At 47.3% G+C, this 235,577-nt stretch overlaps 3 protein-coding genes across 5 annotated transcripts in view; 2 read left to right on the top strand and 1 right to left on the bottom strand.

Moving 5' to 3' along the window:
* Nucleotides 1-16,431: 16,431 nt before the first annotated feature.
* On the bottom strand, nucleotides 16,432-103,135 carry RNF25 (ring finger protein 25). Of its 2 annotated transcripts, none has more exons than XM_069735267.1 (10): nucleotides 103,067-103,135; nucleotides 27,076-27,150; nucleotides 26,888-26,981; nucleotides 21,074-21,141; nucleotides 18,713-18,782; nucleotides 17,851-17,922; nucleotides 17,321-17,419; nucleotides 17,154-17,240; nucleotides 16,932-17,066; nucleotides 16,432-16,859 (listed from the first exon to the last, which is right to left on the bottom strand). In XM_069735267.1, the coding sequence occupies exons 1-10, from the start codon at nucleotides 103,087-103,089 to the stop codon at nucleotides 16,473-16,475; spliced, it is 1,110 nt and encodes a 369-aa protein (XP_069591368.1). In that variant the 5' UTR covers nucleotides 103,090-103,135; the 3' UTR covers nucleotides 16,432-16,472. The 2 variants fall into 2 exon arrangements, with proteins under 2 accessions (XP_069591368.1, XP_069591369.1); XM_069735268.1 differs by having other exon boundaries at nucleotides 103,018-103,096.
* Nucleotides 103,136-103,163: 28 nt separating this feature from the next.
* Nucleotides 103,164-215,814, top strand: STK36 (serine/threonine kinase 36). Its single transcript, XM_069735263.1, has 27 exons — nucleotides 103,164-103,204; nucleotides 125,006-125,090; nucleotides 135,362-135,502; nucleotides 137,871-137,948; nucleotides 139,964-140,094; nucleotides 145,166-145,415; nucleotides 146,133-146,226; nucleotides 162,697-162,875; nucleotides 163,436-163,491; nucleotides 163,569-163,656; nucleotides 170,181-170,318; nucleotides 170,419-170,586; nucleotides 185,103-185,188; nucleotides 185,269-185,368; nucleotides 185,450-185,576; nucleotides 190,133-190,245; nucleotides 193,835-193,939; nucleotides 194,014-194,112; nucleotides 194,178-194,272; nucleotides 194,355-194,415; nucleotides 194,836-194,946; nucleotides 196,807-196,881; nucleotides 196,960-197,119; nucleotides 206,660-206,807; nucleotides 211,754-211,916; nucleotides 211,996-212,721; nucleotides 213,922-215,814. Exons 2-27 carry the CDS (start codon nucleotides 125,007-125,009, stop codon nucleotides 214,054-214,056), a joined length of 3,711 nt encoding a protein of 1,236 aa, XP_069591364.1. The 5' UTR covers nucleotides 103,164-103,204; nucleotide 125,006; the 3' UTR covers nucleotides 214,057-215,814.
* An 18,385-nt stretch (nucleotides 215,815-234,199) lies between these two features.
* SLC5A2 (solute carrier family 5 member 2) overlaps nucleotides 234,200-235,577 on the top strand; it is a 66,122-nt gene continuing 64,744 nt past the window's right edge. For both annotated transcript variants that reach the window (XM_069735265.1, XM_069735264.1), the window contains exon 1: nucleotides 234,200-234,442. In XM_069735265.1, the coding sequence (XP_069591366.1) occupies nucleotides 234,251-234,442 (192 nt within the window). In that variant the 5' untranslated portion in view covers nucleotides 234,200-234,250. The remainder of the gene's footprint in view (nucleotides 234,443-235,577) is intronic.

The following is a 235,577-nucleotide window of genomic DNA, read 5'->3' as shown; positions in this document are numbered from 1 at the left end:
GAGGTCGTACTTCATTGAGGTTGAAGGGTCAGCTCTTTCTTTCTTCCCCAGTTATAATTAACCCCTTTTACAACAAATGAGGGACATAGCATTTCATGAGCAGGAGTCCGTTCCAGCATCATGATGTGTTATGTCCATCATGGTTGAAAACTCCTTGTGTGTAAACACGCAGTGACCGTTCTGTGCCAACAGCTGTCACTGACAGCGGAGTGATACACATAGAGGTGGGGGAACCCATGTCGGCGGTCCCCGCACTCAGATTGGCTGACCCATCACAGCCAATCTGACTGGCCGATCACAGCATGATCGTGCAGAAGGTGCTGAAATATCCGGATCTCCTCCACTATCACGGCAGCCAACAGCTGAGCTCCTGCAGTGAGAACCAGGACAGTGCCAGCCTCACCTCTGGCTCATGAACCCTCCAGACGATGTGATCGGAATATATATGGAACGTTGAGGGAGGGAGCTTTCTCTGTCTCCCCACCTTCATCCCTGTGATGAAACCACGGGGACACACTGAGGTTTAACAATGATCTGGTGTGGCGGGTACTGTGGCCTGTTCCACACAGGCACGGTGTTACAGGAGAACTGCCTGTGTAATCGCACAGGTCTCATGCATTGTAATGCATGACGTAAAAATAAACTAAGTACACACATTTGATATTGGGGATCCCGAACGACCAGACCTATAAAACTGTCCCACAAGTTAACCCCTTCAGTGAGCACTGTAAAAACAAATACAAACGTGGCAAAAACCTATAGTTTATCAACACACTGCTGAACAAAAAGTCCGAAGTCTGGCGCTGGGAGGTGGGTATGGTATAATAGTGGGCATAGTGTTAGCTGCAGCCGCTGGCTTCCTGCAGCGGCTGGGCGATCATGTGATCTGCTATTAAAGAAGATGAATATTAACTGCTCCCCACAACAATAGTCTTGGGCATGAGGAGAAGTGAAAATTCCAGTAGCGGATCTTTGCATGTGACCGCGCATGTCAGTGAAGTCATCATATCTGTGAGGGAGAGGAAGAAAGGGGAGTATAATCATTTTTTTTTTGTATGTGTGCACTATAATGAGGGCTATGGATACCAGGATGGGGATGATGGAGCCATATATACCAGGATGTGGATATTAGTACAGATTAGGGGACATTACCCCATAAGTGTCAGCAGCAGATCACCCCCCTCAATAATAATACGTCATGACCACATTTTTTTGTTTCAATTTTCTTCTTCCTGCTCTAAAACCTAGGTTGGTCTTATAATCCAAAAAAATACAGTAGATATTGGAAAAAACTTTTTGACAGTGAGGACGATCAATGAGTGGAACAGGCGGCCACGAGAGGTGGTGAGTTCTCCTTCAATAGAAGTCTTCACACACAGGCTGGACAGACATCTGTGGCTGTAGGCAATATAGTTAACCGTAGCCATTGTATGGGGCAGATGGCATTAATACCAGAGACTGGCATCATTGGGTGATGGCACAAAGTGCTGAGGGTGAATGAGCTGGCACAATTCTCTAAAATGGTACTAATCGCACATTTCCCTGTCCATGCTGATAGACCTAGAGGAAAGTTACCTATTTCTCTTGTATTTCAGGTGAATGCTTTCTCATCTGCTGTAAAACAATGTTTCATGAAATTTGAAAACTCTGCAAAATAATTTTCGCTCTTTGCAACCTTTAAAGGAAAGAAATGTGCAGGCTTCATTCCAAAGTTCAATGCTGGTGTCTCCTAACAGTATAGCAGCCTCCAATGGGACCGCCATTTCCGGCAACCACGTTGGGCTGCGGGCCAGTGTCCTGCTCCCCATGATGTTAGTGCTGCTTTGTCTAACACCATAGTAAATGAATATATATGTATATGTCACATACCCGCTTCTCAGCACGTGACTTGGGGTTGCCCCTGCAAGGGTTAATCTATCTCCTCTCACTCAGTCCAGCATTCAACCTCTGTCGTATGCTGCAATGGGAGCATAAATCGCACCCCGCTTCACACACGCTGCCACCACTCACCGGACACACGGGCGATGAGTCCCGGAAGTACTACTGTTACTGTCTCCAGAATCACACACTCTAGGGTTATGGCTTCTTTTAGAGCATACAAGGTTCAAACTTGTATTCAAGTTTTAAGCTTTCATAGAAAAGGTACAGTGCTTATAATAATGGATATAAAAATATGGAAATAAGTGACATGCAAACAGTTATAAAATAAAAGGCGAAACTTACAGAAATATCTAAACTTTGCAGTGTGGTACTCTGTCCCTGAGGGGGTGATAAGAAATGGATCACATCAGCTTGGCTGCCCTCAATCTGTGAACGGCTTTCTTTGTGGAGGGCCCCATTTATAGTCTCAGCCCGGAGATCAGATTTCTAGACCAGCCGTTCATGTTAGTATTCTAATTCCTGCTTTGTGACTGGACCATGAATACATTAGTTTTCTAAAGGTTCTTGTCTTAGCTTTTCTTTCCCATAGTAAATATAAATTGTCAGGCTGTAACTAGGTTCCATTTGGTGTCTTCCCTGAAGGCATCAGAGGTGAGAAATGGTTCCTATTCTCTGCCTTCTCAGGAACGCACCTTGGGGTCTGAGACTCTGCAACCAGGAAAGCTGCCTGTGCTCAGGATAACATAGGTTATGACCTTTGTGAAGAGCTGCAGTCGAAGAACAGATGCTAATTTACAGCCGGTCATACATTACCTACAAATACATATTTACACTACAAATATATATATCTATCGGGAAGAAAACAGTAGACTTGAGCATGCAAATATACCGATGAAGGATATGAGGTGCGGCAAAGAAGACCCAGGAAAACATACTCGGAAGGGAGGTAAGAACATTTCTAAAACAATCCACAGCGAGGAGATTGGAACAAAACAAAATCCTCTAAACTGCATGCTCGCAAACGCCAGAAGCCTGACAAACAAGATGGAAGAACTAGAAGCAGAAATATCTACAGGTAACTTTGACATAGTGGGAATAACCGAGACATGGTTAGATGAAAGCTATGACTGGGCAGTTAACTTACAGGGTTACAGTCTGTTTAGAAAGGATCGTAAAAATCGGAGAGGAGGAGGGGTTTGTCTCTATGTAAAGTCTTGTCTAAAGTCCACTTTAAGGGAGGATATTAGCGAAGGGAATGAGGATGTCGAGTCCATATGGGTTGAAATTCATGGAGGGAAAAATGGTAACAAAATTCTCATTGGGGTCTGTTACAAACCCCCAAATATAACAGAAACCATGGAAAGTCTACTTCTAAAGCAGATAGATGAAGCTGCATCCCATAATGAGGTCCTGGTTATGGGGGACTTTAACTACCCGGATATTAACTGGGAAACAGAAACCTGTGAAACCCATAAAGGCAACAGGTTTTTCTGCTAATAACCAAGAAAAATTATCTTTCACAATTGGTGCAGAATCCAACCAGAGGAGCAGCACTTTTACACCTAGTACTATCTAATACAAAGTTACATAGTTATTAAGGTGAAGGAAGACTTTAAGTCCATCTAGTCCAACCCATAACCTAACTTGCCCTAACATGTTGATCCAGAGGAAGGCAAAAAAAAAAACCATGTGGCAAATAGTAAGCTCCACATTGGGGAAAAAAATTCCTTCCCGACTCCACATACGGCAATCAGACTAGTTCCCTGGATCAACGCCCTATCAAGGAATCTAGTGTATATACCCTGTAACATTATACTTTTCCAGAAAGGTATCCAGTCCCCTCTTAAATTTAAGTAATGAATCACTCATTACAACATCACACGGCAGAGAGTTCCATAGTCTCACTGCTCTTACAGTAAAGAATCCGCGTCTGTTATTATGCTTAAACCTTCTTTCCTCCAGACGTAGAGGATGCCCCCTAGTCCCGGTTTCAGGTCTATGATTAAAAAGATCATCAGAAAGGTCCTTGTACTGTCCCCTCATATATTTATACATTGTAATAAGATCACCCCTTAGTCTTCGTTTTTCCAAACTAAATAGCCCCAAGTGTAATAACCTATCTTGGTATTGCAGACCCCCCAGTCCTCTAATAACCTTGGTCGCTCTTCTCTGCACCCGCTACAGTTCAGCTATGTCTTTCTTATACACCGGAGACCAGAACTGTGCACAGTATTCTAAGTGTGGTCGCACTAGTGACTTGTATAGAGGTAAAATGATGTTCTCCTCATGAGCATCTATGCCTCTTTTAATGCATCCCATTATTTTATTTGCCTTTGTAGCTAACAGACCTGACAGAATAACAAATCTGCATCTAGGAAATAGCGACCACAATATTGTACAGTTTCACTTATCTTTCACTACGGGGACTTGTCAGGGACCCACACGAACACTGAACTTTAGTGTCACGATAATATGAACATGCCATGTTTGACTATCTACGTAACTTTACAAGACACGCTGCGGACCATCCCGACCCCCCCCCCCTCTGTTCACTGTGCTTGTGTGTGTGTGAATCCTAAACCCATCCTCTCCCCTGCTATATAGTGTAATAGGAGACCAATGTGCAGCAGCCCCTCCCTCCTCCGAGAAATGCCTTTGGGGCCTCTAAAAACATAAATAGTTGGAAAAGCAGTGCATGTCATTACTCAGCCCACTCAGTGATGTCATGACAAGAGAGCATATCTTTACCCCTACTGAATTCGGGGCAGTCTTGGCCCAGGAAGCGAGCTAACAACAGCTCAGCAAAGCTGTTCTATGCATCTGGATGTATTTATCCTCCTTAGCCACAGGCCAGCCAAGATGATACCATGACTTAACGACCTGAAAGTGTTCTCTTTTCAATGTTAATCCTATTTTACTTGTAGTCTGCAATGTACACATGATTTTGTCTTCTTTATAATATCTTTTTAATACTTTGTAAACACTGCCTATTTTTTTGGAGTAAAATATATAATTTACTAGCTTGTCTCTTCATGCTCTATAAACAAACTCGCTTCCTCTGAAGTGAATTACGCTATTGATTTGGGTTGGCTCCGGACCCGTTAACCCTTGTGGAATCGGAGCTAGTGGCAGCATACATTGTTCTGTGCATTTGCGAATCTTTGTAGCGACGGTGGCGTGATAATTATTGTGCCCGCCTGAGTGGGAGTAGTTATATTGCCCTCACTGCAGCATGCCCAATAGCCAGTACATAGCAAGCAGCCTTTCTGGAGAGACTAATTACCCTAGATGCAGTACTGTTGTGAATTCTGTGGCTGAATTCACTCCTGTGGTCACAAGTGGTACTGCAGCTTCTGAGCTCCCTCCCTCAGGTGTTCTGGTGAGCTCGTTAACTGCTTCGTTACTTAACTCCGCCTGATGCTGCTATCCCTGCTCCTTGTCAATGTTCCAGTGTTGGATCTGAGCTTCTCCTGATTGTTCCTGTGACCTGCTGCTCTGTATAGCTAAGTGCTTTTTTGCTATTTTGTTGCTTTTTTTCTGTCCAGCTTGTCTTTTGTTTTGCTGGTAGCTCTGAGAAGCAAAGGGTGTACCGCCGTGCCGTTAGTTCGGCACGGTGGGTCTTTTTTGCCCCCTTTGCGTGGTTTTTGCTTTAGGGTTTTTTGTAGACTGCAAAGTTCGCTTTACTATCCTCGCTCTGTCTAAGATTATCGGGCCCCACTTTGCTGTATCTATTTCATCCCTACGTTTTGTCTTTTCATCTTACTCACAGCCATTATATGTGGGGGGCTGCCTTTTCCTTTGGGGTATTTCTCTGGGGGCAAGTCAGGCCTATTTTTCTATCTTCAGGCTAGCTAGTTTCTTAGGCTGTGCCGAGTTGCATAGGTAGTTGCTAGGCGCAATCCACAGCCGCTATTAGTTGTGTTTAGGATAGGATCAGGTGTGTAGTCTACAGAGTTTCCACGTCTCAGAGCTCGTTCTTTTGTTTTTTTGGTATTTGTCAGATCACTGTGTGCGCTCGGATCGCTAGGCACACTGTGTCTCTGGATTGCCTTCATTACACCTTTTATTAGCAGACATAACAGTACAAGGAGCCCATCTAATGATTCTCAATAGAGGGAAAGAAAAAGTTCTGACACCATTTTTTTTTCTCTGCTCTGTGTTCACTTTTTTTTTTTTTTTTTCCCCTAGACATTTGGGTGTTTCTGGACACAGGTGTGGACATGGATTTTCATGGTCTGTGCTCTTCAATGGATAATCTCGTTATAAATGTACAAAAGATTCAAGATGCTATTGATCAGAAATCTATGTTAGAACCAAGAATTCCTATTCCTGATTTGTTTTTTGGAGATAGAACTAAGTTTCTAAGTTTCAAAAATAATTGTAAGCTATTTCTGGCCTTGAAACCTCATTCTTCTGGTAATCCTATTCAACAGGTTTTGATTATTATTTCTTTTTTGCGCGGCGACCCTCAAGACTGGGCATTTTCTCTTGCGCCAGGAGACCCTGCATTGAGTAGTGTCGATGCGTTTTTCCTGGCGCCCGGATTACTGTACGATGAGCCTAATTCAGTGGATCAGGCTGAGAAAAATTTGCTGGCTTTGTGCCAGGGTCAGGATGATATAGAAGTATATTGTCAGAAATTTAGGAAATGGTCAGTACTCACTCAGTGGAATGAATCTGCGCTGGCGGCTTTGTTCAGAAAGGGTCTCTCTGAGGCTCTTAAGGATGTCATGGTGGGATTTCCTATGCCTGCTGGTTTGAATGAGTCTTTGTCTTTGGCCATTCAGATCGGTCGACGCTTGCGCGAGCGTAAATCTGTGCACCATTTGGCGGTATTGCCTGAGGTTAAACCTGAGCCTATGCAGTGCAATAGGACTATGACCAGAGTTGAACGGCAAGAATACAGACGTCTGAATGGGCTGTGTTTCTACTGTGGTGATTCCACTCATGCTATTTCTGATTGTCCTAAGCGCACTAAGCGATCCGCTAGGTCTGCCGTCATTGGTACTGTACAGTCCAAATTCCTTCTGTCCATTACCCTGATATGCTCTTTGTCGTCGTTTTCTGTCATGGCGTTTGTGGATTCAGGCGCTGCCCTGAATCTGATGGATTTGGATTATGCTAAACGTTGTGGGTTTTTCTTGGAGCCTTTGTGGTGTCCTATTCCATTGAGAGGAATTGATGCTACACCTTTGGCCAAGAATAAACCTCAGTACTGGGCCCAGCTGACCATGTGCATGGCTCCTGCACATCAGGAAGTTATTCGCTTTCTGGTGTTGCATAATCTGCATGATGTGGTCGTGTTGGGGTTGCCATGGCTACAAACCCATAATCCAGTATTGGATTGGAATTCCATGTCGGTGTCCAGCTGGGGTTGTCAGGGGGTACATGGTGATATTCCATTTTTGTCGATTTCATCATCCAACCCTTCTGAGGTCCCAGAGTTCTTGTCTGATTATCAGGATGTATTTGAAGAGCCCAAGTCCGATGCCCTACCTCCGCATAGGGATTGTGATTGTGCTATCAATTTGATTCCTGGTAGTAAATTCCCTAAAGGTCGATTTATTTAATTTATCCGTGCCCGAACACGCCGCTATGCGCAGTTATGTGAAGGAATCCCTGGAGAAGGGACATATTCGCCCATCGTCATCACCACTGGGAGCAGGGTTCTTCTTTGTAGCCAAGAAGGATGGTTCGCTGAGACCGTGTATTGATTACCGCCTTCTTAATAAGATCACTGTTAAATTTCAGTATCCCTTGCCATTGTTATCTGACTTGTTTGCTCGGATTAAGGGGGCTAGTTGGTTCACTAAGATAGATCTTCGTGGTGCGTATAATCTGGTGAGAATCAGGCAAGGAGATGAATGGAAAACTGCATTCAATACGCCCGAGGGTCATTTTGAGTATCTAGTGATGCCGTTCGGACTTGCCAATGCTCCATCTGTGTTTCAGTCTTTTATGCATGACATCTTTCGTGAGTATCTGGATAAATTCCTGATTGTTTACTTGGATGACATTTTGATCTTCTCAGATGATTGGGAGTCTCATGTGAAGCAGGTCAGAATGGTTTTTCAGGTCCTGCGTGCTAATTCTTTGTTTGTGAAGGGATCAAAGTGTATCTTCGGTGTGCAGAAAGTTTCATTTTTGGGGTTCATCTTTACCCCTTCTACTATCGAGATGGATCCAGTTAAGGTCCAAGCCATCCAGGATTGGATTCAGCCGACATCTCTGAAAAGTCTGCAAAAGTTCCTGGGCTTTGCTAATTTTTATCGTCGCTTCATCTGTAATTTTTCTAGCATTGCCAAACCATTGACCGATTTGACCAAGAAGGGTGCTGATTTGGTTAATTGGTCTTCTGCTGCTGTGGAAGCTTTTCAGGAGTTGAAGCGTCGTTTTTGTTCTGCCCCTGTGTTGTGTCAGCCAGATGTTTCTCTTCCGTTCCAGGTCGAGGTTGATGCTTCTGAGATTGGAGCAGGGGCGGTTTTGTCACAGAGAGGTTCTGATTGCTCAGTGATGAAACCATGTGCTTTCTTTTCCAGGAAGTTTTCGCCCGCTGAGCGTAATTATGATGTGGGCAACCGAGAGTTGCTGGCCATGAAGTGGGCATTCGAGGAATGGCGCCATTGGCTTGAAGGAGCCAAGCATCGCGTGGTGGTATTGACTGATCATAAGAACTTGACTTATCTCGAGTCTGCCAAGCGCTTGAATCCTAGACAGGCCCGATGGTCGTTGTTTTTTGCCCGCTTCGACTTTGTGATTTCGTACCTTCCGGGCTCTAAAAATGTGAAGGCGGATGCTCTGTCTAGGAGTTTTGTACCCGACTCTCCGGGTTTATCTGAGCCAGCGGGTATCCTCAAGGAAGGAGTCATTGTGTCTGCCATCTCCCCTGATTTGCGGCGGGTGCTGCAAAAATTTCAGGCGAATAAACCTGATCGTTGTCCAGCGGAGAAACTGTTCGTCCCTGATAGGTGGACTAATAAACTTATCTCTGAACTTCATTGTTCGGTGTTGGCTGGTCATCCTGGAATCTTTGGTACCAGAGAGTTAGTGGCTAGATCCTTCTGGTGGCCATCTCTGTCACGGGATGTACGTACTTTTCTGCAGTCCTGTGGGATTTGTGCTAGGGCTAAGCCCTGCTGTTCTCGTGCCAGTGGGTTGCTTTTGCCCTTGCCGGTCCCAAAGAGGCCTTGGACACATATTTCGATGGATTTCATTTCTGACCTTCCCGTTTCTCAAAAGATGTCAGTCATTTGGGTGGTCTGTGATCGCTTTTCTAAAATGGTCCATCTGGTGCCCTTGGCTAAATTGCCTTCCTCCTCTGATTTGGTGCCTTTGTTCTTTCAGCATGTGGTTCGGTTGCATGGCATTCCTGAGAATATTGTTTCTGACAGAGGTTCCCAGTTTGTTTCAAGGTTTTGGCGAGCTTTTTGTGGTAGGATGGGCATTGACCTATCCTTTTCCTCGGCTTTCCATCCTCAGACTAATGGCCAGACCGAACGAACCAATCAGACCTTGGAAACATATCTGAGATGTTTTGTTTCTGCTGACCAGGATGATTGGGTGTCCTTTTTGCCGTTGGCTGAGTTCGCCCTTAATAATCGGGCCAGCTCGGCTACCTTGGTTTCTCCATTTTTTTGCAATTCTGGGTTCCATCCTCGTTTCTCTTCAGGACAGGTTGAGTCTTCGGACTGTCCTGGTGTGGATTCTGTGATGGACAGGTTGCAGCAGATCTGGACTCAGGTAGTGGACAATTTGACCTTGTCCCAGGAAAAGGCTCAACTTTTCGCTAATCGCAGACGCCGTGTGGGTCCCCGACTTCGTGTTGGGGATCTGGTTTGGTTATCTTCTCGTCATATTCCTATGAAGGTTTCCTCTCCTAAATTTAAACCTCGTTTTATTGGTCCGTATAGGATTTCTGAGGTTCTCAATCCTGTGTCTTATCGTTTGACCCTCCCAGACTCCTTTTCCATACATAATGTATTCCATAGGTCGTTGTTGCGGAGATACGTGGCACCTATGGTTCCATCTGTTGAGCCTCCTGCCCCGGTTTTGGTGGAGGGGGAATTGGAGTATATTGTGGAGAAGATTTTGGATTCTCGTGTTTCTAGACGGAAACTCCAGTATCTGGTTAAATGGAAGGGATATGCTCAGGAAGATAATTCCTGGGTTTTTGCCTCTGATGTTCATGCTCCCGATCTTGTTCGTGCCTTTCATGCAGCTCATCCTGGTCGGCCTGGGGGCTCTGGTGAGGGTTCGGTGACCCCTCCTCAAGGGGGGGGGGTACTGTTGTGAATTCTGTGGCTGAATTCACTCCTGTGGTCACAAGTGGTACTGCAGCTTCTGAGCTCCCTCCCTCAGGTGTTCTGGTGAGCTCGTTAACTGCTTCGTTACTTAACTCCGCCTGATGCTGCTATCCCTGCTCCTTGTCAATGTTCCAGTGTTGGATCTGAGCTTCTCCTGATTGTTCCTGTGACCTGCTGCTCTGTATAGCCAAGTGCTTTTTTGCTATTTTGTTGCTTTTTTTCTGTCCAGCTTGTCTTTTGTTTTGCTGGTAGCTCTGAGAAGCAAAGGGTGTACCGCCGTGCCGTTAGTTTGGCACGGTGGGTCTTTTTTGCCCCCTTTGCGTGGTTTTTGCTTTAGGGTTTTTTGTAGACTGCAAAGTTCGCTTTACTATCCTCGCTCTGTCTAAGATTATCGGGCCCCACTTTGCTGTATCTATTTCATCCCTACGTTTTGTCTTTTCATCTTACTCACAGTCATTATATGTGGGGGGCTGCCTTTTCCTTTGGGGTATTTCTCTGGGGGCAAGTCAGGCCTATTTTTCTATCTTCAGGCTAGCTAGTTTCTTAGGCTGTGCCGAGTTGCATAGGTAGTTGCTAGGTGCAATCCACAGCCGCTATTAGTTGTGTTTAGGATAGGATCAGGTGTGTAGTCTACAGAGTTTCCACGTCTCAGAGCTCGTTCTTTTGTTTTTTGGTATTTGTCAGATCACTGTGTGCGCTCGGATCGCTAGGCACACTGTGTCTCTGGATTGCCTTCATTACACCTTTTATTAGCAGACATAACACAGTACCCTGTCTGACCTGAGCGTAAGGGGGGCGCCAGAGAGATGCAAATTCCAAACCAGAACTGGGAAGTTGGATATAAATAAATCCCCTTCAGAAGGAACCAGGGGCAACCAAACCACCCCGGTTCATGCCAAATTGGTGTGAGTAGTGGGGACGATAAAGATATCCTTCCCGGGATCCCTGACATATTGTTGGCAGCACGGTGTGAACCGTGACATTTAGGAAGGCAAAGTTTGACCATCTTAGAAATGCCCTTAATCTGGTTGACTGGGACAATGTCCTCAGAAATAAGAATACAGATAATAAATTGGAAACGTTTAACCCCCGAAGCTTTTTTTGTTTTTCGCTCCCCTTCTTTCCAGAGCCATAAGTTTTTTTATTTTTCCATCAATAGGGCCATGTGAGGGCTTATTTTTTGCAGGACAAGTTGTACTTTTGAACAATACTATTGGATTTACCATGTCGTGTAACAGAAAACGGGAAAAAAATTCCAAGTGCGATGGAATTGCAAAAAAAGTGCAATACCACATTTGTTTTTTGTTTGGCTTTTTTGCTAGGTTCCCTAAATGCTAAATCTGACCTGCCATTGTGATTCTCCAGGTCATTACGAGTTCATAGACACCAAACATGTCTAGGTTCTTTTTTATCTAAGTGGTGAAAAAAATTCCCAAATTATTTTTTTATTGTTTTATTTTGATTGGTGTGAAAGGGGGTGTTTCGAACTGTTTTTTTAAAATATTTTTAAACACTTTTCTTTTTTTGGCATGCTTCAATAGCCTCCATAGGAGGCTAGAAGCATGCACTATATGATCGCCTCTGCTACATAGAGGTGAAGCAGAGATCACCTCTATGTAGCAGAAATGCAGCATTACTTAGCGCGTCGACCACAGGGTGGTGCTCACAGCAATCTGCTATCAACAACCATAGAGGTCTGCAGAAGACCTCAGGTTGTTATGGCAATGCACCGCTGACCCCCGATCATGTGATGGTCCGGGGCCTAGGACTGATCCTTTTCCCTATTAGTCCTTAGGAAAATTAAAAACTTGGGGCTAAAAGAACATTTTAGTTGTAAAAATTTTTCTTCACCACTCAATAGCATAAAAATCTGTGAGGCACATATGGTGTCAATATGATCACTGCACCCGTACATTAATTCATTGGGTAGTGTAGTATGTCAAATTAGGTCATAGATGGGGGGCGAGGGAGTTTCTGCTATTCTGGCACCTCAGGGGCTCTACAAAATCTGAACTCCAATATGGAGCATCTTCTCTTCTGAGCTTTGCACGGTGCCTCCAAAGTAGTTTTTGACCAAATATGGGGTATCGCTGTACTCAAAAGAAATTACACAACAATTTTGGTGTCTATTGCCTCCTGCTATCCTCGTGAAAAGGAAAAAATTGGGGCTAAAATAGCTTTGTTGGATTTTTTTTTTCATTTTCACAGATCAACGTTGTAAAATTCTTTAAAGCACTTTGGAGCTCAATGTGCCCATCACATGTCTAGATAAATTCTTTGAGGGGTCTAGTTTCCAAAATGATGCCACTTGTGGGGAGTTTCCATTTTTAGACACACCAGGGGCTCTCCAAACACGACATGACAATCGCACCCAATTCCATCAGTCTTCCAAAACGTCACTCCTTCCTTTCTGAGCCCAGCCGTGTACCCAAGCAATAGTTTTCCCCCACATATGGGGTATCTGTGTACTCAGGAATAATTACTCAACAATTAGTATGGTGTAATTCCTACTGTTATCCTTGTGAAAATAAAAAAAATTGGGTTAAAATAATTTTCTGTGGGAAAAATTAGATTTTTTTTATTTTCACAGCTCAACGTTATAAACTTCTGCGAAGCATCTGGGTGATCAAAGTGCTCACCACACATCTACATACATTCCTTCAGGAGTCGTTTACAAAATGGGGTCACTTGTGCCTAAACAGTAGAAATCCCCCACATCAGGGGCTCTCCAAAAGGGACATGGTGATCACTAATGATTCCAACAAATTTTGTGTTAAAAAAAAAAAAAATCGAATGGCACTCATTCCCTTCAAGCTCTGCCATGTGCCCAAACAGTAGTTTCCCCCCACATATGGGGAAATCGGTATACACAGCAGAAATTGCACAACAAATTTTGGGTTCCATTTTTTTCTGTTACCCCCGCGAAAACAAAAAAAATTGGGTCTAAAGTAAAAAAAAAGTTAAATGTTCATTCTTTCTGTCTACATTCCAAAAATTACTGTGAAACACTTATAGGGTTAATAGGTTTCTTTAATGTGGTTTTGAGTACCTTGAGGGGTTTATTTTTTTAGAATGGTGTCACTTTTGGGTATTTTATGTCACATAGGCCCCTCAAAGTCAATTCAAATGTAATATGGGGCCTCAAAAATTGGTTTTGTAAATTATGATGAAAAAATTAGAAATCACTTGTCAACTTTTAACTCCTATAACTTCCTAACAAAAAGAAATTATGTTTCAAAAGTTGTACTCATGTAAAGTAGCCATATAGGAAATGTAATTTTTTAACTATTTTGTGTGACATAATTTTTATGACCTTAAAACAGTTAAGTTTGAAAATTGCAAAATTTTCAACATTTTTTGCCAAATTCCCTTTTAACAAATAAACACAATTCATACTGAAGAAATGTTACCACTACCAATGTACAATATGCCATGAAAAAACAAAATCTCAGAATCAGTAGGATCCATCGAAGTGTTCCAGGGTAATTACCTCAAAGTGACAGTAGTCAGAATTGTAAAATTTGGCCTTGTTAGGAAGGTGCAAACAAGCTCAAGGGCGAAGGGGTTAAAAACTGAATTTTGTGATTACTTGCCTTATCCTTGTCTAGTATTTACATTTGTTTGGTGATCGGAAACACATAAGTGTGACAAACATGCAAAAGAATAGGAAATCAGGAAGGGGAAAACAAGTTTTCACACCACTGTAGTTGTGGAACCAGTGGTGTGTTCATACCTCCAAAGTGTCCAGGAGACCTTCTCCTACATAACAACCCCAGGCCGCATATTCCTCACACTATTGTGAGCAGCCTGTGTGACAAACATTTTAACCTGGTTCTGTGGCTGCAGTGTCTCTGGACTTGTCTCCTATCATGCATGTCATTGGTTGGTGATCACACAGATCATCTCCATTGAGCACACCTGGGACGTCATCGGTCGGTGATCACACAGAAGCTGCTGGCAGCATCTCTAGACTTGTCTCCTTTGGGTACATCATCGGTCGGTGATCACACAGAAGCTGCCGGCAGCATCTCTAGACTTGTCTCCTTTGGGTACATCATCGGTCGGTGATCACACAGGAGCTGCTGGCAGCATCTCTAGACTTGTCTCCATTGGGTACATCATCGGTCGGTGATCACACAGGAGCTGCCGGCAGCATCTCTAGACTTGTCTCCATTGGGTACATCATCGGTCGGTGATCACACAGAAGCTGCCGGCAGCATCTCTAGACTTGTCTCCATTGGGTACATCATCGGTCGGTGATCACACAGAAGCTGCCGGCAGCATCTCTAGACTTGTCTCCATTGGGTACATCATCGGTCGGTGATCACACAGAAGCTGCTGGCAGCATCTCTAGACTTGTCTCCTTTGGGTACATCATCGGTCGGTGATCACACAGGAGTTGCCGGCAGCATCTCTAGACTTGTCTCCATTGGGTACATCATTGGTTGGTGATCACACAGGAGTTGCCGGCAGCATCTCTAGACTTGTCTCCATTGGGTACATCATTGGTTGGTGATCACACAGGAGCTGCCAGCAGCATCTCTGGACTTGTCTCCATTGGGTACATCATTGGTCGGTGATTACACAGGAGCTGCCGGCAGCATCTCTAGACTTGTCTCCATCGGGTACATCATTGGTCTGTGATTACACAGGAGCTGCCGGCAGGGTCTCCGGACTTGTCTCCATCGAGTACATCAGGGACATCATTGGTCAGTGATTACACAGGAGCTGCCGGCAGCATCTCTGGACTTGTCTCCATTGGGTACATCATTGGTCGGTGATCACACAGGAGTTGCCGGCAGCATCTCTAGACTTGTCTCCATTGGGTACATCATCGGTCGGTGATCACACAGAAGCTGCCGGCAGCATCTCTAGACTTGTCTCCATTGGGTACATCATTGGTTGGTGATCACACAGGAGCTGCCGGCAGCATCTCTGGACTTGTCTCCATCGTGTACATCATTGGTCTGTGATTACACAGGAGCTGCCGGCAGGGTCTCCGGACTTGTCTCCATCGAGTACATCAGGGACATCATTGGTCGGTGATTACACAGGAGCTGCCGGCAGCATCTCTAGACTTGTTTCCATTGGGTACATCATTGGTCGGCGATTACACAGGAGCTACCAGCAGTGTCTCTCGACTTGTCTCCATCGGGTACGTCATTGCTCAGTGATCACATAGGGGCTTCCGGCAGCATTTCTGGACTTTATTTGTACAATCAGCAGCAGAACAGTCATCAGCCAACCATTAATAACCTCAGTGACAGCAGCCGAGGCCGGAAGGAGCTCATGCTGCATACTGAATATATCAAGATGCTTTGACAAATGTGATACTATTCTTTTCATCATTTGCAGATCAGCTACATGTCTCCAACCGGTGATCTCCAGTATTCCACCACTTTACCTTGTTGACGTTGCAATTTCATTATTGAGGAGTGCATCTAAACTACCTAAAGTAAGAGACACTGGGCACACCTTCCATTACTGCTGAAGGGCATGCTTGTGTAACATAAAGCAAGCACGATGTGATCCTGCCGGCTCCTCTGTACCCCGGTTTTACCACATCGAGCCAATTAGAGGGATGTAGCCCCATGATTGAGATGTGCATTAGCAGAACAGACACAGATTTCATTCTCACGCTTGTGGTCGTTGTAGTGGTGAAGCATCCAGGGGTCCGCTGCACTGTAGACACGGGGGCATTATGTTACAGGGCCCGGACTGTTTGCCAACAAGTTAAGAGATGAACTGGTGGAATCTGCATGGGGAATCCTGACTTTTTAGTAGTTCATTGCACTGTTACGGGGACAGATACTCTACAAAGTGACTGCCATATGTCAGAAGGTGAAGGCTAATAACTGGAGAGAAATGGCTGCTGCCTACGAGTCGTCATCATCTTACAGGATAGGGAATTATTGAGAACACGTTGCAGGATGCTCATTCCTACAACCAGCCCCAGATTAACCAGCGTCCAATTCACACTAACATGAGCCTCTGCTACTAATGTGCACCGTCTACATACATCTATCCAAATAAAGAGCAAATGGCCTTCCTGAAATACTTTGTGCTGCTCTCGCCTCCTTACACGACGACCCTGCTCAGATTTCACACAACCCTACCCTAACGTCAGCAATCACATAGATCTACACATCACAGCACACACGTGTCCTGCACACTCAGTGCTGCAGGAGGAGTCAGACAAACATGCACCCGAGTAATAGGACACGTCCTGCGTCTAGCAGGTCACTACTGGAGTCCATTATGCTTTAATCAAATCACTAATCACATGTGTTATAGATCAGGCTTTCTGCCCCGTGAGCCATCACTGCTGCATCTCGGAGGTGTCTGCACGCTCTCCTCACTCTGGCAGCCGCAGGCTGTCACCCGACTCCTGACTGCCATTTGGTCATCTTTGGAAGCAGCTTCTCGACAGACTCTTCGAGTGTCAGGTCGCCTCCTGCCGTGCGCTGTCCATCCTCGGCTATAACGACAAGGTTGACCATCTGAGTGGTCATTACGGAGAGATCTGTTTCCACACAAATGTGTCCTTCCACTTGTCCTGAGCCCTCCTACATGAGGCTCAGCGACAAAGGGGCCCAGCGTAGCGTCAGTGCTTGGGACAGTAGGGTGGGAAGAGACATGGTCAGTCTGGGCCATTTCATGTTCGCTGGTTGTGGTCTAAACAGGAGGCAAAGATGAGTTACACACAAGCTAAGAAGGTGAAATATCAGAAGATAACAAGGTCCTCACCTCCTGGATACTAATGAAGAAGCGATTCTTCTCGGCGTTAAGGTCAATTATTCCTCCATTTGCCAATTGGCGCTCATAAATCTGGCGCAGTTCTTTCTCTCTCTGCAATGTGAGCGAGTCTGGGATGTATAGCTCCTGGGAAATCAGGAAAGGCAGGGGCTGAGGCTCCTAGTGCTGGCAGCTAGGAAGGGGTTAGGGTAGAAGAATATGGGGTTTTCTTACCTCCGCCTGCTGCGGCGGTGCGGCTGCCTGAAGCTTGTTAAAGTCACAGGTCAGAACAACACGACAAACTGGACAGACCACAGACTCCTACAGGAAAGAGAGAAGAAGATGACACGAGTCAGTGGACTGTAAGGAATGTGGTCAGGAACATCTCAATCTACTCTTACCTCTCCCTGACCATTATCCCGACAGTGCTTGGCGTAGCGGCCCAGGCAGAACGAATGAAAGTGATGAAAACATCTCGTCTTTGTCAGACAGTCGTCATCCTATACAAAATGGAATAATAAGAAAGCGAAACAGAATAGCAATGGCAGAAAATGGACAAATGTCTCAACTGTCCTACACAGCAGCCCACCGACATGTACCCTGCTGTATGCAGAAGCATGGGCGCTAGGTGGTCAATGTAAGACCTATGGCATGCTACATTCTTGCTCCTCACTTGCAGCTTGTGTCACTTTTTTAAGAGTTCTAATTTTTAACACAAACTGCACCAAATACTGTAGATGCCTTTGCAACTCAGTATCTCAGAGGTTTATAAAACAAGTCTTCTCATCTCCATACAAAGAACTAAGAAGAGCAAGAAGTCTCCACAGGTCTCACATTATTTGCAGTTGTCACATGTAGATTCGGCCATAGACAACGTTGAGATGACAGAACTTCACGTTCTGGGATCGGCGCCTCATCCACCATTGATTACCTGAAACTCATACAGGCAGATCACACAGTGGCCACCTGGAAGATTACTTGCTGTTAACATCTCTTTACCTTTCTAGAAAAACAGAGGAGACAAGGCAGATGAGCAATACGTTCCAAACAATACTCACCGAAGATGAAGGCGTTCAAAAAAAGGCAAAGAAACCTCAAAGCTCTGGACAAGAGCCAGAAAGTAATACCCCGGACATAATCCCCAGGTGCTAGCAGCAACCCAATAGTCAGAACCGTTATCCAGAAAATTCACCAAGATCTGCCTCCTGCCTGTGTGCTGCCCGATCACCAAGATCTGCCTCCTGCCTGTGTGCTGCCCGATCACCAAGATCTGCCTCCTGCCTGTGTGCTGCCCGATCACCAAGATCTGCCTCCTGCCTGTGTGCTGCCCGATCACCAAGATCTGCCTCCTGCCTGTGTGCTGCCCGATCACCAAGATCTGCCTCCTGCCTGTGTGCTGCCCGATCACCAAGATCTGCCTCCTTCCTGTGTGCTGCCCGATCACCAAGATCTGCCTCCTGCCTGTGTGCTACATGATCTCCAAGATCTGCCTCCTGCCTGTGTGCTGCCCGATCACCAAGATCTACCTCCTGCCTGTGTGCTGCCCGATCACCAAGATCTGCCTCCTGCCTGTGTGCTGCCCGATCACCAAGATCTGCCTCCTGCCTGTGTGCTACCCGATCACCAAGATCTGCCTCCTGCCTGTGTGCTGCCCGATCGCCAAGATCTGCCTCCTGCCTGTGTGCTGCCCGATCACCAAGATCTGCCTCCTGCCTGTGTGCTACATGATCTCCTCTCTTGGCTGCATGAAACATCTCATCATACGAAGATGCAGAATTACCAAGAATACCAACCTCAATCAGTGTATATAGAACTGGACATCCCACAGATTGTAAAGCCGTTGTGCGCAGAATGCTAATAAAACTGCAAGAAAAACAAATTAGAGACATTAGCAATATGAAATTCCAAATAAGAGTAAAGGAATCTACCAAACAGAAGTTCCAAGGGGAATATCCATTCTGTGTATGGCACATGTGGTATCTCCTCCCGTGTTATCAGTCCTGGTGTATAGTCCCCATGTATGGCACATGTGGTATCTCCTCCCGTGTTATCAGTCCTGGTGTATAGTCCCCATGTATGGCACATGTGGTATCTCCTCCCGTGTTATCAGCCCTGGTGTATATTCTCCATGTATGGCACATGTGGTATCTCCTCCCGTGTTATCAGCCCTGGTGTATATTCTCCATGTATGGCACATGTGGTATCTCCTCCCGTGTTATCAGCCCTGGTGTATAGTCCCCATGTATGGCACATGTGCCATCTCCTCCCGTGTTATCAGCCCTGGTGTATATTCCCCATGTATAGCACATGTGCCATCTCCTCCCGTGTTATCAGCCCTGGTGTATATTCTCCATGTACGGCACATGTGGTATCTCCTCCCGTGTTATCAGCCCTGGTGTATATTCTCCATGTATGGCACATGTGGTATCTCCTCCCGTGTTATCAGCCCTGGTGTATATTCTCCATGTATGGCACATGTGGTATCTCCTCCCGTGTTATCAGCCCTGGTGTATAGTCCCCATGTATGGCACATGTGCCATCTCCTCCCGTGTTATCAGCCCTGGTGTATATTCCCCATGTATAGCACATGTGCCATCTCCTCCCGTGTTATCAGCCCTGGTGTATATTCCCCATGTACGGCACATGTGGTATCTCCTCCCGTGTTATCAGTCCTGGTGTATAGTCCCCATGTATGGCACATGTGGTATCTCCTCCCGTGTTATCAGTCCTGGTGTATAGTCCCCATGTATGGCACATGTGGTATCTCCTCCCGTGTTATCAGCCCTGGTGTATATTCTCCATGTATGGCACATGTGGTATCTCCTCCCGTGTTATCAGCCCTGGTGTATATTCTCCATGTATGGCACATGTGGTATCTCCTCCCGTGTTATCAGCCCTGGTGTATAGTCCCCATGTATGGCACATGTGCCATCTCCTCCCGTGTTATCAGCCCTGGTGTATATTCCCCATGTATAGCACATGTGCCATCTCCTCCCGTGTTATCAGCCCTGGTGTATATTCTCCATGTACGGCACATGTGGTATCTCCTCCCGTGTTATCAGCCCTGGTGTATATTTCCCATGTATGGCACATGTGCTATCTCCTCCCGTGTTATCATCCCTGGTGTATATTCCCCATGTACGGCACATGTGGTATCTCCTCCCGTGTTATCATCCCTGGTGTATATTCCCCATGTATGGCACATGTGGTATCTCCTCCCGTGTTATCAGCCCTGGTGTATATTCCCCATGTATAGCACATGTGGTATCTCCTCCCGTGTTATCATCCCTGGTGTATATTCCCATGTATTGCACATGTGCTATCTCCTCCCGTGTTATCATCCCTGGTGTATAGTCCCCATGTACGGCACATGTGATATCCCCTTCTGTGTAATCAGGTCTTTACATTGTAAGTGCTATATTACACATGCCTTGTCAGCAGAGTGATGGCGCCCTGGCTCACATACATCATGTCTATTACACTGTATATATTACACATTTCCTATCATACAGTCTGTTAGCTCCTCTTAGTCAGCGTTATCAATTCTCCTCTGTAATATTTATATATATACTAGATGGTGGCCCGATTCTAACGCATCGGGTATTCTAGAATATGCATGTCCCCGTAGTATATGGACAATGATGATTCCAGAATTCGCGGCAGACTGTGCCCGTCGCTGATTGGTCGAGGCAACCTTTATGACATAGTCGCCATGGCAACCATTATGACATCTACGTCGATACAGTGCCCGTCGCTGATTGGTCGAGGCGAATTCGCGGCAGACTGTGCCCGTCGCTGACTGGTCGAGGCAACCTTTATGACATCATCGTCGCCATGCTGTGCCCGTCGCCGATTGGTCGAGGCCGCCAGAGACATGGAATTTCCAGGACAGACAGACAGAAAAACCCTTAGACAATTATATATATAGATCACTTGCCGGGTCTAAGAGACTGAATGAATATTCATCGGCTGCTCCTGCAGAGTGAACTCCGCATACAGGTAACCTGCCATCGAGAACTTTAGTACCGTACATGGACAGACTTAGCGTTAACCTCAGCTGCTTGCAGCCACAGATCTTACCCATCAACCTGCTCATCAGAAAAACCATGGGGAATCTTACCCATCAATCCGCTCATCACAAAGATAAATCTTACCCATCAATCTGCTCATCACACAGGCCCCGTGGGTTAGTCACACTGATTTCAGGTGGCTCTCCTGGATACTGCAATATGTGAAAACTCAGTGTCAGGTACTAAACTTATACACAAAGTACCAATCACGCCAGGAAGGATGTAACTTAATTTTATTTAATTCTCTCACACAAATGCACATAAGTGCAAGAAATCAGAGGAGGGAATGTAAGGGTGCGGTCATGATGGGCTCCTGGAAATAAAATGACCGGTAGGACTAATTCCTACTTTCCAGGACATCCCTCACGGCAGCACACCAGGAGAAATCGCAAATAAATAGATTTTAGGGTGGGACCAGTGCCTGGAGGACTTTTCTTCCATAGGCTAACTGTTGGCCAGATAGCATGTCCCGCTTGCAGTGTTTACAGAAGGTACTTACGCTAAACCAGGTTGCGGCCCTACAGATCTGGTCCACTGAGGCACCTGCCCTCTCAGATCAAAAAGCAGAGATTGCTCACGTTGAATGTGCCTTAACGCTAACTGGTGGAGTTCTCCCTTCTGACTGACATGCCAGGGACATGATGGATGTGATCCACCTACTAAATGTTGCTTTTGAGGTATTCTTGCCTTTGTTCTTTCCTGAGAACTGTATGAAGTTTGAATCTTGCCTCCAAGCTTCCATAGCTTCATGCAACAGAAGCAACCGTCTTACATCCGGTGAAGGAAAAGTTTTCGTTCTCTCATTCCTTGGGTGCTGGCAAAAGGAGGGTAGAATGAGGTCCTGATTAAGGTTTATACTGGATACCACATTTGGAAGAAACGTTGGGTCAAGGTAAAGTATTATCCGATCTTCTAGTATGCAAAAGATCGGGATCTCTCACTGCTGCGGCTTGGATCTCTTCAGCTCTCTTTGCTGAAGTGACTGCTACACGCTCTTCCCTTCGCATATCTTATACCGGCATATACTTCAGTATTATGTGACGACTCCTACTGTCCCCTTCTAAACAAACATCCCAACAGGATGGAAAGAAACTTGATGTTTGTGTCTTCCTGGGGCCCAAGAGACATGCAGGGAGCATGTAGCACCAAGTTTAGATCCCACTAAAGGACCGACTTCCTACTGTGGCCTTAGTCTGATGATCGCGGTAGAGAAACTAGCAACCCAGTAATGGTTTGCCAGCGGGTAGTCCATTAGCATGCTTGGTCCTAACCCCTTTTCAAATGCCAGCTATATGTCCAGGTGGTAAGAATCAATAATCAATTTCCCAAAATGAGAGCAGATCTTCTTCCAAATTTTAGAATTTTTTTTTACCATGTTCACCAAATGCCAAAGCTGACCTGCCACTATGATTCTTCAGGTAATTACGAGTTCTTGGATACCAAACATGTATTGGTTCTTTTTTATTTAAATGAGGTAAAAAAAAAATCCAATGTTTCTTATGTAAAAAAAAAACAAAAAAAAAAAACCTTGCCATTTTCTAAGACCTATAGAGTCTCCAATGTTCGTGATCTGGGGCTGACTATGGACTTATTTTTTGTGCGCCGAGCTGACGTTTGCAAGGATACCATTTTGGTGTAGATATGATCTTTTGATCGCTGTTAGCGCAATGTTGCAGCAACCAAATAAAATGTAATTCTGGCATTTTGACTTTTTCTCTCGTTACACCGTTTACAGATTGGATTATTTATTTTTATTCGATTGCTAGTTAAGTGATTCTGAATGGGGCGAATGGGGAGTGATTTGAACTTTTATTTATTTTTTTAAGATTTTGGAACATTTTTTTTTTTGCTTTGTACTTGCTTCAATAATCTCCACGGGAAACTGGAAGATGCGATCATTTGATCGCCTGTGCTACACAAAGGGCTTCAGCCCTGCTCTATGAAACTAAAACGCTCACTTGCAATGAGTGCCGACTGCTGGGCGGCGCTCAAAGCAATCAGGCAATGACAATGACAGCCACAGAGGTCTGCTGCAGACCCTGCGTTGTCATGCCAACCCATCGGTGATCCACGGTAATGTGATATGGGCGCCGATGGGTGGGATTAGTGACGTGCTTCTGGCGCGAGCATGTTAAATTATTGCGATTCCAGCCACGGCTGTTAAGGGCACGTGTCAGCTGTTCAAATCAGCTGACATGTGCTAGTTAAGTTGCAGGCTCATCGCTGGAGCCTGCAGAAAGCAGGGGGAGCCCAACTCAGATATAACTATACGTCTAAGGTGGGAAAAGGGTTAATGAGATAGTTTCCATCTTGAACGTTCTGTACCTGACCCATGATTTATAGTGGTACGATACTTTCAGTCTGTTTTCCATAAAGAAACTCTCAAATAGTGGCCCTGGCAAATCACAGAGCAAGGCACTGGAATAGCTGCTCCAGATGATATCAGATACCGGACGTCCCCCAAGAATCTTTTTAGGGAGGTTGGAGATTGAGGAACTCTTAGGAGAAACTTTCTGAGGGGGCGAAGTAAATTCTATCCTGTAGCCTTCCCCTACATTCTGTAGAATCCACCGATTCTCTGAGATGGCCTGCCAACCTCTCCAAGATTCCCCCCGACTCCTGTGACGTCAACATCTTCCTAAACTGGGTGCCTCTACCCTTTCCTCCCTTGGAGTAACTTCACCATCGCGTTTTACCTTCCACTCTGGATTCTTGTCTCTGGGATGGATGGCACTTACAAAAGGAAGGATATCTCCCAGGCCTTTATTCTGGGAAACTTTTTTTGTTGTCAAAAGCCATTTCCAGTATCTCACCTAATACGGCTTCAAACACCTGTAAGCATGAAACCAGGATGGAGCATAGCTGGCTTTTCGAATGACTATCCCCGATCAGGTTTATAATCAGAGAGCCCGCCTAGCTGAGTTCAAAAGGATGTTGCTTCTGGCTGCAAACCTTCCCAAATCCAATGAAGCATCTGCCACAAAAATTATAGCCGTTTTTAGCATGGGAAGGGACTCGAATACAATTTGCCTGCGAGTATTGGATGTTGATTGAACCATTATTCTGTCAATCCACAGACACATGAACCTAGCTACAGAGGTGGTGGCAATGTTGTTACTAATGATGGCAGCTGATGCCGCCCAGGCTTTTCTTAGTAACCCCTCTGCCTTTCTACCCATAGCATCCTGGAGATCTGAAGAAGCTTCAAAGGGGATTGATTTCTTCCTTGCCACTCTGGCAGTAGGAATGTCGATTTCTGGGATTTATTCTCAAACTTTAACATCCTCTGAATCAAAGGGGAGATGGGCTTTGAAATCTCTGGGAATGACAAGCCTCTTTCCTGCATCTACCCATTCATCCATGATCATGCTTTTGATGACTTTGCTAACTGGAAACACTTTGCTGAGTTCCCAATCCTCCAAATACCTTGTCTCGTATTGAGAAGGCTCAGGTAGTTCACTCAGTTTTGTCTGAGGTGTAACCTCTTCATGTTCCAGATCCTGGTCAGAGCAATAAGAACACTCTTTTTCTGACGATTCCTCCATTTCCCATCCAGCTCTTTTATGGTGGGACATGCCCTGAACCGTTGGAGGGGGAACAAGGCTGGAGACCGTGCTTTGTACTTCCTCCCCGATCATGGATCTCCTGTCGCCCATGAACGAGGTTTGTTTCTCTTTTAAAGATTTTCATGACGCACCCCGCACATAACTGCTTCTTATGTGCCTCCGGTAGTTGGCGTTCCATGTTTCACATCTTCTGGTTTCCTTCCTTGTGGAAGAACCAGACCCCATAGAGACCTCTGTCCTAAATTTAAACAAGATAGGAGATTCTGAGGCTAAAACGGATCCAGAGCTGTATCATGTTAACTTAACCAAATTTATTGGGGCCAATAAGATTATAAAACTTTCAACGCCCAGGGATTGTTCTGATGGTGTCTCTGAAAGAGCAAGATTAACATCATTGTCAAACTGCACACTAAATCAGATCATCAACAACCCTTTTTAGGGTCCCACCTTGACTTCTTCGTGTATGCCCTATCATCACAGTCCATAGTCCCCTGCGTTCCACGCTAGAATGCTTGCTGCGCTGATATCACCCTGGAAGGCACGCCATGCGTGTCACTGGAGGAAGCAGCAGCTTGTGGCGAAGAGCCCTCCACAGAGGGAAGCGGCGAAAGCCAGGAGCCACCTCCTGTTCTACTGACTTGGCTGAGGGACCTCAACCCCGCAAGTTAGGCTACAAGCCTCTTCACAGACGGAAGGGAAAAAAAAGGCATCCCCTCCAATCTCCCTGAGCTCGTCAGGTAATCTTTAAAGCAGATGCACTTCCTCTCCTGAGTCTCTCCAGCTTGGAACAGGAAAAACAAACAATGAGGATGAGGTGGAAGGAAGCTTTTAACCTGTGATGTGCTTCCTATCCCTAGAGCATGCGAAGGACTATCTCCTGGTGTGATGTTATTAGGGACATCCTGGAAATAAAGGTTCCTCTGAATGCCACAGAATAAGAAGGAGGAGAATGCAGAGAGGGAGGACACAGAGCAACAAAATGAGAAGGAGGAGAATGCAGAGAGGGAGAACACAGAGAATCAAAATGAGAAGGAGGAGAATGCAGAGAGGGAGGACACAGAGCAACAAAATGAGAAGGAGGAGAATGCAGAGAGGGAGAACACAGAGCAAAAAAATGAGAAGGAGGAGAATGCAGAGAGGGAGAACACAGAGCAACAAAATGAGAAGGAGGAGAATGCAGAGAGGGAGGACACAGAGCAACAAAATGAGAAGGAGGAGAATGCAGAGAGGGAGAACACAGAGCAAAAAAATGAGAAGGAGGAGAATGCAGAGAGGGAGGACACAGAGCAACAAAATGAGAAGGAGGAGAATGCAGAGAGGGAGAACACAGAGCAACAAAATGAGAAGGAGGAGAATGCAGAGAGGGAGGACACAGAGCAACAAAATGAGAAGGAGGAGAATGCAGAGAGGGAGGACACATAGCAACAAAATGAGAAGGAGGAGAATGCAGAGAGGGAGAACACAGAGCAACAAAATGAGAAGGAGGAGAATGCAGAGAGGGAGGACACAGAGCAACAAAATGAGAAGGAGGAGAATGCAGAGAGGGACCGACACAGAGCAACAAAATGAGAAGGAGGAGAATGCAGAGAGGGAGAACTCAGAGCATCAAAATGAGAAGGAGGAGAATGCAGAGAGGGAGAACACAGAGCAACAAAATGAGAAGGAGGAGAATGCAGGGAGGGAGGACACAGAGCAACAAAATGAGAAGGAGGAGAATGCAGAGAGGGAGGACACAGAGCAACAAAATGAGAAGGAGGAGAATGCAGAGAGGGAGGACACAGAGCAACAAAATGAGAAGGAGGAGAATGCAGAGAGGAGGACACAGAGCAACAAAATGAGGAGGAGAATGCAGTGAGGGAGGACACAGAGCAACAAAATGAGAAGGAGGAGAATGCAGAGAGGGAGAACACAGAGCAACAAAATGAGAAGGAGGAGAATGCAGAGAGGGAGGACACAGAACAACAAAATGAGAAGGAGGAGAATGCAGAGAGGGAGGACACAGAGCAACAAAATGAGAAGGAGGAGAATGCAGAGAGGGAGGACACAGAGCAACAAAATGAGAAGGAGGAGAATGCAGAGAGGGAGGACACAGAACAACAAAATGAGAAGGAGGAGAATGCAGAGAGGGAGGACACAGAGCAACAAAATGAGAAGGAGGAGAATGCAGAGAGGGAGGACACAGAGCAACAAAATGAGAAGGAGGAGAATGCAGTGAGGGAGGACGCAGAGCAACAAAATGAGAAGGCTACAGAGCCGAAGACCCCAGATACATGGAGTAAAAATAATAGACTATATAACAGTACTTTCAAATATTACTTAATGTGTCACGCACCAGTGGTGGCAGGAGCAGATGCAGGGTCAGTCGCACATACTGAGTATCTGGGTCATCCCCAGTTGTCGGGTGTAACATGATCCGCAGCACCAATCTGTGATAAGCATACAAGATCAGACAAGGATGAGGATCAATACCAAGGCAGAAGAATGGAAACGGAGCAGATAGATGGCAGGAAAGTCACCAACCCGTCCTCGTCCTGTGAAATGTCCAATTCATCAAGATAGATGGACTGAAGAACTTCCAACTCCTGAGAGAGCGAACTGAAGAAACAGCAGAAAAAGCAAAAACAATCACCCGATGCTAGGAGGAGGATAATAAAAAACACTACAGACATACAGTCATGGCCAAAGGGGTTGGCAGCCTTAATTTTCTGGAAGTATTTTTTTACAGAAAATTATTGCAAATACACATGTTTATTTCCTTGGTGTGAACTGCAAGAACACAAAAAAAAGGAGGGGGGGATTGTCTCAATCTTTACATTGTGCGACTGTGTGTGCCACACTAAGCATGGAGAACACAGATAGGAGAAGAGAACTGTCCGAGAACCAAAATTGTTACAATATCAACAATCTCAAGGTTACAAGTCCATCTCCAGAGATCTTGACCTTTGCCCACAGTGAGCAACATAATCCAGAATCTTACAACCCACTGAACTGTAGCTAATCTCCCTGGGCACAGACAGCAGGTAATTGAGGAAAGGATGGAAAGCTGGATTGTCCAGATGGTAGCTAAGTAGCCCCAATCAAGTTCCAAACAAAGTCAAGCTGTCCTGCAGGCTGAGGGTGCATCAGTGTCAGCACAAACTATCTTTCGACATCTGAAAGAAAAACCCAGGAAGACCCCACTGCTGATACAGAGACATAGGAAAGCTAATCTGGAGTTTGCTAAAATGTATGTGAGGAAGCCAAAATCCTTCTGGGAAGCTGTCTTGTGGACAGATGACACCAAGATAGAGCTTTTTGGTAAAGCACATCATTCTACTGTTTACCGAAAACTGAATGAGGCCTACGAAGAATAGAGTACAGCACCTACAGTCAGATATGGTGGAGGGACACAGATGTTTAGGATTGATTTTGCTGCCTCTGGCACTGGGTGCTTTCACTGTGTGCAAGACATCATGAATTCTGAAGATTACAAAAGGGTTTTAGGTCACAATGTAGTGCCCAGTGTCAGAAAGCTGGGTTTGTGTCTTAGTTCATGGGTCTTCCGGCAGGACAATGACCCCCAACATACTTCAACAAGCTCCCAGAAATGGATGGAAACAACGCGCTTAAAGTTCTGAAGTGGCAGAAATGAGTACGGAACTAAATCTAATTAATCACCTGTGGAGAGAGCTTAGAAACGGTAATTAGCAGTAATTGTATTTCCAGAAGTCCATCCTGATAGCACTAAAGGAGGTTGCCCTTTTTATCCTTGCTGGGACAGGAAACACGAGAGGTTAAAAGGACTCTCCCACCTCAGTGTCTTTTCCAAGTACCACACCAGGATGGATGCAACAATATTTTATTAAACACTCTTTATACAAATGTTAAATTACATAAGTATAGAGATTTTTTCAAAGGGGAGGGAACTAGTCATGCTGCTAGGATGGACTCCTGGAAGTACAATTACTGGTAGCTCTAATTACCGTTTTCTAGGTTGTCCTTCCTGACAGCACCAAGAAGAATACCAAAGTTTGGCACTAGGGTGGGACAACTGCATTAAGAACCTTCCTACTGAAGACAACCTGCTGCCCCAAGACTACATCTAATTTGTAGTGTCTGGTGCTTAGGCTGGACCACGTTGTAGCCCTACCAATCCGATCCACTGAAGCTCTCCCCCTCTCACTGTCCAGGAAGTGGCTACTGCTCTAGTCGAATGGGCTTTTAACATCTCTGTGGGTGGTTTTCCTTCTGACGCATAAGCCAACCCTACTTCGGCTCTAATCCACCTTTCTATTGGAGAATTAGCTGCCTTCTTCCTTTTATTACTTCCCCCATATTGGATAAACAAGTTTGGGTCCTGTCTCCAATTCCTGGTAGCCCCTGTCACGATAATGTAAAATACCATGGTCTGATGGATTTTTGCACATGTGACCATGGTCCTAGACACCACCTGGAACCTTCCCTGGCTTGCCTGGAACCTTACAGCCTCTCCTCACTCCTTCCCCCCTCCCATAGGATTGAACATACAAACTCCTCCAGATGTTGTCCTTGGTGGGGTTTGAACCCAGGACTCCAGTGCTGCAAGGCTGCTGTGCTATCCTTGTAGCCACCGTGCTGCCCCATAAGCCCCCTGCACTTGTGATAGCCGTGAGCTGGCCAAAGGTCACCCCCTTTTCGTGACAGCCCCCAGGGAATGAATATCTGCCTGACACCTAAGGCTGCCGTCACACTCGCAGTATTTGGTCAGTATTTTACATCAGTATTTGTAGCCAAAACCAGGAGTGGGTGATAAATGCAGAAGTGGTGCAGATGTTTCTATTAGACTTTTCCTCTATTTGTTCTACTGCTAGTGTGACGGCAGCCTAAAGAGTGAAAAGCCTGCTCCTTACTATTCTTAGGGTGCTGGCAAAATGAAGGCAGGACAATCTCCTGGTTCATATTGGGGATACACACTACTTTGGGGAGGAAGGCCGGGCCAAATCTGAAAACTATTCGGTCCTCAAAGATCTGAAAAAATGGATGCCTGATAGATTGGAGAATTATAGGCTCTATCCTCTTGGCAGAGGTAATGACCACCAAAAAAGCAGTCTTAAACAAAAGCCTCCTAATTAGTGATGAGCGAGTATACTCGTTGCTCGGGTTCTCCAGAGCACGCTCGGGTGGTCTCCAAGTATTTGTGACTGCTCAGAGATTTAGTTTTTGTTGACACAGCTGCATGATTTGCAGCTGCTAGCAAGCCTGAGTACATGTGGGGGTTGCCTGGTTGCTAGGGAATCCCCACATGTAATCAAGCTGTCTAGTAGCCGCTAATCATGCAGCTGCGGCAAGGAAAACAATCTCCAAGCACTCACAAATACTCGGGAGACCACTCATCACTACTCCTAATATTTACATCACTCACCGGCTCATACGGGTGTTTACACAATGCGTTAAGTACCAGGTTCAGGTCTCATGGTGGGACAGACTTGCTCACCAAGGGCTTCAGCCTTTGGACTGCCCTGAAAAATCTAGCTATCCAGGTGTGGAAAGCTAGAGGGGAATCGAAAAATACACTTAAGGCTGACATTTGAACCCTCAAAGTACTTGGTCTTAATACTTTGTTGAACCCTGCTTGCAAAAAAATCTAAGATTCTAGGAATTTCCAGATGTGCCGTATCTACCGATGATTCTCCACACTTTACACAGAATCGACTCCAGATTTTGTTATATATGGTCGATGTCAATGGCTTCCTTCCTGGCTATATGGTAGCTATTACCTCATCAGACAATCCTCTTGATCTTATTGTGAAGGAACAAATTATGAAATTATGTTCATATTATATTATATTATATTATATTATGTGCTTTGACTCCATTTTCTTGTTGGTTAAAGATAAATTCTGTTATTTAATTAGATAAAAGGTTACAGCTGCCATGAAGTAACCTTATCTTGTTGTTCACAAGCCTGTTATTCAACTAGGCTATGGTTCATAATTAGTATAAAGACCTTGAGTGTTCTAACTCGAGCCGAGCCAGATAAGAGACTCGGGGGTGTATCGCTATACAAGACTGAGGCATCTGTTATGTTTTTTATGCCAAAAAGACATGACCATATCTGTAGTTTCCATTTTTCCTGCATTCTTATACAGTGAAGCAAAAAAGTATTTAGTCAGTCAGCAATAGTGCAAGTTCCACCACTTAAAAAGATGAGAGGCGTCTGTCATTTACATCATAGGTAGACCTCAACTATGGGAGACAAACTGAGAAAAAAAAAATCCAGAAAATCACATTGTCTGTTTTTTTAACATTTTATTTGCATATTATGGTGGAAAATAAGTATTTGGTCAGAAACAAACAATCAAGATTTCTGTCTCTCCCAGACCTGTAACTTCTTCTTTAAGAGTCTCCTCTTTCCTCCACTCATTACCTGTAGTAATGGCACCTGTTTAAACTTGTTATCAGTATAAAAAGACACCTGTGCACACCCTCAAACAGTCTGACTCCAAACTCCACTATGGTGAAGACCAAAGAGCTGCCAAAGGACACCAGAAACAAAATTGTAGCCCTGCACCAGGCTGGGAAGACTGAATCTGCAATAGCCAACCAGCTTGGAGTGAAGAAATCAACAGTGGGAGCAATAATAAGAAAATGGAAGACATACAAGACCACTGATAATCTCCCTCGATCTGGGGCTCCACGCAAAATCCCACCCCGTGGGGTCAGAATGATGACAAGAACGGTGAGCAAAAATCCCAGAACCACGCGGGGGGACCTAGTGAATGAACTGCAGAGAGCTGGGACCAATGTAACAAGGCCTACCATAAGTAACACACTACGCAACCATGGACTCAGATCATGCAGTGCCAGACGTGTCCCACTGCTTAAGCCAGTACATGTCCGGGCCCGTCTGAAGTTTGCTAGAGAGCATTTGGATGATCCAGAGGAGTTTTGGGAGAATGTCCTATGGTCTGATGAAACCAAACTGGAACTGTTTGGTAGAAACACAACTTGTCGTGTTTGGAGGAAAAAGAATACTGAGTTGCATCCATCAAACACCATACCTACTGTAAAGCATGGTGGTGGAAACAACATGCTTTGGGGCTGTTTCTCTGCAAAGGGGCCAGGACGACTGATCCGGGTACATGAAAGAATGAATGGGGCCATGTATCGTGAGATTTTGAGTGCAAACCTCCTTCCATCAGCAAGGGCATTGAAGATGAAACGTGGCTGGGTCTTTCAACATGACAATGATCCAAAGCACACCGCCAGGGCAACGAAGGAGTGGTTTCGTAAGAAGCATTTCAAGGTCCTGGAGTGGCCTAGCCAGTCTCCAGATCTCAACCCTATAGAAAACCTTTGGAGGGAGTTGAAAGTCCGTGTTGCCAAGCGAAAAGCCAAAAACATCACTGCTCTAGAGGAGATCTGCATGGAGGAATGGGCCAACATACCAACAACAGTGTGTGGCAACCTTGTGAAGACTTACAGAAAACGTTTGACCTCTGTCATTGCCAACAAAGGATATATTACAAAGTATTGAGATGAAATTTTGTTTCTGACCAAATACTTATTTTCCACCATAATATGCAAATAAAATGTTAAAAAAACAGACAATGTGATTTTCTGGATTTTTTTTTCTCAGTTTGTCTCCCATAGTTGAGGTCTACCTATGATGTAAATTACAGACGCCTCTCATCTTTTTAAGTGGTGGAACTTGCACTATTGCTGACTGACTAAATACTTTTTTGCCCCACTGTAGGTTAAGAACTGTGAGCGTGTTCTTATGCTGATTGGTTGAAGTATAATTTCTATGACTATGAAAAGTCTTACACAATAAACGGGGCCCAGAGATCAGCTCGATCCCCCATACAGAGGCACGCGTCTCCGTCTGGTCATTTTCAGTTGCCGGCAATGCCCTGTAGAGTAATTTGGAAATCACTGAGTCAAATGTGAAGGATCAATTTAGATCCTCCCTCAACAGCTTGGCGTCCGTAACGTGGGGCCCCAAACAGGAACGCCTCTGCCCCCCGGAAGACAACAAGACAAAGGACCCTCGGAGCGGACACAGGCACTGGAAAATTGGGACTGATCATCCCCCACAACAACCACGGTAAGTTGGCAGTTACACTGTCCAGACTGACCGTTTGGTGTGGTTTTCCGGTGTTTGTGCTGCAAAGAGGATCTGAGGTTTGTCCCCAATGGTGGGTGATTTTTGGGTGGAATCATATAGAGGTGTAGTTCCGTTGGGAGCCCAGTGCTCGAACCGTACCTCATAAGGGACGGACACCCCGGATTGACCAGTGATGTAATTCTCTTTATAGCCAAAATATCCTGAATTCCTGATCACGGTTAGAATCAGGCGCGGTGAGGTGATCGAAGATTGGGTAGGATACGTAACTCAGGTACATATTGACATAAATATATCCAGAGGTATCCGGAGGGAAGTCTGAGATGCCCTCTTCCTTTCACTGAGTACCGCGTTTTTGGGTTGTCACAGCGGAGGACAGGTAGACCCAGTGGAATAGACTATCCGGCCGGTCTAGTACTATGCACGACTAAAGTAAGGATATTTAGCTCTAAAGGAGAATCAGTTTCCAAAAGAAGACTTTGAATCTGTGTGATGAATCTGATATTGTTAGCCCAAAGATGGGGAAGATATTCTCAATCATTGGTTTTTCTAAGGTGTTCTGGCATGTGAATTGTGTGATGAAGGTTTTGTAGAAATTAATTAAGTCTGAGAACTGCTGTATTCTGTTTCTGTGTGAAATTTCTAAGATACCCGATGGGAGGGGGGAGTCAAACAGCTGCGTTATTGCTTTCTTCTTTCTGTGTTGAGGAATGCTGTGATATTCTTATCTCTTCTGTGTGTCTGGTATGGAGGGGGCACGTAGCTGCGTTCTCTCTGAATTTTCTATCCTTGTGAAAGTTGTCTATTACTATGATAAAGTCCGGATGTTTTGTGGTGCAGGAAGGTATTGAGAAAGCGATTGAGAGTAATGTGTCAGAAAGACAAACAATTAAAAATTATGATCTGGAACAGGGGGTCTCCCTGCTAGATAATAAGGTCCCTCCCCAGGAAATCAAGCCTCTTCTCCCGACTGTAAGCTGTGCCCCTTAACCCCAAGGCTCCAATATATACTGGGTTGCCAAAACTCAGTGCACCCCCACCCTATGATCCTGCCGGGTGGATTTGTGATGTATGCAGAGTTACTAATTCTCAGTGGAGAGGTCTGTTACAATTGTGAAGCGAGGAGATCCGGGGTCGTAGCCCACACCTTTCCCTTGCTAAACGCTAACGGCACTTATTATCAGCCACCGCCAGCACCAGTCCCTGCTATGCCTAGTATTGCTAGCGGTTATGAGTATCCACCCCCTCCTACTTTAGTCACCCGCTCAGAGACGGGATACACAGAGGAAATAGAAGATTTCTAGGAAATGTATTCCAATGTTATTCCTGGATCCCACTGTCATGATGTGCTCTTTAGGATAGGAACAGGGGATCTTACGAAGCAGCACATTTGGGCCATAGTAAATGCCGCAAATAATCAACTCCACCATGCTGGAGGACTGGCCGCAACAATTTCACAGAAAGGCGGACCTATGATACAGGAAGAATCTAATTCAAATTTACAAACTTATGGCCAGGTAGAAACAGGACAGGTCGCAGCGACCAGAGCAGGACAGCTGCCGAGTCAATATGTAATACATGCAGTGGGACCACGATATAATCCTACCAACATTCCAAGGTCCCAACAATTATTTACCGAGGCTGTCCAGAACGCAATCTTGTATGCCTCATCTGTCCCCCCCAGTACGATGCCTCAACGTACAATGGCCATCCCACTAATCTCCAGGAAGGATGCCGCCATGGTCATAGTATCAGCAATAGAGCGGTGTACACAGGGAAAACTCCATAAAATTGGAGGAGGTCCGATTTGTCCTTGACAGCCGCCTAACGGCCCATCAGGCAATACAATCTCTAACTGTAACAGAGCCTCCTGCCCCGCTTCTGCAGCAGATGCCTCTTGTGCCCGTACTACCGCCACCTCCTCCCGCCTCAGAGTCAGTAATATCAAGAGTTTGGAGAGGATGATATGGAAACTACTCCTGACAGGCCAAAGTATACCCCTTTTCTCCATCCCAGATAGACTAGTGGACCAAGCTACCTCCCTCACAGATGTCACACAGGACAAGGGGGAGACTGCCGAGACGAGAAGTTCTATGGGCGTCTTATGGTAGTGTTTAAAGATCTGGGGTTTTCACTGTATAATAAAGCCCATTCACACCTTTTTGTGGCAGCTTTAATGTCCGGCCTTAAATCTGAATTGAAAGAGGCAATAATGTCAGTCAGACCCGATATTGAGACTTCCATTCCGGACGATGCATTGAAAAGAAAAGTAGTACAAAGTTTTCAGAAGAACTTAACCCACTCTATATCAGCAGAGAAATTAAAGGTTAAATCAGTAGTCACAGCGATTCTTGCTCTCTCTCTAGCCCCCACCGCAGTACAAGGACACAGCTCCGTTCCTTATCAGTGGCCCACATAACAGACTTTAGCTCCAGCCCTCCCACGTTACACAAATCCAGTCCCATACTCCAATATCCCTTTTAACCCTATGTCTGGGAATCTCCCTCCCAAGCCCCGCCATGTCAATTCTCAGATCAAGAGCTTGTTTTAATTAGAGTAGATGGCAGACCCAATAAACATATTCTTACAAAACCCATCCCTGTGGGACCTTTCCCTGAAGTTACTGCTCAGTTCGTAATCTCTCCCACATGTCCGGTAAATTTACTGGGAGCAGATTTATTAACACAGTTCTGCTTCAGAATATAATTCCAAGATGATGGTCAGATGGTACTTACGTTATATAACCCCTATGCAGATGAACACAATGAGGAGATCTGTATCCTACGCGCCCTTCCCACGGTTATAATGGCCCTGATAGGCCCAGATTAACCCCCAATAATGCCTGTAGAACCAGTAAGGCTGGTTTCACATTTGCGGTTTTTTTTGCGTTTTTGCCGTAAAAAAACCGCATGTTTTTCCCCCTATACTTAACATTAAAAACGCATGCGTTTTTTTGCATGCATTTTTCCACCACATGCGTCTTTTTTATGCATGCGTTGTGTTGCAGAAATGCAACATGTAGCAATTTTTAGTATAAAGAAAATTGGTGGCGCTTGCTACACTATTTCCTTGCAGCAGATATTGTCACAGTACCACTTTACTGCGTCGTGTACTAAAGGTAATATAGATAATAATATATCCGCGCTAGGAGCAATACCCTTTCATTAAACAATGGACCAATGAATAGCCTGTCAAGTCTTAATTACCTATCAGCCCCACTTTTATCTATGGTTGTACCTTTCAAGCACCATATAGACCTTCAGTCTTTTTCATTCAGTTTTACCCACTGGGTGTTGCCGTCCCAATATGGATACTATAATATAAAGAATATTTCAATATTATAAGGGCGCACTTGCTAAACAAATCCTACCAAGAGGATATATGAAATCTATATAAAAGAAAAACGCAAGGAACTGTATATGGAACAATAAAGTTACACCGAAGAAACTAACCCGAACAACGTTACCTCCTGTGATCCGGTTACTTTCTCTCTATTGCGTTGCTTAATGAAGTCCTCCTCCCATGGTCGGACCTTCAAGTGAGTTCGGGAGCTTCGGCGGGCGGTGAACGCTGCTCCGGCCGGAAGCAGCGCTCTAACACGGCCGCTATTTGTGTTTAGGCAGCGTGAAATAGCTGCGCGCTGTGAAAGTTAGCCGCTAGGTATCCCGACAGTGCAGGACCTAGCGTGACGTCACAGTCACGTGAGCACACACGTGACCGGCTACGGATAGCACAATAGACCAAAAGCCGACTGAATGAAAAAGACTGAAGGTCTATATGTAGCAATTTTAGCTGCGTTTTTTTTTTGCCGCAAAAAAACGCATGCTTTTTTTGCGGCAAAAAAATGCATCGCTGTCTATGTAAACGCATGCGTTTTTATAAAAAAAACAAAAACAAAGAAACACACTGATAAACCACCCCACACCATAAAATTGATAAAGGGATCCTACCCCTAACCCTACCCCTAATCCCTTTAAGGGTAGGGTTAGGGTTAGGGGTAGGGTTAGGATCCCTTTAGGGTTAGAATCCCTACCCCTAGCTCTTTCTGTTTATAGTGGGTTTTTTACTTTATTTTGATGATTGGCAGCTGTCACACATTTATCTGCATGCGTTTAAAAAAACGCAAACGCATGAAAAAAACGCATGTAAAACACAGCGTTTTTCACCACATGCAAAAACGCATGCGTCAAAAAAAGCGGCGTTTACATGCATTTTTTCACCATGCGGTTTTTTTTAAATGCATGCGTTTTAAAACGCAAGTGTGAAACCAGCCTAAAAGTGTTTCTCAAACCTGGTGCCCCTTTTCCCAAAGTCTATCAGTACCCTTTGAAACATAATCAGGAGCAGGGCCTCAAGAGGCAAATACAAACGTTACTCGATAATGGTACCGTGTTTCCCCATGTAACACGCCCTTTTTTCCCGTTAAGAAAAAGACCCCACCCGGCTAACCCCCTGTGTACCGGCTGGTACAAGATCTACGGGCAGTTAATGCAGCTACTGTTCTAGAAATTCCGGTGCCTAATCCACATACTCTTGTCCCAGATATCTCAGGATGCTGCTTGGTTCACAGTCATCGACCTCGCCAATGCCTTCTTAGCATTCCATTACACCCAGATTGTCAGTTTCTGTTTGCATTCACTTATCAGGGACGACAATTGACGTGGACAGTTATGCCACAAGGGGCCCAAAACAGTCCCAATCAGTTTGCAAAAAATATGAGCGAGTGTCTTTTACCCTGGCAGTTAGATCACCCCTATGTCACGCTGCTTCAGTATGTGGATGATCTTTTGTTGTGTGCACGAACAGAGCAGGAAGCCATTGCTGCCACTGTTAGCCTCCTCAAGTATCTGGCAGATCTGAACTGTCGGGTTTCGGCCTCAAAACTTCAGTTCTGCCTTGGTCAAGTGATATTTTTGGGTCACTGTCTCCTTCAGGGTGGTGCCAGACACCTCACAGAAGAAAGAATAGCCGTCAGCTCCCTTTCTTTTCCAAAAGATGAGACTGCGCTCCAGCGTTTTCTTGGACTATGTACTTATTGTCGTCAATGGATACCGGACGAATCCCGAATAATGCAACCTCTCTACAATGCCCTGAAAGACGGTTCAAGATATGATGATTTTGGCAGATTCCACACCGGATACGCTGTTACTACGGAAGATACTGTATTGCCCGGAGCTGCGCTCCCGCCCTCACTGTCAGCACAAGAAGCAGAACTTCAAGGGAACCTGTCACCCCGGTTTTTTCAGATTGAGATCTAAATACTGTTAAATAAGGCCTGCGCTGTGCGTTACAATAGTGTATGTAGTGTACCCTGATTCCCCACCTATGCTGCAAAATACATTACCAAAGTCGCCGTTTTCGCCTGTCAATCAGGCTGGTCAGGTCGGGTGGGCGTGTTCACAGCGCTGTTTCTTCCTCAGCGGCCATTTTCCCAAAGCCGAGTTTGCATCTCGGCTTTGGGAAAATGGCCGCCGCGATCTCTTGTGCGCACGCGCGGCATCCCGCGGCCATTTTCCTGAAGCCCCGTGCAGCAGAGCACTCCATCTGCGCACGCGCGGCCCCAGGAAGATGGCCGCCCCCACCGATGACAGGGGGTGATAGCGCAGATCGCGCGCTGCTTGTTCACGTGCCCACAGTGGATTAGTCACTTCAACATGCACACACCACTACGCCACCAACGTAAAGCTGAGGAAGAAACAGCGCTGTGAACACGCCCTCCCGACCTGACCAGCCTGATTGACAGGCGAAAACAGCGACTTTGGTAATATATTTTGCAGCATAGGTGGGGAATCAGGGTACACTACATACACTATTGTAACGCACAGCGCAGGCCCTATTTAACAGTATTTATATCTCAATCTGAAAAAAACGGGGTGACAGGTTCCCTTTCAGGCTCTGTCTACTGCATGTGTTCTGGCCAAAGACAGGCGGGCTAATATATACACGGACTCACAGTATGCATTTGGTATAGCTCATGATTTTGGGGCTCTATGGGCCAATCGAGGGTTTGTTACTACCGCCGGGACTCCAGTGAAGAATACTGAAGCTGTTAAAACCCTCATGGACTCAATCAAATTACCTACTCAGGTGGCCATTATCAAAGTTAAGGAGCACGGTCCTAGGAACAATCATCAGACTGTTGGTAATGCCTTTGCGGATATGCAAGCAAAAGCTGCTGCTCTCCTACCTGTTGAACAGACCATACCAACTATGGTGACCACACGATCTCAGCGTAAACAGTTACAAGAAACACTGACTCTACAGGAACCTGATGATCTATGCCAGACTGAGGTTTTCTGCCGGACCCCGCGAGACCGCTTAATGACGATGCAGAGAATGTCTCCAAAGGAAGAAGTAAAGCAGTGAAAGGCTGATGGAGGACGTATGGACAATGGTCGCTGGAAAAAGGACCAACTTGTGTGTCTCCCTAAGCGGATGTACCCTGCTACTGCTGTGTGGGCACATGGGCCCACACATCGAGGAAAAAACAGGCCCTAGCCCTGGTACAAAAATTCTACTGGGCTCCAGGTATTTCTACAGTCCTGACAGCACTCAACCGTGCATGTAATATCTGTCAGACCTGCAATCCAAGTCCACGTCAACGTGTACCCCTGAAGCATCTTGCTAAGCCAGACTATTCTTCCCAAAGGCTCCAGGTGGACCACATCCCGTTGCCCAAGTCTGGAAGGTATGAATATTGTCTGGTGGTTGTCGACATGTTCTCCAATTGGTCGGAAGCATTCCCCGTTACCAACATGACTGCAAAGACCACAGCGAAGAAACTGGTGATGGAAGTTATATGCAGATATGGCCCGGCCTTTTCTGCTCATGTGTATCAGGAGGTTCTGACAATGCTTGGATCCACTGTAGCCCTCCATACTCCGTACCATCCACAATCCAGTGGGAAAGTTGAGAGGCTGAATGGCACACTGAAGGGACAATTGACCAAAATGATACAGGAGATTACGGCTCCATGGCCAGAGCTCCTACTGATTGTACTGCACCACATCTGCATTACCCCTATTGCAAAACATGGCCTGTCCCTATATGAGATATTGTTTGGTGCTAGGTTCTCAGTTGCAGATTTCCACCCTCATCAGTTATCAGAAGAAACTGACCGTGCTGTTCAATATGTTATTCAGCTTAGTAAAAATGTTGCTAACACCCATGTTTTAGTTTATTCTTCCCTTCCAGATTCAGCAGAAACTGACACTTGTCACAATTTGAAGCCAGGTGGTTTTGTGGTCGTGAAAAGCTATGTCAGAAAACACGGACTAGAACCCTTGTATGACGGTCCCTACCAAGTCCTCCTCATAATTCCTATGTCAGTAAAGCTGGAAGGAAGGCCGATGTGGATCCACGTATCTCACTGCAGGCTGGTCAAACAGACTAGTAGCAAATAAGGGGACATGATGTTTCGGTTTTTCGTATTTCCATTTAATATTGGTAACCGCATGGGACAGCCTAAATTCCCCAATATCCTTGAATAAGTTTGTACAATATTATGAAAGATTAGTAGTACAGATGGGTATAGCCAATAAAATTGTCAGTTCTATTTCCATTTACCCTATGATTACACAAATGTGGGATAAATTGGTTAGGGCTACAGACTTTTTAGATGATCACATTTGGGATATATTGGATATACTTAATATTACTGTTGCTGTCCAAAACCAACTTATCATAGTCACTAATCAACACACTGTAGTACTGGATTACTTAACAGCAGCACAGGGTGGTATGTGTCAGATTATTGGACCCGCATGCTGTCATTATATAGAACCCAATAGTACAATAAAGTTAAAGTTAGAAGACATTCAAAGACTCAGAGATTAATATGATAAAGACAATGACTGTAATAAGGACAGTTGGTGGGCAGATATCTTCTCTTTTTTTAATCAATTGGTTTAAGGGATTTTGGGGCTGGATAGCTGGAATCTTGTAAAGTTTGTTACACATCGTTGCCTTTATCCTTGTCATGTATGTAATACTAAAACTTGTTATTTGGTGTATTTCTGTATGTATTAGGAAATTCTGCACTAAGACAACTAATGATACCAAAAGCGTTGCTACCCCTGCTCTTCTCTACACCGATCTTAGAAAGTTACCTGATGAAGATGTTGAAGCCAAGCGCATGGCTATCTTCAAAAGATCCTCACCACCGTTATCAACAATTGTTATTCGTAAATTCTAGCATACAGGGGGGACGGGTACGCCGCAACAGCCATGGGTGGTAACATGGCACCAGTTATGTGAAGACCAGTACACCCCGAGCTTATAGCTTGGGTTAGTACCTCTGATGCTGGACATTACTTAAAATTTATCTAGAGGGGGAATGTGAAGGAACAAATTATGAAAGATTCTCCATTTTGTGCTTTGACTCCATTTTCTTGTTGGTTAAAGATAAATTATGTTATTTAATTAGATAAAAGGTTACAGCTGCCATGAAGTAACCTTATCTTGTTGTTCACAAGCCTGTTATTCAACTAGGCTATGGTTCATAATTAGTATAAAGACCTTGAGTGTTCTAACTCGAGCCGAGCCAGATAAGAGACTCGGGGGTGTATCACTATACAAGACTGAGGCATCGGTTATGTTTTTTATGCCAAAAAGACATGACCATATCTGTAGTTTCCATTTTTCCTGTATCCTTATGGGTTAGGTTTTTCCTGCATTCTTATAGGTTAAGAACTGTGAGCGTGTTCTTATGCTGATTGGTTGAAGTATAATTTCTATGACTATGAAAAGTCTTACACAATAAACGGGGACCAGAGATCTGCTCGATCCCCCATACAGAGGCACGCGTCTCCGTCTGGTCATTTTCAGTTGCCGGCAACGCCCTGTAGATTAATTTGGAAATCACTGAGTCAATCGTGAAGGATCAATTTAGATCCTCCCTCAACATTATGACCTGCCTTTCATGATCCACGCTGAAAGGTGTAACCTGTCTATGATCTAATGAAGAAATGGGCCCTGGAAGAGAAGATCTTCCCTCCAGGGAAGCAGGATAGGATTTCCCACAGACATCTTGCTCAACAGGGGGAACCAGCTCCTTTTTGGCCAGAAGGGCACTTTTCGTATTATCTTTGACCGATCCTCTTGAACCTTCTTTAGAACCCTTGGAACTAAGGGTAGCGGAGGAAAGGCATAGGCCAGATCTTCGCTTCAATCCTCAGATAGTCCTGAAGGGATCGACGCACTGTCTAGAGTGTTCAATGAAAAGAATCTTCTGAATTTCACATTTTTCCTGGTTTCAAAAAGGTTAGTTCGCGGGCGTCCCCATCGTTGACACAGCATGTGGAACACTTCCCCGTTTAGCTCCCACTCTATGGGAGATATCCTCTGCCTGCTTAAGTAGTCCGTCACCTGGTTCTGGGACCCCTCCAGGTGAACGGCTGAAACGGACAGAATCGTCTCTCCTGCCTTTTTCCCTAGACTCTGTAATAAAGGATATCTTGGACCCCCCCTTATGGCGTGGAAAGGCTACAGTTGTCATGTCTGACAAAATCTTTACGTGCCTGTTCTCGAATACCAGCAGGCTTTGTAGCAAGACTTCCCATGCCGTGCACAACTCCATGTAGTTCGAGGAACTGGCTCAAACTTTCAGAGTACATGTTCCCTGGAAGAATTATCTGCCAGATGAACCCCCCAACCTAACTGTCTCGCGTCGCTGGTAATCACCACGCAGGGGGAGAATCCATGGAACTCCTATCTGGAGGTTCCGTGGAATAGTCCATCCAGACCAGAGAACTCCTTACTGATGAAGAGAGGGGCATACATTATCTAGAGATAATTGATGTCTGTTCTGTCCTGATCTGGCTGTACATCACTTCAATGACACTCTTAGAAGCACCCTTGACCAAGTATCTCCCCTCACAACCTCCAAAACACAGAGTGAAACAGCCCTGGCTCACATCGCAAACCCAATTTCTCCAGTGATGCTCTAGGTGTGCTGAACGCTTATGGAGGAAAACACGCACACCAGAAGACTTCATACACTTCAAATTTATGTTAAGGACCTATAATTCTGCCCTTCACCTTGCCAAACAGACCTACTTCACCACCCTGATCTCTTCACTATCCAACAACCCCAAGAAACTTTTTGACACCTTTTCACTCCCTCCTCAAGCCAAAAGCACAAGCCCCTATCACAGACACCTGTGCTGATGACCTGGCCTCCCACTTTATAGAGAAAATAGACAATATCCGTCAGGAAATCCGCTCCCAATCACCAAGTTCAGGGACTCCCATCCCTCCCTGCATTTCCCCTGGCTCACTCTCCACATTCGATCCCATCACAGAAGAAGAAGTCTCCAGGCTCCTCTCTTCTTCTCATCCGACTACATGCTCTTCCGACCCCATTCCCTCACATCTCCTCCAGTCTCTCTCTCCAGTCGTCACTACTCACCTAACTACAATCTTTAATCTCTCACCTCTCCTCAGGCATTTTCCCGTCCTCCTTCAAACACTATCACTACTCCATTACTAAAGAAACCTACCCTCGACCCATCCTGCACAATCAACTACAGACCAGTCTCCAATCTCCCCTTCATCTCTAAACTCTTGGAGCGCCTAGTCTACTTCCGCCTTACCCGTTACCTCTCCACTCACTCCCTCCTAGACCCTTCACAGTCCGGTTTCCGCCCCTACATTCGACAGAAACTGCACTCAAAGTGACCAACGACCTTCTGACAGCAAAACGTAACGTGAGCACTCTCTGCTCATTCTTCTCGACCTTTCTGCAGCTTTCGACACTGTTGACCACCCTCTTACTCTCTAGGCTCCAGTCACTACGCATTAAGGACACTGTTCTCTCCTGGTTCTCCTCCTATCTATCTGACCGCTCTTTCAGTGTTCGGTTCTCTGGCTCCACTTCATCTCCTCTTCCTCTCATTGATGGGGTACCTCAGGGCTCAGTCCTTGGCCCCCTTCTCTTCTCTCTCTACACGGCCCCAATTGGACAGACCATCAGCAGATTTGGCTTTCAGTACCATCTTTATGCCGATGACACACAACTATATACGTCATCCCCTGACCTTACCCCCACTGTACTACAGAACGCCAGTGACTGTCCGCAGTCTCCAACATCATGTCTGCTCTCTATCTGAAACTCAACCTCTCCAAAACTGAACTTCTTCTGCTCCCACCATCTACTAACCTCCCTATACCTGATATTTCCCTCTCCGTGGGTGGCACCATAATAACACCCCGGCAGCAGGCGCGCTGTCTGGGTGTTATGTTTGACTCCGATCTCTCCTTCACCTCCCATATACAATCTCTTGCCCGCTCGTGCTGCTTACACCTAAAGAACATCTCTAGAATCTGCCCTTTTCTCACCATGGAAACAACTAAAACCCTCACTGTCGCCCTGATCCACTCTCGCCTGGACTACTGCAATGCTCTATTAATTGGCCTCCCCCTCACTCGACTTTTCCCTCTCCAGTCCATCCTTAATGCAGCAGCCAGGGTCGTCCATCTGGCTAATCGTTACTCGGACACGTCCGCTCTTCGCCAGTCGTTACACTGGCTGCCCATTCATTACAGGGTACAATTCAAAGTACTTGTTGTCACCCACAAAGCTCTCCGCAGTGCAGCCCCCCTTACATCTCCTCCCTCATTTCGGTCTATCGGCCTAGCCGACCGCTGCGAATGACTTTCGACTAACCTCTGCACTAATCCGTACCTCCCACTCTCGACTCCAAGACTTCTCCCGCACTGCGCCAATCCTCTGGAATGCTCTACCCCAAGATATTAGGACCATTCACAACTTGCATAGTTTTAGGCGCTCGCTCAAAACACATTTGTTCAGAGCGGCCTAGCATGTTAACTAATAAGTCATGTTATGTTTGTGTGTGTGTAGCCCATTCACTATCCCCATCTACCCCCCACCCCCTGAAGATGGCCGGACCCTCATTGTAAATACATCATTGTATATACCTCATTGTAGATTGTAAGCTCTCTCGAGCAGGGGCGGCTTATTTCACTTTAATTATTGTATTGTTAACGTTGTTACTTATGACTGTTGTGTTTGAAACTGTTAAACTGTAAAGCGCTGCGGAATATGTTGGCGCTATATAAAGATTATTATTATTATTATGTCTGTCCTAATTTATCACTCAGACCAGATTCTGAAGCATAGAGACAGAAGTTTGGCGATGCTCCAGACGTTCTCCGCTGCACCTGGTTATAATTAGGAAGTCATCCAAGTAGGGTCATGACAATGCCTAACCTCCCTAGGCAGGCAACTATCTCTGCCACTAGCTTCGTAAACATCCAAGGGGCTGAGGCTAGGCCAAAGGGAAGACAATGAAACTGATAATGATGCACCTGATCTCAGACTAATTGTGAACCTCAGAAACTGTTGATGGCTGGGATGAATGGGAATGTGATAATACGCGTTCTTTAAGTCCAGTGTACACATCACTGCGTCCCCGTCTATTAAAGGAATGGTAGATCTGATCGACTCCATTTTGAATCTCCTGTGTCTTACCTAGCGGTTTAGGGGCTTTAAGTTTATTATCGTATGGGGCTCCCCGGAGGGTTTTCTGATGGGGAAAAAAAAAAAAACCTCAAATAATGGCCCCTGAATCTTTCTCTCTCGGGAACCAGGACTATCCCTCTGATTTTTAGAAGGTCCTGTATGTCTGACCATATGGGAGAAGGGACAGCCAAAGACTGGGAATCAGTTAGGACAAACCTTTCTGGTGGGGGCTGGATAAATTCTATCATATAGCCTGGGGAAATTGTTCCTAGTACTCACTGATTGAGACGTTTCCTGCCACCCTTCTAGATATAACTTCAGTTGTCCTCCCACTCTCATGGCGTTATTGCCTTCCTGAACCAGAGCTTGAGCCAATGATAGAGCCTCTACCCTTACCTCTTTTGGGGTAGCTCCACCTGCCTGACTTATCCTTCCCTTTATAGCCTGACCTCTGGAAGGGATGGGGTTAATGAAAAGGCTGGTATTTCTTGGACCTATCTGCTGGGAACCTGTTTGTGTCAGATACCTTCTCTAGAATTTCACCTAGAACAGGGTCAAACACTCCAGAACCTGAAAAGGGAATGGACCAGCGTTTATTTTAGACTGGGTATCCCCAGACCACATCTTTAACCAGACAATCTGCCGCGCAGCATTTGGCAAGACACTGTCCATGGCAGCGAACATGACTGCCTCCGCACATGCTTCTGCCATGAACCCTGTAGCTAGTTTAAGTAATTCTGTATAGAATTAAACTTCTGTGCTTCCTCCACCTGCATGGTACTCCAAACCGCGCATAGGAGCTCATCCGCATTTTCCGATAAGAGGTATTTCTTCCCCTCCTTCCAATCTGACCCAAAGGAGTGAACATCTTCTTTGGGACTCAGATTCATCTCCCATTTTGGCCTTTTGGCACGAAGACCAACCTGGGACACTGGCTGAGATGCATGCGGGGAAAGTAAACCAGAAAGTCTTAGTTACTTACCAGTAACAGTATTTTTCAAAGCCCATGACAGCACCACAAGAGAGGGGATCCACCCTTCAAAAGAAAGGAAATCTACAGACATAAAAGGGCAACACCTTGCTCCTGCATCAGTTGGATTACAGAGCATGAGGGGATCTAAAATAATTTTTCACACGTGATTATGCAGCAAATATAAGGGTGCTGTAATAGGCTCCAAAAAATACCGTTACTGGTAAGTAACTAAGACTTTATTCGGTCTCCCATGACAATACCACGAGAGAATTACAGATAGGTAAGAAAATTAGGGAGGGATCACAGCAGGAATCACCCTTCTCCCAAACGTGAGATCGGAGGAGGAGGCACCCATATCAAGCCTATAATGCTTATAAAACGTGGAAGGAGAAGATCATGTAGCCGCCTTACATATCTGCGCAATCGACACCTCTGATCTCTCTACCTATGAAGTCGCCACGGCTCGTGTGGAGTGAGCCTTCAGACCCTCTGGAACTGCCTTACCATTTGCTGTATAAGCTAAAGAAATCGCTTCCCTGATCCATTTAGCATTTTGAAACCTTAAGGCCCTTCCTAACCTCCTGAAAGGACACAAAGAATTATCCCTTTTCCAAGGGTCAGTCACAGAAAAATCTTAGTTACTTACCAGTAATGGCATTTTACAGTGCCCATGACAGCACAACCTGAGAGGGGGTACCCGCCCACCAGGACAGGAAACCTACTGAATAAAAAAGGCGGAACCTCTTCTCTGCATCAGTTTGGTTTCAGAACACGAGAGGACCTCCAGACAGTTAGTAACACAACAGTCACCAAATACATTTTTCTTAACACCCTTAAAAGAGCACACCACAAGTGACAAAGCGGGGGAGGGAATATAAGGGTGTTGTCATGGGCTCTGTAAAATCCTGCTACCGGTAAGTAACAAAGATTTTTTTCCCCTTCTCCCATGACAGCACGACCTGAGAGATTTAAATAGATCAAAAGCACCCTAGGGAGGGTTCACAGCTTGCAATACCTTCCTCCCAAAGGACAGAGGAGGACAGTTTGAGGTGATAGTGTCTACAGAAGGTGGAAGGGGAAGACCATATGGCAGCCTTACATATGTTGTCGATGGACACCTCCTCTCTTTCAGCCCAGGAGGTCGCCATAGCCCTGGTGGAATAGGCTTTCAGATTTCCAGTAACTGGCTTATTACTAGAGGTGTAAGCTAAGCTAATGGCGTCCCTTATCCACCTAGCTATGGTCCCCCTTGTCACACCACACCCCTTCCAGATTCCCTGAAATGACACAAATAAGGCCTCATCCTTCCTCCATTGCCTAGTTCTGTCCAAGCACTGCATCAGGGCAATCCTGACGTCTAACGTGTGAAGTCTGCGTTCCTCTGCAGTCTTTGGTTCACTATAGAAGGAGAGAAGAACTACCTCTTGACTCCTATGAAACGTCGAGGACACTCTGGGGAGTTATGCTGCATCTGGCCTCAAAACCGCTCTATCATCTAATACCTGCATAAAAGGATGATTGATAGTGATTTGCAGGCCCTAACCTTGCGGGCAACGTCAGGGCCACTAGAATCACCATTTTTAGTCCTAGTATCTGGCACCTCATGTAGGGGCTCAAAGGCGATTTTGTTAAGGCTCCCAGGACTAGATTTAAATCCCAGGAAGGCATTTTTTGGAGCTTGCATAGGTCTAGACTTCTGGCATGCTTTAACGAATCTAGCTACCCATCTATCTGCCACCAGGTTATAGATGTATAGGGCCCCTAAGGCTAATAACTTAAGGGTGCTGGTGGCCATGCCCATCTCCACACCTCTTTTATTATACATTTTTATAGCGCCATTTATTCCATGGCGCTTTACATGTGAAAAGGGGCAAATATAGATAAATACAATAAACATGAGTAAAAAACAAGGCGCACACAAGTACAGAAGAAGGGAGGACCCTGCTCGCGAGGGCTCACCGTCTACAGGGGATGGGTGAGGATACAGGAGGAGAGAGGACCCTGCCCGCGAGGGCTCACCGTCTACAGGGGATGGGTGAGGATACAGGAGGAGAGAGGACCCTGCCCGCGAGGGCTCACAGGGGATGGGTGAGGATACAATAGGAGAGGGTAGAGCTGGTTGTGCGGCGGTTCAGTAGGTTGAGGATCACTGCAGGATGTAGGCTTGTCAGAAGAGGCGAGTCTTCAGGTTCTTTTTGAAGGTTTCCTCGATGTTCTCTTTTCCCCTTATGTGCAGAGCAGATAATGAAAGCAGATGCACTTCTGCTATTTGGAATATACAATCCGCCATTAAAAGCCTGGATCGGGTCCCCCCTTGGTGTTTGATGTAGGTCACCGTCACCTGATTTTCGGAAAGGATTCGGACATGCTGACTCTGTAGGGACATAAGGAGCCTTCTTATTGCCAGCTCCACCGCCAGTAACTCTTTCAGTTTAGATGAACCCCAATCCCTGTCCACACCCCCTGGACCACCACCTCCCCAAGATGGGCCCTCCAACCCCTGACACTGGCATCCGCAGTGACAATCTGGGAAATATTGTTCACCTAGGGAACCCCTCTGGACAAGTTTGCCAAATTTAACCACCAAAGAAGGGATTGTATTGTAGAGGGGGACAGAGACCCTTCCTTCCAGGCACCCTTTAAGCAAATGGTTGTTACGTAACACTTCCCACTGCAAGGCCCTAGTGTGGAATTGGGCCCACCGGACAGCTAGAATACAGGAGGATGAGTGACCCTAAAAAGGGACATCACACTACTAAGGGACATAGAGGGATTGTTCACCGCCTTTAAAACCTGATGTTCAATAACCTCTAATTTAGGCACCGGTAGCCGACACCCCCGAGACTCGGAGTCCAGCAAGAGACCCAGGAATTCCTGCACTCTCCGAGGTTGCAAATATGACTTTTCAAGGTTCAAAAGCCACCCCAACCCTTCTAGAATGAACATGATACCCTCCAACTGTCTAGTGCAATGAAGGACCCAATTGGCTACTATTAAGAAGTCATCCAAATAGGGGACAATCACGACATTTTGTTCACGGGGCAGCACGGTGGCGGAGTGGTTAGTACTGCAGCCTTGCAGAGCTGGAGTCCTGGGTTCTAATCCCACTCAGGACAACATCTGCAAAGAGTTTGGATGTTCTCTCCGTGTTTGTGTGGGTTTCCTCCGGGCACTCCGGTTTCCTCCCACATTGCAAAGACATACTGATAGGGAATTCAGATTGTGAGCTCCATCGGGGACAGTGATGATAATGTGTGCAAAATGTAAAGCGCTGCGGAATATGTTAGCGCTATATAAAAATAAAGATTATTATAATTATTCATGGAGAGGTGTCATGACCTCTGCGTCCACCTTGGTAAAGGCCCGTGGGGCAATGGCGAGGCCAAATGGGAGGGCTTTAAACTGGAAATGTCTAACTGTAACCTCTAGTGACACAGCCACTCTAAGGAACTGCATGTATAGCTATGTGGTAGTACGCGTCCTTAAGATCTAAGGGTATGTGCACACGTAGAAATGGTCCACTGTGGATTTTTCAGCAGCGGATTTGATAAATCTGCAGGGAAAAAACACCGTTTTTCCTGCGGATTTATAGCAGTTTTTGTGCGGATTCCACTGCGGTTTTACACCTGCGGTTTTCTATTATGGAGCAAGCGTAAACCCGCTGCAGATTCCAAACAAAGAATTGACATGCTGCGGAATGTAAACCGGTGCGTTTCTGCAGCATGTTCACTGCGGATTGTATTTCCCATAGGTTTACATTGTACAGGAAACGCATGGGAAACTGCTGCGGATACGTAGCAAAATCTGCAGCATGTGAACATAGCCTAACACTGCACGACCTAACGGACTCCCATCTTAAAGGGGCGCACTATCAGGAACTTGTTCAGACCTCTTAGATTAGTAATGGTCCAAAAGGAACCGTCCGGGTTCTTAATCAAAAAAGGGGGTGGGGGGGGGGGGTAGAACCCCTGTTTCTTTCTTACACAGGAACCTCCACCAAGACCGCCTTGCGCCATAGTTCCAGGACCTCTGACTCCAGGGCCTGCTGTTCTGCAGATGAGGAACGAGTGGAAGTTGTCATGAACTTGTCCTGCGGCATAGAATGGAACTCCAGGCTTAGTCCCGATCTAATCAGATTATGGATCCAGTTTCTATTTGTTATCCTTGACCAGGCCATGTAGAAGGCAGACAGTCTTCCCCCTACCTGGGGCTGGCAGGCATTGGCATATACCCGCTACCTTTTCTTTTATCATCCCATCTGCTTTTGTCCCCGGAGGGTTTTCCACAGCTGAATCGTCTCCGGTTGAAGGAACCTCTGTAGGAAGGGACCGACAGGTTAAGAAATTTCTTTTTATTGTATCCCGCTTTTTCCAGGAGTTCATCCAACACCGGCCCGAACAAGCGTTCCCCTTCACAAGTGAAGGCGCAAAGCATCGATCTGGCCTGGATGTACCAGGGCCAACACTTTAGCCATAATGCTCTTCCGGCTGCATTTGAAAGGGCCGTGGCTTTTGACAACAACCTGACTGAGTCCACCGAGGCGTCTTGTCAGAAAGGCTGCCGCTCCCTGCATCATGGGAAGCGCAGCCAAAATGCTCTCTCTAGATGCCTTACCCTTTACCCGAGTCTCTAACTGGTCCAGCCAGACCATCAAAGACCTGACCGTACAGGTGGCTGCCACCGCCGACCTAAGGGATACTGCTGGCATTTCCCAGGTGCCTTTAAGAAAGGAATCTGCTTTCTTTTCTAGTGGATCCTTCAGATTTCCCATATTCTCAAAGGATAGTGAGGATTTCCTAGATGCCTTAGCCACTGCTGCATCCAGTTTTGGGGCTTTATCCCAACGAAGACGAGGCAGACTCTTGAAATTGACACCTTCTCCTGAAGGCCAGAGGTAAGGAGCCTTTTAATTCTGGTCTCATCCAATCCCAAAGAATAAGAGAGCGGATCTGGTCATTCAGAGAAAAGGACCTGCGTGTTTTCTTATCCAGACCTCCGAACAGGACGTACTGCATGGATTTTTCTGGCCTGGGCTCAATAATCCCCAGAGTACTGTTAACCCGCCTTTACCAGTTAATTCACCCGGTCAATAGGAAAACATGAACGGCTTGACTGGGCATCTAAAGAGGACGAAGCAGATAAACCCAAGACATCCTCACCCAAGTCACTATAACTGTCCGACACCGGGGATCTAGGCCTCCTTATTTTCGCCTTGCAGACACTCTCCTGAGAAAGGGATCTCCCCGATTCCCTAACCTCTGCCCTAAATCTCTATAAGGCTAGAAGAGATGTCTGGTGCCTATTCCACTACTGTCTGCTGAATGCACGACTGGCACAGTCTCTTTCCATAAAAATCTGGCAGTAAGGCCTTGAAAATCACACACTCCTTATGCTTGGCCTTAGTGGTACACTTCTTCCCCTAGCAGAAAATTAGGAGAGACAAGGGGAAGAATACACCACCAAGTGAACTTTCACGAAGATCACTTACCAGTGAGGAGTAACTGAATGGTAACAGATTGCGCAGGGGACATCTCAGCCGAAGGATCCTCCCTAGAGGCTGAAGAGTCCTCCAGTCTGCTGGAACTCCTCTGACTGGATCTCTATCACCCACACGACCCCCTCCTGCTATGCGGTCGTCGCTGGGTCACTTGCAAATGGGGCTCCTCAGTGAGCTGCTACAGTGCAGATGAATGCTGCACCTACTCCTGCTGCTCTGGTGACTCCATGATACCCTGCTGGGATTATGGGTCTGGAAGCACCAGGTCTTGTCCTGGCCTGCTTTAATATCCTAGGCCACTCTGCCAATCCGGCACCCTCGGTCTACTGGGTCAGCAGGGTTTGCAGACCGTGCCCATGTCCCCGGCACGCCCACTGCCGGCAACCCACCTGCTGGCCTGATGACGCAGACCGGAATGACCCACAGCCCGGCGCACCTCCCCATTCCCCTGGCCACGCCTGCCCACAGCCCCAGGGGTGTCACCAGTGTCGCGCCCCGGCTGCGCTATGCCACCTGGGCCTAACCCAATCTCCAGAAGCACGCCAGCACATGTGCCAGGACCGCAGCCCCGGAAGCCACACACTGCCATCAGCTCAAGGCATACGCACCTGCGCACTGGACCACGATCGAGCCAGTAATCATGACCGGAAACTGCTCTCCTGCTTCTGCTCACTGCCGTGCAGTCCCATTGAAACCACTGTGGTGCTTCCAGGGACCACACACTCAGGGGTGCCGCTACCATGTGGCAAGTTGAGCGCTTTGCCTCAGGCGGCACTGCCGTCACTGAAGTGAGGGGGTGGCAGATTCTGTCACTGTAGTAACTGAATTTGCGTTGGAGACACAGGTTCTGTTAGTACTCTATTATACAGGGCGTGTGACTGGCCGGGTTCTGCGCGTACTGCAACATTAGCTCAGCTGCGACAACACTGACAACACGTGACTGATCACATGGTCTTGACATCATGAAAGGTCCTCTAACTCCTGGATGTAGTCTTCTAGAATATAACTATGCGTTTTAGACCTGGGTAAAGGGACTGTCAATGTGCTACATGTCTCCATATTCAGACCACTACTCATGTGCGCCTGTTCAGATGTAGCATCTGTGCTGCTCGAGTCCTGCATATTGACCACACAATAAGTCAGCAATACAGACCAATGGCAGTATATTTATATGATACCATGTCCCTGGGTCTCTCTGATGAGGTACTGTCCTAGCTCATCCTGATCTCTTTCTGAGTCCCACCGCGAAAAGAACGCTAAGGCCCGAAACTAAGAAGTGCGCGCTGCCCGTCTCCAGATGAGGACGTCACCGGTAGCGCACCTTACGCTGTATCTTTGATGTGTCGGAAGCAGCCGGCAGAGCCAAGAACCCCCCACTGGAGGGAAGCGGCTCACAAACCGGGAGCAGCACTCGACCAGTTAACATAGTAACATAGTTATTAAGGTTGAAGGAAGACTAAGTCCATCTAGTTCAACCCATACCCTAACCTAACATGCCCTAACATGTTGATCCAGAGGAAGGCAAAAAAAACCCATGTGGCAAAGAGTAAGCTCCACATTGGGGAAAAATTCCTTCCCGACTCCACATACGGCAATCAGACTAGTTCCCTGGATCAAACGCCCTATCAAGGAATCTAGTGTATATACCCTGTAACATTATACTTTTCCAGAAATGTATCCAGTCCCCTCTTAAATGTAAGTAATGAATCACTCATTACAACATCATACGGCAGAGAGTTCCATAGTCTCACTGCTCTTACAGTAAAGAACCCGCGTCTGTTATTATGCTTAAACCTTTTTTCCTCCAGACGTAGAGGATGCCCCCTTGTCACTGTCTCAGGTCTATGATTAAAAAGATCATCAGAAAGGTCCTTGTACTGTCCCCTCATATATTTATACATTGTAATAAGATCACCCCTTAATCTTCGTTTTTCCAAACTAAATAGGTTATTACACTTGGGGCTATCTTGGCATTGCAGACCCCCCAGTCCTCTAATAACCTTGGTCGCTCTTCTCTGCACCCGCTCTAGTTCAGCTATGTCCACTTCGGGGGTGTCAGCCACAGGATGCTTAACAGCAGGAAGCAAGAGGCTGGGCCCCCAATCCCACAGAGTCCGTGGAGGGACGATCTGTCCAGCTCTTCCTCTCCTAGGTCCTATCCTCACACTAAGGGGTGGAGGTGGGATGGTCATTGTAACCTCTGTGCCAGCAAGGATAAGAAGGACTCCTTAGTGATGTCAGAAGGGACGGCCGGAAACTGCTGCTGGGAGAAGGCGCCTTCAAATGGGAGAGCCCTGAAGCAGGTTGTAAGAGTCCTCCAAATGGGAGAGCCGTGAAGCAGATTGTAAGAGTCCTCCAAATGGGAGAGCCCTGAAGGATTGTAAGAGTCCTCCAAATGGGAGAGCCCTGAAGGATTGTTTAAGAGTCCTCCAAATGGGAGAGCCCTGAAGCAGGTTGTAAGAGCCCTCCAAATGGGAGAGCCCTGAAGCAGGTTGTAAGAGTCCTCCAAATGGGAGAGCACCTGAAGTAGGTTGTAAGAGTCCTCCAAATGGGAGAGCCCTGAAGGATTGTAAGAGTCCTCCAAATGGGAGAGCCCTGAAGCAGTGTGTAAGAGTCCTCCAAATGGGAGAGCCCTGAAGCAGTGTGTAAGAGTTCTCCAAATGGGAGAGCCCTGAAGCAGTGTGTAAGAGTCCTCCAAATGGGAGAGCCCTGAAGCAGATTGTAAGAGTCCTCCAAATGGGAGAGCCCTGAAGCAGATTGTAAGAGTCCTCCAAATGGGAGAGCCCTGAAGCAGTGTGTAAGAGTCCTCCAAATGGGAGAACCCTGAAGCGGATTGTAAGAGTCCTCCAAGTGGGAGAGCCGTGAAGCAGATTGTAAGAGTCCTCCAAATGGGAGAGCCCTGAAGCAGGTTGTAAGAGCTCTCCAAATGGGAGAGCCCTGAAGCAGGTTGTAAGAGTCCTCCAAATGGGAGAGCACCTGAAGTAGGTTGTAAGAGTCCTCCAAATGGGAGAGCCCTGAAGGATTGTAAGAGTCCTCCAAATGGGAGAGCCCTGAAGCAGTGTGTAAGAGTCCTCCAAATGGGAGAGCCCTGAAGCAGTGTGTAAGAGTTCTCCAAATGGGAGAGCCCTGAAGCAGTGTGTAAGAGTCCTCCAAATGGGAGAGCCCTGAAGCAGATTGTAAGAGTCCTCCAAATGGGAGAGCCCTGAAGCAGATTGTAAGAGTCCTCCAAATGGGAGAGCCCTGAAGCAGTGTGTAAGAGTCCTCCAAATGGGAGAACCCTGAAGCGGATTGTAAGAGTCCTCCAAATGGGAGAGCCGTGAAGCAGATTGTAAGAGTCCTCCAAATGGGAGAGCCCTGAAGCGGATTGTAAGAGTCCTCCAAATGGGAGAGCCCTGAAGCGGATTGTAAGAGTCCTCCAAATGGGAGAGCACTGAAGCAGTGTGTAAGAGTCCTCCAAATGGGAGAGCACTGAAACAGTGTGTAAGAGTCCTCCAAATGGGAGAGCCCTGAAGGATTTTAAGAGTCCTCCAAATGGGAGAGCCCTGAAGCGGATTGTAAGAGTCCTCCAAATGGGAGAGCCCTGAAGCAGGTTGTAAGAGTCCTCCAAATGGGAGAGCCCTGAAGCAGCGTGTAAGAGTCCTCCAAATGGGAGAGCCCTGAAGGATTGTAAGAGTCCTCCAAATGGGAGAGCCCTGAAGCGGATTGTAAGAGTCCTCCAAATGGGAGAGCCCTGAAGCGGATTGTAAGAGTCCTCCAAATGGGAGTGTCACAATATGGTATGAAATATCATAAGTAGTTCTCTTGCTAGCCTACGTGGGCTAAGCCCCCCTTCTTGGAGTGATACTGCAACAGTTGTAGCTGCAAATTCCTGGCTTTCCTTCTCAGAGAGTGTGGGGGTTAGGAGAGCCAAAGTTATTTACGACTGGCATTTCCTGTGTAAGCTCTTGTTCAGCTATAAGTGAAGTAGAAACTTCGAGGATCCATGAAAGATTCTTTGTTTAGTTTTTGTTAGATATTAGGCAAGCGATTTAAGCTAGACATACGAAAATATATATTCTTATTCTCACTCGGTGTACCTACCCATTCCCCGAAACACGGGCTTCTAACTCCGTCTGGTAAAGAAGTAGGGTTTTCTCTGTAAATATGTATCCCAGATAGGACATATTTGATCTCATTAGAATGCTCACGTTAATCCGAGATGAATGAGGAGTATGTTAGCACTCTGACATGTTTTGTAGTGAAGTTATAGAAATCAGAGAAAATAGTAAAAAGTTTAGGCAGAATGTAGAGAGAGGAGGGTCTGGATAAGCCAGCCTTTCTGTGATGTCACAGCCTTAATGTTTTAAGTGTCTGGCAGGCTCTGAGGAGTCACTTTCTGCTTGATTTCTTGTCTTCTCCTGGAAGAGCCCTGCACACGTCCAAATGAGCTGGGACGTATGGTTGCCTGCAATGCTTTGAACATGTGAGTGATACTTTTCTCATTTAATCCCTGTTTATTTCATAATTACCCTTGTACATATTTGCAATTGTCTCATTTGTAACATCTTTATAAACTATTTTTGATAAAGCACTGCCTAATTATTTTTATGGGATATAATATTTCATATTAGTTCGTTCATCCTGTTCTAAACCGTACCCTAAGACTCTTGAAGGGAAAATACGCTACTGTTACTGTTGTGTTGGGTTAGCTTCGGACCCGTTTAATCGAAGCTGGTGGCAGCGAGAAGTGTGCAGACTTTTGGGTTATGTTGTAGCGGCTGCGGCGTTAATAATTATTGTTCCTGCCTGAGTGGGAGTAGTTATCGCATCGCTGCAGCGTGCCCAATAGCCAGTACATAGCAGGCAGCCTTTCTGGCGACTAATTACCCAGGGTGCAGTACCTAATCTGACCTGAGTGTAAGGGGGGCGCCAGAGAGCTGCAAGTGTTAAGTGGAACTGTAAGCGGGATATACATAAATCCCTGCAGTTCATGGTACATAGAAAAGCAGTGGGATACCTAAAATAAGCCCCTGCTGTAAACTAAGAGGTCAATAGCCTTGTGTGTGGTTTTTCATCACATCGTGGAGTGGAGGGATAACTAAGATAAGCCCCCCTGCACATGTGATAGCCGTCTGTTGGCCTAAAGTCACCTCAATCCGTGACGTAGGGGTGACGGACATGGTGGGAATCCTGACCAATTGGTGACAGCGGTCAGGGGAATCGTGACAATTGGTGGCAAGGCGGTGGGATATCTTAGAGCATTAGTGATTTGGTTTGAGTAATCATTCCTCTCACTAAAAACTTGCAGAGAGTTCTTGCGAGGACTCTGCGCAAATAAGTTTGGAGAACGAACTCAGTGTTTTATTAGTCTTGAGACAATTGTGTACGGGTAATTATCCCCTCCCTTCTCCGTTTTTCTATCCTATCTTTTATTTGGCATCCATGGTTGTGCGGGGAGAAACCTTCTATGAGCAGCAAACGAGAGACACCCTTGTTGCCTTATGCAAGTCACAGCACATTGACTTTGCGGGCAAAAACAAAGCCCAACTGGTCGCAGTTCTGGTGCAATGGGAAGCCGACCAAGCCAGGTCACAGAGCCCAGAGGCCGCAGAAGCCAGCACCAGCGAACATGGTGCTGCAGCAGAGGTCCAACCACTGAATGCCGGCCCTGTTAGCAATCCGGGCGAATTGGACCCCCACCTGCAGGCGGCCTTGGAAGAACTCCCCACTGATGACCATGAGGGACGCCTTCGGCTGATTCAGCAGTATCGGCAGGAGGCCCGAGCCGAACGAGAGGCCGAGCGGGAGGCCGAGAGAGCCGAGCGGGAGGCCGAGAGAGCCGAGCGGGAGGCCGAGAGAGCCGAGCGGGAGGCCGAGAGAGCCGAGCGGGAGGCCGAGAGAGCCGAGCGGGAGGCCGAGAGAGCCGAGCAAGAGGCTGAGAGAGCCGAGCGCCAAGCACAGCGAGAACATGAACTGGAGATGCTCCGGCAGGGGGGGATGCCCTCCACCGCCCAGAGACGTAAGCCCAGCAGCGCTCAGATACCTAAGCCCCGGCCCGATCACTTTCCTGTTATGGAGAAGGACGGGAACTTGGACGCTTTTCTGCGGGCCTTTGAGAAAGCCTGCAGACAGTACCGGCTGCCTATAGATGAATGGGCACGATACCTGACACCAGGGCTGAGAGGTAAAGCTCTGGAGGCGTTTGCTGCCCTCCCTCAAGAACAAGATGGTGACTATGAGGCCATCAAGCAGGCTCTGATAGCCAAGTACCAGCTGACACCCGAGGTGTACCGTAGAAAGTTCCGGACCCTCCAACGTGGCCCACACGACAGTTACAGTGATGTGGTGCATGGACTGGGGACCCACTTTGACCAGTGGACCCAAGGACTGTCAGTGACCACCTTTGCACAGCTGCGAGACCTGATGATCAAAGACCAGTTCTTTCATCTTTGCCCAGCTGAGGTGCGACAGTTCGTGATGGACAGAGAACCCAAAGACGTGACGAAAGCAGCGCAGATTGCCGATGCCTATGAGGCCAATCGTAGATCGGAAGTGCGGAAGCCAGTCACCACCAGCTGGAGAGGGGGTAAGCCTGCAACCAACGCCAGTACCCCTGCCAGCCAGCACGCCAGAGGTCCTGTCCCCATAGCCAACAACCCCAGACCTACCACCGAACCTCGCCAGTGTTACTACTGCAAGCGACCTGGGTACCGCAGGGGTCGGTATTGGGACCTGTTCTCTTCAACATATTCATTAATGATCTGGTAGAAGGTTTACACAGTAAAATATCGATATTTGCAGATGATACAAAACTATGTAAAGCAGTTAATACAAGAGAAGATAGTATTCTGCTACAGATGGATCTGGATAAGTTGGAAACTAGGGCTGAAAGGTGGCAGATGAGGTTTAACAATGATAAATGTAAGGTTATACACATGGGAAGAAGGAATCAATATCACCATTACACACTGAACGGGAAACCACTGGGTAAATCTGACAGGGAGAAGGACTTGGGGATCCTAGTTAATGATAAACTTACCTGGAGCAGCCAGTGCCAGGCAGCAGCTGCCAAGGCAAACAGGATCATGGGGTGCATTAAAAGAGGTCTGGATACACATGATGAGAGCATTATACTGCCTCTGTACAAATCCCTAGTTAGACCGCACATGGAGTACTGTGTCCAGTTTTGGGCACCGGTGCTCAGGAAGGATATAATGGAACTAGAGAGAGTACAAAGGAGGGCAACAAAATTAATAAAGGGGATGGGAGAACTACAATACCTAGATAGATTAGCGAAATTAGGATTATTTAGTCTAAAAAAAAGACGACTGAGGGGCGATCTAATAACCATGTATAAGTATACAAGGGGACAATACAAATATCTCGCTGAGGATTTGTTCATACCAAGGAAGGTGACGGGCACAAGGGGGCATTCTTTGCGTCTGGAGGAGAAAAGGTTTTCCACCAACATAGAAGAGGATTCTTTACTGTTAGGGCAGTGAGAATCTGGAATTGCTTGCCTGAGGAGGTGGTGATGGCGAACTCAGTCGAGGGGTTCAAGAGAGGCCTGGATGTCTTCCTGGAGCAGAACAATATTGTATCATACAATTATTAGGTTCTGTAGAAGGACGTAAATCTGGGGATTTATTATGATGGAATATAGGCTGAACTGGACGGACAAATGTCTTTTTTCGGCCTTACTAACTATGTTATGTTATATCAGTACCTTCTGTCCAGACAGGCCGAAGAACCCCCCAGCCAAGGCCCCAGGGCCTAATGCAGCAGTTCTTTTGGTGGGTGGTGTGGTTGGGAGGGTGGTTGACAACGTACAGCCCGTCACTGTGGGAGGCCATGTTGCTACAGGCCTCAAGGACACCGGGGCTGAGCGAACCCTCATCCGACCCGAACTGGCGGCCCCTGAAGAAATCATTCCGGGGAAAACCCTAACTGTCACTGGGATTGGGGGCATCAGCTGTCCCTTACCAATGGCCCGGGTTTTTATTGATTGGGGTGCCGGGAGCGGGGTGAAGGAAGTGGGGCTGTCTGATAATTTGCCCACTGATGTTTTGTTGGGGACTGATTTGGGGAGGTTGGTTGCCCACTACGTCACTGATACCCCTCCCCAATCTACTAATAAGGGTAACGTTAACCCTGATGATGATGATGGGAGATCGCATGTGTTACCTGACCATGCTTTATGTTGTAATGATGCATCTATTAACCATTTTTTCCCTAGGATTGATGGTGAAAATGTTGTACCTGTGCCAGCTGAACCTGATAATGATTTTTCTGTGAAGGTTAATGTGTCCATAGGTACAGGCGTGCCCAGCCACGTCGCTCTGCGGAGTGAGACAGCTGAGGAACCCCTAACAGGGGCAAGTGTCGGTGCTACAGGAAATGGGGAGATGCATGGGAACTGTGAGGAAGGTGATGCCATGAAAGTGACCAGTGCCACCGAGGAAGGTAACTGGCCCATAAGTAGCACTGCCCCTGGAGTGTTGGGGGTGGATGGGGAGGTAGAGCCCATAGCAGTGCCGGCTGATGGGTCTGTAGAAATCCCCGGGGAGACAGCCTACGTAGCTGCTGTCACCTGCAGTCAGAGTGCCCGGAACGCAGGTAACTGTCAGCCTTCCAGACCCTCCTCAGTCATTACTGTGACTGAACCAGAGGTGGACCCAGAGCAGGTCCAAGAGGGTTCCCGTGGGGAAGGGACCCTGACGTCGCTTCTGGCTTCCCCTAGACAGGAGTTTCAGGCCGCTCTGCACACAGATGCGAGCCTAGAGAGTCTGAGACAACTTGCCCGGACGCACTACTCCGAGACTGATAAGGAGAAGGTGTTCTGGGAACAAGGAAGGTTGTACCGGGAGACAGTACCCGGAGAATCACAAAAGGAGTGGTTGAGGGAAAGACATCTGGTCGTCTCCGCAGCAATTCCGGGGTGAGTTGTTGCGGATTGCCCATGAGATCCCGCTAGCTGGACACTTGGGGATCAGCAAAACTAAGTCCTGGCTGTCTCAACACTTCTATTGGCCTAAGATGGGGACAGATGTGTCAAACTACTGCCGCTCCTGTATCACTTGTCAAAGAGTGGGAAAGGCGGGGCCTGCTCTTAAGGCTCCCCTGATCCCGTTGCCAGTGATAGAGGAGCCTTTCCAGAGGATCGCGGTGGACATTGTGGGCCCGCTGGCCGTCCCCAGCAGCTCTGGAAAGCAATACATCCTTACTGTGGTAGACTATGCTACCCGGTACCCAGAGTGTTGTGAATTCTGTGGCAGAGCTCCCTCCTGTGGTCACAAGTGGTACTGCGGCTTCTGAGTTTCCTTCCTCAGGTGATGTGGTGAAGTCGTTAGGTGCTGCTCTATTTAACTCCACCTAGTGCTTTGCTCCTGGCCTCCAGTCAATGTTCTAGTATTGGTCTTGCTTCCTCCTGGATCGTTCCTGTGGCCTGTGTTGCGAGTTCTGTTTTTGGGCTCCCTCTGGTGGTTACTGATGGTACTGGGTGACTTGTGTTTTCTGCGGTCTCTGGGTTCCACCTGTTCCATCAGGATATGGGAGTTTCCTATTTAACCTGGCTTTTTTGTCATTTCCTGGCCGGCTATCAATGTTATCAGTGTGTCTTGTTACCTCTGCTACTGGCTTCAGTAATCTTCAGGACAAGCTAAGTTTTTGTTTTTCCTGTTCCACGTTTTGCTTAATTTTGGTCTTAGTCCAGTTTGCAGATATGTGATTCTTTGCTGCTGGTTGCTCTAGTGGGCTGTAATTACTCCTCATGTTCCATGAGTTGGAACATGAGTTCAAGTAATTTCAGGATGGTTTTTTGAAGGGTTTTTTGCTGACCGCGCAGTTTACTTTTGTATCCTCTGCTATCTAGCTTTAGCGGGCCTCATTTTGCTGAATCTGTTTTCATACTACGTATGTGCTTTCCTCTCATTTCACCGTCATATGTGGGGGGCTGCTATTTCTGTGGGGTATTTCTCTGGAGGCAAGAGGTCTGTGTTTCTTCTAATAGGGGAAGTTAGATCTTCGGCTGGTGCGAGACGTCTAGGATCATCGTAGGCACGTTCCCCGGCTATTGCTATTTGTGTGTTTAGGTTTAGGGTCGCGGTCAGCACAGGTTCCATCACCCTAGAGCTCGTTTGTGTTTGTCCTTTTGTGATTCCCTGCCATTGGGATCATGACAGGCCTGTCTTCCTGCATAAGCTAAGTTTTGCTTGTGTTATTTTTGTTTGCTATTTTTTCAGTCCAGCTTGCTTAATTGGTTATTCTTGCTTGCTGGAAGCTCTGGGACGCAGAGGGAGCACCTCCGTGCCGTTAGTCGGTGCGGAGGGTCTTTTTGCCCCCTTTGCGTGGTTGTTTGGAGGGTTTTGTGTTGACCGCAAAGCAATCTTTTCTATCCTCGGTCTGTTCAGTAAGTTGGGCCTCACTTTGCTAAATCTATTTCATCTCTGCGTTTGTATTTTCATCTCAACTCACAGTCATTATATGTGGGGGGCTGCCTTTTCCTTTGGGGTATTTCTCTGTGGCAAGGTAGGCTTATTTTTCCTTCTTAGGCCTAGCTAGTTTCTCAGGCTGTGCCGAGTTGCATAGGGAGCGTTAGGCGCAATCCACGGCTGCCTCTAGTGTGGTTGGATAGGATTAGGGATTGCGGTCAGCAGAGTTCCCACGTCTCAGAGCTCGTCCTATGTCTTTTGGTTATTGTCAGGTCACTTTGTGTGCTCTGAACTTCAAGGTCCATTGTGGTTCTGAATTACCTATTCATAACACCAGAGGCAGTAGCTCTGGCGTCAACTAGGGCAGATAAGGTGGCGGATGCCCTGTTGGCCATCTTTTCACGTGTAGGGTTTCCCAGGGAAATGCTTACTGATCAAGGGACCCAATTTATGTCTCGCCTAATGGAGGCTCTCTGTAAGAGAATGCAGGTGAAGCACCTGGTATCGAGTGCATATCACCCACGGACCAATGGCTTGTGTGAACGCTTCAATGGTACCCTCAAACAGATGCTACGCATGCTGGTTGAGACTCAAGGGCGCGACTGGGAGCGGTACCTCCCACACCTGCTGTTCGCTGATGGAGAGGTTCCGCAGGCCTCGACGGGTTTCTCCCCCTTCGAGCTCCTGTACGGCAGGCGAGTCCGGGGACCCCTTGGGTTGGTAAAAGAATCCTGGGAAGAGGAGCCGAACCCTTCTGAAGTGTCCATAGTGGAGTATGTCATGTGCTTCCGTGACAAGATGCAGACCTTGACACAGTTGGTGCATGACAACATGACGCAGGCTCAGGCTGATCAGAAGCACTAGTACGACCAGAACGCCTGGGAGCGGACCTAACACGTGGGTCAAAAGGTGTGGGTGCTGGTCCCCGTGTCAACGGATAAGCTTCAGGCCGCCTAGGAGGGCCCGTACGTCGTCTACCAACAGCTCAACCCGGTCACTTACGTGGTCACGCTTGACCACGCTCGGGGTAGGCGAAAGGCCTTTCACGTCAACATGATGAAAGTTCATCACGAACGTGAACATTTCGTCCTACCGGTCTGCAGCTTGCCCGAAGACGGGGAGGAAGACACCCTCCTGGACATGCTGGCCCAAGCCAAGGCCAATGGGTCCATTGAGGACATGGAGGTAAGCGCCTCGTTAACTGAATCCCAGCAATTGCAGTTGTAAACAACACTGGAACCCTTCCGGGTCGTGTTCTCCAACCGACATGGGAGGACTGAGTTAGCCGTCCACGAGGTGGACACCGGGAATCACGCCCCACTACGGCGAACACCCTATCGAATCTCTGACCAGGTGCAGCAGATTATGCGCCAAGAGATCAATGAGATGTTACAGCTGGGGGTGATTCGAAGGTCAAAGAGCGAGTGGGCATCACCTGTAGTTCTCGTGCCAAAGAAGGACCGGACCATCTGGTTCTGCGTGGACTACAGGGGGCTCAACGCCATCACAGCCTCGGATGCGCACCCAATGCCGCGCATCGAGGAGCTGCTTGAGAAGTTAGCTGGCGCAAATTACCTAACAATAATGTATCTGAGTCGAGGATACTGGCAGATTCCCCTGAGCCCTGAGGCGCAGGAGAAGTCCGCCTTTATCACAGCCTTTGGACTGTACAAGTCCACGGTCATGCCCTTCGGCATGAAGAATGCCCCTGCCACTTTCTAGCGGATGGTCAACCTCCTGCTTCAGGGACTGGAGAAGTACGCCGTGGCGTACTTGGATGACACTGCCATCTTCAGTCTCTCCTGGGAGGAACACCTGCAGCATCTCGAGGAGGTGCTCAGGCGAATTCACTAAGCAGGACTGACTATCAAGCCCGGAACGTGCCAGATGGGCATGAGGGAGGTTCACTACCTGGGGCACCGGGTAGGTGGGAACACCCTGAAGCCAGAGCCTGACAAAGTGGGAGTGATCGTGAACTGGCCCACTCCCGTGACCAAGAAACAGGTGATGTCCTTCTTGGGCACTGCAGGGTACTATAGGCGCTTCGTACAGCACTATAGTAGCCTGGCAAAACCTTTGACGGACCTCACCAGGAAGAAGCTACCCCACATTGTCAACTGGACAGATGGCTGTGAGGGGGCCTTCAAGGCGTTGAAAACCGCACTGTGCAACGCCCCTGTGTTGAAAGCAGTCGACAGCAGTCAACCGTGCTTGGTGAAGACCGATGCCAGCGAGTTTGGCCTTGTTGCTGTGCTCAGCCAGGTTGACTCGGAGGACCAAGAGCACCCCGTGTTATACCTGAGCCGGAAGCTTTTGCCGAGGGAAGTGGCCTACTCCACCATCGAGAAGGAGTGCCTGGCCATAGTCTGGGCCCTGCAGCGCTTGCAGCCCTACTTGTACGGTCGCACCTTCACTGTGGTGACCGACCACGACCCTCTGCGCTGGCTAAACACCATGTGTGGAACCAACGGCAGGTTGCTACGCTGGAGCCTTGCCCTTCAGCAGTTTGACTTCACCATTGAACACAAAACGGGCAAAGAGCATGGGAATGCAGATGGACTCTCCCGCCAGGGTGAACCTACTGAGGTGCCCATGGAGGCATACCGTGGGGTACTGCCTCCCTAGTGCACACCAAAAGGGGAGGTGTCACGATATGGTATGAAATATCATAAGTAGTTCTCTTGCTAGCCTACGTGGGCTAAGCCCCCCTTCTTGGAGTGATACTGCAACAGTTGTAGCTGCAAATTCCTGGCTTTCCTTCTCAGAGAGTGTGGGGGTTAGGAGAGCCAAAGTTATTTACGACCGGCATTTCCTGTGTAAGCTCTTGTTCAGCTATAAGTGAAGTAGAAACTTCGAGGATCCATGAAATATTCTTTGTTTAGTTTTTGTTAGATATTAGGCAAGCGATTTAAGCTAGACATACGAAAATATATATTCTTATTCTCACTCGGTGTACCTACCCATTCCCCGAAACATGGGCTTCTAACTCCGTCTGGTAAAGAAGTAGTGTTTTCTCTGTAAATATGTATCCCAGATAGGACATATTTGATCTCATTAGAATGCTCACGAGTATGTTAGCACTCTGACATGTTTTGTAGTGAAGTTATAGAAATCAGAGAAAATAGTAAAAAGTTTAGGCAGAATGTAGAGAGAGGAGGGTCTGGATAAGCCAGCCTTTCTGTGATGTCACAGCCTTAATGTTTTAAGTGTCTGGCAGGCTCTGAGGAGTCACTTTCTGCTTGATTTCTTGTCTTCTCCTGGAAGAGCCCTGCACACGTCCAAATGAGCTGGGACGTATGGTTGCCTGCAATGCTTTGAACATGTGAGTGATACTTTTCTCATTTAATCCCTGTTTATTTCATAATTACCCTTGTACATATTTGCAATTGTCTCATTTGTAACATCTTTATAAAATATTTTGATAAAACACTGCCTGAAACTTTTGATGGGGTATATTATTTAATACCAGTTCTTTCTCCTGTTCTAAACCATACCCTAAGACTCTTGAAGGGAAAATACGCTACTGTTACTGTTGTGTTGGGTTAGCTTCGGACCCGTTTAATCGAAGCTGGTGGCAGCGAGAAGTGTGCAGATTTTTGGGTTATGTTGTAGCGGCTGCGGCGTTAATAATTATTGTTCCTGCCTGAGTGGGAGTAGTTATCGCATCGCTGCAGCGTGCCGAATAGCCAGTACATAGCAGGCAGCCTTTCTGGCGACTAATTACCCAGGGTGCAGTACCTAATCTGACCTGAGTGTAAGGGGGGCGCCAGAGAGCTGCAAGTGTTAAGTGGAACTGTAAGCGGGATATACATAAATCCCTGCAGTTCGTGGTATATAGAAAAGCAGTGGGATACCTAAAATAAGCCCCTGCTGTAAACTAAGAGGTCAATAGCCTTGTGTGTGGTTTTTCATCACATCGTGGAGTGGAGGGATAACTAAGATAAGCCCCCCCTGCACATGTGATAGCCGTCTGTTGGCCTAAAGTCACCTCAATCCGTGACGTAGGGGTGACGGTCACGGTGGGAATCCTGACCAATTGGTGACAGTGGTCAGGGGAATCGTGACATGGAGAGCCCTGAAGCAGTGTGGAAGAGTCCTCCAAATGGGAGAGCCCTGAAGGATTGTAAGAGTCCTCCAAATGGGAGAGCCCTGAAGCAGCGTGTAAGAGTCCTCCAAATGGGAGAGCCCTGAAGCGGATTGTAAGAGTCCTCCAAATGGGAGTGTTCTGAAGCGGATTGTAAGAGTCCTCCAAATGGGAGAGCCCTGAAGCAGATTGTAAGAGTCCTCCAAATGGGAGAGCCCTGAAGCAGTGTGTACGAGTCCTCCAAATGGGAGAGCCCTGAAGCAGATTGTAAGAGTCCTCCAAATGGGAGAGCCCTGAAGCAGTGTGTAAGAGTCCTCCAAATGGGAGAGTCCTGAAGCGGATTGTAAGAGTCCTCCAAATGGGAGAGCCCTGAAGGATTTTAAGAGTCCTCCAAATGGGAGAGCCCTGAAGCGGATTGTAAGAGTCCTCCAAATGGGAGAGCCTTGAAGCGGATTGTAAGAGTCCTCCAAATGGGAGAGCCCTGAAGCGGATTGTAAGAGTCCTCCAAATGGGAGAGCCCTGAAGGATTGTAAAAGTCCTCCAAATGGGAGAGCCCTGAAGCAGATTGTAAGAGTCCTCCAAATGGGAGAGCCCTGAAGCGGATTGTAAGAGTCCTCCAAATGGGAGAGCCCTGAAGCAGTGTGTAAGAGTTCTCCAAATGGGAGAGCCCTGAAGCAGTGTGTAAGAGTTCTCCAAATAGGAGAGCCCTGAAGCAGTGTGTAAGAGTCCTACAAATGGGAGAGCCCTGAAGCAGATTGTAAGAGTCCTCCAAATGGGAGAGCCCTGAAGGATTGTAAAAGTCCTCCAAATGGGAGAGCCCTGAAGCAGATTGTAAGAGTCCTCCAAATGGGAGAGCCCTGAAGCGGATTGTAAGAGTCCTCCAAATGGGAGAGCCCTGAAGCGGATTGTAAGAGTCCTCCAAATGGGAGAGCCCTGAAGCAGATTGTAAGAGTCCTCCAAATGGGAGAGCCCTGAAGCAGTGTGTAAGAGTCCTCCAAATGGGAGAGCCCTGAAGGATTTTAAGAGTCCTCCAAATGGGAGAGCCCTGAAGGATTTTAAGAGTCCTCCAAATGGGAGAGCCCTGAAGCGGATTGTAAGAGTCCTCCAAATGGGAGAGCCCTGAAGCGGATTGTAAGAGTCCTCCAAATGGGAGAGCCCTGAAGGATTGTAAGAGTCCTGCAAATGGGAGAGCCCTGAAGCGGATTGTAAGAGTCCTCCAAATGGGAGAGCCCTGAAGGATTGTAAGAGTCCTCCAAATGGGAGAGCCCTGAAGCAGCGTGTAAGAGTCCTCCAAATGGGAGAGCCCTGAAGCAGATTGTAAGAGTCCTCCAAATGGGAGAGCCCTGAAGCAGTGTGTAAGAGTCCTCCAAATGGGAGAGCCCTGAAGGATTTTAAGAGTCCTCCAAATGGGAGAGTCCTGAAGCGGATTGTAAGAGTCCTCCAAATGGGAGAGCCCTGAAGCAGATTGTAAGAGTCCTCCAAATGGGAGAGCCCTGAAGCAGATTGTAAGAGTCCTCCAAATGGGAGAGCCCTGAAGCAGTGTGTAAGAGTCCTCCAAATGGGAGAGCCCTGAAGCAGATTGTAAGAGTCCTCCAAATGGGAGAGCCCTGAAGGATTGTAAGAGTCCTCTAATTGGGAGAGCCCTGAAGGATTGTAAGAGTCCTCCAAATGGGAGAGCCCTGAAGGATTGTAAGAGTCCTCCAATTGGGAGAGCCGTGAAGCAGATTGTACGAGTCCTCCAAATGGGAGAGCCCTGAAGGATTGTAAGAGTCCTCCAAATGGGAGAGCCCTGAAGCAGTGTGTAAGAGTCCTCCAAATGGGAGAGTCCTGAAGGATTGTAAGAGTCCTCCAAATGGGAGAGACCTGAAGCGGATTGTAAGAGTCCTCCAAAATTCAAGCTGAGAGGTGGACGGAGCATGAAGATGGTTATAGTAAGCGACTGATTGCAGTTATTTATTCCAAAGAGTGCGACCAAATACTGAGCTGAAAGTACCAACAACGTTGTTTAGCCCCTAACGGGGGGTTAGAGTGAGATTTTACCCAATATGTTTTAGGCACAAAAGATGTGTATAACAAAAATGTGAAATTTTAATACTTTTCAGGGAAAAATACTTCATTATCAGGAAGAATTTCAAGGGTGCCAACATTTTGGGCCATGACAGTATAATACTCCTCTGTACCAGGGGGATAATAACACTACAGACATATAACACCGCTCTGTACTAGGGGGATAATAACAGTACAGACATATAACACTGCTCTGTACTAGGGGGATAATAACACTACAGACATATAACACCGCTCTGTACTAGGAGGATAATAACACTACAGACATATAACACCGCTCTGTACTAGGGGGATAATAACACTACAGACATATAACACTCCTCTGTACCAGGGGGATAATAACACTACAGACATATAACACCGCTCTGTACTAGGGGGATAATAACACTACAGACATATAACACTGCTCTGTACTAGGGGGATAATAACACTACAGACATATAACACTACAGACATATAACACTGCTCTGTACTAGGGGGATAATAACACTACAGACATATAACACTACAGACATAAAACACCGCTCTGTACTAGGAGGATAATAACACTACAGACATATAACACCGCTCTGTACTAGGGGGATAATAACACTACAGACATATAACACTGCTCTGTACTAGGGGGATAATAACACTACAGACATATAACACCGCTCTGTACTAGGAGATAATAACACTACAGACATATAACACTGCTCTGTACTAGGGGGATAATAACACTACAGACATATAACACTGCTCTGTACTAGGAGGATAATAACACTACAGACATATAACACCGCTCTGTACTAGGAGATAATAACACTACAGACATATAACACTGCTCTGTACTAGGGGGATAATAACACTACAGACATATAACACCGCTCTGTACTAGGAGGATAATAACACTACAGACATATAACACTGCTCTGTACTAGGAGGATAATAACACTACAGACATATAACACCGCTCTGTACTAGGAGATAATAACACTACAGACATATAACACTGCTCTGTACTAGGGGGATAATAACACTACAGACATATAACACTGCTCTGTACTAGGGGGATAATAACACTACAGACATATAACACTGCTCTGTACTAGGAGGATAATAACACTACAGACATATAACACCGCTCTGTACTAGGGGGATAATAACACTACAGACATATAACACTGCTCTGTACTAGGGGGATAATAACACTACAGACATATAACACCGCTCTGTACTAGGAGGATAATAACACTACAGACATATAACACTGCTCTGTACTAGGAGATAATAACACTACAGACATATAACACTGCTCTGTACTAGAGGGATAATAACACTACAGACATATAACACTGCTCTGTACTAGGAGGATAATAACACTACAGACATATAACACCGCTCTGTACTAGGGGGATAATAACACTACAGACATATAACACCGCTCTGTACTAGGAGGATAATAACACTACAGACATATAACACTGCTCTGTACTAGGAGATAATAACACTACAGACATATAACACTGCTCTGTACTAGGAGGATAATAACACTACAGTCATATAACACCGCTCTGTACTAGAGGGATAATAACACTACAGTCATATAACACCGCTCTGTACTAGAGGGATAATAACACTACAGACATATAACACTGCTCTGTACTAGGAGAATAATAACACTACAGACATATAACACAGCTCTGTACTAGGGGGATAATAACACTACAGACATATAACACTGCTCTGTACTAGGAGAATAATAACACTACAGACATATAACACTGCTCTGTACTAGGAGGATAATAACACTACAGACATATAACACTGCTCTGTACTAGGAGAATAATAACACTACAGACATATAACACAGCTCTGTACTAGGGGGATAATAACACTACAGACATATAACACTGCTCTGTACTAGGAGAATAATAACACTACAGACATATAACACTGCTCTGTACTAGGAGGATAATAACACTACAGACATAACACCGCTCTGTACTAGGAGGATAATAACACTACAGACATATAACACAGCTCTGTACTAGGGGGATAATAACACTACAGACATATAACACTGCTCTGTACTAGGAGAATAATAACACTACAGACATATAACACAGCTCTGTACTAGGAGGATAATAACACTACAGACATATAACACCGCTCTGTACTAGGGGGATAATAACACTACAGACATATAACACCGCTCTGTACTAGGAGAATAATAACACTACAGACATATAACACCGCTCTGTACTAGGGGGATAATAACACTACAGACATATAACACCGCTCTGTACTAGGAGGATAATAACACTACAGACATATAACACAGCTCTGTACTAGGAGGATAATAACACTACAGACATATAACACCGCTCTGTACTAGGAGGATAACACTACAGACATACAGTGGGGCAAAAAAGTATTTAGTCAGTCAGCAATAGTGCAAGTTCCACCACTTAAAAAGATGAGAGGCGTCTGTAATTTACATCATAGGTAGACCTCAACTATGGGAGACAAACTGAGAAAAAAAATCCAGAAAATCACATTGTCTGTTTTTTTAACATTTTATTTGCATATTATGGTGGAAAATAAGTATTTGGTCAGAAACAAAATTTCATCTCAATACTTTGTAATATAGCCTTTGTTGGCAATGACAGAGGTCAAACGTTTTCTGTAAGTCTTCACAAGGTTGCCACACACTGTTGTTGGTATGTTGGCCCATTCCTCCATGCAGATCTCCTCTAGAGCGGTGATGTTTTTGGCTTTTCGCTTGGCAACACGGACTTTCAACTCCCTCCAAAGGTTTTCTATAGGGTTGAGATCTGGAGACTGGCTAGGCCACTCCAGGACCTTGAAATGCTTCTTACGAAGCCACTCCTTCGTTGCCCTGGCGGTGTGCTTTGGATCATTGTCATGTTGAAAGACCCAGCCACGTTTCATCTTCAATGCCCTTGCTGATGGAAGGAGGTTTGCACTCAAAATCTCACGATACATGGCCCCATTCATTCTTTCATGTACCCGGATCAGTCGTCCTGGCCCCTTTGCAGAGAAACAGCCCCAAAGCATGATGTTTCCACCACCATGCTTTACAGTAGGTATGGTGTTTGATGGATGCAACTCAGTATTCTTTTTCCTCCAAACACGACAAGTTGTGTTTCTACCAAACAGTTCCAGTTTGGTTTCATCAGACCATAGGACATTCTCCCAAAACTCCTCTGGATCATCCAAATGCTCTCTAGCAAACTTCAGATGGGCCCAGACATGTACTGGCTTAAGCAGTGGGACACGTCTGGCACTGCAGGATCTGAGTCCATGGTGGCGTAGTGTGTTACTTATGGTAGGCCTTGTTACATTGGTCCCAGCTCTCTGCAGTTCATTCACTAGGTCCCCCCGCGTGGTTCTGGGATTTTTGCTCACCGTTCTTGTGATCATTCTGACCCCACGGGGTGGGATTTTGCGTGGAGCCCCAGATCGAGGGAGATTATCAGTGGTCTTGTATGTCTTCCATTTTCTAATTATTGCTCCCACTGTTGATTTCTTCACTCCAAGCTGGTTGGCTATTGCAGATTCAGTCTTCCCAGCCTGGTGCAGGGCTACAATTTTGTTTCTGGTGTCCTTTGACAGCTCTTTGGTCTTCACCATAGTGGAGTTTGGAGTCAGACTGTTTGAGGGTGTGCACAGGTGTCTTTTTATACTGATAACAAGTTTAAACAGGTGCCATTACTACAGGTAATGAGTGGAGGAAAGAGGAGACTCTTAAAGAAGAAGTTACAGGTCTGTGAGAGCCAGAAATCTTGATTGTTTGTTTCTGACCAAATACTTATTTTCCACCATAATATGCAAAAAAAATGATAAAAAAACAGACAATGTGATTTTCTGGATTTTTTTTTCTCAGTTTGTCTCCCATAGTTGAGGTCTACCTATGATGTAAATTACAGACGCCTCTCATCTTTTTAAGTGGTGGAACTTGCACTATTGCTGACTGACTAAATACTTTTTTGCCCCACTGTATAACACTGCTCTGTACTAGGAGATAATAACACTACAGACATATAACACTGCTCTGTACTAGGGGGATAATAACACTACAGACATATAACACCGCTCTGTACTAGGAGGATAATAACACTACAGACATATAACACCGCTCTGTACTAGGAGGATAATAACACTACAGACATATAACACCGCTCTGTACTAGGGGGATAATAACACTACAGACATATAACACTGCTCTGTACTAGGGGGATAATAACACTACAGACATATAACACCGCTCTGTACTAGGAGGATAATAACACTACAGACATATAACACCGCTCTGTACTAGGAGGATAATAACACTACAGACATATAACACCGCTCTGTACTAGGGGGATAATAACACTACAGACATATAACTCTACAGACATTATCCCCCTAGTACAGAGCAGTGTTATATGTCTGTAGAGTTATATGTCTGTAGTGTTATTATCCTCCTAGTACAGAGCGGTGTTATATGTCTGTAGTGTTATTATCCTCCTAGTACAGAGCGGTGTTATATGTCTGTAGTGTTATTATCCCCCTAGTACAGAGCAGTGTTATATAACACTACAGACATATAACACCGCTCTGTACTAGGAGGATAATAACACTACAGACATATAACACCGCTCTGTACTAGGAGGATAATAACACTACAGACATATAACACCGCTCTGTACTAGGAGGATAATAACACTACAGACATATAACACCGCTCTGTACTAGGGGGATAATAACACTACAGACATAAAACACTACAGACATATAACACCGCTCTGTACTAGAGGGATAATAACACTACAGACATATAACACTGCTCTGTACTAGGAGGATAATAACACTACAGACATATAACACTGCTCTGTACTAGGAGATAATAACACTACAGACATATAACACTGCTCTGTACTAGGGGGATAATAACACTACAGACATATAACACCGCTCTGTACTAGAGGGATAATAACACTACAGACATATAACACTGCTCTGTACTAGGGGGATAATAACACTACAGACATATAACACCGCTCTGTACTAGAGGGATAATAACACTACAGACATATAACACCGCTCTGTACTAGAGGGATAATAACACTACAGACATATAACACCGCTCTGTACTAGGGGGATAATAACACTACAGACATATAACACTGCTCTGTACTAGGGGGATAATAACACTACAGACATATAACACCGCTCTGTACTAGGGGGATAATAACACTACAGACATATAACACCGCTCTGTACTAGGGGGATAATAACACTACAGACATATAACACCGCTCTGTACTAGGAGGATAATAACACTACAGACATATAACACCGCTCTGTACTAGGGGGATAATAACACTACAGACATATAACACCGCTCTGTACTAGGGGGATAATAACACTACAGACATATAACACCGCTCTGTACTAGGGGGATAATAACACTACAGACATATAACACCGCTCTGTACTAGGGGGATAATAACACTACAGACATATAACACCGCTCTGTACTAGGGGGATAATAACACTACAGACATATAACACCGCTCTGTACTAGGGGGATAATAACACTACAGACATATAACACCGCTCTGTACTAGGGGGATAATAACACTACAGACATATAACACCGCTCTGTACTAGGGGGATAATAACACTACAGACATATAACACTACAGACATATAACACTGCTCTGCACTAGGAGGATAATAACACTACAGACATATAACACTGCTCTGTACTAGGGGGATAATAACACTACAGACATATAACACTACAGACATATAACACCGCTCTGTACTAGAGGGATAATAACACTACAGACATATAACACCGCTCTGTACTAGAGGGATAATAACACTACAGACATATAACACTGCTCTGCACTAGGAGGATAACACTACAGACATATAACACTGCTCTGTACTAGGGGGATAATACCACTACAGACATATAACACTGCTCTGTACTAGGAGAGAATAACACTACAGACATATAACACCGCTCTGTACTAGGAGGATAATAACACTACAGACATATAACACTGCTCTGTACTAGGGGGATAATACCACTACAGACATATAACACTGCTCTGTACTAGGGGATAATAACACTACAGACATATAACACCGCTCTGTACTAGAGGGATAATAACACTACAGACATATAACACCGCTCTGTACTAGGAGGATAATAACACTACAGACATATAACACTGCCCTGTACTAGGGGGATAATAACACTACAGACATATAACACCGCTCTGTACTAGGAGGATAATAACACTACAGACATATAACACTGCTCTGTACTAGGGGGATAATAACACTACAGACATATAAGACTGCTCTGTACTAGGAGGATAATAACACTACAGACATATAACACTGCCCTGTACTAGGAGGATAATAACACTACAGACATATAACACTGCTCTGTACTAGGGGGATAATAACACTACAGACATATAACACCGCTCTGTACTAGAGGGATAATAACACTACAGACATATAACACCGCTCTGTACTAGAGGGATAATAACACTACAGACATATAACACTGCCCTGTACTAGGGGGATAATAACACTACAGACATATAACACCGCTCTGTACTAGGAGGATAATAACACTACAGACATATAACACCGCTCTGTACTAGGAGGATAATAACACTACAGACATATAACACCGCTCTGTACTAGGAGGATAATAACACTACAGACATATAACACTGCTCTGTACTAGGGGGATAATAACACTACAGACATATAACACTACAGACATATAACACTACAGACATATAACACTGCTCTGTACTAGGGGGATAATAACACTACAGACATATAACACTGCTCTGTACTAGGAGGATAATAACACTACAGACATATAACACTGCTCTGTACTAGGAGGATAATAACACTACAGACATATAACACTGCCCTGTACTAGGGGGATAATAACACTACAGACATACAACACTACAGACATATAACACTGCTCTGTACTAGGAGATAATAACACTACAGACATATAACACTACAGACATATAACACTGCTCTGTACTAGGAGGATAATAAACACTACAGACATATAACACTGCCCTGTACTAGGGGGATAATAACACTACAGACATACAACACTACAGACATATAACACTGCTCTGTACTAGGAGGATAATAACACTACAGACATATAACACTGCTCTGTACTAGGGGGATAATAACACTACAGACATATAACACTGCTCTGTACTAGGAGGATAATAACACTACAGACATATAACACTGCCCTGTACTAGGGGGATAATAACACTACAGACATACAACACTACAGACATATAACACTGCTCTGTACTAGGAGATAATAACACTACAGACATATAACACTACAGACATATAACACTGCTCTGTACTAGGAGGATAATAAACACTACAGACATATAACACTGCCCTGTACTAGGGGGATAATAACACTACAGACATACAACACTACAGACATATAACACTGCTCTGTACTAGGAGGATAATAACACTACAGACATATAACACTGCTCTGTACTAGGGGGATAATAACACTACAGACATATAACACCGCTCTGTACTAGGGGGATAATAACACTACAGACATATAACACTGCACTGTACTAGGAGGATAATAACACTACAGACATATAACACCGCTCTGTACTAGGAGGATAATAACACTACAGACATATAACACTGCTCTGTACTAGGAGGATAATAACACTACAGACATATAACACTGCTCTGTCCTAGGAGGATAATAACACTACAGACATATAACACTGCTCTGTACTAGGAGGATAATAACACTACAGACATATAACACCGCTCTGTACTAGGAGGATAATAACACTACAGACATATAACACCGCTCTGTACTAGGAGGATAATAACACTACAGACATATAACACCGCTCTGTACTAGGGGGATAATAACACTACAGACATATAACACTGCTCTGTACTAGGAGGATAATAACACTACAGACATATAACACCGCTCTGTACTAGGAGGATAATAACACTACAGACATATAACACTGCTCTGTCCTAGGAGGATAATAACACTACAGACATATAACACTGCTCTGTCCTAGGAGGATAATAACACTACAGACATATAACACTGCTCTGTCCTAGGAGGATAATAACACTACAGACATATAACACTGCTCTGTCCTAGGAGGATAATAACACTACAGACATATAACACTGCTCTGTACTAGGAGGATAATAACACTACAGACATATAACACCGCTCTGTACTAGGAGGATAATAACACTACAGACATATAACACCGCTCTGTACTAGGGGGATAATAACACTACAGACATATAACACTGCTCTGTACTAGGAGGATAATAACACTACAGACATATAACACTGCTCTGTCCTAGGAGGATAATAACACTACAGACATATAACACTGCTCTGTCCTAGGAGGATAATAACACTACAGACATATAACACTGCTCTGTCCTAGGAGGATAATAACACTACAGACATATAACACTGCTCTGTACTAGGGGGATAATAACACTACAGACATATAACACCGCTCTGTACTAGGAGGATAATAACACTACAGACATATAACACCGCTCTGTACTAGGGGGATAATAACACTACAGACATATAACACCGCTCTGTACTAGGAGGATAATAACACTACAGACATATAACACTGCTCTGTACTAGGAGGATAATAACACTACAGACATATAACACTGCTCTGTACTAGGAGGATAATAACACTACAGACATATAACACCGCTCTGTACTAGGAGGATAATAACACTACAGACATATAACACCGCTCTGTACTAGGGGGATAATAACACTACAGACATATAACACTGCTCTGTACTAGGGGGATAATAACACTACAGACATATAACACTGCTCTGTACTAGGGGGATAATAACACTACAGACATATAACACTGCTCTGTACTAGGAGGATAATAACACTACAGACATATAACACTGCCCTGTACTAGGGGGATAATAACACTACAGACATATAACACTGCTCTGTACTAGGAGGATAATAACACTACAGACATACAACACTACAGACATATAACACTGCTCTGTACTAGGAGGATAATAACACTACAGACATACAACACTACAGACATATAACACTGCTCTGTACTAGGAGATAATAACACTACAGACATATAACACTACAGACATATAACACTGCTCTGTACTAGGAGGATAATAACACTACAGACATATAACACTGCTCTGTACTAGGAGGATAATAACACTACAGACATATAACACCGCTCTGTACTAGGAGGATAATAACACTACAGACATATAACACTACAGACATATAACACTGCTCTGTACTAGGGGGATAATAACACTACAGACATATAACACTGCTCTGTACTAGGAGATAATAACACTACAGACATATAACACTGCCCTGTACTAGGAGGATAATAACACTACAGACATATAACACTGCTCTGTACTAGGAGATAATAACACTACAGACATATAACACTGCTCTGTACTAGGAGGATAATAACACTACAGACATATAACACTGCTCTGTACTAGGAGGATAATAACACTACAGACATATAACACTACAGACATATAACACTACAGACATATAACACTACAGACATATAACACTACAGACATATAACACTACAGACATATAACACTGCCCTGTACTAGGAGGATAATAACACTACAGACATATAACACTGCTCTGTACTAGGGGGATAATAACACTACAGACATATAACACTGCTCTGTACTAGGAGGATAATAACACTACAGACATATAACACTACAGACATATAACACTACAGACATATAACACTACAGACATATAACACTACAGACATATAACACTACAGACATATAACACTGCTCTGTACTAGGAGATAATAACACTACAGACATATAACACTGCTCTGTACTAGGGGGATAATAACACTACAGACATATAACACTGCTCTGTACTAGGAGGATAATAACACTACAGACATATAACACTGCTCTGTACTAGGGGGATAATAACACTACAGACATATAACACTGCCCTGTACTAGGAGGATAATAACACTACAGACATATAACACTGCCCTGTACTAGGAGGATAATAACACTACAGACATATAACACTGCTCTGTACTAGGAGGATAATAACACTACAGACATATAACACTGCTCTGTACTAGGAGATAATAACACTACAGACATATAACACTGCTCTGTACTAGGAGGATAATAACACTACAGACATATAACACTGCCCTGTACTAGGAGGATAATAACACTACAGACATATAACACTGCTCTGTACTAGGGGGATAATAACACTACAGACATATAACACTGCTCTGTACTAGGAGATAATAACACTACAGACATATAACACTGCTCTGTACTAGGGGGATAATAACACTACAGACATATAACACTGCTCTGTACTAGGAGGATAATAACACTACAGACATATAACACTACAGACATATAACACTACACTGTACTAGGGGGATAATAACACTACAGACATATAACACTGCCCTGTACTAGGGGGATAATAACACTACAGACATATAACACTACAGACATATAACACTGCTCTGTACTAGGGGGATAATAACACTACAGACATATAACACTGCTCTGTACTAGGAGGATAATAACACTACAGACATATAACACTGCCCTGTACTAGGAGGATAATAACACTACAGACATATAACACTGCTCTGTACTAGGGGGATAATAACACTACAGACATATAACACTGCTCTGTACTAGGAGATAATAACACTACAGACATATAACACTACAGACATATAACACTGCTCTGTACTAGGGGGATAATAACACTACAGACATATAACACTGCTCTGTACTAGGGGGATAATAACACTACAGACATATAACACCGCTCTGTACTAGGAGGATAATAACACTACAGACATATAACACTACAGACATATAACACTGCCCTGTACTAGGGGGATAATAACACTACAGACATATAACACTACAGACATATAACACTGCTCTGTACTAGGGGGATAATAACACTACAGACATATAACACTACAGACATATAACACTGCTCTGTACTAGGGGATAATAACACTACAGACATATAACACTGCTCTGTACTAGGGGATAATAACACTACAGACATATAACACTGTTCTGTACTAGGGGGATAATAACACTACAGACATATAACACCGCTCTGTACTAGGGGATAATAACACTACAGACATATAACACTGCTCTGTACTAGGGGGATAATAACACTACAGACATATAACACTGCTCTGTACTAGGAGGATAATAACACTACAGACATATAACACTGCTCTGTACTAGGGGGATAATAACACTACAGACATATAACACTGCTCTGTACTAGGGGGATAATAACACTACAGACATATAACACTGCTCTGTACTAGGGGATAATAACACTACAGACATATAACACTGCTCTGTACTAGGGGGATAATAACACTACAGACATATAACACCGCTCTGTACTAGGGGATAATAACACTACAGACATATAACACTGCTCTGTACTAGGGGGATAATAACACTACAGACATATAACACCGCTCTGTACTAGGGGGATAATAACACTACAGACATATAACACTGCTCTGTACTAGGGGGATAATAACACTACAGACATATAACACCGCTCTGTACTAGGAGATAATAACACTACAGACATATAACACTGCTCTGTACTAGGGGGATAATAACACTACAGACATATAACACCGCTCTGTACTAGGAGATAATAACACTACAGACATATAACACCGCTCTGTACTAGGGGGATAATAACACTACAGACATATAACACCGCTCTGTACTAGGGGATAATAACACTACAGACATATAACACTGCTCTGTACTAGGAGGATAATAACACTACAGACATATAACACTGCTCTGTACTAGGGGGATAATAACACTACAGACATATAACACTGCTCTGTACTAGGGGGATAATAACACTACAGACATATAACACTACAGACATATAACACCGCTCTGTACTAGGGGATAATAACACTACAGACATATAACACTGCTCTGTACTAGGGGGATAATAACACTACAGACATATAACACCGCTCTGTACTAGGGGGATAATAACACTACAGACATATAACACTGCTCTGTACTAGGGGGATAATAACACTACAGACATATAACACTGCTCTGTACTAGGGGATAATAACACTACAGACATATAACACTGCTCTGTACTAGGGGGATAATAACACTACAGACATATAACACTGCTCTGTACTAGGGGATAATAACACTACAGACATATAACACCGCTCTGTACTAGAGGGATAATAACACTACAGACATATAACACCGCTCTGTACTAGGAGGATAATAACACTACAGACATATAACACTGCTCTGTACTAGGGGGATAATAACACTACAGACATATAACACCGCTCTGTACTAGAGGGATAATAACACTACAGACATATAACACTGCTCTGCACTAGGAGGATAATAACACTACAGACATATAACACTGCTCTGTACTAGGGGGATAATAACACTACAGACATATAACACCGCTCTGTACTAGGAGGATAATAACACTACAGACATATAACACCGCTCTGTACTAGGAGGATAATAACACTACAGACATATAACACCGCTCTGTACTAGGAGGATAATAACACTACAGACATATAACACCGCTCTGTACTAGGAGGATAATAACACTACAGACATATAACACTGCTCTGTACTAGGGGGATAATAACACTACAGACATATAACACTACAGACATATAACACTGCTCTGTACTAGGGGGATAATAACACTACAGACATATAACACTGCTCTGTACTAGGAGATAATAACACTACAGACATATAACACTGCCCTGTACTAGGAGGATAATAACACTACAGACATATAACACCGCTCTGTACTAGGAGATAATAACACTACAGACATATAACACTACAGACATATAACACTGCTCTGTACTAGGAGATAATAACACTACAGACATATAACACTACAGACATATAACACTGCTCTGTACTAGGAGGATAATAAACACTACAGACATATAACACTGCCCTGTACTAGGGGGATAATAACACTACAGACATATAACACTGCTCTGTACTAGGAGATAATAACACTACAGACATATAACACTGCCCTGTACTAGGAGGATAATAACACTACAGACATACAACACTACAGACATATAACACTGCTCTGTACTAGGAGGATAATAACACTACAGACATATAACACTGCCCTGTACTAGGGGGATAATAACACTACAGACATACAACACTACAGACATATAACACCGCTCTGTACTAGGAGGATAATAACACTACAGACATATAACACTGCCCTGTACTAGGGGGATAATAACACTACAGACATATAACACTGCTCTGTACTAGGAGATAATAACACTACAGACATATAACACTGCCCTGTACTAGGAGGATAATAACACTACAGACATACAACACTACAGACATATAACACTGCTCTGTACTAGGAGATAATAACACTACAGACATATAACACTACAGACATATAACACTGCTCTGTACTAGGAGGATAATAAACACTACAGACATATAACACTGCCCTGTACTAGGGGGATAATAACACTACAGACATACAACACTACAGACATATAACACTGCTCTGTACTAGGAGGATAATAACACTACAGACATATAACACCGCTCTGTACTAGGGGGATAATAACACTACAGACATATAACACCGCTCTGTACTAGGGGGATAATAACACTACAGACATATAACACTGCACTGTACTAGGAGGATAATAACACTACAGACATATAACACTGCTCTGTCCTAGGAGGATAATAACACTACAGAAATATAACACTGCTCTGTACTAGGGGGATAATAACACTACAGACATATAACACCGCTCTGTACTAGGGGGATAATAACACTACAGACATATAACACCGCTCTGTACTAGGAGGATAATAACACTACAGACATATAACACTGCTCTGTACTAGGAGGATAATAACACTACAGACATATAACACTGCTCTGTACTAGGAGATAATAACACTACAGACATATAACACCGCTCTGTACTAGGAGGATAATAACACTACAGACATATAACACCGCTCTGTACTAGGAGGATAATAACACTACAGACATATAACACCGCTCTGTACTAGGAGGATAATAACACTACAGACATATAACACTGCTCTGTACTAGGAGGATAATAACACTACAGACATATAACACTGCTCTGTACTAGGAGGATAATAACACTACAGACATATAACACCGCTCTGTACTAGGAGGATAATAACACTACAGACATATAACACCGCTCTGTACTAGGAGGATAATAACACTACAGACATATAACACCGCTCTGTACTAGGGGGATAATAACACTACAGACATATAACACTACAGACATATAACACTGCTCTGTACTAGGAGGATAATAACACTACAGACATATAACACTGCTCTGTACTAGGAGATAATAACACTACAGACATATAACACTGCCCTGTACTAGGAGGATAATAACACTACAGACATACAACACTACAGACATATAACACTGCTCTGTACTAGGAGATAATAACACTACAGACATATAACACTGCCCTGTACTAGGAGGATAATAACACTACAGACATACAACACTACAGACATATAACACTGCTCTGTACTAGGAGATAATAACACTACAGACATACAACACTACAGACATATAACACTGCTCTGTACTAGGAGATAATAACACTACAGACATATAACACTGCTCTGTACTAGGAGGATAATAACACTACAGACATATAACACCGCTCTGTACTAGGAGATAATAACACTACAGACATATAACACTGCCCTGTACTAGGAGGATAATAACACTACAGACATATAACACTGCTCTGTACTAGGGGGATAATAACACTACAGACATATAACACTGCTCTGTACTAGGAGATAATAACACTACAGACATATAACACTGCCCTGTACTAGGAGGATAATAACACTACAGACATATAACACTGCTCTGTACTAGAGGGATAATAACACTACAGACATATAACACTGCTCTGTACTAGGAGGATAATAACACTACAGACATATAACACTGCTCTGTACTAGGAGGATAATAACACTACAGACATATAACACTACAGACATATAACACTACAGACATATAACACTACAGACATATAACACTGCCCTGTACTAGGGGGATAATAACACTACAGTCATATAACACCGCTCTGTACTAGGGGAATAATAACACTACAGACATACAACACTACAGACATATAACACTGCTCTGTACTAGGAGATAATAACACTACAGACATATAACACTGCCCTGTACTAGGAGGATAATAACACTACAGACATACAACACTACAGACATATAACACTGCTCTGTACTAGGAGATAATAACACTACAGACATATAACACTGCTCTGTACTAGGGGGATAATAACACTACAGACATACAACACTACAGACATATAACACTGCTCTGTACTAGGAGGATAATAACACTACAGACATATAACACTGCTCTGTACTAGGGGGATAATAACACTACAGTCATATAACACCGCTCTGTACTAGGGGAATAATAACACTACAGACATACAACACTACAGACATATAACACTGCTCTGTACTAGGAGGATAATAACACTACAGACATATAACACTGCTCTGTACTAGGAGATAATAACACTACAGACATATAACACTGCCCTGTACTAGGAGGATAATAACACTACAGACATATAACACTGCTCTGTACTAGGAGATAATAACACTACAGACATACAACACTACAGACATATAACACTGCTCTGTACTAGGAGATAATAACACTACAGACATATAACACTGCTCTGTACTAGGAGGATAATAACACTACAGACATATAACACTGCCCTGTACTAGGAGGATAATAACACTACAGACATATAACACCGCTCTGTACTAGGAGATAATAACACTACAGACATATAACACTGCTCTGTACTAGGAGATAATAACACTACAGACATATAACACTGCTCTGTACTAGGAGGATAATAACACTACAGACATATAACACTGCCCTGTACTAGGAGGATAATAACACTACAGACATATAACACTGCCCTGTACTAGGAGGATAATAACACTACAGACATATAACACTGCCCTGTACTAGGAGGATAATAACACTACAGACATATAACACTGCTCTGTACTAGGAGATAATAACACTACAGACATATAACACTGCTCTGTACTAGGAGGATAATAACACTACAGACATATAACACTGCTCTGTACTAGGAGGATAATAACACTACAGACATATAACACTACAGACATATAACACTGCTCTGTACTAGGAGGATAATAACACTACAGACATATAACACTACAGACATATAACACTACAGACATATAACACTACAGACATATAACACTACAGACATATAACACTACAGACATATAACACTACAGACATATAACACTACAGACATAACACTGCTCTGTACTAGGAGATAATAACACTACAGACATATAACACCGCTCTGTACTAGGAGGATAATAACACTACAGACATATAACACTGCCCTGTACTAGGAGGATAATAACACTACAGACATATAACACTGCTCTGTACTAGGAGGATAATAACACTACAGACATATAACACTGCTCTGTACTAGGAGATAATAACACTACAGACATATAACACTGCTCTGTACTAGGAGGATAATAACACTACAGACATATAACACTACAGACATATAACACTGCTCTGTACTAGGAGGATAATAACACTACAGACATATAACACTGCTCTGTACTAGGGGGATAATAACACTACAGACATATAACACTGCTCTGTACTAGGAGATAATAACACTACAGACATATAACACTGCTCTGTACTAGGAGGATAATAACACTACAGACATATAACACTGCCCTGTACTAGGAGGATAATAACACTACAGACATATAACACTGCTCTGTACTAGGGGGATAATAACACTACAGACATATAACACTGCTCTGTACTAGGAGATAATAACACTACAGACATATAACACTACAGACATATAACACCGCTCTGTACTAGGGGGATAATAACACTACAGACATATAACACTGCTCTGTACTAGGGGGATAATAACACTACAGACATATAACACCGCTCTGTACTAGGAGGATAATAACACTACAGACATATAACACCGCTCTGTACTAGGAGGATAATAACACTACAGACATATAACACTACAGACATATAACACTGCCCTGTACTAGGGGGATAATAACACTACAGACATATAACACTACAGACATATAACACTGCTCTGTACTAGGGGGATAATAACACTACAGACATATAACACTACAGACATATAACACTGCTCTGTACTAGGAGGATAATAACACTACAGACATATAACACTGCTCTGTACTAGGAGGATAATAACACTACAGACATATAACACTGCTCTGTACTAGGAGGATAATAACACTACAGACATATAACACCGCTCTGTACTAGGAGGATAATAACACTACAGACATATAACACTACAGACATATAACACTGCCCTGTACTAGGGGGATAATAACACTACAGACATATAACACTACAGACATATAACACTGCTCTGTACTAGGGGGATAATAACACTACAGACATATAACACTACAGACATATAACACTGCTCTGTACTAGGAGGATAATAACACTACAGACATATAACACTGCTCTGTACTAGGAGGATAATAACACTACAGACATATAACACTGCTCTGTACTAGGAGATAATAACACTACAGACATATAACACCGCTCTGTACTAGGAGATAATAACACTACAGACATATAACACTGCCCTGTACTAGGGGGATAATAACACTACAGACATATAACACTGCCCTGTACTAGGAGGATAATAACACTACAGACATATAACACTGCTCTGTACTAGGAGATAATAACACTACAGACATATAACACCGCTCTGTACTAGGAGATAATAACACTACAGACATATAACACCGCTCTGTACTAGGAGGATAATAACACTACAGACATATAACACTGCTCTGTACTAGGAGATAATAACACTACAGACATATAACACCGCTCTGTACTAGGAGATAATAACACTACAGACATATAACACTGCCCTGTACTAGGGGGATAATAACACTACAGACATATAACACTGCCCTGTACTAGGAGATAATAACACTACAGACATATAACACCGCTCTGTACTAGGAGGATAATAACACTACAGACATATAACACTGCCCTGTACTAGGAGAATAATAACACTACAGACATATAACACTGCTCTGTACTAGGGGGATAATAACACTACAGACATATAACACTGCTCTGTACTAGGGGGATAATAACACTACAGACATATAACACCACTCTGTACTAGGGGGATAATAACACTACAGACATATAACACCACTCTGTACTAGGGGGATAATAACACTACAGACATATAACACCACTCTGTACTAGGGAGATAATAACACTACAGACATATAACACTGCCCTGTACTAGGGGGATAATAACACTACAGACATATAACACTGCCCTGTACTAGGGGGATAATAACACTACAGACATATAACACTGCCCTGTACTAGGGGGATAATAACACTACAGACATATAACACTGCCCTGTACTAGGGGGATAATAACACTACAGACATATAACACCGCTCTGTACTAGGGGGATAATAACACTACAGACATATAACACCACTCTGTACTAGGGGGATAATAACACTACAGACATATAACACCGCTCTGTACTAGGAGGATAATAACACTACAGACATATAACACTGCCCTGTACTAGGGGGATAATAACACTACAGACATATAACACCGCTCTGTACTAGGGGGATAATAACACTACAGACATATAACACTGCCCTGTACTAGGGGGATAATAACACTACAGACATATAACACCGCTCTGTACTAGGGGGATAATAACACTACAGACATATAACACCGCTCTGTACTAGGGGGATAATAACACTACAGACATATAACACCGCTCTGTACTAGGAGGATAATAACACTACAGACATATAACACTACAGACATATAACACTGCTCTGTACTAGGGGGATAATAACACTACAGTCATATAACACCGCTCTGTACTAGGGGAATAATAACACTACAGACATACAACACTACAGACATATAACACTGCTCTGTACTAGGAGGATAATAACACTACAGACATATAACACTGCTCTGTACTAGGAGATAATAACACTACAGACATATAACACTGCCCTGTACTAGGAGGATAATAACACTACAGACATACAACACTACAGACATAACACTGCTCTGTACTAGGAGATAATAACACTACAGACATACAACACTACAGACATATAACACTGCTCTGTACTAGGAGATAATAACACTACAGACATATAACACTGCTCTGTACTAGGAGGATAATAACACTACAGACATATAACACTGCCCTGTACTAGGAGGATAATAACACTACAGACATATAACACCGCTCTGTACTAGAAGATAATAACACTACAGACATATAACACTGCTCTGTACTAGGAGATAATAACACTACAGACATATAACACTGCCCTGTACTAGGAGGATAATAACACTACAGACATATAACACTGCTCTGTACTAGGAGATAATAACACTACAGACATATAACACTGCTCTGTACTAGGAGGATAATAACACTACAGACATATAACACTGCTCTGTACTAGGAGGATAATAACACTACAGACATATAACACTACAGACATATAACACTGCTCTGTACTAGGAGGATAATAACACTACAGACATATAACACTACAGACATATAACACTACAGACATATAACACTACAGACATATAACACTACAGACATATAACACTACAGACATATAACACTGCTCTGTACTAGGAGGATAATAACACTACAGACATATAACACTGCTCTGTACTAGGGGGATAATAACACTACAGACATATAACACTGCTCTGTACTAGGAGATAATAACACTACAGACATATAACACTGCTCTGTACTAGGAGGATAATAACACTACAGACATATAACACTGCCCTGTACTAGGAGGATAATAACACTACAGACATATAACACTGCTCTGTACTAGGGGGATAATAACACTACAGACATATAACACTGCTCTGTACTAGGAGATAATAACACTACAGACATATAACACTACAGACATATAACACCGCTCTGTACTAGGGGGATAATAACACTACAGACATATAACACTGCTCTGTACTAGGGGGATAATAACACTACAGACATATAACACCGCTCTGTACTAGGAGGATAATAACACTACAGACATATAACACCGCTCTGTACTAGGAGGATAATAACACTACAGACATATAACACTACAGACATATAACACTGCCCTGTACTAGGGGGATAATAACACTACAGACATATAACACTACAGACATATAACACTGCTCTGTACTAGGGGGATAATAACACTACAGACATATAACACTACAGACATATAACACTGCTCTGTACTAGGAGGATAATAACACTACAGACATATAACACTGCTCTGTACTAGGAGGATAATAACACTACAGACATATAACACTGCTCTGTACTAGGAGGATAATAACACTACAGACATATAACACCGCTCTGTACTAGGAGGATAATAACACTACAGACATATAACACTACAGACATATAACACTGCTCTGTACTAGGGGGATAATAACACTACAGACATATAACACTGCTCTGTACTAGGAGGATAATAACACTACAGACATATAACACCGCTCTGTACTAGGAGGATAATAACACTACAGACATATAACACTACAGACATATAACACTGCTCTGTACTAGGGGGATAATAACACTACAGACATATAACACTACAGACATATAACACTGCTCTGTACTAGGAGGATAATAACACTACAGACATATAACACCGCTCTGTACTAGGAGGATAATAACACTACAGACATATAACACTACAGACATATAACACTGCTCTGTACTAGGGGGATAATAACACTACAGACATATAACACTACAGACATATAACACTGCTCTGTACTAGGGGGATAATAACACTACAGACATATAACACTACAGACATATAACACTGCTCTGTACTAGGAGGATAATAACACTACAGACATATAACACTGCTCTGTACTAGGAGGATAATAACACTACAGACATATAACACTGCTCTGTACTAGGAGATAATAACACTACAGACATATAACACCGCTCTGTACTAGGAGATAATAACACTACAGACATATAACACTGCCCTGTACTAGGGGGATAATAACACTACAGACATATAACACTGCCCTGTACTAGGAGGATAATAACACTACAGACATATAACACTGCTCTGTACTAGGAGATAATAACACTACAGACATATAACACCGCTCTGTACTAGGAGATAATAACACTACAGACATATAACACCGCTCTGTACTAGGAGGATAATAACACTACAGACATATAACACTGCTCTGTACTAGGAGATAATAACACTACAGACATATAACACCGCTCTGTACTAGGAGATAATAACACTACAGACATATAACACTGCCCTGTACTAGGGGGATAATAACACTACAGACATATAACACTGCCCTGTACTAGGAGATAATAACACTACAGACATATAACACCGCTCTGTACTAGGAGGATAATAACACTACAGACATATAACACTGCTCTGTACTAGGAGATAATAACACTACAGACATATAACACTGCCCTGTACTAGGAGAATAATAACACTACAGACATATAACACTGCTCTGTACTAGGGGGATAATAACACTACAGACATATAACACTGCTCTGTACTAGGGGGATAATAACACTACAGACATATAACACCACTCTGTACTAGGGGGATAATAACACTACAGACATATAACACCACTCTGTACTAGGGGGATAATAACACTACAGACATATAACACCACTCTGTACTAGGGAGATAATAACACTACAGACATATAACACTGCCCTGTACTAGGGGGATAATAACACTACAGACATATAACACTGCTCTGTACTAGGAGATAATAACACTACAGACATATAACACTGCCCTGTACTAGGGGGATAATAACACTACAGACATATAACACTGCCCTGTACTAGGGGGATAATAACACTACAGACATATAACACTGCCCTGTACTAGGGGGATAATAACACTACAGACATATAACACCGCTCTGTACTAGGGGGATAATAACACTACAGACATATAACACCACTCTGTACTAGGGGGATAATAACACTACAGACATATAACACCGCTCTGTACTAGGAGGATAATAACACTACAGACATATAACACTGCCCTGTACTAGGGGGATAATAACACTACAGACATATAACACCGCTCTGTACTAGGGGGATAATAACACTACAGACATATAACACTGCCCTGTACTAGGGGGATAATAACACTACAGACATATAACACCGCTCTGTACTAGGGGGATAATAACACTACAGACATATAACACCGCTCTGTACTAGGGGGATAATAACACTACAGACATATAACACCGCTCTGTACTAGGAGGATAATAACACTACAGACATATAACACTACAGACATATAACACTGCTCTGTACTAGGGGGATAATAACACTACAGACATATAACACCGCTCTGTACTAGGGGGAAAATAACACTACAGACATATAACACCGCTCTGTACTAGGGGGATAATAACACTACAGACATATAACACCGCTCTGTACTAGGGGGATAATAACACTACAGACATATAACACCGCTCTGTACTAGGAGGATAATAACACTACAGACATATAACACTACAGACATATAACACTGCTCTGTACTAGGGGGATAATAACACTACAGACATATAACACTACAGACATATAACACTGCTCTGTACTAGGAGGATAATAACACTACAGACATATAACACTGCTCTGTACTAGGAGGATAATAACACTACAGACATACAACACTGCAGACATATAACACTGCTCTGTACTAGGAGGATAATAACACTACAGACATATAACACCGCTCTGTACTAGGGGATAATAACACTACAGACATATAACACCGCTCTGTACTAGGAGAATAATAACACTACAGACATATAACACTGCCCTGTACTAGGAGAATAATAACACTACAGACATATAACACTGCTCTGTACTAGGGGGATAATAACACTACAGACATATAACACTGCTCTGTACTAGGGGGATAATAACACTACAGACATATAACACCACTCTGTACTAGGGGGATAATAACACTACAGACATATAACACCACTCTGTACTAGGGGGATAATAACACTACAGACATATAACACCACTCTGTACTAGGGGGATAATAACACTACAGACATATAACACTGCCCTGTACTAGGGGGATAATAACACTACAGACATATAACACTGCCCTGTACTAGGGGGATAATAACACTACAGACATATAACACTGCCCTGTACTAGGGGGATAATAACACTACAGACATATAACACCGCTCTGTACTAGGGGGATAATAACACTACAGACATATAACACCGCTCTGTACTAGGGGGATAATAACACTACAGACATATAACACCGCTCTGTACTAGGGGGATAATAACACTACAGACATATAACACCGCTCTGTACTAGGGGGATAATAACACTACAGACATATAACACCGCTCTGTACTAGGGGGATAATAACACTACAGACATATAACACCACTCTGTACTAGGGGGATAATAACACTACAGACATATAACACTGCTCTGTACTAGGAGGATAATAACACTACAGACATATAACACTGCCCTGTACTAGGGAGATAATAACACTACAGACATATAACACTGCCCTGTACTAGGGAGATAATAACACTACAGACATATAACACCGCTCTGTACTAGGGGGATAATAACACTACAGACATATAACACTGCCCTGTACTAGGGGGATAATAACACTACAGACATATAACACCGCTCTGTACTAGGGGGATAATAACACTACAGACATATAACACCGCTCTGTACTAGGGGGATAATAACACTACAGACATATAACACCGCTCTGTACTAGGAGGATAATAACACTACAGACATATAACACTACAGACATATAACACTGCTCTGTACTAGGGGGATAATAACACTACAGACATATAACACTGCTCTGTACTAGGGGGATAATAACACTACAGACATATAACACCACTCTGTACTAGGGGGATAATAACACTACAGACATATAACACCACTCTGTACTAGGGGGATAATAACACTACAGACATATAACACTGCCCTGTACTAGGGGGATAATAACACTACAGACATATAACACTGCCCTGTACTAGGGGGATAATAACACTACAGACATATAACACTGCCCTGTACTAGGGGGATAATAACACTACAGACATATAACACTGCTCTGTACTAGGGGGATAATAACACTACAGACATATAACACCGCTCTGTACTAGGGGGATAATAACACTACAGACATATAACACCACTCTGTACTAGGGGGATAATAACACTACAGACATATAACACCACTCTGTACTAGGGGGATAATAACACTACAGACATATAACACTGCCCTGTACTAGGGGGATAATAACACTACAGACATATAACACTGCCCTGTACTAGGGGGATAATAACACTACAGACATATAACACTGCCCTGTACTAGGGGGATAATAACACTACAGACATATAACACCGCTCTGTACTAGGGGGATAATAACACTACAGACATATAACACTGCTCTGTACTAGGGGGATAATAACACTACAGACATATAACACCGCTCTGTACTAGGGGGATAATAACACTACAGACATATAACACCGCTCTGTACTAGGGGGATAATAACACTACAGACATATAACACTGCTCTGTACTAGGGGGATAATAACACTACAGACATATAACACCGCTCTGTACTAGGGGGATAATAACACTACAGACATATAACACCGCTCTGTACTAGGGGGATAATAACACTACAGACATATAACACCGCTCTGTACTAGGGGGATAATAACACTACAGACATATAACACTACAGACATATAACACTGCTCTGTACTAGGGGGATAATAACACTACAGACATATAACACTACAGACATATAACACTGCTCTGTACTAGGGGGATAATAACACTACAGACATATAACACTACAGACATATAACACTGCTCTGTACTAGGAGGATAATAACACTACAGACATATAACACTGCTCTGTACTAGGAGGATAATAACACTACAGACATATAACACTGCTCTGTACTAGGAGATAATAACACTACAGACATATAACACTGCTCTGTACTAGGAGGATAATAACACTACAGACATATAACACTGCTCTGTACTAGGAGGATAATAACACTACAGACATATAACACTGCTCTGTACTAGGGGGATAATAACACTACAGACATATAACACTGCTCTGTACTAGGAGATAATAACACTACAGACATATAACACTACAGACATATAACACCGCTCTGTACTAGGGGGATAATAACACTACAGACATATAACACTGCTCTGTACTAGGGGGATAATAACACTACAGACATATAACACCGCTCTGTACTAGGAGGATAATAACACTACAGACATATAACACCGCTCTGTACTAGGAGGATAATAACACTACAGACATATAACACTACAGACATATAACACTGCCCTGTACTAGGGGGATAATAACACTACAGACATATAACACTACAGACATATAACACTGCTCTGTACTAGGGGGATAATAACACTACAGACATATAACACTACAGACATATAACACTGCTCTGTACTAGGAGGATAATAACACTACAGACATATAACACTGCTCTGTACTAGGAGGATAATAACACTACAGACATATAACACTGCTCTGTACTAGGAGATAATAACACTACAGACATATAACACCGCTCTGTACTAGGAGGATAATAACACTACAGACATATAACACTGCTCTGTACTAGGAGATAATAACACTACAGACATATAACACCGCTCTGTACTAGGAGATAATAACACTACAGACATATAACACTGCCCTGTACTAGGGGGATAATAACACTACAGACATATAACACTGCCCTGTACTAGGAGATAATAACACTACAGACATATAACACCGCTCTGTACTAGGAGGATAATAACACTACAGACATATAACACTGCTCTGTACTAGGAGATAATAACACTACAGACATATAACACTGCCCTGTACTAGGAGAATAATAACACTACAGACATATAACACTGCTCTGTACTAGGGGGATAATAACACTACAGACATATAACACTGCCCTGTACTAGGAGAATAATAACACTACAGACATATAACACTGCTCTGTACTAGGGGGATAATAACACTACAGACATATAACACTGCTCTGTACTAGGGGGATAATAACACTACAGACATATAACACCACTCTGTACTAGGGGGATAATAACACTACAGACATATAACACCACTCTGTACTAGGGGGATAATAACACTACAGACATATAACACTGCCCTGTACTAGGGGGATAATAACACTACAGACATATAACACTGCCCTGTACTAGGGGGATAATAACACTACAGACATATAACACTGCCCTGTACTAGGGGGATAATAACACTACAGACATATAACACCGCTCTGTACTAGGGGGATAATAACACTACAGACATATAACACCGCTCTGTACTAGGGGGATAATAACACTACAGACATATAACACCGCTCTGTACTAGGGGGATAATAACACTACAGACATATAACACTGCTCTGTACTAGGGGGATAATAACACTACAGACATATAACACCGCTCTGTACTAGGGGGATAATAACACTACAGACATATAACACCGCTCTGTACTAGGAGGATAATAACACTACAGACATATAACACTGCCCTGTACTAGGGGGATAATAACACTACAGACATATAACACCGCTCTGTACTAGGGGGATAATAACACTACAGACATATAACACTGCCCTGTACTAGGGGGATAATAACACTACAGACATATAACACCGCTCTGTACTAGGGGGATAATAACACTACAGACATATAACACCGCTCTGTACTAGGGGGATAATAACACTACAGACATATAACACCGCTCTGTACTAGGAGGATAATAACACTACAGACATATAACACTACAGACATATAACACTGCTCTGTACTAGGGGGATAATAACACTACAGACATATAACACCACTCTGTACTAGGGGGATAATAACACTACAGACATATAACACCACTCTGTACTAGGGGGATAATAACACTACAGACATATAACACTGCCCTGTACTAGGGGGATAATAACACTACAGACATATAACACTGCCCTGTACTAGGGGGATAATAACACTACAGACATATAACACTGCCCTGTGCTAGGGGGATAATAACACTACAGACATATAACACTGCTCTGTACTAGGGGGATAATAACACTACAGACATATAACACTGCTCTGTACTAGGGGGATAATAACACTACAGACATATAACACCACTCTGTACTAGGGGGATAATAACACTACAGACATATAACACTGCCCTGTACTAGGGGGATAATAACACTACAGACATATAACACTGCCCTGTACTAGGGGGATAATAACACTACAGACATATAACACTGCTCTGTACTAGGGGGATAATAACACTACAGACATATAACACTGCTCTGTACTAGGGGGATAATAACACTACAGACATATAACACCACTCTGTACTAGGGGGATAATAACACTACAGACATATAACACTGCTCTGTACTAGGGGGATAATAACACTACAGACATATAACACCGCTCTGTACTAGGGGGATAATAACACTACAGACATATAACACTACAGACATATAACACTGCCCTGTACTAGGGGGATAATAACACTACAGACATATAACACCGCTCTGTACTAGGGGGATAATAACACTACAGACATATAACACTGCTCTGTACTAGGAGATAATAACACTACAGACATATAACACTGCCCTGTACTAGGAGGATAATAACACTACAGACATATAACACTGCTCTGTACTAGGGGGATAATAACACTACAGACATATAACACTGCTCTGTACTAGGGGGATAATAACACTACAGACATATAACACCACTCTGTACTAGGGGGATAATAACACTACAGACATATAACACCACTCTGTACTAGGGGGATAATAACACTACAGACATATAACACCACTCTGTACTAGGGGGATAATAACACTACAGACATATAACACTGCCCTGTACTAGGGGGATAATAACACTACAGACATATAACACTGCCCTGTACTAGGGGGATAATAACACTACAGACATATAACACCGCCCTGTACTAGGGGGATAATAACACTACAGACATATAACACCGCTCTGTACTAGGGGGATAATAACACTACAGACATATAACACCGCTCTGTACTAGGGGGATAATAACACTACAGACATATAACACCGCTCTGTACTAGGGGGATAATAACACTACAGACATATAACACCGCTCTGTACTAGGGGGATAATAACACTACAGACATATAACACCGCTCTGTACTAGGGGGATAATAACACTACAGACATATAACACCGCTCTGTACTAGGAGGATAATAACACTACAGACATATAACACTGCCCTGTACTAGGGAGATAATAACACTACAGACATATAACACCGCTCTGTACTAGGGGGATAATAACACTACAGACATATAACACTGCCCTGTACTAGGGGGATAATAACACTACAGACATATAACACCGCTCTGTACTAGGGGGATAATAACACTACAGACATATAACACCGCTCTGTACTAGGGGGATAATAACACTACAGACATATAACACCGCTCTGTACTAGGAGGATAATAACACTACAGACATATAACACTACAGACATATAACACTGCTCTGTACTAGGGGGATAATAACACTACAGACATATAACACTGCTCTGTACTAGGGGGATAATAACACTACAGACATATAACACCACTCTGTACTAGGGGGATAATAACACTACAGACATATAACACCACTCTGTACTAGGGGGATAATAACACTACAGACATATAACACTGCCCTGTACTAGGGGGATAATAACACTACAGACATATAACACTGCCCTGTACTAGGGGGATAATAACACTACAGACATATAACACTGCCCTGTACTAGGGGGATAATAACACTACAGACATATAACACTGCTCTGTACTAGGGGGATAATAACACTACAGACATATAACACCGCTCTGTACTAGGGGGATAATAACACTACAGACATATAACACCACTCTGTACTAGGGGGATAATAACACTACAGACATATAACACCACTCTGTACTAGGGGGATAATAACACTACAGACATATAACACTGCCCTGTACTAGGGGGATAATAACACTACAGACATATAACACTGCCCTGTACTAGGGGGATAATAACACTACAGACATATAACACTGCCCTGTACTAGGGGGATAATAACACTACAGACATATAACACCGCTCTGTACTAGGGGGATAATAACACTACAGACATATAACACTGCTCTGTACTAGGGGGATAATAACACTACAGACATATAACACCGCTCTGTACTAGGGGGATAATAACACTACAGACATATAACACCGCTCTGTACTAGGGGGATAATAACACTACAGACATATAACACTGCTCTGTACTAGGGGGATAATAACACTACAGACATATAACACCGCTCTGTACTAGGGGGATAATAACACTACAGACATATAACACCGCTCTGTACTAGGGGGATAATAACACTACAGACATATAACACCGCTCTGTACTAGGGGGATAATAACACTACAGACATATAACACTACAGACATATAACACTGCTCTGTACTAGGGGGATAATAACACTACAGACATATAACACTACAGACATATAACACTGCTCTGTACTAGGGGGATAATAACACTACAGACATATAACACTACAGACATATAACACTGCTCTGTACTAGGAGGATAATAACACTACAGACATATAACACTGCTCTGTACTAGGAGGATAATAACACTACAGACATATAACACTGCTCTGTACTAGGAGATAATAACACTACAGACATATAACACTGCTCTGTACTAGGAGGATAATAACACTACAGACATATAACACTGCCCTGTACTAGGAGGATAATAACACTACAGACATATAACACTGCTCTGTACTAGGGGGATAATAACACTACAGACATATAACACTGCTCTGTACTAGGAGATAATAACACTACAGACATATAACACTACAGACATATAACACCGCTCTGTACTAGGGGGATAATAACACTACAGACATATAACACTGCTCTGTACTAGGGGGATAATAACACTACAGACATATAACACCGCTCTGTACTAGGAGGATAATAACACTACAGACATATAACACCGCTCTGTACTAGGAGGATAATAACACTACAGACATATAACACTACAGACATATAACACTGCCCTGTACTAGGGGGATAATAACACTACAGACATATAACACTACAGACATATAACACTGCTCTGTACTAGGGGGATAATAACACTACAGACATATAACACTGCTCTGTACTAGGAGGATAATAACACTACAGACATATAACACTGCTCTGTACTAGGAGATAATAACACTACAGACATATAACACCGCTCTGTACTAGGAGGATAATAACACTACAGACATATAACACTGCTCTGTACTAGGAGATAATAACACTACAGACATATAACACTGCCCTGTACTAGGGGGATAATAACACTACAGACATATAACACTGCCCTGTACTAGGGGGATAATAACACTACAGACATATAACACTACAGACATATAACACTGCTCTGTACTAGGAGGATAATAACACTACAGACATATAACACTGCTCTGTACTAGGAGGATAATAACACTACAGACATATAACACTGCTCTGTACTAGGAGATAATAACACTACAGACATATAACACCGCTCTGTACTAGGAGGATAATAACACTACAGACATATAACACTGCTCTGTACTAGGAGATAATAACACTACAGACATATAACACCGCTCTGTACTAGGAGATAATAACACTACAGACATATAACACTGCCCTGTACTAGGAGATAATAACACTACAGACATATAACACCGCTCTGTACTAGGAGAATAATAACACTACAGACATATAACACTGCTCTGTACTAGGGGGATAATAACACTACAGACATATAACACTGCTCTGTACTAGGGGGATAATAACACTACAGACATATAACACCACTCTGTACTAGGGGGATAATAACACTACAGACATATAACACCACTCTGTACTAGGGGGATAATAACACTACAGACATATAACACTGCCCTGTACTAGGGGGATAATAACACTACAGACATATAACACCGCTCTGTACTAGGGGGATAATAACACTACAGACATATAACACTGCCCTGTACTAGGAGAATAATAACACTACAGACATATAACACTGCTCTGTACTAGGGGGATAATAACACTACAGACATATAACACTGCTCTGTACTAGGGGGATAATAACACTACAGATATATAACACCACTCTGTACTAGGGGGATAATAACACTACAGACATATAACACTGCCCTGTACTAGGGGGATAATAACACTACAGACATATAACACTGCCCTGTACTAGGGGGATAATAACACTACAGACATATAACACCGCTCTGTACTAGGGGGATAATAACACTACAGACATATAACACCACTCTGTACTAGGGGGATAATAACACTACAGACATATAACACCGCTCTGTACTAGGAGGATAATAACACTACAGACATATAACACTGCCCTGTACTAGGGGGATAATAACACTACAGACATATAACACCGCTCTGTACTAGGGGGATAATAACACTACAGACATATAACACTGCCCTGTACTAGGGGGATAATAACACTACAGACATATAACACCGCTCTGTACTAGGGGGATAATAACACTACAGACATATAACACCGCTCTGTACTAGGGGGATAATAACACTACAGACATATAACACCGCTCTGTACTAGGAGGATAATAACACTACAGACATATAACACTACAGACATATAACACTGCTCTGTACTAGGGGGATAATAACACTACAGACATATAACACCGCTCTGTACTAGGGGGAAAATAACACTACAGACATATAACACCGCTCTGTACTAGGGGGATAATAACACTACAGACATATAACACCGCTCTGTACTAGGGGGATAATAACACTACAGACATATAACACCGCTCTGTACTAGGAGGATAATAACACTACAGACATATAACACTACAGACATATAACACTACAGACATATAACACTACAGACATATAACACTGCTCTGTACTAGGGGGATAATAACACTACAGACATATAACACTACAGACATATAACACTGCTCTGTACTAGGAGGATAATAACACTACAGACATACAACACTGCAGACATATAACACTGCTCTGTACTAGGAGGATAATAACACTACAGACATATAACACCGCTCTGTACTAGGGGATAATAACACTACAGACATATAACACCGCTCTGTACTAGGAGGATAATAACACTACAGACATATAACACTGCTCTGTACTAGGAGGATAATAACACTACAGACATACAACACTGCAGACATATAACACCGCTCTGTACTAGGAGAATAATAACACTACAGACATATAACACTGCCCTGTACTAGGAGAATAATAACACTACAGACATATAACACTGCTCTGTACTAGGGGGATAATAACACTACAGACATATAACACTGCTCTGTACTAGGGGGATAATAACACTACAGACATATAACACCGCTCTGTACTAGGGGGATAATAACACTACAGACATATAACACCGCTCTGTACTAGGGGGATAATAACACTACAGACATATAACACTGCTCTGTACTAGGGGGATAATAACACTACAGACATATAACACCGCTCTGTACTAGGGGGATAATAACACTACAGACATATAACACCGCTCTGTACTAGGGGGATAATAACACTACAGACATATAACACCGCTCTGTACTAGGGGGATAATAACACTACAGACATATAACACCACTCTGTACTAGGAGGATAATAACACTACAGACATATAACACTGCCCTGTACTAGGGGGATAATAACACTACAGACATATAACACTGCTCTGTACTAGGGGGATAATAACACTACAGACATATAACACCACTCTGTACTAGGAGGATAATAACACTACAGACATATAACACTGCCCTGTACTAGGGGGATAATAACACTACAGACATATAACACTGCTCTGTACTAGGGGGATAATAACACTACAGACATATAACACTGCCCTGTACTAGGGGGATAATAACACTACAGACATATAACACCACTCTGTACTAGGAGGATAATAACACTACAGACATATAACACCACTCTGTACTAGGAGGATAATAACACTACAGACATATAACACTGCCCTGTACTAGGGGGATAATAACACTACAGACATATAACACCACTCTGTACTAGGGGGATAATAACACTACAGACATATAACACCACTCTGTACTAGGAGGATAATAACACTACAGACATATAACACTGCCCTGTACTAGGAGGATAATAACACTACAGACATATAACACTGCCCTGTACTAGGGGGATAATAACACTACAGACATATAACACTGCTCTGTACTAGGGGGATAATAACACTACAGACATATAACACTGCCCTGTACTAGGGGGATAATAACACTACAGACATATAACACTGCTCTGTACTAGGGGGATAATAACACTACAGACATATAACACTGCCCTGTACTAGGGGGATAATAACACTACAGACATATAACACCGCTCTGTACTAGGGGGATAATAACACTACAGACATATAACACCGCTCTGTACTAGGGGGATAATAACACTACAGACATATAACACCGCTCTGTACTAGGGGGATAATAACACTACAGACATATAACACCACTCTGTACTAGGAGGATAATAACACTACAGACATATAACACTGCCCTGTACTAGGGGGATAATAACACTACAGACATATAACACTGCTCTGTACTAGGGGGATAATAACACTACAGACATATAACACCACTCTGTACTAGGAGGATAATAACACTACAGACATATAACACTGCCCTGTACTAGGGGGATAATAACACTACAGACATATAACACTGCTCTGTACTAGGAGATAATAACACTACAGACATATAACACTGCCCTGTACTAGGGGGATAATAACACTACAGACATATAACACTGCCCTGTACTAGGGGGATAATAACACTACAGACATATAACACTGCCCTGTACTAGGGGGATAATAACACTACAGACATATAACACTGCCCTGTACTAGGAGGATAATAACACTACAGACATATAACACTGCCCTGTACTAGGGGGATAATAACACTACAGACATATAACACCGCTCTGTACTAGGAGATAATAACACTACAGACATATAACACTGCAGACATATAATACTCCGGTACCGGACACGTCACACTTTCCGCCTCCGGTATCTGCTCTGTGACTTCTCACCCTTCTTCCTGCTCTTCCGCCATCTTCCTCTGGACTTTGAGTCGCCGGTTATGACGTCACACATGCGCCTTGATTGCTGCTGCTAGGCAACTGTTATGAACCGGAAGTTCAGCTTGTGTAATGTCTGACTGGAAGCGGGTAAGTGATGGGAGAGCGCGTGTACATCTCATATACCGCCGCGTGCTCCCCCCCGTATATACCTCCGCGTGCTCCCCCCCGTATATACCGCCGCGTGCTCCCCCCCGTATATACCGCCGCGTGCTCCCCCCCGTATATACCGCCGCGTGCTCCCCCCCGTATATACCGCCGCGTGCTCCCCCCCGTATATACCGCCGCGTGCTCCCCCCCGTATATACCGCCGCGTGCTCCCCCCCTTATATACCGCCGCGTGCTCCCCCCCGTATATACCGCCGCGTGCTCCCCCCCGTATATACCTCCGCGTGCTCCCCCCCGTATATACCTCCGCGTGCTCCCCCCCGTATATACCGCCGCGTGCTCCCCCCCGTATATACCGCCGCGTGCTCCCCCCCGTATATACCGCCGCGTGCTCCCCCCCGTATATACCGCCGCGTGCTCCCCCCCGTATATACCGCCGCGTGCTCCCCCCCGTATATACCGCCGCGTGCTCCCCCCCGTATATACCGCCGCGTGCTCCCCCCCGTATATACCGCCGCGTGCTCCCCCCCGTGTATACCGCCGCGTGCTCCCCCCCGTGTATACCGCCGCGTGCTCCCCCCCGTGTATACCGCCGCGTGCTCCCCCCCGTGTATACCGCCGCGTGCTCCCCCCGTGTATACCGCCGCGTGCTCCCCACCGTGTATACCTCCGCGTGCTCCCCCCCGTGTATACCTCCGCGTGCTCCCCCCCGTGTATACCTCCGCGTGCTCCCCCCCGTGTATACCTCCGCGTGCTCCCCCCCGTGTATACCTCCGCGTGCTCCCCCCCGTGTATACCGCCGCGTGCTCCCCCCCGTGTATACCGCCGCGTGCTCCCCCCCGTATATACCGCCGCGTGCTCCCCCCCGTATATACCGCCGCGTGCTCCCCCCCGTATATACCGCCGCGTGCTCCCCCCCGTATATACCGCCGCGTGCTCCCCCCCGTATATACCGCCGCGTGCTCCCCCCCGTATATACCGCCGCGTGCTCCCCCCCGTATATACCGCCGCGTGCTCCCCCCCGTATATACCGCCGCGTGCTCCCCCCCCGTATATACCGCCGCGTGCTCCCCCCCGTATATACTGCGCGTGCTCCCCCCCCGTATATACCGCCGCGTGCTCCCCCCCGTATATACCGCCGCGTGCTCCCCCCCCGTATATACCGCCGCGTGCTCCCCCCCGTATATACCGCCGCGTGCTCCCCCCCGTATATACCGCCGCGTGCTCCCCCCCGTATATACCGCCGCGTGCTCCCCCCCGTATATACCGCCGCGTGCTCCCCCCCCGTATATACCGCCGCGTGCTCCCCCCCGTATATACCGCCGCGTGCTCCCCCCCGTATATACCGCCGCGTGCTCCCCCCCGTATATACCGCCGCGTGCTCCCCCCCGTATATACCGCCGCGTGCTCCCCCCCGTATATACCGCCGCGTGCTCCCCCCCGTATATACCGCCGCGTGCTCCCCCCCGTATATACCGCCGCGTGCTCCCCCCCGTATATACCGCCGCGTGCTCCCCCCCGTATATACCGCCGCGTGCTCCCCCCCGTATATACCGCCGCGTGCTCCCCCCCCGTATATACCGCCGCGTGCTCCCCCCCGTATATACCGCCGCGTGCTCCCCCCCGTATATACCGCCGCGTGCTCCCCCCCGTATATACCGCCGCGTGCTCCCCCCCGTATATACCGCCGCGTGCTCCCCCCCGTATATACCGCCGCGTGCTCCCCCCCGTATATACCGCCGCGTGCTCCCCCCCCGTATATACCGCCGCGTGCTCCCCCCCCGTATATACCGCCGCGTGCTCCCCCCCGTATATACCGCCGCGTGCTCCCCCCCGTATATACCGCCGCGTGCTCCCCCCCGTATATACCGCCGCGTGCTCCCCCCCGTATATACCGCCGCGTGCTCCCCCCCGTATATACCGCCGCGTGCTCCCCCCCGTATATACCGCCGCGTGCTCCCCCCCGTATATACCGCCGCGTGCTCCCCCCCGTATATACCGCCGCGTGCTCCCCCCCGTATATACCGCCGCGTGCTCCCCCCCCGTATATACCGCCGCGTGCTCCCCCCCGTATATACCGCCGCGTGCTCCCCCCCGTATATACCGCCGCGTGCTCCCCCCCGTATATACCGCCGCGTGCTCCCCCCCCGTATATACCGCCGCGTGCTCCCCCCCGTATATACCGCCGCGTGCTCCCCCCCGTATATACCGCCGCGTGCTCCCCCCCGTATATACCGCCGCGTGCTCCCCCCCCGTATATACCGCCGCGTGCTCCCCCCCGTATATACCGCCGCGTGCTCCCCCCCGTATATACCGCCGCGTGCTCCCCCCCGTATATACCGCCGCGTGCTCCCCCCCGTATATACCGCCGCGTGCTCCCCCCCGTATATACCGCCGCGTGCTCCCCCCCGTATATACCGCCGCGTGCTCCCCCCCGTATATACCGCCGCGTGCTCCCCCCCGTATATACCGCCGCGTGCTCCCCCCCGTATATACCGCCGCGTGCTCCCCCCCGTATATACCGCCGCGTGCTCCCCCCCGTATATACCGCCGCGTGCTCCCCCCCGTATATACCGCCGCGTGCTCCCCCCCGTATATACCGCCGCGTGCTCCCCCCCGTATATACCGCCGCGTGCTCCCCCCCGTATATACCGCCGCGTGCTCCCCCCCGTATATACCGCCGCGTGCTCCCCCCCGTATATACCGCCGCGTGCTCCCCCCCGTATATACCGCCGCGTGCTCCCCCCCGTATATACCGCCGCGTGCTCCCCCCCGTATATACCGCCGCGTGCTCCCCCCCGTATATACCGCCGCGTGCTCCCCCCCGTATATACCGCCGCGTGCTCCCCCCCGTATATACCGCCGCGTGCTCCCCCCCGACCGCCGCGTGCTCCCCCCCGTATATACCGCCGCGTGCTCCCCCCCGTATATACCGCCGCGTGCTCCCCCCCGTATATACCGCCGCGTGCTCCCCCCCGTATATACCGCCGCGTGCTCCCCCCCGTATATACCGCCGCGTGCTCCCCCCCGTATATACCGCCGCGTGCTCCCCCCCGTATATACCGCCGCGTGCTCCCCCCCGTATATACCGCCGCGTGCTCCCCCCCGTATATACCGCCGCGTGCTCCCCCCCGTATATACCGCCGCGTGCTCCCCCCCGTATATACCGCCGCGTGCTCCCCCCCGTATATACCGCCGCGTGCTCCCCCCCGTATATACCGCCGCGTGCTCCCCCCCGTATATACCGCCGCGTGCTCCCCCCCGTATATACCGCCGCGTGCTCCCCCCCGTATATACCGCCGCGTGCTCCCCCCCGTATATACCGCCGCGTGCTCCCCCCCGTATATACCGCCGCGTGCTCCCCCCCGTATATACCGCCGCGTGCTCCCCCCCGTATATACCGCCGCGTGCTCCCCCCCGTATATACCGCCGCGTGCTCCCCCCCGTATATACCGCCGCGTGCTCCCCCCCGTATATACCGCCGCGTGCTCCCCCCCGTATATACCGCCGCGTGCTCCCCCCCGTATATACCGCCGCGTGCTCCCCCCCGTATATACCGCCGCGTGCTCCCCCCCGTATATACCGCCGCGTGCTCCCCCCCGTATATACCGCCGCGTGCTCCCCCCCGTATATACCGCCGCGTGCTCCCCCCCGTATATACCGCCGCGTGCTCCCCCCCGTATATACCGCCGCGTGCTCCCCCCCGTATATACCGCCGCGTGCTCCCCCCCGTATATACCGCCGCGTGCTCCCCCCCGTATATACCGCCGCGTGCTCCCCCCCGTATATACCGCCGCGTGCTCCCCCCCGTATATACCGCCGCGTGCTCCCCCCCGTATATACCGCCGCGTGCTCCCCCCCGTATATACCGCCGCGTGCTCCCCCCCGTATATACCGCCGCGTGCTCCCCCCCGTATATACCGCCGCGTGCTCCCCCCCGTATATACCGCCGCGTGCTCCCCCCCGTATATACCGCCGCGTGCTCCCCCCCGTATATACCGCCGCGTGCTCCCCCCCGTATATACCGCCGCGTGCTCCCCCCCGTATATACCGCCGCGTGCTCCCCCCGTATATACCGCCGCGTGCTCCCCCCGTATATACCGCCGCGTGCTCCCCCCCGTATATACCGCCGCGTGCTCCCCCCGTATATACCGCCGCGTGCTCCCCCCGTATATACCGCCGCGTGCTCCCCCCGTATATACCGCCGCGTGCTCCCCCCGTATATACCGCCGCGTGCTCCCCCCGTATATACCGCCGCGTGCTCCCCCCGTATATACCGCCGCGTGCTCCCCCCGTATATACCGCCGCGTGCTCCCCCCGTATATACCGCCGCGTGCTCCCCCCGTATATACCGCCGCGTGCTCCCCCCGTATATACCGCCGCGTGCTCCCCCCCGTATATACCGCCGCGTGCTCCCCCCGTATATACCGCCGCGTGCTCCCCCCGTATATACCGCCGCGTGCTCCCCCCGTATATACCGCCGCGTGCTCCCCCCCGTATATACCGCCGCGTGCTCCCCCCGTATATACCGCCGCGTGCTCCCCCCGTATATACCGCCGCGTGCTCCCCCCGTATATACCGCCGCGTGCTCCCCCCGTATATACCGCCGCGTGCTCCCCCCGTATATACCGCCGCGTGCTCCCCCCGTATATACCGCCGCGTGCTCCCCCCGTATATACCGCCGCGTGCTCCCCCCGTATATACCGCCGCGTGCTCCCCCCGTATATACCGCCGCGTGCTCCCCCCGTATATACCGCCGCGTGCTCCCCCCGTATATACCGCCGCGTGCTCCCCCCGTATATACCGCCGCGTGCTCCCCCCGTATATACCGCCGCGTGCTCCCCCCCGTATATACCGCCGCGTGCTCCCCCCGTATATACCGCCGCGTGCTCCCCCCGTATATACCGCCGCGTGCTCCCCCCGTATATACCGCCGCGTGCTCCCCCCGTATATACCGCCGCGTGCTCCCCCCGTATATACCGCCGCGTGCTCCCCCCGTATATACCGCCGCGTGCTCCCCCCGTATATACCGCCGCGTGCTCCCCCCGTATATACCGCCGCGTGCTCCCCCCGTATATACCGCCGCGTGCTCCCCCCCGTATATACCGCCGCGTGCTCCCCCCGTATATACCGCCGCGTGCTCCCCCCCGTATATACCGCCGCGTGCTCCCCCCGTATATACCGCCGCGTGCTCCCCCCGTATATACCGCCGCGTGCTCCCCCCGTATATACCGCCGCGTGCTCCCCCCGTATATACCGCCGCGTGCTCCCCCCGTATATACCGCCGCGTGCTCCCCCCGTATATACCGCCGCGTGCTCCCCCCGTATATACCGCCGCGTGCTCCCCCCGTATATACCGCCGCGTGCTCCCCCCGTATATACCGCCGCGTGCTCCCCCCGTATATACCGCCGCGTGCTCCCCCCCGTATATACCGCCGCGTGCTCCCCCCGTATATACCGCCGCGTGCTCCCCCCGTATATACCGCCGCGTGCTCCCCCCGTATATACCGCCGCGTGCTCCCCCCGTATATACCGCCGCGTGCTCCCCCCCGTATATACCGCCGCGTGCTCCCCCCCGTATATACCGCCGCGTGCTCCCCCCGTATATACCGCCGCGTGCTCCCCCCGTATATACCGCCGCGTGCTCCCCCCCGTATATACCGCCGCGTGCTCCCCCCCGTATATACCGCCGCGTGCTCCCCCCCCGTATATACCGCCGCGTGCTCCCCCCCCGTATATACCGCCGCGTGCTCCCCCCCGTATATACCGCCGCGTGCTCCCCCCCGTATATACCGCCGCGTGCTCCCCCCCGTATATACCGCCGCGTGCTCCCCCCCGTATATACCGCCGCGTGCTCCCCCCCGTATATACCGCCGCGTGCTCCCCCCCGTATATACCGCCGCGTGCTCCCCCCCGTATATACCGCCGCGTGCTCCCCCCCCGTATATACCGCCGCGTGCTCCCCCCCCGTATATACCGCCGCGTGCTCCCCCCCGTATATACCGCCGCGTGCTCCCCCCCGTATATACCGCCGCGTGCTCCCCCCCGTATATACCGCCGCGTGCTCCCCCCCGTATATACCGCCGCGTGCTCCCCCCCGTATATACCGCCGCGTGCTCCCCCCCGTATATACCGCCGCGTGCTCCCCCCCGTATATACCGCCGCGTGCTCCCCCCCGTATATACCGCCGCGTGCTCCCCCCCCGTATATACCGCCGCGTGCTCCCCCCCGTATATACCGCCGCGTGCTCCCCCCCGTATATACCGCCGCGTGCTCCCCCCCGTATATACCGCCGCGTGCTCCCCCCCGTATATACCGCCGCGTGCTCCCCCCCGTATATACCGCCGCGTGCTTCCCCCCCCGTATATACCGCCGCGTGCTTCCCCCCCCGTATATACCGCCGCGTGCTCCCCCCCCGTATATACCGCCGCGTGCTCCCCCCCCGTATATACCGCCGCGTGCTCCCCCCCCGTATATACCGCCGCGTGCTCCCCCCCGTATATACCGCCGCGTGCTCCCCCCCCGTATATACCGCCGCGTGCTCCCCCCCGTATATACCGCCGCGTGCTCCCCCCCGTATATACCGCCGCGTGCTCCCCCCCGTATATACCGCCGCGTGCTCCCCCCCCGTATATACCGCCGCGTGCTCCCCCCCCGTATATACCGCCGCGTGCTCCCCCCCGTATATACCGCCGCGTGCTCCCCCCCGTATATACCGCCGCGTGCTCCCCCCCGTATATACCGCCGCGTGCTCCCCCCCCCCGTATATACCGCCGCGTGCTCCCCCCCCCCGTATATACCGCCGCGTGCTCCCCCCCGTATATACCGCCGCGTGCTCCCCCCCGTATATACCGCCGCGTGCTCCCCCCCGTATATACCGCCGCGTGCTCCCCCCCGTATATACCGCCGCGTGCTCCCCCCCCGTATATACCGCCGCGTGCTCCCCCCCCCGTATATACCGCTGCGTGCTCCCCCCCCCCCCCCCCCGTATATTCTCCTGGTCCCAGTTCTATGTTGGTCATTCACTAGTTCCCCCCGCGTGGTTCTGGGATTTTTGCTCACCGTTCTTGTGATCATTCTGACCCCACGGGGTGGGATTTTGCGTGGAGCCCCAGATGGAGGGAGATTATCAGTGGTCTTGTATGTCTCCGGTTTTCTTATTATTGCTCCCACTGTTGATTTCATCGCACCATACTGCTTGCCTATCGCAGAGTCAGTCTTCAGAGAATAATCTCTACAGGTTCCCTTCTAGGAGCAGGAAACCAACTGAGGAGCGAGGGGGGCCGCCCTTTTATCGCTCTGTAGGTTTCCTGCACCTAGGGGCCGATCCCCTCTCTCAGTGGGTGCTGTCATGGCGAAAAGATGAGAGCGGCCTGTAACTGACATCATAGGCAGACCACAACTACAAGTCACAATGAGGAAACAAATCCAGGAAATCACCGCGTCTGATTTGGAAGATTTATTTTGCAAATTATGGTGGAAAATAAGTATTTGGTCACCTAAAAACATGCAAGGTTCCTGGCTCTTACAGACCTGTAACTTCTTCTTTAAGAGGCTCCTCTGTCCTCCACTCATTACCTGTAGTAATGGCTCCTGTTTGACCTGGTTGTCAGTATAAAAGACACCTGTCCACAACCTCAGTCACACTCCAAACTCCACTATGGTGAAGACCAAAGAGCTATCAAAGGACACCAGGAACAAAACTGTAGCCCTGCACCAGGCTGGGAAGATTTATCTAAGAGGAGTCCTGGCCTGGATTGCTGCCTGTGTGGTTTCTGATAGGGCTCCAGTGTCAGGATCGGAGGAATGATCCTTCTGGCTCCCCCCTCCTCTGAATAGAATGCTCCTGGACTCATTTTTAGTAAGTGCTGCCGGAGGATTTAGATCCAAGGGGAACGGTTTCTGCCGGTGGCAGCGCGGTCACCGGAGCGTGGATGGAGGTAAGGGGTACAAGCCCTACCTGAAAAGCCACGTGGAGGTCCGGTCCGGCTGTGCGCCGCTGTTGAGGAGTTGCGGCGGTGAGTGGGCTGCGGGCTCTCATGCGCGGTCGCCAGAACGCCTCGGAAGTGATCAGGTATACTTCCGGGGCTATGTGGGGAATGCGGTGATGCAAATCACAGTGGCCGCAATTTCGGAGGCTGGCGGCGGCTGAAAGCGGGACCCGGAAGTGAGAACGCCTCCGGATGCATGGTAAAAAAAAAAAAAAGAGTAGATGGTGATGTCCTGCCTCTAATGGCCAGTGCTATAGAAGCACAAGGTGGTGGATGTACGTGTGTGCTGCAGTGTCATCTAATGACCGTGTTTCGCGCCCACTGGAGGAGCTAATGTTGCCTACCCGCGACAATAGCAAGAAAGATGGAAGTGGACACTCTAAACAGAGTGATTCCATGGATAAGGCGGGGAAAGAGAAGAAGTCGGCTCGTTCCACACCCCAGCCTAAGGCTGCCGTCACACTCGCAGTATTTGGTCAGTATTTTACATCAGTATTTGTAGCCAAAACCAGGAGTGGGTGATAAATACAGAAGTGGTGCAGATGTTTCTATTATATTTTTCCTCTATTTGTTCCACTCCTGGTTTTGGCTACAAATACTGATGTAAAATACTGACCAAATACTGCTAAGGCTACTTTCACACTTCCGTCGGTACGGGGCCGTCGCCATGCGTCGGCCCGATGTACCGACGGACGTTGTGAAATAAATGAACAACGGGGGCAGCGGATGCAGTTTTTCAACGCATCCGCTGCTCCATTGTAATGTCCGGGGAGGAGGGGGCGGAGTTCCGGCCATGCATGCGCGGTCGGAAATGGCGGACACGTCGCACAAAGCGGACACGTCGCACAAAAAAACGTTACATGTAACTTTTTTTGTGCCGGCAGTCCGCCAAAACATGACGCATTTGTCGCACGCGATGTGTTGCCATACGTCGCAATGCCTCGCTAATGCAAGTCAATGGGGAAAAACGCATCCTGCGGGCAAATTTGCAGGATGCGTTTTTTCTCCAAAACGAAGCATTGCGACGGCCGTCACACAACGTTAGTGTGAAAGTAGCCTAATGTGACGACAGCCTTAGCCGTCATCCTTGCAGCCGGTATTTTTTGCTGAAAAATTACCTGGGTGAGGGATCAGTCACGTCTAAGCCGATGGTCGCCTATCTCTGTTTATATGTCCATAGGCTAAAGGAACGGAAAGTCCAAGCACACGCAGAGTGCCGTATGTTCGGAACCCCTTCCACACACCTCAAGAGGTTATGCCAATTTTGTATTAGCCATGCAGGAGGAGGGTTCAGTAAGAACTGAGGACATACGACTAATAAATTGGGAGCAACTACAGTCCCTGGGGGGGTTCTGGTAGTAGGATAGGGAGAAAGTCCAGCAGCAAAATGACATCTCCCAGAGCAGAATCTTCTTCCGAGAGAGGTGAATTTAATTCAGATGCTTCCCAGAGGTCTGTGTCCTCGGAAGATGAGGATCATGTATGTTTTCCGACTGACAGTGTTAACAACTTAACCCATCGTGTCTCTTACCGACTTGACTATCAGAAGCTAAAGAACACCCAAACTCCTCAAGAAGTCATGTTCGCAGGGCTCTCCCAGCGGAAAGGACGGGTTTTTCCTGTGATCCAGACAATTAAGGATCTTGTGGGAAAAACAAGGGCAAAGAGGTTTTATGCCCGCGGCATCGAAGAGACGGTACCCGTTTGATGATGAGGACCTGGCCTCCTGGTTGAAAGCACCCAAGGTTGATGCGGCAGTTGCTTCTACCTCACGTCGGTCCTCCTTACCGGTGGAAGATGCAGGTACTTTGTCTGATCCAGTGGATGGTAAATCAGACGCACTTCTAAAGAGATCCTGGGAGTCCTGCACAGCAGCAATTTCGGCCTCATGTTCGGGAAAATCTATGGTTGTCTGGCTGGATCAGCTGGAACAAAATATAAAAAACGGCATGTCTAGGGATAAGTTACGTTCCTCCATTCCTTTAATTAAAGGGGCAGCGGCCTTTGTCAGACGCTTCTATTGACTCTCTCCGTCTAGCAGCCAGGACGGCGGGTTTAACCAATACAGCCCACAGAGCATTATGGGTAAAAAGTTGGAAAGGTAACGCCCAAACCAGATTCAAACCCCGCACCATACCTGCTCAGGGTGAGTACCTGTTTGGGGCAGTATTAGATGACATCCTGACTAAAGCAGGAGAGAGGGGAAAAAAGGGCTATAAAGACCGCTGGAATAATAAAGATTCCAGGCAGAAGGGGAACCTCTTTAACAGACTTCCCTTCAAGCTGGCATATAGATTCTGCTAGTTCTGCTCTACCGGTGGGGGGCAGATTACTTCATTTCTGCCATCAATGGAGGGCAATAAGTTAACCCCTGGGCCAGACTGCAGAGACCCGTGTGTCGTAACCAGTGCCTTCCCCCGTCCCACCACTCCGTAATAAAAGATACCAACAAACCTGGATGGGTTGAACAGGTCGGTCACAGTTTATTATTTGCAAAGTAGAGAAGGGCAATTACACTTCGCGACGGACTCATTGCTGAAGGCCCCAGCCGACGACCGCTGGGCCAGCAAGCCGATGAACGGTTACGAACCTTTGCCCCCCTCTACCTACCGCCACGGAGGATCATGTGTATGACCTACACAGGACTCCGACCCCCACACAACATCATTAGAGCCTGTTCAACCCCATCCTGCAAACCCGTCAAGAATATGTCGAGCCCAACGTCCGTGAGGTGGACGTCGTCCGGTCTTAGTAAAGCTAAATTGTTCCCTTCTAACTCTTGGTGTCGAACCACAATGCCGCAATTTTCTCTCGCAAACTTCAACATCTTTGTGTTAATCCTTTTTCTTGAGTTTTCGATGGCTTTCACATCCTTGGCTTCGTGCCAAACCGCTCGAGGAATTATCTCGGACCACACCACCATATCCGGTAATAAACAAACCACTCGATGTCTGTTGACATTACTGTGTACAGCTCGGCCCCTTTCCGCTTGCCCAAATCATTGCCTCCGGCATGTAGCACCAGAACCACCGGCCCCTTGGCCCTCTTTGCGATGTCGACCATCTCCGGGAAGATCTGCCGCCATCGGAGCCCTCTGATGCTTCTCCAGTTGACTTCCAGATTCGGGAAGCCAAAGATGGTTCCACCCGGCCTCAGTTTGGCCCTTTTGCACGCCCAGTAGACAAAAAAAAAATGCCCCACTACCCAAACCGCGGGCCTACAGCTGCCTGTAAGAGACAAAAAGTGTTAGAGCAGGCCTGGCCTTATGTATCTGGTAAAGCATGCGGATTTCCAGCGGCCCATTCTCTGCACCTCTACTTCCGATACCCCCGCTCTAGCTGCTTCGGTAGCCGCCCCTATTCGGAAGGAATGTGTCCCATATTCTTTTGGAGCCACGCCAACTGCCTCTAGGCACTGTCTAAACATCGCTTGAAAATGATATTTTGTAAGAGGGGACCCGTCGGTGTTTGAAAGAAAAAATCTACCCGAATGTCTTGCTACCGCATAGTGTTTGACTATTTTTACGGGGCATATAGGGCCGCCTGACGCCTTGACCAATACCCATGTCCCCCTCCCGGTGGGGTCGCATTTGGATCTCCGTACTCCAATGCGCAGAGCTTCGCTGCATATGACGAGGTCTTCATTGATTTACCCGCCTACTGATGCTGTTTTTGACTGCGGCACTAATTCGCTGATGCGAAGTGCCCCGAAGAAGGCGATTGCGAATGCTGCAGATATCAGCGTTGCCTCGTATTGTGACTTGCACACTGATGACGATATTGAAATTATGTCGGCCAATAGCCTTAAGGAAACTGGGCGACGGCATTCCTGGCTAGGTTGCAGCCTTCTCCAGCCTTTAACGGCTTGTTTGATGAAAAAAAAAAAAATTTGGTTACGTCCACCCACCCCAGCAGCTGAAAGAAAAAGGCTATTCCCGATAGATGACGTTGCGCTAATGTCCCTGACGCACCTCCCCGCCTGAGCTTTTCTAAGAGTTCTACTAAGACGTCGCATCTCGCCCGGTCGCACCTATCGATTAGTCTTCCTTGCGTTAGCGAGCACCCCTCCTCCCATGCCTTACCGTAAACCTGCCAAGCCACCGGGGTCACTGAAGAGCGGATCAAGGGCATCAGTGATTGGCCACCATGTCCAAGAGGGAAGTAGGACATTGTAGGCCCGACGTTCACGCCCTGGGGAGGAAGAGTTTGAATGCCTGCCAATCGGAAGAAAACAAAGAGTTAACAATTTTATCATCCACAGTCGCCGTAAATCTGGCCCAGCACCAGATGTTGTGCTTCAGGCATAATAGTGCTAGGCGGCGCAACAGCGCGAGTGCTGGCTGAGAAGTGGACATGCTGTTTAGGGCTTTTGCTGTTCTCGGCTGTTTTGTTATAAATGTGATGTTCGTATTTTCCAATTGGGCACCCCATAGCTCGACTGATGTTACTATTGCCAAAATTTCTACCAGTGCTGGGTCACGGCCCCATGCAGCCGTGGTCCATAGTTCAGGCCATTGGCCTTTGCACCACTGGTCCTTGTAGATTACCGCAAAACCATCTGTAATATTTCCACCAACCACTTGGCCTAAATCTTTGCTTGGCGTCTCCTGCGCCATAACGCATGTATGCCCATTGTAGGACTCTAGGAATGTCCTCCAGACCAGCAAGTCTGCCTTCAGGGAGCGGTTTAGTCTAATTCTGTGGCTCGGCTGGGCTATGCCCTTGGTTGCTAGTGATAGTCGGCGTGAAAAAGCTCTGCCCGCCAGCATTGCACGACAGGCAAAGTTGAGCAATCCTAGCAGGGACTGCATCTGCTGTAGGGTGATTTTTTTTTTTTTTTGCTTCGTGGCAACTTTTAACCATTTGCAAAGTTTTTTGCAGTTTATCAGCTGGTAGTCGAAACACCATTGCATTGGTGTATATTTTAATACCGAGAAAAGGCAGAACGTTACAAGGGCCGACTGTTTTATCCGGTGAGAGTGGTACTCCGAATTTCCAAGCTAAAAACTTAAACTTTGGAGAAGGAGCAGAGTCTGGAGTCCCCGGGACCGACGACCAAAAATTGTCGAAGGTAGTGAATCGTTGAATTGCTTGATTAATTGACTATTGCTATACTTTGGTTAAAAATGTCAAGCCCATTAATAATCTCATTTTCTCGTCCTCTGAGCTCTTCCCCAGGGACCTATATTCACTGACCGATTTGGGAACCCATATTTCGCCACCCCCTAAGTCCCCTCAGGGCCCTTGTTCCGCTGCCTGATGAACCAGGACCATTGAATACGCCAGAATGAAAACACTCACCATTAGTTGTTTTTTTGGGAGAGTGACTCCATGTTGATGGAGGAACTACAGCCCCAGTGTATCATCATTGTAATAACAGCCTCGCTCAGCATTGATTCATTATTGATTTCACACCGCATACCATTGTGAGTCACAAGAGGAGTGACGTCCGATGATGGAGGTACTCCGACTCCTGTGTCGCTAGTTCTCAGTATCTACTTACTTCTGCGTTGATTCCAGTAACTACGCCATTAATTCATTGTTGATTTTACACCGCACATCATTGTGTATCGCAAGAGGAGTGACATTTACACCTTGCAGGAGGAGTGACATCCCATGAAGGAGGAACTCCGACTCCTGTGTAGCTCGTTTGTATCCATTATTGATTTTACGCCTCGCAGGAGGCCACTACTGATCGGCACGGGGGTTTTGACCTGCTCCGTGTCCGACCTGGGCCAGTTCACCCCTCATTGGGACAAACTGGTAGCTCTGAAATCCCCCAGGGTCACCATATTGATGCCGAACTAAGCGCAGACACCCGATCGACATAGCACAGGGCAGTCCAGGACTCCTGGACTCAAAGCAATCCACAAGCCTCAGCCTCCCTGGTAGGTGGGATTAAGGCGCGCCACCACACCTGGCTGACTCTGTATCGTTGAGGCCTTTATAATGGATACTAGCTCGCTTTCCCTACATTTTGTATTGTAGAGCGCTCACCGAAATCAAGGAACTCGTCGCTGTCAGATGCAGGCAGTGTCTCCGGACGGAGGTACTCTGGCTCCTGCCGTGGCGCTGTCTTGGTGCTGGCCGCCCGCCCGGGAAGATGAAGATGGCAGGCCAGCGGCCAGCGCCGTGGCACGGGGATGTTGGCTGCCGCATTGCGTCAGGTGCCGAGCGTCCCCTGGAGAGGGAGGTGCTCCGGCATCTATTGTGGCAGAGTGTCTCCAGACGGAGGTACTCTGGCTCCCGCCGTGGCGCTGTTCTGGTGCTGACCGCCCGCCCGGAAGGATGAAGATGGCAGGCCAGCGCTGTGGCACGGGGATGTTGTCCGCCGCGTTGCGTCTGGTGCCGAGCGTCCCCCGGAGAGTGAGGTGCTCCGGCTTCTATTGTCTCAATGGTTCGGTGCTGGCTGGTGGACCGGGGAGGTATGTATGGTATGTCTCCCTGTGTGTCAGCCAAGGACGGAGCACGTGACGGATGACGGATGACATCTGCCGTGTGCTCGAGGATGAGAGGCTATTGGGGCTCTGATCTCTGCCTGGTCGGTAACAGGGGGTATCAATGTCTGCTCCCACCGGGTACCCACTCTGGGTGTCCGGTGAGACTGCCTTCTTTCGGCATGCAACCGGTACCCCCTGATGTGTCTGAACCGTCGGTTGCGGATGGTGAGCGCCATCTGGAGGAGCGGGATCTATGGTGGCTCCTGTGTGAGTGGTGTCGGCGAGTGGAGTGGGAATGCCGACAGCTAAAGGGACAGTGAGGACTGTGGCGGGACTCTACTGATGAGAGTGAGGACGATCTGCGGCATATATGCCTGTGATTGCCCTGTCTAGGGGTTGCGTTGGGTGCATTTCACTCAGGAGTAGGGGGGACGTTACTTTGGCTATGGGGCGTGAGTGGCGGTGCAGGGCGTAGAGCCGGGGAAGGCGCGGAGACTGTTAGGCTAGCACCGCAGGGTGGGCCCACAATGGCGGGGGCTGATGGGAAACTGTCTGCGATTAGCGTTTGGGATCATGGGGGTGTTGGTGGCTCATAATTTATTGCAGCTGTGTTAGTGTTTGGTGCAACTGTGCGTGCTTGGTGGGTACGTTCCTGGCCGCGGAGCGTGCTGGCTGGTCCGATTAGACCAGTCATCACGCTCCGCGGCCGTGTTCGTGGCTCTGGCCCCCGACCGCCCGCCCCCCGCACAGGCAACACTGATGTGCCTGCCGGGGGACATGGCAGGCCAGGAGTGGGCGGTTGTGAGCCATATGGTACTATAATCGCTATTATGGCCATGTATGGGAGGGAAGAGGTTAAAGAAATTTATTTGTTTCTGTTTGGACAGGCGTTGGGGTGTTAGTGGTGCATTAATGATAGGTGCAATAACAGGCGTACTATTGCTGCTGGAGAGCGTGCAGACCGGTCGCGCAGGACCGTCCAACGCGCTCTGCAGCAGCCTTGTGAGACCTAAGTCCTGTCTCAGCTTCCCCCCCCATGCAGGCAGCATGGATGCGCCTGCAGAAGGGACGGTGTGGACTGTGACAGGGCTAATAAAGTTAGTGGTGATTGGTGCAGTGACATTGGAGTATGACTGGAGGTGTAGAGCAGAGGTCCCCAACTCCAGTCCTCAAGGCCCACCAACAGGTCATGTTTTCAGGATTTCCTTAGTCTTGCCCAGGTAATAATTGCATCCTGAAAACATGACCTGTTGGTGGGCCTTGAGGACTGGAGTTGGGGACCTCTGCTGTAGAGCGCGCTCATCGGTCGGGTAGCACCGACCAGCTCCGCAGCTGTATACAGCGTCCTGTGCCCCGTCCCCCCCGCAGGCCAGGCAGTGCAGTTATGCCTGCATGAGGAACGGCGCTGGGACGGCACGGGAATTTAAGGGTGTGGGCGGAGCCTCACGATGACGCTGCCGGAGTGGGCGGGGCCTCGCGATGACGCTGCCGAAGTGGGCGGGAACGCGTCGCAGAGTAGGCCCAAGCCGGGGCCTAAATTTGAGTGTTGCCTACCCGGAGCCATTGCGTGGACCACCTGCCCCCCCACACCAACCCCCCCCCCCCCCCACACACACACACACACACACCCAGAGCAGCGGATGATGACGAGGGGCGACGTGCAGCCCGGGCGAGGAGCTGGGCAAGAGTCAGGTGGGTCAGTGTGTGAGATCACAGAGGGGAGGAGGCGCGGGGTCCCGGGAACACCAGACATCCAGGTGTAGGGCAGGCCGCATCAAGGGCACAGCTCAGGACGTCAGGGGCCATGGGTGATTTCGGCCATTGGTGCCCCGGGGGAAAAAGGCCGGCAGACGCCCGTATGGTAGGGGTCAGGAGAGGGCGCGTAGGACCGGCATCTGCGGTGGATGGGGGCGATCCCCTGGGCAGGGGAGGGGGGATTGGCAGCCATGGGGCGGCAGGAGAGGACGAGGCCCCAGGAGAGAGTGTCTGCGATGATGGAGCCCTGGGGGACGACGGGGAGGCTAGGGGGTGAGGAGAGGGCACAGGAGGGTGAGCACCCAGGCCAGAAATAAGGGATCGCAGCCATTGCTCACCTTCCTGTGCAGCTCCCCGCTGCATGATCTCGATCATAGGGTCAGCCATCGTCGTCAGGGGATCAGGGACACAACAGCTTCCAAGGGTCAGCCGGGGAGAAAGAGGGAGAACCTGGCCCCGTCACTAGCATTTAACCCCTGAGGGTGTGGCCAGACTCCCCTCTTCTCCCCGGTTGGTCCGCTGGGCGTCCCAATCATGACCTCACCTGGGGAAGTAGTGGGAGGGGGGAATTGGGCACTGCACAGATTTCCCCTCTAGCTATCCCTTAAGGGCTCAGCAGTCAGAGGCACGTTCCTTATACAGTGCCGTGCCTACCATTAACATCGTAACATCTGACTTAAAGGGAACCTGTCACCCCGTTTTTTGAGATTGAGATATAAATACTGTTAAATAGGGCCTGTGCTGTGCGTTACTATAGTGTATGTAGTGTACCTTGATTCCCCATGTATGTTGAGAAATACATTACCAAAGTCGCCGTTTTCGCCTGTCAATCAGGCTGGTCAGGTCGGGTGGGCGTGTTCACAGCGTGTTGCATCTCGGCTTTGGGAAAATGGCCGCCGCGATCTCTTCTGCGCTCGCGCGGCATCCCGCGGCCATTTTCCTGAAGCCCCGTGCAGCAGAGCACTACATCTGCGCACGCGCGGCCCCAGGAAGATGGCCGCCCCCACCGATGAAAGGGATGACAGCGCAGATCGCGCGCTGTGTCTTCACGTGGGCGCAGGGAATCCAACACCGCGGAGACACCATCACGTGTTTCTCGACGCAAGCAGTGAATAGCCAGGCCTTTCCCCGGGAAGGAACAACCACGGGAAGGGATGGGGGCAGTGTTCTGGAATCACTGCGTTGAGAAACACGTGGTGGTGTCTCCGCGGTGTAGGATATTTTGGTCTCCCCGAGGCCAATCATCTGTGCCTTTATAGCCTTTTTACTAGGCACTGCTCCTAATAGCCAGATTCCTACTCCACACTGATGAGGGGCAAAAAACCTGAAACAGCTGTCTGTGGATGGATACTATGCTTGGCATAGGTGGATTTCCTTCATAGGATGCTGCCCTTCCCGTGGTTGTTCCTTCCCGGGGAAAGGCCTGGCTATTCACTGCTTGCGTCGAGAAACATGTGATGGTGTCTCCGCAGCTTCTTTACATGCATCTGCATATTTCCCATAAGGGATGGGGGCAGTGTTCTGGAATCACTGCGTTGAGAAACACGTGATGGTGTCTCCGCGGTGTTGGATGGTTTGGTCTCCCCGAGGCCAATCATCTGTGCCTTTATATGACATCAGATGTAGTCCAATCCCTTATGGTAGTTAAACATGGTTAATCTCTCGGGAGGGGTTCCTTGGGTTGTTGTCCCTTCAAACATAATTACCACAGACGCAAATCCCTTTGGGTGGGGGGCACATTTCAGGGACAAAATAGTCCAGGGTCGGTGGTCTAGGGCTGAGAGTGATGACTCTTCAAATGTGAGAGAGTTAAAGGCTATATATCATGCCATATTTAACTTTCTTCCGCAGCTACAAGGATCCCACACAAGAATTCAGTCCGACAACACCACGTCAGTAGCTTATCTAAGCCATCAAGGAGGTACGCGGTCAGACACTCTCATGTCCATTACAGCAGACATTCTGGATCTAGCCAAGAAACACCTCTTGTCCCTATCAACCATACATGTCAGAGGCATAGACAACTCCAGAGCAGATTTTCTCAGCCACCACACCCTGCACCAGGGGGAATGGGTGCTCAACAGGCAAATTTTCAGAATAACTGCTATGTAGGGGCTACCACAAATAGATTTATTTGCCACGAGAGACAACAGGCAGGTTGTTTGTGCCGGGGGAGGCGGTTGCTCTGCTGTCTGGAGGGGCCCGTTGTTCGTATATAGTAGGGTTGTTGGTGCCGGGGGAGCAGTTGCTCTGCGGTCTGCAGGGGCCCATTGTACGTATATAGTAGGGTTGTAGGTTCCGGCGGGGGCTGTGCGCTCTGCCGTCTGGAGGGGCCCGTTGTACGTATATGGTAGGGTTGTTGGTTCCAGTGGGGGCCGTGCGCTCTGCCGTCTGGAGGGGCCCGTTGTACGTATATGGTAGGGTTGTTGGTTCTGGTGGGGGCCGTGCGCTCTGCCGTCTGGAGGGGCCCGTTGTATGTATATAGTAGGGTTGTTGGTGCCCGGGGAGCGGTTGCTCTGCTGTCTGGAGGGGTCCGTTGTACGTATATAGTAGGGTTGTTGGTGCCGGGGGAGCGGTTGCTCTGCTGTCTGGAGGGGTCCGTTGTACATATATAGTAGGGTTGTTGGTGCCGGGGGAGCGGTTGCTCTGCTGTCTGGAGGGGTCCGTTGTACATATATAGTAGGGTTGTTGCTGCCGGGGGTGTGGTTGCTTTGCCGTCTGGAGGGGCCCGTTGTACGTATATAGTAGGGTGGTTGGTGCCGGGGGAGTGTTTGCTCTGCCATCTGGAGGGGCCCTTTGTATGTGTATATTAGGGTTGTTGGTGCCGGGGGAGTGGTTGCTCTGCCGTCTGGAGGGGCCCATTGTACATATATAGTAGGGTTGTTGCTGCCGGGGGAGTGTTTGCTCTGCCATCTGGAGGGGTCCGTTGTATGTATATAGTGGGGTTGTTGGTGCCGGGGGAGCGGTTGCTCTGCTGTCTGGAGGGGCCCGTTGGACATATATAGTAGGTGTCATGATATGGCATTAAATATCATATAAGTAGTTTCTCTTGCTAGCAGGCTGTGGGCTAAAAAGCCCCCTCCCCCCCTTCCCTTTCACTCAGCAAAGAGCTGCCTTGCCAATGTACTGGGGGGAGTTTTAATGAAGAAAGGAATTTACGATCGCTTTGGAAGGCTCCAACTCTTCTCCAGCTATAACTGGATTAGAAATTTCCAGAATCCATGAAAGTTCTTTGTTCGGTTTTTGTAAGATATTAGGCCAACCATTTAAGTTAAGAACACGAAAATATATATTCTTAATCTCCCTCGGTGGATCTACCCATCACTCTAAACACAGGCTTCTAACTCCATCTGGTAAAGTAAGGATTTCTCTGTAAATATGTATCCCAGATAGGACATATTTGATCTCATTAGAATGCCCACGTTAATCCGAGATGAATGCTGGGTTTCTTATGACTATGACATGTTTTGTAGCGAAGTTATAGAAAATAGACAAATTTAAGGGTGAAGTACTCAGAATATAGAGAGAGGTGGGTCTGGATAAGCCAGCCTTTCTGTGATGTCAAAGGCTGCAGGTTTTAAATTTCTGGCAGGCTCCCAGCAGTCACTTTTTGTCTTTTCCTGGAGAGCCCGGAGCACGTCCAATGAACTGGGACGTATGGGAGCTCCACTAGCCTGGTTGCCTGCAATGCTCTGAGAACATGTGAGTGTTATCTTTTCTCCTGTAATCCCTTTATGTTATAATTACCTTGTACATATTTGCAATTGTCTCATTTGTAACATCTTTGTAAAACATTTTGATAAAGCACTGCCTAAATTTTGTGGGGTATATTATTTAATACTAGTTCTTTCTCCATGCTCTAATAACGTACCCTAAGTCTCCTGAAGGGAATTGCGCTACTGTGTTGGGTTAGCTTCGGACCCCTTTAATCGAAGCTGGTGGCAGCGATAGTGTGCAGGCTTTTGGGTGATGTTGTAGCGACTGCGGCGTTAATAATTATTATTGTTCCTGCCTGAGTGGGAGTAGTTTATCGCGTCGCTGCAGCGTGCCCAATAGCCAGTACATAGCAGGCAGCCTGTCTGGCGACTAATTACCCAGGGTGCAGTACCTAATCTGACGAGAGTAAGGGGGGCGCCAGAGAGCTGCAAGTGTTAAGTGGAACTGTAAGTGGGATATACATAAATCCCTGCAGTTCGTGGTATGTTGAAGAGCAGTGGGATACCTAGAATAAGCCCCTGCTGTAAGCTAGGAGGTCAATAGCCTTGTGTGTGTTGTTTCATCACATTGTTAGCAGTGGAGGGATAACTAAGATAACCCCCCCTGCACATGTGATAGCCGTCTGTTGGCCTAAAGTCACCCTGATCCGTGACGTAGGGGTGACGGTCACGGTGTGAATCGTGACAGTAGGGTTGTTGGTGCCGGGGGAGCGGTTGCTCTGCTGTCTGGAGGGGCCCATTGTACGTATATAGTAGGGTTGTAGGTTCTGGCGGGGGCCGTGCGCTCTACCGTCTGGAGGGGCCCGTTGTACGTATATAGTAGGGTTGTTGGTGCCGGGGGAGCGGTTGCTTTGCTTTCTGGAGGGGAACGTTGTACGTATATAGTAGGGTTGTTGGTGCCGGGGGAGCGGTGTCTCTGCTGTTTGGAGGGGCCCGTTGTACATATATAGTATGGTTGTTGGTTCTGGAGGGGTCTGTTGTACACGTATGCTGTGTACAGTGGGTGGAGGGTTAGGGTGGTCCTTACTTTCCAAAGTTTGTTTTCTTCAGTAGTAATCAGTGCTGCCCTCTGATCCTGCTCCTCCTCCCCCAGATTGCCAGGGCACTACAGCACTGAGGGTGAAAGTCGGAAGCACTGACTCTCTGCATCAGTTCCTGTACTCCATACTCCCTTCACAGGGGTTCTAATGATAAAACATCAGACCTAGCCGCTCGCACTGCAGTATGGCAAACAACCAGAAGCCAGATAGACTTGTGGTTCCTGGTACCTTCAGCACCATCAGCTCCACGCATTGATTTCCACTTGCTTGAGGAAATCTGCCTGTCCAAGGAACAGACCAACCTGGAGTAAGATGTCACGATGAAGAAGATGAAATGCACTTATGGTACCTGTCCGAGGAACTGATCTCTCTATCCTTGTTTGCTGTGTCAAATGACACAAACCGTCTGGTGGTGACAGCACTACAAACACCGGCTCCCATGAAGAAAACTGTCTTCAGCATCAGTTGTGATGAAGAACCTCCGAAAACGTACATGTTCTTTAGCATCACTGGCATGTCATCGGCGTTCCTGTCCAAAGATGTAGATCTATGGTCTGCACATGAAGGCTGCCAAGAAAACAGAGGGATGAGAAATAACCGGGATTTGTAATTGCGATCATAATGGTTAATTTTTACCCAGATGTGTTCTAACGACTGCATATCTTAGTTGGTAGGGACCGGTAAAATGAAAAGCATTTTAAAATATTTGTAGGTTATTTTAGTTTTTTACCCAAATTAAATGATTTCAGAGGGTGACATTGTTTTTGCTTGCGTTAACCCTCTTGGAGGGTGTATCATTCATGGGCAGTGGCTGATGTGTTTCCTTCTCTGTCTTCTTGCAGTATGGAGAAGTATCACGTTTTGGAACTAATCGGAGAAGGGTCTTTTGGCCGAGTGTATAAAGGCAGAAGAAAACACAGTGGAGAGGTGGTATATACTATATATTGTATAGTGATGCTATAAAGCGGGTGAAATAAGTAGTGATTTAGTCAACAAGTTAGTTTCTTAAGTAAATCTGTTTCTAAAGGTGCTATTGACATGAAATTCTCCCCAGAAGTCGGGAACAACCCATCCAATCCTCACAGGTAAAGAAATCACCATCGATGTTCATAAATTATGTCATTATGAAATAACACAGGGAAAAGTATTGAACACATGAAGCAAGAAAAGAGCAAAAACCCTGGAAAGCTCTGACACCAACTGAGAGCTACCGGTAATTAAGCAATCCTGGCACATAGTAACAAATATCAGCTGGGTCACCTGATGTCCTATAAAAAGGTGTCACACAAGAAGCATCTCCTGATGGGTAAAACCATTGCAACCTTATAGTTGTAAAACATCCTGATGGCATTGGTTACAGAAGAATTTCTAAACTACTAAAGTTTCCAGTGAGCGCTGTTGGGCCATAATTTAGAAGTGGAAAGAACATCATTTCGACATAAAGTGGGCACGACCGGGTGCTCCCTGCAAGATTTCAGACAGAGAAGTAAAAAGTATTAGAAGAATTGTCCAACAGCCAAGGACACCTGTGTAGAACTACGGAACACCTGGAATCAGCAGGGACAATTGTTTCACAGAAAACTAATTCACTCAACCTCCATGACCTGTATGAATGTGCACCATGCAACCTCCATGACCTGTATGAATGTGCACCATGCAACCTCCATGACCTGTATGAATGTGCACCATGCAACCTCCATGACCTGTATGAATGTGCACCATGCAACCTCCATGACCTGTATGAATGTGCACCACGCATCCTCCATGACCTGTATGAATGTTCACCACGCAACCTCCATGACCTGTATGAATGTGCACCACGCATCCTCCATGACCTGTATGAATGCTCACCATGCAACCTCCATGACCTGTATGAATGTGCACCATGCAACCTCCATGACCTGTATGAATGTGCACCATGCAACCTCCATGACCTGTATGAATGTGCACCATGCAACCTCCATGACCTGTATGAATGTGCACCACGCATCCTGCATGACCTGTATGAATGTGCACCATGCAACCTCCATGACCTGTATGAATGTGCACCACGCATCCTCCATGACCTGTATGAATGCTCACCATGCAACCTCCATGACCTGTATGAATGTGCACCATGCAACCTCCATGACCTGTATGAATGTGCACCATGCAACCTCCATGACCTGTATGAATGTGCACCACGCATCCTCCATGACCTGTATGAATGCTCACCATGCAACCTCCATGACCTGTATGAATGTGCACCATGCAACCTCCATGACCTGTATGAATGTGCACCATGCAACCTCCATGACCTGTATGAATGTTCACCACGCAACCTCCATGACCTGTATGAATGTGCACCACGCATCCTCCATGACCTGTATGAATGCTCACCATGCAACCTCCATGACCTGTATGAATGTGCACCATGCAACCTCCATGACCTGTATGAATGTGCACCATGCAACCTCCATGACCTGTATGAATGTGCACCATGCAACCTCCATGACCTGTATGAATGTTCACCACGCAACCTCCATGACCTGTATGAATGTGCACCACGCATCCTCCATGACCTGTATGAATGCTCACCATGCAACCTCCATGACCTGTATGAATGTGCACCATGCAACCTCCATGACCTGTATGAATGTTCACCACGCAACCTCCATGACCTGTATGAATGTGCACCACGCATCCTCCATGACCTGTATGAATGCTCACCACGCATCCTCCATGACCTGTATGAATGTGCACCATGCAACCTCCATGACCTGTATGAATGTGCACCATGCATCCTCCATGACCTGTATGAATGTGCACCATGCAACCTCCATGACCTGTATGAATGTTCACCATGCAACCTCCATGACCTGTATGAATGTGCACCACGCATCCTCCATGACCTGTATGAATGTGCACCATGCAACCTCCATGACCTGTATGAATGTGCACCATGCAACCTCCATGACCTATATGAATGTGCACCACGCATCCTCCATGACCTGTATGAATGTGCACCATGAGCTGTGTGAATGCTCACCACGCACCTCCATGACCTGTATGAATGTGCACCATGAGCTGTGTGAATGCTCACCACGCACCTCCATGACCTGTATGAATGTGCACCATGCAACCTCCATGACCTGTATGAATGTGCACCATGCAACCTCCATGACCTGTATGAATGTGCACCATGCAACCTCCATGAGCTGTGTGAATGCTCACCACGCACCTCCATGACCTGTATGAATGTGCACCATGAGCTGTGTGAATGCTCACCACGCACCTCCATGACCTGTATGAATGTGCACCATGAGCTGTGTGAATGCTCACCACGCACCTCCATGACCTGTATGAATGTGCACCATGCAACCTCCATGACCTGTATGAATGTGCACCACGCACCTCCATGACCTGTATGAATGTGCACCATGCAACCTCCATGACCTGTATGAATGTGCACCATGCAACCTCCATGACCTGTATGAATGTGCACCATGCAACCTCCATGACCTGTATGAATGTGCACCATGCAACCTCCATGAGCTGTGTGAATGTGCACCACGCACCTCCATGACCTGTATGAATGTGCACCACGCACCTCCATGACCTGTATGAATGTGCACCATGCAACCTCCATGACCTGTATGAATGTGCACCATGCAACCTCCATGAGCTGTGTGAATGTGCACCATGCAACCTCCATGACCTGTATGAATGTGCACCATGCAACCTCCATGACCTGTATGAATGTGCACCATGCAACCTCCATGAGCTGTGTGAATGCTCACCACGCACCTCCATGACCTGTATGAATGTGCACCATGCAACCTCCATGACCTGTATGAATGTTCACCACGCAACCTCCATGACCTGTATGAATGTGCACCATGCAACCTCCATGAGCTGTGTGAATGTGCACCATGCAACCTCCATGAGCTGTGTGAATGTGCACCATGCAACCTCCATGACCTGTATGAATGTGCACCATGCAACCTCCATGAGCTGTGTGAATGCTCACCACGCACCTCCATGACCTGTATGAATGTGCACCACGCAACCTCTATGACCTGTATGAATGCTCACCACGCAACCTCCATGACCTGTATGAATGTGCACCACGCAACCTCCATGAGCTGTATGAATGTGCACCACGCATCCTCCATGACCTGTATGAATGCTCACCACGCAACCTCCATGACCTGTATGAATGTGCACCATGCAACCTCCATGACCTGTATGAATGCTCACCACGCAACCTCCATGACCTGTATGAATGTGCACCATGCAACCTCCATGACCTGTATGAATGTTCACCACGCAACCTCCATGACCTGTATGAATGTTCACCATGCAACCTCCATGACCTGTATGAATGCGCACCACGCAACCTCCATGACCTGTATGAATGTGCACCATGCAACCTCCATGACCTGTATGAATGTTCACCACGCAACCTCCATGACCTGTATGAATGTTCACCACGCAACCTCCATGACCTGTATGAATGTGCACCACTCAACCTCCATGACCTGTATGAATGTGCAGCACGCAACCTCCATGACCTGTATGAATGCTCACCATGCATCCTCCATGACCTGTATGAATGTGCACCATGCATCCTCCATGACCTGTATGAATGTGCACCATGCAACCTCCATGACCTGTATGAATGCTCACCACGCAACCTCCATGAACTGTATGAATGTTCACCACGCAACCTCCATGACCTGTATGAATGTGCACCATGCAACCTACATGACCTGTATGAATGTGCACCATGCAACCTCCATGACCTGTATGAATGTTCACCACGCAACCTCCATGACCTGTATGAATGTTCACCACGCAACCTCCATGACCTGTATGAATGTGCACCATGCAACCTACATGACCTGTATGAATGTGCACCACGCAACCTCCATGACCTGTATGAATGTTCACCACGCAACCTCCATGACCTGTATGAATGTGCACCATGCAACCTCCATGACCTGTATGAATGTTCACCACGCATCCTCCATGACCTGTATGAATGTGCACCATGCAACCTACATGACCTGTATGAATGTGCACCATGCAACCTCCATGACCTGTATGAATGTGCACCATGCATCCTCCATGACCTGTATGAATGTGCACCATGCAACCTACATGACCTGTATGAATGCTCACCATGCAACCTCCATGACCTGTATGAATGTGCACCATGCATCCTCCATGACCTGTATGAATGTGCACCATGCAACCTCCATGACCTGTATGAATGCTCACCACGCAACCTCCATGACCTGTATGAATGTGCACCATGCAACCTACATGACCTGTATGAATGTGCACCACGCAACCTCCATGACCTGTATGAATGTTCACCACGCAACCTCCATGACCTGTATGAATGTTCACCATGCAACCTCCCTGACCTGTATGAATGCTCACCACGCAACCTCCATGACCTGTATGAATGTGCACCACGCATCCTCCATGACCTGTATGAATGTGCACCATGCAACCTCCATGACCTGTATGAATGTGCACCATGCAACCTCCATGACCTGTATGAATGCTCACCATGCAACCTCCATGACCTGTATGAATGTGCACCACTCAACCTCCATGACCTGTATGAATGTGCACCATGCAACCTCCATGACCTGTATGAATGTGCACCATGCAACCTCCATGACCTGTATGAATGTTCACCATGCAACCTCCATGACCTGTATGAATGCGCACCACGCAACCTCCATGACCTGTATGTATGTTCACCATGCACCTCCATGACCTGTATGAATGTGCACCATGCAACCTCCATGACCTGTATGAATGTGCACCATGCAACCTCCATGACCTGTATGAATGTGCACCATGCAACCTCCATGACTTGTATGAATGCTCACCACGCACCTCCATGACCTGTATGAATGTGCACCATGCAACCTCCATGACCTGTATGAATGTTCACCACGCACCTCCATGACCTGTATGAATGCTCACCATGCAACCTCCATGACCTGTATGAATGCTCACCACGCAACCTCCATGACCTGTATGAATGCTCACCACGCAACCTCCATGACCTGTATGAATGTGCACCATGCAACCTCCATGACCTGTATGAATGTGCACCATGCAACCTCCATGACCTGTATGAATGTTCACCATGCAACCTCCATGACCTGTATGAATGTGCACCACGCATCCTCCATGACCTGTATGAATGTGCACCATGCAACCTCCATGACCTGTATGAATGCTCACCACGCAACCTCCATGACCTGTATGAATGTTCACCATGCAACCTCCATGACCTGTATGAATGTGCACCATGCAACCTCCATGACCTGTATGAATGCTCACCACGCAACCTCCATGACCTGTATGAATGTTCACCATGCAACCTCCATGACCTGTATGAATGTGCACCATGCAACCTCCATGACCTGTATGAATGTGCACCATGCACCTCCATGACCTGTATGAATGTGCACCATGCAACCTCCATGACCTGTATGAATGTGCACCATGCACCTCCATGACCTGTATGAATGTGCACCATGCACCTCCATGACCTGTATGAATGTGCACCATGCAACCTCCATGACCTGTATGAATGTGCACCATGCAACCTCCATGACCTGTATGAATGTTCACCACGCAACCTCCATGACCTGTATGAATGCTCACCACGCAACCTCCATGACCTGTATGAATGCTCACCACGCAACCTCCATGACCTGTATGAATGTGCACCATGCAACCTCCATGACCTGTATGAATGTGCAGCACGCAACCTCCATGACCTGTATGAATGTGCACCACGCAACCTCCATGACCTGTATGAATGCTCACCATGCAACCTCCATGACCTGTATGAATGCTCACCACGCACCTCCATGACCTGTATGAATGTGCACCACTCAACCTCCATGACCTGTATGAATGTGCACCATGCAACCTCCATGACCTGTATGAATGCTCACCACGCAACCTCCATGACCTGTATGAATGTGCACCATGCAACCTCCATGACCTGTATGAATGTGCACCACGCAACCTCCATAACCTGTATGAATGTGCACCATGCATCCTCCATGACCTGTATGAATGTGCACCATGCATCCTCCATGACCTGTATGAATGCTCACCACGCAACCTCCATGACCTGTATGAATGCTCACCACGCAACCTCCATGACCTGTATGAATGTGCACCATGCAACCTCCATGACCTGTATGAATGTGCACCATGCACCTCCATGACCTGTATGAATGTGCACCATGCAACCTCCATGACCTGTATGAATGTGCACCATGCACCTCCATGACCTGTATGAATGTGCACCATGCAACCTCCATGACCTGTATGAATGTTCACCACGCAACCTCCATGACCTGTATGAATGTTCACCACGCAACCTCCATGACCTGTATGAATGTGCACCATGCAACCTACATGACCTGTATGAATGTGCACCACGCAACCTCCATGACCTGTATGAATGTTCACCACGCAACCTCCATGACCTGTATGAATGTGCACCATGCAACCTCCATGACCTGTATGAATGTTCACCACGCATCCTCCATGACCTGTATGAATGTGCACCATGCAACCTACATGACCTGTATGAATGTGCACCATGCAACCTCCATGACCTGTATGAATGTGCACCATGCATCCTCCATGACCTGTATGAATGTGCACCATGCAACCTACATGACCTGTATGAATGCTCACCATGCAACCTCCATGACCTGTATGAATGTGCACCATGCATCCTCCATGACCTGTATGAATGTGCACCATGCAACCTCCATGACCTGTATGAATGCTCACCACGCAACCTCCATGACCTGTATGAATGTGCACCATGCAACCTACATGACCTGTATGAATGTGCACCACGCAACCTCCATGACCTGTATGAATGTTCACCACGCAACCTCCATGACCTGTATGAATGTTCACCATGCAACCTCCCTGACCTGTATGAATGCTCACCACGCAACCTCCATGACCTGTATGAATGTGCACCACGCATCCTCCATGACCTGTATGAATGTGCACCATGCAACCTCCATGACCTGTATGAATGTGCACCATGCAACCTCCATGACCTGTATGAATGCTCACCATGCAACCTCCATGACCTGTATGAATGTGCACCACTCAACCTCCATGACCTGTATGAATGTGCACCATGCAACCTCCATGACCTGTATGAATGTGCACCATGCAACCTCCATGACCTGTATGAATGTTCACCATGCAACCTCCATGACCTGTATGAATGCGCACCACGCAACCTCCATGACCTGTATGTATGTTCACCATGCACCTCCATGACCTGTATGAATGTGCACCATGCAACCTCCATGACCTGTATGAATGTGCACCATGCAACCTCCATGACCTGTATGAATGTGCACCATGCAACCTCCATGACTTGTATGAATGCTCACCACGCACCTCCATGACCTGTATGAATGTGCACCATGCAACCTCCATGACCTGTATGAATGTTCACCACGCACCTCCATGACCTGTATGAATGCTCACCATGCAACCTCCATGACCTGTATGAATGCTCACCACGCAACCTCCATGACCTGTATGAATGCTCACCACGCAACCTCCATGACCTGTATGAATGTGCACCATGCAACCTCCATGACCTGTATGAATGTGCACCATGCAACCTCCATGACCTGTATGAATGTTCACCATGCAACCTCCATGACCTGTATGAATGTGCACCACGCATCCTCCATGACCTGTATGAATGTGCACCATGCAACCTCCATGACCTGTATGAATGCTCACCACGCAACCTCCATGACCTGTATGAATGTTCACCATGCAACCTCCATGACCTGTATGAATGTGCACCATGCAACCTCCATGACCTGTATGAATGCTCACCACGCAACCTCCATGACCTGTATGAATGTTCACCATGCAACCTCCATGACCTGTATGAATGTGCACCATGCAACCTCCATGACCTGTATGAATGTGCACCATGCACCTCCATGACCTGTATGAATGTGCACCATGCAACCTCCATGACCTGTATGAATGTGCACCATGCACCTCCATGACCTGTATGAATGTGCACCATGCACCTCCATGACCTGTATGAATGTGCACCATGCAACCTCCATGACCTGTATGAATGTGCACCATGCAACCTCCATGACCTGTATGAATGTTCACCACGCAACCTCCATGACCTGTATGAATGCTCACCACGCAACCTCCATGACCTGTATGAATGCTCACCACGCAACCTCCATGACCTGTATGAATGTGCACCATGCAACCTCCATGACCTGTATGAATGTGCAGCACGCAACCTCCATGACCTGTATGAATGTGCACCACGCAACCTCCATGACCTGTATGAATGCTCACCATGCAACCTCCATGACCTGTATGAATGCTCACCACGCACCTCCATGACCTGTATGAATGTGCACCACTCAACCTCCATGACCTGTATGAATGTGCACCATGCAACCTCCATGACCTGTATGAATGCTCACCACGCAACCTCCATGACCTGTATGAATGTGCACCATGCAACCTCCATGACCTGTATGAATGTGCACCACGCAACCTCCATAACCTGTATGAATGTGCACCATGCATCCTCCATGACCTGTATGAATGTGCACCATGCATCCTCCATGACCTGTATGAATGCTCACCACGCAACCTCCATGACCTGTATGAATGCTCACCACGCAACCTCCATGACCTGTATGAATGTGCACCATGCAACCTCCATGACCTGTATGAATGTGCACCATGCACCTCCATGACCTGTATGAATGTGCACCATGCAACCTCCATGACCTGTATGAATGTGCACCATGCAACCTCCATGACCTGTATGAATGTTCACCACGCAACCTCCATGACCTGTATGAATGCTCACCACGCAACCTCCATGACCTGTATGAATGCTCACCACGCAACCTCCATGACCTGTATGAATGTGCACCATGCAACCTCCATGACCTGTATGAATGTGCAGCACGCATCCTCCATGACCTGTATGAATGTGCACCACGCAACCTCCATGACCTGTATGAATGCTCACCACGCAACCTCCATGACCTGTATGAATGTGCACCATGCAACCTCCATGACCTGTATGAATGTGCAGCACGCATCCTCCATGACCTGTATGAATGTGCACCACGCAACCTCCATGACCTGTATGAATGTGCACCATGCAACCTCCATGACCTGTATGAATGTGCAGCACGCATCCTCCATGACCTGTATGAATGTGCACCATGCACCTCCATGACCTGTATGAATGTGCACCACGCAACCTCCATGACCTGTATGAATGCTCACCATGCAACCTCCATGACCTGTATGAATGCTCACCACGCACCTCCATGACCTGTATGAATGTGCACCACTCAACCTCCATGACCTGTATGAATGTGCACCACGCATCCTCCATGACCTGTATGAATGTGCACCATGCATCCTCCATGACCTGTATGCACGCTCACCACGCAACCTCCATGACCTGTATGAATGCTCACCACGCACCTCCATGACCTGTATGAATGCTCACCATGCAACCTCCATGACCTGTATGAATGCTCACCACGCACCTCCATGACCTGTATGAATGCTCACCACGCACCTCCATGACCTGTATGAATGCTCACCACGCAACCTCCATGACCTGTATGAATGTGCACCATGCAACTTCCATGACCTGTATGAATGCTCACCATGCAACCTCCATGACCTGTATGAATGCTCACCACGCACCTCCATGACCTGTATGAATGCTCACCATGCAACCTCCATGACCTGTATGAATGCTCACCACGCAACCTCCATGACCTGTATGAATGCTCACCATGCAACCTCCATGACCTGTATGCACGCTCGCCACACAAGACTCCATTACTGAACAAAAAGCAAGTTGAAGCACGTTTACAGTTTGCTCAACATTTAGACAAGCCCGTGAAATACTGGGAGAACGTAGTCTGGTCAGATGAGACCAAAGTTGAACTATTTGGATGCCATAATACACCATCATGGGAGACCAAAGGGCACTGCATGCCGCCCTATAAATGGACCATCGCTGTATATTTTGCTGGTATTTTTCCCTTTTTGTACTGCTTATTTGCCCCATTGGGCTCTTTTTTATGTCATCTCCTTCCCTTGCGCAGGTCGTGGCCTTGAAGTTCATCCCTAAGGTTGGGCGTTCTGAGAAAGAGCTGAGAGGTCTGAAACGAGAGATCCAGATAATGAGAGATCTGCGACATCCCAATATTGTGCGGATGCTGGACAGTTGCGAGACGGAGAGAGAGGTGAGTGAATCTGTGATCCGGGAGGGTAGCAGATATATCAGTGCCATGACTTGACCTTCAGTGTGGGGCTCTCCTCTGGAAGTCATGTTCTTTTATTATGGGGGGCAGTCTTTTGTGAAGGTCACACTCTTGTGGGTCTCTGATCACTCTCTCTGCATGCAGTATGTATGTCTCCTGCAGACATCACTCTCTTGGCTGTCAGTATATGGCGGTCTCCTCCAGATGTCACACTCTTGGCCGATTTCCGTTTGCATAGTTTCATGCGAGACCTTGTCAGAATGTCAGTGTAGCCAGTTGGAACAAGTGGGTGCAGTTGCTGGATTGTTCCGTTCACCATTCACTTCCGCAAGTCTCTCAGATAGTGGTTAGCAATCCCCTGTTAACCAGGGGTCATTCTTTTCACGCTTATCAGTGGCAGGTCCTGACAACGGACGCCAGTCTCCTCGGTTGTGGGGGCAGTCTTCCTGCACGTGTCCGTCCAGGGGTCCTGGAACAATCAGGAGAGGCTTCTCCCGGTCAGTGTGTTGGAGATGTCTGCTTGGCGCTTCTCCATTTGCAGCTTTTGCCAGTTCAGATTCAGTCTGATAATGCCACTGCGGTGGGACATGGTGTCTTCTCTCCATGTCAGAGGTCAGATTTGGAGTGGGCAGAGAGCAGACTTCCAATAATCTCGGCTGTTCACATACCTGGGTTAGACAAATGGGAATCGGACTTGTCAAGTTGCCAGCGAGTAGCCGCAGGAGCATGGGCACTTCATCTGGAATTATTCGGGCAGATCTGTCTTTGGTGGGGCACTCCGGATGTCGATCTGATAGCATCCAGGCTAAACTGTAAGGTACTCAAATCTGTCAGGTTTGGCAATTCCTTGGTCCCAATCTGCCTTACCTTTTTCCTCTTCTAGCGAAGGGCTAGAATTTCTCAAGGAAACCAAGGCAGAGTGGATTCCAGCCACCCTCATCACACCAGACTGGCCTCGAAGAACTTATGTGGACGTGATAAACCTCCTGGCAGATGTTCCATGGACTCTCCCAGACCGCCCAGATCTTCTTTCTCAGGATTCGATGTTCCATCAGAATTTCTAGTCGCTCAGTTCAATAGCATGGCTGTTAAAGCCGCGTTTCTGAGAGCAGCAGGAGTGTCAGAGCCAGTCATCCAAATGGCTATGATTAAGGCACATAAGCCCTGCTTGCTATCATTGCCTACTTCCATTGATGTGAGTTTACGTACTTTGCGCTAATGGCCTTTTCTGGTGTGGAGTCTGTGCTGGCGCTCGGCTCCCACAAAGGACAGGTCTCTGTTCTTGCGATTCTATTGTGGAAGTCTATCTTCTAAGCCACAGGTCAGGACTTTTCATCAGGGGTAGGTGCATGTTAGATCACTGTATCGGGCTCCCATTGATCCTTGAGATCTTAACCTCGTTTTTGAAGCTTTTCATTCTCCCCTTTTTGATCCCATTAAGGAAATCTCTCCTCTGCATCTTACTTATTCTACAGCTTGTCTTATGGCCGTCACCTCCATCCATGCGGTATTGGACCTGACAGCTGTCTCCTGGCGGGCACCAGGACAAGGTGGTGTTGAGGTTCCTTCTTCTCTAGAGTGGTTCCAGCTTTTCCCCTTAATGAGGAGATGGTCTTGCCCTCCTTTTGCCCACTGCCTTCAGAGCCTTGCACAAGTCGGATGCCGTCTGGGTGGAGCTGCACTATTTAGCGGTCATCGCTCTACTCCTGATTTGTCTTCCTGGAGGCCCTCGTAGAGGTGTTTGCTCCTTCTGTATTAGAATGGCCATTATTGAGGCCTATAGATCCGTGTTCTCCCTTTCAGGATTAAGGACGGTGGCAGCTTCCTGGGCTGTTCGTCAGCAGGCAGCTACTCGGTCATCAGTTTTACAGGGTCCACATGCAAACCTTGGGAGGAAAATACTGCAGTCGGCTGCCCAGGCTGCCATTGCTCAGGCGGCTGCTTCTGTGGTTACATTTTAATGTTTAGTTTATTCCCACCCCAGAAACATCATTGGGACGTCCCACGTGTTCCCTAAGGAAGTACTCTCCATGAAATCTCAGTCTACATTGGGGAGCACAGCACCCACCCTTGGTTGCCCGGTCGGGGGTACCTTTACATTCTCTCGGGGTGTAGTGGGATTATTTTTTTCATGCTTTAATTCTTTTGACTTATTAAACTACTTTTCACAAGACTGAGGCGGCCTGATGTTAGCAGGTGAGGTACAGTTTGCTTTTAGGGTGTAAGAATCGTGTCAGCCTCCAGGTGGCAGCAGACTATCCTGTGGTTTCTGTGTCCCCCCATGAAGACCACGTGACAGATCTAAGGTGAGGACCAAAAGTCTTCATTTTTCTTTCTGATTCCTATTTAGGTCGTCGTGGTCACAGAATACGCGGAAGGAGAACTGTTCCAGATTTTGGAGGATGATGGGAGTCTGTCTGAAGATTTGGTAAGTATTCATGCTCCAGAAAGTGATCACTGGACGCAAATATTCACTCCCTTATGTGAATTACATGCGGTATCGTCCCTGAAATAGTCCGCCTGCGGTCCTCGTAGTGTTAAACATCAGATCTTTGTCCAGTGGTGGGCTAAAGACCACGTCAAACATGTAAGGGGGGTATCACCACATCCAGAGTCCAGTAATGAATCCGCTGTCAAAATAACAGACCCTCCACTAATCTATAAGGGACCTCTGTGTCCTCCCCCCACAGGTCAGAGACATTTGAGGCTCTGATGTTGGGGTGACTGTGACCCACCCCGCAGCTGCGTAACGTGTGGCATATTGGGGGCCCATGATGTTGGGGTGACTGCTCTCCTCCCCCATAGATGAGTGACGTGGTATATTGGGGGCCTATGATATTGGGGTGACTGCTCTCCTCCCCATAGATGAGTGACGTGGTATATTGGGGGCCTATGATATTGGGGTGACTGCTCTCCTCCCCATAGATGAGTGACGTGGTATATTGGGGGCCTATGATGTTGGGGTGACTGCTCTCCTCCCCCATAGATGAGTGACGTGGTATATTGGGGGTCTATGATGTTGGGGTGACTGCTCTCCTCCCCCATAGATGAGTGACGTGGTATATTGGGGGCCTATGATATTGGGGTGACTGCTCTCCTCCCCATAGATGAGTGACGTGGTATATTGGGGGCCTATGATGTTGGGGTGACTGCTCTCCTCCCCCATAGATGAGTGACGTGGTATATTGGGGGCCTATGATGTTGGGGTGACTGCTCTCCTCCCCCATAGATGAGTGACGTGGTATATTGGGGGTCTATGATGTTGGGGTGACTGCTCTCCTCCCCATAGATGAGTGACGTGGTATATTGGGGGCCTATGATGTTGGGGTGACTGCTCTCCTCCCCCATAGATGAGTGACGTGGTATATTGGGGGCCATTGATGTTGGGGTGACTGCTCTCCTCTCCCATAGATGAGTGACGTGGTATATTGGGGGTCTATGATGTTGGGGTGACTGCTCTCCTCCCCCATAGATGAGTGACGTGGTATATTGGGGGCCTATGATATTGGGGTGACTGCTCTCCTCCCCCATAGATGAGTGACGTGGTATATTGGGGGCCTATGATGTTGGGGTGACTGCTCTCCTCTCCCATAGATGAGTGACGTGGTATATTGGGGGTCTATGATGTTGGGGTGACTGCTCTCCTCCCCCATAGATGAGTGACGTGGTATATTGGGGGCCTATGATGTTGGGGTGACTGCTCTCCTCCCCCATAGATGAGTGACGTGATATATTGGGGGTCTATGATGTTGGGGTGACTGCTCTCCTCCCCATAGATGAGTGACGTGGTATATTGGAGGCCTATGATGTTGGGGTGACTGCTCTCCTCCCCATAGATGAGTGACGTGGTATATTGGGGGCCTATGATGTTGGGGTGACTGCTCTCCTCCCCCATAGATGAGTGACGTGGTATATTGGGGGCCATTGATGTTGGGGTGACTGCTCTCCTCTCCCATAGATGAGTGACGTGGTATATTGGGGGTCTATGATGTTGGGGTGACTGCTCTCCTCCCCCATAGATGAGTGACGTGGTATATTGGGGGCCTATGATATTGGGGTGACTGCTCTCCTCCCCCATAGATGAGTGACGTGGTATATTGGGGGCCTATGATATTGGGGTGACTGCTCTCCTCCCCATAGATGAGTGACGTGGTATATTGGGGGCCTATGATGTTGGGGTGACTGCTCTCCTCCCCATAGATGAGTGACGTGGTATATTGGGGGCCTATGATGTTGGGGTGACTGCTCTCCTCCCCATAGATGAGTGACGTGGTATATTGGGGGCCTATGATGTTGGGGTGACTGCTCTCCTCCCCCATAGATGAGTGACGTGGTATATTGGGGGCCTATGATGTTGGGGTGACTGCTTTCCTCCCCCATAGATGAGTGACGTGGTATATTGGGGGCCTATGATGTTGGGGTGACTGCTCTCCTCCCCCATAGGTGAAGGAGGTCTCGGCCCAGCTGGTGTCCGCCCTGTACTATCTGCATTCTCACCGGATCCTGCATCGGGACATGAAGCCGCAGAACATCTTACTGGGGAAGGACGGGACGGTGAAGCTCTGCGATTTTGGGTGAATCAAGAAAATGATCAGAACCTCCATATTGTGTGCACAGGATGGGTGAGGGGCAACAGCTATGTACAGGAGGCACGCTGCCTGTATACAATGCCGGTATTGGGGGGTGCTGTGGTCCTGTGTATATGAGGGGCACACTGCCTGTATTGGGGGTGGTGGTGTGCTCCTATATATGTGTGGGGGGGTACACTGCCTCTATTGGGGTCTGTGTGGTTCTGTGTATGGGTGGGGGGGGTACACTGCCTCTATTGGGGGCTGTGTGGTCCTGTGTATGGGTGGGGGGGTACACTGCCTCTATTGGGGTCTGTGTGGTTCTGTGTATGGGTGGGGTGGGTACACTGCCTCTATTGGGGGCTGTGTGGTCCTGTGTATGGGTGGGGGGGTACACTGCCTCTATTGGGGTCTGTGTGGTTCTGTGTATGGGTGGGGGGGTACACTGCCTCTATTGGGGTCTGTGTGGTCCTGTGTATGTGTGTGGGGGGGTACACTGCCTCTATTGGGGTCTGTGTGGTCCTGTGTATGTGTGTGAGGGGGGTACACTGCCTCTATTGGGGGCTGTGTGGTCCTGTGTATGTGTGGGGGGTACACTGCCTCTATTGGGGTCTGTGTGGTTCTGTGTATGTGTGGGGGGTACACTGCCTCTATTGGGGTCTGTGTGTTTGTGTATGTGTGGGGGGTACACTGCCTCTATTAGTTCTGTGTGGGGGGTACACTTCCTCTATTGGGGGCTCTGTGGTCCTGTGTATCTGTGTGAGGGGGGGTACACTGCCTCTGTTGGGGTCTGTGTGGTCCTGTGTATGTGTGGGGGGGGTACACTGCCTCTATTGGGGGCTGTGTGGTCCTGTGTATGTGTGTGGGGGGTACACTGCCTCTATTGGGGACTGTGTGGTTCTGTGTGTGAGGGGGGTACACTGCCTCTATTGGGGTCTGTGTGGTTCTGTGTATGTGTGGGGGGGTACACTGCCTCTATTGGGGTCTGTGTGGTTCTGTGTATGTGTGGGGGGTACACTGCCTCTATTGGGGGCTGTGTGGTCCTGTGTGTGTGTGGGGGGTACACTGCCTCTATTGGGGTCTGTGTGGTTCTGTGTATGTGTGTGGGGGGGTACACTGCCTCTATTGGGGGCTGTGTGGTCCTGTGTGTGGGGGGTACACTGCCTCTATTGGGGGCTGTGTGGTCCTGTGTATGTGGGGGGGGTACACTGCCTCTATTGGGGTCTGTGTGGTTCTGTGTATGTGTGGGGGGTACACTGCCTCTATTGGGGTCTGTGTGGTTCTGTGTATGTGTGGAGGGTACACTGCCTCTATTGGGGGCTGTGTGGTCCTGTGTGTGGGGGGTACACTGCCTCTATTGGGGGCTGTGTGGTCCTGTGTATGGGTGGGGGGGTACACTGCCTCTATTGGGGGCTGTGTGTTTCTGTATGTGTGTAAGACTATCACTTCCCCTGCTACACTCAGAAACTCTGAAAATCTCATTAATGTTGCTTGCATGCCTTCTGTCTCTCTTTTAATTGGGCCTTTTGGATCTCACGGTCAGTGTAACATACTCTCCTACATCCATGACTTTTCCCTTTAAAATTCTCTTAACCTTCTGGCTCTTACTGAAACCTGGGTCGAGCCGTCTGACACCACCGCCGCTGCTCTCTCATATGGTGGCTTACACTTTTCTCTTTCCTCGAGACGTGACAACAGATCAGTGGAGGTGTTGGCCGGCTCCTTATCTTCCCTTCTTTTGAGGACCTCACTGTCAGACTCCACCAGCCCTCGTCCCTGCAAGTGACGGTTATGAATCGCCCTCCAGGCTCTTCCCTTCAGTTCCTTGGTCACTTTGCCACCTTGCTTTCTAACTTTGTCTTGTGACATTGCCATCCTCATCATGGGGGACTTTAACATCCCAATTGGTGATCCCCTCGCTCCTCTCTCCCCCTCTGCCACTCCGCTTTTGTCTCTAAGCTCCTCTCTTGGCCTTTCACATACTTACTAACTCTCCCACGTATGAAGATGGAAATATGCTGAACCTAGTCTCCTCTCTGCTCTGCACAGTGCATGACTTTACAAACTCCCATTGCCCACTTTATGGCCACAACCTTCTTTCATTCTCTGTCAGTAACTTTCACCCCATGCAGGACACCACTCTTGTAGAAATATACAGGCCATTAACACCCAGAAACGTAGGAAGAATGTGCAGTCATCATTGACCCCAATCTCCTGCCTCTCCTGTCCTGACAGTGAAACATTATAATGAAAGGCTGCAGCGTGTCCTGGATGAAGCTGCACCTCCTACAATTAGAACATCTCGACACAGGTGGCAACAACCCTAGCACCACACGTTGCAAACACATCCTACAGCGGTGCGCCCAGTGTCTGGAGAAAACCCATTCTGGCCGAAGATTTCATATCCATTGTCAGTTTATGCTTAAAACACGCAACTCTGCCTGCACCTCCTAACAAACCTATCTCAGCACCCTCGTCGCCTCACTGTCCAATATCCCTAAACCACTATTCTTCACTGTCTCCTCTATCCAAGAGTGCAGGCCCCGACCACCGACCTCAGCGCTAATCATCTGACCACCTATTATAAAGAAAAAAATGACCGTATCCCACAGGAAATTTCCTCCCAATCCCCTAATGTCATGCATTCTCCTTCCTCCTGCACTGCATCCGGCTCACTTTCTGTCTATAAACCAGTCGCGCAAGAAGGATGTGGGAGATGATTTGCATATTCCTGGTGCATTGTGCGAAGAGTCGCCGCGAGTCTGAGGATCTTTGGGTGTACCTGGATCTTTGGGTGTACCTGGATCGAGCTGCTTGGTGGTATGGCTCAATATGGAGAAGGAGATTACCAGTATAGTGCTGCAGTGTGCGCTACAGACCAGAGGAAAAGACTAGCTCTACATGCCAGAAATGCAAACTGGTGACTGTAGAGGAAACGGTGCAAAGTCTTCAGGAGAGAATAGCTAATCTGAAGCTCATCACAGAAGATTTCCTGACTCAGCAGAACAATCTCTTCAGAATGTTCCAAGAGAAGAACTTTTCATCGTTCCTTCAGAATATGGTGACAGAGTAGAAAAATCTCTTCAGAATGTTGGCAGAGAAGCAGCTTTCAATGTACCTGCAGAAGAAGAGAAATGTAAGCATGTGACCAAAGAATCAGAAGGGTGTGGAGGCAGTGAGCACCCGCACCGCTGAAGAACCGCCACCAGGCTCTCACGCAGGACAACCATGAAGATGTGCATCAAAAAGTGCTTTACCCACAAAGAACCAGGGGTGTCAGACATCAGGAACCTCGTGAAAGGAGAACAGAAGCCGCTATCCGCCGACCGGACATTAAATCACCAGAAGTGTGCTGGTTCCCAGGTGCCCAAATCAAAGATGTGTCTGATGGGGTATCAAGACTCTTCAGTGCTCCAGACAACTACACATGTCTGCTAATACACGTAGGAACAAATAACACAGCAAGAAAGGAACTTTGCTATTAGAAGTGGAAAGGAAGAAGAAAAGAAGCCGGCTGCAAACTAAAATGTGTCTATACAAATGCACAGAGCATGGGAAATAAGGAGGATTGGAGCTGCTGACACAGGAAGAGCGATATGTCATAGGCATCACTGAAACTTCGTGGGATGATATGCGTGATTGGAAAACAAACATTGAAGGCTACAACTTAGGGTTATTAGAGACAGGATTAACAAGAAGGGAGGAGGTGTTGCGTTGTATGTTGGGAAAACTTAAATCTCCACAGACATCCAAGCTCTAGAGACTGGTAGCTCTGTAGAAAGTGTTTGGGTAAGAATTCAAGGAGAAAAGAACAGAAAGGACACTATTGTAGGTGTTTACTATAGGTCACCTGGGCAGACTGAAGATATGGATGAACTCCTTTTACATCTGATATCTCTGTTTTCAAAAAAGTACAACATAGTGATCATGGGAGATTTTAGCTGTTCAGATATTTGATGGGAATCTCTCTCAGGCAAAAGTAATGGGTCCAGAGAATTCTTATCTTCTCTTGCTGACAACTTTATCTTTCAAAAGGTAGAAGAGAGAACAAGAGGAACTGCAATCTTGGACTTAATTCTTATGATCAGGGAGGAGATAGTAGAGGAAGTAAAGGTGGCTGGGAATTTAGGAGGCAGGGATCATGCTGTCCTCAAATTTTAGCCGCAATATACAACAGAAAATTCCAGCGAATCTTTCCTACTAGGCAATTAAAAACCATTTTATTCTTTCATCTTTAAAATAATCCATATAGCAGAAGTCCTTAATATACACAGGGGGATTTATGCGTGCTGACTACGCGTTTCGACCTTCTTGGGTCTTCTTCTAGGTCTAGGCTGTCTTCAATGCAGGTAACGAGTTGGTTAGGAGCGTTTAGCTGGCCTGTAGGAGCCAGAACTCTTAATGGTTGGTCGGGGATCAAATACTTATTTCTCACTGCAAAATGCAAATACATTTATATGATTTATACCATGTGATTTTCTGGATTTTATTTTTAATATTCTATCTCTCAATGTTAAAATTAACCTACCCTTAAAATTATAGACTGTTCATGTCTGTTAGTGGGCAAACTTACAAAATCAGCAAGGGATCCAATACTTATTTCCCCCACAGTATGTTGGCGCTATAGAAATAAAAATTATTATTGTGTAGCAGGCACACTGCCTGTATTGGGGGTGCCTTGATCCTGTGTATGTGTGGGGGGCACTCTGCCTGTAATGGGGGTGCTGTGGTCCTATGTATGTGCGGGGGGCACCCTACCTGTATTGGGGGTGCTGTTGTCCTGTGTATGCATGGGGGGCACACTGCCTGTAGTAGGGGTGATGTGCTTCTGTGTATGTGTGGGGGGGCATACTGTCTTTATTAGGGGGGCTCCGTGGTCTGGTGTATTTGTAGGGGGCACATTGCCTGTGGGGGGGGTGTTGTAGTCCTTTGTATGTGTTTGGGGCACACTGCTTTTATTATGGAGGGCTCCGTGGTTCTGTGGATGGGGGCACCTCTTCTCAGGACAGTCACCTTTTTGTTACACTCATACACTTACCATTTTCTTTTCACCTTTTATTCTCCCACTTTCTTCCAGTTTTGCTCGAGAATTGAGTCTGGACACGCTGATGGTCCGCTCTATTAAGGGGACCCCTCTGTACATGTCACCGGAGCTGGTGTTGGAGCGGCCTTATGATCATCGCTCGGACCTGTGGGCTCTTGGCTGCATCGTGTATGAGCTCCTTGTGGGGACCCCACCTTTCTACACGCACAGCATATTTCAGCTGGTCAGCATCATCACCCAGCAGCCCGTGCGATGGCCTCGGGGGGTCTCTGCTGAGCTGAAGGTGAGAATCTGTGCTGACTCTGCCGTAGGTACTTGTGACCTCTGGATACGAGCTGTGCCGCCTCTGCCGTAGGTACTTGTGACCTCTGGATACGAGCTGTGCCGCCTCTGCCGTAGGTACTTGTGACCTCTGGATACGAGCTGTGCCGCCTCTGCCGTAGGTACTTGTGACCTCTGGATACGAGCTGTGCCGCCTCTGCCGTAGGTACTTGTGACCTCTGGATACGAGCTGTGCCGCCTCTGCCGTAGGTACTTGTGACCTCTGGATACGAGCTATGCCGACTCTGCCGTAGGTACTTGTGACCTCTGGATACGAGCTGTGCCGACTCTGCTGTAGGTACTTGTGACCTCTGGATACGAGCGGTGCCGACTCTGCCGTAGGTACTTGTGACCTCTGGATACGAGCGGTGCCGCCTCTGCCGTAGGTACTTGTGACCTCTGGATACGAGCAGTGCCGCCTCTGCCGTAGGTACTTGTGACCTCTGGATACAAGCTGTGCCGCCTCTGCCGTAGGTACTTGTGACCTCTGGATACGAGCTGTGCCGCCTCTGCCGTAGGTACTTGTGACCTCTGGATACGAGCGGTGCCGCCTCTGCCGTAGGTACTTGTGACCTCTGGATACGAGTGGTGCCGACTCTGTGTAGTTACATGTGTGACTCTGGATACGAGCGGTGCCGACTCTGCCGTAGAGGCGTGTTGACCGTTGCTTTGTCTTCAGGACTTTCTCCAGGGACTGCTCACTAAGGATCCTGCCCTGAGACTTTCTTGGCCCCGACTACTGGCACATCCGTTTATTAAAGACCAAGTGATAGGTGAGCGGGCCTCATTAACACTAATGGGTTCATACGATTGTTGTCATTGCTGACTGTTTCTATATCTTACGCGCTTGTAACTCTGCAGAGGTTGTGTAACATGAGCGGGTTCTCTACAGAACACCATCTCCCGCCATAAAGTTTGGACATAGCAGACAGATTTACAGTATATACCCCTATACATAATATATACCCCCATATACAGTTTATGCCCCCATATACATTATATGAAGCCATACAATGGGGAAAATAAGTATTTGATACATTACCGATCTTGCAAGTTTTCCTCAGGCACGGTGTATGTATATATATATGTGTGTGTGATATGTATGTGTGTATATATGAGCTTTGCTCACTGCAGGTTGTAGGCTTGTCGGAAGAGGTAGGAAGGTTTTGATGGTAGGCGAGAGTCTGATGTGTTGTGGTAGAGGGTTCCAGAGTAGGGGTGATACGCGAGAGAAATCTTGTATGCGATTGTGGGAAGAGGAGATAATAGGGGAGTAGAGTAGGAGATCTTGTGAGGATCAGAGGTTGCGTGTAGGAAAGTACCGGAAGACGAGGTCACAGATGTATGGAGGAGACAGGTTGTGGATGGCTTTGTATGTCATGGTTAGGGTTTTGTACTGGAGTCTCTGGGTAATGGGGAGCCAGTGCAGGGATTGACAGAGGGGAGGCTGGGGAATAATGGGGGGGGACAGGTGGATTAGTCGGGCAGCAGAGTTTAGAATATATTGGAGGGGTGCAAGAGTGTTAGAGGGGACGCCACAGATCAGGAGGTTACAGTAGTCAAGGCGAGAGATGAGGGCATGCACTAGGGTTTTTGCAGATTCCTGGTTGAGGAATGTGCAGATCTGGGAAATATTTTTGAGTTTCAGTCGGCAGGAAGTGGAAAGGGCTTGGATATGTGGTTTGAAGAAGAGATCAGAGTTAAGGGCTGGGGAGAGTGGGAAGCCATTGACTTTGATGGATAGGTCTGCTGGTGAAAAGATGATGAATTTTGTTTTATCCATGTTAAGTTTTAGAAACATAGCAGAGTACAAGGATAAAATAGCGGATAGACCTTGTGGAATTCTGGTTAGTATGGAGGTGATATCAGGACCAGGGATATAGCACCATATATAATATTTACCTCCATATACAGTACTAGATTGTGGCCCGATTCTAACGCATCGGGTATTCTAGAATATGCATGTCCCTGTAATATATGGACAATGATGATTCCAGAATTCGCGGCAGACTGTGCCCGTCGCTGATTGGTCGATGCAACCTTTGACATCATCGTCGCCATGGCAACCATTATGACATCATCGTCGCTGTGCCCGTCGCTGATTGGTCGAGGCCTGGTGGCCTCGACCAATCAGACGCGGGATGTCTACGTCCTTTATGACATCATCGTCGCTGTGCCCGTTGCTGATTGGTCGAGGCCTGGCGGCCTCGACCAATCAGAGACGCGGGATTTCTACGTCGATGCTGTGCCGGTCTCTGATTGGTCGAGGCGTGGCGGCCTCGACCAATCAGAGAGCCGGGATTTCCAGGACAGACAGACGGAAAAACCCTTAGACAATTATATATATATAGATATACACCCCTAAACCAGGAATTGAGACTAGAGTGAAATAATTTGCATATTCCTGGTTCATTCTGGTAACAGTGAAGAGTTGCCGCCAATCTGAGTATCTTCGGATGTAGCTGGATCGAGTCGCTCGAAGGAAATAGTCTTTACGTCGATTCCACCTAAATTTGTTTTGTTCCACATGGAGAAGGAAATTACCAATATGGTGCTGCAGTGTGCGCTATATGTTTATAGACTTGTCAGAGGAAAAGACAAGCTATACATGCCAGAAATGGAAGCTTGTGTCTCTGATGGCGGAAAAGATGCAAAGTCTTAGAGAATAGCTACACTGAACCTCATCACAGATGAGGATTTCCTGACAGAGCAGAAGAATCTCTTCAGAATGTTCCAAGAGAAGAACTTCTCCGTGTTCCTCCTGAAGATAATGACGGTGTAGAGATAACTATTCAGAATGTTGGCAGAGAAGCAGCAGAAGAAGAGAAATGTAAGCATGTGACTAAAGAAGCCGGAGATGAGGAGGCAGTGAGCACCCATACGGCTGATGAACCGCCACCAGGCTCTCACGCAGGACAACCATGAAGATGTGCATCAAGAGTGCTTTACCCACAAAGAACACCCCAGTAAGAAGTCAGAAGCTTCTTGAAAGGAGAAAAAGAAGCGCTGTGGTGAAGAAAAGAAGTGGAGTGGTCGTGGGGGATTCATTACTTGGAGGAACAGAAGCCGTTATCCGCTGACCGGACATTACCTCAAGAGAAGTGTGCTGTTTTCCAGGTGCCCAAATCAAAGATGTGTCTGATGGGGTATCAAGACTCTTCAGTGCTACAGACAACTACACATGTCTGCTAATACACGTAGAAACAAATAACACAGCAAGAAAGGACCTAGAAACTATATGCAGAGACTAAGAAGACCTAGGCCGGAAAGTGAAGGAGCTGGTAGCGCAGGGCGTCTTCTCATCCATCCTCCCAGTGGATGGACATGGACCAAGGAGGTTGATCAGGATTCTACAGGTGAACGACTGGCTATGTCGGTGGTGCCGTGAACAACATTTTGGGTTTCTTGACCATGGAGTGAATTACCTGTATGATGGACTCCTTGCTAGAGATGAGTTGCATCTTATGAATACAGGAAAACACATTTGGTAGACGCCTTACTACACTCATCAGGAGAACTTTAAACTAGAGCAATATGAGATGGGAAATATCCGGCCAGGAAAAAATATGCAGTTAATGAATTCTTTTGAGAACCCTCATATTAGAAGTGCAAAGGAAGAACAAAAATATAAAATTCTGAATGAAAATAGAGGAGCAAGAAAAGCTGACTGCAAACTAAAATGTGTCTATACAAATGCACAGAGCATGGTAAGTAAACAAGGAGGATTGGAGCTTCTAACACAGGAAGGGAAGCATCACTGAAATTTGGTGGGATGGTGTACATGATTGGAATACAAACCTTGAAGGCTACAACTTATTAGAAACATAAGTAACAAGAAGGGAGGAGGTGTTGCACTGTATGTTAGGGAAACATTTATCTCCACAGAGATCCAAGCTTCAGAGACTGGTAGCTCTGTAGAAACTGTTTGGGTAAGAACAGAAACTACACTGTTGTTTACTGTAGGCCACCTGGAAAGACTGAAGATGTGGCTGAACTATGTATTCATCAGATGTGTCTGTTCTTAAAGAAGTATAACATGGTGATTTGTTGGGAATCTCTCTCAGGCAAAAGTAATGGGCCAAGAAAATTCTTATCTTCTCTTGCTGACATCTTTATCTTTCAAACGGTTGAATAGAGAACAAGAGGATCTGCAATCTTGGACCTAATTCTTACCAACGGGTAAGAAATGGTTGAGGAGGTAAATATGGCCGAGTATTTTGGAAGTAGTGTAGTGATCATGCTGTCCTCAAATTTTGGATTACAAGAGGAAGATCAGCGAGGGCTCAGACTTTAAAGTTGGACTTCAGAAACAAAAAGTAAAAATTATACACAACCAGGTATATAGAAAATACATTTTTATTTATAAGACTATTATTATTATTTATTGTTATAGCGCCATTTATTCCATGGTGCTTTACATGTGAGGAGGGGTATACATAATAAAAACAAGTACAATAATCTTAAACAATACAAGTCATAACTGGTACAGGAGGAATGAGGACCCTGCCCGCGAAGGCTCACAATCTACAAGGGATGGGTGAGGATACAGTAGGTGAGGGTAGAGATGGTCATGCAGCGGTTTGGTCGATCGGTGGTTACTGCAGGTTGTAGGCTTGTCTGAAGAGGTGGGTCTTCAGGTTCTTTTTGAAGGTTTCGATGGTAAGCGAGAGTCTGATGTGTTGTGGTAGAGGGTTCCAGAGTAGGGGGGATGCGCGAGAGAAATCTTGTATACGATTGTGGGAAGAGGAGATAAGAGGGGAGTAGAGTAGGATTGGAGGTTGCGGGTAGGGAAGTAGTGGGAGACGAGGTCGCAGATGTATGGAGGAGACAGGTTGTGGATGGCTTTGCATGTCATGGTTAGGCTTTTGTACTGGAGTCTCTGGGCAATGGGGAGCCAGTGAAGGGATTGACAGAGGGGAGAGGCCGGGGAATAGCAGGGGGACAGGTGGATTAGTCGGGCAGCAGAGTTTAGAATAGATTGGAGGGGTGCGAGAATGTTAGAGGGGAGGCCACAGAGCAGGAGGTTGCAGTAGTCGAGGCGGGAGATGATGAGGGCATGGACTAGGGGTTTTGCAGATTCATGGTTGAGGAATGAACGGATTTGTGAAATATTTTTGAGTTGAAGTCGGCAGGAAGTGGAAAGGGCTTGGATATGGGGTTTGAAGGAGAGATGAGCGTCAAGGATTACCCCGAGGCAGCGAGCTTGTGGGACTGGGGAGAGTGGGCAGCCATTTACTGTAATGGATAGGTTCGTTGGGGGGGTCGCAGATAAGATACATATAATCACAAGAAAGATGTCAAGGAAACCACCACGTGCCAAAGAGATGTGCAGGGTAGGCACGGGGTCAGTATCTAATAGCTCAGTTGTTAATTACTTTACAGCACAGAAATACATGTACCTACAGTGAAGGAAATAAGTATTATCCCACCGCTGCCACCAAATGTCACGATTCCCCTGACCGCTGTCACCAATTGGTCAGGATTCACATCGTGACCGTCACCCCTACGTCACGGATTGAGGTGACTTTAGGCCAACAGACAGCTATCACATGTGCAGGGGGGCTTATCTTAGTTATCTCTCCACTGCTAACAATGTGATGAGAAAACACACACAAGGCTATTGACCTCTTAGTTTACAGCAGGGGCTTATTCTAGGTATCCCACTGCTTGCAATATACCACAAACTGCAGGGATTTATGTATATCCCGCTTACAGTTCCACTTAACACTTGCAGCTCTCTGGCGCCCCCTTACTCTCAGGTCAGATTAGGTACTGCACCCTGGGTAAAGGCTGCCTGCTATGTACTGGCTATTGGGCACGCTGCAGTGACGCGATAACTACTCCCACTCGGGCAGGAACAATAATTATCAACGCCGCAGTCGCTTCAGCATAACCCAAAAGTCTGCACGGTATCACTGCCACCAGCTTCGATTAAACGGGTCCGAAGCTAACCCAACACAGTAGCGTAATTCTCTTCCAGAGACAGGGTGCGTTTAGAGCATGGAGAATGAACTAACATATAATATTATATCCCATAAAAAAATTAGGCAGTGCTTTATCAAAAATATTTTATAAAGATGTTATAAATGAGACAATTGCAAATATGTACAAGGGTAATTATAACATAAAGGGAATAAATGAGAAAAAGCAACACTCACATGTTCAAAGCATGACAGGCAACCAGGCTAGAGCAGTTTTCCATACGTCCCAACTCATGGGATGTACTCGGCTCTTCCAGGAAAATAGGACAAGAAAGCTGGGGATGTGTGCAGACAGTTATAGCTTAAGCCTGTAACATCCCAGAAAGGGGTTGGATCACCTCGTCCCTCCTTCCTCTTCAGTTTACTGATTTTACCCTAACCTATATCTAATTTCTATAATTCTGCTACAAAACATCTCATAGTCCTAACCAACCCATCATTCATCTCGGATTAACGTGAGCATTCTAATGAGATCAAATATGTCCTATCTGGGATACATATTTACAGAGAAAACCCTACTTCTTTACCAGACGGAGTTAGAAGCCCGTGTTTCGGGGAATGGGTAGGTACACCGAGTGAGAATAAGAATATATATTTTCGTATGTCTAGCTTAAATCTTTTGCCTAATATCTAACAAAAACTAAACAAAGAATCTTTCATGGATCCTCGAAGTTTCTACTTCACTTATAGCTGAACAAGAGCTTACACAGGAAACGCCGGTCGTAAATACTTTTGGCTCTCCTAACCCCCACACTCTCTGAGGAGGAAAGCCAGGAATTTGCAGTATCACTCCAAGAAGGGGGGCTTAGCCCACGCAGGCTAGCAAGAGAACTACTTATGATATTTCATACCATATCGTGACAGATCCCTTGCTGATTTTGTAAGTTTGCCCACTGACAAAGACATGAACAGTCTATAGTTTTAAGGGTAGGTTAATTTTAACATTGTGATTTTCTGGATTTTATTTTTGGTATTCTACCTTTCATTGTATAAATGTATTTGCATTTTACAGTGAGAAATAAGTATTTGCAAAAGTAAAAAACGTCTTTTTGCATCAGCACTTTGGATCTATTAGCACTTTGGCACTTTGTCTTGTCCCTTTATATGTGTCCTTGATGTTTATTTGATGCCTGTTTGTCTTTTCATTAGAAGTCCCCACAAGGGTCGTAACTTTATAAGGCTAAGTTCACATTAGCGTTTGAGTCCGCAGGGTGGTGCTGCGGACTTTTTTTCCTTAAGCTTCGCCCACTTCCGCATGCTCCATTTAGATGTGCCCTCCGAACGTAAGAAAATGCAGCATGTTGTGTTGAGCGGGCACATCAAAACGGCGCATGCGGACGCATCCGCAGACAAACGCATGTCCCTGCTTACACAATGTTAAAGATAGGTACGCAGGACGCATGTGGAAGTAGGCGGAGCTTAAGGAAAGGAGTCTGCAGCACCACGCTGTGGACTCAACCGCTAATGTGAACCCGACCTAACATTGCTTCCATTTAAGCTATCAGACTATTCCCAGCATTTTATTTATATCAATTGTTGATAGCTGACCACATTCTGATTATATTGTAATACTGCCATCTATTAGCACTTTCCATCATTTCTTTGATATCTTCACACATTATGCATTTACTTTATAATTTTATAATAATAATTTATGTGTATATATTTTGCATCCGCTTATCTTGAAAAAAAAACTTTGTATTAACCTACTATAGGTACTTGTATTTCTGTGCTATTAATGAATTAACAACTGAGATATTAGATGCTTACCACTGTGCCTAGCCTACGATTATATGTATCTTATAAATAAAAAAATATGTTCGATATACCTGGTTGTGTATCATATTTTTACTTTTTTTTATGTCTGGTGGATGCGCAACAGCTACATAAAAAATTGCCTCAGCATTTATACTAATTGCACTTCAGAAAGGCAGATTTTAATGGATTTTGCGTTTCCGCGTGGTCGCCGCACACGTCAAATCACCGCATACGGACGCATCCGCATACAATGCATGTCCCTGTGTACCCAATGTTAAAGATACGTACGCAGGACGCATGCGGCAGTAGGTGGAGCGTGGCGGAGGAAGTAGGCTGCCATCCGCAGCCCTCCTCGACGCAAGTGTGAAACCAGTCTAATAGAATGGTATTTATCATGTGAGAATTGCAAGAGTCTACATTTGAGCATCAAAAATGAAAATTACATCTATAGAATGGGAGGAATAGAACTAAGCAACAGCACATGTGAAAAAGACTTGGGTATACGAATAGATCACAGACTGCACAAGAGTCAACAGTGTGATGCAGCAGCAAAAAAGGAACAGTTCTAGGATGTATTAAGAGAAGCATAGAGTCTACATCACGTGAAGTCATTATTGACCTCTTCATCGTTGGTCAGGCATCATCTGGAATACTGTGTCCAGTTCTGGGCACCACATTCTAATAAAAGACATTGAAAAACAGGAGCAAGTTCAGAGAAGAGCTACCAGGATGGTGAGCAGACTGCAAACCATGTCCTACGAGGAACGATTAAAGGATCTGGGAATGTTTAGCTTCCAAAAAAGAAGGCTAAGAAAAGACTTAATAGCTGTCTACAAATATCTGAAGGGCTGTCACAGTGTAGCGGGAGCATCATTATTCTCATTTACAAATGGAAACACGAGAAGCAATGGAATGAAACTGAAAGGGAGAAGATACAGATTAGATATTAGAAAAAGCTTTTTGACCGTGTTGGTGATCAATGGGTGGAACAGGCGGCCACGAGAGGTGGTGAGTTCTCCTTCAATAGCAGTCTTCAAACAGAGGCTGGACAGACGTCTGTCTGAGATGGTTTAGTGAATCCTGCATTTAGGAGGGGGTTGGACACAATGACCCTGGAGGTCCCTTCCAACTCTAATGTTCTAAGATTCTATGATATAATATATACCATATACAGTATATAACCCCACAAATATATACCACAATATGCAGTCCATACCCCCATATATAATGTATACCGCCATATATAACATGCCACCATGTATATACCCTATATATAATGTATACCCATATGTAATATATACTGACATATACAGTATATATCACCATATATAATCTATACCACCATGTATAGTATACCACCATATGTAATGTATTACCCCATATATAACATATACCCCATGACGAATATACCACCTTATGTAATATATACCCTGATGTACAGTGTATACCACCATATAGAACAGGCGTGTTTTCAAGATTTCCTTAGCTTTGCACAAGGTTCTGTAATCATGATGTGTGTAGGCGATTAAATTATCACCTGTGCAGTACAAGGAAATCCTGAAAACATGACCTGTTTGCAGCCCTCGAGGAATGCAGTTTGACACCTGATATAGAATGTATACCATCATATATAACATATACCACCATATGCAGTATACCACATATATAACGCATACCACTATATATAATATATACCACCATATACAGTATATACCACCTTATATAATATACAACACCATGTATAACATATACCACCATATATAATATATACCAACCTGGACCATGTATACCATCCTGGACCTGTCCTCAGCCTTTGACACAGTGGACCATTCCCTATTATTACAGACCCTCTCATCTCTTGGCATCACAGACTTGGCCCTATCCTGGATCTCATCATACCTAACAGACCGGACATTCAGCGTCTCCCACTCACACACCACCTCCTCACCTCGCCCCCTATCTGTCGGAGTCCTACAAGGTTCAGTCCTAGGGCCCCTGCTCTTCTCCATTTACACCTTTGGCCTGGGACAGCTCCTAGAATCTCATGGCTTTCAGTATCACCTCTATGCTGATGACACACAGATCTACATCTCTGGTCCAGATATCACCTCCCTACTAGCCAGAATCCCTCAATGTCTGTCCACTATTTCATCCTTCTTCTCCACTAGATTTCTGAAACTTAACATGGACAAAACAGAATTCATCATCTTTCCCATATCTCACGCGAACCCCCCCCAACGAACCTATCCATTACAGTAAATGGCTGCCCACTCTCCCCAGTCCCACAAGCTCGCTGCCTCGGGGTAATCCTTGACGCTGATCTCTCCTTCAAACCCCATATCCAAGCCCTTTCCACTTCCTGCCGACTTCAACTCAAAAATATTTCCTTGATCCGTACATTCCTAAACCAAGAATCTGCAAAAACCCTAGTCCATGCCCTCATCATCTCCTGCCTCGACTACTGCAACCTCCTGCTCTGTGGCCTCCCCTCTGACACTCTCGCACCCCTCCAATCTATTCTAAACTCTGCTGCCCGACTAATCCACCTGTCCCCCCGCTATTCCCCGGCCTCTCCCCTCTGTCAATCCCTTCACTGGCTCCTCATTACCCAGTACAAAAGCCTAACCATGACGTACAAAGCCATCCACAACCTGTCTCCTCCTTACATCTGTGACCTCGTCTTCCGGTACTTTCCTGCATGCAACCTCCGATCCTCACAAGATCTCCTTCTCTACTCCCCTATTATCTCCTCTTCCCACAATTGCATACAAGATTTCTCTCGTGCATCACCCCTACTCTGGAACCCTCTATCACAACACATCAGACTCTCGCCTACCATCAAAACCTTCAAAAAGAACCTGAAGACCCACGTCTTCCGACAATCCTACAACCTGCAGTAACCACTGATCGACCAAACCGCTGCATGACCAGCTCTATCCTCACCTACTGTATTCTCACCCATCCCTTGTAGATAGTGAGCCCTCGCGGGCAGGGTCCTCGCTCCTACTGTATCCTCACCCATCCCTTGTAGATTGTGAGCCTTCGCGGGCAGGGTCCTCTCTCCTCCTGTATCCTCACCCATCCCTTGTAGATTGTGAGCCCTCGCGGGCAGGGTCCTCTCTCCTACTGTATCCTCACCCATCCCTTGTAGATTGTGAGCCTTCGCGGGCAGGGTCCTCTCTCCTCCTGTATCCTCACCCATCCCTTGTAGATTGTGAGCCCTCGCGGGCAGGGTCCTCTCTCCTACTGTATCCTCACCCATCCCTTGTAGATTGTGAGCCTTCGCGGGCAGGGTCCTCTCTCCTCCTGTATCCTCACCCATCCCTTGTAGATTGTGAGCCCTCGCAGTCAGGGTCCTCTCTCCTCCTGTATCCTCACCCATCCCTTGTAGATTGTGAGCCTTCGCGGGCAGGGTCCTCTCTCCTCCTGTATCCTCACCCATCCCTTGTAGATTGTGAGCCTTCGCGGGCAGGGTCCTCTCTCCTCCTGTACCAGTCGGTCACTTGTATTGTTTAAGATTACTGTACTTGTTTTTATTATGTATACCCCTCACATGCAAAGTGCCATAGAATAATGCGCTATAATAATAAAAATACCGCTCTATATGATATATACCATTTTATACAGTATATAATAATCTTTATATAGCAACAACATATTCCGCAGCGCTTTACAATTCAGAGGTTCATATACAGCAGTCGTAATAAACATAGCTAAAGATAATACAATAATTAAAGCAAAGATAATGACGTCCCGGCCCGTAAGTGCTTACAATCTACGATGAGGTGGAGGAGGCACAAACTACATAAGCTTATTTGCAATGATCGTTCAGCCATCTTGAGGGAATTTTGGATCGATAAATGCTGCACCATCTAGTCACCAGCCGGTATTTGTGGCGCTTCTGGGTGCGTTTGAGTTTGATGGAGGGTTAAGTTTATAGAAATAGTGAATGGGCTATATGTAAAAGGACTTTGATTAGAGAACGTGATAGGCCGCTCTAAACAGATGTTTTTAGGAAGCGCCTAAAACTGTGTAAGTTATGGATAGTCCTGATTTCTTGGGGTAGAGCATTCCAGATGATTGGTGCAACTCAGGAGAAGGCTGGAAGTGGGAGGTGTGGATTAGTGCGGATGTTAGTCGAAAGTCGTTTGCAGAGAGTAAGGCTGTGTGCACACGTTGCTTTTTTCCCGCGTTTTTTTCCCCGAGGTGAAAATGCTTAAACACTTGCAAAACGCATCCCATTATTTTTAATGTAATTCCGTATTGTTGTGTCCATGCTGCCTTTTTTTTCCGCAAAAAAATTGCATCGCGGAAAAAAACGCAGCAAGTTCATTAATTTTGTGGAATTTCCGCTGATTTGCCGCTAAATGATTGTGCTGGGACACTCCGGAAAAAAAAACGCGAGCGGATTTCCTGGGAAAGGAGTCCAGTTTTTATCAGGAAAATTCTGCTAACATTCTGCAATGTGGGCACATAGCCTAACAAGCAGGTCAGCTGAGGGAGGAGATATAGGGGGGCCGCACTGTGGAGAGGATGGGTAGGGTTATAAATAGAAATGAGGGATGAGATGTAGGGTGTGCCGCACTGTTGAGCGGACAGGTAGGGTGGTAGACAGAAATGAGGGAGATGATGTAGGGGGCTTCAGCAGCATTGTGGAGAGAACGGGTAGGTAACAGACAAAAATGAGAGAAGAGATGTAGTGGAGGCTGCACTGTGGAGAGGACGGATAGGGCGATAGATATGAGGGAAGGAGGAGATGTAGGAGGGTGCCGTACTGTGGAGAGGACAGGTATGGTGATGGACAGAAATGAGGTAGGAGATGTAGGAGGGTGGCGCACTGTGGAGAGGATGGGTATGGCGATAGTCAGAAATGAGGGAAGGAGGAGATTTATGTGGGTGCTGCACTGTGGAGAGGACACGTATGTTAATAGACAGAAATGAGGTAGGAGATGTAGGAGGCTGCCATACTGTGGAGAGGACAGGTAGGGTGATGGACAGAAATGAGGTAGGAGATGTAGGAGGGTGGCGCACTGTGGAGAGGATGGGTATGGCGATAGTCAGAAATGAGGGAAGGAGGAGATTTATGTGGGTGCTGCACTGTGGAGAGGACACGTATGTTAATAGACAGAAATGAGGTAGGAGATGTAGGAGGCTGCCGTACTGTGGAGAGGACAGGTAGGGTGATAGACAGAAATGAGGTAGGAGATGTAGGAGGGTGGCGCACTGTGGACAGGATGGGTATGGCGATAGTCAGAAATGAGAGAAGGAGGAGATTTATGTGGGTGCTGCACTGTGGAGAGGACAGGTAGGGTAATAGACAGAAATGAGGTAGGAGATGTATGAGGGTGCCGCACTGTGGAGAGGACAAGTAGGGTGATAGATAGAAATGAGGTAGGAGATGTAGGAGGGTGCCGTACTGTGGAGAGGACAGGTAGGGTGATAGAAATGAGGTAGGAGGGTGCCGTACTGTGGAGAGGACAGGTAGGGTGATGGATAGAAATGAGGTAGGAGATGTAGGAGGGTGCCGTACTGTGGAGAGGACAGGTAGGGTGATAGATAGAAATGAGGTAGGAGATGTAGGAGGGTGCCGTACTGTGGAGAGGACAGGTAGGGTGATAGATAGAAATGAGGTAGGAGATGTAGGAGGGTGCCGTACTGTGGAGAGGACAGGTAGGGTGATAGATAGAAATGAGGTAGGAGATGTAGGAGGGTGCCGTACTGTGGAGAGGACAGGTAGGGTGATAGATAGAAATGAGGTAGGAGATGTAGGAGGGTGCCGTACTGTGGAGAGGACATGTAGGGTGATAGTCAGAAATAAAGGGAGGAGATGTGGGAGAGCCGTACTGTGGAGAAGATGGGTAGGGTGAAAGACAGAAATGATGGCGAGGATGCCGTGGAGAGGAAAGGTATGATGATAGACAGAAATGAGGTAGGAGATGTAGGGGGGGTGCCGTACTGTGGAGAGGACAGGTAGGGTGATGGATAGAAATGAGGTAGGAGATGTAGGAGGGTGCCGTACTGTGGAGAGGATGGGTAGGGTTATAAATAGAAATGAGGGATGAGATATAGGGGGTGCCGCACTGTTGAGCGGACAGGTAGGGTGTTAGACAGAAATGAGGGAGATGATGTAGGGGGGTTCAGCATTGTGAAGAGAACGGGTAGGTAACAGACAAAAATGAGAGAAGAGATGTAGTGGAGGCTGCACTGTGTAGAGCAGAGGTCCCCAACTCCAGTCCTCAAGGCCCACCAACAGGTCATGTTTTCAGGATTTCCTTTGCCTTGCACAGGTGATGCAATTATTACCTGGGCAAGACTAAGGAAATCCTGAAAACATGACCTGTTGGTGGGCCTTGAGGACTGGAGTTGGGGACCTCTGGTGTAGAGGACGGGTAGGGCGACAGAAATGAGGGAAGGAGCAGATGTAGGAGGGTGCCATACTGTGGAGAGGACGGGTAGGGCGATAGACAGAAATGAGGTAGGAGATGTAGGAGGGTGCCGCACTGTGGAGAGGACAGGTAGGGCGATAGACAGAAATGATGTAGGAGGGTGCCACACTGTGGAGAGGACAGGTAGGGTGAAAGACAGAAATGAGGTAGGAGATGTAGGAGGGTGCCGCACTGTGGAGAGGTCGGGTAGGGCGATAGACAGAAATGAGGGAATGAGGAGATGTAGGAGGGTGCCGCACTGTGGAGAGGACAGGTATGGTGATAGACAGAAATGAGGAGGAGATGTAGGAGGGTGCAGCACTGTGGAGAGGACAGGTAGGGCGATAGACAGAAATGATGTAGGAGGGTGCCACACTGTGGAGAGGACAGGTAGGGTGAAAGACAGAAATGAGGTAGGAGATGTAGGAGGGTGCCGCACTGTGGAGAGGTCGGGTAGGGCGATAGACAGAAATGAGGGAATGAGGAGATGTAGGAGGGTGCCGCACTGTGGAGAGGACAGGTATGGTGATAGACAGAAATGAGGAGGAGATGTAGGAGGGTGCAGCACTGTGGAGAGGACAGGTAGGGCGATAGACAGAAATGATGTAGGAGGGTGCCACACTGTGGAGAGGACACGTAGGGTGAAAGACAGAAATGAGGTAGGAGATGTAGGAGGGTGCCGCACTGTGGAGAGGTCAGGTAGGGCGATAGACAGAAATGAGGGAATGAGGAGATGTAGGAGGGTGCCGCACTGTGGAGAGGACAGGTATGGTGATAGACAGAAAGGAGGAGGAGATGTAGGAGGGTGCAGCACTGTGGAGAGGACAGGTATGGTGATAGACAGAAATGAGGAGGGGATGTAGGAGGGTGCCATACTGTGGAGAGGACAGGTAGGGTGGAAGACAGAAATGAGATGTAGGAGGGCCAGATTGTGGAGAATTTTGTGGGTGAGTAAAAGCAGTATAAATTGGATCCTATAATGAATGGGCAGCTGTGTCCGAGTAATGATTAGCAGATAGACAACCCTGGCTGCTGCATTAAGGATAGACTGGAGAGGGGAAAGTCGAGTGAGGGGGAGGCCAATTAATAGAGAATTACAGTAGTCAAGGTGGGAGTGGATCTGGGCGACAGTGAGGGTTTTTGTTGGTTCCATGGTGAGAAAGGGGTGGATTCTAGAGATGTTCTTCAGGTGCGGGCAAGAAATTGTATAAAGATTGCTGTCAGACATAACACCCAGACAGAGCGCCTGCAGCCTAGGCATTACTGTGGGGCCACAGATGTCAGATTTAGGGAGGCATGTAGACGGCGGGAGCAGAAGAAGGTCCGTTTTGGAAAGGTTGAGTTTCAGATAGACCAGACATGATGTTGGAAACTGGTGTTCTGTAGTATACAGGTCCTTCTCAAAAAATTAGCATATAGTGTTAAATTTCATTATTTACCATAATGTAATGATTACAATTAAACTTTCATATATTATAGATTCATTATCCACCAACTGAAATTTGTCAGGTCTTTTATTGTTTTAATACTGATGATTTTGGCATACAACTCCTGATAACCCAAAAAACCTGTCTCAATAAATTAGCATATTTCACCCATCCAATCAAATAAAAGTGTTTTTTAATAACAAACAAAAAAACCATCAAATAATAATGTTCAGTTATGCACTCAATACTTGGTGGGGAATCCTTTGGCAGAAATGACTGCTTCAATGCGGCGTGGCATGGAGGCAATCAGCCTGTGACACTGCTGAGAGGTTATGGAGGCCCAGGATGCTTCAATGGCGGCCTTAAGCTCATCCAGAGTGTTGGGTCTTGCGTCTCTCAACTTTCTCTTCACAATATCCCACAGATTCTCTATGGGGTTCAGGTCAGGAGAGTTGGCAGGCCAATTGAGCACAGTAATACCATGGTCAGTAAACCATTTACCAGTGGTTTTGGCACTGTGAGCAGGTGCCAGGTCGTGCTGAAAAATGAAATCTTCATCTCCATAAAGCATTTCAGCCGATGGAAGCATGAAGTGCTCCAAATACCCTGATAGCTAGCTGCATTGACCCTGCCCTTGATGAAACACAGTGGACCAACACCAGCAGCTGACATGGCACCCCACACCATCACTGACTGTGGGTACTTGACACTGGACTTCAGGCATTTTGGCATTTCCTTCTCCCCAGTCTTCCTCCAGACTCTGGCACCTTGATTTCCGAATGACATGCAAAATTTGCTTTCATCAGAAAAAAGTACTTGGGACCACTTAGCAACAGTCCAGTGCTGCTTCTCTGTAGCCCAGGTCAGGCGCCTCTGCCGCTGTTTATGGTTCAAAAGTGGCTTTACCTGGGGAATGCGGCACCTGTAGCCCATTTCCTGCACACGCCTGTGCACGGTGGCTCTGGATGTTTCCACACCAGACTCAGTCCACTGCTTCCTCAGGTTCCCCAAGGTCTGGAATCGCTCCTTCTCCACAATCTTCCTCAGGGTCCGGTCTCCTCTTCTCGTTGTACAGCGTTTTCTGCCACATTGTTTCCTTCCAACAGACTTACCATTGAGGTGCCTTGATACAGCACTCTGGGAACAGCCTATTTGTTGAGAAATTTCTTTCTGGGTCTTACCCTCTTGCTTGAAGGTGTCAATGATGGCCTTCTTGACATCTGTCAGGTCGCTAGTCTTACCCATGATGGGGGTTTTGAGTAATGAACCAGGCAGGGAGTTTATAAAAGCCTCAGGTATCTTTTGCATGTGTTTAGAGTTAATTAGTTGATTCAGAAGATTAGGGTAATAGGTCGTTTAGAGAACCTTTTCTTGATATGCTAATTTATTGAGACAGGTTTTTTGGGATATCAGGAGTTGTATGCCAAAATCATCAGTATTAAAACAATAAAAGACCTGACAAATTTCAGTTGGTGGATAATGAATCTATAATATATGAAAGTTTAATTGTAATCATTACATTATGGTAAATAATGAAATTTAACACTATATGCTAATTTTTTGAGAAGGACCTGTATACCCCTGCAACTTGTGTTCTGTCTTTCTGTGGAAAACCATTATCTTGCAGTTATTTCCTTTCTCTTTAATGTCAGTGTTAGAGGACAGCTCGCACAGCAGCCCCTTCACATCTCCACTCACTGAGGAGCAGCGACAGCTCCGAGACCGGCTGTGTGATGGCTCCACGCAGAGCAGCGTGCACTCCCGCATCCTCAGCAATGCCAGACAGAGAGTGGCCAGGAGGAAAGAGGCCCCTAATCCCCCAAATACCCAGGTAACATGACCAGGTCGAAAGTCGTGCACCCATTTTTGTGGCCTGGTCGGGGGCCGCGCACTCCTGTCTGTGGCCGCGCACTCCTGTCTGTGGCTGCGCACTCCTGTCTGTGGCCAGGTCGGGGGCCGCGCACTCCTGTCTGTGGCCAGGTCGGGGGCCGCGCACTCCTGTCTGTGCCCAGGTCGGGGGCCGTGCAGCACCCCTCTCCGCGGCCAGGTCGGGGACCGTGCAGCACCCCTCTCCGCGGCCAGGTCGGGGGCCGTGCAGCACCCCTCTCCGCGGCCAGGTCGGGGGCCGTGCAGCACTCCTCTCTGCGGCCAGGTCGGGGGCCGTAAAGCATTCCACTCCGCGGCCAGGTCGGGGGCCGCGCAGGACTCATCTCCGCGGCCAGGTCAGGGGCCGTGCAGCATTCCACTCCGCGGCCAGGTCGGGGGCTGCGCAGCACTCCTCTCCGCGGCCAGGTCGGGAACAGTGCAGCATTCCACTCCGCGGCCAGGTCAGGGGCCGTGCACCCCTTTCCGTGGGCTTTCTGTGACTGACAAGTGTTTTGATTTTTCTAGAGAGAAGCTGAAGAGAATGTTACTGAGATGGAGTCAAGAACATCACAGACTCCCCGGTGAGATGCAGCTGGGGTCGCTGCCAACATTTGCAGAGGCCTCCGAGCTTTTCTTTTTACTCTAGTTTACTTTCTAGGGGGAACCAAATTTCTCAGGATTATGAAAAAGAATTCTGCCATAATAAAAGGGAGCACAGCATTGAATCCGTGCACCTGGAAAATGAGGTACAGAGTGTGGGCACTGGGGGTCCTTATGAACAGAGAACTTTTATAAGGGCCTCTCCAGAACGTTGATACTTTTCCCCTTAATCACTCAGTGTTGCTTTAGCAGTATGCTTGGGTCATTGTGTTATTGGAAGGTGAACCTCCATCCCAGTCTCAAATTACTGATGGACTTAAGCTAAGTTCACATTGGGGTATCGGTCCTCAGCGTATCATCTGCATGCACAAACGCACGCCAAAACACATTTAAACGCATGCTTATGCTGCTTTTATCAGCTTACGCATGACGCCAAAAAAACACTCCGTTTGTATGCGTTTTTTCCTGTGTTTGTGTTGCTTATGTGCATGCGTTCGGACAGCGCATGTCCAGGAAATGATTGAGACACGCCCTCCTGCAAATGTCGAAGTACTCAAGCGCATCGAACGCATGGGTACTCATGTCCTTGTATACCAATGCTTTCCCATAGACAGTAATGCGTTGTTTTGACACTCATGCTCATGTCTGAGTATATTTTACATGACAAAAAATGCAACATGTTGCGTTCAGCGGGTGCGGCGAAACAATGCATGCGGATGTGGAACTGATGCCCTGCGTACACAATGTTAAATATAGGCACGCAAGACACATGCGGATCTGTACGCTGTGCACAGATACGCTAATGTGAACCCGGCCTAAAGCAGGTTTTCCTGTATTTCTCACCATCCATCTTCCCCTCACTTTGGGCCATTTTCCTGTCCATGCTGACGAAAAACATTCCCACACCATGATGCTGCCACCACCATGTTTCACTGTGGGGATGGTGTTCTTGAGGTAATGAGCTGTGTTGGTTTGATTCCAGAGATAGCGTTTACCCTGGAGAGTCTCCCACATGTATTTTGGCAAACTGAAAACGAGCCTTACAATTTTTGTGTCTAAGCAAAGGCTTTTTTCCTTTCACTTATGACAGCTCACCTGAGAGAATGATCCGCCCACCAAACCTAGTGAAATAAAAGGGTGGTACCTCTCCCCGCATCAGTTGGTTTCCTGTCCTTGATGGGAACCTTGTGCTTGAATCGGCGGTTTAATGAGAAGATTTTTCCTTACCACGCCCTGTCCCTGTGTCTGGAAGAGCAGGCTGTATGCCTGTGGGCCGGCCTTCAGGGTGCTTGAGGTGCCATTCACGGGTCCAGTGGGGGCTCTGATGTGCATGCAGGCGCAGGCAGCATGTCTCGCTCCCTCTACGCTCCTCGGTCTCAGCCTCCGCTGTGCAGCATGCTGGCTGGGGTGCACTTCCGGTATGGGTGCACTCTGCTGATGTCACGGGTGCAAGGCACACTGGGAATGTGTGTGCCCGAGTGACGTCAGAGGGGGGTGCCCTGATTAAAAAATGGTGGCGCCGTAGGAAAAATGATGGCCAGAACGCAAGGATATAGCGCGTCCTGTTGTGGCCCGATTGGAGGGGGCGATCATCTAGCACCAGAGGAGGGGGATGGAGGAGCAACGCGGTGGATCCCCCTTATGAAGGGGACAGTCCACAGAACAGGGCTTATGCTCAAGCTCTTCTTTGTCATGGATGAGCAGAGACGACAGCAGCAGCCACTACCATCAGCAGTGTGGGCATAGTAAAGGGGGCAACTGTTCAAGTAGCGACAGCCGTCCCTGCCAGAGGAATGGAAGGTCGTAGGACTCTCGGTGTCCAGAAGGGATGTCGTGTATACCTGAAGAGCCTCCGAATCTGGTACCCTTAAAGTGACAGCGGGTGACGAGTAATCTTCGTGACTGTCACCATTTTAATAGGGATTTGTTCTTTTTTTTTTTTAAAATTGCTAGGAGCCTAGAAAAGCTAGCGCTCAGAAGAGGAATAGAGAGTGCCCTGTGCAAGATCCCGTTAGCAGTTGCCTGGCAGAGTCTCTGCTCAGACTGAATCCACAAGACAATCAGGGAAGAAACTCTGCTGCAAGCCTTAGATCTGTTATCAGGGCTGAGGTGGAAGGATCCCTAAAAAACAATTTAAAGGGAACCTGTCACCCCCTTCCCCAGACGTTTGTAACTAAAAGAGCCACCTTGTGCTGCACTTACGCTGCATTCTGACAAGGTGGCTCGTTTAGTTCTTGTTCCTGGCACTGTTGAAATAATAATTTTTGAAATATGTCCCTCATACCTTGAAATCGCCACGGGGCAGGTCTTTCCCCCTAATCCAGACGCCTCACAGCCATCACTCATGGCCTCTGCACGCCGGGCGCCTCCTCTTCCATTACTAGCATTCTCGGCGCCTGCACTGTTTTTTTCGGGCATGCGCAGTTGCGCTGCCCTTCGAACTTACAGCGCAAGCGCCGGGGACACTAATGAAGGAACAGGAGGCAGCGCCCGGTGCGCAGAGGCCATGAGTGACGGCTGTGAGGCGTCTGGATTCAGGGGGAAAGACATGCCCTGTGGCGATTTCAAGGTATGAGGGACATATTTCAAAAACTATTATTTCAACAGAGCCAGGAACAAGAACTAAAAGAGCCACCTTGTCAGAATCCAGCATTAGTGCTGCACAAGGCGGCCCTCTTAGTTACAAACGCCTGGGATGGGGGTGACAGGTTCCCTTTAAAAAAAAAAAAATCCTGGGAAGTCTCTACTGAATCTGACGATTCTCCAGTATCAGAAGGAGAATATTGTAGTGAAACCTCATCCTCCTCAGACAGTGACATCGGGGGCAGACCATGCTTTCCAGCAGAGGACATTGATGGGGTTGTCAAAGCTGTTAGGTCGACAATGGGCCTAAAAGAAGAAAAAACATATAGGTCCCCAGAGGACGTAATGTTCGGAGGGTTGGAGGAGAGAAAAATAGCACACCTTTCCAGTTAATAGTGAAATCCAGGCGCTCATTAATAAAAAGTGGGGGGAAAAAAGGAAAGGACTGGTGCCTTGCCCTCATCCTTAAAGGGAAGGTACCGCGTTTGTAGGTCATTAATAAATCACTGTAATGTAGCATAACATGCTGCTATAAGCAAGTTTGAAATGCATGTGAAACAGATTTCATGTGTTATGAGTTTAAAGAATGCACTGGGGGCTGACATCTTGGTTTTGCAGCAGTAGCAGAGCACTCTTAGTGTCAGATTACGGCACCCCATGGACATAGGGTCAGCGCCGGTCTATTATCTCCTATAGAATAGATAGCGGCTGACAGCACTCTCAATAGGGGCGCCCGTTCAACATCCAGGGAACCGTCCCGGATCCAATATAGTCAAAGCCATAATCCAGCAACGCTTCGACCGGTATGCGGCTTGCTTGACAAAGACCGCATACCGGTCGAAGCGTTGCTGGATTATGGCTTTAATGGATTTGTTCTAAGAAATTCTACACCCGGATGGAGCGCTGTTCTTTTTACGTTTCTCGGTCTATTATCTCCTATCTGTAACATTGCAGAGTAGTGAGCTGGGCACGCCTCTGTGGGCTGCACAACTCACTGCTGTAGGTGTGACTAGCTGCCATTTTATTATAGCCCTGTGCTATCTGCCGAGCTCCACTTACTGGTCCTGGCTCTGCTCTGCTTGGATCCTGACATTGGTCCTGGTCATGCTCCTGGCTCTGGTCTTGTCTTGGGTCATAGCTCTGACTCTGGTCCGGCTCCTGCCTTTGGTCCTGGTCCTGGTCATGCTCCTGCCTCTGGTCTTGTCTTGGGTCCCGGCTCTGCTCTTCTTGGATCCTGGCTTTGGTCCTGGTTCTGGTCCTGCTCTTTGCTCTGGTCTTGTCTTGGGTCATGGCTCTGACTCTGGTCCTGCTCCTGCCTTTGGTCCCGGCTGTAGTCGTGGCTCGGCTCCTGTCTCGGCTCCTGCCCCTGTCTCTGGTCCTGCCCCTGCCTTTGGTCCCGGCTGTAGTCGTGGCTCGGCTCCTGTCTCGGCTCCTGCCCCTGTCTCTGGTCCTGCCCCTGCCTTTGGTCCCGGCTGTAGTCGTGGCTCGGGTCCTGCCCCTGTCTCTGGTCCTGCTCCTGCCTTTGGTCCCGGCTATAGTCGTGGCTCGGCTCCTGTCTCGGGTCCTGCCCCTGTCTCTGGTCCTGCTCCTGCCTTTGGTCCCGGCTTTAGTCGTGGCTCGGGTCCAGTCTCGGGTCCTTCCCCTGACTCTGGTCCTGCTTCTGCCTTTGGTCCCGGCTGTAGTCGTGGCTCGGCCCCTGTCTCTGGTCCTGCCCCTGTCTCTGGTCCTGCCCCTGCCTTTGGTCCCGGCTGTAGTCGTGGCTCGGGTCCTGTCTCGGGTCCTGCCCCTGTCTCTGGTCCTGCCCCTGCCTTTGGTCCCGGCTGTAGTCGTGGCTCGGCTCCTGTCTCGGGTCCTGCCCCTGTCTCTGGTCCTGCTTCTGCCTTTGGTCCCGGCTTTAGTCATGGCTCGGCTGCTGTCTCGGGTCCTGCCCCTGCCTTTGGTCCCGGCTGTAGTCGTGGCTCGGCTCCTGTCTCGGGTCCTGCCCCTGTCTCTGGTCTTGCTTCTGCCTTTGGTCCCTGCTGTAGTCGTGGCTCGGCCCCTGTCTCTGGTCCTGCCCCTGTCTCTGGTCCTGCCCCTGCCTTTGGTCCTGGCTGTAGTCGTGGCTCGGGTCCTGTCTCAGGTCCTGCCCCTGTCTCTGGTCCTGCCCCTGCCTTTGGTCCTGGCTGTAGTCGTGGCTCGGCTCCTGTCTCTAGTCCTGCTTCTGCCTTTGGTCCCGGCTGTAGTCGTGGCTCGGCTCCTGTCTTGAGTCCTGCCCCTGTCTCTGGTCCTGCCCCTGCCTTTGGTCCCGGCTGTAGTCGTTGCTCGGCTCCTGTCTTGGGTCCTGCCCCTGTCTCTGGTCCTGCTCCTGCCTTTGGTCCCGGCTGTAGTCGTGGCTCGGCTCCTGTCTCGGGTCCTGCCCCTGACTCTGGTCCTGCTTCTGCCTTTGGTCCCGGCTTTAGTCGTAGCTCGGCTCCTGTCTCGGGTCCTGCCCCTGACTCTGGTCCTGCTTCTGCCTTTGGTCCCGGCTGTAGTCGTGGCTCGGGTCCTGCCCCTGACTCTGGTCCTGCTTCTGCCTTTGGTCCTGGCTGTAGTCGTGGCTCGGGTCCTGTCTCGGGTCCTGCCCCTGTCTCTGGTCCTGCCCCTGCCTTTGGTCCCGGCTGTAGTCGTGGCTCGGCTCCTGTCTCGGGTCCTGCTTCTGCCTTTGGTCCTGCTCCTGCCTTTGGTCCCGTCTGTAGTCGTGGCTCGGCTCCTGTCTCGGGTCCTGCCCCTGACTCTGGTCCTGCTTCTGCCTTTGGTCCCGGCTGTAGTCGTGGCTCGGCTCCTGTCTCGGGTCCTGCTTCTGCCTTTGGTCCTGCTTCTGCCTTTGGTCCCGGCTGTAGTCGTGGCTCGGGTCCTGCCCCTGTCTCTGGTCCTCCTTCTGCCTTTGGTCCCGGCTGTAGTCGTGGCTCGGCTCCTGCTCCTGTCTGTGGTCCTGCTTCTGCCTTTGGTCCCGGCTTTAGTCGTGGCTCGGCTCCTGTCTTGGGTCCTGCCCCTGTCTCTGGTCCTGCTCCTGTCTTTGGTCCCGGCTGTAGTCGTGGCTCGGCTCCTGTCCCGGGTCCTGCCCCTGTCTCTGGTCCTGCTCCTGTCTTTGGTCCCGGCTGTAGTCGTGGCTCGGCTCCTGTCTCGGGTCCTGCCCCTGTCTCTGGTCCTGCTCCTGCCTTTGGTCCCGGCTGTAGTCGTGGCTCGGCTCCTGTCTCGGGTCCTGCCCCTGTCTCTGGTCCTGCTCCTGCCTTTGGTCCCGGCTTTAGTCGTGGCTCGGCTCCTGTCTCGGGTCCTGCCCCTGTCTCTGGTCCTGCCCCTGTCTCTGGTCATGCCCCTGCCTTTGTTACCGGCTTTAGTCGTGGCTCGGCTCCTGTCTCGGGTCCTGCCCCTGTCTCTGGTCCTGCTTCTGCCTTTGGTCCCGGCTTTAGTCGTGGCTTGGCTCCTGTCTCGGGTCCTGCCCCTGTCTCTGGTCCTGCTCCTGCCTTTGGTCCCGGCTTTAGTTGTGGCTCGGCTCCTGTGTCGGGTCCTGCCCCTGTCTCTGGTCCTGCTCCTGCCTTTCGTCCCGGCTGTAGTCGTGGCTCGGCTCCTGTCTCGGGTCCTGCCCCTGCCCCTGTCTCTGGTCCTGCTCCTGCCTTTGGTCCCGGCTTTAGTCGTGGCTCGGCTCCTGTCTCTGGTCCTGCCCCTGTCTCTGGTCCTGCCCCTGTCTCTGGTCCTGCCCCTGTCTCTGGTCCTGCCCCTGTCTCTGGTCCTGCCCCTGTCTTTGGTCCTGCCCCTGCCTTTGTTACCGGCTTTAGTCGTGGCTCGGCTCCTGTCTCGGGTCCTGCCCCTGTCTCTGGTCCTGCTCCTGCCTTTGGTCCCGGCTTTAGTCGTGGCTCGGCTCCTGTCTCGGGTCCTGCCCCTGTCTCTGGTCCTGCTCCTGCCTTTGGTCCCGGCTGTAGTCGTGGCTCGGCTCCTGTCTCGGGTCCGGCCCCTGTCTCTGGTCCTGCCCCTGCCTTTGGTCCCGGCTTTAGTCGTGGCTCGGCCCCTGTCTCTGGTCCTGGTGTTCTTTGAGACTTATTTTTGTGTTTCTGCATTTTGCTTCTTGCAGGACAGTGATGATGAATGGTCGGTGTTACTGGAGGCGACGGATCCATCAGTAGCACAGCTCAGCACACCTTTTCTACTTCTCAAGGATCCTAACTTCCGGAACAGAGTGCATCGGAGACTGAGAGACTGCTGCCCCCCGGTAACTGTAATATGTCTGCACGGCTGATTACGTGGCGGGTGTAGTCTGTCCTGTATGTATTGGGGGATCTGCCACCATTAGTCATTGTCTTTCTACACAGGTTTCTTTGGAAGCAGTGTCACGCCTTCGGCCAGCTCTGCGGGTTGTGTGTAATCTCCTAACCTCTGGATGTGACCCCCATCTTCTTTCAGACCTTTGTGTAGAGTTGCAGATTCCCCATTTCCTCTTGCAGCTTATAGACCAGTCGCTGGAGGCCAATGTGCGGCAGGTAAGTGCAACAGGATGGCCGCCATATGTATTTGTGCAGGGTGTAAAGTGGGAGTATGAGAGGCATTGCAGGAAATAAGGCAAATGGATACAGAAAAGACAGGCTAAAGGAGCGCCAGGCTAAAGGAGCGCCAGGCTAACGGAGCGCCAGGCTAACGGAGCTGTGAAGGATTACCCCTTCCTCCCACGTCACCAATCCGTGACGTCCCTACACAGGCTCAGCTCTCCGGCGCCCCCTTTCTCTCAGGTCAGTAAAGGAACTGCACTCAGAGCAAATGGCCGCCGGGGAGACTGCCCTGTTACCCACACTGGGTTTCTAGGATTCGCAATCAGAGTAAAAGGATCAGCCCAAAATTAATTTATGGTTTAATTGCCTTAAGGGCGCACTAGATAATTACAGAAATATACAATCACAATATATCAAGTTACAGTCAGAGTACAATATAACAACAATAATACAAGGCTTAAAGGTATTAAGCTGGAGGTCAATTTACCAGGTTGAAGGTCGCTTGTGGAAGCTGGGGGCGCGCAGCATTCCGCAGGTCCAAAAAACTTAGTTGCCGGGCAGCCTCCAGAAAGCGTGTGCTTGCTCCCCTCTGGCTGGCATACCCTGTTCCTTAAGATATCAGCATGATCTTCTTCTTTGGAGTGCCACTCCCAGAGACCTTAGCTCTTCTTAAACCTGGCTGAGGCCCCCTGCCTGCAGCTGGGTGGGCTTAGCAATCTCCACCCCCTCTGCCTCCCTGCAAGATTTATTCCAATTTCTAATAAATGGGATAACTTCCCTCAGGATGATCGGATCAGCACACGGGCAGTACCAGCGCCTGTGGTTTGTTCTGCCGGTCATACTGGGATCAAACCTGGACCCATTCGGTCCCTGTGGAAGGCTGATCCCTATATCTCGGGTTTCAGACCTCCCACCGCCACGGGAGTCGCACTGTTGGATGCACAATTCTTTTAGGGCGAGGAGAAGGACGTAGATCTGGGTATTTATTATGATGGAATATAGGCTGAACTGGATGGACAAATGTCTTTTTTCGGCCTTACTAACTATGTTACTATGTTACTATGTATGAGAATATTTTTTATGAGCCTGTACCTCAGACGATGCATCCATAATTCACTATTCCATGTTGGCGACGGTTCGACTGGGCTGCCATAATAGATGTGTATCCAGTGGCCACTTGGCATGCGTGTTTTAATTAAGCCCCCAAGCATCTCCAAGCCCCCTGCTGGCGTGGTTTCCTCATTGAGCTTTGAAATACCGTGTACAGTTTACACTGAGCTCAGCCCGTTAGCATACTAATAGGAACTTTATTCATCAGAAAGGTTGGGGCCAAAAGCACTCGCTGCAGACCTGTGACCAGGAGACAAAATGGAGTCACGCCAATCTGGTAGTACGCCTGTTCCAAGATGGCGGCTGTTCCCAGGTTTCTTTGGAAGCAGTGTCACGCCTTCGGCTAGCTCTGCGGGTTGTGTGTAATCTCCTAACCTCTGGATGTGACCCCCATCTTCTTTCAGACCTTTGTGTAGAGTTGCAGATTCCCCATTTCCTCTTGCAGCTTATAGACCAGTCGCTGGAGGCCAATGTGCGGCAGGTAAGTGCGACAGGATGGCCGCCATATGTATTTGTGCAGGGTGTAAAGTGGGAGTATGAGAGGCATTGCAGGAAATAAGGCAAATGGATACAGAAAAGACAGGCTAACGGAGCGCCAGGCTGGCGGCCAGGGGAGATGTTGATTGAGAAAGGTCTGATGCAGCTCCTGCCGGGTGCCTCAGGAGAGGAATAAACAGTGAGCAGTATACGGCCACCTGATGAAGACGGAGCTGTTCCCTCGAAACGCGTTGTGGATTTCAATAAACAAAGAAACTTCTAATCCTTTCATCGGTGTCCTGTGCGCTTCCATGTGACCGGAGTATTTTGCAACTCATTGCAGGAAATAAGGCAGCATGTGTGAGGCACCATGTCATTAACCCTGTATGTAGAGGACATCGCACGATCATAGGAGAACGACCTCTGTGGAGAATGTTGTAGCATTAGCCATGATCCACAGGCTGCACAGTCGGGAGAACGCTCTGTACAGGACTGTGCACGGTGTTCTTCTCTACTGGTATACAGCGATACATCTCTATATACAGCGATACGTCTCTATATACAGCGATACGTCTCTATATACAAGCGATACGTCTCTATATACAGCGATACGTCTCTATATACAGTGATACATCTCTATATACAAGCGATACATCTCTATATACAGCGATACGTCTCTATATACAGCGATACGTCTCTATATACAAGCGATACATCTCTATATACAAGCGATACATCTCTATATACAGCGATACATCTCTATATACAGCGATACATCCCTATATACCTATATACCCTATATACAAACTCCTGGAGCAGCACGTCCACGCTGAACTCTCCTCCCACCTCTCATCTAACTTGTTGTACGACAATCTACAATCTGGTTTCCGCCCCCATCACTCAACTGAGACTGCCCCGACCAAAATCACTAACGACCTACTTACCGCCAAAGCTACTGGACAATACTCTGTACTCCTCCTTCTAGACCTGTCCTCTGCTTTCGACACAGTTGACCACTGCCTCCTACTGCAGATGCTCTCCTCCTTTGGCATCAAAGACCTCGCCCTATCCTGGATCGCCTAGTACCTTTCCAACCGCACATTCAGCGTCTCCCACTCCCATACTACCTCCTCATCCCACCCTCTCTCTGTTGGAGTCCCCCAAGGCTCTGTTCTAGGACCCATACTCTTCTCAATCTATAGACTTGGCTTGGGACAACTCATAAAGTCCCATGGATTCCAGTACCACCTCTATGCTGACGACACTCAGATCTACCTCTCTGGCCCAGACGTCACCGCTCTGCTGTCCAGAATCCCAGAGTGCCTATCAGCCATATCCTCCTTCTTCTCCTCTCGCTTCCTCAAACTCAATGTGGACAAATCTGAACTCATCATCTTTCCTCCATCCCACAAATCTTCCTTACTTGACCTATCTATCGCAGTCAATGACATCATGCTTTCCCCTGTACCCGAAGTCCGCTGCCTCGGAGTAACCTTCGACTCTGCCCTGTCCTTCAAACCACACATTCAAGCTCTTTCCACCTCCTGTCGCCTCCAGCTCAAAAATATCTCCAGGATCCGTCCTTTCCTCAACCCCCAATCTACTAAAATGCTTGTGCACGCCCTCATCATTTCCCGCCTTGACTACTGCAACATCCTTTTCTGTGGCCTCCCTGCTAACACCCTTGCACCTCTCCAGTCCATCCTTAACTCTGCTGCCCGACTAATCCATCTCTCTCCTCGCTACTCCTCCGCTTCCCCCCTCTGCAAATCTCTTCACTGGCTCCCATTCCCTCAGCGTATCCAGTTCAAATTGCTAATACTGACCTACAAAGCCATCCACAACCTGTCTCCTCCATATATCTCTGAACTAATCTCTCGATATCTTTCCTCACGTGATCTCCGGTCCTCCCAAGACCTCCTTCTCTCCTCCACACTTATTCGCTCCTCATCCAATCGCCTCCAAGACTTCTCCCGAATATCCCCCATCCTCTGGAACTCTCTGCCCCAACACGTCCGACTATCAACCACAGTCGGATCCTTCAGACGGAACCTGAAAACTCATCTCTTCAGGAAAGCCTATAGCCTGCACTGACACCGCTGCTGCCTCACCAACACCGGAGCTACCGCCTCACCAACACCGGAGCTACCGCCTCACCAACACCGGAGCTACCGCCTCACCAACACCGGAGCTACCGCCTCACCAACACCGGAGCTACCGCCTCACCAACACCGGAGCTACCGCCTCACCAACACCGGAGCTACCGCCTCACCAACACCGGAGCTACCGCCTCACCAACACCGGAGCTCCTGCAACCCTCAACTACTGTCTCCATCCCCACCATCCTGTAGAATGTAAGCCCGCAAGGGCAGGGTCCTCGCCCCTCTATCAGTCCGTCATTGTTAGTTTGTTTACTGTATGTGATATTTGTAACTTGTATGTAACCCCTTCTCATGTACAGCACCATGGAATCAATGGTGCTACATAAATAATAATAATATACAAGCGATACGTCTCTATATACAAGCGATACGTCTCTATATACAGCGATACATCTCTATATACAAGCGATACATCTCTATATACAGCGATACATCCCTATATACAAGCGATACGTCTCTATATACAAGCGATACATCTCTATATACAGCGATACATCTCTATATACAGCGATACATCTCTATATACAAGCGATACATCTCTATATACAAGCGATACATCTCTATATACAGCGATACATCTCTATATACAAGCGATACATCTCTATATACAGTGATACATCTCTATATACAAGCGATACATCTCTATATACAAGCGATACATCTCTATATACAAGCGATACATCTCTATATACAGCGATACATCTCTATATACCAGGTTGCAAAGCAAAACTGAGAACTACGTGGCTCGGAGTGCAAAACACTGACATTTTGAGACCCTGACATGAAACTCCACATATCTCATTCCAGTGAGATCCTGCGGTCAATCCTCAAACATGATAAACAAAACCCAGAACTTGTGATACCTTGGAGCTGTGATGAGACCAGAACAGGCGGCCATCATTCAGGAACTACCCAGAAGCCCATATCCTGTGATGAGAGAGGGCGGAAGTCTGGAGAATAATGGCTGATCATCATTGCTTTTCCGCCAGTTTTATGTCATCGATACCTAACAGACAACTTCATCAAATTATTTGCACCTATTTTTTTTTTTTTTCAAGTTGACTTTTGTGCTTTTAGTTTTCTGATATTTAAGTCTGTGGCTTCTCCAGATGTTTTTAGACAGATTCATGAAATGTGACGTTTTAACCCCCTAAGCAGGTTCTGATTTTTGTGTTTTCCTCCTTTGTCAGTGAGTCGTAGATTCCATGTCTTGGTTGGTGTTATTTGGGGTAGATTCCATGTCTTTGTTGATGTTATTTGGGGTAGATTCCATGTCTTTGTTGATGTTATTTGGGGTAGGTTCCATGCCCTGGTTGATGTTCTTTGGGGTAGATTCCATGTCTTTGTTGATGTTATTTGGAGTAGATTCCATGTCTTTGTTGATGTTATTTGGGGTAGATTCCATGTCTTGGTTGATGCCTACCATCGAAACCTTCAAAAAGAACCTGAAGACCCACCTCTTCCGACAAGCCTACAACCTGCAGTAACCACCGATCGACCAAACCGCTGCACGGCCAGCTCTACCCTACCTACTGTATCCTCACCCATCCCTTGTAGATTGTGAGCCCTCGCGGGCAGGGTCCTCTCTCCTCCTGTACCAGTTGTGACTTGTATTGTTCAAGATTATTGTACTTGTTTATTATGTATACCCCTCCTCACATGTAAAGTGCCATGGAATAAATGGCGCTATAATAATAAATAATAATAATAATAATGTTATTTGGGGTAGATTCCATGTCTTGGTTGGTGTTATTTGGGGTAGATTCCATGTCTTGGTTGGTGTTATTTTGGGTAGATTCCATGTCTTGTTTGGTGTTATTTGGGGTAGATTCCTGTTGTGAATTCTGTGGCAGAGTTCACTCCTGTGGTCACAAGTGGTACTTCGGCTGATTCTCTCAGGGAGCTTCCGTTTGTGGAGGAAAGTGGTACTGCAGCTTCTGAGTTTCCTCCCTCAGGTGATCTGGTGAGCTCGTTAGCTGCTTCTCTACTTAACTCCACCTAATGCTTTGATCCATGCTTCCTGTCAATGTTCCAGTGTTGGACTTGTGTTTCTCTGGATCATTCCTGTGGCCTGCTGCTCTGCATAGCTAAGTGCTTCTTTGCTATTTGTTGCTATTTTTTCTGTCCAGCTTGTCTATTTGTTTTGCTGGAAGCTCTGGGACGCAAAGGGTGTACCTCCGTGCCGTTAGTTCGGTACGGAGGGTCTTTTTGCCCCCTTTGCGTGGTTTTCTTTAGGGTTTTGTGTAGACCGCAAAGTTATCTTTTCTATCCTCGTTCTGTCTAGAATATCGGGCCTCACTTTGCTGAATCTATTTCATCCCTACGTTTGTCTTTTCATCTTACTCACAGTCATTATATGTGGGGGGCTGCCTTTTCCTTTGGGGTATTTCTCTGAGGCAAGGTAGGCTTATTTTTCTATCTTCAGGCTAGTTAGTTTCTCAGGCTGTGCCGAGTTGCATAGGTAGCATTTTGCGCAATCCACAGCTGCCTCTAGTGTGGTCTGCAGAGTTCCCACGTCTCCGAGCTCGTTCTATTATTTTGGGTCTGATCGCTATGTACATTGTGTTACTGAATTGCCTATCATAACAGATTCCATGTCTTGTTTGATATTATTTGGGGTAGATTCCATGTCTTGGTTGATATTATTTGGGGTAGATTCCATGTCTTGGTTGATATTATTTGGGGTAGATTCCATGTCTTGGTTGATATTATTTGGGGTAGATTCCATGTCTTTGGTGTTATTTGGGGTAGATTCCATGTCTTGTTTGGTGTTATTTGGGGTAGATTCCATGTCTTTGATTTTTATGTTTTAAGTCGTGCTGCTGTGATACACTTTATTGATCCCGTGGGAAATTATGGTATCGTATCGTATCTTTGTTGATGTTCTTTGGGGTAGATTCCATTTCTTGTTTGGTGTTATTTGATGTAGATTCCATGTCTTGTTTGGTGTTATTTGGGGTAGATTCCATGTCTTTGTTGATATTATTTGGGGTAGATTCCATGTCTTTGTTGATGTTCTTTGGGGTAGATTCCATGTCTTTGTTGATGTTATTTGGGGTAGATTCCATGTCTTGTTTGGTGTTATTTGGGGTAGATTCCATGTCTTTGTTGATATTATTTGGGGTAGATTCCATGTCTTTGATGTTATTTGGGGTAGATTCCATGTCTTGGTTGATGTTATTTGGGGTAGATTCCATAGTAACATAGTAACATAGTAAGTAAGGCCGAAAAAAGACATTTGTCCATCCAGTTCAGCCTATATTCCATCATAATAAATCCCCAGATCTACGTCCTTCTACAGAACCTAATAATTGTATGATACAATATTGTTCTGCTCCAGGAAGACATCCAGGCATCTCTTGAACCCCTCGACTGAGTTCGCCATCACCACCTCCTCAGGCAAGCAATTCCAGATTCTCACTGCCCTAACAGTAAAGAATCCTCTTCTATGTTGGTGGAAAAACCTTCTCTCCTCCAGACGCAAAGAATGCCCCCTTGTGCCCGTCACCTTCCTTGGTATAAACAGATCCCCAGCGAGATATTTGTATTGTCCCCTTATATACTTATACATGGTTATTAGATCGCCCCTCAGTCGTCTTTTTTCTAGACTAAATAATCCTAATTTCGCTAATCTATCTGGGTATTGTAGTTCTCCCATCCCCTTTATTAATTTTGTTGCCCTCCTTTGTACTCTCTCTAGTTCCATTATATCCTTCCTGAGCACCGGTGCCCAAAACTGGACACCGTACTCCATGTGCGGTCTAACTAGGGATTTGTACAGAGGCAGTATAATGCTCTCATCATGTGTATCCAGACCTCTTTTAATGCACCCCATGATCCTGTTTGCCTTGGCAGCTGCTGCCTGGCACTGGCTGCTCCAGGTAAGTTTATCATTAACTAGGATCCCCAAGTCCTTCTCCCTGTCAGATTTACCCAGTGGTTTCCCATTCAGTGTGTAATGGTGATATTGATTCCTTCTTCCCATGTGTATAACCTTACATTTATCATTGTTAAACCTCATCTGCCACCTTTCAGCCCAAGTTTCCAACTTATCCAGATCCATCTGTAGCAGAATACTATCTTCTCTTGTATTAACTGCTTTACATAGTTTTGTATCATCTGCAAATATCGATATTTTACTGTGTAAACCTTCTACCAGATCATTAATGAATATGTTGAAGAGAACAGGTCCCAATACTTTGTTGATGTTCTTTGGGGTAGATTCCATGTCTTGGTTGATGTTATTTGGGGTAGATTCCATGTCTTTGTTGATGTTATTTGGGGGTAGATTCCTTGTCTTTGTTGATGTTATTTGAGGTAGATACCATGTCTTTGTTGATGTTTATTATTTGGGGTAGATTCCATGTCTTGGTTGATGTTATTTGGGGTAGATTCCATGTCTTTGTTGATGTTCTTTGGGGTAGATTCCATGTCTTTGATGTTATTTGGGGTAGATTCCATGTCTTTGTTGATGTTCTTTGGGGTAGATTCCATGTCTTTGTTGATGTTCTTTGGGGTAGATTACATGTCTTTGTTGATGTTCTTTGGTGTAGATTACATGTCTTTGTTGATGTTCTTTGGGGTAGATTCCATGTCTTTGTTGATGTTCTTTGGGGTAGATTCCATGTCTTGGTTGATGTTATTTGGGGTAGATTCCATGTCTTTGATGTTATTTGGGGTAGATTCCATGTCTTGGTTGATGTTCTTTGGGGTAGATTCCATGTCTTTGTTGATGTTATTTGGGGTAGATTCCATGTCTTGGTTGATGTTATTTGGGGTAGATTCCATGTCTTGTTTGGTGTTATTTGGGGTAGATTCCATGTCTTTGTTGATATTATTTGGGGTAGATTCCATGTCTTTGTTGATATTATTTGGGGTAGATTCCATGTCTTATTTGATATTATTTGGGGTAGATTCTATGTCTTTGTTGATGTTTATTATTTGGGGTAGGTTCCATGTCTTTGTTGATGTTATTTGGGGTAGATTCCATGTCTTGGTTGATGTTCTTTGGGGTAGATTCCTTGTCTTTGTTGATGTTATTTGGGGTAGATTCCATGTCTTTGTTGATGTTCTTTGGGGTAGATTCCATGTCTTTGTTGATGTTATTTGGGGTAGAATCCTTGTCTTTGTTGATGTTATTTGGGGTAGATTCCATGCCCTGGTTGATGTTCTTTGGGGTAGATTCCATGTCTTGGTTGATGTTATTTGGGGTAGATTCCATGTCTTTGATGTTATTTGGGGTAGATTCCATGTCTTTGTTAATGTTTATTATTTGGGGTAGGTTCCATGTCTTGGTTGATGTTATTTGGGGTAGATTCCATGTCTTTGTTGATGTTCTTTGGGGTAGATTACATGTCTTTGTTGATGTTCTTTGGTGTAGATTCCATGTCTTTGATGTTATTTGGGGTAGATTCCATGTCTTTGTTAATGTTTATTATTTGGGGTAGGTTCCATGTCTTGGTTGATGTTATTTGGGGTAGATTCCATGTCTTTGTTGATGTTTTTTGGGGTAGATTACATGTCTTTGTTGATGTTCTTTGGGGTAGATTCCATGTCTTTGTTGATATTATTTGGGGTAGATTCCCGGTCTTTGTTGATGTTATTTGGTGTAGATTCCATGTCTTGGTTGATGTTATTTGAGGTAGATTCCATGTCTTGGTTGATATTATTTGGTGTAGATTCCATGTCTTTGTTGATGTTATTTGGTGTAGATTCCATTTCTTGGTTGATGTTATTTGGGGTAGGTTCCATGTCTTTGTTGATGTTATTTGGGGTAGATTTCATGTCTTGGTTGATGTTATTTGGAGTAGATTCCATGTCTTTGTTGATGTTCTTCGGGGTAGATTCCATGTCTTGGTTGATATTATTTGGGGTAGATTCCAAGTCTTTGTTGATGTTTATTATTTGGTGTAGATTCCATTTCTTGGTTGATGTTCTTTGGTGTAGATTCCATGTCTTGGTTGATGTTATTTGAGGTAGATTCCATGTCTTTGTTGATGTTCTTTGGGGTAGATTTCATGTCTTTGTTGATGTTATTTGGTGTAGATTCCATTTCTTGGTTGATGTTCTTTGGTGTAGATTCCATGCCTTGGTTGATGTTATTTGGAGTAGATTCCATGTCTTGTTTGGTGTTATTTGGTGTAGATTCCATGTCTTTGTTGATATTATTTGGGGTAGGTTCCATGCCCTGGTTGATGTTATTTGGTGTAGATTCCATTTCTTGGTTGATGTTCTTTGGGGTAGGTTCCATGTCTTTGTTGATGTTATTTGGAGTAGATTCCATGCCTTGGTTGATGTTATTTGGGGTAGATTCCATGTCTTTGTTGATGTTATTTGGAGTAGATTCCATGCCTTGGTTGATGTTATTTGGGGTAGATTCCATGTCTTTGTTGATGTTATTTGGGGTAGATTCCATGTCTTTGTTGATGTTATTTGGAGTAGATTCCATGCCTTGGTTGATATTCTTTGGTGTAGATTCCATGTCTTGGTTGATGTTATTTGGGGTAGATTCCATGTCTTTGTTGATGTTATTTGGGGTAGATTCCATGTCTTTGTTGATGTTCTTTGGAGTAGATTCCATGCCTTGGTTGATATTCTTTGGTGTAGATTCCATGTCTTGGTTGATGTTATTTGGAGTAGATTCTATGTCTTTCTTGATGTTATAGGTCGAAGTTTCAATGTTTTGATCGCCTCTTATTGCATTTTCTTGTGCTACTGTAGCAGCCAGAAAGACTCAGCTCTGAAGTTTTAATTTCTTCCCCCATTTCGGCATTACCTGATCAGGTTATAACTAATTTTATATATTGAGAATTCGGATGCCACTTGTATTTTTTCTTCTTTCTTAATTTTTAACGAGGGTAAATGGGAGTGATTTGAATATTTTATACTTTTATTTAACCCCTTAATCCCATATGACGTACTATCCCGTCCAGGTGCCCTAGGGACTTAATTCCCAGTGACGGGATAGTACGTCATATGCGATTGGCCGCGCTCACGGGGGGAGCGCGGCCGGTCGGGTGTCAGCTGACTATCGCAGCTGACATCCGGCACTATGTGCCAGGAGCGGTCACGGACCGCTCCTGGCACATTAACCCCCGGCACACCGCGATCAAACATGATCGCGATGTGCCGGCGGTACAGGTAAGCATCGCGCAGGGAGGGGGCTCCCTGCGGGCTTCCCTGAGACGATCGGTACACGGTGATGTACTCACCGTGTACCGAGCGTCTTCTCCCTGCAGTCCCCAGATCCAAAATGGCCGCGGGGCTGCATCCGGGTCCTGCAGGGAGTACTTCCGGGTCGCCTGCAGGTGCTGGTAAGCCTGCAGCGATGTCAGTGAGATCGCCGATCTTACAGAGTGCTGTGCAAACTGTAAGATCGGCGATCTGTGATGTTTCCCCCTCCACCCCCCCCCCCCCCCCCCCTTCCCCCCGGGACAAAGTAAAAAAAAAAAAAAAAAATTTCCACGTGTAAAAAAAAAAAAAAATAAAAAAAAATTACTACATAAATAAATTTAAAATAAAATATTATTCCCATAAATACATTTCTTTATCTAAAAAAAAAAAACAAAAAAAAAAAATAAATGTACACATATTTAGTATCGCCGCGTCCGTAACAACCCGATCTATAACTGTCCCACTAGTTAACCCCTTCAGTGAACACCGTAAGAAAAAAAACGAGCTAAAAAACAACGCTTTATCATACCGCCGAACAAAAAGTGGAATAACACGCGATCAAAAAGACAGATATAAATAACCTTGATACCGCTGAAAACGTCATCTTGTCCCGCAAAAAACGAACCGCCACAAAGCATAATAAGCAAAAAAATAAAAAAGTTATAGTCCTCAGAATAAAGCGATGCCAAAATAATTATTTTTTCTATAAAATAGCTTTTATCGTATAAAAGCGCCAAAACATAAAAAAATGATATAAATGAGGTATCACTGTAATCGTACTGACCCGAAGAATAAAACTGCTTTATCAATTTTACCAAACGCGGAGCGGTATAAACGCCTCCCCCAAAAGAAATTCATGAATAGCTGGTTTTTGGTCATTCTGCCTCACAAAAATCGGAATAAAAAGTGATCGAAAACTGTCACGTGTCCAAAAATGTTACCAATAAAAACGTCAACTCGTCCCGCAAAAAACAAGACCTGACATGACCCTGTGGACCAAAATATGGAAAAATTATAGCTCTCAAAATGTGGAGACGCAAAAACTTTTTTGCTATAAAAAAAAAAGCGTATTTTAGTGTGTGACGGCTGCCAATCATAAAAATCCGATATAAAAAACGCTATAAGTAAATCAAACCCCCCTTCATCACCCCCTTAGTTAGGGAAAAATAATAAAATTAAAAAAATGTATTTCCATTTTCCCATCAGGGCTAGGGTTAGGGTTGGGGCTAGGGTTGGGGTTAGAGTTGGGGCTAGGGCTGGGGCTAGGGTTAGGGTTGGGGTTAGGGTTGGAACTAAAGTTAGGGTTGGGGCTAAAGTTAGGGTTGGGGCTAAAGTTAGGGTTAGGGTTTGGATTATATTTACGGTTGGGAATAGGGTTGGGATTAAATTTAGGGGTGTGTCAGGGTTAGGGGTGTGGTTATGGTTGGGATTAGGGTTAGAGGTGTGGTTGGAGTTGGGATTAGAATTAGGGGTGTGTCAGGGTTAGGGGTGTGGTTAGGGTTACTGTTGGAATTAGGGTTAGGGGTGTGTTTGGATTAGGGTTTCAGTTATAATTGGGGGGTTTCCACTGTTTAGGCACATCAGGGGCTCTCCAAACACGACATGGCGTCCGATCTCAATTCCAGCCAATTCTTCGTTGAAAAAGTAAAACAGTGCTCCTTCCCTTCCGAGTTCTCCGGTGCGCCCAAACAGGGGTTTACCCCAACATATGGGGTATCAGCGTACTCAGGACAAATTGGACAACAACTTTTGGGGTCCAAGTTCTCTTGTTATCCTTGGGAAAATAAAAATGTGGGGGGCTAAAAATCATTTTTGTGGGAAAAATAAGATTTTTTTTTTATTTTCGCGGCTCTGCGTTGTAAACTGCAGTGAAACACTTGGGGGTTCAAAGTTCTCACAACACATCTAGATAAGTTCCTTGGGAGGTCTAGTTTCCAATATGGGGTCACTTGTGGGGGGTTTGTACTGTTTAGATACATCAGGGGCTCTGCAAATGCAACGTGACGCCTGCAGACCAATCCATCTAAGTCTGTATTCCAAATGGCGCTCCTCCCCTTCCGAGCTCTGCCATGCGCCCAAACGGTGGTTCCCCCCCACATATGGGGTATCAGCGTACACAGGACAAATTGGACAACAACTTTTGGGGTCCAATTTATCCTTTTACCCTTGTGAAAATACAAAACTGAGGACTAAAAAATCATTTTTGTGAAAAAAAAAAAAAAAGAATTTTTATTTTCACGGCTCTGTGTTATAAACTGTAGTGAAACACTTGGGGGCTCAAAGCTCTCACAACACATCTAGATAAGTTCCTTAGGGGGTCTACTTTCCAAAATGGTGTCACTTTTGGGTGGTTTCAATGTTTAGGCACATCAGGGGTTCTCCAAACGCAACATGGCGTCCCATCTCAATTCCAGTCAATTTTGCATTGAAAAGTCAAATGACGCTCCTTTCCTTCCGAGCTCTGCCATGCGCCCAAACAGTGGTTTACCCCCACATATGGGGTATCAACATACTCAGGACAAATTGTACAACAACTTTTGGGGTCCATTTTCTCTTGTTACCCTTGGTAAAATAAAACAAATTGGAGCTGAAATAAATTTTGTGTGAAAAAAAGTTAAATGTTCATTTTTATTTAAACATTCCAAAAATTCCTGTGAAGCACCAGAAGGGTTAATAAACTTCTTGAATGTGGTTTTGAGCACCTTGAGGGGTGCAGTTTTTAGAATGGTATCACACTTGGGTATTTTCGATCATATAGACCCCTCAAAATGACTTCAAATGAGATGTGGTCCCTAAAAAAAATGGTGTTGTAAAAAAGAAATTGCTGGTCAACTTTTCACCCTTATAACTCCCTAACAAAAAAAATTTTTGGTTCCAAAATTGTGATGATGTAAAGTAGACATGTGGGAAATGTTACTTATTAAGTATTTTGCATGACATATCTCTGTGATTTAAGGGTATAAAAATTCAAAGTTGGAAAATTGCGAAATTTTCAAATTTTTTGCCAAATTTCCGTTTTTTTCACAAATAAACGCAAGTTATATCGAATAAATGTTACCACTAACATAAGTACAATACGTCACGAGAAAACAATGTCAGAATCGCCAGGATCCGTTGAAGTGTTCCAGAGTTATAACCTCATAAAGGGACAGTGGTCAGAATTGTAAAAATTGGCCCGGTCATTAACGTGCAAACCACCCTCGGGGCTTAAGGGGTTAAAAAATAAACTTTTTTTTTTTTTTTACTGTTTTTTGCAGTCACTTAGGGTATTGATTCTTTCATAGTCTGAATATAGCAAAAGTCAGCGTCTCCTATAAGCACCAGCCATGGGCCGTCTTCCACAGGAGATCCATCATAATAGGCATATGAGGGTCTTCTGCAGATCCTTGGCTGTCCTAGCAGGCCATCTGTTCTGCTGGGAGGTTAGAACAGCGCATCCCTCAGGACATCATCTGTAAATGCAACTGTGTATTATCAGCTGAATATTAACCCCTTCGCTTTAAACCGTGAATTCTGTGGTCAGGAGGATGGGGTGGTAGTAGGTGAATTATCACCCTGATATTAACCCCTACTTCTCCCTCCTTCCAGTGCTCCTGGGCCGCCTCCTTCCTGTCCGACCTTTTTGCTCTGCTGAATTCTTATTACTGTTTTTGGGGTCTTCCTGAATCCTCCCGGTGAGCCTCCAGGTGAAGGTTGGTGGTCTTTTACCGTTTGTTGTCTGGCTTGTCAGGCTGATGTTACCCCTTTGTTGCAGGGAACTCCTGGCGTGCAGCGGAGACTTCCTGCGGGTGCTGGATGAGCTGTTGCACTCTCCAGAAGATGCAAACACCATCGTATTGACAAGGGGCTTAGAGGTAAAGTCAGTCGCTGCCATCTCTTGGATCAGTTTTTTTTAGTCGAGGTCTTGATTTCGAATCTTAACATTTGTTTTCTAGTGTTTGATGTCTCTTAGTGAAAGTACCAGCTGTGGACGCCCAGATGACTGTGCTCTGCTGTGCCAGTCTCTCCTGTCAGTTTATATCCATGCCCTGGACAAGATCATTGAGAGGTCACAGCCAACAGGTGAGCTCCACAGTCTAGAGAAGTGCAACCCTAACCCTAATGCCCTCGGGGGAGCCCCACAGTCTAGAGAAGTGCAACCCTAACCTGTTATGAAATGTAATTCAGTACCACAATGGACATAGAGGTCAGCGCACATACAGTGACCTGGCAATAACCCAAAAAACAAGAACGAGCTCTGAGACGTGGGAACTCTGTTGACCGCAATCCCTAATCCTCTCCAACCACACTAAAGGCAGCCGTGGATTGCGCCTAACGCTCCCTATGCAACTCGGCGCGGCCTGAGAAACTAGCTAGCCTGAAGATAGAAAATAAGCCTACCTTGCCTCAGAGAAATACCCCAAAGGAAAAGGCAGCCCCCACATATGACTGTGAGTTAAGATGAAAAGACAAACGTAGAGATGAAATAGATTCAGCAAAGTGAGGCCCGACTTTCTTAACAGAGCGAAGATAGGAAAGATAACTTTAAGGTCAACACAAAACCCTACAAAAACCACGCAAAGGGGGCAAAAGACCCTCCGTACCGAACTAACGGCACGGAGGTACACCCTCTGCGTCCCAGAGCTTCCAGCAAGCAGAAAAAAACAAATTGACAAGCTGGACAGAAAAAAACAGCAAACAAATAGCAAAGAGGAACTTAGCTATGCAGAGCAGCAGGCCACAGGAACGATCCAGGAGAAAACAGGTCCAATACCAGAACATTGACTGGAGGCCAGGATCAAAGCACTAGGTGGAGTTAAATAGAGCAGCACCTAACGACTTCACCACATCACCTGAGGAAGGAAACTCAGAAGCCGCAGTACCACTTTCCTCCACCAACGGAAGCTCACAGAGAGAATCAGCCAAAGTACCACCTGTGACCACAGGAGGGAGCTCTGCCACAGAATTCACAACACTAACCCTAATGCCCTCGGGGGAGCCCCACAGTCTAGAGAAGTGCAACCCTAACCCTAATGTCCTCGGGGGAGCCCCACAGTCTAGAAAAGTGCAACCCTAACCCTAATGCCCTCGGGGGAGTCCCACTGTCTAGAAAAGTGCAACCCTAATGCCCATGGAGGAGCCCCACTGCCTAGAGAAGCGCAACCATAAGTATTGCGCACACTGCCACCCAGCACCTGCCCTCCCATGCTCCGCACTCTGTGCCAGCCAGTACCTGCTCTTGCTTGCTATGTGCCACTCATAGCCTGCTTTCGCACATGTCGCTCTGTGCCCCTTCTCATGGTTTGCTCATATACAAGTGATACCTTCTGAATAGAAGAAGTTTCATCTGTCTTTAGGGACTTGATCACCGCCAGGGTCCAGCCATCTGCATTCATCAGCTGCAAGGATATCGGGGAGTGATGACCCCCAGGGTAGTCTTGGATTGATGGCTGTATTATTGAGTTAGTAGCTAGTAAACAAATTTGCCGGCTAGAGCAGAGGTCCCCAACTCCAGTCCTCAAGGCCCACCAACAGGTCATGTTTTCAGGATTTCCTTAGTCTTGCCCAGGTAATAATTGCATCACCTGTGCAATGCAAAGGAAATCCTGAAAACATGACCTGTTGGTGTGCCTTGAGGACTGGAGTTGGGGACATCTGGGCTAGAGCATTTGAGCCATTGGACAACGCAGAACTATAGCTAGATGGCTGGAGTGGAGAATTGTGACTGACCCGACCAAGGTATCTAAAGTATTGTACTGACGGGGTTCCTCAGGGTTCAGGCCTAGGTCCCCTCTTTTTACAGCCATTGTTCCTCAGGCTTCAGTCCCAGGTCTAGGTTGCCTCCTGTTACTGTCAATGTTCCTCAGGGTTCAGTCCTAGGTCACATCTTCTTACTATCTGGATTCCTTATGGTTTAGTTCTAGGTCACCTTCTTATGCTGTTTGGAATTCCTCTGGGTTCAGTCCTAGGCCCCGCTCCTCTGTGTGGGTTCTTCCGGGTCTAGTTCTAGGCCCGCTCCTCTTTACTGTCTAGGTACCTCAAGGTTCTGTCCTAGGCCCCGCTGCTCTTACTGTCCGGATTCATCTGGGTCTAGTCCATGGCCCACTCCTTATACTGTAGAGGTTCCTCAGGGTTCAGTCGTAGGCCCACTCCTCTTACTGTCGAGGTTACTCCGGGTTCATGCCTAGCCCCTCCTCTTCTTTCTATTGGGGTTGCTCAGGGTTCAGTACTAGCCCCCCCTTACTGTTGGGGTTCCTCAGGGCTCAGTCCTAGTTCCTCTTCTCTTACTGTGGAGGTTCCTCAGGGCTCAGTCCTAGATCCCTCCTTTTACTGTCTGGGTTCCTGTGAGTCCAGTCCTAGGCCCCCTCCTCTTACTGTCGGGGTTCTTCAGGGTTAAGTACTAGGCCCCCTCCTTTTCCTGTTGGGGTTCCTCACGGTTCAGTCCTATGTCACCTTCTCTTACTTCCTGCTTTCCTCAGGGTTCAGTTCTAGGTAGCCTCCTTTTACTGTGGGGGTTTCTCAGGACTCTTTCATAGGTCCCTTCCCCTTACTGTCAGGGTTTCTCAGAGCTCAGTCCTGGGCCCCCACCTCTTCCCATTCACTGCCCCTATTGGACAAAATATCAGCAGATTTGGTATCCAGCAAGATTTCTGTGCTGATGACACCAATTGTACTCCCACTCCTGTCACCTGCACCTCAAAAACATCTTCAGAATTCAATCATTTCTTACTTTTGACTCTGCAAAGAATCTTTCTGTTTCTCTTATTCATTCTTGCCTGGACTATTGTAACTCTCTACTAGTTGGTCTCCCTCTTACTAAACTCTTCCCTCTCCAATCTGTCCTGAATGCTGCTGCCAGGATCATATTTCTCACCAACCGTTACACCGATGCCTCTACCTTGTGCCAGTCATTGCACGGGTTACCCATCCACTACAGAAAATAATATAAACTTCTATCTCACCCACAAAAGTCTTCACTGTGCTGCACCACCCTACATCTCTGTCTACCACCTACCTGTCCTCTCCACACGGCTGCTCCAACATACATCTTCTCCTCATTTCTGTACCACCTATCCATCCTCTCCACATTGCTGCACCGCCCTACATCTTCTCCTCATCTGTCTAACTGCAGCCTGCTGCCCCCTCACCACAGCCTGCAATGACCCCGCTGCCCCCTCACCACAGCCTGCAGTGACCCCTCTGCCCCCTCACCACAGCCTGCAGTGACCCCGCTGCCCCCTCACGACAGCCTGCAATGACCCCGCTGCCCCCTCAACACATCCTGCAATGACCCCGCTGCCCCCTCTCCACAGCCTGCAGTGACCCCGCTGCCCCCTCTCCACAGCCTGCAGTGACCCCGCTGCCCCCTCACCACAGCCTGCAGTGACCACGCTGCCCCCTCACCACAGCCTGCAATGACCCCGCTGCCCCCTCACCACAGCCTGCAGTGACCACGCTGCCCCCTCACCACAGCCTGCAGTGACCACGCTGCCCCCTCACCACAGCCTGCAGTGACCCCGCTGCCCCCTCACCACAGCCTGCAGTGACCCCGCTGCCCCCTCACCACAGCCTGCAATGACCCTGCTGCCCCCTCACCACAGCCTGCAATGATCCCGCTGCCCCCTCACCACAGCCTGCAGTGACCACGCTGCCCCCTCACCACAGCCTGCAGTGACCACGCTGCCCCCTCACCACAGCCTGCAGTGACCCCGCTGCCCCCTCACCACAGCCTGCAGTGACCCCGCTGCCCCCTCACCACAGCCTGCAATGACCCTGCTGCCCCCTCACCACAGCCTGCAATGATCCCGCTGCCCCCTCACCACAGCCTGCAGTGACCCCCGCTGCCCCCTCACCACAGCCTGCAGTGACCCTGCTGCCCCCTCTCCACAGCCTGCAATGACCCTGCTGCCCCCTCACCACAGCCTGCAATGATCCCGCTGCCCCCTCACCACAGCCTGCAGTGACCCCGCTGCCCCCTCACCACAGCCTGCAGTGACCCCGCTGCCCCCTCACCACAGCCTGCAATGACCCTGCTGCCCCCTCACCACAGCCTGCAATGATCCCGCTGCCCCCTCACCACAGCCTGCAGTGACCACGCTGCCCCCTCACCACAGCCTGCAGTGACCACGCTGCCCCCTCACCACAGCCTGCAGTGACCCCGCTGCCCCCTCACCACAGCCTGCAGTGACCCCGCTGCCCCCTCACCACAGCCTGCAATGACCCTGCTGCCCCCTCACCACAGCCTGCAATGATCCCGCTGCCCCCTCACCACAGCCTGCAGTGACCCCCGCTGCCCCCTCACCACAGCCTGCAGTGACCCTGCTGCCCCCTCTCCACAGCCTGCAATGACCCTGCTGCCCCCTCACCACAGCCTGCAATGATCCCGCTGCCCCCTCACCACAGCCTGCAATGACCCCGCTGCCCCCTCACCACAGCCTGCTTGTATGTACAGAACCGGGAATCAACGGTGCTTAAGAAATAATACGACACTCTGTAATCTGTCGTCGTTTTCTGAGGTTACCTTCTCTTTAGATGTCGGTGTCTATGCATTGTAGTGAGTTATCGAATAGAAATGTGAAGTCTTGTGTTCTCCAAATCTGTCACATCTTTTTCTGAGGTCAGAACTCTTTTGTCACCAGCTCCTGACGCGCCGTGCACTGAAGACATTTGTTCATCTCGCCTTTTTACTCAGGTCCTGGCGGCTTTGTGTGACGTATCTGCATCATCAGAGCATCGGCCACTCAGAGAAAAGGTTTTTTACCTACTTTTCATTATCATGGATCATGATGTGTTTGCTTTCTTTTTTTTCGCTGCTTCTTCTCTTTCTCCTTATCTCCTGTACTTCCTTTTCTCTTTCTCCTTTTTTTTTCTTTTTCCTGCACTTTCTTTCCTTACTACCTGTGCTGCCTCTTCTCTATATCTCCTTGTATCCTGTGCTGCCTCTTCTCTCTCTCCTTATCGCCTGAGCTTCCTTTTCTCACATGCCAACTCTTTCCTTCTCTATTTCCTCATTTCGTGCACTGCCTCTTCTCTCTCCTTGCCCCCTGCATTTCCTTTTCTCTTACCCTCACTCTTCCTTTACTTCTCTCTCCTTACCTCCTGCGTTTCCTCTCCTCTCTCCTCATCTCCTGCGTTTCCTTTCCTCTTGCGTGCCGTCTCTCCTTCTCTTCTCTCTCCTTACCTCCTGTGTTTCCTCTCCTCTCTCCTCATCTCGTGTTTCCTTTCCTCTTGCGTGCCGTCTCTCCTTCTCTTCTCTCCTCTCTCCTTACCTCCTGCGCTTCCTCTTCTCTCTCCTCATCTCCTGCGTTTCCTTTCCTCTTGTGTGCCGTCTCTCCTTCTTTTCTCTCTCCTTACCTCCTGCGCTTCCTCTATCTCCTCATCTTCGGCTTTTCCTTTTCTCCTGCGTGAGCTTTTTCCTTCTCTTTACTCTCCTTACTTCCTGCGCTGCCTCTTCTCTCTCTCCTCATCTTCTACTACTTAGTCTCTTCTCTTGCACAGACACTCTTTTTCCTTCTCCTCTCCCTCCTCATCTCCTGCATTTCCTTTTCTCTCACGAGCGCTCTTTCCTTCTCTTCTCTCTCCCCTTACCTCCTGCACTCCCTCTTTTCTCTTCTCATCTCCTGCATTTCCTTTTCTCTTCCGCATGCTCACTTTCCTTCTCTTCTCTCTCTCCTTTTCTCCTGCGCTGCATCTTCTCCCTCCTCATCTCCTACGTTGCCTCTTCTCTTACGCGCCATCCCTTTCCTTCTCTTCTCTCCTTACCTCCTGCGCTGTCTCTTCTTTTTCCTCATCTCCTATGTTTCCTCTTCTCTTGCGTGCGCTGTTTCCTTCTCTCTCCTTATCTCCTGCACAGCCTCTTGTCTCTCTCCTCATCTCCTGCGTTTCCTTTTCTCTTGCGCGCTCTTTCCTTCTCTCCTTATATCCTGTGCTGCCTTTTCGCTCTCTCCTCATCTCGTTTCCTTTTCTCTTGCACGTGCTCTTATATTATTTTCTTTCTCTTTACCTCCTGGGCTGCCTCTTCTCTTTCTCTCCTCATCTCCTGTGTTTCCTTTTTCTTGCTCACGCTCTTTCATTCTTTTCTTTCTCCTTATTTCCTGAGCTGCCTTTTCTCTGTCCTCATCTCCTGTGTTGCCTCTTCTCTTCCCCGTGCTATTTCCTTCTCTTCTCTCTTCTTACCTCTTGCGCTGCCTCTTCTCTCTCTCCTCATCTCCTGTTTTTCCTTCTCTCTCTCCTTATCTCCTGCGCTGCCTCTTCTGTCTCCTCATTTTCTGCGTTGCCTCTTCTCTTCCGCATGCTCTTTCCTTCTTTTCTCTCTCCTTATCTCCTGTGCTGCCTCTTCTCTCTCATCTCCTGTGTTTCTTTTTCTCTTGCACTCTCTATTTACTTCTCTCCTTATCTCCTGCGTTGCCTCTTTTCTTTTTCGCATGCGCTTTCCTTCTCTTCTCTCTCTTAACCTCCTGCGCTGCCTCTTGTCTCTCTCCTCATCTCCTGCATTGCCGCTTCTCTTGGGCACGCTCTTTCCCTTTTTTCTCTCTCATTACCTCCTGGGCTGCCTTTGCTCTCTCCTCGTCTTCTGCTTTTCTTTTCTCTTGGTTGCGCTCTCTTTCCTTCTCTTCTGTCTCTCCTTCTGTGCTGCCTCTTCTCTTACGCGCTCTTTCCTTCTCTTCTCTCTCCTTACCTCCTGCACTGCCTCTTCTTTTATGCATGCTCTCTTTCCTTCTCTTCTCTTTCCTTAGCTCCTGCGCTGCGTCTTTTCTCTGTCTTCATCTTTTGTTTTTTTCCTTTTTTCTTCCGCATGCTGAATTTCCTTCTTTTCTCTCTCCTTTTCTCCTGCTCTGCCTCTTCTCTGTATCTCTTCATCTCCTGTTTTATTTTCTCTAGCGCGTTCTCTTTCCTTCTCTCTCCTTACCACCTGCACTGCCTTTTCTCTCTCTCTCTCTCATCTTCCACTATGTTTCCTTTTCTCTTGCTTGGTCTTTTTCCTTCTCTTCTCTCTCCTTACCTCCTGCGCTGCGTCTTTTCTTCCTCATCTCCTGTGTTTCCTTTTCTCTTGCCTTCAATCTTTCCTTCTCTTCTCTCTCCTTACCTCCTTGCGCTGCCTCTTTTCTCCCTCTTCATCTCCTGTGTTTCCTTTTCTCTTGTGAGTACTCTTTCCTTCTCTTCTCTCTCTTTACCTCCTGCGCTGCCTCTTTTCTCCCTCCTCATCTCCTGTTTCCTTTTCTCTTGTGAGTACTCTTTCCTTCTCTTCTCTCTCCTTACCTCCTGCGCTGCCTCTTTTCTCCCTCCTCATCTCCTGTTTCCTTTTCTCTTGTGAGTACTCTTTCCTTCTCTTCTCTCTCCTTACCTCCTGCGCTGCCTCTTTTCTCCCTCCTCATCTCCTGTGTTTCCTTTTCTCTTGCGAGTACTCTTTCCTTCTCTTCTCTCTCCTTACCTCCTTGTGCTGCCTCTTTTCTCCCTCCTAATCTCCTGTGTTTCCTTTTCTCTTGTGAGTACTCTTTCCTTCTCTTCTCTCTCCTTACCTCCTGCGCTGCCTCTTTTCTCCCTCCTCATCTCCTGTGTTTCCTTTTCTCTTGTGAGTACTCTTTCCTTCTCTTCTCTCTCCTTACCTCCTGCACTGCCTCTTCTCTCTCCTCATTTTGCTTTTCCTTTACTCTTATGCACGCTCTCTTTTCTTCTCTTTTCTCTTTCCTTATCTCTTTCTGTACTGCCCTTGTTCTTACCTCCTGCGCTGCCCTGCTCCCTCTTCTGTTACCTGTTTGTTCTTTCTACCCTTTCATGAAGGTACTTACCTCCTGCGCTGCCTCTTTTCTCCCTCCTCATCTCCTGTTTCCTTTTCTCTTGTGAGTACTCTTTCCTTCTCTTCTCTCTCCTTACCTCCTGCGCTGCCTCTTTTCTCCCTCCTCATCTCCTGTGTTTCCTGTTCTCTTGCCTTCAATCTTTCCTTCTCTTCTCTCTCCTTACCTCCTTGCGCTGCCTCTTTTCTCCCTCCTCATCTCCTGTTTCCTTTTCTCTTGTGAGTACTTTCCTTCTCTTCTCTCTCCTTACCTCCTGCGCTGCCTCTTTTCTCCCTCCTCATCTCCTGTTTCCTTTTCTCTTGTGAGTACTCTTTCCTTCTCTTCTCTCTCCTTACCTCCTGCACTGCCTCTTCTCTCTCCTCATTTTGCTTCGTTTCCTTTACTCTTATGCACGCTCTCTTTTCTTCTCTTTTCTCTTTCCTTATCTCTTTCTGTACTGCCCTTGTTCTTACCTCCTGCGCTGCCCTGCTCCCTCTTCTGTTACCTGTTCGTTCTTTCTACCCTTTCATGAAGGTACTTGTGTTTTTCCTTGTGTTTTCCTTGTAGGTCTCACTCTATATCTCAGGACAGCTACTCTCAGATTCGGGGGCACCCCTTTTTCGTTTTCTCTCTAGACTCAGGCACTTTCCCTGTGTTGTGAGCCAGCTTAAGGTAATAGATCTCCATTGCTCTGCATCCTGGATGAACTTTGCGGACTATGTTGCTGACAATTGTATTTTTGCCAGGTTTTGTATGCCTGCTGCCATGCCAGTCTGGAGGTGTGCCAGCTACTTGCAAGCTGCTCGCCTGCGCTGCAGGATATCACCTTCTTAATCAATGGGGAGGTGAGACAGGAGAATTCAAAGTAAGGAAATCTCTGGTGACACCACTCACTACTTGTTTTCCCTAGGTCCATCTGTGGGACGCACCTCGAGTCCACGCTGCAGAGCTGTCTCTTCTAATCATCTCTCTACTAGTCTTACGCCTGCAATGTCTCCCGGTTGAGTAAGTGTCTCTTGCTCTCCATTGTTCTTCGTGTGTGCTTCTTTGCCCATTCTCACATGTGCATTTTCTTGACTATATTCAGGATCTTGGCCTCGAAAGTAGCTGTTCTTCCTCTGCTGTCATGTGACGTCCCATCCCTCTTGGTGAGTAGCAGTATAATGTGGTAGCATACTTTTTATCGAGGCAGAAAATTACTTTTTTACTTACTATCAGCATCAGAAGTGGATAACACGATGGCCATCACCTGCAGCTCGGTCCCTCGGATGCACTTGGGGATTAGGGTTACTTTTAAGGTCGCACCACCCTTTTGTCGCTACAACAGCAGGGGATGCTGTGTTCACCCAAAGATTACTTAGACCACAACACAGATTATATACGGAACGCAGCGGGTAGTCTCAATTAATGTAATCCCGGAGTTGGTGTATTACACAGAGCAGCACCGCGTAATCCCTTACATTCTGCACGTCATCCCGTGTATTACTGCTGCCGTCTTCCATCCTGACAGTAGCAGTATGTACCCTTCTCCTGCGCTCACGTTGCCCTCTCCGTATTTCATTCTCCAGGCTGCCGCCTCCATACTGGCTGTTTCTCTCCATGACTGTGGTGAATCAATAACGCTGTCCCATGATGTCCTACTGTCCACTCTGAAGAAATCACTGTCCCAGGTGCCTTTGGTACGTCCCTTCCTGGCCTTAGTTTTTAAGAGTCTAATCACTTATGTAATAACCAGTATCGTGGACTTGACACCACTGCACACATAATGCAGGAGCTGTGGTCATCGTTCCTGCTGGGTGCTTCAACAATAAGATGGAAAACCAAAGGTGAAACTGGTTTCTTTAGTGTCTGTGTCTGTTTTTAGCTCCTTCTCCATGTGATGTGCCTGCCTCTAGTTCCCACTCCTCCTCTAGAGCGGTGCCTTCCTCTAGTTCCTCCTCCGCCACATCTGTGCCTGCGTCTAGCTCCCCCTCCTACTGGGCGGTGCCTGCCTCTTGATCCCGCTCCTCCACATCTGTGCCTGCCTCTAGCTCCCCCTCCTCCTCCAGGGTGGAGCCTGCCCCTAACTCCCCCCAACGCCACATCTGTGCCTGCCTCTACCTCCCCCTCCTCCAGGGTGGTTCCTGCCTCTTGATCCCCCTCCTCCACAGTTGTGCCTGCCTCTAGCTCTCCTCCTTCACGATTGTGCCTGCATCTAGCTCCCCTCCTCCACGTGTGTGCCTGCCTCTAGCTCCTCTCCTCCATTGCTGTGCCTGCCTCTAGCTCCCTTCCTCCATGGCTGTGCCTGCCTCTAGCTCTCCTCCATGGTTGTGCCTGCCTCTAGCTCCCCTCCTCCACTGTTGTGCATGCCTCTAGCTCCCCTCCTCCATGGCTATGCCTGCCTCTAGCTCTCCTCCTACATGGCTGTGCCTGCCTCTAGCTCCCCTCCTCCATGGCTGTGCCTGCCTTTAGCTTCCCTCCCCTATGGCCGTGTCTGCCTCTAGCTCCCCTCCTCCACGGCTGTGCCTGCCTCCAGCTCCCCTCCTCCACGGCTGTGCCTGCCTCTAGCTCGCATCCTCCACGGTTATGCCTGCCTCTAGCTCGCATCCTCCGCTGTTGTGCCTGCTTATTGCTCCCCTCCTCCACGGCTGTGCCTGCCTCTAGCTCCCCTCCTCCACGGCTGTGCCTGCCTCTAGCTCGCATCCTCCACGGTTATGCCTGCCTCTAGCTCGCATCCTCCGCTGTTGTGCCTGCCTCTTGCTCCCCTCCTCCACGGCTGTGCCTGCCTCCAGCTCCCCTCCTCCACGGCTGTGCCTGCCTCTAGCTCTCCTCCTCCATGGCTGTGCCTGCCTTCTAGCCCCCATCCTCGACTGTTGTGCCTGCCTCTAGCTCGCCTCCTCCACGGTTGTGCCTGCCTCAAGCTCTCCTCCTCCATGGCTGTGCCTGCCTCTAGCTCTCCTCCTCCATGGCTGTGCCTGCCTCTAGCCCCCATCCTCAACAGTTGTGCCTGCCTCTAGCTCGCCTCCTCCACGGTTGTGCCTGCCTCTAGCTCGCCTCCTCCACGGCTGTGCCTGCCTCTAGCTCGCCTCCTCCATGGCTGTGCCTGCCTCTAGCCCCCATCCTCGACTGTTGTGCCTGCCTCTAGCTCGCCTCCTCCATGTGATGTGCCATAGCTGTGGAGAATGACAAGATGGAGGGGCCGCATCTCCATACAAGTATGCAGAATGGCGGGGAATGGGATGGTGGGGCTTCTGAGCGGCAGTTTCATACACTTGTCTAGGGGACAGCGGCAGAATGAGTGGTCCTGTGGGAGACAAAGACTCTATACACGTGTGTTGAGTGGAGGGGACGGGTTGGGGGGCTGCAGTTGGTCGCTCTGTACACGTGAACTGAATGGAAGGAGATGGGATGGCGTGGCCTGCAGGCCATGGCTGCATGTTTGCCTGTAAAACTTCACAGTCCGCCACTAATTGGTAATGGCGATCTGTCCATTACGCGCAGTGTCTTCTGCTGCAGCCCCACACTTACAGGTGAACATTGTGTATCCTTCTGTGTTGCAGATGCTCTGTAGCACCCCCATGAGCTCCGGACTATATGACTGGACATTTCATCTTCTTCTTCAGCAGCTTTCCCAGGTAACAATGAGTGCTTACTGCCCAGTGAGGTTCCTGCTAGTGTTTGGAGATAAGCCGTCTTCTCTATTGCCCTCTCAGGATCCTCAGCTTTCCCATGTTCTTGCTGATGAGAGCGCTTTCCTGTGGCAGAGTGTGTGCCTCTTGCTTCGGTTCTCAAGAATAAGTGCGCCGCTGGAAGGAGACACCCCCAGAGAGGGCAAATTCCAGAAGCCACAATGGAGACTGCTCTCTGCATGCGGTAAGATGTCGGGGGCTTACCAACCTATATACAGTGCTGGGCGGTGATTGCATTATATGCACAGTACTATGCCAAAGTTTTTGTTCATATGGATGACACGTCCATGCTTCATCCACAGAAATTTCAGAATTGCGCTCCTGTGCTGCCGCACTTCTCTGCTCTTTTGAAGGCTAAGCAAAGTACTTCAGTGTGCAGGCGTCGGCGCACTGCAGTACTTTACTAACCAAGAAGACCACCCTGGACCACCCCGTAGGTGAGTATAATAAAAGTTCTTTTTCTTCTTGTGAGGAAAATGTATATAATAAGTTTGTTTCCATTGCCAGCACATATAGGGTGGGCGTTGACCCCCCTTCACTCTGTGTTTAGCTGAGGGATTTTTGAACTTCTGACCATGGTTCTGTTAGGACATGGCAGCTATGAAAACCCCCTCTCTTCCCCCCCCCCCCCTCTGAATACAACAAACCAGCCCTATGGCAGACACTGGGTAACCTGAAGCTTGTGTGTGAGCAGGGTGGGGCTTTAAACTGCAGGTGACCAATCCTGCAAAGCCACCTGTGGTCCCTCCCTTCTCAGTCAGGAATTTCTTTGTCTCCAGGGTCTGAGAACGTAAATATCTCTAACCTCAGTGAATATCATTAACCAGCCCTTTAGTGATGTCCCGAGGCTGCAGTATATAAGCCGCTACACTTAACCCAGCCTTCAGTTTGTTTTTACCTGAGAAGCTCTTACTGCTAGCCCTGATGCATTGGGATATTTGGGAGCTCTGCCTGCCAGCATGGTTTTGCCTGAAATGAACTGAGAACATGTGAGTTTTACCTTTTCTCATTTAATCCCTTTATTTTATAATTACCTTGTACATATTTTTTCATTTGTCTCATATTGTAACATCTTTATATGCCTTTTTATAAACACTGCCTTCTTTCGGAGTAAAATATATAAATTACTAGCTTTCGTTCTTCCTGTTCTAAAACGTACCCTAAGTCTTCTGAAGGGAATTACGCTACTGTTTTGGGTTAGCTTCGGACCTGTTTAATCAAAGCTGGTGGCAGCATACCGTGTGCTGTGCCTTTGGGAGTCGTTGTAGCGACTGCGGCATTGATAATTATTGTTCCTGCCTGAGTGGGAGTGTTTATATCGCCTCACTGCAGCGTGCCCAATAGCCAGTACATAGCAGGCAGCCTTTCTGGCGACTAATTACCCTAGGTGCAGTACCTAATCTGACCTGAGGGTAAGGGGGGCGCCAGAGAGCTGCAAGTTCAAGTGGAACTGTAAAGCGGGATATACATTAATCCCTGCAGTTCGTGGTATATTGAAGAGCAGTGGGATACCTGTTATGACCTGGTGGTTAGGACAATAATGGACCTGGTGGTAAAGAGCACACGGAACGACCTGATGGTTACTAATAACACAGGACAAGCTCTGGGATGTGGGAACTCTGCTGACCGCAATCCCTAATCCTATCACACACACTAGAAATAGCCGTGGATTGCTCCTAACGCTCCCTATGCAACTCGGCACAGCCTAAGGAACTAGCTAGCCCTAAAGATAGAAAAATAAAGCCTACCTTGCCTCAGAGAAATTCCCCAAAGGAAAAGGCAGCCCCCCACATATAATGACTGTGAGTTAAGATGAAAATACAAACACAGAGATGAAATAGATATAGCAAAGAGAGGCCCGACTTACTGAACAGACAGAGGATAGGAAAGGTAACTTTGCGGTCAGCACAAACTACAAAAAGACCACGCAGAGGGCGCAAAAAGACCCTCCGCACCGACTCACGGTGCGGAGGCGCTCCCTCTGCGTCCCAGAGCTTCCAGCAAGCAAGACAAAAATCAAAATAGCAAGCTGGACAAAAAAATAGCAAACCAGAGAAAAACAAGCAGGAACTTAGCTTCTGCTGGGAAGACAGGTCACAGGAACGATCCAGGAGCGAGCCAGACCAATACTGGAACATTGACAGGTGGCATGGAGCAATGATCTAAGTGGAGTTAAATAGAGCAGCCAGCTAACGAATTAACCTCGTCACCTGTGGAAGGAAACTCAGAAGCCGCAGCCCCACTCACAACCACCAGAGGAAGCCCATGGACAGAACCAGCCGAAGTACCATTCATGACCACAGGAGGGAGCTTGACAACAGAATTCACAACAGTACCCCCCCCCCCCTGAGGAGGGGTCACCGAACCCTCACCAGAGCCCCCAGGCCGACCAGGATGAGCCAAATGAAAGGCACGAACCAGATCGGCAGCATGGACATCAGAGGCAAAGACTCAGGAATTATCTTCCTGACCATAACCCTTCCACTTGACCAGGTACTGGAGTTTCCGTCTCGAAATACGAAAATCCAAAATCTTCTCCACCACATACTCCAACTCCCCCTCAACCAACACCGGGGCAGGAGGATCAACGGATGGAACCACGACCTATGGAATACATTATGGATGGCAAAAGAAGGTGGAAGGGTCAAACAAAATGACACAGGATTGAGAACCTCAGATATCTTATACGGACCAATGAAACGAGGCTTAAACTTAGGAGAGGAAACCTTCATAGGAACATAACGAGACGAAAACCAAGCCAAATCCCCAACACGAAGTCGGGGACCCACACAGCGCCGGCGGTTAGCGAAACGTTGAGCCTTCTCCTGGGACAATGTCTAGTTGTCCACCACATGAGTCCAAATCTGCTGCAACCTATTCACCACAGTATCTACACCAGGACAGTCCGAAGACTCAACCTGCCCTGAAGAGAAACGAGGATGGAAACCAGAATTGCAGAAAAACGGCGAAACCAAAGCAGCCGAGCTGGCCCGATTTATTAAGGGCGAACTCAGCCAAAGGCAAAAAGGACACCCAATCATCCTGATCAGCAGAAACAAAGCATCTCAGATATGTTTCCAAAGTCTGATTAGTTCGTTCGGTTTGGCCATTTGTCTGAGGATGGAAAGCCGAGGAAAAAGACAAATCAATGCCCATCCTAGCACAAAAGGATCGCCAAAACCTCGAAACAAACTGGGAACCTCTGTCCGAAACGATGTTCTCCGGAATGCCATGTAAACGAACCACATGCTGGAAAAACAATGGCACCAAATCAGAGGAGGAAGGCAATTTAGACAAGGGTACCAAATGGACCATCTTAGAGAAGCGATCACAAACCACCCAAATGACCGACATCTTTTGAGAGACAGGGAGATCCGAAATAAAGTCCATAGAAATATGCGTCCAGGGCCTCTTCAGGACCGGTAAGGGCAAAAGCAACCCACTGGCACGAGAACAGCAGGGCTTAGCCCGAGCACAAGTCCCACAGGACTGCACAAAAGAACGCACATCCCGTGACAAAGACGGCCACCAAAAGGATCTAGCCACCAAATCTCTAGTACCAAAGATTCCAGGATGACCAGCCAACACCGAACAATGAACCTCAGAGATAACTCTACTGGTCCATTTATCAGGGACAAACCGTTTCTCCGCTGGGCAACGGTCAGGTCTATCAGCCTGAATTTTTTGCAGCACCCGCCGCAAATCAGGGGAGATGGCAGACAAAATTACCCCCTCTTTGAGAATACCCGCCGGCTCAGGAACACCCGGAGAGTCGGGCACAAAACTCCTTCACAGGGCATCAGCCTTCACATTCTTAGAGCCCGGAAGGTACGAAACCACAAAATCAAAACTGGAGAAAAATAGCGACCATCGAGCCTGTCCAGGATTCAACCATTTGGCAGACTCGAGATAAGTCAAATTCTTGTGATCCGTCAAGACCACCACGCGATGCTTGGCTCCCTCAAGCCAATGACGCCACTCCTCGAATGCCCACTTCATGGCCAACAACTCTCGATTGCCAACATCATAATTGCGCTCAGCAGGTGAAAACTTTCTAGAAAAGAAGGCACATGGTTTCATCACCGAGCCATCAGAACTTCTTTGTGGCAAAACAGCCCCTGCTCCAATCTCAGAAGCATCAACCTCAACCTGAAGCGGGAGTGAAACATCTGGCTGACACAACACAGGGGCTGAAGAAAAACGACGCTTCAACTCCTGAGAAGCTTCCACAGCCGCAGAAGACCAATTGACCACATCAGCACCCTTCTTGGTCAAATCAGTCAGCGGTTTAGCAACACTAGAAAAATTACTGATGAAGCGACGATAAAAATTAGCAAAGCGCAGGAACTTTTGCAGACTCTTCACAGATGTCGGCTGAGTCCAATCATAAATGGCCTGAACTTTAACAGGATCCATCTCGATAGTAGAAGGGGAAAAAAAGAAACCCAAAAATGAAACCTTCTGAACTCCAAAGAGACACTTTGACCCCTTCACAAACAAAGAATTCGCACGAAGGACCTGGAACACCATTCTGACCTGCTTCACGTGAGACTCCCAATCATCCGAGACCAAAATATCATCCAAATATACAATCAGGAATTTATCCAGGTACTCTCGGAAGATGTCATGCATAAAGGACTGAAATACTGATGGAGCATTGGAAAGCCCGAATGGCATAACCAGGTACTCAAAATGGCCCTCGGGCGTATTAAATGCTGTTTTCCATTTATCGCCCTGTTTAATACGCACAAGATTATACGCACCACGAAGATCTATCTTGGTGAACCAACTAGCCCCCTTAATCCGAGCAAATCAATCAGACAGCAGCGGCAAAGGGTACTGAAATTTGACTGTGATCTTATTAAGAAGGTCTCAGCGAGCCATCCTTCTTGGCCACAAAAAAGAACCCCGCTCCCAATGGTGACGACGACGGACGAATATGACCCTTCTCCAAGGATTCCTTTATATAACTCCGCATAGCGGCGTGTTCTGGCACAGATAAATTGAACAGTCGGCCCTTAGGAAACTTACTACCAGGAATCAAATTAATCGCACAATTGCAATCCCTATGAGGAGGTAGGGCACTAGATTTGGGCTCATCAAATACATCCCGGTAATCCGACAAAAACTCCGGGACTTCAGAAGGGGTGGATGACGACATAGACAAAAATGGAACATCACCATGTACCCCCTGACAACCCCAGCTGGACACAGACATAGATTTCCAATCCAATACTGGATTATGGACCTGTAGCCATGGCAACCCCAAAACGACCACATCATGCAGATTATGCAACACCAAAAAGCGAATATCCTCCTGATGTGCAGGAGCCATGCACATGGTCAATTGGGTCCAGTACTGAGACTTATTCTTGGCCAAAGGCGTAGCATCAATTCCTCTCAATGGAATAGGATACCGCAAGGGCTCCAAGAAAAAACCACAGCGCCTAGCAAACTCCAAGTCCATCAAATTCAAGGCAGCGTCTGACAAATGCCATAACAGAATAGGATGACAAAGAGCAAATCAGAGTAACGGACAATAGAAATTTAGACTGTACCGTACCAATGGTGGCAGACCTAGCGAACCGCTTAGTGCACTTAGGACAATCGGAGATAGCATGAGTGGATTCACCACAGTAAAAACACAGCCCATTCCGACGTCTGTGTTCTTGCCGTTCTGCTCTGGTCAAAGTCCTATCACACTGCATAGGCTCAGGTCTATGCTCAGATAATACCGCCAAATGGTGCACAGCTTTACGCTCACGCAAGCGTCAATCGATCTGAATGGCCAAAGATATAGACTCATTCAGACCGGCAGGCATGGGAAATCCCACCATGACATCCTTAAGGGCTTCAGAGAGACCCTTTCTGAAAATTGCTGCCAGGGCACCTTCATTCCACTGAGTGAGTACAGACCACTTCCTAAACTTCTGACAATATATCTCTACCTCATCCTGACCCTGACACAGAGCCAGCAAGATTTTCTCTGCCTGATCCACTGAATTTGGTTCATCATAAAGCAATCCAAGCGCCAGAAAAAACGCATCAACATCACGCAATGCCGGATCTCCTGGCGCAAGGGAAAATGCCCAGTCTTGAGGGTCGCCACGTAACAAAGAAATAATGATTTTCACTTGTTGAACAGGGTCACCTGAGGAGCGAGGTTTCAAAGCAAGAAACAATTTACAATTATTTTTGAAATTCAGAAACTTAGATCTATCCCCAAAAAACAAATCAGGAATTGGAATCCTAGGCTCTGACATCGGATTCTGAACCACAAAATCTTGAATGTTTTGTACCCTTGCAGTGAGATTATCCATCCAAGAGGACAGACCTTGAATGTCCATATCTACACCTGTGTCCTGAACCACCCAGAGGTAAAGGGGAAAAGAGAGACAAAACACACTGCAAAGAAAAAAAAAAATGGTCTCAGAACTTCTCTTATCCCTCTATTGAGATGCATTAATACTTTGGGCCACCTGTACTGTTATGACCTGGTGGTTAGGACAATAATGGACCTGGTGGTAAAGAGCACACGGAACGATCTGATGGTTACTAATAACACAGGACAAGCTCTGGGACGTGGGAACTCTGCTGACCGCAATCCCTAATCCTATCACACACACTAGAAATAGCCGTGGATTGCTCCTAACGCTCCCTATGCAACTCGTCACAGCCTAAGAAACTAGCTAGCCCTAAAGATAGAAAAATAAAGCCTACCTTGCCTCAGAGAAATTCCCCAAAGGAAAAGGCAGCCCCCCACTGTGACTGACTGTGAGTTAAGATGAAAATACAAACACAGAGATGAAATAGATATAGCAAAGAGAGGCCCGACTTACTGAACAGACAGAGGATAGGAAAGGTAACTTTGCGGTCAGCACAAAAACTATAAAAAGACCACGCAGAGGGCGCAAAAAGACCCTCCGCACCGACTCACGGTGCGGAGGCGCTCCCTCTGCGTCCCAGAGCTTCCAGCAAGCTGGACAAAAAAATAGCAAACCAGAGAAAAACAAGCAGGAACTTAGCTTCTGCTGGGAAGACAGGTCACAGGAACGATCCAGGAGCGAACCAGACCAATACTGGAACATTGACAGGTGGCATGGAGCAATGATCTAAGTGGAGTTAAATAGAGCAGCCAGCTAACGAATTAACCTCGTCACCTGTGGAAGGAAACTCAGAAGCCGCAGCCCCACTCACAACCACCAGAGGAAGCCCATGGACAGAACCAGCCGAAGTACCATTCATGACCACAGGAGGGAGCTTGACAACAGAATTCACAACAGATACCTAAAATAAGCCCCTGCTGTAAATTAAGAGGTCAATAGACTTGTGTGTTTTTTTTCATCACATTGTAGCAGTGGATGGATAACTAAGATAAGCCCCCCTGCACATGTGATAGCCGTCTGTTGGCCTAAAGTAACCCCAATCCGTAATGTGGGGGTGATGGTCACGGTGTGAATCGTGACATATTGGTGGCAAGGCAGTGGGATCTGAGAAATAGCGGATTAGACGGATGTGGACCAAGCGTTCCAGGAGTTGAGATGAAGGGAAAATTGGAGACAGGTCTATAGTTAGCACAGTTTTGGTTGAGGGATGTTTTTTTAAGTATTGGATGTATGCTTGCATGATCAAATGAAGAGGGAAAAATACAGGAAGAAAGAGGTGGAATATTTTTGTTAGGTGAGTGGTGACAGCTGGGAAAATTGACTGAAGGAGATGTGAGGGAATAGGGTCACTGTTGCAAATAGTATGGTGAGAAGATGTAAGAAGCCTGATCAATTCTTCTGTGACTGGTTCAAAGTCAGATTGTGAGCTAGATGCAGTGGGGGAGGGTGAACAGTGCATGGTATGAAGGGATTGGGAGAAAATTTTCCTCTCCATTATTGACCACAGGGCTTGATGTCTGATAGACCCCTCCCCATTACTAACCCTAGGGCTTGATATCTAATAGACCCCTCTCCATTACTAACCACAGGGCTTGATGCCTGATGGACCCCTCTTCGTTACTAACCCCTGAGCTTAATGTCAGATAGACCTTTCTCCATTACTTAACTTCAGGGCTTCATGTCTGAGAGACCCCGCTCCATTACTAACTCCAGGCCTTGATGCCAGCTGTGTTTTTGGACAAGTCACAGCTGACATCAAACCCAAGCCCCATTACTCCAATTTCCACCACACCTGGGCAATTGGGAAGAGTGAAGGCAAAGCGCAAAAACTGGTGTGATGCGCTACTTGTGGGGTGACTGCGAGCTGGTATTTTTAGGTTGGGAAGGGCCCAATAACCAGGGACCTTCCCAGCCTGATAATATCAGCCCCCAGCTGTCTGCTTTACCTTGGCTGGATATAAAAAAATAGGCTGGAGGGAGGACCCCGTGTCTCTTTATTTTTTTCATTTATTTATTAGGTTAAACCAGGCTAATCTGTAGAATAAACTCAATATGAAAGGCACTCAAGGGTGCAAGTTTATAATATGTAGGGGTTATAAAGTTATATATCTGCAGGATATCTATTCTGTCTATTTATTATCTACATATTATGTTCCAATATCTTTCTACTAGCTAGCTATCAATATCTTTATATAAGATTGCTTGATTAGTTTTGTAAATTGGCTTTAAGTTTCATAGAGAATTGTAGTATGTAAAACATGTTAAAAACACATTGCATACGCATTCTTAACGACAAAAATGTGCATACTCTCATGACACTCATCCAACTGTTATTGATGAACTTCGGAGCGATTTTTTAATATGCAAATGTGAGCAAGCCCTAAGGATAGGTTCACACTGCGTTCAGTGTCTCCGTTAAACGGACTACGTTACACCGCGGCATAACGCTTTTGGAGTCAGTGATTGATTTATACAAGTGCTTCTCACTAAATTAAAATATCATCAAAAAGTGAATTTATTTCAGTTCTTCAATACAAAAAGTGAAACTCGCATATTCTATAGAGTCATTACACACAGAGTGATCTATTTCATGTGTTTATTTCTGTTAATGTTGATGATTATGGCTTACAGCCAAAGAAAACCCAAAAGTCATTGTCTCAGTAAATTAGAATACTTTCTAACATCAGCTTGAAAAATTGAATGTATGTTCAGTAAATGCACTCAATACTTGATCGGGCTCCTTTTGCATCAATTACTGCATCAATGTGGCGTGGAATGGAGGCGACCAGCCTGTGGCACTGCTGAGGGGTTATGGAAGCCCAGGTTGCTTTGATAGCATCCTCCATTGAGCACATCAGGGATGTCATCGGTCAGTGATTACACAGAGGCTGCCGTCAGCTTCTCCGGATTGGAGAAGTCATTGGTCAGTTATTATACAGGAGTTGCCGGCAGCGGATCCTGATGATTTGTACAATCCGCAGCAGAACCGTCCTTAGACGACCATTAATGACTTCAGTGGAAGCAGCCGAGGCCGGAGGTGGCGAGATTCCTGCACCTGGAGCTCAAACTCCATACTGAATAAATTTAGAGTGCTTTGAAAATGTTTTTCATTTTTTTTTTTATTATTTTCAGGTCAATAACATGTCTCCTTTCTGTGATTTTTTTCATAATTTCACAACTTTTCCTTCTTGATATTTTAAGAGTGTATATATGGGCTGAGATCAGGTGTTGTATACAGGCCGCTGGGCAGTAACGTCGATATATATACAGTACATGGGCAGGGATGAGGGACTGTATTATGGATGACCCCGTTTCCTTATCTGTACGTGTTTCCTCAGGGCTTGTGAAGTTCCTGCACTTGGCTCTCATTACTTCAGTTCAGGACCCTGGCCATTTTTTTGGTCTTCTTGGGAGCTCTGAAAGTCTTGTTTTGGTCACTTTAGCCCGACTTGTGCATCCTGGATTCCTGGATCATGTGATTGAAGCGTAAGTTGTGTGTAATGCTGTATTCCGGATATAAAGACTGTGATTTGTAATGATCCGTGGTGTCCTGGTGCCTTCTGTTCTAACTCTCCTGATGTGCAGTATGATGTGTGTCTGTATCTACAGTAGTGTGAAAAAGGGTTCACACTCTTCCCCATTTCCTATTCTTTTTCATGTTTGTCACATTTAAATGTTTCAGATCAGCAAACAAATGTAAATATTAGACAAAGATAAAACAAGTAATCACGCAATGTAGTTTATAAATGAAGGTCTTCATTATTAAAGTGCCCCTATCATCATGATTGTTCTCTGTGACTCCAGTCAGTGTCAGGTCGGTGCCGTTATACTGATTACACTGATTACAAAGCCATCCACAACCTGTCTCCTCCATATATCTCTGAACTAATCTCTCGATACCTTCCCTCACGTGATCTCCGGTCCTCCCAAGACCTCCTTCTCTCCTCCACACTTATTCGCTCCTCATCCAATCGCCTCCAAGACTTCTCCCGAATATCCCCCATCCTCTGGAACTCTCTGCCCCAACACGTCCGACTATCAACCACCAGTCGGATCCTTCAGACGGAACCTGAAAACTTAACTCTTCAGGAAAGCCTACAGCCTGCACTGACACCGCTGCTGCCTCACCAACACCGGAGCTACCGCCTCACCAACACCGGAGCTACCGCCTCACCAACACCGGAGCTACCGCCTCACCAACACCGGAGCTACCGCCTCACCAACACCGGAGCTACCGCCTCACCAACACCGGAGCTACCGCCTCACCAACACCGGAGCTACCGCCTCACCAACACCGGAGCTACCGCCTCACCAACACCGGAGCTACCGCCTCACCAACACCGGAGCTACCGCCTCACCAACACCGGAGCTACCGCCTCACCAACACCGGAGCTACCGCCTCACCAACACCGGAGCTACCGCCTCACCAACACCGGAGCTACCGCCTCACCAACACCGGAGCTACCGCCTCACCAACACCGGAGCTACCGCCTCACCAACACCGGAGCTACCGCCTCACCAACACCGGAGCTACCGCCTCACCAACACCGGAGCTACCGCCTCACCAACACCGGAGCTACCGCCTCACCAACACCGGAGCTCCTGCAACCCTCAACCTACTGTCTCCTTCCCCATAATCCTGTAGAATGTAAGCCCGCAAGGGCAGGGTCCTCGCCCCTCTGTATCAGTCCGTCATTGTTAGTTTGTTTACTGTATGTGATATTTGTAACTTGTATGTAACCCCTTCTCATGTACAGACCATGGAATCAATGGTGCTATATAAATAAATAATAATAATAATAATACCTGTGATCAGGATTGTGCTCAGTGACTACAGTGTCAGCTCAGTGCCGTTTTACTGATTACACTGATACCTGTGGTCAGGATTGTGCTCAGTGACTACAGGCAGTGTCAGGTCGGTGCCGTTATACTGATTACACTGACACCTGTGATCAGGATTGTGCTCAGTGACTACAGGCAGTGTCAGGTCGGTGCCGTTATACTGATTACACTGATACCTGTGATCAGGATTGTGCTCAGTGACTACAGGCAGTGTCAGGTCGGCACCGTTCTACTGATTACACTGATACCTGTGATCAGGATTGTGCTCAGTGACTACAGTGTCAGGTCGGTGCCGTTATACTGATTACACTGACACCTGTGATCATGATTGTGCTCAGTGACTACAGGCAGTGTCAGGTCGGTGCCGTTACACTGATACCTGTGATCAGGATTGTGCTCAGTGACTACAGACAGTGTCAGGTCGGTGCCGTTATACTGATTACACTGATACCTGTGATCAGGATTGTGCACAGTGACTACAGACAAGTGTCAGGTCGGCACCGTTATACTGATTACACTGATCAGGGTCAGGACTTTGACTAGACCACTCCAAAGTCTTATTTTAGTTTTTCTTAAAGGGACACTGTCACCTGAATTTGGAGGGAACAATCTTCAGCCATGGAGGCGGGGTTTTGGGGTGTTTGATTCACCCTTTCCTTACCTGCTGGCTGTAATATTGGATTAAAGTTCATTCTCTGTCCTCCGTAGTACATGCCTGCACAAGGTAATCTTGCCTTGCACAGGCGTGTACTATGGAGGACAGAGAATGAACTTCAATCCAATATTGCAGCCAACATGCAGCCAGCGGGTAAGGAAAGGGTGAATCAAACACCCAAAAACCCCGCCTCCATGGCTGAAGATTGTTCCCTGCAAATTCAGGTGACAGTGTCCCTTTAAGCCATTCAGTGGTGGAGTTGATGGTGTGTTTTGGATCCTTGTCCTGCTGCATAACCCAAGTGTGCTTCAGCTGGAGGTCACGAACAGATGGCCAGACATTTTCCTTCAGGATTTTTTTGGTAGACAGCAGAATTCATGGTTCCATTTACCACAGCAAATCTTCCAGGTCCTGAAGCAGCCAAACAGACCCAGAGCATCACACTACCACCACCGTATTTCACTGTTGGTATGCTGTTCCTTTTCTGAAATGCTGTGTTACTTCTACACCAGATGTAAGCGGACATACACCTCCCATAAAGTTCAACTTTTGTCTTGTCACTCCACAGAGTATTCTTCTAAAAGTTTTGGGAATCATCAAAATGTTTCCTGGCATGACTGAGACGAACCTTTATGTTCTTATTGCTCAGCAGTGGTTTTCATCTTGGAACTCTGCGATGCAGGCCATTTTTGCTCAGCCTCTTTCTTATGGTGGAGTCATGAACCCTGACATTAACTGAGACTAGTGAGGACTGCAGTTCTTTGAGTGTTGTTGTGGTTTAGTTTGTGACCTACTGGATGAGCTGTCGCTGCGATCTTGGAATAACTTTGGTTAGCCGGCCACTCCTGGGAATGTTCACCACTGTTCCGTGTTTTTACCATTTGTGTATAATGGCTCTCACTGTGGTTCACTGGAGTCACAAAGCTTTAGACATGGCTTTATAACCTTTTCCAGACTGATAGATCTAAATTACTGTATATACTCGTGTATAAGCCGACCCCCCCTAATTTTGCAACAAAAAACTGGGAAAACTTATTGACTCAAGTATAAGCCTAGGGTGGAAAATGCAGCAGCTACCGGTAAATGTCAAAAATAGATACCAATAAAAGTAAAATTAATTGGGACATCAGTAGGTTAAGTGTTTGTGAATATCCATATTGAATCAGGAGCCTCATATAATGCTCCATACAGTTCATTATTGCCCCATAAGATTCTCCATATACAAATATGCCCCATATAATGCTCCATGCAGTTCTTTATGGCCCCATAAGATGCCCCATATAATGCTCCATGCAGTTCTTTATGGCCCCATAGATGCTCCGTATAATGCTCCATGCAGTTCTTTATGGCCCCATAAGATGCCCCATATAATGCTCCATGCAGTTCTTTATGGCGGCATAGATGCCCCGTATAATGCTCTATGCAGTTTTTTATGCCCCCATAGATGCCCCATATAATGCTCCATGCAGTTCTTTATGGCCCCATAGATGCTCCTTATAATGCTCCATGCAGTTCTTTATGGCCCCATAAGATGCCCCATATAATGCTCCATGCAGTTCTTTATGGCCCCATAGATGCCCCGTATAATGCTCTATGCAGTTTTTTATGCCCCCATAGATGCCCCATATAATGCTCCATGCAGTTCTTTATGGCCCCATAGACGCTCCATATAATGCCATATAGCATTGTGCCACATGTAATGCTGCTGCTGCACTAAAAAAAAAAAAATGACATACTCACCTCTTGTCGCGGCCCGTTGCTCCCCAGCGTCCCGTCTCTCCGCACTGACTGTTCAGGCAGAGGGCGGCGCGCACACTAATACGTCATCGCGCCCTCTGACCTGAACAGTCACTGCAGAGGACGCGGAAGACGAGGCGGCGGTGGAACGCGGAAAGGTGAGTATGACATACTCACCTCCCATCGCTCCTGACGCGGTCCCCGCATGTCCCACGTCTCGGCAGCTTTTCCTGTAGTGAGCGGTCACGTGACACCGCTCATTACAGTAATGAATATGCGGCTCCACCCCTATGGGAGTGGAGTCTATATTCATAACTTTAATGAGCGGTACCAGTGACCGCTGAACAGGGGAAGAAGCTGCTGTGCCCGAAGACTGTGGGACATGCAGGGACTGCGTCAGGAGCAGGTGAGTATGTCGTATTCACCTTTCCGCGTTCCACCGCCACCTCGTCTTCCGCGTCCTCTGCCCTGACTGTTCAGGAGGGTGCGATGACGTATTAGTGTGCGCGCCGCCTAAGGTGAGTATTTGACAGGCGTCGCTCCCCCTCATCTGTCAAACTCCCCCCCCCCCCCCCCACCTTCCCCCCCCCACCCCACCCACCTTCCATGACTCGAGTATAAGCCGAGAGGGGCACTTTCAGCCCATTTTTTTGGGCTAAAAAATCTTGGCTGATACTCGAGTATATACGGTACTTTGTTTCTTATTTGTTCCAAAATGTCTTTGGATCATGGCATGATGTCTAGCTTTTGAGGATCTTTTGGTCTAGTTCACTTTGTCAGGTAGGTTCTATTTAAGTGATTTCTTGATTGAGAACAGGTGTGGCAGTAATCAGGCCTGGGTGCGGCTAGGGAATGTGAGCTCAGCTTCCCAAAGATTTGATAAACCACAGTTAATTTATGTTTTAAGGGGGGGGGGAGCAATCATATTTCCACACAGGGCCCTGTAGGTTTGGATTTCTTTTTCTCTTAGTAATAAAGACCTTCATTTCTAAACTGCATTTTGTGATTACTTCTGCTATCTTTGTCTAATATTTACATTTATTTGGCGATCTGAAACATATAAATGGGACAAACAAGCAAAAGAATAGGAGATCAGGAAGGGGCAAATACTTTCATATAGCTGTATATCTTCACCTTGCACTGTGGTTAAATGGTACATTGACCGTGCTTTCATTAACCTATGAGAGATTTCCTGCAGGTGCCAGGTTTCTGGTTGGGACGGTCTTCAGACTCTTCTGGATATTGCCAGTCTGGCATCTCAGCTCCTGTGTGTTCCTCTGTCTTTGGACGTCTCATCTGAAACTTTACATGATATCTTGCAATCCCTGAGACAAGAACACGTGGTGGCTTCTCTCCTTCAGGTACCAGTGACTCCTGTGACTGCATGGTCAATCTTCCAATATGGCGAAATAATAATGTGGGCTTTATCATGTTTTACAGGTGTGTTCTCTGCTCCCAGAGGGGCAAGTGGAGACCCCAGTCTGCCTTATTGGCCGCCTTGCACTCATGGATGAGGAGTTCTTGCAGCAGTTCTCTTCCAAGGCTTTATCTTCACAGGATGTGGTGTCATGGTTGAGAAGAGCGGTGTGGTCCGGGTCGGGCTGTGTAGTCATCGAGCTCTTGACTCTATTCAGTCACTTAATCCGATCATCCCTCTCAAACTCCCTGGTGCAGTTAATCATAGGAGACTGTGATGCCCTGCTTCATCAGCACCTTCAGTCTGTGGATCCAGAGATGAGATCAGCCGCCTGTTCCTTGGCTGGAAACCTCTCGCGCCTTGGAGAGTTCCTTTCACCTTCTGTGACAGAAAACCTTGTGGACTGTCTGTCCAATCCAGATGCCAGAGTCCGGAGATCTGCTGCATTTGCTGTAGGGAATTGCGTTTTTCATAGATCCTGTTCTGGAGACAACTTTTCCTGGGTTTCTATCGCAGCATCTCAGTTACTAATTTTATTAAGGGACCCTCAAGTTAAGATTCGTGTCCATGCAGCCACGGCCCTTGGGAACCTGGGGTCATTCTCTGGTGATGGAGCAGATTTTCCGGTTCTTCAGATGAAGGTGCCAAAGTCCCTGCTTCATGCAGCTTGTACAGACCCGGAGGAGCCAGTGCGGCTGGCATCTGTCATCGCGTTACGCAGTCTCAGTGGCATTTCTAACATTTGTCAGGTACTAATAACCTAGAGGTAAAGGTGGGCCATGGTGAGAGTGCGGTGTGTGTCCTACATGCTTCTGACGTGGACAGTATTAGTTTGGAAAAACGAAGACTAAGGGGTGATCTTATTTTAATGTATAAATATATGAGGGGACAGTACAAAGACCTTTCTGATGATCTTTTTAATCATAGACCTGAGACAGGGACAAGGGGGCATCCTCTGCGGTTGGAGGAAAAAAGGTTTAAGCATAATAACAGACGTGGATTCTTTACTGTAAGAGCAGTGAGACTATGGAACTCTCTGCCGTATGATGTTGTAATGAGTGATTCATTACTTAAATTTAAGAGGGGACTGGATACCTTTCTGGAAAAGTATAATGTTACAGGGTATATACACTAGATTCCTTGATAGGGCGTTGATCCAGGGAACTAGTCTGATTGCCGTATGTGGAGTCGGGAAGGAATTTTTTTCCCCAATGTGGAGCTTACTCTTTGCACATGGGGTTTTTTTGCCTTCCTCTGGATCAACATGTTAGGTTAGGCTATGGGTTGAACTAGATGGACATATAGTCTTCCTTCAACCTTAATAACTATGTAACTATGTAACTATGTATTGGTATCACAGGCTAGCAAATGTATCCCGACAGGGCTCATACGATGTGCCAAAGATTGGCACCCTTCTATTCTGGTCCATCCTGGTGGTGCTGTGCCATGTTTATTAAGGCTAATGAATGCTTCTGGAAAGATAGCGCAAGTAGGGTCTTATCTGGGGAAAAATGGGGTAGATACAATTGGATTGTACTCGCCAGACTGAGCTATTATTATAGCACGTAGAATTTATTCGCTGCAGCAGATCCACAGGTCACAAGCGACCAAACCATAGAAATAAAAAGGGGATAGTGTGGATATAATCTGCGCTGCCAAATGAAGATCCAGATGTGTTTTCATGAAGAAGTCTGGTTTATTCAACGCGTTTCAGAGTTATGACTCCTTCATGTTTGTGGTACTTCCTGATGACGGAACTCTGAAACGCCTTGAATAAACCACACTTCTTTATGAAAATACATCTGGATCTTCAATCATTCGGCAGTGCAGATTATGTCCACACTTACCCCTTTATGTTTCTATGTTTATTAAGGCTGACGCTATTCTCGATCCTGTCTGTGCCTGAGCATTTGTTGCTGTTATCTATAAATGTGCCTCTTTCCCTGCAGAAGCTGCGTGCGCTTAATGCTGGCAAGAAACTGTCAGCATCTCTGACTGTTGACACGCCGTCATCATCCCGGACGCATTCCCTCATCCACCACTGTCATAGACTTCTTCAGCAGCTGGCGTTGGACAGCGCATGAGCCTCACGTGACGTACTGCACCCCTTATGTGAAAGATGGATCCGACTGCACTCAACAGGACCTCCAGGAACGGGCACAGACGGCACAACGCAAAATACAGATGCACCTCCACTCCACGAAGGGCTAGACATGATGGTGGGGAAATGATGATTTGTTGCAGTTGTTGTGTGTGTGTATACATACAAGTACTTCTCACAAATTTAGAATATCATCAAAAATTGAATTTATTTCAGTTCTTCAATGCAAAAAGTGAATCTCCTATATCCTATAGAGTCATTACATACAGAGTGATCTATTTCACGTGTTTATTTCTGGTAATGTTGATGATTATGGCTTACAGCCAATGAAAACCCAAAAGTCATTATCTCAGTAAATGAGAATACTTTATAGCACCAGCTTAAAAAATTATTGTAAGATCTGAAATGTTCCCTACTGAGATGTCTGTTCAGTAAATGCACTCAATACTTGGTCGGGCTCCTTTTGCATCAATTACTGCATCAATGCGGCGTGGCATGGAGGCGATCAGCCTGTGGCACTGCTGAGGGGTTATGGAAGCCCAGGTTGCTTTGATAGCAGCCTTCAGCTCATCTGCATTGTTGGGTCTGGTGTCTCATCTTTCTCTTGACAATACTCTATAGATTCTCTATGGGGTTAAGGTCAGGCGAGTTTGCTGCCAATCAAGCCCAGTGATACTGTTGTTTTTACACCAGGTATTGGTAATTTTGGCCGTGTGGACAGCGGCCAAGTCCTGCTGGAGAATGACATTTCCATCTCCAAAAAGCTTGTCGGCAGAGGGAAGCATGAAGGGCTCTACAATGTCCTGGTAGACGGCTGCGCTGACTTTGGTCTTGATAAAACACAGTGGACCTACACCAGCAGATGACATGGCCCCCAAACCATCACTGATAGTGGAGACTTCACACCAGACCTCCAGCAGCTCGGATTGTGGCCTCCACTCTTCCTCCAGACTCTGCGACCTTGATTTCCAAATTAAATGCAGAATTTACTTTCATCTGAACACAACACCTTGGACCACTGACAACAGTCCGGTTCTTTTCCTCCTTGGCCCAGGTAAGACGCTTCTGGCGTTGTCTATTGGTCATGAGCGGCCGGACACAAGGAATGTGACACTTGTCGCCCATGTCCTGGACACGTCTGTGTGTGGTGAAGCAATGACTCCAGCAGCAGTCCGCTGCTTGTGAATCTCCCCCAATTTTCTTAATGTCCTTTTCATAACACTCCTTTCCAGGCTGCAGTTATCCCTGTTGCTCCTTTTTCTACCACACTTTTTCCTTCCACTTTCCATTAATATGCTTGGATACAGAACTGTGTGAACAGCGGCTTCTTTAGCAATGACCTTTTGTGGCTTCCCCTCCTTGTGGAGTGTGTCAGTGACGTCTTCTGGACATCTGTCAGGTCAGCAGTCTTCCCCATGATTGTGGAGCTTCTGACAGACTATGGGACCTTTATAAACACTTAGGAGCCTTTGCAGGTGATTATTGTTAATTATTTTAATTTAATGAGATACTGACTTCTGGGTTTTCATTGGCTGTAAGCCATAATCATCAACATTAACAGAAATAAACACGTGAAATAGATAACTCTGTGTGTAATGTCTCTATAGAATATATGAGATTCACTTTTTGTTTTGAAGAACTGAAATCAATTCACTTTTTGGTGATATTCTAATTTTGTGAGAAGCATTTGTATGTCTTTTTTTATTGGTCTTGTATGCAATAAATATTGTGTGTGACAATCTGCTGAGTGCAGTGCCCCGTCATGGCAGACTACATTACATTTCGTCTTGCATCATTTCTACTGAACGGACTTGGCGCCCCTTGTCCATGTGTACACTTTAATTGTGTAAGCTGCATTGCCATGCCCCACCATGGGCAGGTGCTGAAGAAACCAGCCATGTTTTTTTTAATTTCATGCAACCCTCCAGGTTTGCCTTAACGGTGTACTGCTGCCTGCAGTAGGTGACGGCAAGAAGATGTGGACAGCGCCGGCTGATGCCTTAGCACTTCCCATAGGAGTCACCGAAAACAACAAACTTTTTTGTTTTTAGGGCCTGAACTAGAACTAATACCAGATGGTGTAAGCAGAATGATATAAAGTGCACAAGGACTAAAATGCTACATTGCTCATCCAGAGCCAGGAGATGAGCTCAGAAAGGCGAGTATTCTGTCCGCTCTCTGAACGCAACCTCTGCTTGTAAGCACAGATAAGCCTGTAATCAGGAGGCTCGGTGCCACGATCACACCAGTAGCGGGAAATAAAGTGGTCCTGTGAGCTATTGGTATAAACACCTGCTAGGACCCTGCTGACCCCAGCCTCTTATGAGGAGCTGATTCTGCTGACCCCAACATCTTAGGATGAGGTGACCCTGCAGACCCCAGCCTCTTATGAGGAGCTGATTCTGCTGACCCCAACATCTTAGGATGAGGTGACCCTGCTGACCCCAGCCTCTTATGAGGAGCTGATTCTGCTGACCCCAACATCTTAGGATGAGGTGACCCTGCAGACCCCAGCCTCTTATGATGAGCTGATTCTGCTGACCCCAACATCTTAGGATGAGGTGACCCTGCTGACCCCAGCCTCTTATGAGGAGCTGATTCTGCTGACCCCAACATCTTAGGATGAGGTGACCCTGCTGACCCCAGCCTGTTATGATGAGCTGATTCTGCTGACCCCAACATCTTAGGATGAGGTGACCCTGCTGACCCCAGCCTCTTATGATGAGCTGATTCTGCTGACCCCAACATCTTAGGATGAGGTGACCCTGCTGACCCCAGCCTTTTATGATGAGCTGATTCTGCTGACCCCAACATCTTAGGATGAGGTGACCCTGCTGACCCCAGCCTCTTATGATGATGAGCTGACTCTGGAGCACCCGCCAGAGCCGTGGGGCACTCTGTACAGGGCCGGTTCTTAAAGGGGACATGTCACGGTAGCAGTGGCCCTGGGCGTCCAATAAAAGGGGATGTAAATGGGAATAAAGTTTATAAGTTTATGGGATTAAATGTTTGTCACTCCACCTGTGGTATTCGGCAATAAAGGTGTTAGCCGACGTTGCTTGGAGAGGCCGCTGGGGCTGATGGTAATGCAGCAGAGTTGGTACAGCTCTCCACAGGTAGAGCTTTAGTCCCAGGGCACTTAGGTGGAATTGTGAGATGATGGATGTTGTAGTAGCTGTGGTGCAGGGTGGATGGCGCAGTAAATAAATGTGAGGATACAGCGTGGTGCAGTTTCCAATGCTTACTTACAGTTCTCCAGTGCACAAACTCCAGTTGGAGGCTATGTTCTCTGGGTGAGTGGTCCAGTAAACTCCCAGGTAGTTTGGGGTGCACCTTTCCAGGACTTCTTTCATATGTCTTTCTCTGGCCGTCTCGCTACACTGGCTTCCACTTCTGGTCAGCGTCTTTCCCCACAGTTTCCCTAGCTAGCAGCCGCGGACCTTATAGGGCGACCTCCTCTGAGTCTCCTTGCTCCTATATGGCTGCCTTTTTGGTGAAGTATGGGTGGATGTGGCTGTGGCACATACAGATATCACAGCCTCCGGTTAGCTAGCTGAGTCCTTAGTTTCTCCACAAGTTTGAGGGCCGATACCTCACTGCGACCTGGTTCCTCCACTTCTGGATATGAGCCCTACGGGTGGACTTCTCACTACCCGTGCCTCTAGGACTCCTTCTGTTCTCTCAAGAGCTTCCTTCTGTTTCTCTCTTCCTTTTTTTAGTTGTGTTCTGCAATGTCTTTCTCTTTTAGTCTCCTCAGGACCAACTGCTGTCACATGTCTGCTCTGTTCTTCTCCCTGCATACTCACTGTCTGCCTCTAGACTGTTCTAACTCAATAGTCAGCTCCTCCCCTTTTCCTACCTTCCCCACCCACTCCACAACACCCTTTCCTATCCAGCCTGAGATGAGACCTTCCTCCCTTAGGGTACGTCCAGGTGCCCCGACTGAACTGGTGTGTGTTGGGTGCGAGGGTTAGAGTCCTGGGTGGTGTCCCCTCCTTACCTGAAAGTGGGACACAACACCTCTGGGTGAGGTGCAGTACCTCTGTGGTGACTGAACCCTCAGAGGCACCACAACTCTGCTGACCACAGCCAGTTATGATGAGCTGACTGACCCCAGCCTCATGACGATGAGGTGGTTCTGCTGACCCCAGCCTCTTATGATGATGAGATGACTCTGCTGACCCCAGCCTCATGATGATGAGGTGGTTCTGCTGACCCCAGCCTCTTAAGATGATGAGATGACTCTGCTGACCCTAGCCTGTTATGATGATTCATAGAATGGTAGAGTTGGAAGGGACCTCCTTGGTCATCTGGTCCATCCCCCTGCTCAAAGCAGGATTCACTAAATCATCCCAGACAGATGTCTGTCCAGCCTCTGTTTGAAAACTTCTATGGAAGAAGAACTCACCACTAGTGATGAGCGAGTGTACTCATTGCTCGATTGATCTCCGAGTATTTGTTAGTGTTCGGAAATTAAGTTTTCATCGCCTCAGCTGAATGATTTACAGCTACTACCCAGCCTGAGTACATGGGGTTGCCTGGTTACTAGGGAATCCTCACATGTAATCAAGCTGGCTAATAGCTGTAAATCATCCAGCTGCGGCGATGAAAACTTAATCTCCGAACACTAACAAATACTCTGAGATCACCCGGGCGTGCTCGGGAAAACCCGAGCAATTAGTATACTCGCTCATCACTACTCACCCCCTCTCATGGCAGCCTGTTCCACTCATTGATCACCCTCACTGTCAAAAAGTTTTTTCTAATATCTAATCTGTGTCTCCTCCCTTTCAGTTTCATCCCATTGCTTCTAGTCTTTCCTTGTGCAAATGAGCATAAAAATGATACTTCTACAATGTGACCGCCCTTGAGATATTTGTAGGCAGCTATTAAGTCTTCTCTCAGTCTTATTTTTTGCAAACTAAGCCTTCCCAAATCCTGTAACCGTTCCTCATAGGACATGGTTTGCAGACCGGTCACCATTCTAGTCGCTCTTCTCTGAGCTTGCTCCAGTTTGTTGATGTCTTTTTTTTAAATGTGGTGCCCAAAACTGGGAACAGTATTCCAGGTGAGGTCTGACCGAAGAGGACTAGAGGGTAATAATGACTTTGCGTGATCTAGACTGTATGCTTCTGTTAATACATGCCAGAATTGTATTTGCCTTTTTTGCTGCTGCATCACACTGTTGACTCATGTTCAGTTTATGATCTATTACTATACCCAAGTCTTTTCCACATGTGCTGTTGCTTAGCCCTATTCCTCCCATTCTGTATATGCTTTCTTCATGTTTATTGCCCAGATGTAGTACTTTGCATTTTTCCTTGTTAAAAACCATTCTGTTAGTTGCTGCTCACTTCTCCAGTTTATTTATCTTTTTAAATCCTCACTCTCTCTTCTCCAGTATTAGCTATCCCTCCTAGGTTTGTGTCATCAGCAAATTTAATCAGTATACCCTCAATTTCTTCATCTAAATCATTGATGAACCAATACAGAGCCCAGGACAGAACCCTGTGATACCCCACCTGAGACATTCTTCCAACTGAAAGTGCAGCCATTTACGACCACTCTTTGGGTCCGATCACTAAGCCAGTTATGAATCCACCTAACAGTTGCCTTGTCCATTCCATACTTAGTTATTTTTTCAATAAGGATGGTGTGAGATAATTTGTCAAATGCTTTGCTAAAGTCAAGATATACTATATCTACAGTATTTACCTGATCCACCCAGTCAGTGATTCTGTCATAGAAGGAAATTAAGTTAGTCTGACGAGACATATTAGTTACAAACACATGCTGACTCTGGTTAATCACTTCATTCTTATTCAGGTACTTACATACATGTGGTTTAATAATTTGTTCAAAGATTTTTCCTGGTGTAGAAGTCAGACTCTCCAGCCTATAGTTCTGTGTCCACCTTCTTCCCCTTTGTGAAGATAGGAACATTTGCTCTTCTCCAGTCTTCTGGGACTTCTCCTGTTCTCCAAGAATTTTCAAAGATTATGGAGAGTGGTTCAAAAATTTCTTCTGCTATCTCCTTCAGTACACTGGGGTGTAATTCATCTGGACCTGGAGACTTGAATTAATTTACGTTAGCTAAGTGTTTCCTCACTGTCTTTCTCTTTATAGATATCCTGGATTCTTCTATTACTTTAATAGGACAGTGAAGATCAATTGATATTATATTTCCTTTCTGAGAGAAAACAGATGCAAAATAGGAATTTAAAAGTTTGGCCTTCTCAACATCCTTTCTTACCATTTCATCATTTTCATCCTGTAAAAATCCTATTGCATCTTTTACTTTTGACATATCCCCAAAATCCTTTTTTGTTGCTTTTGACGTCTCTTGCACGCCTTAATTCATTGTCAGCTTTAGTTTATCTGACTTGTGCCCTGCAGGTTCTGCTGACAGCATTATATTCTTCTTTATATATGCCTCCCTCTTTCCATTTGATAAACATTTCTTCCTTTTTAGCATGTGTTTAAGTTCTTTGTTCATCCATCCTGGTTCCTTAAATGCTTTGTATTCTTCCCTCTTTTTGGAATTGTTAACGATTGTACCTTGAGAATCTCATTTTTCAAGATTTCCCACCCTTCCTGGACATTTTTGTCCTTAAGGATATCCCGTCATTGTATCCCTCCAATTCTCTTTCTGAGTCCCTTTAAAATCTGCCTTTCTGAAATCTAACCTTGAAGTCTGAGTCTTTACATGTCTTGGCCCTCTAGTTATCCAAAATTCTAAAATAGCATGGTCGCTACCTCCTAGGGTCCCAGCCACTCTTACCTCCTCAACCATTTCCTCCCTGTTTATTAGGATTAGATCCAAGGTAGTAGATCCCCTTGTTTTCTCCCCTACCTTTTGGAAGATAAAGTTGTCAGCAAGAGAGGGTAAGAATTTGCTTGACCTGTTTATTTTGCCTGAGATTCCCAACAAATGTCTGGATAGTTGAAATCTCCCATGACACCTATGTCATATTTTTGACCATAGCCTCTTATGATGAGCTGATTCTGCTGCCCCAGCATCTTATGATGATGAGGTGACTCTGCTGACACCAACCTCTTATGATGATGTGACCCTGCTGACACCAGCCTCTTAGGATGGTGAGGTGACTCTGCTGACCATAGGCTCTTATACGATACGATACACTTTATTGATCCCGGGGGGGAATTATGGTATTACAGCAGCAATACAAATAGCAGTACATAAAATATTTGGACACAGATCTTGCACAGGTATACCCACATTACATAACAGATAAATGTGGGTAGTTCAGGTATATAAATTACTGTTAATTGACATTAGTACACCAGCAATCAGTCATTATTGTCTACCACCCTTAGGAAATGATTATACATCCCCATAGCAGTAGGTACAAACCATTTCCTGAGTTTCTCCTTCTTGCCCCTTAGTAGGATTAGACGACTGCTGAATGTGCTCTTCTGCTCGTATAGTGGGTGTGTATTATTGATCATTATAGTCCTACACTTCTTCTGAATCCTATCCTCCAATACCTCCTCAGAAGAGGCCAGATGGAGGCCAACAGCCGAGCTGCCTTCTTGATAAGTTTGTTGAGCTTATTAGCGTCAGCTTCTCGCACACTACTGCCCCAGCAGTGATTCTGCTGACCCCGGCCTCTTTTGAAGATGAGCTGACCCTGCTGTCCCCAGCCTCTTATGATGATGATGTGATTCTGCTGACCCCAGCGACTTATGATGATGTGATTCTGCTGACCCCAGCCACTTATGATGATGTGATTCTGCTGATCCAACCTCTTATGATGAGCTGACCCTGCTGTCCCCAGCCTCTTATGATGAGTTGACCCTGCTGTCCCCAGCCTCTTATGATGATGAGCTGACCCTGCTGTCCACAGCCTCTTATGATGATGAGGTGATTCTGCTGACCCCAGCCACTTATGATGAGCTGATTCTGCTGATCCAACCTCTTATGATGAGCTGACCCTGCTGTCACCAGCCTCTTATGATGATGAGCTGACCCTGCTGTCCCCAGCCTCTTATGATGATGAGCTGACCCTGCTGTCCCCAGCCTCTTATGATGAGTTGACCCTGCTGTCCCCAGCCTCTTATGATGATGAGCTGACCCTGCTGTCCACAGCCTCTTATGATGATGAGGTGATTCTGCTGACCCCAGCCACTTATGATGAGCTGATTCTGCTGATCCAACCTCTTATGATGAGCTGACCCTGCTGTCACCAGCCTCTTATGATGATGAGCTGACCCTGCTGTCCCCAGCCTCTTATGATGATGAGCTGACCCTGCTGTCCCCAGCCTCTTATGATGAGGTGACTCTGCTTACTCCAGCCTCTTATGATGATGATGTGATTCTCCTTACCCTAGCGACTTATGATGATGATATGCTGCTGACCCCAGCCAGTTATGATGAGATGCTGCTGTCCCCAGCCACTTATGATGATATGATTCTGCTGACCCCAGCCACTTATGATGATGTGTTTCTGCTGATCCAGCCTCTTATGATGAGCTGACCCTGCTGTCCCCAGCCTCTTATGATGATGTGGTGATTCTGCTGACCCCAGCGACTTTTGATGATGAGCTGACCCTGCTGTCCACAGCCTCTTATGATGATGAGATGCTGCTGACCCCAGCCACTTATGATGATGAGCTGACACTGCTGTCCACAGCCACTTAAGATGATATGATTCTGCTGATCCAGCCTCTTATGATGATTCTGCTGACACCATTGTTTTATGATGATATGACCCTGCTAATCCTAGCCTTTTATGATGATCAGCTGACTCTACTGACCACAGCCTCTATTGATGATGTGACTCTGCTGACCCCAACCTCTTATGAGGATGTGGTTTGCTGACACCATTGTTTTATGATGATGTGACTCTGCCAAACACAGCCACGTATAATGATGATGAGGTGACTCTGCTGACCCCAGCCTCTTATAATGATGTGATTCTGCTGAGATCATTGTTTTATTATAATGAGATGACCCTGCTGACCCTAGCCTAGTTGCATAGATATATAGGTTGAAAAAGCTCCTCGTTCATAAAGTCCAACCTTTCTCCACCAATTGCACATTTGGTCACTAATTTAACTATAACCCACAATTTTATGTGTATTGAAGAAGTCATCTTTCCATTAAGAGCTGTTATAGTGTCGGCCATTACTACCACTTGTGGTCGGCATTCCTCAGTCTGACGGCTCTAACTGTAAAGAACCCTTTCCTGTTTAGCTGCCGGAATCTCCTTTCTTCCACCCGTAATGAGTGACCCTGGTCCTCCGTACAGTCTTTGGAAGGAATAAGTCCTGTGCCGGTCTATGTACTGGCCACATGTATATTTATACATGTAAATGAGATCTCCTCTGAGGTGTCTCTTTTCTAAGCTAAACAAGTGCAGCTTTTCCAACTTCTCATATGAGAGGCCTCCATCCCTTGTAATAATCTAGTTGCCTGTTGTTGAACTCATTGTAACTTCTGAATATCCTTTTTAAAATGTGGAGCCCAAAACTGGATCCCATATTCTAGATGTGGTCTCACCAGTGATTTATAAAGGGATACTAATATGTTGGGATCGCAGGATTTTATCTAATTTTAAACACCCAAAAATCTTGTTTGCTTTTGCAGCTACTGCCTGACATTGAGTGCTGCTGCTCATCTTTCTTGTAAGCAGAATCCCTCATCGTTCTCCTGTTCAGTGGTCTCGAGCAATTCTTCCATTTAATTTACAGTAGTGTTCAAAATAATAGCCGTCCAATATGATTAACCAGATGAATCCCTGTTTTTGGTACAAATTATATCACGACGTGTTACCCAATTTACCAGTTGGTGCAGTAGATAAGAAAACCACCAGACTCCGCATTCATGATCTGCAAGTTTGAGTCTGTGTATTAGAATCATTAAATGAAAGGGGGTGATCACAATAATATCAGTCTGGAGATCAATTAGTGAGGTCAATCATTCTGTGAAGAGACAGGTGTGAATCAGGTGGCCCCTATTTAAGGGTGAAGCCAGGACATGTTATACATGCATTTTTCCTTGAAAGCCTGAGAACTATGGGTTGTTCGAGACATTGTTCAGAAGAACATCATACTTAGATTAATAAGTTGATTGGAGAAGGCAAAACTTATAAAGAAGTGCAGACAATGATCGGCTGTGCAGCTAAAATGATCTCAAATGCTTTATATTGGAAAGCCACACCAGAGAGACGAGAAAGATAATGGAAGACTACCTGTTGTGAATTATGTTGTCGGGCTCCCTCCTGTGGTCATGAATGGTACTTCGGCTGATTCTGTCCATGGACTTCCTCTGGTGGGTGTTTCTGAGTTTCCTTCCACAGGTGACGAGGTTAATTCGTTAGCTGGCTGCTCTATTTAACTCCACTTAGATCTTTGCTCCATGCCACCTGTCAATGTTCCAGTATTGGTCTAGTTCACTCCTGGATCGTTCTTGTGACCTGTCTTCCCAGCAGAAGCTAAGTTCCAGCTTGTATTTTCTTTGGTTTGCTATTTTTCTGTCCAGCTTGCTATTTTTATTGTTGTCTTGCTTGCTGGAAGCTCTGGGACGCAGAGGGAGCGCCTCCGCACCGTGAGTCGGTGCGGAGGGTCTTTTTGCGCCCTCTGCGTGGTCTTTTTGTAGGTTTTTGTGCTGACCGCAAAGCAACCTTTCCTATCCTCAGTCTGTTCAGTAAGTCGGGCCTCACTTTGCTAAATCTATTTCATCTCTGTGTTTGTATTTTCATCTTTACTCACAGTCATTATATGTGGGGGGCTGCCTTTTCCTTTGGGGAATTTCTCTGAGGCAAGGTAGGCTTTATTTTTCTATCTTCAGGGCTAGCTAGTTCCTTAGGCTGTGCCGAGTTGCATATGGAGCGTTAGGAGCAATCCACGGCTATTTCTAGTGTGTGTGATAGGATTAGGGATTGCGGTCAGCAGAGTTCCCACGTCCCAGAGCTTGTCCTTCATTATCAGTAACTATCAGGTCATTCCGTGTGCTCTTAACCACCAGGTCCATTATTATCCTGACCACCAGGTCATAACAACTGCCATTCTGGCTATTCTTCCATCCATGAGAATGGTAAAGACTCAGCCACTGATCGGCTCCAGGATGATCACAGTCTCACGTTACTAATGATCGGCTGCAGGATGATCACAGTCTCACGTTACCAATGATCGGCTCCAGGATGATCACAGACTGTCTCACGTTACCAATGATCGGCTGCAGGATGATCAGAGTCTCACGTTACCAATGATCGGCTCCAGGGTGATCACAGACTGTCTCACGTTACCAATGATCGGCTGCAGGATGATCAGAGTCTCACGTTACCAATGATCGGCTCCAGGATGATCAGTCTCACGTTACCAGTGATCGGCTCCAGGATGATCACAGTCTCACGTTACCAATGATCGGCTCCAGGATGATCACAGACAGTCTCACGTTACCAATGATCGGCTCCAGGATGATCACAGTCTCACGTTACCAGTGATCGGCTCCAGGATGATCACAGACAGTCTCACGTTACCATTGATCGGCTCCAGGATGATCACAGTCTCACGTTACCAATGATCGGCTCCAGGATGATCACAGTCTCATGTTACCAATGATCGGCTCTAGGATGATCACAGTCTCACGTTACCAATGATCGGCTCCAGGATGATCACAGTCTCACGTTACCAATGATCGGCTCCAGGATGATCACACAGTCTCACGTTACCAATGATCGGCTCCAGGATGATCATAGTCTCACGTTACCAGTGATCGGCTCCAGGATGATCACAGTCTCACTTTACCAATGATCGGCTCCAGGATGATCATAGTCTCACGTTACCAGTGATCGGCTCCAGGATGATCACAGTCTCACGTTACCAATGATCGGCTCCAGGATGATCACAGTCTCACGTTACCAATGATCGGCTCCAGGATGATCACAGACAGTCTCACGTTACCAATGATCGGCTCCAGGATGATCACAGACTGTCTCACGTTACCAATGATCGGCTCCAGGATGATCACAGACAGTCTCACGTTACCAGTGATCGGCTCCAGGATGATCACAGTCTCACGTTACCAATGATCGGCTCCAGGATGATCACAGTCTCACGTTACCAATGATCGGCTCTAGGATGATCACAGACAGTCTCACGTTACCAATGATCGGCTCCAGGATGATCACAGACTGTCTCACGTTACCAATGATCGGCTCCAGGATGATCATAGTCTCACGTTACCAGTGATCGGCTCCAGGATGATCACAGTTTCACGTTACCAATGATCGGCTCCAGGATGATCATAGTCTCACGTTACCAATGATCGGCTCCAGGATGATCACAGACAGTCTCACGTTACCAATGATCGGCTCCAGGATGATCACAGACTGTCTCACGTTACCAATGATCGGCTCCAGGATGATCACAGACAGTCTCACGTTACCAATGATCGGCTCCAGGATGATCACAGACTGTCTCACGTTGCCAATGATCGGCTCCTGGATGATCATAGTCTCACGTTACCAGTGATCGGCTCCAGGATGATCACAGTCTCACGTTACCAATGATCGGCTCCAGGATGATCATAGTCTCACGTTACCAATGATCGGCTCCAGGATGATCACAGTCTCACGTTACCAATGATCGGCTCCAGGATGATCACAGACAGTCTCACGTTACCAATGATCGGCTCCAGGATGATCACAGACTGTCTCACGTTACCAATGATCGGCTCCAGGATGATCATAGTCTCACGTTACCAGTGATCGGCTCCAGGATGATCACAGACTGTCTCACGTTACCAATGATCGGCTCCAGGATGATCACAGACAGTCTCACGTTACCAATGATCGGCTCCAGGATGATCATAGTCTCACGTTACCAATGATCGGCTCCAGGATGATCACAGACTGTCTCACGTTACCAATGATCGGCTCCAGGATGATCACAGACAGTCTCACGTTACCAATGATCGGCTCCGGGATGATCACAGTCTCACGTTACCAATGATCGGCTCCAGGATGATCACACACAGTCTCATGTTACCTGTGTGGACTGTGACCGAAGATGCCTGTGTGACGCTAATCTCTTACCAAGAAGTCCCCGCAAAGTCCCACTATTAGGCCTTGTTTCCATTTGCGAGAAACACGTCCGTGTCTCGCATGTGAAAACCAAGCTCTGGCGCCGTCACTCCAGAGCGGAGCGTGCGGCTGCATAGCAACACATGGAGCCGCACGCTCCGCTCCCAAGTGCCAGCGCCAGAGCTTGGTTTTCACATGCGAGACACGGACGTGTTTCTCGCAAATGGAAACAAGGCCTAAAAAAAATAAGACTTGTACTGAAGTGGATACAATCTGCCAAAGAACACATCAACTGGCCTAAAGAGAAATGGAGAAGCGTTCTGTGGACTGATGAAAGTGAAACTGTTATTTGTGGGTCCAAAGGCCGCAGACAGTTCATCAGACGACCCCCAAACTCTGCAGCCACAGCACCCTCTGAAGACCGTGAAGCATGGTGGAGCCAGCCAATATACAGATGAAGGTAGGGTGCACTACACAAAAATAGATATATAGAGAGGGAGGGGCTGCACAATGCGTGGGGGGAAGTGGTACTGGAAAAGAGAAAAAGTCCAACGCATAAATATGCGCACACCTGAATATAGAAAAAATGCCAAAAACACTTTATTGACAACCAAGAACACACAAAGAGTAAAAACAGAAAACAATCCAACACCCCTGGTACCAGTGTGGTCCATGTAGCTATAATAATAATAATTTTTATTTATATAGCGCCAACATATTCCGCAGCGCTTTACAAATTATAGAGGGGACTTGTACAGACAATAGACATTACAGCATAACGGAAATACAGTTCAAAACAGATACCAGGAGGAGTGAGGGCCCTGCTGCTCGCAAGCTACAAACTATGAGGAAAAGGGGAGACACGAGAGGTGGATGGTAACAATTGCTATAGTTATTCGGACCGGCCATAGTGTAAGGCTCGGGTGTTCATGTAAAGCTGCATGAACCAGTTAACTGCCTAAGTATGTAGCAGTACAGACACAGAGGGCTAATACTGCATAAAGTGTATGAGAACATGATGCGAGGAACCTTTTTTTTTTTTTTTTTTATTATAAATAGGCCACACAGGGATCGTTAGGTTAATGCATTGAGGCGGTAGGCCAGTCTGAACAAATGAGTTTTTAGGGCACGCTTAAAACTGTGGGGATTGTGGCTAGCCAAACTTGAGCGCCAAATTGCCACACTAGACATAAGGAGCCTCCCTGACACTGACAGTGTGAGAAAAGAGGTTACACAACAGGCATCTAATGGGTATAATAACATGTGAGCAGCTAGAATAGGCGTCCCCAAACTGGTGTGAAAAGGCCCATCATAAAAAGAATGCTATACTAATATGCAGCAATATATGTCTATATACAGGTGCATCTCACAAAATTAGAATATTATCAAAAAGTGAATTTATTTCATTTCTTCAATAAAAAGAAGTGAACCTCATATTCTATAGAGTCATTACACAGTGATCTATTTCACGTGTTTATTAATGTTGATGATTGTACAGGATTACTGTAGTTTTCCGATTGGGCACATTGGACATCTTGCTATTTAGGCTTCTTTAGAAGATGATTTTCTTCTGGGCATCCACTTGGAGTTGATATTTCCCTGTAGTTTGCCCATAGGTGTATGGGTGACTCGTGCTTCCTGCAGCTTGGCCCAGTAGAATCAGACCTTCTCCTAGCATGGTACATGCTCTGGGATTTTTTTTCTTCATGTTCACTTTAAAAAAAAATCATAGATTTGTTTTGCATTTACACCAACTGAAAATCAGGAACAAGCTTTTCTAGGAACAGTGTCCCATGTTGATCAGCATTCTCGGCAGCACATTGTCCCATGTCGATCAGCATTCTCGGCAAAACATTGTCGCATGTGGATCAGCATTCTCGGCAGCACATTGTCCCATGTTGATCAGCATTCTCGGCAGCACATTGTCGCATGTGGATCAGCATTCTCGGCAGCACATTGTCCCATGTTGATCAGCATTCTCGGCAGCACATTGTCGCATGTGGATCAGCATTCTCGGCACTACATTGTCCCATGTGGATCAGCATTCTTGGCAGCACATTGTCCCATGTCGATCAGCATTCTTGGCAGCACATTGTCCTATGTTGATCAGCATTCTCGGCAGCACATTGTCGCATGTGGATCAGCATTCTCGGCACTACATTGTCCCATGTGGATCAACATTCTCGGCAGCACATTGTCCCATGTCGATCAGCATTCTCGGCACTACATTGTCCCATGTGGATCAGCATTCTCGGCAGAACATTGTCGCATGTGGATCAGCATTCTCGGCACTACATTGCCCCATGTTGATCAGCATTCTCGGCAGCACATCCCATGTTGATCAGCATTCTCGGCACTACATTGTCCCATGTTGATCAGCATTCTGGGCAGCACATTGTCCAATGTTGATCAGCATTTTTGCCAGCACATTGTCGCATGTTCAGCATTCTCGGCAGCACATTGTCGCATGTTCAGCATTCTCGGCAGCACATTGTCGCATGTTCAGCATTCTCGGCAGCACATTGTCCCATGTGGATCAGCATTCTCGGCACTACATTGTCCCATGTTGATCAGCATTCTCAGCAGCACATTGTCCCATGTTGATCAGCATTCTCGGCAGCACATTGTCCCATGTTGATCAGCATTCTCGGCAGCACATTGTCCGATGTGGATCAGCATTCTCGGCAGCATATTTGGGTGCTAGAACCTTAGGACCGTGCTTCTTATTGCATTGGTCTCAGTGCAGTTTAGCTCGTATTGGGCATTGTGGCAGTAGTAGTGCACCCTTAGCTGCTGCATCACTACTGTCATCCCCAATATATTTCTCCGTCTGCCCATATGAGGTTGCCATTTTTCTATATCATATTTTCCATTTGAATTGATCGTTATATTTTTCTGGCTTTTACGTGGCCCTCGGCCTCACGCCCTATTGTAGCCTCAGTCCTGAGATGTCATCACTTCCCGCTCTCCAGACTTTGTGTCATTGTCTTTATTCTGCTGGTGAATATTGACAGCACTTTATTATGTCTCTCAGTATGTGATGAGCAGCTGAGAAATGGAGACAGAAATCCTCTGCTCCCAGCACAGGCGATGCTCTGCAGACTCTGCTCCCAGCACAGGTGATGCTCTGCAGACTCTGCTCCGGTAGGCGATGCTCTGCAGACTCTGCTCCGGTAGGCGATGCTCTGCAGACTCTGCTCCCAGCACAGGTGATGCTCTGCAGACTCTGCTCCGTTAGGTGATGCTCTGCAGACTCTGCTCTGGTAGGCGATGCTCTGCAGACTCTGCTCAGGTAGGCGATGCTCTGCAGACTCTGCTCCGGTAGGCGATGCTCTGCAGACTCTGCTCCGGTAGGCGATGCTCTGCAGACTCTGCTCCGGTAGGCGATGCTCTGCAGACTCTGCTCCCAGCACAGGTGATGCTCTGCAGACTCTGCTCCGGTAGGCGATGCTCTGCAGACTCTGCTCCGGTAGGCGATGCTCTGCAGACTCTGCTCCCAGCACAGGTGATGCTCTGCAGACTCTGCTCCGTTAGGTGATGCTCTGCAGACTCTGCTCTGGTAGGCGATGCTCTGCAGACTCTGCTCAGGTAGGCGATGCTCTGCAGACTCTGCTCCGGTAGGCGATGCTCTGCAGACTCTGCTCCGGTAGGCGATGCTCTGCAGACTCTGCTCCGGTAGGCGATGCTCTGCAGACTCTGCTCCCAGCACAGGTGATGCTCTGCAGACTCTGCTCCGGTAGGCGATGCTCTGCAGACTCTGCTCCGGTAGGCGATGCTCTGCAGACTCTGCTCCCAGCACAGGTGATGCTCTGCAGACTCTGCTCCGTTAGGTGATGCTCTGCAGACTCTGCTCTGGTAGGCGATGCTCTGCAGACTCTGCTCAGGTAGGCGATGCTCTGCAGACTCTGCTCCGGTAGGCGATGCTCTGCAGACTCTGCTCCGGTAGGCGATGCTCTGCAGACTCTGCTCCGGTAGGCGATGCTCTGCAGACTCTGCTCCGGTAGGCGATGCTCTGCAGACTCTGCTCCGGTAGGCGATGCCCTGCAGACTCTGCTCCCAGCACAGGCGATGCTCTGCAGACTCTGCTCAGGTAGGTGATGCTCTGCAGACTCTGCTCCGGTAGGCGATGCCCTGCAGACTCTGCTCCCAGCACAGGCGATGCTCTGCAGACTCTGCTCCCAGCACAGGCGATGCTCTGCAGACTCTGCTCCCAGCACAGGCGATGCTCTGCAGACTCTGCTCCCAGCACAGGCGATGCTCTGCAGACTCTGCTCCGGTAGGCGATGCCCTGCAGACTCTTCTCCGGTAGGCGATGCTCTGCAGACTCTGCTCCGGTAGGCGATGCTCTGCAGACTCTGCTCCCAGCACAAGCGATGCTCTGCAGACTCTTCTCCGGTAGGCGATGCTCTGCAGACTCTGCTCCGGTAGGCGATGCTCTGCAGACTCTTCTCCGGTAGGCGATGCTCTGCAGACTCTTCTCCGGTAGGCGATGCTCTGCAGACTCTTCTCCGGTAGGCGATGCTCTGCAGACTCTGCTCTGGTAGGCGATGCTCTGCAGACTCTGCTCCGGTAGGCGATGCTCTGCAGACTCTGCTCCCAGCACAGGCGATGCTCTGCAGACTCTGCTCCCAGCACAGGCAATGCTCTGCAGACTCTGCTCCGGTAGGCGATGCTCTGCAGACTCTGCTCCGGTAGGCGATGCTCTGCAGACTCTGCTCCGGTAGGCGATGCTCTGCAGACTCTGCTCCGGTAGGCGATGCCCTGCAGACTCTTCTCCGGTAGGCGATGCTCTGCAGACTCTGCTCCGGTAGGCGATGCTCTGCAGACTCTTCTCCGGTAGGCGATGCTCTGCAGACTCTTCTCCGGTAGGCGATGCTCTGCAGACTCTTCTCCGGTAGGCGATGCTCTGCAGACTCTTCTCCGGTAGGCGATGCTCTGCAGACTCTGCTCTGGTAGGCGATGCTCTGCAGACTCTGCTCCGGTAGGCGATGCTCTGCAGACTCTGCTCCCAGCACAGGCGATGCTCTGCAGACTCTGCTCCGGTAGGCGATGCTCTGCAGACTCTGCTCCGGTAGGCGATGCCCTGCAGACTCTGCTCCGGTAGGCGATGCTCTGCAGACTCTGCTCCGGTAGGCGATGCCCTGCAGACTCTTCTCCGGTAGGCGATGCTCTGCAGACTCTGCTCCGGTAGGCGATGCTCTGCAGACTCTGCTCCGGTAGGCGATGCTCTGCAGACTCTGCTCCGGTAGGCGATGCTCTGCAGACTCTGCTCCGGTAGGCGATGCTCTGCAGACTCTGCTCCGGTAGGCGATGCCCTGCAGACTCTTCTCCGGTAGGCGATGCTCTGCAGACTCTGCTCCGGTAGGCGATGCTCTGCAGACTCTGCTCCGGTAGGCGATGCTCTGCAGACTGCTCCCAGCACAGGTGATGCTCTGCAGACTCTGCTCCGGTAGGTGATGCTCTGCAGACTCTGCTCTGGTAGGCGATGCTCTGCAGACTCTGCTCCCAGCACAGGTGATGCTCTGCAGACTCTGCTCCCAGCACAGGTGATGCTCTGCAGACTCTTCTCCGGTAGGCGATGCTCTGCAGACTCTTCTCCGGTAGGCGATGCTCTGCAGACTCTGCTCTGGTAGGCGATGCTCTGCAGACTCTGCTCCGGTAGGCGATGCTCTGCAGACTCTGCTCCCAGCACAGGCGATGCTCTGCAGACTCTGCTCCGGTAGGCGATGCTCTGCAGACTCTGCTCTGGTAGGCGATGCCCTGCAGACTCTGCTCCGGTAGGCGATGCTCTGCAGACTCTGCTCCGGTAGGCGATGCCCTGCAGACTCTTCTCCGGTAGGCGATGCTCTGCAGACTCTGCTCCGGTAGGCGATGCTCTGCAGACTCTTCTCCGGTAGGCGATGCTCTGCAGACTCTTCTCCGGTAGGCGATGCTCTGCAGACTCTTCTCCGGTAGACGATGCTCTGCAGACTCTGCTCTGGTAGGCGATGCTCTGCAGACTCTGCTCCGGTTGGCGATGCTCTGCAGACTCTGCTCCCAGCACAGGCGATGCTCTGCAGACTCTGCTCCGGTAGGCGATGCCCTGCAGACTCTGCTCCGGTAGGCGATGCTCTGCAGACTCTGCTCCGGTAGGCGATGCCCTGCAGACTCTTCTCCGGTAGGCGATGCTCTGCAGACTCTGCTCCGGTAGGCGATGCTCTGCAGACTCTGCTCCGGTAGGCGATGCTCTGCAGACTCTGCTCCGGTAGGCGATGCTCTGCAGACTCTGCTCCGGTAGGCGATGCTCTGCAGACTCTGCTCCGGTAGGCGATGCTCTGCAGACTCTGCTCCGGTAGGCGATGCTCTGCAGACTCTGCTCCGGTAGGCGATGCCCTGCAGACTCTGCTCCGGTAGGCGATCCTCTGCAGACTCTGCTCCGGTAGGCGATGCTCTGCAGACTCTGCTCCGGTAGGCGATGCTCTGCAGACTCTGCTCCGGTAGGCGATGCTCTGCAGACTCTGCTCCGGTAGGCGATGCTCTGCAGACTCTGCTCCGGTAGGCGATGCTCTGCAGACTCTGCTCCGGTAGGCGATGCTCTGCAGACTCTGCTCCGGTAGGGCATGCTCTGCAGACTCTTCTCCGGTAGGCCATGCTCTGGTAGGCGATGCTCTGCAGACTCTGCTCCGGTAGGCGATACTCTGCAGACATGTTGAGTGCAGGCTGGCTGGTAAGCCATATTTTGGATGGTGTGGAAGTGGAGCAATGGTGGCTACTTGGCTTCTATTTTAGATTTCTCTGTAATAATAATAATAATAATCTTTATATAGCGCCAACATATTCCGCAGCGCTTTACAGTTTAACAGTTTCAAGCACAACAGTCATAAGTAATAACGTTAACAATACACTAATTAAAGCACAATAAGCCGCCCCTGCTGGTGAGAGCTTACAATCTACAATGAGGAGGGGAGATACAAAGTACAGGTGTGTATTCACAATGATGTATTTACAATGAGGGTCCGGCCATCTTCAGGGGGTGGGGGATAGGTGGAGATAGTGAATGGGCGACACACACATAAGCGCAGTGATCAGCACAACGGTGATCAGTGATTGAGTCTTGCGGCCGAATGACAAACTAAGTACAAGAAGTTAATGTTTAGAGTTTTTACCAGAGGACGAGTGAAGATACAGAGCAACCTCTGGGGTCACACGAGACGGAGAGGAGCAGTCACCATGAGCACTGCGTCCCCAGAAACCTCCCATGCTCCTGCTGCCATTAGTAACCCTGCCGACATTTCCGTCATCATCGGATACTTTATTATCGTTATTGGAGTTGGCTTGTGGGTAAGTGGCTGGGCGTCCGTCTGGAGGACTAGCGAATGGGCGTCTTGGACTAGCTGATGGCAGTGGACTATCGGATAGGCGTGGTGGACTAGCTGATGGCAATGGAGGACTTTCCGGTAGGTGTGGAGGACTGGCGGATGGGCGTGGAAGACTAGCGGATGGCAGTGGAGGACTTTCGAGTAGGCATGGAGGACTGGCGGATGGGCGTGGAGGACTAGCTGATGGGTGTGGAGGTCTAGCGGATGGGTGTGGAGGACTAGCTGATGGCAGTGGAGGACTTTCCGGTAGGCGTGGAGGACTGGCGGATGGCAGTGGAGGTCTAGCGGATGGGCGTGGAAGACTAGCGGATGGGCATGGTGTTCTAGCTGATGGCAGTGGAGGACTTTCCGGTAGGCATGGAGGACTGGCGGATGGGCGTGGAGGACTAGCGGATGGCAGTGGAGGACTTTCCAGTAGGCGTGGAGGACTGGCGGATGGGCGTGGAGGACTAGCAGATGGCAGTGGAGGACTAGCTGATGGGTGTGGAGGTCTAGCGGATGGGTGTGGAGGACTAGCTGATGGCAGTGAAGGACTTTCCGGTAGGCGTGGAGGACTGGCGGATGGCAGTGGAGGTCTAGCGGATGGGCGTGGAGGACTAGCGGATGGGCATGGGGGATTAGCTGATGGCAGTGGAAGACTTTCCGGTAGGCGTGGAGGACTGGCGGATGGGCGTGGTGGATGGGCGTGGTGGACTAGCGGATGGGCGTGGAGGACTAGCTGATGGCAGTGGAGGACTAGCGGATGGGTGTGGAGGACTAGCTGATGGCAGTGGAGGACTTTCCGGTAGGCGTGGAGGACTGGTGGATGGCTGTCGAGGTCTAGCGGATGGACGTGGAGGACTAGCGGATGGGTGTGGAGGACTAGTACTCTAGTGTGTAGGCAGATCTACATCTTTAGATGTTTCTCTCTGGCTATGTCTTCCTCTGCACGTAGATCTTAATACGCTATCCTGCTGCACCCTCCTTCTGTGCCCTCCATCTGTGCCCTCCTGCACCCTCCTTCTGTGCACTCCATCTGCGCCCTCCTGCTGTGCCCTCCTGCACCCTCCATCTGAGCCCTTCTGCTGCACCCTCCTGCTGTGCCCTCTGTCTGAGCC

This window comes from Ranitomeya imitator, chromosome 7 (assembly GCF_032444005.1).
Source record: "Ranitomeya imitator isolate aRanImi1 chromosome 7, aRanImi1.pri, whole genome shotgun sequence".
NCBI classification, from domain to species: Eukaryota; Metazoa; Chordata; class Amphibia; order Anura; family Dendrobatidae; genus Ranitomeya; species Ranitomeya imitator.
Note: the sequence above shows the minus strand (reverse complement) of the source record. Positions and strands in the feature narration are given on the sequence as shown.

Bases quoted from the DNA above. Each gene is read 5' to 3' on its own strand.
- RNF25 (XM_069735267.1), bottom strand. From the start codon at position 103,089: ATGGCGGAAGAGCAGGAAGAAGG. The intron at 17,241-17,320 runs GTAAGAGTAGAT...TCTTTCCTGTAG, and splicing joins GGGATAATGGTCAGGGAGAG to GAGTCTGTGGTCTGTCCAGT. The intron at 16,860-16,931 runs GTGAGGACCTTG...CCTCCTGTTTAG, and splicing joins TCTTCATTAGTATCCAGGAG to ACCACAACCAGCGAACATGA.
- STK36 (XM_069735263.1), top strand. From the start codon at position 125,007: ATGGAGAAGTATCACGTTTTGGAACTAATCGGAGAAGGGTCTTTTGGC. The intron at 146,227-162,696 runs GTGAGCGGGCCT...CTTTAATGTCAG, and splicing joins TATTAAAGACCAAGTGATAG to TGTTAGAGGACAGCTCGCAC. The intron at 190,246-193,834 runs GTTTTTTACCTA...TTTTCCTTGTAG, and splicing joins ATCGGCCACTCAGAGAAAAG to GTCTCACTCTATATCTCAGG.